The 288,358-nt window shown below is 40.8% G+C and overlaps 4 protein-coding genes across 8 annotated transcripts; 2 read left to right on the top strand and 2 right to left on the bottom strand.

Moving 5' to 3' along the window:
• Positions 1 to 72,371: 72,371 nt before the first annotated feature.
• Positions 72,372 to 145,206, top strand: FAM169A (family with sequence similarity 169 member A). 4 transcript variants are annotated; one of them, XM_047778103.1, is made up of 13 exons: positions 72,372 to 72,701; positions 94,301 to 94,435; positions 96,061 to 96,160; positions 96,745 to 96,830; positions 98,901 to 99,072; positions 115,579 to 115,758; positions 121,508 to 121,636; positions 122,162 to 122,274; positions 125,751 to 125,790; positions 126,735 to 126,885; positions 136,053 to 136,206; positions 139,124 to 139,327; positions 141,010 to 145,206. In XM_047778103.1, the coding sequence occupies exons 2-13, from the start codon at positions 94,304 to 94,306 to the stop codon at positions 141,556 to 141,558; spliced, it is 2,010 nt and encodes a 669-aa protein (XP_047634059.1). In that variant the 5' UTR covers positions 72,372 to 72,701; positions 94,301 to 94,303; the 3' UTR covers positions 141,559 to 145,206. The 4 variants fall into 4 exon arrangements, with proteins under 4 accessions (XP_047634059.1, XP_047634062.1, XP_047634060.1 ...); XM_047778106.1 differs by lacking the exon at positions 72,372 to 72,701 and adding an exon at positions 73,092 to 73,195 and having other exon boundaries at positions 122,165 to 122,274; XM_047778104.1 differs by lacking the exon at positions 72,372 to 72,701 and adding an exon at positions 73,092 to 73,195.
• Positions 145,207 to 146,219: 1,013 nt separating this feature from the next.
• NSA2 (NSA2 ribosome biogenesis factor) lies at positions 146,220 to 153,728 on the bottom strand. Its single transcript, XM_047778102.1, has 6 exons — positions 153,595 to 153,728; positions 151,544 to 151,731; positions 151,303 to 151,453; positions 149,262 to 149,441; positions 147,277 to 147,469; positions 146,220 to 146,454 (listed from the first exon to the last, which is right to left on the bottom strand). Exons 1-6 carry the CDS (start codon positions 153,595 to 153,597, stop codon positions 146,387 to 146,389), a joined length of 783 nt encoding a protein of 260 aa, XP_047634058.1. The 5' UTR covers positions 153,598 to 153,728; the 3' UTR covers positions 146,220 to 146,386.
• A 98-nt stretch (positions 153,729 to 153,826) lies between these two features.
• Positions 153,827 to 210,768, top strand: GFM2 (GTP dependent ribosome recycling factor mitochondrial 2). 2 transcript variants are annotated; one of them, XM_047778098.1, is made up of 21 exons: positions 153,827 to 154,018; positions 158,349 to 158,432; positions 159,807 to 159,891; positions 161,550 to 161,607; positions 162,055 to 162,152; positions 171,785 to 171,910; positions 172,882 to 172,970; positions 179,106 to 179,194; positions 180,926 to 180,986; positions 181,239 to 181,418; positions 190,800 to 190,880; positions 192,876 to 193,024; positions 194,781 to 194,921; positions 195,005 to 195,104; positions 196,078 to 196,267; positions 200,397 to 200,473; positions 203,218 to 203,356; positions 205,388 to 205,567; positions 206,965 to 207,080; positions 209,868 to 210,050; positions 210,464 to 210,768. In XM_047778098.1, exons 2-21 carry the CDS (start codon positions 158,373 to 158,375, stop codon positions 210,590 to 210,592), a joined length of 2,331 nt encoding a protein of 776 aa, XP_047634054.1. In that variant the 5' UTR covers positions 153,827 to 154,018; positions 158,349 to 158,372; the 3' UTR covers positions 210,593 to 210,768. The 2 variants fall into 2 exon arrangements, with proteins under 2 accessions (XP_047634054.1, XP_047634055.1); XM_047778099.1 differs by lacking the exon at positions 190,800 to 190,880.
• A 74-nt stretch (positions 210,769 to 210,842) lies between these two features.
• On the bottom strand, positions 210,843 to 251,200 carry HEXB (hexosaminidase subunit beta). The gene is made up of 14 exons (XM_047778101.1): positions 250,836 to 251,200; positions 246,262 to 246,401; positions 242,535 to 242,600; positions 225,430 to 225,476; positions 225,059 to 225,169; positions 218,841 to 218,942; positions 217,857 to 217,986; positions 215,810 to 215,990; positions 215,310 to 215,396; positions 213,782 to 213,854; positions 212,971 to 213,145; positions 211,547 to 211,637; positions 211,298 to 211,402; positions 210,843 to 211,008 (listed from the first exon to the last, which is right to left on the bottom strand). The coding sequence occupies exons 1-14, from the start codon at positions 251,075 to 251,077 to the stop codon at positions 210,948 to 210,950; spliced, it is 1,611 nt and encodes a 536-aa protein (XP_047634057.1). The 5' UTR covers positions 251,078 to 251,200; the 3' UTR covers positions 210,843 to 210,947.
• Positions 251,201 to 288,358: the final 37,158 nt, after the last annotated feature.

Below are 288,358 nucleotides of genomic sequence, written 5' to 3'. Positions count from 1 at the left end.
CTCTGGCATTTGGAGAAATTTCCAGGTTGGTGAACACACCCAGGTGCTAGGAGGAGAGTGCACCTCATCTCCATGGGGACAGAGTTCCTGTCTTCAGGTCTCCTTGGGACCCCACCCTGTGGATCTCTTGTTCTGACTGTTCATCTGGATCGTGTATCATATCCTTCTATTGATAGAACATAAGTGCTGGCGAACATAAGTGTTTCCCTGAGTCCTGTGAGTCATTGTAGCAAATCATCAAACCCAAGGAGGAGGTTGTGGGAACCTCCATTTATAACCATCAGTCAGAAGTACAGGTGACAACTAGGACTTGCTGTTGGTGTCTGAAGTGGAGGCAATCTTGTGGGTCTGAGCCCTTAACTGTGGGATCTGACACTAACTCCAGGTAGTCAGAACTGAACAGAATTGTAAGATCTCCAGCTGATGTCAGAGAATTGGTCATTGTGAGGAAAAAAAACCCAACCTATATAATGTCAGAAATATTGTGACTATGAGCAAAGAAAGAAATGGGAATTCTGTTCCTCACTACTGGTACCCAAACGGCCAAAGCTTGAAAAGTACTAACCTATAAGAAAGATCGCATCCAGCCCAAACACTGTGATTCTAAGTTCTGGCAGTAAGAATCCACACTTTGGTGTCCTGAAGATTCAATCTCCTTGCAACTAGGAGACGAGCAACCCTGCTTCTTGGACAGTGTGCTATTTATGTCCTAAGGGGATGGAGGGTCCCATTCAGCACTGATTGACAAGTAGAATAGCCTCCATCAGGCTGGATGGCCATCGCTTATACATCACCCCTCCCTTCTTCCGAGAATCATACTCTCTTCCTTTGTGGCAACTGTTCCTTTCTCCTCTTCCCCTGTGGCAGTCCTGGTCTGGGGCTGTGCCTTAGTGTGGGTCCTTCCAAAAGGACATAGTGAAGCAAGGCTCTGGGTGTGAGCAGCGTATTTGGGAGGAGATCCCAGATAGCACTGTGTGCAAATAGGGAAGTGGGGCAGGAAGAGGGAAGAGTCATCAAGAATGTATTGTCACAGGGAGTTCCCATCGTGGCTCAGTGGAAACGAATCTGACTAGTATCCATGAAGACACAGGTTCGATCTCCGGCCTCACTCAGTGAGTTAAGGTGCCGGTGTTGCCCTGAGCTGTGGTGAAGGTCACAGACACGGCTCAGACCCTGAGTTGCTATGGCTGTGGTGTAGGCCAGTGGCTACAGCTCTGATTCGACCCCTAGCCTAGGCCTGTTCCACAGGCGCGGCCCTAAAAAGACAAGAAAAAAAGGACCAAAAAAAAGAGTATATTGTCACAGAAACAGACTCAAACAAAGAACAAACTTGTGGTTGCCAAGGGGGAGGAGGGTGGGAGAGGGATGGAGTGGGAGTTTGGGATTAGCAGTTGCAAACTATTACATGTAGAATGGATGAACAACAAAGTGCTAATGGATAGCACATGGAACTATATTCAGTATCCTTTGATAAAATAAAATGGAAAAAATATGAAATATCCTTATATATTTAATTTATAGATAAGTGATAATATATAGATATATAATATATAGATAACATATATAATATATAAATATATGAATCAGTTATATATATATAAAACCGCGTATCAGAAATTAACACAACATTGTAAATCAACTATACTTCAATAAAAATTTTAAAGATTAAGATTTTTTTTTAATTTTTAAAAATTTATGAAGCTTTTTAAAAAAGAGCACGTTGTTGGAGTTTCCGTTGTAGCTCAACAGGTTGTGAACCCAACCAGTATCCATGAGGATGCGGGTTTGATCCCTGACCTCGTTCCGTGGGTTAAGGACCTGGCATTGCAGTGAGCTATGGTGTAGGTCGCAGATGTAGACTCAGATCTGGCATGCCTGTGGCTGTGGCATAGGCAGGCAGCTGTAGCTCTGATTTGACCCCTAGCCTGGGAATTTCGATATGCATGCATGTGGCCCTAAAAAGCAAAAAAAAAAAAAAAAAAAAGGTGTACATTGCCAAGTGGGTTACTGCTGTGGATATCTAGGTTTCAGTCCCACTGGGGATCCTCTGAGAAACTAGAGCATGCTTCAGAATTGTCCCACCAGGAGGTGAGGTGAGGAGCTGGGGTATTTATCTCCCAACAACCATCTATCATTTGTCTAAGGATGCTCCATGCATCTTAACTCTCTGCACCCGTGGTCTTCTGCATATGCAGGGTGAGCATGCACTTGAACCAGAGAGATGGAGGGAGCTGTAGGTGAGTTCAGCAGCAATCTTCCAGGGACTTTCAGGGCAAGTGTGAAGGGATATGGGCCTTCAGCATCTGCTACAAACTGCCAGTCAGAACCATAGCACCTTCTGCCAATGAACAATTGGTTCAGGCTAAGCATATAAGATCTGGGTCAATCCTAGTTATTCCTGTAGATCTTTTTGAATTTTCGCTGAGAGAAGTAAGGCTTACCCTCTGATATCAGTGATGAGAGAAGAGATCCTGGGAGCTGCAGGTGGGTAGGTTTCCAGTCACACGGAAGAAGCTGACTTGACAGAATGAGGCTAATGCAGAAAGGGAAGCAAAGATGAGAAATTAGGGGGAGTCCCAGCTGCACCCAAGGCTCTGGTTCTGAGGGTCCTTGAGGCTCATTTTCCTCAGGCCTCCAGTTTATATCTACAAATCAACAAGTTTCTTTTTGTACCAAACAAGTCTAACTTGGTTTCTGTAACTTGTAACCAGAAAAGTCTTGACTACTTTTGAACCACCCCTTTTCCAAAAATATTTCTCTTTTTTTAATAATGATTTTTACTTTTCCATTATAATTGGTTTATAATGTTCTGTCAATTTCTACTGTACCGCAAAATGACCTGGTCACACATATATATACATTCTTTTTCTCACATTATCCTCCATCATGTTCCATTATAAGTGACTAGATAGGGTTCGCTGTGCTAGACAGCAGGATCTCATTGCTTACCCACTCCAAATGCAATAGTTTACATCTGTTAACCCTAGACTCCCAGTCCATCCCACTCCCTCCCATTCTCCAAAAATATTTCTCTGGTCTGCCACATTTCCTCCAACTCATCCAAAAGAAAGCCACTCACTTCAATTAAAACATTGCCCCTCCAGAAATCCACAGCAATGTTAAAATACCCTCAAATACATTTAATGTCAAAAAGCAAGAGGAAAAAAATCAGACAAACTCATAACTCTAGAACAGCAAAACAAAGTACAGTTGGATCATGTATGAATTAATAGATGGTTTCCAAGGACGTCAGTTAAATCTCTAACCCAAGGCATTTTGTCATAGCCTTTTCCATAAATCCTTCAGACTTCTGAAGAGACACTCTTAATTTAAAAAACAAGTGCTAAGGTTGGAAAATAAGAGTTGGACAATTTAAAACTCCCATAAATAGAAAGAAACAGCTCGGAGTTCCCATCGTGGTGCAGTGGTTAATGAATCTGACTAGGAACCATGAGGTTGCAGGTTCGATCCCTGGCCTTGCTGAGTGGGCGTTGCCGTGAGCTGTGGTGTAGGTTGCAGACGTGGCTTGGATCCCGAGTTGGTGTGGCTGTGGTGTAGGCTGGTGGCTGTGGTGTAGGCTGGTGGCTACAGCTCCGATTGGAAAGAAAGAAAGAAAGAAAGAAAGAAAGAAAGAAAGAAAGAAAGAAAGAAAGAAAGAAAGAAAGAAAGAAAGAAAGAAAGAAAGAAAGAAAGAAAGAAGGAAAAATAAAAGAAAAGAAAGAAAGAAAGAAGGAAAGAAGGAAAAGAAAGCTCTACGTAGATTGATAAGACAAGATCTCTGGGATATGATGTGCTAGTTTTTGTGCAAGGAAGAGGAATAAAAAGACTATGTGTATACTTGCATAAATAAACATTTAAAGGTCATACAAGAAACGAAAGTGACTAACGAAAGTGGTTATATGGGGGAATTGTGTGGTCAGGACGAGGAGGGAGCAAGGCTCCTCAAGGTAGACACACCCTTCTATGTGCTTTGATTTTATGTATGTGTCTTGTGTACTCCAACTGAGATTTAAAATATAATAAAGTCGACCCACTTTTCCCAAGAGCCAAAGTGAACAGCACAGAATTCCAAAGATGAATCATTGACAACTGACAGTGACCCAGAGAAGACAGTGCATCCAGCAAAGCCTCAGTCATAATCCACCTACTTCAAAACCAAAGTGTTTCAAATTAAAGCCTCTTAAACTGCACCTCCCTTCAAAAGTGAAGGAGAGGAACACGTGGTATCGGGCACACGGGAACCTTCAACTGAGATATAAACTGACATAAATTTAGGAAAATGCTGTGAAGAAGGAGAAATACTTGATTTCTTCCTCAGTACTGAAAGAGGAAAGAAAAACAGGAGCAAATATGGTAAAAGTGCGTAAGGGTTACATAATGCAAGGCTAAGGATCACTTTTTTAAAAAACGTTTTATTGTGCTCTTTTTAAATTTAATTTTTATTTCATATTGGGGTATACTTGATTTGCAATGTTGTGTTAGTTTCAGGAATACACCAAAGTCATTCAGAGATATACTTATAAGAATCTCCTTCAGATTCTTTTCCCATATAGGTTGTTAAAGAATACTGAGCAGAGGGAGTTCCCATCGTGGCTCATCTGAAATGAATCTGACTAGTATCCATGAGGACCCAGGTTCAATCACTGGCCTCAGTGGGTTAAGGATCTGGCATTGCTGTGAGCTGTGGTGTAGGTCACAGATGAATCTGGCATGGCTGTGGCTGTGGCATAGGCCGGCGGCTACAGCTCTGATTAGACCCCTAGCCTGGGAACCTCTATATGCCGTGGGTGTGGCCCTAAAAGGAATATTGAGCAGAGTTCCCTGTGTTATACAGCAGGTCCTCATTGATTATCAGGCTAAGCGTCTTTCTCATAAAGGCATGGATCTGGAAATCTTTTCTCACATTTATTCAGGCATGTCCTGATAAATACAAAGCAAAACCTATGAATGAAATAATGATACAATCTGAGTAATCTAATAAATTATTCAGATTTATTATTCAATTCTAATTCCAGAAATTCATGGATGTTAAAGTTAATTCATGTATATAAGAGCTTTTTTGAAATAAAACATAGACTACTATATATAGATTACTTTTTTAACACAAAAGGGATTCTCCTTTTTTTTTTTTCAGAGAAAATTTTTAACGGCGGGAATGTTTCCTGGTTTGTGTATGAGACACAGTATATTATTTCATTCTAAAAATGCATATGAGGAAAGACAGTCAAAGGTTTTTTTACTAATAAGAATTCTTGCTTTTATATTTGCAGCAAAAGCGTGTTAGAAAAAATTGCATATTGTTATAATGTGGGTTTTTTTTTTTTTTGTCTTTTTGCCATTTCTTGGGCCTCTCCCTTGGCATATGGAGGTTCCCAGGCTAGGGGTAGAATCGGAGCTGTACCCACCGGCCTACGCCAGAGCCACAGCAACGCGGGATCCCAGCTGCGTCTGCAACCTACACCACAGCTCACGGCAACGTCGGATCCTTAACCCACTGAGCAAGGCCAGGGATCGAACCTACAACCTCATGGGTCCTGGTCGGATTCGTTAACCACTGCGCCACGACGGGAACTCTATATCATGTGTTATTATAACACATGATGTTGTATTTTAATGTATACTAATGTACATTAATGATATTAATGTATCAGTGTTTTTGATACATTTAAAGAAAACAGTGAGAGTTGAAATACAGATAAATGTAGGCCAGAGTATGAGAAAATAAATGGGTAGCCTGTAAAGTGGCCAAGGGAAGAGAGTTAGGGGACAGAATGAATGGAGGTTTTTCAATTCTAAGTGGCTTCGGTTCCTGTGCTCAGCGTGTGAAAAGGTACATGAACAAGCCAGCCTGTGGGAACAGGGGCAGCTGAAGAGCACCTGATCCCTCCAGTGAGGAACAGAACATGCAACTCCAGCTCATTATCTGGACTTAGTGTTTCCAGGTCCTCAGGTTTTTTTTCAAGAGAAGATGGAAATGTGGATTTTTATGTGAACTCAACTCTCTCATGACCAAAACCAAATATGTCTATAACCTGTGACATATTCAGGTATCCAGTTTTGTGGGAGGGGGTTAAAAATGATGGTGACTTTATATAAAATCAGCCTTTCACCATAAACAACAGGGAATCAGCAAACTACAGGGCAGAGGAATCCAGTGTCTCCTCTCCATGAGTAATGCTGTATAGGAACACAGCTACACACACTTGGTTACATTGTCTGCGTTGCTTCTGTGCTACAGTGGAGCCTCAGAGGTTTGCTATCTAGCCTTTCATAGAAAATTTTGCCAACCAGGATAATAATTTGACCTTCAGAAGATCTGAATTTGGTACAACCATTATGGAGAACAGTATGGAGGTAACTAGAGAACTATCCATAGAACTACCATATGACCCAGCAATCCCACTCTTGGGCATATATCTGGATGAAATTTTCCTTAAAAAAGACACATACAGGAGTTCCCGTCGTGGTGCAGTTGTTAACAAATACGACTAGGAACCATGAGGTTGCTGCGGGTTCGGTCCCTGCCCTTGCTCAATGGGTTGATGATCCAGCGTTGCCGTGAGCTGTGGTGTAGGTCGCAGATGTGGCTTGGATCCCACGTTGCTGTGGCTGTGGTGTAGGCCAGTGGCTACAGCTCCGATTTGACCCCTAGCCCGGGAACCTCCATATGCCGCGGGAGCGGCCCAAGAAATAGCAACAACAACAAAAGACAAAAAAAAAAAAAAAGAATATATACATGTATGTGTAACTGGGTCACTATCTGCACAGTAGAAAATAAATAAATAAATAAAACTAAAATAAAAAGACAAAAGTGATTTTGAAAAAATTCAAAAAAAAAAAAAGATCTGCCATGATCTGTTATGTTGAATAATATTCTAAGAAGATTCTACTAGATTTTATTGTCAAATTACTTTAGGGGATGGAGTTCCTGTTGTGGCTCAGTGGTTAACAAATCCAACTAGGAACCATGAGGTTGCAGGTTCAACCCCCGGCCTTGCTCAGTGGGTTAAGGATCTGGTGTTGCTGTGAACTGTGGTGTAGGTCGCAGACATGGCTTGGATCCCACGTTGCTGTGGCTCTGGTGTAGGCCGGCGGCTACAGCTCCAATTCGAACCCTGGCCTGGGAACCTCCATGTGCCATAGGAGTGGCCCAAGAAACAGCAAAAAAAAAAAAAAAAAAAACTTTAAGGGAAAAAAAAGATTTTTTTCTCAGAATATACATTTAAAATAATTGTTTTGCATTAAAAATTTAACTCAGTTGAGTCTGATAGGAAGTGTTTGGTAGGAACATTTAGTAAAAATTTCTTTCCCAGATTTATTGATTTCTGTAGATCATAGATAAGTGTGTTGAGAAATATGGAAGTTCCCACTGTGGCTCAGCAGAAACAAACCCGATTAGTACCCATGAGGAGGTGGGTTCGATCCCTGGCCTCACTCAGTGGGTTAAGCATCCAGTGTTGCCGTGAGCTGTGATGTAGCTTGCAGACACAGCTGGTATCCCACATTGCTGTGGCTGTGGTGTAGGCTGGCAGCTGTAGCTCTGATTCGACCCCTTGCCTGGGAACTTCCATGTGCTGCAGCTGTGGCCCTAAAATAAAAAAAAATAAAAAAAAAAAAATAGACCAAGCAGGAGTTCCCGCTGTGGCACAGTGGGTTAAGGATCCAGAGTTGTCTGTGCAGTAGCTCAGGTAGCTGCTGAGGCTCGAATTTGATCCCTGGCCCAGGAACTTCCATATACCATGGATGAGGTCAAAAAAGAAAAAAAAAATAGATTAAGGAGATAAAAAAAAAACAAGCACATACTGTATAGCACAGGCAATTATATGTAATATCCTATAATAAACCATAATGTAAAAGAATATGAAAAAGAATATATATATACATATATATATGAAATAAACTAAGAAAACAGTAATAAATAAAATCAAATGCCTTTTCTATGATTATGCAGAAAAGGTAAACCTAAAGATATTATGCATCATTTCAGGTAGCTAAACCTTAAAAAAGAGAAATTACTTAGCTTGCACCATCTAGAGGTGAAAAATATAATTCCACACGTACCTAACCAGAGTAGAAAGGCAGTACCCTGCCTTGGTTGTTTTGAGGTCTGTTTGGCATCTGTTAGGAAGTGGTGGGCAAGACTGGTGCTGGCTGGCAACGAAACAATAGCTAACACATCCTCAAAATGAACTTCCTTTTTTTTTTTTTTTGTCTTTTTGCTATTTCTTTGGGCCGCTCCCGCGGCATATGGAGGTTCCCAGGCTAGGGGTCCAATCGGAGCTGTAGCTGCCAAGCCTACGCCAGAGCCACAGCAACGCGGGATCCGAGTCGAGTCTGTAACCTACACCACAGCTCACGGCAACGCCGGATCATTTACCCACTGAGCAAGGGCAGGGACCGAACCCGCAACCTCATGGTTCCTAGTCGGATTCGTTAACCACTGTGCCACGACGGGAACTCCAAAATGAACTTCTGAGTAGAAGGATTTTCTAAGAGTAGTCTTCATGGCACTTAAATGTTCATTCTTCAGCTTCTGTTATTTGCAGTCACTTATTTTCTTATATGATGTTCAGTCAAAATAAATTGGTTTGGGTGTTTTTTGTTTTTTTTTAACCTGAATGCCTCCTTTTGGCTCATCCTGAAAGAATTGAAGAGTATATGTTTTGGACATTCTTGTATATATGTCTTTGAACATTTTTGTCTAATCTTAACAAGTACCTTCATTGTAGGTAAAGTCTTTGTAGAATTTTTATAATTTAACACATATGTGCTTTCTCCAAGCTAGTTTGTGTTTGAATCCTACTATAAAGAAAATAGCTCTGGGAGTTTCCGCTGTGGCTCAGTGGTTAACGAATCCGACTAGGAACTATGAGGTTGCGGGTTGGATCCCTGGCCTCGCTCAGTGGGTTAAAGATCTGGCGTTGCTGTGAGCTGTGGTGTAGGTCACAGACGCGGCTCGGATCCCGCGTTGCTGTGGCTGTGGTGTAGGCCAGCAGCTACAGCTCCGATTAGATCCCTAGCCTAGGAACCTCCATATGCTGCGGGAGTGGCCCTAGAAAAGACAAAACAAAACAAACAAACAAAAAAAAGAAAAATAGGAGTGCCCGTTGTGGCTCAGTGGTTAACGAATCTGACTAGGAACCATGAGGTTGCAGGTTTGATCCCTGGCTTCGCTCAGTGGGTTAAGGATTTGGCATTGCCGTGAGTTGTGGTAAGTTGCAGACTTGGCTGGGATCTGATGATGCTGTGTCTGTGGCATAGGCCAGTGGCTACAGCTCCAATTGTACCCCTAGCCTGGGAACCTCCATATGCCGTGGGAGCAGCCCAAGAAAAGGCAAAAAAAAAAGACATGTCTAAAATACAAAAGCCATTTTGGGGTGTCATCTCCTGCATGAAGATGATTGTTGGTGTGATTAAAGAGATATAGACTAGTCTTACAATCCCTTTGTGAGTTTTTGTTGGCTTCCAAAAGAAAATTTTGAAAATGACATAATTTTATTGTTTTAGGCTGATTTCCTTGCATTGTACAACTAGAAAGCAAAGTTTTATTATTGTTGATCCCAAACTAGATGTTGTAAGATTTGTGTTATTCTACTTTGCCTTCTTGCATTATCGTGACCTGTTCTAGCCAATACTTAACTCTTTATAAACCCTCCCTCCCACCTCCCCCTCTACAGCTATAACCATTTAGCCTCTCTTCTCCAGGGGCGGTATTTGCCTTTTTAAAATCTCAGCTCCAGGGAATTTCTGTTGTGGATCAGTGCAAACAAACCTGACTAGGATCCATGAGGATCCTGAATTGATTCCTGGGCCTGCCTGCTCAGTGAGTTAAGATCACTGTTGCTGTGAGCTATGATGTAGGTCACAGACACAGCTTGGATCTGGCATTTCTGTGGCTCTGGTATAGGCCTGCAGCTGCAGCTCCGATTAGAGCTCTAGCCTGGGAACCTCCATATGCCGTGGGGGCAGCCCTAAAAAGCCGAAACAGAAAGAAGGAAAAAGAAACATCCCCCACAACCAAATTTTTCAAAAATACTAGGACAGCAGAACCTCTTAAAATATAAGTACTTTCTGTTTTATTTTATATCAGGAAAAAATACAAGGTACTTCCCCCTCCCCAGTTTTATTGAGAAATATTATTTATTTATTTATTATTTATTTTGCTTTTTAGGGGCACACCCAGGCATATGGAGGCTCCCAGACTAGGGATCAAATAGGAGCTACATATGCCGGCCTATGCCACAATCACAGCAACGCCAGATCCTTAACCCACTGAGCGAGGCCAGGGATCAAACCCACGACCTCATGGTTCCTAGTCAGATTATTTTCTGCTGCACTATGATGGGAACGCCGAGAAATAATTGACATAAATTTAGGATAAACTGCATAATGGTTTGATTTACATATATCATGAAATGACGACCACAGTAGGTTTACTTAACAACATCTTTTTTTTTTCTCCCCAATGTACAACATGGGGACCAAGTTACACATACATGTATACATAGTTTTTCCTCCCATTGTTGTGTTACAATATAAGTATCTAGACATAGTTCTCAATGCTACACTGTAGGATCTCATTGTAAATCCATTCCAAGAGCAATAGTTTGCATCCATTAACCCCAAGCTCCTGATCCTTCCTACTCCCTCCTTCTTCCCCTGGGCAGCCACAAGTCTATTCTCCAAGTCTATGATTTTCTTTTCTGTGGAAAAGTTCATTTGTACTGTGTATTAGATTCCAGTTGTAAGTGATATCATGGTATTTGTCTTTCTCTTTCTGACTTACTTCACTCAGGATGAGTCTCTAGTTCCATCCAGGTTGCTGCAAATGGCATTATGTCATTCTTTTTTATGGCTGAGTAGTATTCCATTGTGTATATATATAACACATCCTCCTAATCCAATCATCTGTCAATGGACATTTGGGTTGTTTCCATGTCTTGGCTCTCGTGAATAATGCTGCAATGAACATGCAGGTGCATGTGTCTTTTTTAAGGAAAGTTTTGTCCAGATATATGCCCAAGTGTGGGACTGCTGAGTCATATGGTAGTCCTATGTAGTTTTCTAAGGTACCTCCATACTGTTCTCCATGGTGGCTGTACCAGCTTACATTCCCACCAACAGTGCAGGAGGGTTCCCTTTTCTCCATACCGCCTCCAGCACTTGTTATTTGTGGACTTATTACTGATGGCCATTCTGACTGGTATGAGGTGGTATCTCATGGTAGTTTTGACTTGCATTTCTCTAATAATCAGCGATGTGGAGAATTTTTTCTTGTGTTTGTTGGCCATCTGTAGATCTTCCTTGGAGAATGGTCTATTCAGGTCTTTTGCCCATAACATCGTCTTATATAGATACAATAAAAAGAAAACAAAAACGTAATTTTTAAAGTTATAAATGTTATGGGATGAAAATTTAATACCTCTGAATCTCCTTCCTCATCCTCTCCCCCAAATTTTATCATACTTTTATCAGTACATGTTTGCATCATTATTATAAATATTGTTCACAGCAGAACCTATTAGAATATTGTGATTATGTGTCCTTTCTTTTTTTAAATTGAAGGTTCTATTGACCTACACTATGTAAGCTCTAGTACACTCAGTATTTCTACACTTAGTGATTCAGTATTTCTACACTTTACACAATGATCACTACAGTAAGTCTAGTTACCCTCTTTACACAATGATCACTACAGTAAGTCTAGTTACCCTCTGTCACTATGTAAAGTTACACTTTACACAATGATCACTACAGTAAGTCTAGTTACCCACTTTACACAATGATCACTACAGTAAGTCTAGTTACCCTCTGTCACTATGTAAAGTTATTATAATATTATTGACTGTATTCCCCATACTGTACATTTCAACCTTGTGGCTCATTTATTTTATAAGTGGAAATTTGTACCTCTTAATCTCCCCCACCTATTTCACTCATCCTCCCCTCAACCCATAAGAACTTTTAATATCAGGAATAAGCGTCAAGAATGTGTAGCACAGCATGCATCAGCGTGAACCAGAGCAAAACCTAACACCTAGGAAGTTCTCGTCGTGGCACAGTAGAAACAAACCCAACTAGGAACCATGAGGTTGTGGGTTCGATTCCGGGCCCTGCTCAGTGGGTTAAGGATCCCGTTTTGCAGTGAGCTATGGTGTAGGTCGCAGACATGGCTTGGATCCCGCGTTGCTGTGGCTGTGGTGTAGGCCGGCGGCTACAGTTCTGTTTGGACCCCTAGCCTGGGAACCTCCATATGCCGCGGATGAAAAGACTAAAAAAAAAAAAAAAAAAACCCAAAAAACCCCACCTGATATTAATAGTCCTCACTAAATACAAATGTTTAGGTCTTTAGTCAATAAACTCGTGACTTCATTTGAGTAATTTATGCACATTTTTGGCCATGCCCACATTTGGCCTAAATGTGGAAGTTCCTGAGCCAGGGATTCAGCTCACATCACAGCAGCTTCCCAAGCCACTGCAATAACAACACCAGATCTTTAACCCCCTGTGCCACAAAGAAACTCCCACACATATTTTTATAGCTAAACATGATAAACAGTTTTTTGTCTTTTTTTGTCTGTTTTTTTTTTAAGGCCGCACCCACGGCATATGAAGGTTCCTAGGCTAGGGGTTGAATCGGAGCTCTTGCTTCTGGCCTACGCCACAGCCACAGCAATGCGAGATCCAAGCCACATCTGTGACCTACACTACAGCTCATGGCAATTCCAGATTCTTACCCCACTGAGTGAGGCCAGGGATCGAACTGGAAGCCTCATGGTTACTAGTTAGGTTCATTAACCACTGAGCTATGATAGGAACTCCATGATAAACAACTTTAAAGGTGATTTGATTGTTCTCATCTTCTTTTATTCTCTAGAGGATGAGTTTGAACCCAACCATTTTTTTTGGCTTATTGATATAGATTACATATTCATACAACTATAAAAACTAGAGAAATTGTTTTATAACTATTACTATTATTTGTTTCCAAGGTGGAAACAGTAATTTTGCAAAGGTGTTTGCTGACTTCAGTAACTGTTCATGTGCTTTAAAAATATGTGTATAGAATATTTAATTATAAACTGATTTTGCTAAACTCTTTGCTATTATAATTATTCTTTTTCTAATATATCATCACTTTTTACCTACTTCAATAACTCTCCTTTCAGTTTTCTTTCCTTATTATATATCATTTTTTTCATTATACAATATTTTATCTGTGCCAAATATATATTGTGTATGTAAGTCGTAATAACTGAGCATTGTATTCACCAATCATTTAAGAAATTAAAATTACCAATGTTTTTGATGTTCTCTGTGCATTTCTATTTGATCTTTTTATTTTTTACTTTTTTATTTTTATTTAATTTTGTTTTGTTTTTTTCTTTTCACCACCGCACTCGCGGCATATGGAGGTTCCCAGGCTAGGGATCTAACTGGAGCTGTAGCCACCAGCCTACGCCACAGCCACAGCAATGCAGGATCCGAGCCACATCTGCGACCTACACCACAGCTCATGGCAAGACCAGATCCTTAACCCACTGAGCGAAGCCAGGGACCAAACCCACCACCTCATGGTTCCTAGTCAGATTTGTTTCTGCTGTGCCACGACAGGAACTCCTATTTGATCTTTTTAGTTGATCACCTTGTATTTATGAATCTCTAATTTTCTTAATAATTTTGTCCCATATGTTTGTGACCTAAATAATAGATTTTTAGTTTAATATTATTTATTTATTTTTGTCTAAATAATAGATTTTTAGTTTAATATTTATTTATTTATTTATTTATTTATTTTTGTCTTTTTTGTCTTTTGCTGGCCACACCCATGGCATATGGAGGATCCCAGGCTAGGGGTCTAATCAGAGCTCTAGCCACCAGCCTACGCTACAGCCACAGCAATGCCAGATCCAAGCCGTTGTCTGCGGCCTACACCACACCTCACAGCAACACCAGATCCTTAACCCACTGAGCGAGGCCAGGAATCGAACCTGCAACCTCATGGTTCCTAGTTGGATTCGTTTCCACTGCACCATGAGGAGAACTCCATAGTTTAATATTATTTAAAACTTCATATCAACGGTTTTATTCTGTAACATGTTCTTCTCTTTCATTCTGTTCTATTTCACTTTTACATGCATAAATATGGTTCATTTTTACTGCCATATAACATTTCCCTTGTATCTGTATTACAAGATATATCCATGCTCTTATTGATGTCCATTTTTTTGTTCACATAAACACCACTTTAGTGCAAATTCTTACCTTTTTCTCCTGTTATGCACATGCAGTATTTTCTCTAGGATCCCTGGAATGGAATCTGAGGGCCTTATAATATACCAACCTTCAATTTTATTAACTTGCGGTCAGTCACCCTCATCAATCTAGTCAACAGACATCCAAATACCAATGGGGGAGGCTATTTCAGACTAGCCAGCCTCCAGTTATCCTGCCCACCTGACCAGAGAAGCAGGTACAATTCAAACTAGATAAGCCAAGCTCAGTCCAGACCGGAATTACCCCTTCCAGTTGATTCCAGATATATTAAGTTTTGGAGTTGTTTATTCTGTAGCAATAGATAACAATGAACTTAGAAATCTTTTAAATTTCAAAAAATAAAGATTGTTGTTTTAAGACATCTGTGATGTTTTTTAATTAATTAATTTTTAATTTTTTTATTTTTTTGCTGCATTCATAGCATGTGGAAGTTCCTGGACCAAGGATCAAACCTGTGCCACAGCAGTGACCTGAACCACTGCAGTGACAATGCTTGACCCTTAACCTGCTGCCCACAAGGGAACTCCTTTTTTTGATATATGTTATTGCTTTGAAGCTTGATTTCATTATAGTCAAAGAGCATAGATTTCATAAAACTGAGTCTTCGAAATAGGTGAGATTCGCTCTATGGTCTAGAATGGGAGTTGGCAAATTGCACCCTGTGAGCCAAATGTATCTTGCTGCTTGTTTTCATGAATAAAGTTTGGTACACAGCCACATTCATTTATTTACGTATTGGCTGTGTCCATGAAAGCAAGAATTGGGTAGTTGAGAGACACTATGTTTCTCCAGGTCTATGTATTTATTATCTGGGCTTTATAGAAAAGATTTATCAAACCCTGATCTAGCACATAACTGCTTCATTTATGTTAAATATACATATTTCTCAAATCATGGGCATTGAGTTTATATATTTTATGAACTTGTTTAATTGCATTCTTCACATCTTCTATACATTTATTAATTTCTTGTCTACTTAAGAGTTGTTGAGATGGGAGTGCCCTGGTGATCACTAGGGTTAAGTACCTGGTGTGGTCACTGCTGTAAGTTCGGGCTCAATTCCTTGCCTGGGAACTTCCACGTGCAGCAGGCATGACAAAAAAAAAAAAAAAAAAATTCTGTGTTTAAGTTTTTGAGGAACTGCTAAATTTTTACTTTTATTTGGCCACATCCATAGCATGCCTGGGGAATTCTTGGGCCAGGGATCAAACCTGTACCATAGCAATAACCAGAGCCACCGCAGTGGATCCTCAACCTACTGATCCACTAGGGAACTTCTTTTTTGTTTTTATTTTTGTTTGGGACTGCTAAACTTTTTGAGTGAATGTAGCATTTTACATTCCAACCATGGGGTTTTAATTTCTCCATATCTGTCAATATTTGCTATGTGCTTTTTTCCTTTTTTTTTTTTTTTTTCAAGTAAGAGCCATCCTAGGGAGTGTGAAGTGATATCTCATGGTGCTTTTGATTTGCATTTCCCTGATGATTAATGATGTTAAGTATCTTATTGGCCATTTGTATATTTTTCTTTAGAGAAATTCAAGTCCTTTGATTATTTTTGAATTAGATTGTTTTTACTGTTATTATTGAGTTTTAGGAGTTCTTTATATGTTCTAGTTATTAACCTCTTATTAGATATGTGATTTGCAAATATCTTTCTCCCATTCTGTGGGTTATTTTTTCACACTCTTGATAGTGTCCTTTGATGCACAAAAGTTTAAAATTTTGTTGCAGTCTAAATTATCTTTTTTTTTTTTGTCTTTTTGCTATTTCTTGGGCCGCTCCCGCAGCATATGGAGGTTCCCAGGCTAGGGGTCTAATCGGAGCTGTAGCCACCAGCCTATGCCAGAGCCACAGCAACGCAGGATCCGAGCCGCATCTGTGACCTACACCTCAGCTCACAGCAACGTCAAATAGTTAACCCACTGAGCAAGGGCAGGGATCGAACCCACAACCTCATGGTTCCTAGTCGGATTCGTTAACCACTGCGCCACAATGGGAACTCCTAAATTATCTTTTGTTTTCTGTGTTTTAGGTGTCATATTCAAGAAATCATTGCCAAATCCAATGTCGTGAAGACTTTTTTTGCCTTTTGTCTTTTTATGGCTGCAACCACGGTATATGGAGGTTCCCAGGCTAGGGGTCTAATAGGAGCTACAGGAGTTCCCGTCGTGGTGCAGTGATTAACGAATCCGACTAGGAACCATGAGGTTGCGGGTTCGGTCCCTGCCCTTGCTTGTGGGTTAACGATCCGGCGTTGCCGTGAGCTGTGTGGTGTAGGTTGCAGACGCGGCTCGGATCCCGCGTTGCTGTGGCTCTGGCATAGGCCGGTGGCTACAGCTCCGATTAGACCCCTAGCCTGGGAACTTCCATATGCCGCAGGGGCGGCCCAAGAAATAGCAAAAAGACAAAAAAAAAAAAATAGGAGCTGCAGCTCCCAGTCTACACCACAGCCACAGTAACACCAGATCCAAAACATGCCTGCGACCTACACCACTCCCAGGTACATATCCCAAAGATTTGAAAACAGGGGCCCAAAGAGATACTGGTGTGCCAACGTTCATAGCAGCATTATTCACAATAGCCAAAATATGGAAACAAATGAAGTGTCCATCAACAGATGAATGGATAAACAAAATGTAGTATATACAAACAATGGAATATTGCTTAGCTGTGAAAAGGTTTGAGGTTCTGATGTATGCTACAGCAAGGGTGAACCTTGCTTGCTTCATCATGGATGAATACATTGGTGATACATGATACAACAGGGTAAACATCACTCTACATTAAAAAGCCAAACACAAAAGGACAAAGATTATATGATTCCACCCACAAGGTATCCAGAATGGGCAAATCCATAGAGACAGAAGGTAGAATTGTTATTTCCCGGGGCTGGGGAAAGAGAAGTTGTTTTCTAGGGGCAGGTGTGGAGAGAGGAGTGGGGAGGTGTTGCATGATGGTTAGAGTTTACATTTTGGTGTTAAAGTTTATGTTTCAGGTGATAAAGTTTGGATGATAATGGTGATGGTTACACAATGCTGTGAATGTAATTAATGCCACCAAATTGCACACTTAAAAATAGTAAAATTAAAAAATGTGGTACAGTGGTAAACTTCACGTTATGTATGTTTTACCACAATTAACAATGAAACCAAACAGTTTCATTGGCTCAGTAGGTTAAGGATCCAGTGTTGTCACTGCTGTGGCTCTGGTCACAGCTGCGGCTCCAGTTTGATATCTGCCCTGGGAACTTCCACCTACCTCAGGTGCAGCCCCCAAAAAAGAGAAAGAACAAAACTAAACAAAACAGGAGTTCTGTGGCATACAGGGTGGGCGAATGCCTTAGGGCAGTTACCATCTTCAGCTAGTCTCTCTGGATCTGCTGAATCTCTCTGGATCCCTACCCTTGCTTTATTTCTCTTACTTTTACCTGCTAAGCCATGCACTTGCAATATATATAAAATATATTTATTTCATTTTATTTAGCATTTATAGGTATTTATACAGCGAAGCATTTTTTAGGATATCTATCATATTTCCAGAAATGTAAATATTCCCAGCTTATCTTTTAAAATTCCACTGAAGTCCCATTATGCTTTTTATCACACACACACACACACAACATTTATTAAATATATTGTTAGAGTTTTTTTTTAATCGCATGGTACCAAAAAGTAAGTATACAGTATGCTTCAAGTTGTGTTTCAGTAAAGAGGGACAGGTATATGTTTGTGTTCACTTTTACATACTTCTAGAATAATATTCATTCCTTATTAGTTATTACAAGATATTGAGTCTAGTTCCCTATGCCATACAGTAGGTCTTTTTTGGTTATCTATTTTATATGTAATAGTTTGTATATGTCGATCTCAACCTCCTAATTAACTCCTCCCCCCTTTCCTCTTTGGTAACCATAAGTTTATTTCCTATGTCTGTGAGTCTCTTTCTGTTTTGTAAATAAGTTCATTCATATCTTTTTTTTTTAGATTCCACATATAGCAACATCATATGATAGTCGTCTTTCTCTTTCTGATTTGCTACATTTACTTTGATAATCTCTACATCCATCCATGTTACCGCAAATGACATTATCTCATTATTTTTATGGCTGGGTATTATTCCATTGTGTATATATATGTGTGTATATACCACATCTTCTTTATCCATTCATCTGTTGATGGACATTTAGGTTTCTTCCATGTCTTAGCTATTATAAGTAATGCTGGTATGAACATAGTGGTTCATGTATCTTTTCAAATTATAGTTTTGTCTGGGTATATGCCCAGGAGTGGGATTGCTGGATCATATAGTAACTCTATTTTTGTTTTTTAAGGAACTTCCATACTGTTCCCCACAGTGGCTCTACCAATTTACTTTCCCGCCAGCAGTGTAGAACATTTTTATATTGCTTGAATATTTTACTCTGTGTGTGTATTTAATTTTAAAAATCTACCTAAATTTTTAAGGGAGGGCAGTCTCCTACTTCTAGTTTCTGCTGAAAATGCATTAAATAGTATATCTTTTATGGCAAGTTGCAACAACACTACTTTAGATTCATCCAGCCTGGAGTTCCTGTCATGGCACAGCAGAAATTAATCCGACTAGGAACCAAGAGGTTGTGGGTTTGATCCCTGGCCTCACTCAGTGGGGTAAGAATCCGGCGTTGCCATGAGCTGTGGTGTAGGTCACAGACGCAGCTCAGGTCTGGCATTGCTGTGGCTGTGGCGAAGGCCAGCAGCTATGGCTCTCATTAGTCTGGGAACCTCCCTATGCTGTGGGTGCAGCTCTAAAAAGACAAAGGCAAATCAACAACAAGGGAAAAAACTGCAAAAAAACAAATGCATGGAGACTAAACAGCATGCTACTAAACAACCAATGGATCAATGAAGAAATCAAAGAGGAAATTAAAAAATACCTAGAAGCAAATGACAACAGAACCTATTGGGATGCAGCAAAAGCCGTTCTAAGAGGAAAGTTTATAGCAATCCAAGCCCACCTCAGGAAACAAGAAAAAGCTCAAATAAACAAGCTAACTTTACATCTAAAGCAGCTCAACAGAGAAGAACAGACAAAACCTAAAGTTAGTAGAAGGAAAGAAATCATAAAGATCAGAGCAGAAATCAATGAAGTAGAAATGAAGAAAACCATAGAAAAGATCCATGAAACAAAAAGCTGGTTCTTTGACAAGATCAACAAAATTGATAAACCCTTAACCTGACTTATCAAGAAAAAAAGAGAGAAGACTCAAATCAATAAAATTAGAAATGAAAAAGGAGAAGTAACAACAGACATCACAGAAATACAAAGGATCATAAGAGACTGCTATATGCAACTATATGCCAATAAAACAGAAAACCCAGAAGAAATGGACAAATTCTTAGGTACCATCTTCCAAGACTAAACCAAGATGAAATAGAAAAAATGAACAGACCAATCACAAGAAATGAAATTGAAACTGTGATTAAAAAACTTCCAACAAACAGAAGTCCAGGACCAGATGGTTTCACAGGCGAATTCTAAATAAGTAAACTGCTTATTTTAATGTACATGAGATTTAATAAAAAAGAGTTCAGTTCTAAGTTGAATTTTGGGGTTTTTTTTTGGTCTTTTTTTTTTTGCTATTTCTTGGGCCACTCCCGCGGCATATGGAGGTTCCCAGGCTAGGGGTCGAATCGGAGCTGTAGCCACCGGCCTACGCCAGAGCCACAGCAACGCGGGATCCCAGCCGTGTCTGCAACCTACACTACAGCTCACAGCAACAACGGATCGTCAACCCACTGAGCAAGGGCAGGGACCGAACCCGCAACCTCATGGTTCCTAGTCGGATTCGTGAACCACTGCGCCACGACGGGAACTCCCCTAAGTTGAATTTTGAATGGCCAAAAACACACATGAAAAGATGTTCAACATCACTCATGGTTAGAGAAATGCAAATCAAAACCACGATGAGGTACCACCTTACACCAGCCAGAATGGCCATCGTCAAAAAGTCTACAAACAGTAAGTGCTGGAAAGGGTGTGGAGAAAAAGGAACCCTACTGCGGGGAGCCAAGAAGATACAAGGAGCCGAGGAAGAGAGCTTGCCTGAGCGGTACAGTTCCGATGGCAAGCTCCTGAACAGGAAAAGGGGCCTGTCTGAATGGTGCCATTCCGAGGGCAGGTTCCTAAACAAAGGGATACCTGCCTGTACGGCACAATTCCAAGGATAGGCCCTAGAAGACAATAAGGCTCACCCGCTGACCTTGGTGGGGAATTAAATTGTCCAGGAAGCAATTTCCATTTTGCGTTGCTGAGTGGGGATTGTTCCATGGATGACTTAGTCTTTTCTGTTATTCACTTGCTGTTCAGTTTTCCTCAGTCTTTCCTGGTTATTTACTTATTATTCTTATTTTCCATTCTTATTTTCCTGTGGTGATTTGTGATTTAATAAAATTACAACAATAATATAATAAGAATTTCATCCTGAAGGACTTTCCCCTATTCAAATCCAACTTAATTAAAACATAGTGTTTATCTACTAACTAGTTATACAGTAAACTTTAGAGTTAGGATTTTAATGAGGTTCATAGGAGTTAGACATATATTATTCTTGATCAAAAGAAACTTAGCTATGAGTTTTGTCCTTGATTTTAGAAGGTTATAAGTGAAAGCTAGTTAAGCTGATTTATATTTTCTTATACTGTTTTCCTGCCGTAACGCTTTAAAGATAAACACTAGTCTAAAATACAAAATTTATGAATGCCAAATTCTTGTGTCTGTGACCTCTTCAACTTGTAAAAACTGGCTGGCCATGAGACGATTTGTACTGAGTCTCCTCATTTCCAGTTGTACTCATTAAGTTTAGTTAAGTTGAAGATTTTAAAACATGACATATTGGTGTTGTACCATGTGATCAAAAAACAAAATCTAAAGTTAACCAATGTACTTTTAACACTATGATGTAATCTGTAGTTAAAAACTGTCTATATAATCAACCACTTATGCCAATAAAATTTGAGCAGTCCAGCACCCTGAAAGAAGGGGCAAAGAGGCTGTCTCCATGTGCATTCGCCAACACTGTCCCTCTCCTTCAGGGAAAGTGCACTCCCTGGCTGCCGGAGCTGGACTCTGGCACCCTATTACACTGTTGGTGGGATTGTAAATTGGTGGAACCACTGTGGAAAACAGTATGGAGATTCTGCAGAAAACTAAAAATAGAACTACCATTTGATCCAGCAATCTCACTCCTGGGCATCTATCCAGAGAAAACCATGACTCGCAAAGACGCATGTACTCCAATGTTCATTACAGCACTATTTTCAATAGCCAAGACATGGAAACAACCTAAATGTCCATTGACAGAGGAGTGGATTGAAAAGATGTGGTACATAAATACAATGGAATATTACTCCGCCGGTAAAAGGAATGAAATACCAGCATTTTTAGCAAAATGGATGGACCTAGAAATGATCATGCTAAGTGAAGTCAGTCATACAATGAGACACCAACATCAAATGCTTTCACTGACATATGGAATCTGAAAAAAGGAGAGGATGAACTTCTTTGCAGAACAGATACTGACTCACAGACTTTGAAAAACTTATGGTCTCCGGAGGAGACAGTTTAGAGGGGGAGTATGCTGTGGTTGTGGGATGGAAATCCTATAAAATTGAATTGTGATGATCACTGTACAACTATGAATTTAATAAATTCATTGAGCAATAAAAAATTAATTAAATAAAATAAATTTTAAAAAATAAAAAGACAAAAGACAAAAAAAATAGATTCACCCAAACTTCTCCTTTAGGGAACTATTTTAACCTCAAACTTTAACCTTCCAGCTTCACAAAGGAGCCTGAACAAGATGCTGAGGGCTCATCTGAGTCAGAGGAAAGATGGGCAGAATCATCCTGCTCTCTGTTTCTTTTTTTTTTTTTGTCTTTTGTCTTTTTTGTTGTTGTTGTTGTTGTTGTTGTTGTTGCTATTTCTTGGGCCGCTCCTGCGGCATGTGGAGGTTCCCAGGCTAGGGGTCGAATCGGAGCTGTAGCCACCGGCCTACGCCAGGGCCACAGCAATGCGGGATCCGAGCCGCATCTGCAACCTACACCACAGCTCATGGCAACGCCGGATCGTTAACCCACTGAGCAAGGGCAGAGACCGAACCCGCAACCTCATAGTCGGATTCGTTAACCACTGAGCCACAGACGGGAACTCCTGTTTCTTTATCTACTCACTAGGCAGTGCATGTCTTTCTAAGATACAATCTTAGATTCTCATTAGAGAGGAAGTGAATGACCTTATCAAACCTCTCACATCCTCTTTGGTGGAAGTAGACATTTCCCTGAAAGGATGTATCTGAAACTGAACTGATAACAAAAAATACTTTTTTGGGTTTTTTTCTTTGTCCTAAAATATTTTTTAATTTTTTTATCATACTTAATTTACAATGTTCTGTCAATTTCTGCTGTACAGCAAAGTGACCCAGTTATACATTTATACACATTCTTTTTTCACATTATCCTTCATCATGTTCCATCACAAGTGACTAGATATAGTTCCCTATACTATACAGCAGGATCTCATTGCTTATCCACTCCAGATGCAATAGTTTGCATCTACTAACCCAAACTCCCAGTCCATCCCACTCACTCCCCCTTGGCAACCACAAGTCTTTTCTCTAAGTCCATGATTTTCTTTTCTGTGGAAAAGTTCGTTTGTGCCACATATTAGATTCCAGATATAAGTGATATCATATGGTATTTGTCTTTCTCTTTCTGACTTACTTCACTTAGTATGAGAGTCTCTAGTTCCATCCATGTTGCTGCAAATGGCATTATTTTATTCTTTTTATGGCTGAGTAGTATTCCATTGTGTGTATGTACCACATCTTCTTAATCAATTCACCTGTTGATGGACACTTAGGTTGTTTCCATGTCTTGGCTATTGTGAATAGTGCTGTGATGAACATATGAGTGCATGTATCTTTTTCAACGAAAGCTTTGTCCAGGAGTTCCCATTGTGATGCAGTGGAAAGGAATCCAACTAGGAACCATGAGGTTGCAGTTTTGATCTCTGGCCTTGCTCAGTGGGTTAAGGATCAAGTGTTGCTGCGAGCTATGGTATAGGTCAAAGATGCAGCTTGGATCTGGTGTTGCTGTGGCTGTGGCGTAGGCCAGCAGCTGTAGCTCTGGTGAGACCCCTGGCCTGTGAACCTCCGTATGCTGTGGGTGTGGCCCTGAAAAAAAAAGAGCAAAAAGAAAATAAAAAAGGAAGTTTTGTCCAGATATATGCCCATGAGTGGGACTCCTGGGTCATGTGGTAGTTCTATATTTAGTTTTCTGAGGTACCTTCATACTGTTTTCCATAGTGGTTGTACTAGTTTACATTCCCCCCCAGCAGTGGGAAAAGGGAACCCTCTTCCATTTTTCCACACCCTCTCCAGCATTTGTTATTTGTGGACTTATTAATGATGGCCATTCCAACCAGTTTGAGGTGGTACCTCATAGTAGTTTTGATTTGCATTTTTCTGATAATTAGTGATGTTGAGCATTTTTTCATTTGCCTGTTGAGTATCTATGTCTTCTTTGGAGAAATGTCTCTTCAGGTTTTCTGCCCATTTTCCAATTGAATTGTTTGTTTTCTGTTGAGTTGTGTGAGTTGTTTGTATATTTTGGAGATTAATCCCTTGTCTTTGCATCATTTGAAACTCTTTTCTCCCATTCCATAGGTTTTCGTTTTGCTTTTTTTAAGGGATTCCCTTGCCATGCAAAAGATTATAAGTTTGATTAGGTCCCATTGGTTTGTTTTTGTTTTTATTTTTATTGCTTTAGGAGACACTTTCAGTTTTAAGTGATCTTTTTCTGTAAATAAAAACTAATATTCATTGAAGTAAATTTGAGCTATTAGTACTAGCATAGAAATATCTCCAAAATATACAATGAAAAGACTCGTTTTAGAATAATATGATATACATAGTACCACTATATATTAAAGTAAAGCCCAAACTAGTGTTTTGTAGTAAGAATATATCTGTATATGGAATTCCCTGGTGGCCTAAAAGTTAAGGATCTGGCATTGTCACTGCTGCGGCATGGACTTGATCCCTGGCCTGGGAACTTCTGCATGCCTTGGGAATTTTTTGAAAAAGGAAAAAAAAAAAAAAAAGGAGTTCCTACTGGGACACAACAGATTAAGGATCTGGCATTGTTTCTGTGGCAGCACTGGTTCCATCCTGGGCCTGGCCAGTGGGCATTGCCACAGCTGTGACATAGGTTGCAGCTACAGCTCTGATTCGATCCCTGGCCTGGGAACTTCCATATGCTGCAGGTGCCTCTGTAAAAAGAAAAAAAAGAATCTATCGATATTGCTTCTATGATTCTTTAATATAATATTCATTGTCTAGATTTTGGTAAATACAGAAAAGTTTAGATAAAGAAATTAAAAATGAAGCATAACACTTCCTAACAGAAATAATTCCTGTTACCATATTGGTAGATTTCCTTCCCCTTTCTCTGTCTCTCTGTGTCTCTTCCTCTCTTTCTGTATCCTTCAAGTTTCTGTCACATGTATGTATGGATATAGATACATATGTTTATAGATAAGTGGATTACAGTTCTAATTCCGCTTTACTCTCTTAGCATTATAAGCGTGCTTCCATGTTATCATATGATATTTTACTATAATATAATAAATATTTCTTGGTAAAGCAATTTTAAGTGTTAAGTAATATTCCTTTATGTGGAAATATTTATTTAGCCATATTCCTATTTTTGCACTTTTACCTTTTTATTTATTTATTTATTTGCTTATTGGGACCACACCCACGTCATATGGGAGTCGCCAGGCTAGGGGTTGAATCAGAGCTACATCTGTCGACCTATGCCACAGCCACAGCAACATGGGACACGAGCCGTTTCTGTGACCTACACCACAGCTCACGACAAAGCTGGATCCCCAGTCTACTCAGTGAGGCCAGGAATTGAACCCGCATCCCCATGGATACTAGTCAGATTCATTTCCCCTGTGCCACAGTGGGAACTCCCACGTTTCCTTTTTAATGGAAATCCTAACGTGAAAAAATTTTCTCTATCTTCAGTCATTTCCATTAGAATTTTTTTTCAAAGTAGTATTACTGGGTCAGGAAATGTGAACATTTCAAAGCAATTTTAAGGCCTAATTTATTAATGGTTGTGTCAATGTACACTCCCACCATAGGAAAGCCTAACGCCTATTTTCCTCATCCCAACACTGGGCATAACGCTCTTTAAAATTCCATACTGGAGTTCCTGTTCTGGCTCAGCAGAAACGAATCTGACTAGCGTCAGTGAGGACATGGTTTTAATCCCTGACCTCACTCAGTGGGTTAAGGATCCGGTGTTGCCGTGAGCTGTGGTATAGGTCGCAGGCACAGCTCAGATCCAGCCTTGTTGTGCCTGTGGTGCAGGCTGGCAGCTACAGCTCTGATTGGACCCTTAGCCTGGGAACCTCCGTATGCCACGGGTGCAGCCGTATGTAGACTAAATAAATAAATAAAATTCTGTACTATACACGCACGTGCACAGACATACTCCTTAAACGTCTTTAATTACTATAGAGATATTTAAAAACATTAGATATTTGCTATCTGTATTTCTACATTTTTAACACTCAACATTTCTGCTATTCTCCAAATAACTATCATCATTTCACTTCTGATTATGTTTTTCTAGGTGCTGAGAGATGAAGTACACAGAGTGGCCACAAGAGGTCCCTAACACACAAATCATATCCAAATGCGCTGGGTTCCAGTTCCAACAAATCAGCATGTTCATTGGTGGACAGGTTCATTAAATCTATTCTTGGAGCCTTCAAACAATTGTCTTGGCCTCATGAGAACAGGCCTTCTGAAATTAACAAAAATTATTGACGAGAACCAGGGACAATAGCTCAGTAATTCTGAAAGCTAGGTTGAACTGTGCACTCCATCTCCACCCTCCTTCACTATCAAAATCTCCTATAACTTGACTCTTCTTGACTCACTCTCAAATTTCAAAAGAAATATAATCACTTGAAGGCTGGGATGCCATTTGGTCATTCACTTGATTGTCCAACAAATATTTATCACTCTGTATTTAACCAGAAAAATGATGGGCTTTTCAAAGCTTATCAAATTTGTTGATTTTTTCTAAGACCTAGTTTTTGACTTGTTGATCTTCTCTGTTGTTCTCTTCTCTGTTTCATTAATTTTCTTGCTAGTATTTACTGCTTTCTCAATTCTGTATGCTTTGGGTATAGCGTGCTCTTCTTTTTCTAGTTGCTTAAAGTGGAAGAAGTGGAAGTTTAGGTTGTTGTTTTGAGATCTTTCTTCTGCTTCTGCTGCTTTTTTTTATGGATGCATCAGCAGCATACAGAAGTTTCTGGGCCAGGTATTGAACCCGTGCCTCAGCAGCAACCCAAGCCACTGAAAGCTGGATTCTTAACCCTCTGTGCCACAGGGGGAACCCCTTCCTTTTTTTTTTTTTAATCATCTTTGAATTCCTTTTTTCTTTTTTCATTTTTGGCTGCACCCACAGCATATGGAGAATCAAATCCAAGCTGTATCCGCAGTCTATGCCTCAGGTGCAGCAACGCTGGATCCTTAACCCACTGCACCAGGTGGGGAATCTAACTGGCAAGGCCACAGAAACAAGCCAGATCATTAACCCACTGCTCCACAGCAGTAACTCCTGGATTTTTTCTTTTTTTCATTGAAGTGTAGTTGACATGCAATATTCTATATTACAGGTATACAATACAATTTACATTTTTTTCTTTTCTGTAAAATTTTGTTATAGATGATTTACATTGTTCTGTCAATTTCTGCTCTACAACAAAGTGACCCAGTCATACATCTATACATATTATCTTCCATCACTTTCCATCACAAGTGATTGGACATAGTTGCCTGTGCTTTACAGGGAGACTTCATTGTCTTTTGGCTTTTAAAAATGTATCATTGTATATGTGCACCCTTGACAAATATTTATTGACTATTGAATATAGAGAAAGCATATTCCAAGGACTGTCTTAGTCTCCTCGGGCTGTCATAGCAAAATATCATAGGCTAGGTGGCAAAAGCAGTAGAAATGTATTTTCTCACAGCTCTGGAGGTAACAAGTCCAATCTACCTGGTGTCTGGTGGGAGCCTCTTCCTGGCTTGCAAACGGCTCCCATCTTGCTTTGTCTTTGCATGGCTTTTCCTCTGTGCAAGTGTGGGGTGATGGGGAGAGCTCTCTGGTACCTCTTCTTTTTTTTTTTTTTTTTTTTTTTTGGTCATTTCTTGGGCCACTCCCGCGGCATATGGAGGTTTCCAGGCTAGGGGTTGAATCGGAGCTGTAGCCACCGGCCTACGCCAGAGCCACAGCAATGTGGGATCCGAGCCGCATCTGCAGCCTATACCACAGCTCACGGCAACACCGGATCCTTAACCCACTGAGCAAGGGCCGGGACCGAACCCGCAACCTCATGGTTCCTAGTCGGATTCGTTAACCACTGCGCCACAACGGGAACTCCTGGTACCTCTTATTAAGAGGACACTAATTCTATTTGACCAGAGCCCACACTCATGACCTCATTTAACCTTAATTACTTCCTTACTCCATTTATACTTATGCTAGGAGTTGCTCAGGTGCAGCTATGAATGGGGGAGAGGGAATACAAGCATTCAGCCCATAACAGGTTGTGACGTCTCTATCAATCATTGAGGCATAAAGTTTGCCCACTTCCACTTATGTAGGAATTCATGGTGCAAACCCTGCTTCTGTCTCTTTGTGCTTTGTTTATATCTTTTGGGATTTCTACCATGGCTGGATGTATGAGATAAGGACAGGAAGGGAGATTCAAGAAAGTTTTATTTCCCTTTTGGTTTGGAAAACTTTTCTGGGAAATGAGGCTGAAACTTTTAACTACTTTAAAGGACCTCCCCCCCACACACACACACACACTGAAGCATCATCTCTCACTATCTGGCTTCTTCTCTAGGAAAGCAGGTTGTTAAACACATATGACATGGACTGCTGTCTACATCCATCTACTCGACAGAGGAGCACCGGTTCCAAGTGCGGCCGGATTCATTCCTTTTGAACACAGTGACTGGTGACACATGCCCTGAGAACAGAGATGAGGGAAACGCTGCCTCTACCCTGGAGGAGCTCATGGCCCAGAAAACCAGTGACAAGATAGTCATGTGAGAAGTGCCGTCAGCGATAGAGGTAAACTCCAGGAACTCTAGGAGAGAACAGACCCAGAAAGTTGAAGACCCAGATCCAGAAAAGACCCAGACCCAGTTGAAGCTGAAGAAAACTAGGGTCGAGCTTGGAAGGAGAGGGGAAAGGCAATTCAGGTAAGGCTCTTATAACAGGTCGCCCACCTGGGCAGGAGAACTGTGGGTCAAGGTGAATTGTGAAAGGTAGGACGTGCTTGTCTGGGCACCCATCTCCACTCTCTCTGGATGGGATGATTCCTCAACAAGTTATCTTCAGATTTTTATCAAGATGGCAAAAACCTTATTGTTAATTAAAAAAACATAGGTTAGGAGTTCCTATTGTGGCTCAGTGGTTAACCAATCCGACCAGCATCCATATGGATGCACGTTCGATCCCTGGCCTTGCTCAGTGGGTTAAGGATCCAGTGTGGCCGTGAGCTGTGGTGTAGGTCAAAGATGCGATTCAGATCCCATGTTGCTGTGGCCGTGGTGTAGTCTGGCAGCTGTAGCTCCAGTTCGACCCCTAGCCTGGGAACTTCCGTATGCCGTGGGTGTGGCCCTAATAAGCAAAAAATAAATAAATGTAAATAAAGAACATAGGTTACAGTAAGGTGACACATTCCAGCCGCAGAGGAGTCTGTGTAATCCTCAGAAAACTGGAAGAAAATGTACCTCTTCTAAACTTCCTTATCTTGTATGCACATATCCCCATGCTTTATGTCATAAAAGAATTAAACTGAATTAAGCAGAATTGAATTTTGCAATTCACCAAGTTGCTTGTACCAGAAACCTGATCAGGATACTGCCCTCCCTTCTCACCATGTGTCCCACCTGGAGAGCAGTTATAAGGCTGCTGGTTTGTCCTTGATAACGTGCTTGGTCTGTTACACCAGCTCTGTACTATTCATTTCTGTTTGGTTAAGGCTGTCTGTTTGGGCTTCTTTTACATGTAGCCAAACGCAATCCCAATACAGTTGTTACTGCAGCAATGCCAGTGGTGAAGCAATGAGAACCCATCCCCCACTCCGAACTAAGGCAGTGAAATGAAGCTATAGTTGACAGGTTAACTTGTAAGATATGGAGATCCCGTTGTGGCGCAGTGGAAATGAATCTGACTAGGAACCATGAGGTTGCGGGTTCAGTCCCTGGCCTCGCTCAGTGGGTTGAGGATCCTGCGTTGCGGTGACTGTGGTATAGGCCAGCAGCTGTAGCTCCGATTTGACCCCTAGCCTGGGAACCTCCAGGTGCTGTGGGTGTGGCCCTAAAAAGAAAAAAAAAAAAAAAAAGAGTAGCATATAAAATACTAAGGATTAATAGGGCTTGGGATTAATTGAATCCCAAGGAAGTATCATCAGAGAGATGACTTCCCTTCCTCTGAGTTCCAGGACCATGTATCCCATTGCCTTCCTACTTCTTTTTTTCCTACCCAGTGTCTTTCTTTCTCCCAGCATTTACTCTTCCCCATTTTAAGATTTTTTTTTTTTTTTTTTTTGGCCATGCCTGTGGCATACAGGACTTCCCAGGCCAGGGTTTGAACTGGAGCCACAGCAGCCACCTGAGCCACAGCAGTGACACCACCAGAATCTTTAACCTGCTCCACCACAAGAGAACACCTTATGTGTCCTTGTTCAGGGACCTCTGTGTAGTACACACCCTGGCTAATTTATTTTCAACTCCAGGTTCCAAGCCAAATGTCATTTCTTCAGGGAAGCCTTCCTTGATACCACCCCAGTGCCCAGTGAAATCAGGAACCTGATTTTAAGCCCTAGGTTTCTTTTATAGAACCTTTTCCATAAATACTTATGTGATTGTCTGCTATCTTAAGTTCCATGCAGTAGGATTCCTGCTCATCATTGTCTCTCCAGGGTCTCTAGTGTGCCTGCCCACAGTGGGCAGTTGATGGCTATTTTTAAAAATTTTATTAGGAGTTCCCGTCGTGACTCGGTGGTTAACGAATCTGACTAGGAACCATGAGGTTGCATGTTCGATCCCTGGCCTTGCTCAGTGGGTTAAGGATCCGGCATTGCCATGAGCTGTGGTGTGGGTCGCAGACGTGGCTCAGATCCTGCATTGCTGTGGCTCTGGCGTAGGCCGGCAGCTACAGCTCTGATTAGACCCCTAGCCCGGGAACTTCCATATGCCTCAGCAGCAGCCCAAGAAATGGCAAAAAAAAAAATTTATTAATGTATAGTTGATTTACAATTCTGGTAAATTTCTGCTGTAGAGTGAAGGGATTAGTTTTATATATGTGTGTGTGTATATATAAATATATATATAGTCTTTTTCCTCTTCTTTCCCATTATTGTTTATCACAGGACATTGAATATAGTTCCCTGTGCTATGCAGGAGGACCTTGTTATTTATCCATTCTATATATAGTAGTTTGCATCTGCCAATCCGAAATTCCCAGCCCATCCATCACCCACCACCCCTGCTCCTTGGCAGCCATAGTCGGATTTCTATGTCTGTGAGTCTGTTTCTGCTTTGTAAATAAGTTCATTTGCCATATTTCAGATTCCACATAAAAGCGATATCATATGGTATTTGTCTTTCTCTTTCTGACTTACTTCACTTAGTATGAGAGTCTCTAGTTCCATCCATGTTGCTGCAAATGGCATTATTTCTTTTTTATGGCTGAGTAGCATTCCATTGTGTATATATACCACATCTTCTTAATCCACTCATCTGTTGATGGATATTTAGATTATTTCCATGTCTTAGCTGTTGTAAGCAGTACTGCTGTGAATATAGGGGTACTCTCTTCGAGTTATAGTTTTCTCCACATATATGCCCAGGAGTGGGATTGCTGGATCATGTGGCAACTATAGCAACTCCTTTTTTAGTTTTTTGATGAACCTGCACACTGTCTCCATAATGACTGCACCTATTTACATTCCTAGCAACAGTGTAGGAGAGTTTTCTTTTCTCCATACATCTCTAGTATTTGTTATTTGTAGGTTTTTTTGTTTTATCTTTTTAGGGCCACACCTGAGGCATATGGAGGTTCCCATGCTAGGGGTCCAACCGGGGCTGCAGCTGCTGGCCTATGCCACTGCCACAGCAATGAAGATCCGAGTCATGTCTGCAACCTACACCACAACTTATGGCAACACCCGATCCTTAACCCACTGAGCGAGGCCAGGGATTTAACCCACGTCCTCATGGATGCTAGTCAGATTCATTTTCCACTGAGCCACGACAGGAATTCCTGTTATTTGTAGATTTTTTTAATGATGACCAATTTGAGGAGGTACATCCTTGTAGTTTTGATTTGCATTTCTCTAATAATTAGCGATACTGAGCATTTTTCATGTGGCCATCTATAGGTCTTCTTTGGAGAAATGTATATTTAGATCTTCCGCTCATTTTTTGATTGGGTTGTTTGGTCTTTTGTCATCGAGTTGTATGATTTGTTTGTATATTTTAGAAATTAAGCCCTTATCATATGCTTGCATCGTTTGCAAATATTTTCTTCCAGTTCATAGATTGTCTTTTTGTTTTGTTTATGGTTTCCTTTGCTGTGCAAAAGCTTGTAAGTTTGCTTAGGTCCCATTTGTTTATTTTTGCTTTTATTTCTATTCCCTTGGGAGGCTGACCTAAGAAAACATTGCTACAGTATATGTCAGAGAATGTTTTGCCGATGTTCTCTTCTAAGAGTTTTATGGTGTCGTGTCTTATATTTAAGTCTTTAAGCCATTTGGTGTTAATTTTTGTGTAGGGTGTGAGGGTATGTTTTCAGTTCATTGATGTACATGTGGCTGTGCAACTTTCCCAATATTCTCTGCTGAAAAAGACTGTCTTATCTCCATTGTATAATTCTTGCTGATGGCTATTTGCTTATTACAAAAAAAAATAGAGGGAAAAAAGAGGGAGTCTAGGATGAATATCAAGCTTCTGGCATAAGCAACTAGGTGGATTGTGAAATTCAGTTCAGTTCAATTCCATTTAATTCTCTTATGAAATAAAACATGAGGATATGTGCAGGCATGAGAAGGCGATTTAGAAGAGGTCCATTCTCCTCTGGCTCTCTCAGGATAGCCACAGGCTCCTCTGCAGATGGAATTTGCCATCCTGTTAGAACATGTAGCACACTGAGGCAAAAATGTTGTGTTAAGGCAGAATTCCAAAAGGCCAGGCTGACTCTGCTCCTTTGGGGGAACCTATTTAGATTGTTTCTAGAAGGGATAATTCCTCAAAATGTTGTCTTGAGATTTCAAGAAGATGACAAAATGTTCTTGATAATAAATATATACATATATATATATATGCGGAGTCCTGTCGTGGCGCAGCGGAAACAAATCTGACTAGGAACCATGAGATTGGGGGTTCAATCCCTGGCCTCACTCAGTGGGTTAAGGATCTGGCATTGCTGTGAGCTGTGGTGTAGGTCACAGACATGGCTCAGATTCTGCGTTGCTGTGGCTCTGGCGTAGGTCGGCAGCTGTAGCTCTGATTTTACTCCCAGCCTGGGAACCTCCATATGCCACAGGTATGGCCCTAAAAAGACAAAAAATAAAAATAAAAACATAAATTCTATTAAAAACAATATGGGAGTTCCCGTCGTGGTGCAGTGGTTAACGAATCCGACTAGGAACCATGAGGTTGCGGGTTCGGTCCCTGCCCTTGCTCAGTGGGTTAACGATCCGGTGTTGCCGTGAGCTGTGGTGTAGGTTGCAGACGCGGCTCGGATCCCGCGTTGCTGTGGCTCTGGCGTAGGCTGGTGGCTACAGCTCCAATTCAACCCCTAGCCTGGGAACCTCCATATGCCGCGGGAGCGACCCAAGAAATAGCAACAACAACAACAACAAAAAAGACAAAAAGACAAAAAAAATAAAAAGAAAAAAAAATTGGTTCAAAGGAAAAGTCAAAGAACAGGCACATTTATATGGTGGGAATGTTGCAGTGAAAGTGCAAATGGAGGCAAATGAACATCTTCCCCAGTGGGGAAAGGAAGTCAATTGAAAATCTGTTGCAGAGTTCCCATCGTGGCTCAGTGGTTAACGAGTCCAACTAGGAACCATGAGGTTGTGGTTTGATCCCTGGCCTTGCTCAGTGGGTTAAGGATCCAGCATTGCCGTGAGCTGTGGTATAGGTTGCAGACATGGCTTGGATCCTGAGTTGCTGTGGCTCTGGCATAGGCCAGCTGCTACAGCTCCCATTAGACCCCTAGCCTGGGAACCTCCATATGCCGCGGGTGCAGCTCAAGAAATGGCAAAAAGACAAAAAAAAAAAAATCTGTTGGATGGGACAGAATGTGCATGCCTGTAGACATGTGCATGCTTAGAAAGATCAATTTGCAATTCTATTATCTTCGACAAAGTACAGAGCTATAAAATAGCTCCCATAGAATCAGCATCTGGGGGAGTTTCCACTGTGGTACAGTGGGTTAAGGATCTCATGTTGTCTCTGTAGCGGCTCAGGTTACTGCTGAGGTGTGGGTTTGATCTCCAGCCCAAAACTGGGCACACTGGGTTAAGGATCCAGCCTTGCCATAGCTGTGGGTAAATGTGGATAGCCCTGGCCTGGGAACTTCCATATGCCCTGAGTGTGGGGAAAAAAAAAAAAAAAAAAAGAGTATCTGGAATGTGGAAGGGTGTGCTATGGTTTGCCTTTGAAGCATGCATTTTCTCTGCATGTACATACAACAAGCCATGAAGGCAGTACGGCTCCACACTGAGAATCCACTGTGTCTGCACAGTCTTTGTGTGGTCCAGTGAGGGCTGCTTCTCAGGTGTCCCATAATATGTCTCACATTTCTGATAGATGTAGGAAGACTGAAAGGGCCCTGACATTTCTCCTGAAACATATGCATCCCCTGCAGGAACAAGGCACTGACTTCCTTATTTTAGACTTTCTCTCTCTTCTTCAGGAGCCAGTGGAGGGGGGCACCTGTGGTGTGTGCAAGTGCCCAGGCTAGACGCAGCTGAAGCCGCCTGCCACAGCCACAGCCATAGAAACACCAAATCCACATTGCATCTATGACCTGTGCTGCAGCTTTCAGTAATGCCAGATCTTTTAACCCACTGAGTGAAGTCAGGGATCAAAGTGCATCCTCATGGAACTAGTTGGATTCTTGCTGAGCCACAGTGGGAATTCTGCGACTTTTGTTATTTTTTAAATGGCTTTATTAAGGAATAATTTACATGCTGTAAAATTTTCTCACATTCACGATTCAACAATGGTTACTAATATTAGAGTTCTGTTTCCATCACCGCAATGACTGCAGCTTTAGAAATTATCATCAATTCAGGAGTTCCCGTCGTGGCGCAGTGGTTAACGAATCCGACTAGGAACCATGAGGTCGCGGGTTCGGTCCCTGCCCTTGCTCAGTGGGTTAACGATCCGGCGTTGCCGTGAGCTGTGGTGTAGGTTGCAGACGCGGCTCGGATCCCGCGTTGCTGTGGCTCTGGAGTAGGCCGGTGGCTACAGCTCTGATTCAACCCCTAGCCTGGGAACCTCCATATGCCGAGGGAGCGGCCCAAGAAATAGCAACAACAACAACAACAACAACAAAGACAAAAAGACAAAAGAAAAAAAAAAGAAATTATCATCAATCCAAAGAAAACTTTCACTCACATTCGACGTCAAACCCTGTTTCCATCCCAGCCCCAGACAGTCACAAACATTCTCTCTCTTTTTTTTTTTTTAACTTTTCTAGGGCCGCTTCTCGCTGCATATGGAGGTTCCCAAACTAGGGGTTGAATCGGAGCTGTAGCCACCGGCCTACACCACAGCCAGAGCAAAGCAGGATCCGAGCCACATCTGCGACCTACACCACAGCTCACGGCAACACTAGATCCTTAACCCACTGAGCAAGGCCAGGAATTGAACCCACAACCTCATGGTTCCTAGTTGGATTCGTTAACCACTGCACCACGACGGGAACTCCATCTTTTTTTCTTTATAAGTTTGTCTCCTCTTGATATTTCTATGAAGGGAATCAGACAGTATGTGGTCTTTCATGCCTCACTTCTTTCACTCAACATAATAATTATTATTATTTTGGCTCTACCCATGGCATATGGAAGTTCCCAGGCCAGGAAATGAGCCTTGGCACAGCTGCAACCTACGCCACAGAGACAACACCAGGTCCTTAACTTGCTGTGCCACAGTGGGGACTTCCTCAACATAATTATTTTTAAGTTTGCCCATTTATCAGTGGTTCAAACCTTTTTATTTCTGGGTGACTATCTTGTTGTAAGGCTATAACACATTTTGTTTATCCACTCATCAGCTGATGGGCATTTGGGTTGTTTTCACTTTTTGACTGTTATGAATAAGGCTCCTATGAAAATTCATCTTCAAATATTTGTGTGGAAATAGTTTCATTTCATTTGGGGAAATACCCAGGAATGGAATTATTAGATCATGTGGTAAACATATTGTTTAAAAATGTTCGTCTTGGAGTTCCTGTTGTGGATCAATGGAAATGAACCCAGCTAGTATCCACGAGGATGCAGATTCAATCCCTGGCCTCCCTCAGTAGGTTAAGGATCCAGCATTGCCGTGAGCTATGGCATTGGTCGCAGATGTGGCTCAGATCTGGTGTTACTGTGGCTATGGCGTAGGCTGGCAGCTGCAGCTGCAATTCATCCCTGAGCCTGGGAACTTCCATATGCTATAGGCACAGCCCTAAAAAGCAAAAAATAAAATAAAATAAAATATTAAAATAAAAATGTTGGTCTTATTTTTATTCATGTACAGTGAAGCCAACGGATCAAGAGAAAATTTCCATTGAAAAGATAGTCTGGGAGTTCCCATCGTGGCACAGTGGTTAACGAATCCCACTAGGAACCATGAGGTTGCGGGTTCGATCCATGGCCTTGCTCAGTGGGTTAAGGATCCAGCGTTGCCGTTAGCTGTGGTGTGGGTCGCAGATGCGGCTCGGATCTGGTGTTGGTGTGGCTACAGCTCCGATTCAACCCCTAGCCTGGGAACCTCCATATGCCACGGGAACAGCCCTAGAAAAGGCAAAAAGACAAAAAAAAGAAAGAAAGAAAAGATAGTCTGTTAGTCACAATTTCCAGGAATAGGGAACGCACCAACCAGGCAGGGCCACATAGGGAGGCACTGGAAACAGAAAGAGAAAACGTGGGCTAGGACTTTATTGTGGCTTCTGCAGAAAGGTACTGGCATGGCAGGGTAAACAGGTTTAGAATGGCTGTTTTAAATAATTCCAGTGGGCACTGGGCATGGGGTTTGCCCCTAGCTGTCTGTTACCTGCCACTGATGTGATTAGAGCAGGAGAATAGCAGCTCTGTGTGCAGTGCTTCAAGAAGGGAGTGGGAAACTCTGCCCAATATTTTGTGATGGTCAATGTGGGGAAAGACTCTGAAAGAGAAGGGGTGTGTGCACATCTATAGTTGAATCCCTTTGTTGTTCAGCAGAAGTTATCATAATATTGTCAATCAACTATACATCAATAAAACTTTAAAAAATGAAAAAGAAATATTTTAAATGTTTAAAGTTAAAAAGAGAAGAGTGGGGCTTGAACTGATTGGTTTGCATGTGAAAGGTGCCCATCTGGGGAGCTGTTTACTCTCTCTAGAAACTGGCTGGATGAATTGGCTAGGAGAGCAGACCCCCCACCTAGGGTCTGCAAAAGGCCCCAGATGTCAAAACATCAGAGTAAAAAGACATGCTTTGTACACATTTCACTTTTCAAGGAACTACCAAACTGCTCTCCCAAGTGGCTAAGCCATTTTACATTGTCTCAGCCATGTATTCCGGTTCCGTTTTCTCTACCATTTCACCATTTCTGCAGCCTGGAAGAGGGCTCTCACTGGGACCTGACTGTGCTGCTACCTGACTTCCAGCCTCCAGAACCGGGAGAAATAAATTGCTGGGTTTTTTTTTTTTAAGCCACTCAATTTATAATACCTTGTTAGAGCAGCCCAAGTAAACTAAGAAAAAGGGACTTGGAGTCATTTAGAACTGTGGATGCCTCTAGAATCTACAGGGGCCTTCCAGCTGACAGACAGCAAAGAGTCAAGGTCTCTTCAGTCATAGGGCAGCAAGGAAATGCCTTCTACCAACAGCATGAATGCACTTGGAAGTAATTTTTCCTCAGTCGAGCCTCCAGATGAAAATGCGGTCAGCCAGAACCCAATTGAAGCTTTATGAGAGTCTGAGAAGACTAGCTGGGATTCCTGATCCTCAGAAACTATGAGATAAAAAAGGTGGGTTTTTTAGTCATTATGTTCCTAGTCATTTCTTTTTCTTTTTTCTTTCTTTCTTTCTTTTTTTTTTTTTGGCTTTTTAGGGCCGCACTCTCTGCATATGGATGTTTCCAGGCTAGGGGTCTTTTTGGAGCTATAGCCGCTGACGTATGCCACAGCCACAGCAATACGGGATCCAGGCCATCAAGCCACCAAGCCACATCTGCAACCTACACCACAGGTCATGGCAACGCCAGATCCTTAACCCACTGAGCAAGGCCAGGGATCAAACCTGCGTCCTCATGGAAGCTAGTCAGATTCGTTTCCACTGAGCCATGACGGGAACTCCTGTTCATAGTAATTTCTTACACAGCAATAGAAAACATATATTTTTAATATTAGTATGCAAATACCAATATTAGGAATGTGATTTACTTTATTTTTTTACTTTAATTCTAATCTTATAGTCAAAAGATACCTATAAAACAATTGTATCATCTAAACAAACTGGAGTTCTTATTTTAATTCAGCCAGCTGAGGTCAGATATCAATCAGAGATTTTTCTTTACTTGGGACTTGGAGTTTGATTTTTTTATAATTCACTAATGGGACATTATGAGACATTTTATACAGTTCTGTACCTAAAAGGGGATGTCTGGGGCTAACACAGCCCCTAAACTTAAAATACCCATTTTCTGTTTTTCTGTCTGATTTGAATCTGTTATCCCACCTCACTCTCCATGTAAGTTGTAGCCTTTTATTTATTCCTTGTTTGGATGGTGTGGGTTCTTTCGGCTTTTACAAGATATGGTAATGTCTTTCTGCCAACCAATTAAAGGTTGTTTTAATAATACTGCACATGATTCTTCTCATATGTATCTTATTCTTATTAATCCTCTTTGAACTTGTAGTTCCCATCATGGCGCTGTGGAAACAAATCCGACTAAGAACCATCAGGTTGTGGTTTTGATCCCTGGCCTTGCTCAGTGGGTTAAGGATCCGGCGTTGCCATGAGCTGTGGCATAGGTCGCAGACACAGCTCAGGTCTGATGTGCCTGTGGCTATGGCATAGGCCAGCAGCTGTAGCTCTGATTAGACCCCTAACCTGGGAATCTCCATATGCTGTAGGTGCCACCCTAAAAGGCAAAACAAACAAACAAACAAAAAACCCAGAGAACTTGATCATACAGTAACTTTTCCTTTTTTTTTTTCCTTTTTTTCAGGTCATAATTCACATTACATATTTAAGTGGCATTTATCTGGATTCTGCATATTGCAAACCAGAAGCAATAAACTTTTGATAAACCCCAAGATGAAAAGATAGAATAAAATGAACAGAAGAAAAGGAACCTGATGTAAGTGAATAAGAACAGGGTAAAGCAAAATCAACCAATAAATAATATCCTTGGAAAAACAATAGAAGATTTTTCATCCACAAACGAAAAATAGGATACTGATACTATGAAAAAGATAAATAACAAAAAACACTTGGAAATTTGAAAAATGTGAAAGCTGAAATAAAACACTTTGGTAGAAGAGTTGGAACGTCAAGCCAGGAGTCAAAGTTATCATCCAGGAAGTGGAAGAAAAAGACAAAAGGATAGAAATAGAGGAGTTCCTGCTGTAGTGCAGTGTCTCTGCAGCACCAGGACACATGTTCAATACATGGCCCGGGACAGTGGGTTGACAGATCCAGCATTGCCACAGCTGTAGCTCACATCTGATCCCTGGCTGGGAACCCCATATGCCATAGGTCGGCCAAACAAGAAAAAAAAAATTAATTCCAGGAAAAAAATAAAAATTTGTACAAGATACAATACATAATTCACTGGATCATCACTAAACTATATAAAAAGGCAAAATAATATATTGACTCTGATCTATCTAGAATTTTTTATTCTGAAGGAGAGGTAAATAGGAGGTGGTAATAACAATAGATTAAATTATCATCTACCTAATAGGAAGTTAATAGTTTCAAACTGATAAATCAAGAAATAGCAGTATAGCCCAAAAACTACTTGAACTGATTAACAAATTCAGCAAAGTAGCAGGATATAAGATTAACATTCAGAAATCAGTTGCATTTCTGTATACTAACAATGAAATACTAGAAAAGGAATACAGAAATACAATACCTTGTAAAATTGCACCCCAAAAAATCAAATACCTGGGAATACACCTGCCCAAAGAGGTAAAGGACTTATATGCTGAGAACTATAAAACATTAATCAAAGAAATTAAAGAAGACAAAGAAATGGAAAGATGTTCCATGTTCCTGGATTAGAAAAATCAATATTGTAAAAATGGCCATACTACCCAAAGCAATCTACAGATTCAATGCCATCCCTATCAAATTACCCATGACATTTTTCACAGAACTAGAACAAACAATCCAAAAATTTATATGGAACCACAAAAGACCCGGAATTGCCAAAGCAATTCTGAAGAACAAAAACCAAGCAGGAGGCATAACCCTTCCAGACTTCAAGCAATATTGCAAAGCCACAGTCATCAAAACAGTATGGTACTGGTATCAAAACAGACATACGGACCAATGGAACAGAATAGAGAGCCCAGAAATAACCCCTGACACCTATGGTCAATTCATCTTTGACAAAGGAGGCAAGAACATAAAATGGGAAAAAGAAAGTCTATTCAGCAAGAATTGCTGGGAAAACTGGACAGCTGTATGCAAATCAATGAAACTAGAACACACCCTCACACCATGCACAAAAATAAACTCAAAATGGCTGAAAGACTTAAATATACGACAGGACACCATCAAACTCCTAGAAGAGAACATAGGCAAAACATTCTCTGACATCAACCTCATGAATATTTTCTCAGGTCATTCTCCCAAGGCAACAGAAATAAGAGCAAAAAGAAACCAATGGGACCTAATCAAAGCTTTTGCACAGCAAAGGAAAACAAAAAGACAACTTACAAAATGGGAGAAAATAGTTTCAAATGATGCAACAGACAAGGGCTTATAAGCAACTTATACAACTCAACAGCAAAATAGCCAATCACCCAATGGAAAAATGGGCAAAAGACCTGAATAGTCCATTCTCCAAGGAAGATCTACAGATGAAAAAATGCTCCACATCCCTGATTATTAGAGAAATGTAAGTCAAAACTACCATGGGATACCACCTCACACCAGTAAGAATGGCCATTAGTAATAAGTTCACAAATAACAGCTGCTGGAGGGGGTGTGGAGAAAAGGGAACCTCCCTGCACTGTTGGTGGGAATGTAAGCTGATACAGCCACTATGGAGAACAGTATAGAGATACCTTAGAAATCTATGCATAGAACTACCATCGACCCAGCAGTCCCACTCTGCTGTGGCTTGGGTCTCTGTTATGGCACAGGTTTGATCCTTGGCCCAGGAACTTCAATATGCATCAGATAGAGCTAAAAAGAAAAAAAGAGAATAGCAGTATAGGAGTTCTTGTAGTGGCACAGTGGAAAGAAATCCAGTTAAGAACCATGAGGTCGTGGGTTCAATCCCTGGCCTGGCTCAGTGGGTCAGGGATCTGGCATTGCCATGAGCTGTGGTGTAGGTTAAAGACATGGCTTGGATCTCTGACGTTGCTGTGGCTGTGGTGTAGGCCGGCAGCTGTAGCTCTGATTAGACCTCTAGGCCGGGAACCTCCATATGCCACTGGTGTGGCCCTAAAAAGACAAAAAAAAAGAGAAATAGCAATATAAATATATTACTTAGAAATTTGAAGATAAATGTCAGATTTCGGGGGGAAAAGCTAAGTTATTTCAAAATAGTTGTCTCCAAGGAATAGGGGATAGATGTTTTCATTAAGATCTTTCAATATTATTTTGTGCAACTGCTATGTGTCAGGCATGCACCCTCTTCTCCTTAAGACCCCAATTGTCAGAGTCAGTTCACTCCCAAAGAGCTGCATGACGATGCCTTCCATTGCTTCTCTCAAGACCCTGTTCCATCCATCACTGCTTTTTTCACTTCCATCCTCAGTCAGTCTGGCTCCCTCCAGTGTCTTCTTTCCCTTTGCTGATAACTGTATCCAAGAACTTCCAGTTTGGCAAACTGACTGGCCAATTTGGCTTCATTCCCTGGATTCTGATCTCATTTCTTGGCAAAGAGTATCATTGGAGTGATATCCACGACTAGTGAGCCCTCCTCGGGACCAGCTCCAGGACCTTCCACATGGGTACTCGTCAGGCACATAACGCCAGCCCTACCTGCAGTGATGGGCATGTAGAAGCCAGAGGTATAGTAACTGTAGAAAAACAAGGAAGGAAAGAGTAAAGGATGACACCAAAAAATGGCAGGGCCGTTACTGACAGGGGGAACCCAAGAGCAGAGCATTTGGTGAGGGAGGGAAGGAATATGATACATTTGGCTTTAAACAAATTGAGTTTGAAGACTATAGAATTGGGTAGTAATCAGGGTAAAGTGGACAGTTAGTTGTGATCCTAGAAACAGTGGTATCTAATGGGAAAGGTTTTGGTGTTAACATATACTGGATTCCTGGAGTTCCCGTCATGGCTCAGAGGTTAACGAATCTGATTAGCATCCAGGAGGACGAAGGTTCAATCCCTGGCCTTGTTCACTGGGTTAAGGATCCAGTGTTGCCATGAGCTCTGGTGTAGGTTGCAGACACGGCTCAGATCCTGCATTGCTGTGGCTATGGCGTAGGCTGGCAGGTACAGCTCTGGTTAGACCCCTAGCCTAGGAATCTCTGCCAAGTGTGTGGCCCACAAACAAACAAACATACAAAAACATATACTGGATTCCTATTCTGACTCCACCATTTACCGACTTAGCTAATTACTTCCCTGAGGCTCCATTTTCTCATCTGCAAAACAGGGATTGTATCTTGATTAGAAAGCAAGCGTGGGAGTTCCCATCATGGCACAGTGGAAACAAACCCGACTAGTATCCAGGAGGATGCAGGTTTGATCCCTGGCCTCGCTCAGAGGGTCGGGGATCTGGCATTGCCATGTGCTGTGGTGTAGGTCACAGATGCAGCTTGGATCTCGTATTGCTGTGGCTGTGGTGTAGGCCAGCAGCTACAGCTCTGCTTCGGCCCCTAGCCTGGGAACTTCCATATGCCGCAGGTGTGGCCCTAAAGAGCCAAAAAAAAAAAAAAAAAAAAGATGTCACCAAGGAATCAGGAACTATTTTTTCATGGCTAGAGTATGAGGCCGAGATCAGAGATGTCAGGACGGAAGCTCAATGTTCTGATTGCAGTAGTGCGAGAGATCAAGAATGAGGGGCTCAGAGTTCCCATCGTGGCTCAGTGGTTAACGAATCCAACTAGGAACCATGAGGTTGCGGGTTCGATCCCTGGCCTTGCTCAGTGGGTTTACGATCCGGCATAGCCATGAGCTGTGGTGTAGGTTGCAGAAGCGGCTCGGATCCTGCGTTGCCGTTGCCATGGCTCTGGTGTAGGCCAGCGGCTACAGCTCCAATTAGACCCCTAGCCTGGGAACCTCCATGTGCCTCGGGAATGGCCCTAGAAATGGCAAAAAAAAGACAAAAAAAAAAAGAATGAGGGGCTCAAGGGGTGCCTGAGGGAGGGGGTAACCAAGGGTAAGAGAAATGGAACAATTTAGGAAACACTTGGGAGGTAGAGCTAATGGGATGCTGGGGTTTATTGGTTTGGGAGTGGGAGTGTGGCAGCTGATGTTAATGCTCCACCTGTATGCATTTGGATCCCTTCCCCAAGCTCCTGCTGTGCATTCACTTCCAACAGCCAACCCCTGCGAGGAGAGCCAGACCTATCTGGGGTTACGCGTCTGGGGAAGAGCCAAAGCAAATGACTCCTGGCACCGAAGCACACCTCCTCCAGCTTCCTTGCTCCTGGTCCAGGCTCCTCTCAGGTAGGACAGTGTCCAGACTCTTCCGTGGAGCTGAGCCTAAACTGCCCTCCAAGGGACTTCGTTTGATGTCAAACACTTGCTTCATGTCCTTCTCTTCCATGCTCTCTTCTTCCTCATTCCCTTGCGGTTTTTTTCCTAGCGACACTTCCTAATTAGTCATTTTCACAGGAATGCTCATCTCAGGATCTGCCCCTGGGGAGTCCATCCTAAGACAGTGTAATGGTCATGTAGGCTGCGTGGTCATTGTTCTGGGCACTTGGGAAGGCTGCACTTCCTGGCCTTCTGTGGTTGGGTGGTCAGCTCTAGCCAAGGTGATACATGTTGCTTCTGAGCTGAGTATTAAGTCTCCAAGAGGAAACCCTCAGAGCTCTTTTTCCTCTGTTGTGATGACCAAGAATGTTCCAGATAGTGGCTGCTCTCTCAGCCTGGAACCTAGATGCTCTGTAAGAAAGCAGAGCAGAGCTCCAGCTCAGGGCTCGGTAATCAGAGGAGAAATAAACTTCCACTGTGTCAAGCCACTGAGAGTTGGGGATTGTTAGGCTAGGTTGCATTGCTATATTGCTATCTTGACGGATATAGAGAATAAGAAAAAGAGAAGAGCCAAGAATGACTAAGATTTCTGACTTGGGCTATGGGATGGATGGAGTTAACATTCTTTGGGGTTGAGAAAGGAGGAAGAGCTGGATTTATGTGTTTGTTTTTTTAGGTGGGGAATTAAGTGCAGTCTTAGACATTTTTTGAGTTTGAGATTCTTGTGGAAATCTGAACTGAGATGTTAAGAAGACAACTGGTTCTGCATCTCTGAAAAGTGATCTCAGCTGGAGACAGATATGTGGGACATAAGCAGCAATTTAGGAAAATAGGAATAGAAAATCAGGACCAAGGAAAAAATAGAATGCATAGGTGCTAATGATAAACGTGAACACAGATGCTATGATTAAAATAAAAAAAAATTTTTGATTGAAATATGGTTGATTTACAATGTTAATGTCCAGTGTATAGCAAAATGATTTGGAGACATATATATATGTGTGTGTGTGTGTGTGTGTGTGTGTGTGTATGTATATATGTATTTTCATGTTCTTTTTCCATTATGGCTTATTATAAGATATTGACTATAGTTTCCTATGCTATACAGTAGGACTATGTTGTTTATATATTTTATACATAGTAGTTTATACCTGTTAATCCCAAACTCCTAATATATCTCTCCCCTACTTCCTTTCCCCTTTGGTAACCCTAGGTTTGTGTGTTGTGTCTATGAGTCTCTTTCCATTTCATAAATAAGTTCTTTTGTATCATATTTTAGATTCCACATATAAGTGATATTATATGGTATTTGTCTTTTCCTGATTTACTTCATTTATTATGATAATCTCCAGATCCATCCATGTTGCCACAAACGGCATCATCTCATTCTTTTTTATTGCTGATTGGTGTTCCATTGTGTATATGTACCACGTCTTTATTCATTCATCCGTTGGACGTTTAGGTTGCTTCCATGTCTTGGCTATTATAAATAGTGCTGCTGTGAACATAGGGGTATCTTTTCGAATTATAGTTTTGCCCAGACATACGCCCAGGAGTAGAATTGCTGACTCATATGGCAACTCTATTTTTAGGGTTGGTTTGTTTGTTTTTTTTGCCACACCTGAAGCATGTGGAAGTTCCCAGGCCAGGGATCAAACCCACCCAAGAGCAGCAACCCGAGCCACAGCAGTGACAATGCCAGATCCTTAACCTGCTGAGCCACAGGGGAATTCCCTGAGGAACCTCCATACTGTTTTCCATAGTGGCTCCATCAATTTACATTCCCACCAACAGTGTAGAAGAGTTCCCCTTTCTCCACACCCTCTCCAGCATTTGTTATTTGAAGATTCTTTAATGATGGCTGACTGGTGTGAGGTGGGACCTCACTGGAGTTTGGATTTGCATTTCTCCAGTAATTAGCACTATGGAACATCTTTTCATGTGTCTATTGGCCATCTCTGTCTTCTTTGGAGAAATGCCTGTTTAGATCTTCTGCCCATTTTTTGACTGGGTTGTTGTTTGTTTTTGTTATTGAGTTGTAAGAACTGTTTGTATTTTTTGAAAATTAAGCCCTCGTCTGTCACATCATTTGCAAATGTGTTCTCCCATTCTGTAGGTTATCTTTTCCTTTTGTTAATGGTTTCCTTTGCTGTGCCAAAGCTTATACGTTTGATTAGGTCCCATTTCTTTATTTTTGTTTTTATTCTATTACCGTGGGAGACTGACCTAAGAAAACATTGCTGCAATTTATGTCAGAGAATGTTTTGCCTGCATTCTCTTCTAGGAGTTTTATGGTGTCATGTCTTATATTTAAGCCGTTAAGGCCATTTTGAGTTTATTTTTGTGTATAATGTGAGGGAGTTTTCTAACTTTATTGATTTACATACAGTTGCCCAGCTTTCCCAGCACCCCTTGCTGAAGAGAATGTCTTTTCTCTGTTGTATATTCTTGTCTCCTGTGTTGAGGATTAATTGACCATAGGTGTGTAGATTTATTTCTGGGCTCTCTGTTCTGTTCCATTGACCCACATGTCTGTTTTTGTACCAACACATGCTGCTTTGATTACGGTGACTTTGTGGTATTGTCTGAAGTCTGGGAGGGTTATCCCTCCAGTTTTGTTCTTTTTCCTCAGGATTGCTTTGGCAATTCTGGGTCTTTTATGGTTCCATGTAAATTTTAGAATTATTTGTTCTAGTTCTGTGAAAAATGTCATGGATGATTTGTTAGGGATCACATTAAATCTGTAAATCGCCTTGGGCGGTATGGCTAATTTTTTTGGCTGCACCTGTGACATCCGGAAATTCTGAAGCCAGGAATGGAAACTGCACTGTGATCATTGTACAACTACAGGTGTGATAAATTCGTAGAGTAATAATTTAAAAAAAGCAACAATGACAAAAAAAACAAGGTTGAAATAAAGTTCATATATTGCTATTGGTTGGAAAAAAAAGAAAAGAAAGAAAGAAAAAAAGAAACTACACTAAGGTTTGGCCTTGCACCAACAGCTGCAGCAATGCTGGATCCTTAGCCCACTGCACCACAGGTGGGGAACTTCCTAGTATGGCCATTTTAACATGACTGAATTTTTTTTTTTTTTTTTTAGCTGCACCCACAGCAGATGAAAGTTCCCAAGGCAGGGATCCCAAGCCGCTGCAGTGACAACATGGGATTCTTAACCTGCTGCACCACAAGGGAATTCCTATGATTGAAATTTAAATTGGGCATTAAGCTTCCTGGCCAGGGAAACAAAGGACGCTTATTCTAATACAGGACTCTCACTCATGGAAAGGAATAAAGTATATCAGTTCCTTCAAAAAACTAAAGTTCTAAATGTCTTCTTCCCATTTCCATCAGAGTAGTTTCTGAATAATATGGTTTTAGAGAAAAAATTTCATGACCCTCAGAAATTTGGAAAACTATAGGTCATCTTCCCTGAGCATCATTTTTTTTTTAATTGAGGAATAGTTGAGTTACAATATTGTGTTAATTTCTGCTGTGCAGTAAAGTGATTCAGTTATACATATGTATACCCTTTTTAAAATCTACATTCTTTTAATTTATGGTATCATTGCTTTGGGGTAGAGTTCTGATAGAAATTGAATGGCTGAAAATTCAATGTATATTCTCTGAGGAACTTCAAATGGAAGAGAATCCCGGGGGTATCTTGGCAAAGTAGGCTTTTCTCCAGGAAGCAGCTTTGAAACTTTCCCAGTATCTATTTTCACGATCTAAGTTGTCCTGTGAAGTTACATTTTGTGGCTTATAGCCCATCTTGATCGTGAGTTTGGACAGTGCTGCTCTGTATTTGCCAGCATCTCCGATGAATAGTGATTGCTACTGCTTTTGTAGCCACAAAACTTTCCCAACAAGCATTATAATGTCTTCAATAGAGCAGAGGGAATAATTGACCACAAAGGGGCCTAGAAGTGATTTTAATCATGGAGAATGACATTGCAAGATGACTACAATACATAGCTAATGTGATGTGTAGGATTTTCTTTCACAGAACAGCCAACCCACTCAGTTCACTGAGCAGACATGGTCATTCCTGCTATTTGTTGGAGTCTAGTAAGTTTTATGAGCGTGAAAGAATAATTCTGGCATATATGTAAAATATCAGCATTTTTGGGGAAAGAAGCAACCAAAGGAAAGAAAATGGAAAAAATCATAAAAAATAGACATTTTACATTTAAATACCATACAAGAGCCACCAATACCTGCTCGATAAGATGCCATGATAAAAGTCCTGCTGTGTAGTAACTGTTAATTAAGTCAACTAAAGCATGTTTTTGGTATTCATGATAATGTCTAAAAGGAAAACCACACCGTACCTTAAAACATCAATGCAATGATTTAATTAAGTGTTCTCCTTGTTCTCCCAACTATAATGGGTTCCAGAGTGTTTGACAGGAAACTTCAATTGTAAAAACACTCATAGAATTGGCAAAACATAGAACAGGTATAAAAAGCCAGTGATAGGAGTTCCTGTCATGGCACAGTGGTTAACAAATCCGACTAGGAACCATGAGGTTGTGGGTTCGATCCCTGGCCTCACTCAGTGGGTTAAGGATCCAGCATTGCCCTGAGCTGTGTGTAGGTTGCAGACGCAGCTCAGATCATTCGTTGCTATGGCTCTGGTGTAGGCCGGTGGCCACAGCTCCAATTAGACCCCTAGCCTGGGAACCTCCACAGGCTGTGGGAGCAGCCCTGGAAAAGGCAAAAAGACAAAAAAAAAAAAAGAAAAGCCAGTGGTAGGCACAAAAAACACAAACCATCGAACAAAAGATTAATACATGTAGATATTAAAACTAAAAATGTCTATTCATCAAAAGATCCTATAAGAATAGTCAAAATCTGGGAGTTCCCGTCGTGGCGCAGTGGTTAATGAATCCGACTAGGAACCATGAGGTTGCGGGTTCGGTCCCTGGCCTTGCTCAGTGGGTTAACGATCCAGCGTTGCCGTGAGCTGTGGTGTAGGTTGCAGACGCGGCTCGGATCCCGCATTGCTGTGGCTCTGGCGTAGGCCGGTGGCTACAGCTCCGATTCAACCCCTAGCCTGGGAACCTCCATATGCTGCGGGAGCGGCCCAAGAAATAGCAACAACAACAACAACAAAAAAAGACAAAAGACAAAAGACAAAAAAAAAAAAGAATAGTCAAAATCTGGCCCCACACAGTGCATTAGGGATCTGGCATCAGATCTAATCCCTGACCTAGGAACTCCATATGCTGCAGGGTGGCCAAAAATAATAATAATAATAATTATTATTATTTTCATCAAAACCTACTGATAACAGTAATCAAGGTTTATATAGTGCATCTTAGATGTGAGGCACTGTTCTAAATATGTTACATATTTGCTTAATAATACTTAATACATAGTAACAATAATACATACTTGCTTAATAATATCACCTTCATTTTATAGATGAGGAAATTGAGGCACAGGGGATTTTTTTCCTTATTTGTTTTTTTTTTTTTAATTGAAGTATAGTGGATTTACAGTGTTTTGTTCATTTCCAGTGTACAGCCAAGTGAGTCAGTTACACATCTATATATCTATTCCTTTTCAGATTCTTTTCCCTTATAGAGTATTACAAAATATTGAGTAGAGTTCTCTGTGCTATAGAGTAGGTCCTTTTTGGTTATCTATTTTGCATGTAGCGGTGTGTATATCTTAATCTCATACTCCTAATTTATCCCTCTTCCCTCTTTGGTAACCATAAGTTTGTTTTCTATGTCTGTGAGTCTGTCTCTGTATTTTATATTAGCTCATATATATATATATATATTTTTTTTTTAGATTCCATGTAAGTCATATAATATGATATTTGTCTTTCTCTGTCTATCTTATTTGACTTAATATGATAATCTCTAGGTCCTTCCACCAAGGAAATAATGTCATTTGTAGCAGAGGTTTTTTTGTTTTGCTTTGTCTTTTTGTCTTTTCTAGAGCTGCACCTGAGGCATATGGAGGTTCCCAGGCTAGGGGTCTAATCGGAGCTGTAGCCACCGGCCTACATCACAGCCACAGCAACTTGGGATCTGAGCCGTGTCTGCGACCTGCGCCACAGCTCATGGCAATGCTGGATCCTTAACTCACTGAACAAGGCCAGGGGTTGAACCCAAAACCTCATGGTTCCTAGTCAAATTCACTAACCAATGGGCCACAACGGGAACTCCTTTTTTTGTCTTTTAAGTGAAAGACAAGGAAAATATATCCAACACACACATACACACACACACCCTCACACACAGAATTCCTGCAAAACAATAAAAATAACCCAACAGAAAAACAGGCAAAGGGTATGGATGGAAGAGGAGGCCCCAAGTGGCCAATAAATGAAAAAGACGCATAATCTCAGAAGCAATCCAAGAAATAAAATGCCTAGTAGAGCAATGATGCTGCAGCATTCCCAGTGTATCCAACCTGCAAACAAGACTTGACAACACTGAGTTTTGGTAAGAATATAGAACTGGAACCTTATTACACCAGTGGCAGCAGAAATTGGCAAGACCGCTTTGAAGAGTGTTTACAGGAAATTTCAGTTGTAAAATCACTTGACCTTATCTAGTAGAGTTGAACAGACTCACCCCTTATGAGTCATATACTCTAGAAAAACAAGGTCATGAGCATGAGGAGACATAAGGCAGGAATGCCCTCTGAACAGGCTAGAAAATGAGAAACATCTTAATTTCTACCAATAGGAGATAAACTGTCATTGATTCACTCGCTGGACCAATACATAGCAGTGAGCGTTAATGATGGGCGTCTGCCAGCCTGTGTCTCTGCAACCCTCCCAGCTGCCCCTTCCTCACTGCTTCCTGGGCTCATCAGCCCCTTCTCTTCACATGGGCTTACTGTGAACAAGGCAAATACAATTAATTGTCTTTCTATTTATTAAATGACCATGTTTCCCCATAATTTCTCCCTCAGATTACCCAATATTTTTTCTTTTCAGTTGGAGTGTCTTAGAGCTCCTGTTGTGGCTCGTGGTTAATGAATCCAACTAGGAACCATGAGGTTGCGGATTCGATCCCTGGCCTTGCTCAGTGAGTTAAGGATCTGGTGTTGCCATGGCTGTGGGGTAGGCCGGTGGCTACAGCTTCAATTCGACCTCTAGCCTGGGAACCTCCATGTGCCAAGGGTATGGCCCTAGAAAAGATAAAATAAATAAACAAATAAATTGGAGTGTCTCTAAAGTCTTTGATCAGATATTTATACCCACTTGCGCGTTCTCCTCTGGAGGGCTAACCACCTCTGCAGTGTACGTGGTTTGCCTGTTTTATTCTATGGCAGCCTTTTTCTAAATCACTGGGTAAGAGACATCTGACTGTGGCTTCCATATAGAAACAACACCATTATGTGTGCTGAATTTTGAAAGCTGATTAGAGTTTGCCTAGCAGACTCTGGCAGGTAAGGGCATTCCAGCTGGAGGAAGGAAACGAGGTGAATGCACAGAGATGGGGAACAGCCAGGTTGTTGCAGGATCTAGGAGCAGTTTATGGAGCTCTCAGTGTGGCTACAGCAGTGTCAAGGCCAAGCCTGAATATGAGTGTGTCAGATGGGACGGAAGCTGGAGGGCTTCGTGTCTCCAGGCGGAGGGGAGCACATAAAACAAGCATTCCACTTCCTTCCTGGACATTCACTCTTCTTGCTTTTACTTTTTTTTTTTTTTTTTTTTTTTGCCATTTCTTGGGCTGCTCCCGAGGCATATGGAGGTTCCCAGGCTAGGGGTCGAATCGGAGCGGCAGCTGCAGGCCTACGCCAGAGCCACAGCAAAGTGGGATCCCAGCTGCGTCTGCAACCTACACCACAGCTCATGGCAACGCCGGATCCTTAACCCACTGAGCGAGGCCAGGGATTGAACCCGCAACCTCATGGTTCCTAGTCACCTTCGTTAACCACTGAGCCATGATGGGAACTCCCACTCTTCTTGCTTTCACACTCCTTCCCCTAAGCTTTTCTCATCATCACCGTAACAAGTTGTGTCAACATACTGATCTTGAAAACTAATTGCTGAGGTGACCCCACTTTGGAGGAAGGTGATCAGGGGGAGCACTCTTTTGGTCCCCACTTCCTTGGATATCTCTGAAAGGTGGCTGGCTGAGAGGGGTGGGCAGTGACCTGACCACGTGGGGCTGGGACAACATGCTGAGAGCTGCCACTAACCCAGTTTGCGATGTGCCCAGCAAAAGGTCTTAGGCAAAGGATGGTCCAAAACAGCCCACGCATACGAGAGCAGATACACACGCCTACACACACATATACTTCTGTGTGCATATAGATAAATAGACACACTGTATTTAGAGGCCTTAGGTGGAATTTCTAGAAATGTATCAAATATGTATATAAATACATATACAATGGCTGAGTTTACTGTACTCACACACACAAGGTGTGATATATCTATATGTACATACACATATATATACATACACATGCATGTATATACATATATACAGCCTGGTATGTGTACACATAAAGAATATGATATATGTGTGTATATATAACGTATGTGTGTGTTACTGAATAAATCACACAAGTTAGGTTCTGCTGCTCGCTGCTTACAGAAACCAATTACATGCTCACAAATGATGAAGAAAAAGGTGGCTTTAATCAGAAAGCTGGCAACCTGGAGAGATAGTGGCCTCAGCATCCTCCAAAAACCACTTCTGAAGATTCTGCTGGGCCACAAAAGCTTTTAAAGGGAACCAGGGAAGTGATCTCCGTTAATCACTGAGATGGGGGTGAACGTCACCATCCCCCAGAGTGTGCAGGCTTGTCCATGCCTCAAGATCTTCCTCTAGATGTTATCTTGTTCACACAGTTTGGTCACAGAGTTTCTTCAGGAGATTACTGATGGGGAAGCTAGGGAAGAGATCTGGTCATCTGTTAATTACTTATTTTTCATTGTACTTTTTTCTTTTTTTTCTTTTAATTTTTGGCTCCCTAGCAGCATATGGAACTCTTGGGCTGGGATCAGATCCAAGCCACGGTGGTGATCTAAGCCACTGCTGCAGCAATGCTGGATCCTTATTGTGCCAGGCTGGGGATCAAACCTACATCCCAGCACTCCTAAGATGCTGCAAACCCCCTTGCACCACACGAGGAGCTCCCATTTGTATTTCTTTGATCTAGGGAAAAAGCCAAAAATTAGGCAAGGTATTGTGTGATGAAAAGCTTTCATAGGTTTGCTTGGGCTTGGGTGCCTGGTTTAAGTGAGTTAGCATATAGCTTTGCCAACATGATAAGAAAAGGGGCTTCCTACTGAGGACAGTTTCCTGTAATGAGCTGCTTACAAATCCCCAATGGTCAGAACATCATTCCATTTCCATGGGATTCTCAAAGTGATAGATGTCAACATGGGTCTGTAGCATCTCTTTGCTGACAATTTTAGTTATGCTCTTACATATATGGGCAGAGCAAGCTTCAAGTATTTTGATATCCACAAAGATAAGACTAGTATGACCAGCACCGTGCAGTTAGCTGTTTCCCACTGTGCAGTGGCAGTTAGAGCATTTGTAAAACCACTCAAGAGTGGGCATCAGACACTGAATCCTTGACTCTTTTGTCAAAATCATTACCTGCTTGATTTTGTACTTGGGGGGAAGGCGGTTTGCAGGGTTCTGCTCTGTTCCATATATGTATATGTATTCCTATATCTATATATTAATATACTGTATATAGGGAGAAACAAACAGTCGGAGAGAGAGAGGCAGAGAGATGGAGAAACTGGAGAGATCGCTACACATACTATTAACAGTGGTTCCCTCTGACGGCAGATTGGAGGGGGGTACTTTCACTTCCTGTTCTGTACCTTTCAGTATTGTTTGAATTTGATACACTGATTTTGTAATATAAAAATCTTCAAAGCATAAACATTTAGAGAATATTATGTAGATATAGGCTAATAATGAACGTTTTTAGTATAAATCCCTGATGTTCTATGGAAATAAGAGAGCTGAGGCAGTGGTGTGGGGTAGGGATCGGGAGTAGTGTGGGCTGCAAAGGGTTGTTGGGGACATGGCTTGGATCGTCAGTGTCAAAAAATAAGACACATGAACACTGGAGATCTCGACAAGGCTCTTTACTTCTGCAGAAGGGCATGGGTGCTCAAAAAGCTCGCAAAGAAGAAGACCCTCCCTATTTATCCCTAACGCAGGTGATGTACCTGTCCCCTTCCCATTGGTCAGGTCAGGGTGCACATTCTTCTCCAGTTAGCTAATTTGAAACAAATTGTTATTGGGAGAAGAGAGAAAGAGGAGGGGAGTCACAGGAAGTCCCATTTCAGTGGAAACTGGAGCAAAATGGAGTAACCACGATTTCCTTTGATAGAAAAGACATTATGTTACTTTCCACAGGGTGGAGGAGGAACAGGTTGGAGATGAGACAGGAGGTCATTGCAGCAGACCCAGAAGAAGATGAGGTGTGGATTACATGCCTCTCACTGCTGAGGCTCTGCTCCTATTCCTCCCCAGATTGGGAGTCTGCCCCAGCCCCACCTAGCCACCTTCTGAAATTCCACTTATCTTTCAAGGCTGAGCTCAAATCCTAATTTCTTCATAAAACCTCCCCAATCCCAGTCTTCTTATTGAGTCACCTCTTCAATGGTCCCACGGCACGGGAGTTCCATCATGGCTCAGCAGAAACGAATCTGACTAGAAACCATGAGGACATGGGTTCGATCCCTGGCCTTGCTCAGTGGGTTATGGATCCATCATTGTCCTGAGCTGTGGTGAAGACCACACTCTCGTCTCAGATCTGGCGTTGCTGTGGCTGTCGTGAAGGCTGGCAGGTGTAGTTCTGATTCGACCCCTAGCCGGGGAACCTCCATATGCTGTGGGTGTGGCCCTAAAAAAAGACCCAAACTAAACAAACAACAACAAAAAACAACCTCAGGATTCTAGCACATGGCTTTGTAGGTCATAGTTTCTCAGTAAATACTCTTTGAATGAAAATCATTCAAAAGAACTATATCTTGAGATAGAAATCATATCTCCTTTTTTTTCCCTTCAGTTGATGTCACTTATGATATACCCACAAATTTTTTCCTAATTTTATTACACTTCAATTTAAAAAAACAAAAAAACAAAAAAACAAACAAACAAGGAGTTCCCGTCGTGGCTCAGTGGTTAACAAATCCGACTAGGAACCATGAGGTTGCGGGTTCGGTCCCTGGCCTTGCTCAGTGGGTTAACGATCCGGCGTTGCCGTGAGCTGTGGTGTAGGTCACAGACGCGGCTAGGATCCTGCGTTGCTGTGGCTCTGGTGTAGGCTGGCAGCTACAGCTCCGATTCAACCCCTAGCCTGGGAACCTCCATATGCCGAGAGAGCGACCCAAGAAATAGCAAAAAGACAAAAAAAAAAACAAACCTAGGAGTTCCTCTTGTGGCTCAGCAGGTTAAGAACCTGATGTGGTGTCTGTGAGGATGCGGATTTGATCCCTGGCCTCGCTCAGTGAGTTAAGGTTCCAGCATTGCTGCAAGCTGTGGTATAGGTTGCAGATGCCGCTTGGATCCCATGTTGGCTCTAGCTGTGGTGTAGACCTGCAACTGTAGCTCCAATTCAACCCCTAGCCTAGAAACTTCCATATGCCATAGTTTCGGCCTTTAAGAAAAAAAAAAAATCCTGATTGGAATTCTCTTCTGGCAGAGCAGGTTAAGGGTCCCAGGGTTGTCACTACAGAGGCTCAGATTTGCTGCTATGGTGCAGGTTCGATCCCTGGCCCGGAACTTGCTCCACATTCTCTGGGCATGGCCAAAGAGAAACAAAAACAAAAAAACCCTAATTGTAATGGCTACGTACCAAAAAATAAAAGCTTACTTTCCTAAACAGTATAATTTAATGTTGTACATATCAGTGTTGACTTTATGGAATTTCAACCTTGTCTGCTCATAAGAATCATAGGAGGGAGTGGATTCCCGTTGTGGCTCAGTGGTAACAACCGACTAGTATCCATGAGGACGCAGGTTTGATCTCTAGCCCTGCTCAGTGGGTTAAGGATCCAGCGTTGTGGTGGGCCTGCCTACAGCTACAGCAGGGATTCGACTCCTAGCCTGGGAACTTCTGTGTGCTGTGGGTGTGGCAAAAAAAAAAAAAAAAAAAAGCAGTTTCAGAGCTACTTCCAGAGATTTTGCCTCAATGGGTCTGAGCTTAAGCCTTTTTTTAAAAAGCAATTCAGGTGATCTTAGCATGTAGCCAGGGTTAAAGTTTAACTGAGCTAGTCTATCCCCAAGGGATTTCCTTTGAACTCCTTTACCAGAAGGAGATCAAAGACTTCACAAGGGTTCACTTGTGGCCAGTCTCACTTGGCCTTCTGAATGAGTCTCTGGGTCTTCCTCATTTCCACCAAAATTCTAACAATATTTAAGCCCCCATCCATTTAACTCCTTAACACACACACAGGAAAGGAGCTTTTTTCTTATTTCACTTTGTAAAATCTTGGCTCATAAGTTTGACAAATCATAATGTATTTTGTCATTTCGCTTTGACAGGTCATTATAAATGTCTTTTAAATAACTCTTCCAACTTTATTTGATCCGATTTTCAAAAATGCACTATTTAAATACATACTGCTATATATAAGCACAAACACACATACATATGTACCCCCATATCTACTGTTCTATACCTTGCTTTTTTCTAAACTTCTTCTGGTATTTTTGAAATACGTGGAAGAATACATATAAGAAGTAAATAGTCAGTAAATAAAAGCATAAATCCAAATGGCCAATAAATATTTTAAAATATCCTTAATCTTATTGAGGTTAGATAAATGCATATTCAAACAACAGTAAGGATACATTTTATAGCTACTATCCTGTCAAAAGTTTAAAAGTCTGGCAGGGGGTAGTTCCCACCATGGCTCAGTGGTTAGAGAACCTGACTTGTATCCATGGGATGTGGGTTCGATCCCTAGCCTTGCTTTGTGGGTTAAAGACTCGGCGTTGCCATGAGCTGTGGTGTAGTTCACAGACATGGCTTGGATCCTGCATTGCTGTGGCTGTGTCATAGGCCAGTGGCTTCAGCTCCTATTGGACCCCTAGCCCGGGAACCTCCATATACCGCAGGTGCAGCCCTAAAAAGACAAAAGACAAAACATAAATAAAAGTCTGCCAAGAGAAGGATACAGAGCAATGGAAAGTTAAAATTCTACTGACTTAAGTTAGTACAATTGATTTGGAAAACAAGTCGGCAGTATTTCATGTATTAGTCAGCCATAGTCATAATAATGCTATGTAAAAAACAAACCAAACCAAACAAAAACCACTCCACACAAGCAAATATTCCTTTAAAAAGACAGAAAAGAGAAATGAAAGGAAATGAAACACTGGTAAGCTGAGCTTCATCAACTGTTTATTAACAGTATTAAAAGGGTAAAAAGAGAATCTACAAACTAGGAAAAGACATTTGCAATAATACATCGCACAAAGGATTTATATCCAGAACATATAAAGAACTCCTGGAGTTCCTGTCGTGGCTCAGTGGTTAGCGAATCCGACTAGGAACCATGAGGTTGCAGGTTCGATCCCTGCCCTTGCTCAGTGGGTTAACAATCCAGTGTTACCATGAGCTGTGGTGTGGGTCACAGATGCAGCTCGGATCCTGCGTTGCTATGGTTCTGGTGTAGGCCGGCAGCTACAGCTCCGATTCGACCCCTAGCCCGAGAACCCTCCATATGCCGCAGGAGCAGCCCAAGAAATGGCAAAAAGACCAAAAAGTAAAAATGAAAAATAAAAATAAATAAAGAACTCTTGCAAACCAGTAGGGAAAAGAAAAAGAGATAAAAATTGGCAAAAACTTGAAGAAGCCCAAAAGTGGCCAATAAGCATATAAAAGATGTTATTCATCAAAAACATGAATAGTTTGAAAGTAAAAGGATGTAAAAATATACCATACAAACAGCAAAGGAAACTGAATTGGCTCTATAAATATCAAAGTAGATCTTAACACAAAAAATGTCACTAAAGATAAAGTCACATTTTATAATGATAAAAACATCAGGAAGATCTAACAGTTATACACATAATGCTTACCTAAAACTGAGCACCAAATGAAGCAAAACTTGACGGAGCTGAGTGGAGAATTAGACAATTCAGTGATAATAGTTAGACACTCAACTTTCAAAAATGGATAGAGTAACTAAAAAGAAAATCAGCAAGGAAATAGAAATTTTCAACTATACTACTTTATCAGCCAGATTTAATAGATACATGCAGAATGGTACACCAAACAACAGCAGAATACACATTCTTCTTAAGTGCAAACGGAACATTCTTCAGAATAAGCTATATTTGGGAGTTCCCATCATGGCGCAGTGGTTAACGAATCCGACTAGGAACCATGAGGTTGCGGGTTCGGTCCCTGCCCTTGCTCAGTGGGTTAACGATCTGGCGTTGCCGTGAGCTGTGGTGTAGGTTGCAGACGCGGCTCGGATCCCGCGTTGCTGTGGCTCTGGCGTAGGCCGGTGGCTACAGCTCCAATTCAACCCCTAGCCTGGGAACCTCCATATGCCGTGAGAGCGGCCCAAGAAGTAGCAAAAAAAAGACAAAAAAATTTAAAAAAAAAAAAAAGAAGAAGCTATATTTTAGCCCATAAAACAAAATCAATAAATTTTGAAAGATTGATATCATATAAATCATATTTTCTGATCTCAATGGTGTGAAATTAGAAACTAATAACATAAAAAATTTTGGAAAATTGGAGTTCTCGTCATGGCTCAGTGGTTAACGAATCTGACTAGGAACCATGAGGTTGTGGGTTCGATCCCTGGCCTTGCTCAGTGGGTTAAGGATCCAGCATTGCCATGAGCTGTGGTGCAGGTTGCAGACACAGCTTGGACCCCGTGTTGCTGTGGCTCTGGCGTAGGCTGGCAGCTGTAGCTCTGATTAGACCCCTAGCATGGGAACCTCCATATGCTCCAGGAGCGGCCTTAGAAATGGGGAAAAAAAAAAATTGGAAAATCAATAAATATGTGAATATTAAACAACACTCACTGGTGAATTCTACAAAACTCTTTAAAGACTTAGTATTGATCCTTCTCACACACTGCCAAAAATAAAATGAGAGACTTAAAAAAGATGAGAGACTACTTCATAACTCATTTTATGAGTTACTCTGATAACAAAGTCAAAAAAGACATCATAAGAAAACTGCAGACCAATATTATCTCTGTAAAGCTGGTTTAGTGTTGCTGAATTCTCATAGCTTTTGCTTATCTGTGAAGCTTTTGATTTCTCCTTCAAATCTGAAAGAGAGCCTTGCTGGATAAAGTAATCTTGGTTGGAGGTTTTTTCCTTTCATCACCTTGAGTATATCATGCCACTCCCTTCTGGCCTGCAGAGTTTCTGCTGAAAAATCTGCCAATAACCTTATCGGGGTTCCCTTGTCTGTTATTTGTTTCTTTTCCCTAGCTGCTTGAGAGCAGAGCAGGGCCGGTGCGCAGCAACCAGACGGCGCCCGCCCATAGCCCCCAAAGCCATGGCAGGTAGGCTGCTGTGGGCACAGAGATGGTGCATAGGTTGGAGACTGCAGCCCGCAAACTCCGAGCTGCTCTAAGCACCAGGTTCACAGGCTATCACCTCTGAAACTGAGTGCAAATCCTCTATAAATACTGGAAAGCCAAATCTAGCATCACATAAAAAAGATTATAACCATGATCAAGTGGGATTTATCCCAAAAATGCAAGGTTTCACTCTTGGGATAAATGCAATATCAAAAGCAATGCAATATGAAAGTCAATCAATGTAACATGATATTAATAAAAGAAAGGAAAACCACAGGTTCATCTCAACAGAAAAAAAAATTGACAAAATCAAATATCCTAGCCTGATAAACCACTCAACAAAATAGAAGGAAACTTCCCATGCCTGATAAAGTGCATCCATGAAAAACCCCACAGCTGTCATCATACTTAATGGTAAAAGACTGAAAACTTCCCCTTAAGATCAAGAACAAGACAGAGCTATCTGCTCTCATCACTCCTCTTCAATGTTGTACTGGAGCTTCTAGCCAGAACAACAAAGCAAGGGGGAAAAAAAAAAAAAAAAGGAATCAAGACTGGAAGGGAGGAAATAAAACTATTTCTATTTGTAGATGACATGATTTTATACATAGAAAACTAAAAAATCCAGAAAAAAGTGATTAGAGCTGATAAACAAGTTAATCAGGAGTTCCCCTTTTGGCTCAGTGGTCATGAATCTGACTAGTATCCATGAGGACTCGGGTTCAATCCCTGAGCTTGCTCGGTGGGTTGGGAATCCGGCATTGCCACAAGCCCCAGCGTAGGTCGCAGATGCAGCTTGGACCTGTTCCTGTGGCTGTGGTTAGGCTGGCAGCTGAAGCTTGGATTTAATCCTTAGCCTGGAAACCATATACCATAAATGTGGCCCTAAAAAGACAAAAAAAAAAGTTAATCAGAGTTGCAGAACCCAAGATCAATACACAAAAGTCAGTTTTATTTCTAAACACTAGAAATGAACAATCTGAACAAATTGAATTAAGAAAATAATTTCAGGAGTTCCCATCATGGCTCAGCGGAAACAAATCTGACTGGCATCCATGAGGACGCAGGTTCCATCCCTGGCCTTGCTCAGTGGGTTAAGGATCTGGCATTGCTGTGGCTGTGGTGTAGGCCAGCAGCTGTAGCTCCAATTTGACTCCTAACCTGAGAACCTCCATATGCTGCGGGTGTGGCCCTAAAAATACAAAAAAAAAAAAAAAAAAGAAAACAAAAGAAAGAAAAAAGAAAATAATTTCATGTACAATAGCATCTGAGAGAATAAAATTAAGGAAGTACAGGTCTTGCACAATGAAAACTCTAACAATGTTTTTACAAAAAAGTTAAGAGAGGAGTTCCCTCGTGGCTCAGTGGGTTAAGGATCTGGCATTGTCATTACTGTGGCTCTGGTTACAGCAGTAGTGTGGCTCTGATCCCTAGCCCAGGAATTTCTGCCTGCTTCAGGTGCAGCCAAAAAGTAAAATAAAATAAATTAAAAAATAAAAAGAGTTAAGATCTGAAGAAATGAAAAGATTTCCAGTGTTTACATATTGAAATACATGATATTGTTAAGATAACAGTACTCCTGAAGGTGATCTATAGATTCAAGGAACTTGTATCCAGAATTCAACCACCTTTTTTAAAGAAATGGACAAACTGGTTATAAAATTCTTATGTGTTTTACTTAGGGGTAGTGATGGCAAACTATGCTTAGAGACTGAGATTGTCTTGCCAATATTTATTTATTTGACACAGATTTACAGTAGGAATTATAATAACTTTGCAAGCCAGTAGGATAGAGGATAATGTCTCTGAATAAGCCCATAAAGCAATAATATACTCCAAACATGGAGTTCCCATTGTGGTGCAGCGGAATGGAATCTGACTAGGAACCATGAGGTGGTGGGTTCAATCCCTGGCCTCACTCAATGGATTAAGGATCTGGCGTTGCTGTGAGCTATGGTGTAGGTCACAGACGGGGCTTGGATCTGGCATTGCTGTGACTGTGGTGTAGGCTGGCAGCTGTAGCTCCGATTGGACCCCTAGCCTGGAAACCTCCATATGCTGCAGTCATGGCTCTAAAAAGCAAAAAAAAAAAAAAAGAAAGAAAGAAAGAAATAACATACTCTAAACAAACTAATGATACTATTGTTCCAGGCAAGGCGAGATAAAAGGAATATAGTCCAAATTTAGTTCAAGGTGTACCTTTATACAAATTGGTTCTTAGGAGAGTCAGCTTAATCACCCATGAGCTAAAATCCAGTTGCCAGTAAAACAAAACTGAAAAGTCCCCTGTTGCTGGAACATGTTGCTAGGGAACCACAGCACTGGCATTGGCTGGCAAGATGATCTTCTTGGGGCTGCTACACGGCTTTTTCCATTGCAGATAAAAGAGTTGCCTTTGCCATGACTGAGCTAATGTCCTAAGGTCTTCAGTGGGCTATTTAAATCAGCAAAGAATGGCCTTACCCAGATGAACACTCAGAGGTCATCCTCACAAACTCTGGGTGTTTAGAGTCCAAATGTCCCCTTACCATAGTTGCTTCTTCATATGTTCTTATCAGGAGACCCACTGGTCCCCTCAGCAGCTGAGCTACTGAGAGCTTATTTGCCTTTTTTTTTTTTTAGGGCCACACCTGCAGCATACAGAGGTTCCCAGACTAGGGGTTGAGTCGGAGTTACAGCTGCTGGCCTACACCACAGCCACAGCAACTCAGGATCTGAGCTGTGTCTGCGAACTACACCACAGTTCACAGCAACGCCAGATCCTTAACCCACTGAGCAAGGCCAGAGATTGAACCTGCATCCTTGTGGATACTAGTCTGATTCGTTTCCGCTGCGCTACAGTGGGAACTCCTAACTTCACTTTTCAAAACAACTTCAATTTTGGAGTTCCCACTGTGGCGTTACGGGATCCATAGGTGGCAGCCTGTGAAGGCTAGGATGCTGGGTTTTTGTTTTTTTTTTTTCGTCTTTTTGCCATTTTCTTGGGCCGCTCTCGCGGCATATGGAGGTTCCCAGGCTAGGGGTCGAATCGGAGCTATAGCCACCAGCCTACGCCAGAGCCACAGCAACGTGGGATCCGAGCCGCGTCTGCAACCTACACCACAGCTCACAGCAATGCTGGATCCTTAACCCACTGAGCAAGGCCAGGGATCGAACCCTCAACCTCATGATTCCTAGTCAGATTCGTTAACCACTGAGCCACAATAGGAAATCCAGGACCATCTCTATCTTGAGAGCTTATCAAAGGGGCGACGAGGGTCGTGCCACTGGTTACTAGTGCCACTGGTTACTAGTTTCCCTGGTAACCAGTGAGTGGACCTGACCTTAATTCCCCCTATAACTGATAACCTCCCCTGCCCCTAGTAGCAGAGACTACTGCCATGTCCTGCTTGCCATCCATGGCACACACAGTGGGGTGATGCTGCAGGACCTTTTTCAGACATGTAAGATCCCCTATCCCTTAAACTGCTGATGTCTCTCTTGCTGACTCTGGGCTCTTTCTTGAGGCTAGTGTTGAGGCTGGGCAGTTACAGGACTCGCAGACCTGCAGAGGGTGGTGGTTATCTAGGTGTCTATACATTAAAAATTCATTGAACTGTATGATTAATTTTAGAGACCTTATACGCTTCCCTGTAAATGTGATGCCCTAGTTCAAACATATATTCGAAGTTTAAATCCTGTCACTTCGGGAAAAAAAAAAAAAAATGGAGTTCCCGTCGTGGCTCGGTGGTTAACGAATCTGACTAGGAACCGTGAGGTTGCAGGTTCGGTCCCTGGCCTTGCTCAGTGGGTTAATGATCCGGCGTTGCCATGAGCTGGTGTAGGTTGCAGATGCGGCTCAGATCCTGCGTTGCTGTGGCTCTGGCGTAGGCTGGTGGCTACGGCTCCGATTGGACCCCTAGCCTGGGAATCTCCATATGCCGAGGGAGCGGCCCAAGAAATAGCTAAAAGGACAAAAAAAAAAAAAATCCTGTCACTTCGTCTCCTCTCAGTTTTTCCGTTGTGTGAATAATCACAACCTCTATAGAGTTTTGGCTTTTGTTTTTATTTTTGGTTTTTTTTTTTTGGCTGTGCCTGTGGCATATGAAAGTTCTGGGGCCAGGGATCGAACCCCATCTGCTGCAGTGATAATGTCCCAATCATTAACCATAACCTGCTGTGCCACAAGAGAACTTTTTTTTTTTTTGGTCCACAAACATTTAATGAAGGTGATTCCTATGGTGCTGGTTCAAAATGCAGCTTCTTTGGTCCCATTCTAGATGTCCTGGATAGGAATCTTTAGAGAAAAGAGACTCAAGATTGTGCCTTTTTAACATGAAGCTGGAGAGCACAGGGAGCCTGCACGCTGAAGGCCAGCCTAGCCCCCACCCCCAGCACCAATCAGTGCCAATGTAACATTTGCAAACCAAGGCCAAGCTGAAAAATTGAGAGACATTGTGTATTGTTTTAGCCTTGCTGTGGGGGTAGCAGAAAGCTGTCCCTCTTCTAAGCCTCAGCAGGACATGCCTTTCATAGCCGGATGTGCCTTTGTTTGGAATGAGAGTTCATCTCTTTTTGCTCCTTTCCAATATAAAAGAAATCAAGTGATTTGCCCGATATCCGCCCCCCCCAGTCATCCTAGTTGAGCCGGAGTATTCGGAATTTCACAAGTTTTTGTCTGTCTGAATTTTGGTTTTGAAGTTGGAGTGTAGGAATCTCTGCTTTATGTTTTCTTGATGACAACTATTGCTTGCACATGCATATTTTTACTTTGAAAGCACTTTTAGCTGTAGGATAGTATTTAGTTGTCACTCAGGCCCCTCATTCTAGTAACTAAACTGGCATAAGAAAAGCCAATTGATAATGTTGCCGCCTTCTACTTTGTAGTTATTTTTTGTTTTTTGTTTTTTTAATCAGTAAATGAAGCTGCTGGTGGTATTACCAAAACCAAAAGAGTCTGCTTACCCACACCTTAAAGCCAATCCACTGACACTGGGTTGTGGTGAAGGAAATTGCAGCATTTATTATAAAGTGCCATTCAAACAGTGTGAAAAAACCCCAACACCCCGATGGCTTTCAGCCAAGTATTTTTAAAGGCCAGGTGAAGTGGGGGCGGGGGGAGGGGGGGGTGGAAGAGTCAGGGCCTGTGATCAGCTCATATACAGTTCTCTGATTGGTTGATGGTGAGGTCACAGAGCCGTGTCACAAGGGTTAACATTATCTATCCTTAAGTTCCAATAGGCCCCGGGGGGCTATATGCTTCTGATCTTTGAGTCTTTAACATCTTTGGTGGAGGTTTTAGCATCTGTAAACAACTCAGGAAATGTGCATCAGATACTATTATCTAGGTACTTCAGAGAAGAGCTATGCAGAGGATATGGGGGAGGGGGCTGGTAGAGTCCTGCTCCTTTATTTCACCAGAACTCTAGAGGGGTAGAGGGGGAAATCCACCCCCGCCCCAGCATCGTTGACCACCCTGAGCTCCATTCCTAAAGCTCTTACTGATTATTTCAGATGTCCCCTCTTGGATGTTTCAGAGCACCTAAAACTCGACAGAGCCAAAATGGAATTCATGACTTTACCTCCCAAACCCTCTTTCTCCAGCGATGCCTATTTCAGTAAGCAGCACCCATGGCTGCCCTTGGTTCAAGCCAGAAACCTGGTGATCTTGATCATTTCCTCTGTTACTTTGTCCATTCTGCCAAGTCCTGTTGATTCCACTTCCCACCTTTGAGCTTTAGAATTCATGTTTTTCCTTCATCCTCACTGTGACCTCCAGAGCAGACTGTCGTCTCTCACTGGATTAATTAATCAGTTCCATAGCTGGCTCCCTGCCTCCAGTCTTATTTTCTCATTTTCCACATTGCAACCTGAGAAAGTCTGCTAAAAGGCAAATGTGGTTGGTCACTCTGAAGCTTAATTTTTTTTGGTTGTTTTTTTTTTTTTTTTTTAGGGCCCCACCTGCAGCATATGGAGGTTCCCAGGCTAGGGGTCCAATTGGAGCTGTAGCTGCTGGCCTACACCACAGCCATGGCGGCACCATATCTGAGCTGTGTCTGCCGCCTATATCACAGCTCAGATCCTTAACCCACTGAGCGAGGCCAGGGATCAAACCTGCAACCTCAGATTCATGAAACTTAAATTTTTTGTCTCTATCTTGCCTTTCAGAAGGAGACCATGACTGACCAGGCTTTTTTAGAGGAATAACTGGTCCTGCCTGTTTTTCTGGCCTCATTTCTTGATACCCAGCACTCTGCTAAAAGCCCCGTCTGTCTTCTCAGTTCTGCCGAAAAGCCGTTGCTCTACAGGCACATCCACATTTTTTGTTGGTTCTGCCTGTCGCATGTGTCACTTTATCACATCACAGGGCCTATCCAGCTCAGTGTCTGGCATGACAGACTTTTTTTTAGGCCACCCTGAGGCAGATGGAGTTCCTGGGCCAGGATCATATCTGAGCCACATTTGCAATCTGCAGCAATGCTGGATCCTTTAACCAGCATGCTGGGCCTGGATTGAACCTGTGTCCTGGTGCTATAGAGATACCCCTGATGCAGTTGTGCCACTGTGGGAACTCTGTGACAGACTTTTTGAAAGATACATATTGAGTTAATAAAGGTATAAGGTTGGGTGAGAGGTTTTTAATATAAATATTTTCTAGAACCTAGGATATGTACTAATTGAGAAGCAGCATAGTTAAATCTGTAGCCCAGGGTCTAAAGTCTAGAGTAATTCAGGACAATGGTCAAATTCCTGCTTCACCACCCTGGGTCAATTTCTTCACTTCTCTAAACCTATTTCCTCATCTTTGAAATAAGTATAGAGTATTTACCTCAGTCTGAAGATTAAACAAGACAACTTAAGTAAAATATTTAGTGCAATGTCTGGCATATAAGAGTTTAATAAATGTAACCCAGCAACAATGACAGCAGTGATCCTGATACTTTGCCTCCAGGTGGGTGGTCCACTTTGCACGAAACCTGAAACCTATTATAGAGGAGTAGCTGTTTCAGTAAGCCCTGAGGTTGCTATCAGTGATTAAAATAATACCTTTTATTGCCTAGCAATTTTCCTATAGGCACTCATGGTATAATTTATATTTTTTGGCTTTCTTAAAAAAGTGTTTCAGGGAGTTCCCGTCGTGGCGCAGTGGTTAATGAATCCGACCAGGAATCATGAGGTTGAGGGTTCAATCCCTGGCCTTGCTCAGTGGGTTAAGGATCCAGCGTTGCCATGAGCAGTGGTGTAGGTCGCAGACACGGCTCGGATCCTGCTTTGCTGTGGCTCTGGTGTAGACTGGTGGCTATGGCTCCGATTTGACCCCTAGCCTGGGAACCTCCATATGCCATGGGAGCGGCCCTAGAAAAGGCAAAAAGACAAAAAAAAAAGTTTCAGTGACATCTTCATGCACGTAACTTTCTTCTTTTTCTCATTCTTTTGAAATTTTTTTATTTTCTTGTCATTTAATTATTCAATAGATACCTTAGGAAATACACTCAATAAGAAACATTAGATTATGTTTAATTTTTCCTCTTTCTGGAAGGTCCTGTTGTGGCTCAGCGGAAATGAACCCGGCTAGTATCCATGATGATGCAGGTTCTATCCCTGGCCCTGCTCAGTGGGTTAAGGATCCAGTGTTGCCTTGAGCCACAAGGAGAACTCCTGTATGTTCTTTCATACTTGGCATGGTGATTACTCTGGCCAATAACTTGTTTCTATTCTATTATAGTCACTTGTGTTCCTTCCTTTCAGTGATATTTGAGACTTACTGAGGTCATGTTTGAAATGTGTAAAATCAAATGCCTTTTTTTTTTTGTCTTTTGTCCTTTTAGGGCCACACCCATGGCATGTGGAGGTTCCCAGGCGAGGGGTCGAATCAGAGCTGAAGCTGCAGGCCTACGCCACAGCCACAGCAACTCGGGATCCGAGCTGCGTCTGCGACCTACACCACAGCTCATGGCAATGCCGGATCCTTAACCCACTGAGCAAAGCCAGGGATTGAACCCACAATCTCATGGTTCCTAGTCAGATTTGTTTCTGTAGCACCATGATGGGAACTCCCCAAATGTGTTTTATGATTAAGTATAAGATATTCTTTTCCTGGTCAGGGAGTAGTGTGTTTTCTTCATCAAATACTAAATAGGTAAATAAAGGGGATACCGCTTTCTGGAAAATGTGGTTACTTAAGACTGTAGCAAAATCAAAGATGACCAACAACAAGGTCCTATTGTGTAGGGCAGAGAAATACATTCAATATCCTGAGATATGTCAGGATGTCACTGAAACTTTTTTTTTGTCTTTTTGCCTTTTCTAGGGCCGCTCCCATGGAAAAGAATATTAAAAAGAGGAATTCCCATTATGGCTCAGTGGTAACAAAACCGACTAATATCCCGGAGGGTATGGGTTTGATCTCTGACCCTGCTCAGTGGATTAAGGATCTGGCATTGCCACAAGCTGTGGGATAGGTCACAGACATGGCTAGAATCTGGCATTGCTGTGGCTGTTGTGTAGGCTGGCAAATGTAGCTGTGACTCAATCCCTAGCCTAGAACTTCCATATCCTGCAGGTGTAACCCTAAAAAGCAAAATAGTAATAATAAATAAAAATAATAAAATATATAGATAGATATACGTATAACTGAATCACTTTGTTGTACAGCAAAAATTAATACAACATCGTAAATCAACTATACTCCAATTTAAGAAAGGAGTTCCCTGGTGGTCTAGTGGTTAAGGATCCAGTGTTGTCACTGCTGTGGCATGGGTTTAATTCCTGGCCCCAGAATTTCTGCATGCATGCCATAGGTGCGGCCTCCGGGAAAAAGAAAAATAAACTAAAAAATCAAAGAGTAGCATCTGTATAGTATGTTTACTATAGAAGAGTGTTCTTTTTTCCAAGCCCTATCAAGGAGACAGTGTTTAATCTGGAATTTTAGTGAAAAATGCATTTGTTGGCAAGTGACAGAGAAGGCTGGAGGTAGGCAGTCTGGAATCGGTGTGGTAGCTCCACAGTGTCATCATTGTTGCATGTTCCTATCTCTTGGCTCTGGAATTGTAAACACATGGAACTCATTCTCATGGTCAGCTCATGGTTACAAGGTGGCTATTCTGATCCCAGATGTAAGTCTCTATTTCAAGCAAGAAGAGGGAAAACGTACAAATGGTAAAAGGCAAAGTGATAGCTCAGCATGTCTGTTATCACAAAACCAAAAGCTTTCCGGGAAGCCATACCAGATAATCTTCTGCTTACAATTCACTGGCCATAATGATCATAAACTGCAAGAGGAGTCTGGGGAGGAGAATAGTTTTGGTTGCCACGCTGAACAAAACTGAGTCTGGCAGAGAAAAGGGGAAAACGGATGTTGACCAGGCAACTTGCAGTATCTGCTGCAGAGTAAATACGTATGGGTGTAAATATATAATCTGCCATGTGCAGTGGATTAAGGATCTGGTGCTGTCTCTGTGGGGCTCTGGTCACTGCTGAGGCTTGGGTTCCATCCCCAGCCCAGTGAAAGTGGGTTAAGGATCTGGTGTTGCTGCAGCTGAGGCATAGGTCCTAGCTGTGGCTCGGATTCGATCCCTGGCCTGGGAACTTCCATATGCCATGGGTGTGGCAAAAAAAAAAAAGGATGTAATTTTTCTTTAGTGATGTGAAAAACACCATATATCCTTTCTTTTAAATGGAAACTAAACTTACCAAATACTCTGTGCTTAAACTTGTATCTCATATTAGATCAAATCAAACCAGAAGAGCAAATGTAACTGGCCTTCTCAAACCTGTTATTTCTCTTGTTCTTTGAGTTCTTTTTTCCCTCCCTCCTTTCTCAGTGTTTGGTGACACTCAGGAATTTGAAACCAGCAGATAGTAGTAAATTTTGACAAAGGAAACCCCCATCAAAATACTGCTTTTAATCCTGAAAGCATTCCTGTGACATAACTTTATATACTTGAGGAAGGAATAAGACATTCTGAGATATGGAGTCCCTTTTCTTCTGGTGTGAGTAGGAAAAAAAATTCCCCTGTGCCATGGCTAACACTATTAGCTAACTAGTTAACTAATGGCCAGTTCACAGCTCACATTTTAGATCTAGAAGTCCCTTGGCTACCTCAGTTGTGTCAACCGTCTCACTGTGATTTTACGAATTTAAAACACATATTGTATATATTGGATTCTAATTCTACGCATTTCAGTCTAATGGAGGGTCAAAGATGGTGATGACCCTCTTTTGAGGAAATGTGTTTCTTCCATTCACTAAATAAATATATAAATAAAACTTAGAGCTACACTGGAACCTGAAAAAAAGACAGCAATTACCCTTAAAAGATGTGAAGAGTTTGTTTTGTTTTTTTTCTTTTTTTTCAAAAGCCAACAGATTAGGAGTCTCCATTGTGGCTCAGTAGTAACAAACCCAACTAGTATCCATGAGGATGTGGGTTCAATCCCTGGCCTTGCTCAGTGGGTTAAGGATCTGGCATTGCTGGGAGCTGTGGTGTAGGCCAGCCTCCCTAGTCTGGGAACTTCCACATGCCACAGGTGCAGCCCTAAAAAAAAAAAAGAAAAGAAAAGAAAAAAAAGAAAACTAACAGATTATACAACTTTGTTTTATGTATATATAAATAGGCAAAAGTCTTACAAGTTTTCTTTGTAGGGGTTTAGTTCTCTCTTCATGTCCAGGAAAATACTAATGGATCTAAGAAATCGTTTAAACCCGAAGGCACTGGGTATTTGGTATATTTGAGGGCTTCAAAAGCAAACTTTAACCCTATGACCCAGGATTTTGTGCCCTTGAAATGCAGGCTAGAGCACTGGTTATGGGAGTGTGCTCCTGAGCCATACTGTCAAGGTTATTAGATGTGTGACCCTGGGAAATCAGCTTCTCTGTGTGCCTCAATTTCAGGTAAACTGGAGATAACATACATATCTTGAAGGATGGTTATGAGCATTAAATGAGTTAATTTCCACAAAGAAGTTCGTAGTGTGCCTGCCAATTCCGTAATAGTCAAAAACAGTCATTACAATTACCAGTACAATGTAAGGGCTCTTTTCTGGGTTATTCACTTTTTTTTTTTTTTTTTTTTAGGGCTGAACATGTGGCTTCTGGAAGTTCCCAGGCTGGGGCTGAATTGGAGCTGCAGCTGCCAGCCTACACCATAGCCACAATGTGGGATCTGAGCCGTGTCTGCGACACACTAAAGCTCATGGCAACACCGGATCTTTAACCCACTGAGCAAGGCCAGGGATCAAACCTGCATCTTCATGAATACTGGTAGGGTTCATTACTGCTGATAACTCCCTTCTGGGTTATTTGTATGTGCAACTTCCAAAGTCCAGTGTTGTGGCAAGATTCTCTTAAGATGGTTCTGTTCTCTTTTGTCACATACTAAAAATGCAGGAACTCTTAACATGCAGTGACATCACTGGATCCTTAAACCCACTGCGTTGCAAGAGAACTCCAAAGAGTCATTTTTTAGTTCTTTACCCATTAAGAGCTTATGATCCTCAGAATATGGGTAAACACACAAGCAAGTATCTCAGCCAAAATGGAAAGTCAAAGCAGCCACAGCAATGTCAGATCTGAGCTGCCTCTGCAACCTATGCCTCAACTTATGGCAACACCAGATCCTTACCCCACTGAGTGAAGCCGGGGATCAAACCTGCATCCTCATGGATACCAGTTGGGTTTTTAACCCACTGAGCCACAATGGGAACTCCTTCCTGTTTTCTTTATTTTTATTTTTTTCTTTGAATGATTTAAATTTTTTTTTCCATTATAGCTGGTTTACAGTATTCTATCAATTTACTACTGTACAGCAAGGTGACCCAGTCACATACATATATACATTCTTTTTCAGTTTTCTTTAATTAACAATAGTCTTTTGATGCTCAGACTACCTGGTCTTTGTTGGAAAAGGAAAAACAAAAAAACGGCACCCTAAATATTCTGGCTTTTCCCTTACCTCTTTGGAGCAGTCCCTCAAAGCTATCTCAGAGGCTGCCTGCTGGGCTTGAAGTCCTCAGTTTTGTTTGCCAAATAAAACATCATTCTCAACTTTTAGGTTGTGCATTTTTTTCTTAGTTGACACATGGATTTCAAACGTTATGAAAAGTTGCATTAGCTTATTTTTATTCTAAGGCCCAAGGCTTCAACATCTGTGGTCTGGTAGCCAAAAGAATATCTTCCCAAAGTGGCAGTTGTAATTACCCTGGGACTCCTACTTACACACAGCTCTAGAAACATACATTCAAAAGTTATCTAACTTCATTCATTCATTCAACATTTGCCGTAGGGAGTTCCTGCTGTGTGCAGCTAGCTGGGGTCTCTTCAGAGGTGTGGTGGGATCCCCAGCCCTGCGCAGGGGGTTAAAAGATCCTGAATTGCCACAGCTGGGCCATAGGTAGAAGCTGTGGCTGAGATTCAGCCTCTGGCCTGGGAACTTCCATGTGCCCTGGGTGTGGTGATAAAATTAAAAAAAAAAAAAAAAAAGATTTGCTATGGATAAAACTATTCGAAATTCCAATTCATTGTTAAATCCCACTAAAAATGGTAAGTATTTGATGTAAATATTACAAATTAGGAGATCCCATCATGGCTCAACGGAAACGAATCTGACTAGCATCCGGGAAGACGCAGGTCCAATCCCTCCTTTGGTTCAGTGGGTTAAGGGTCTAACGGTGCCATGAGCTGAGGTGTAGGTCGCAGGCAAGGCTTGGAACTTGGCGTGGCTTGGATCTTGGTGTGGCTGTGGTGTAGGCCAGTGGCAACAGCTCCTGATTTTACCTCTAGCCTAGGAAACTCCATATGCCCTGGATGTGGCCCTAAAAAGACAAAAAAAAAAAAAAAAAATTTACAAATTAAACATAATAGATGTGACGTTGCTTCTTATGAGGCAGAAAAGTCTATTTGATGAAAAAAAAGTAAAATTTCTATCAAAAAGTATTTTTTGAAGTATTTATTGAATTCCTTGATCATTACTAAATTCATGAAAGTTTGGTACTATGCTAAATATTTCTGAGAAATTAAACAATTTCTATTGTAGTGGTTAAACTGGGAAAAAAAATGCCAGGGTTCTTGGATGATGCGTTTATTTTCCAAAGTTTATGGATAACAGTAAGTTAAAATTACTCAAATACAATTCTGTTCCTCAATACATATATTCAACATTTACTTTAAAGCAATCTACCCTGCTTTAAATACTTGGGTTTTCTTCCTTGGGAGTGTAATTAGCAGAAGGAAGGGCCCTGAGCGCTGAGGCAGAGGAAATGAGTTTGTAGGATTGGGGGAGGAAAAGAGGGTGGAGTCAGGGATAGTTTGCCAGTTCTACATTCTGAAAGGGAAAAGAAAATTTGGTGGTTCCTTATTATCTCAAGATGGAAGTCTGGGCCCATGGGCTTGTCCAGATTGTGAAGCGGGCCCTCGACCTCCTTTTCCCTTGCATCTTCCTGGGCGGCAGTGGGTTTAGGACGGAGGTGGCAGGCGGGGGCCCCCGGTCTTTGCCCCTGCTTCCCTGAACCCGGCTGGACTGGCCTCGCCCACCCTGGGAAAATTCCCGGAGGTCCCGCCCCTCGCTGGAGGAGAACTCCGAGACGCGTGCAAACGGGATTCTGCGAATGTTGACATTAAAGGAATACGCAAATTCAGCGTCGTGGTCCCCGCAGCTTACTCGCACCTATTTTTATACCTAAGCCAAGGTCACTCTTTAATACTGGGCCATTGCCTGAGCTGGGGCGACGCGCTCTGCCGAGCGGGGGCGACCCGGGCGGGCAGAGGGGGCGCGGGTGGCGGGGCGGGGGCCGCGTGGCGTCCCCTGGCCGGCCGAGCCCATACCTGCCCGGCGCCCGCTTGACTAGCGGCCGGGGAGGGAGGTAGGGCGGCGTCCTCGCGGCCGAGCGCGGCGCGGGCGAGAGGGCGGGGGGATTCGCGGTGGGCGCGGGCGCCGAGCGGGCTGCAAAGGCTGGAGGCGCTGCGGCGCGAGTGCGTCACGCCGGCGGAGGGCACGGTGGGCTGCGGCCGACCCGCCGACTAGGAGCCGGGCGTCTCAGGCGAGGGGCAGGCGGCCGTATCCGCCCCGGCAGCCGCGAGCGGCGCGGCCCGGGCCCGGCCGGTGGTCACCGGCGAGCAGCCGCCGGCTCCATTCATTCCCTCGGCTCCGCCTCCTTGCCTGGGCTCCGGCTGCGCGTCCGAGGTGAGTGCGCGGTCCGCCTCGGGCGGGGGCCGCGGGCCGCGGCCGAGGCTGCCTGGTCTGGCCTCGCGCCCCGCCGGCCCCGGCCCCGCACCCCGGCGCTCAGCAACGCGGGCCACCAACTGCGGGCAGCCCTGAGGACCCGGCCGCGGCGCAGGCCCACGCCGGCCGCCCGGGCCCGGGGCGCGCGTCCAGCTGCGGGCGGCGGGCCCGCTTCCCCCGAGGGGCGTGCGGCGCTACCCCAGGTGCGCCGGCCTCGGCGCCAGCGCCACCATTTTGTGTGAGGGAATGCCTTCTTCTTCGTCCGCCGGCCTCGGCCCTCTCCCCAGCCGCTGCCGCCGAGCCCACTCCCCTCCTTCCTCTCCCACCTGGAGCCCGTCCGCCCAGGTCGGTCGCTAGGCGTGGGGGAAGCGGACCTGGTGGCAGGTGGAGCGGAAGCGGTTAGGCTTGGGTTCTGCCACGCAGGTGGCCTCCAAAGATGCTCTGACCGCCATCCATACCTTTAAGCACTTTTGGAGTAGGTGTTGTATAGATTCCTTTCTCGAATGCAGGTCATTGCAATTTCGTTCTAATTCTTCGCTGCACCTTATGCAATTTTTCGAGGCCTAAGCCCTAGGAAGTCGTTGGGTGAAGCTTTGGATTATTTATGGTTCAGGAAAGTGGGTTACATTTACTCCCATTATTTCCCTTTGGGAGTATCTCACTGACTTCAGCTTTTGGATATTACCTGTAGGAGATTCTAAAATAACTACGACCCCTTCCCTCTTTGGGATATACTTTCAAAACCTCAGAATGCTCTCGTGAGGATTTTTGAGGGGGGAAGGACAGGTTGGTAAGACTACCCCAAAGAACAAATTGTAATTGTGATTCAGAGCTGTTATACATTTTATCATTTTTAAGCTTCCTGAGCATTGGGTAATTCTTGTTTTATCTTATCATCTCGCCGATACACTTAAGTACCTAGTAGATTGTACTCTTTCTGGCCATTTGTATTTTATCACTGCATCACAGACAGGGATTAAAGTCCGGAATGGTGGCTGTTGCATAATACACACATTTGGGCCCTGGAGGGAATTCACCAAAATGGATCCGGGTTTGATGTGCCTGGAAGTATCTTCTGCTGGCATTTATGTATGCATGTACAAAAGATGTTCAGGTTATCTTTGCAAACTATATTTTGCTTCTCTCCTACAAGAGGAATGATTTTAGGTGACTAAAGGACCAGATGAAGTTTTTGGTCTATCGACAACTTTTAAGTTTTCGGTTCACAAAATTCTTTGCTTGTTTTTTGAGGGGTTTGGGGATGCGGGGGGCGAGCCCCGGGAATGTGGTGATGAGAGGAACTTGGGACAAGTCCATCTGTGATAAGACTTGCAGTATTATAAACAAAGATAAAGTATCAGTCTTTCATGGGAAGCTTGTAGCATCAGGATGGACTCCTCTCTTTGAATTTATGATGTGGATTGTTAAATGAGTAGCAACATCGGCCTGCCCGCTTAAGTGATTATAACCTAAGATGCCTGACCTGTGGATTTTAGGTTCTAACAAGTTCCAAATTAGCCTCACCTTTGACATAGTATTGGAATCTACAGTATACTTCAAACAAAAGGCTTACTTTGATTTGGAGAAAACAGAATATTTTATAATTACATCGACTTGAGAGTCATCCTCTTTATTAAATGTACTCTAAACTTTTTTCTGATTAGTTGCAGACTCTTTGATTTATCCTCTCTGCAAACAAATGGTTCCGTATCATGTACCACCCCTAGCAGAAATGTCCTGCTGCTTCTTAATGACATGGTCTGTGGGGAGAATTAATGGAGGTGAAAAGGACCTTGGACATTGAGAGATGAGATGAGAGAGGATTCTTGTTTTAGAGAACTTAAGTAAGTAAAGGTTGCCTGCTCAGGGTTGCATGTGCCCTGACTGGACCTATCCCTGGGGATGGAGATTGTTCCTGCCAGCGAGTTCAGCGTGGAGTCAAATATCTTTACATTGACTCTGTTCATACCCGTGTTAGAGGAGTTCACTGAATTGGTACTGTTGCATTTAATCCGAATTTGGAAGCGATCTTGGTCTGCTTTTTATCTTTAACATTGCTTGAGACTTTGAGCATTATTATGAGAAAGTGAAAAGGGGGAAAAAAAACTTAACAGTTTTCTCCTTAGCTACTACCTTATTAACTCCTTTAAGCCTTTTGTGTGTGTTAGGTTCACTCATCTGCCTAAGAATGCACAAAGATTGACTTGGTAGGGGTACTTAGACTAAAAGTATCGGGCATCCAGGCAGATGTTTGAAAAGTAAAAGGATTCTGTAGAGAGGATTGTTAATTGGGTAGGAAGGTAAACAAAACCTTCGTGTTTCTTCCATATCTAAGACTCTATGATACTAAATTGAAAAAAAAAAAAAAAAAAAAAAACAACTGCTTGATTATCCTTACAGTGATTTTTCTCTTAGCACACCATTAGGCTTCTGATCTTTAGTGTATTTAACCCTGAAGTTAAAGTTCTAAATTTGGTATGCTTCATTGGTAGTAGAGGTACTTCATAGTTCTTTGCAATAACAACAGTAAAATTACTTAGGGTTGTATTTTTTTCTCTCAAGGTTGTATTTATTAAGGAAAAGGTGTGATGATTTAAAAAAAATCAGGGAAAAGCTAGGCAGTTACTAAAGATATGATAAAATAATTGTTAGACTCAATGAGTTTTAGAGCTGGTATATGAAACTCTAAGGTTTATCTGCTCTGTAGAGGAATATGCTCATCTAGTCCAACCTTTGGGTCAAAAAGTTTGTGACCTAACTTTTTCTTTCTTTTTTTTTTTTTTTAAGAATATGGTATTATTTTAGTGACTAACTGCTCCAAAGAGATGTTGGTTTCAGTTTACACCAAAGATGCATTTTATTCACTCAGTAAACACTGAGTGTCTATTTTATGTTACCAGGTACAAAAAGAAATAGGTCTTCACCCTCATGGTGTTTATAGTTTAGTGAAGTATTGTGGATTAAAATGTTAAAAATTCCTGGAGTTTCCTGGGTGGCTCAGTTGGTTAAGGATCCGGCATTGTCACTGCTGTGGCTCAGGCTCAGGTTTGATCCCTTCCAAATGCTGTGGGCAAGGGCCAAAAAAAAAAAAAAAGAAAAATCCTTAAAATCTAAATGCACAGAGACTTTTGCAAATACATATTGAGAACGAATCAACTTAGTAAATTGTATTTTTTTAGAAAGTGCCAGGTTAGAGTTCTCTTGTGGCACAGGTTAAGACTCAGGTGTTGCTGCTGCAGTGAGTTCCCTGGCCTGGGAACTCACACATGCCTGGCATGGCCAAAAAACTCCACAAAAACAAACAAATGAACAAAAAAGTGCCAGATTGCGTGTGGGGCCAGGAGGAGGGGGTGAGGGGATGCACATCAGTGAATTGTGCAGAGAGGGTTCATTTGCTGAAAGAAACTGAGGAGGGAAAGAAACTAAGAAATAGAATGGAGAGAGTGTTGTCCAAGGAGGGAGAGAAGCTTTTCAATGGCAGAAAGTAGTCAATTGGGTCTGGTCCATCCTAAGGATAAGAGTGGTGAGAATGAATATAATCCCTTGAATTTGGGAGTTGAGAGGAGTAATATCAGTGGAGAGAGAAGGGGAGGAGCCAATTTAGGAGTGAATAGCTGTGGAGAAAAAGTCATTGAGCTTGACTTTTTGTAGTACAGTGATTGATAAAATAATAAACTGTACTTAATAAAGAATTTTATAGTCTAAAACCTTTACGCACATGTTCCAGTGCTTATATTAATGTAGGGGAAATGCATGGTTTTTTGCAAAACTGAAAGGAATTCGTGTCATCCCCTTTATAGCTTTTGGGGATCCCAGACTATCTTCTAATTTTAGATCTGGTCTTATTTTCTATTAATTATTTATGAACACGAGTGGAAAATAGAGCTATTTTTAGCACAAAGTAGTCACATTGGAAGTCTTGATATTTAGCTTTGAAAATATCTAAAAGTACTTGAGGGAGTTCACGTTGTGCCCTGGTAGTAACTTGAGCCTGACTAGTATCCATGAGGATGCTAGTTTGATCCCCTGCCTTGCTCAGTAGGTTAAGGAACTGGTGTTCCCACCAGCTGTGGTGTAGGTCACAGGTGCGGCTTGGATTAGGCATTTCTGTGGCTGCTATAACTGATTTGACCCCTAGCCTGGGAACTTCCATTTGCCACGGGTGTAGACCTAAAAAGAAAAAAAAGTACTTGAAACTAATTTCAAGGCTGAGGAGGTTTTTGATCCTTTTTTCTAAAGCATGGAAAAGAAAGTGGTCCTGAGTAAATTCTGTTAGGAGAATACTAACTTCTACTCTCTGACTAGCATCTCAGAATGGCAACAACAACAAAAAAGATGTAATTTTATTTTATAAAATGATTTTACAGTTTTATATACAAACAACCACTCAACTGAAGTCTGTGGACTCTTGGCTCTTCTTTCTAGAACTGGCTTAGATGGGGATGGTTCTTTTGCTTTATTTACAGTGGGGCAGAGAGATGTTACTCCAACCAGAGTTGGAAAGTGTTAACTGTCAATAACAGTGCTCTTAGACCAGCTGATTTGTTGGTTTGTGTTTTCATGTGGTGTGATACATTTGTGGGTAGAACTTTTTTTTTTTTTTTTGTGGACCCACCTGCGGCATATGGAGGTTCTCAGGCTAGGGGTCGAATCAGAGCTACATTTGCCAGCCTATACCACAGCCACAGCAACACAGGATCCGAGCTGTGTCTGTGACCTACACCACAGCTCATGGCAACACTGGATCCTTAACCCACTGAGCGAGGCCAGGGATCCAACCCGCAACCTATGGTTCCTAGTTGGATTCGTTTCCGCTTCATTTCCTGTGGGTAGAACTAATTGTTGGTTTCCAACATGCCATTGTCTTTACTCTTTAGAGATGTGTAGAATAGAATAAGTTTTCATCTGCATATTGGCTCTTCACATACTTCAAGGGTAATTTTCTTCCCTTCCAAGACTTTCCCAAGACCTGCTCCCACCGATTTCTCCCAGTTCCTATTTCTCATCTGTTGTACCGTGTGGTTTCCAGATCCTTTGCCATCCTGGTCGTTTTCCACTGGAGACATTCCAGTTTTTCAGTGTGATTTTTCTTAAAATGTGATCATCCGAATGGAATAAAAAACCGTGGGTGCTGTCTGGCCCACAAAGTGGGCAGGGATCCTCTTCCATCTCTGCACCTGGACAGTCGGAACCCTAATAATGAAGCCCTCTTCTGGGGTCATCTTGATTTAACTTGAAAAACTGGCTCATAGTTCATATTAAGTCTAGTACTATCGGAATTTTTTTTTTTGTCTTTTTACTGCTGGACCTGTGGTATATGGAGGTTCCCAGGCTAGGGGTCTAATTGGAGCTGTTGCCCCTGGCCTATGCCAAAGCCACAGCAACGCCAGATCGGAGCCACGTCTGTGACCTACACCACAGCTCACGGCAACCCCAGATCCTTAAACCACTGAGCAAGGACAGGAATCGAACTGGCAACCTCATGGTTCCCAGTTGAATTTGTTAACCACTGCGCCACGACAGGAACTCCTAGTACTATCTGAATCTCATGGTTTTAGTTGTCTCTTTCCTTCAGCAGTGGGTAGTCAAAAAAAAAAAAAAAGGTAATGCATCTTAGCAAATTTCATTTTTTTTAGCTCTATTTTTGTAGTAATTTGTTAAAGAAATACATGGTAAGCATTTTACGTTGTCAGCTTTTACATTTCCCTTTTATTTTTTAACTTTAGAACAGTTCCCTTTGCATTTATCGTATAGCACACATTTAAAAATTCTGAAGATGGATCAGAATGATTAGAATAAGCATCTGAAGTCTGAATAAAGGGTATTGTGATATTTAAAAATCTAATGCCTAAGGAGTGACTGAACAATATGCTTGATATATTTTTTGATAATTGTGTACTCAGATACATTATGGGTTATGTGGGCCCTTTGTTCTGACCTGGGAGTCTGGCCACCAGGCTAAATGCCTCTGGAGACAGATTTTGCTTAGCTTTATTTATTTATTTTAGGGCCGAACCCGCAGCACGTGGAGGTTCCCAGGCTAGGGGTCAAATCAGAGTTGTAGCTGTTGGCCTACACAGCTGCAGCAATGAGGGATCTGAGCTGTGTCTGGGACCTACCCCAGAGCTCATGGCAACGGCCAATCCTTAACTCACTGAGCAAGGCTAGGGGTTGAACCTGTGTCCTCATGGATGCCAATCAGATTTGTTTCTGCTGAGCCATGATGGGAACTCGCAGATTGCTTAGCTTTAGAGAGGGGCTGATTCTGCCACTTAATAGCTGTGTGAACTTGGGCTAGCAGTATACTTAACCTTTCCACACCTGAGGCGGCTCATTTGGAGAATGGATGTACAAATACCTTCGTCATGGGTCATTTTGAGGGATAAATGAGGTAATATGTGTAGAGTGCTGAGCATAATGCCCCAGGCAGGGTAAGCAAGCAGTAAGTGATAATTCTGTTATAATCGAAAAACATGCTGAGTTACCAAAAAAGATTATAAATGGATTTGATGACACCACCCCTTTGTAAATTAAGACTTTTTTCCCGTTTTCTTTCCCTAAGTAATCAAGCATGGACACATGAACCTGGTAGGATAGATGAAGAAAAGTAAATCGCACTTCTGTGATAAGTATGGTAAAAGAACTCTGACCTATGATGTTTTATCCTCAGTTTATTTTCTCATAAAAAGTATTTATGAGAAGCTCATGAGTTTGTCAGCTTGTCTCCCTTTATTTCTACCTATTAATCCATCCTACACACAGCTGCTGGGTAGGTTGTCGTAAAGCATAGCCTTGGATGTTTCTTTCCTGCTCAGGATCTTTAAATTGCCTCCTGCTCTGTACCAAATAACATCCAAACTCTTTAGTCTGGTATTGGTCTATCATTATTTTTGTTTGTTTGTTTTTTTAGGGCTGTACCCACAGCATATGGAGGTTCCCTGGCTAGGGGTGGAATCGGAGCTGTAGCCACAGCCATACCAACGCCAAATCCGAGCCACATCTGTAACCTACACTGCAGCTCAGGACAATGCCAGATACTTAACCCACTGAGCGAGACCAGGGATCGAACTTGTGTCCTCATGAGCGCTAGTCAGATTCGTTTCTGCTGAGACACGATGGGAACTCCGGCCTATGATGTTTTATCCTCAGTTAATTTTCTTTTTTTTTTTTTTGGTCCTTTGTCTTTTTGTTGTTGTTGTTGCTGTTGTTGCGATTTCTTGGGCCGCTCCCGCGGCATATGGAGGTTCCCAGGCTAGGGGTTGAATCAGAGCTGTAGCCACCGGCCTACGCCAGAGCCACAGCAACTCGGGATCCGAGCCACGTCTGCAACCTACACCACAGCTCACGGCAACGCCGGATCGTTAACCCACTTATCCTCAGTTAATTTTCTTAGTGTACCTACCACTACTTTTTTTTATGTACTTAACTCTTGGTAAATCCAGCTACTTGCCATTCTCAGCATGCTTTCCCATCTTCTTAGAGGGCCTCCCCTTTTATCTCCTCGTGTTGAAAACTGTCTGTTGCTCTTCCTCTAGCAGCAGAACGTCACGCATGTTTCCTCTGTGGTAGCTCTTTCTCCTGGCACCAGTGTGTGGTTTATTTATACAAACCTTTGTTCAGTCATTCACTTATTTAGTTTATAGGTACCGAAGCCAGATAGGAAGGCAGTTACTCCTCTCTCTTTTTTCCCCTGGGCTTGCTGCCAGTGAAAGGTAAGAAAACAGTTTCATTTGATCTGGGTGAGCATACCCACCTGAGTTTGCATGAAGGCTGTGGCTCAGAGGGCAGAGTTTGAGAAGCCTGGACGAGAATGAGGAATGTCAGCTTGTGGTTCTGAAGCTGCAGTTTTTCTAAGTTGAGGTGATCCTCTGCAGATAATGGCGACCCTTGGTTACATTTCTTTGTTATGTAGTGAAAATAAATAGGGAATGCAGTGAGATAGTGGTGTGGTGGTGGCGGTGGTGATAGTGATTCAGCAGAATATTTTGTAAATTGTATGCAAAATTAAGCACTGAGTTTGATTTTTTGGTCTTGTTTTGAGCTAGAGATGTATTTCGTTTAATAATATCCATCTTGGTGGTTCTAAATGAGACATATTTCTCTGATATTTTATGTCAAAGATACCCACAATCCCGTGGAAACGAATCCGACTAGGAACCGTGAGGTTGCAGGTTCAGTCCCTGACCTCGCTCAGTGGGTTAAGGATCTGGTATTGCCATGAGCTGCCGTGTAGGTTGCAGTTGCGGCTTGGATCTGGCATTGCTGTGGCTGTGGTGTAGGCCGGCAGCTGTAGCTCCGATTGGACCTCTAGCCTGGAAACCTCGATAGGCTGCGGGTGAGGCCCTAAAAAGCAAAAAAAAAAAAAAAAAATCCACAACAATATGCATATTTTTAGACTCCTATTTTTCTTTTTTGTTGACTTTTTAGAAAAGGCAAAAAGACAAAAAGTACCATTTTAATATATGTTCAAAGTATTAGTTTTTACCCTTGGAATTTATTCCCTCCTCAGATCCTTTTTGTATATCTGTTCAAGTAATTTGCCTACAGTCACACAGCTGGTGATCCTGGCAGTTTGTCTCAAGATCTTGTTCCCTTAACTAGTCTTTTCCATACCCTACCTTTGAGGTGAAAAAAATTCTATGCCGTATGACGGGTTCATTTTTGTAAGTCCTAAAACACACCAAATGTTTACCTTAGTAAAACATTAGTACCTTAATGTTTAAATGATTTCTTAGATCTAGAACCATTTTTCTAGAGATGAAAAAGGCATTAAACCCTTAGAAAGCCAACCGGTAAGATGTCTCTAATACGTGTAAGCAGTCTTATACGATCTTAGGATTCTAAGATGCTCTGCTTTCAGACATAGTATAGTGACTCAAAGAAGGGAACGCAGAGCCGGAGGGCCTCAGTTCAAGTCCTAGCTTTGCTGCTTACTGTAGTGTGCCTTGAACAAGTTATTCTGCCGCTTTGTGTTTGTTTCCTCATCTGACAAATTAGACAATTAAATTACCCGCTTCATGGGTTTGGGACTTAAACTGTCCAGGGCTACGAGTGAAACGTTTCGCATAGAACCAGTTTCACATAGAACCAGGCACGTAGTCCACTGTTGGCCCAGTGGTTGTTACTTCAAAAGATGATTTTCTGGAGTTCCCGTCGTGGCGCGGTGGTTAACGAATCCGACTAAGAACCATGAGGTTGCGGGTTCGGTCCCTGCCCTTGCTCAGTGGGTTAACGATCCGGAGTTGCCGTGAGCTGTGGTGTAGGTTGCAGACGCGGCTCGGATCCCGCGTTGCTGTGGCTCTGGCGTAGGCCGGTGGCTCCAGCTCCGATTCAACCCCTAGCCTGGGAACCTCCATATGCCGCGGGAGCGGCCCAAGAAATCGCAACAACAACAACAAAAAAGACAAAAAAAAAAGATGATTTTCTTTTTTTCTGAAAATAAAGAGGTAACAGGTATGAGCCCTGTTTAATTTCCTACCTACTCTGTTACCTGTAAACGTCTAGGCAGTCTCACCTATCAGTAATCAACTCTTTCTCCTTTCTCAGAGGGCAGAAAAGGATTTGTGAGCAGGTTGAGCCTACCTGAGATGTGCAGTCTGCTCGAATGGTTTCGTTTTTGTCATGCTCAGAATCTCTGTTTCAAGAGTGGAGAAGGATGACTGTAGGAGGTTCTGGTCTTGTGTAGAGCAGGAGGGAGAGGGGAATAAAAGGTGAGTAAGGAGAGAAATGGGTTTGGGCTGATGTGGTGCTGGGGCTAGGTTAGTTAGGAAGGGACATGATGTTAGAAAAGAGACAAGGGGAGAATTAAGAGAAGAATCATAATAAGGACCAGAAACAGGCTTTTTGTGTAAAAGGTTGAGAGCATTGCAGATTACGTTGCCTGGATACCTAACCTATTTTCAGTGTTGGGGAAACAATCAGGAGAGGTAGGATCATGCCTTGGATTGGCTGAGATCATTATTTTTCCTTTGAGAACTCTTTGAGCTCTAAAATATCCACAATTTTGGGGGGAATCTCCTTTTCCAGAAGCCCCTCAAATAATAGCAGTGATCTACCAGGATCTTGAAATCATTTAGGAATTTTCCCCCTTTTTAAGAAGGTGATTGAAATCCAGCAGTTAACCTTAAACAGGGGTAAAAAGCACTATAGGAATTTGATTTTTAACTCTTGCTCATATTTTTCTTTTTTTGTTAAGGGCATTCATTCCTTCAAATACTTACGTAATTTTTCAGGAAAAAGGGATGAAATTATTAAAAGATGGGTGTAAAATATAGCTGGTGGGCATCTTAAGAGTACTTATGTAAGAGGTGTGAGTATTAAATTTTTAGACAGGTTAGCCAGGATTAATGACCATGCCATTTGCTCAATTTATAAATTAATTTGGACACTTTTTTACACTTCATTGTCTATTCTGTGTAAATTTTTTGATGAGTTAGTTCGCTTAAGGTGGCATTAAGCTTTCTCATTCATGTTGAATCTGGTTAGGCCTTTCGGTTTATCGCATGGACAGAAGCACAAAGACCTTGACAAAATTTTATCTGACAGCTTTACAGTTACATAACATAGAACAGAAGCTTAAAAACAACAACAAAAGGAGTGATTTTTCTACAGCAACCTATATTTCTCTCTAGAACCTTAGCATCTTTCTCTTGCCTCTCTAAACTAGTGGAACCAGCATAAGGCTAGTAGCTGATACAGTCTTAAGGTAACCACTTAAATAATTGTAAACATTCAGGGGTGAAAAGGCTCTTAGGATTATCCTGTCCAGTTTCATCACATTACCAATGAGAATACAGAAGCCTAAAGAGGGTGAGTGACTTGCCTAGGGGTCACAGAGCTGGCTAGTGGTAGAGCTGACCTGGAGCCAAGGTCATAGGATTCCAATCGGAGTGCCCTTTCTGGGGTAATATGCAGATTGAATATTTAATAACAAGGTAATTAGTGTAGTATTTTTCAGAAGGAAATTTCATATAGCCAAGACAAAGACCGTGATGCTTGATTTTGCATATTAAGAGAATTATACAGGACTGTATATCTGATTGGATTCATAGTCTTCTAGCTTCACTAGTGGTCTGATAATCTCTAAAGCTCCATTCTTCATCTGCTGAATGGAACTCATAGTACCTCATTGTTTATTAAATGCAACAGTCTCTTTAAAATCTGGTATGTGGTCACTTCTCAGTAAATATTACCTGCTTCTATTACTGATTTATGATAATCTACTTCTTTTTTTTTGTCTTTTGTCTTTTTTGTTGTTGTTGTTGCTATTTCTTGGGCCTCTTCCGCGGCATATGGAGGTTCCCAGACTAGGGGTTGAGTCGGAGCTGTAGCCGCCGGCCTACGCCAGAGCCACAGCAACGCGGGATCCGAGCTGCGTCTGCAACCTACACCACAGCTCAGGGCAACACCGGATCGTTAACCCACTGAGCCAGGGCAGGGACCGAACCCGCAACCTCATGGTTCCTAGTCGGATTCGTTAACCACTTCGCCACGACGGGAACTCCCGATAATCTACTTCTAAATACTAATAAGTGATTATTTCACCAATAAAATGTGGCACTGAGAGTGACCAGTAATCAAATTAATGGATTTAAGGACAAATTTAAAAACAAATACTTTAGAAGTGTTATGTGTATGTGTGTGTCTGGGCCTTTGGAATTATGGAAATATTTTCAATTTTTTTTGTATTAAAAACTAAGACTATAGTTTTTAAACTATATTCAGAAATCACAACTTTTAACTTTTTAGAAGATGGCCTGGATGTGCGATGAGAGAGAAAACAATGAAATAGTTCTTTTTGTAGTGAAGAAGAAATACATTCATACTTTAAGGAGTTCCTACTGCGTTTTAACAGGATCCACTGTATCTCTGTGGCACAGGGCACAGGTTCCATCCCAGGCTAGCACAGTGGGTTCAAGGACCTGGCATTGCTGCAGCTGTGGCTCAGATTTGATCCTTGGCCAGGGAACTTCCACATGCTGTGCCCCCCCCTCCAAAGTACTTTAGATCCATGGTATTAAAATCAAGTCAAATGTATCTGGAAATTGCCAGATTTCTAGCGCTCTAGGGCTAAAGGTTTTCACTATAAACTGCTCTTAAGGGGCCTTGCATGTGAGGCAGTACTGGGTGTTCTGCTCTCTCTTAGGACTGGCTTGGTGTCAGATCCTTGCCTGGATCTGAGGTTGGCCACCACTCTCCATGTGACTTTGGGGAAATGATTAACCTCTCCATGGTTACTTTTCTATAAAATAAGAATATTAATTGGGTCCACCACATATCTTTGCTACAACGCTTGAATGAGAGAATGACGTGCTTTTAGTACAGTTTTTAACACATTCTGGCACTTACTAAAAGTTAGCTTTAAAAAAAAAAAAAAAGGGAGTTCCTGTTGTGGCTCAGCAGAAACAGATCTGACTAGTATCCATGAGGATGCAAGTTCGATCCCTGGCCTTGCTCAGTGGGTTAAGGATCTGGCGTTGCCGTGAGCCGTGTTGTGTAGGTCACGACGTGGCTCGGATCTGGTGTTGCTTGTGGCTGTGGCGTAGGCCAGCAGCTTACAGCTCCAATTTGACCCCCTAGCCTGGGAACCTCCATATGTCGTGAATGTTGCCCTTAAAAAAACCAAAAAAAAAAAAAATCACATCTTCTAAGTAAAGGCTTTTTTCCCTCCAGTTATGCCCTTTATGCAAATTTTAAAGTATTTAAAAGATCAGATTTCAGGATAACAGGATTGTTTCATTTTGTGTGTGTGTGTATATAAATAAAAGAATAATCTTTAGCTAATAATAAAAATAAGCCCAGAAGTGATGATTTTTCTATTTAAAAACCTCAATCTAAAAAGATTTAAGACTGGGAGTTCTGTCGTGGCGCAGTGGTTAATGAATCCGACTAGGAACCATGAGATTGTGGGTTCAATCCCTGCCCTTGCTCAGTGGGTTAACGATCCGGCATTGCCGTGAACTGTGGTGTGGGTTGCTGTGGCTCTGGCGTAGGCCAGCAGCTACAGCTCTTCGATTCGACCCCTAGCCTGGGAACCTCCATATGCCGTGGGAGCGGCCCAAGGAAATAGCAAAAAAAAAACAAACAAAAAAAAACAAAAAAAATAAATAAATGAAAAGATTTAAGACTGAAGGATAATGAGTTTCTCTTTCTACACTTTAATTAGTTTAGTTGTGTTCGACTTGCCTTTGATCTGTAGCAGTAGTCTTCTTGTGGTAAGCAATCCTGTACTTAATAGTGTAGTGTTTTCTAAAGTGTGCTGACATACTGCTGATGAATTAGGAGATGTTTTTAATTGGTACTCAGGTGGATATTTAAGTTCTGGTAGAAATTTTAATGCTGATTGGGAAAATACATAATATAATTTAATACATCAAGTTGGTGGTTTCGTAGGTTTTATAATTTAGAGTGAATAAATGTTTCTAAAATGGTAAGCTGAGATTCTGATACATGCTACAGTGTGAATGACCCTCAAGGCATTGGCAGGGTGGACCCGTACATGACTCTTTTTCTTTTTTCTTTTTCTTTTTTTGCTTTTTGGGGTGGCATTAGCGGCATATGGAAATTCCCAGGCTAGGGGTCAAATCGGAGCTACAACTGCTGGCCTATGCCACAGCCACAGCCACAGCAACACCACATCCTTAACCCACTACGAGAGGCCAGGGATTGAACCTGCATCCTCACAGATACTAGTTGGATTCATTTCTGCTGTGCCACAGAGGGAACTCCAATACATAACTCTTTCTAAAAGATGTGTTAGGTGAGAAACCAGGACCTTTAAGTCTACTTAATATCCTAAAATTCTCTGATTTGGGCTCTGCCATTGAGTTCTTCATTCAGGTGACCTAGTTTGCCTATTCAATAGATTTTTTTTTTTCTTTTTAATAATAATAGCAACAAAAAATATATTTTAAGCATGACATTAGCGTTTAAAATCTTTTAAGAAAGTTAATTTTGTAATAGTATATGAAAAGAAAATCACCCCAAACTTGCTGTTCTATCGTTCTTTTTCCTTATGTGTCCATTTTGTATTCTTTGTCTAGAATACCATATTTTTATGTGATTGTAATCAACTATGTTTTTGTAGATCGTTTTTGGCAGCAGTCTTCAAATATTAATTTACGTTTCATCCTTTAAATCATGATTACTCTTAACAAATGAAAATTTTACGTTTCATTCATACCTTGTTTTGGTAGTTAATATTCTAGAGTCATTTGTGTAGATTTAAGGGGAATACTGTGATATTAATCTTTGCTAAACTTCATCTAGGCAGAGGTATGGTGTATTAAATGTCTTTGAATGTTTACTTGGATACAAAGCTGGGATCTTGTCTAGGAAAGGAGGAAAAACAGTTAAAACATTCTCTTAACTAGTGTCTTCATTATGCTTCTTTCCTCACTGTTGACTGTTAGCTCTGTGTTTTTAGTTTTGTCTAAAATTTTACTCTCTATTACAATTGTTAGATCTGACTGTGGAGCACAGTGTTGTATTTCCTTGGTTTGCTTTGGCTTACTGACTTTGATAGGGATGTAAAGATTTGCCAACTAACAAATAAGCTTCCTTCAGTGTAGAGCTACCATTTTATGATCCTTTTCTAACTATAACATTTTAATTTAGATAAGCTCCTAGTTCTCTCTTGAAATGCATGTTTTTTCCCTTTTTAATAAGTTGGCTGGAAATCCTGTGGTATTGCTTTCATAAATAGTTTTACAAATTTTTCTTGTGTTCTCCTTTTATTTATACATTTATATTTATTAATAGATGGGCTGAATATATGTGTTTTATTTCTGGGTTTTGAAATTTTTAAATTAAATAAATTTAATTAAAAATATATACATATTTGTGGGAGTTCCCGTCGTGGCTCAGTGGTTAACGAATCCGACTAGGAACCATGAGGTTGTGGGTTCAATCCCTGGTCTTGCTCAGTGGGTTAAGGATCCAGTGTTGCCGTGAGCTGTGGTGTAGGTTGCAGACACAGTTCGGATCCCACGTTGCTGTGGCTCTAGCATAGGCCGGCAGCTACAGCTCCGATTCGACCTCTAGCCGGGGAACCTCTATGTGCTGCGAGTTCGACCCTAGAAATGGCAAAAAGACAAAAAAATATATATATATATCGATATATATATATATATATATATATATATATCGATATATCTATATCCGTTGTTGCCATGAGCTGTGGTGTGTAGGTCACAGACACGGCTCAGATGCATGTGATGCTGTGGCTGTGGTGTAGGCTGGCAGCTATAGCTCCTATTTGACCCCTAGCCTGGGAACTTCCATATGCCACAGGTGTGGCCCTAAAGAGCAAAAAAAAAAAAGTTTATTTCGTTGTATCTTCAAAATTCAGAAGAATATATATAACTGCAGCTTGCTATTTATTTATGTCTGTTCTTTTATGTGTTTATCTCATATTTCCATTAGATTTTCTCTGCCTTGTCTATTAATACTTTGGTTGTGATATAATAGATTTTAAGGTCACTTTAGAGAAAAGTAGCTTTTCTCAGTTCGCTTTTTTTCTGCTTTTCCATTTATTTACAAATTTTTAATAATTAAAATTGAAAAAGTTATTGACAGAGCTATTAGGCTCTGTAGTTTTATTTTGGGTAAATATAAAGTAGGTAACTTTAAAAACATGATCGTCTATACTAGCTTTATTCATACCTCCTTTAAGAACTAGTAGGTCAGGAGATCCTGTTGTAGCGCAGCGGTAATGAACCAGACTAGTATCCATAAGGATGTGGGGATGGATCCCTGGCCCTGCTTAGTGGGTTTAGGATCTGGTGTTGAGTGAATTGCTTTGCTGTGCCTGCGGTATAGGTCACAGATGAGGCTTAGATTTGTTGCTGTGGCTGTGTTGTAGGTGAGCCGCAGCTCCAATTTGATCCCTAGCCTGGGAACTTCCATATGCAGCAAGTGCGGCCCTAAAAAGTGAAAGAAAAAAAAAAAAGAACTGGTAGATCAATATATTTTTTTTGTTTTGTTTTTTATCTTTTTAGGGCTGAACTGGCGGCATGTGGAAGTTCCTAGGCAAGGGGTTGAATCAGAGCTACAGCTGCTGGTCTACACCACAGCCACAGCAACACGGGATCCAGGCTGTGTCTGTGACTACACCACAGCTCACTGCAATGCCAGATCCTTAACCCACTGAGCAAGGCCAGGGATTGAACCTGCAACCTTGTGGTAGATTAATATTTGACACAGATAAGATTAATTAATTAATTCTTCGCCATGCCTGTGGCATGTGGAAGTTCCTGGGCCAGGATCAAACCGATGCCATAGTAGCCACCTGGGCCACAGCAGTGACAGTGCTGGATCCTTAACCTGCTGCACCACAAGGGAACTCCCATAGTTTATTTATTTATTTATTTTTGTCTTTTTTTGCTATTTCTTGGGCCTCTCCTGCGGCATATGGAGGTTCCCAGGCTAGGGGTCGAATCAGAGCTGCATCCACCGGCCTATGTCACAGCCTCAGCAACTCAGGATCTGAGCCGCGTCTGCAACCTACACTGCAGCTCACGGCAACGCCAGATCGTTAACCCACTGAGCAAGGGCAGGGACCAAACCCGCAACCTCATGGTTCCTGGTTGGATTCGGTAACCACTGCGCCACGATGGGAACTCCAAGTTTATTTTTTATTTAACTTTTTATCATGGAGATTCAAGAATACACAAATCAGGATCCTCTCCTCTGTGAATCTCATTGATAGGTCCCTTAAGTTTCTTTTGATTTACATTCGTTTCTATTCTTTTCTTTAAACTCTATACTATATATTTATTGAAGAAACTGAATTATTCTAAATTTGACTGGCTGCATACTTCAGATGCCATTTCACATGTTTGTCTAATGGCTTGGTTAGATTTGGGTCTAACCAAGATACATCAAGATACATGTAATGTAGTATCTGCTTGTCTTAACTTTTAGTAAGATTGATAAGTGTGTATGCAGACCTATATCAATCAAATGAGTGCATATATTCACTCAAATACTTATGCAGTAACATCACAGGCCAAATGCCCATCATTAGTAGAATGGGAAATAAGCTGTATATGTGAGTGGCGGAATACTACATAGCAATAAAAGGGAATAAATTAAGTGATAGATCCAACACCACTCATGTTTCTCAGAGAAATAATGGTGAGTGAAAAGAGTTGACGCACTAGAGAGCATACTGTATGATTTCAGATATATAAAGTTAAATGCACAAAATTAATTTCTCTTTTGAACATAAACTCAGTTTCCATAGACATAAGGCAAATTTCTATGTCTTGTTCCATTGATTTATTTATAGGCCTGTATCATATAGAAGTTTTATATTTGCCTGTATTATAGGAGTTTTATAATATTTGGAGGGGGAGGCCACACCCACAGCATGCAGGAAGTTCCCAGGCCAGGGATGGAACCTAAGCCACAGCAGTGACAACACTGGATCTTTAACCACTAGGCCACCAAGGAATTCTTACAATATGTTTTAGTAGTTAAGAGGGCTGGAGTCTTTCTCCAATCATTGCTTTGCCTTTTTAGGATTTTTTCTAGCTATTTTTGCATGTTATTTCAAATTAACCTTGTTATCAGTTTGTTTGTCTTCAGGAAAAATAATCCTAAAGACATTTTCGTTAGGATTGCATTAAGTTTATAATAGAATCTGACTAGTATCCATGAGGATGCAGGTTTGATCTCTGGCCTCGCTCAGTACGTTACAGATCGGGCGTTGCTGTGAGCTGTGGTGTAGGTCACAGATGCGGCTCAGATCTGGTGTGGCTGTGGCTGTGGCTGTGGCATAGGTGGGCACCTGTACCTCCAGTTCGACCCCTAGCCTGAGAACTTCCATATGCTGCAAGTGCAGGCCCAAAATGCAAAAATAATAAATAATTAAAAAAAATTAATAGGCTATTTTAGAGGAAACTACCACCTTTATGATTCTAAATCTTCCTTGTTGGTTGTCTTCCCTGTTGTTTACTTTGCTTTTTATCAGTCATGTTATTTTATAGTTTTCCTTATATAGGTTTTATATTTTCATTGTCAAATTTAAGTCTTTTTAAAATTTTGCTGTTGTAAATTTTGTCTTTTCTATTTTTACTTCTTTTTTTTCCTATTTATTATTTCTTCTTCCTAGTTGTTATATATGAGGGCTTGATTTCTGGATGTAATTTTATATCCTGCCATTTTACTACATTTTCTTAATATTTGGGATAGTTTTTCCATTGATACAGTTTTTTATTTAAATGTATTCTTTGCAGATTAAGGTGGAGATAGTCTTCCCTCCCCATAACCGACCGCCAGTTGTTAGCCTCTACCTGATTTCTCTTGTCTAATTGCATTGGCAAGTTCTTACATAGTGTTATACATTAGTGAAATCCTTATTTTTCTTGACTCTAGTGAAAAAGTCTGTACTGTTTCCCCCTTATGGTGCTGGCTTTTTAAAAGAAAATAGTTGTGTACATGAGACATAATAGTTTACACACTATAACATTTACCCATTGTAGCTGTACAATTTAGTGATTTTTTAGTAAATCCATAGGGTTATGCAACCATTACCACAATCTAGTTGTAAACATTTCTTTCTTTTTGTCTTGTTTTTGTCTTTTTGCTATTTCTTGGGCTGCTCCCGCAACATATGGAGGTTCCCAGGCTAGGGGTCAAATCGGAGCTGTAGCTGCCAGCCTACGCCAGAGCCACAGCAATGCGGGATCCGAGCCTCATCTGCAACCTACACCACAGCTCACGGCAACGCCAGATCCTTAAGCCACTGAGCAAGGCCAGGGACCGAACCCGCAACCTCATGGTTCCTAGTCGTATTCGTTAACCACTGCGCCATGACAGGAACTCCATTTCTTTCATTCTAAACAATTCCCTTGTGTCCTTTTACAGTGTCTTCTGTGTTGACAGGTATATAAGGATATATTTGTGTGTATGTCCCTTTATAGTTACTTTTATGTTGACAGGTATATAGGGATGTATTTATATGTGTGTTTATATCCTGTACCTGTCAGGATATTTATTCCTATCATTTTAAGGAATGATTTATTTTTAAAAATTGAAGTCTAGTGGGTTTACAGTATTAGTTTGAGGTGTACAACATAGTGATTCAATGTTTTTATAGGTTATACTCCATTTAAAGCTATTACAGGAGTTCCGGTTGTGGTGCAGCGGAAACGAATCCGATTAGGAACCATGAGGTTGCAGGTTCGATCCGTGGCTTCGCTCAGTGGGTTAAGGATCTGGCGTTGCCGTGAGCTGTGGTGTAGGTTGCAGACGCGGCTTGGATCCTGAGTTGCTTTGGCTGTGATGTAGGCCGGCGGCTACAGCTCTGATTAGACCCCTAGCCTCGGAACTTCCATATCCCGTGGGTGCGGCCCTAAAAAGACAAAAAAAAAAAAGTTGTTATAAAGTAATGGTTATATTTCCCTATGTTGAACAATATATCCTTGTAACTTATTTTATACATGGTAGTTTTTACTTCTTAATTGCCTACCTCTGTCTTGCCCATCTCCTTTTCTCTTTCCCCACTGCTAACTGCCAGTTTTTTCTTTATATCCATAGGTCTGATTGTATTTTGTTGTATTCATTTGTTCTATTTTTTATTTATTTTATTTTATTATTATTTTTTGTCTTTTTGCCATTTTCTTGGGCCGTTCTCGCAGCATATGGAGGTTCCAAGGCTAGGGGTCGAATCGGAGCTATAGCCACCAGCCTACGCCAGAGCCACAGCAACGCGGGACCCGAGCCGCGTCTGCAACCTACACCACAGCTGACGGCAACGCCGGATCGTTAACCCACTGAGCAAGGGCAGGGACCGAACCCGCAACCTCATGGTTCCTAGTCGGGTTCGTTAACCACTGAGCCACGACGGGAACTCCCCTATTTTATTTTATTTTTATTTAGTTTTATATCATTTGCCATGTCTGTGGCATGTGGAAGTTCCTGGGTTAGGGATCAAATCTGCACCACAGCAGCAACAAAACTGGATCCTTAACCCACTAGGCCACCAGGAAACTCCATACTACACCTTCTTTATGCATTCATCTGTTGATGGACACTTGGATTACTTCCATATCTTAGCTATTGTAAATAGTGTTGCTGTGAGCATTTGTGTGCATGTGTTGTTTCGAATGACTGTTTCTGTTTTCTTTAGATATATATCCAGGAATGGAATTGCTGGATTGTATATTCTGTTTTTAGTTATTTTGAGGAACTTCCATACTGGTTTCCATAGTGGCTCTGCCAATTTACATTCCCACCAACAGTGTACGAGGGTTTCCTTTTCTCCATATCTTGCCGACATTTGTTATGTGTTTGTTATGGCGGTAGCCATTCTGACAGGTGTGATCAAACATCTCATTGTTTTGACTTGCATTTATCTGATTATTAATCTGTTGAGCATTTTTTCATGTGCCTATTGGCCATCTATATGTCTTCTCTGGAAAAATGGCTATTCATCTCTTCTGCCCATTTTTAAATTGGTTTTTTTTTTTTGATACTGAATAGTAAGATGTTTATGTATTTTGGAGATTAACCCCTTATTGGTCATATCATTTGCAAATATTTTTTTTCCATTTAGTAAGTTGTCTTTTTGTTTTGTTGATGTGCAAAAGCTTTTCAGTTTAATTAGTTCCTGTTTATTTTTGTTTTTGTTTTCTTTGCTCTAGGAAATCCAAAAAATATTACTATGATTTAAGTCAATGAATATTCTGTTTGTGTTTTCTTGTATTTAGGTCTTTAATTCATTTTGAGTTATTTTGTACATGTTATGAGTAATTGTTCTAATTTCATCCTTTTATATGTAGTTGTAAAAATTTCCCAGTTCTTCTTGCCTCCTTTGTCATAGATTAATTGACCATAGGTTCGTGGGCATTCTTATTTCATTGCTTGTTTTTTGTACATGTGAATGTTTAGAAGTTTCTTTTTGATATTGATTTAAATCAGCAGGCTCAGTTTGTAGACTGTTGTGGCACAGTCTGTCCTTACAATAAAATGCTGCACTAATACAATAAAAAGTTTTTTTCTTAGTAAAAGAACATAGCATTTCATATTCTGAAACATTTTGTCCCATGTTGTTTGTTAAAGAGGATGGCATTCCCTGTGGATATGCTGGATAATTGCAGTCAGGAGGAATTGGAAAATTCTGCTGAAGATTACATGTCAGATCTAAGGTGTGGGGACCCTGAAAATCCTGAATGTTTTTCTCTTCTCAATATTACGGTAAGGCATCCTGCAGTGATTTTTATCAGTCTTTTCACTTGAGTGTTATGTATCCTTTTGTTATTACCATTTTAAAGTATTAACTAAGCACTTTTGAAAGTTTGGACAGAAAACTTCAGTAAAATGGATAAATATTGATTAATTAGTATCAGAGCATGGTCAAGTTTTAAAAAGATAAACTTTGTAGGCTATTGCTTATTATTTGTGTTGCGCCTTTAAAATTGTATGTAAGTAGTTTACCAGTTTTGCTAAGACTGATTACCATATTTGAGCTAACCCAAATTTACTATTGATTTGGAATTTGTGGTTTTAGAGATTTTTTTTAAATTAAAAAACCAGAGCATTTTTGTGTCACAAATCTTCCTTTCCCCAATATATTACAATAAAAAATTCAATTAGTGATCTGAGATATATTTTTTGGGCTGCACCTGTGGCATGTGGACATTCCCCTGCCAGCGTAATCTGAGGCACTGCAGTGACAACACCAGATCCAACCTGCTGTGCCACAGGAGAACTCCAATAGAGATATATTTTGAAGGAAAGATCATTAGACTTGAAATTATTAGAATTCTAGTCTGAATTTGATGATAGACAAATTCTCTAACCTCTCTAGGCCTCAGATTTTTCTTCGGAGAAATGATGTTTATTTAAAGGATTCTTTGAACTTTTTTCCAGTGTCAGTATTTTGTAATTCTCTGAATTGCAATACTGTGTATAGATATGGAATTAATGTTGAGTTAATGAAGGCAGAACCAATTTATTTTTATTTTTATTTTTTTGGCTCTTGAGGGCTGTACCTACGCTTGTGGATGTTCCCAGGCTAGGGGTCCACTCGGAGCTACAGCTGCCAGGATCCATGTTGTGTCTGCGACCTACACCACAGGGATCGGACGTACAACCTCATGGCTCCTAGTTGGATTCGTTTCTGCTGCACCACAATGGGAACCCTGAAGGCAGAACAAATTTAAAATATTGAATATATCTCACTTTAAAAAGGAATTTACTCCTGTCTTTTACTAAAAAATGGAATTTTTGGAATTCCTGTCATGGTGTCTGAGTAGGAACCACGAGGTTTTGGGTTTGATCCCTGGCCTTGATCAGTGGGTTAAGGATCCAGCATTGCCATGAGCTGTGGTGTAGGTTGCAGACACAGTTTGGATCTGATGTTGCTGTGGTTGTGGTGTGGGCCGGCAGCTGTAGCTCCTGTTGGACCCCTAGCCTGGGAACTTCTGTATGCTGCAGGTGTGGCCCTAAAAAGCAAAAAAAAAAAAAAAATAAACAAACAAATAAAATACATTTTTTTCTCCCTTAAGTGGTCTAAATAACATGATAAATTTTTTAAACAACTTTATGGGTCATATCATGCTTTTGTTTTTATTCAAATGCATCGCTAGAGCAGAGTAATATTTATTGAGGTAGACTTTCAGTTTTCTCCTAAGATAATAAAAGTACTGCAAAAGTGAGGTCTACCTTATTTACTCTTTTTTGTGAGACTAGAAATATCTCCTATAAAATGAAATTACATAATTAGTATTAATGTATGTTTAAAATTTTGGTAGAAGCATGCTGTTTTTGTCTGACTTTTTACTGTCATTTCACTAATCTTTAATCATTTTTCATTTCAGATTCCTATTAGCCTGTCAAATGTAGGCTTCGTACCTCTTTATGGTGGAGACCAGACCCAGAAAATTCTTGCTCTTTTTTCACCTGAGGACTCACTCACAGGTCTCTATTTTGCTTAATCTTATAAATTGAGGAATTAAAAAAAAATATTTAGAAGATTATTGAAAGATAGTTACATGAAGGAATTTTTTAAATGACACTTTTTTTTTCCTTTTTAAATTTAGGGCCACACCCACAACATATGGAAGTTCCCAGGCTAGGGTTCAAATTGAAGCTGCAGCTGCCAGCCTACACCACAGCCACAGCGACGCTGGATCCGAGCTGCGTCTGAAACCTACACCACAGCTCATGACAATGTGATTATTCAACAACAATCCTTAATGCACTGAGCAGGGCCAGGGATTGAACCTCATGGATTCTAGTTGGGTTTATTACTGCTGAGCCACAATGGGAACTCCCAGGAATTTTTAAAAAGAAAATTTTTCAAACTGTAAATTTAGGGAAATAAAATTCTCAGTCACTTATCATGAAATGTTTAGTGAGTGAAATAAAATAAAGATGGTATAAATGGGGCCACATTGTATTGTAAGTTATGAGTATATTTAAAGGCACCTGTGTAAGCCTTAACAAATAGTAATATTGTATAGCTAAGACCTACATGTTAATAACCATGTATTCTCTTTTAGCTGTGGCACTTTACCTTGCTGATCAGTGGTGGGCTATTGATGATATTGTGAAAACATCTGTCCCTTCTAGAGAGGGGCTTAAGCAGGTAATAAGATCCTGTAATTTTAAAAGTATTTAAGAGGCCATTTCACCATATGTTCCCCATAAACAGTGACAGGTTTTGAAGTTATTGAGCTCTGTTCCACTTTAGTATAACCAGGTTATCTTAAACCCATAGAGGTTCGTTGTTATGGTGACACTGGCACTTAGACTGGGCTGCCTTGATTTTATATGAAAGTGCCTGAGAACTGGGGAGGCAGAATGAATATCTGTGGGTTAGTTGAGCTGTAGTTACATCACTTTCAGCTTCTGATTTTCTTTTTGATTGGGAAACAGCTTCTTTTCTCTGTTTGCTTAAGTTCACTGTCTCTAGAAAAGACTGACCAGGAAACTTGCTTATCTCTAGGATCTTTTTGGGTGGTCTCTTCAGGATTCCAGACCAGTGGAGTGGGAGGAAGCTCTTGAGTAGTGTTCTGTAAAACGTGGTCCTTTTTTTCTGTTCCAGTCACAACTTCATCAGTTACTTAGAGGAGGACATAGTGGGTGGGCATGTTCTGCAGCCCCAGTGCTAAATGGCAGGACCAGTCTGTAAAGGCAGAATTAAGGAACAAAGAAAAAGATCTAACATGATGAAAATAAATTAGCGAGAAAGGTAAAGTAGTTATCTGTGGGTTTAGAAAATTGACTGTACTTGTATACCATGAAGATCAAACTAAAACAGCAGCACAGGTGAAAAAGATGGGTCTTAGTTCATTTAGAAGTGAAATCAAGATAAGCAAAAAAGCTGATAAAAATCTTAAGATTACAGGGAAAAGCCCCATCATCTTCAGTGTTTGTATTTTTGTAATATCTGCAAGCCCAACATGAAGAGAGATCTTGGGGATCTGAAGAAATTTCAAGGGAGAAGAAGACTGGAATGGCATGAGTACCCCAAATTATATTTAATTAGTCTTTTCCTTTGTTTAGCTTTGGTATGAAACTTAAGGGCATGTCAGGACTGTCTTTCAATATTTGTAGACTGTGTGGGTCCAGAATATCAGGTATGGTTTTGGAGAAAGATTTCAGCTCAGCATGAGGAAGAGTTCTATGCTGGTCAGAGCTGTTCAAGAAAGCCATGGGTTGCCTTGTAAACACGTGAGCTTTGTCATTTCCTGTGGTGGTTGGTGTTGGAAACCCACTACCAGGGAGGCTTTGGAGAGTAAGGTGTGTATGCCTAATGCTTTTTATCTCCCTTTACCTAATTAATGGACATTGTTGTTTTTCCTAAAGGAGACTTGAGGCGGAGGGAACAGATTTCATGGACAGACTCTTGTTTTTAGCAGTGAAAGATGCCCTTGGGGAAAACCCCACTGTTCAATGTCAGACAGTTGATGAGCGGGTCCCTGTGACCATGTGGCCCTGACTTATAGGAATTAGGCTTCTGTTTCCATTCTGTGATCACCCTAAGTTTTGTTTTCATCAGACTTCCCTCCTGCCACTGTCATCCCTCATCTGTTCTGGCAGAGGGGTGTGTATGTGTGTCAGGGGAGACAGGTACTCCTTAAAGTTAGACAGCAAAGATAAAGCTGTAAAATGACCATTTTTACTTGGAAAAGATGAGATTCCTTCCCCAAGAGCATAATTATGGCTTTGTTTATCAGATGAGACAATTGTTTTTAAAGTCTTCAGGGGATAACATGAAGTCTTTTTTCCCTTTTTCCTTTATTTTTTAAAAAATGTTTAGGCTGGAATGGGTGCAAAAGAGTTGAAGCACTAGAGATGGAGGGGCAGCAGTTAGAATAGGAGAGACCTGGGGTCTGGGCAGCCGGAAGCAGAAAGAAAACACTCCTAAAGAGGAGGTGCTGGGGATTGGTATATTGAAAACCTCTTTTGCCTGTTTTAGAATTTTGGTGGAGGCATTATTTCATGCATAAATGTTGTCTATAGAAATGGGTTGTTTTGGTATGAAAGACTAGTCTTATCTTTGTGATAATAAAATGGCTTACAAATCATTTTGAATGTATTCAAAGTGCTTTGAATGTCAGTAAGAGGTATGGAAGCAGGGAGCAAGGTAAACTGCATCTCTGAATTGATGCATATTATAACTGTTGTGCCTGGTGTCTGACTCTCTTTGTAGGTGAGAACTCTTGGGGAGAGAGTGGTTCTGTATGTTCTGAATCGAATTATTTATAGAAAGCAGGAAATGGAGAGAAATGAGATCCCATTCCTGTGTCATAGCAGTACTGATTATGCTAAGATTCTGTGGAAGAAAGGAGAGGCCATTGGGTTTTATTCAGTTAAGCCTACAGGTGAGTCTTTAAAAGTTATTTAAAATATATATTATGGAAACCCAGTCTTTGGACCCCAACTGTATCAATGTCCCTTTTAAATTACTATCTAGAGTACACATTGAGATGATTTTACTCAGTATTTCTTGGGAATACTTTGATTCTATAAGTGAGGATTTGTTAGGAAAGTCTTGGAAAAAAAAAATCAAACGTTTGACAGAGAGGAAGATTTTCCACTTGTGTGGGGGGAGAGTTGTATATTGAGCCTCAAATTTGTATGTCACCTTTCCCTCCCAGGTCCTTCCCTTTAGTTAAAGGTTCTTGTTTTACTTTGATTCCTGCTACTGTCACTGCTACTGGCTTCCTTAAATCCCTTGTGTACCTGTGGACCAGAGGCATAGCCTTTTTCTTCCAGTGCATTTGATTCTGCCTGACATATCAAAGGCAGCTTTGCTAATCACCATGGAAAACAAAGCACTTTAATATATTTAGAGAATCCAAACAGCTTTGAAATCATTAATCTCGTAAAGTTTGGATTTCTCATTCCTTGTTCTATCCTATTCCTGAAAGACTAGTGCAGCTTCATCTTGTTTTGCCTGTTCATCCTTTTCCCCAGAGCTCCTGGAGCCAGACAGCTCCAACGTGCTTACTCCATGTACACACATACCTCACCCCTTAAAACCACCACATAGCAATGTCGGCCTTGTTCTGTACCTTGACCGAAAGATCTTTCACAGAGAACCCTCACATTATTTTTCTGTCATTTTTTATATCTCAGACTTTCCAAATGTAGCTCTTCTGGTCAGATACAGTTGAAAGATCATATCAAATTCACTGCTGAATTGAAGGGGACAGTGTGACTAATACCTTAATCACATAACTAGGACATATTTAGGATGAGAATTAGGACATACAGTCAATAAAAGGAAGGTCACTTTTTCTCAAGAATTAAAAAACGGTGGTCTGTAGTTCTAAATGGTTTTGCTGTTTAGTAAATACTTTAGTTCTCCGTTAATATGCTGTTTTATTCTTGTGAAAATTTGAAGTAGAACCAATGATTTATGTAACACCAGAAAGCGATCATACAGAGGCAGAATAATCAAGTTTATTCAATGGAAGCTTAGTGCTGCCTTGTGTAAAAAGCATCACTTTGTTGTTGTTAAAATGTTTTCGTAAGTTTGGGGCTAGAGTCTGGTTAATTACTTTGTGCTTTATTTTATACAAGATAATTGCTCTGGGAACTGGAGGCTTTTGGCTGCAGCAGAGTTTCCACCTTGAAACTAGCTCATAGACTTTTGCAACACATATGAATTTATACTTTTTTATTTGTAGCTTCTTTAGATGAACTACACACAGTGAGTAAAGGGCAGAGCATTCCTCTTTCAGTATCTCTGATCGGTATTTGATTCCAGGACTGGTCTCCTCTTTGTTTTGTTTGTATTTGGGGTTCCTCCTCTTCTCTGGACCTGGCTTCTCTTTTTGCTTGTTCTGGTAGTTGACTCGATTTTCTATGCTTGAGCTTCCGAGTGCCGCTTGTCTCCCCCTTTTAGCACCTTCCATACCTCTCTACTAATGGCCTTACATCCTTAGTCTTTATTTCACTTCTTTCCCACTGTAAGCTCTGGCTCTCATCTACCAGATAACAAAGGAATTAGTTGTGCCTTTGAATCAGTAACCATCTGATTCATTCCTGAAGTATTTTTTTCTACAAAGGAAACCCAGACATAAAATATTTTGGAAAAATTGTCCAAAACAGATATTGAAACACTTTGTGATAGAAGTGTTCCTAATATACATACCAGGAAAAAACTGTACCAGAACCAAAGAGATAAAATCTTTATGGCATACATTTGTTGTTGAATGAAAGCCTTATGGAATCACCTGTTATGTATGATTTTTGAATTAAGTAGCAAATCAACATATAGGGATATTGGTTGGAACATTAAAAATAGCCTTGATGTTATAAGGATACTGTTTATGAGGTCAGCTCCTTTAGAGTATATTGAAATTCAAGAAACTATATGTATTCATTTTTTTTTTTTTGCCTGAAATAAAGACATTACTGTGAGGGATTTATAGTTTGCTTGTTTGTTTGGTTTTAGGATTAGGTAGATGTCAGATCATTAGAAATAGTTTTTAGGAAATCATTATGTGCTACCTGGCTCATAACCCTAAGGGAGCTGGAGGAATTGAGGAACATCACTGTGACAAGATTTTCTGGTACTTTCTACCGTTATTAAGCACTTTTATCTATAAAAAATAAAAAATAGGAACAGGAATAATGTTGAACCTGTCTTATTCTGGTAGTAAGTAATATTCATTCATGGACTCATAAACCGAGAAGAAAAAAGGTAAGCTCCATTTATTTCATTTAAGAGATGTTTTCAGTTTTCCAAATGTATAATATACGTGTGTTTTGATCCATCATGTACTAATATCAATTATAATGATAACTCAGAATTTCTTTTGGTACTTAGAACCTTACGGTTACAGGAAATTTAAAAATATATATTTATATACAGTTATGTTTTTGCAGAGAAGAATGATTAGATAATCAGTATATAATCTGGGTATAAAAATACATTACATCAGGATAGCAGTCTCTAGTATGAGCATCATAGAAGTTTAAGGGAGAAAAGAAGAATGTGAGCTTTTTGAGGGTTATGCAATGGTTAGTTCAGTAGTAAAGGAGTAATTTGTTCAATGGATGATGACAGTTAATCAAATTGGTGATAGTTTTTAGGGTCCATTTGATACATTTAAAAGAGGATTAAAAAGGATGATGTAATAGTTTTAATTTTTCTTTTTTTTAATTATTAAACTTTTTTTTTTTTTTGGTGTTTTGTCTTTTTAGGGCCGCACCTATGGCATATGGAGGTTCCCAGACTAGGGGTCAAATTGGAGCTATAGCAGCCGGCCTACACCACAGCCACAGCAGTGCCAGATCTGAGCCGCGTCTGTGACCTACACCACAGCTCATGGCAACACTGACTCCTTAACCCACTGAGCAAGGCCAGGGATTGAATCTGAAACCCAACGAACTAGTTGGGTTCATTAATCACTGAGCTACGGTGGGAACTCCCAGTTTTAGTTTTTCTTTAACCAATATTGTTTGTTAATTGAAAGGGGAAAAATAGTAAATTTGCATAGAGAATCCTGGCAGAAACAAATGCTAACTAATAGATTATGATTAACCTCACCAGGCATAAGACTCAGCATCATCAGAGACCCTGATTTATGTTATACTGAGGAGGGCATGACATCATTTCTGTGGTATTTTTGCCCCAAATGCGTAACCTCAATTTTCTCTTGAGAAAACATTGGACAAAGCCAGACTGAAGGTTATTTTACAAAATAACTGATCAGCAACCTCCCAAAATGAGATTTCAGGATCATGAAAGATAAGGAAAAATGGAGGAATTATTGCCAAAGTTTAAGGAGTTTAAAATAAATGCAGTATAGAATCCTGGATTGGATTCTGAAACAGAAAAAAGGACATTAATTGCAAAGCTGGTAGAATTTGAATAAGGTAGTTTACGTTCACAGTATTTTATCAGTGTTGATTTCCTGATTTTGATTAGTGCTTTGTAAGATTTTAACGTTAGGGAAATCTAGGTGAAATGTATATGAGAATGCTTTTTGTATGTTTTTGTAATTTTCAGTAATTCTAAACTTATTTTAAAAAAGTTGTTAGGAGTTCCCGTTGTGGCGCAGTGGTTAACGAATCCGACTAGGATCCATGAGGTTGCGGGTTCAGGCCCTGCCCTTGCTCAGTGGGTTAACGATCCGGCGTTGCCGTGAGCTGTGGTGTAGGTTGCAGACGCGGCTCGGATCCTGCGTTGCTGTGGCTCTGGCGTAGGCCGGTGGCTACAGCTCCGAGTAGACCCCTAGCCTGGGAACCTCCATATGCCGCGGGAGCGGCCCAAGAAATAGCAACAACAACAACAACAACAGCAAAAAAAAAAAAGATATTCTAAAGATATCAGCATAAATGGTTCCCCTGGGAACAGTCCCAGCTCATCATCAGCAATCCCCACCTTGCACTCTCACCAGCTTTTTAACGTCTCATTCTTAACTGTGAACAATTAGCTTAGGGAAAGCTGCAGATAAGAAAGATGGAGATCAAAACAAAGAATAAAAGCAATGTGGAAGTTCCCATTGTGGTGCATCAGAAACGAATCTGACTAGTATCCATGAGGATGTGGGTTTGATCCCTGGCCCCGCTCAGTGGGTTAAGGATCCTGCGTTGCTGTGAGTTGTGGTGTAGGTTGCAGGCATGGCTCAAATCCCACATTGCTGTGGCTGTGATATAGGCTGTGGCTGCAGCTCCAATTTGACCCTTAGCCTGGGAACCTCCATATGCAACAGGTGTGGCCCTAAAGAAGCAAAAAAATAAAAGCAATTTGGAAGGGACCAACAATGCAAAAACAAAACAATTCAATATTTTTAGAAGGAAGGAGTAGTTATTCATGAAATGAGAACAAGATAGGTTTAAAGAATGTTCATTGAGCTCTTGGAAATTAAAAACTTAATATAAGAAAGATGAAGTTGATGCTGATTAGGAAAGAGAGTAACCACAACCACCACCACAGCAAAAACTCCTAAATGATTAAAAATAGGAAAGAGGGAATTCCCGTCGAGGCTCAGCAGAGACAAATCCAACTAGGAACCATGAGGTTGAGGGTTCGATCCCTGGCCTTGCTCAGTGGATTAAGTGTTGCCATGAGCTGCCGTGTAGGTCGCAGACATGGCTGGCATCTGACGTGGCTGTGGTGTAGGCTGGAGGCTGTAGCTCCGAATGGACCCCTAGCCTGGGAACCTCCATATGCCGTGGGTATGACCTAAAAAGCAAAAAAAAAAAAAAAAAGAGAGAGAGAAAATAGAAAAGAAAAGATAAAATTCAGAGGAACAATCTTTATAGTAGATGTTTGAGAAGGAGAGGACAGAGGAACTGGAAGGGAAGAAATCATCAAAGAAGTGCTTCAAGAAAATGTCTCAATTGTAGAACTTACATTCCCAAGTTTAAAAGGACCCAATGAACCGCCATCACAATGAATTAAAATAAGCCCATACTGAGGGAGATGACTGAAACTTTAGAACATCTGGGATAGAGTAAAGATTTTGTAAGCCTCCAGAGAGTGGAAGAGAATTTATAGAAAGGCTCCACGAAAACAAATCTGACTAGGAACAAGAATCCTAATGTTTAGATTTCTCAGAAGCAACACGGAGTACTAGAAGAGGAGCAATGCCTTTAAAATACTGAGAGAGGGAGTTCCCGTCGTGGCGCAGTGGTTAACGAATCCGACTAGGAACAATGAGGTTGCTGGTTCGATCCCTGGCCTTGCTCAGTGGGTTGAGGATCCGGCGTTGCCGTGAGCTGTGGTATAGGTTGCAGACATGGCTCGGATCCTGTGTTACTGTGGTTCTGGTGTAGGCCAGCGGCTACAGCTCCAATTCAACCCCTAGCCTGGGAACCTCCATAAGCTGCAGGAGCGGCCCAAGAAATGGCAAAAAGACAAAATAAATAAAATACTGAGAGAGAATGTGTAGATATATGTGTGACTGGATCACCTTGCTGTACAGTAGAAAATTGACAACGCTGTAAGCCAGCTTTGATGGAAAAAAATAAAAATCAGTTAAAAAATAGAGAAAATGATTTCCAAAATAATTCTATACCCAAATTAAAAATGAAGCATGAGAGTAAAAGAAGGAAACCTCTATACGGTCAATTAAAAAAATTTTTTTTTACCTTCTCATGCACTGTTTTTCAGGAAGCTGGTAGAGCCTGTGCTCCACTAAAATAAGGAAGTAAATCACAAAAGATAGCAGATCAGGAAAATAAGGAGAGAAAGACCGCCAAATCACAGCTGTGTAATATGGTTCTGCAGCTGCTCTGTCCACACTGATAGCTACAAACTTTATGTGGCTATTTAAATGAAAATTAATTAAAATGAAATAACATTTAAAATTGAGTTTCTCAGTCGTACTAGCCGCCTTGTAAGTGTTCAACAGCCATAGGAGGCTAGTGACCACTACATTGAACAGAATAGATAAAAATTTCCATCATTGCAGAAAGATTTTTTTGGACAGCACTTTTCTAGAGATTTACTAATCCAGATTGTAGTAGGTCCGAAAGCTTTGGGACATCAATTCAAGAGTATGAAGTAGCTCATGTGTTTGTACTTTTCGAGATAAGTTTTACAGTTATGGGAGACTTTGGGGGTTAAATTTAAATGTAGTACTAAATAGTGATAAACTATTAAGGCAAATCAAAAAGCAGTGCAGGAAAATAAAAACAGTCATGGTATATACTACATGGCTCAGTTGTCAAAAGTGTGTGTGTGTGATACTGAAAATTGATCTCACCAATATTATAAATTACTATATTGGGGTAATAGGGCAGACATGTAGAGGAATCGTGGTTATGGTGGTATTGGGAGTGGCATGTGTGAATGCATATGAGAGCTAAATTCTCATCTTCCATACTGGGAAGTCAGCTGATTATTCCTTAAATGGAAAAAATCAAGAAATAGTAAGTTATTTAGAGATGTAAAAGCAAGATCAAAGTGTTTGTTCTGGTGCATGGAAAGTGTATTTGGATCAGGGAGGCAGTCACAAGACTGCTTTTTTCTCAGCAAGTCTCAGAGAGTTGTACTAAACAAGGTACATGTAAAACTTTGATTAAAGACAAAAAAGTAGTGAACATTGTCAAAAATGGAACTATACCCAGAGTCTGATCGGTGTCTACCACAAAACTAGCTGAAGTTTATAGAGCCTCTCACGGCCTATGATGATCAGGTCCACCTGTTAAAAGGACTGTGCTAAACAAGAAAACTGCTAATGAAAAAAATCTCAGACAGGTTTAAAAATAAAGCCACTTGTTAATTCAGTGGAAGTTTTGTTAACTGTCCTATGTCAAGAAATAGAAAAGATGGAGTTCCCATCATGGCACAGTGGTTAACGAATCTGACTAGGAACCATGAGGTTGCGGGTTTGATCCCTGGCCTTGCTCAGTGGTTTAAGGATCTGGCATTGCCGTGAGCTGTGGTGTGGGTCACAGACAAGGCTTGGATCCTGCGTTGCTGTGGCTGTGGCGTAGCCCGGCGGCTACAGCTCCGATTAGACCCCTAGCCTGGGAACCTCCATATGCCGCAGGTTTGGGCCTAAAAAGACAGAAAAGACCAAAAAAAGAAAAAAAGTGATATTTAAAAATGGCTTTGAAAGGTAAGTAGAACATCAGTAGATAGAGAAGGGGAAAGAAAAGGAAAACCCATAGTAAACATATGAATGGAGTATAAATATATGAAGGCACAGAATCATGGAAGTTCAGGGTGTATTTGTTACACCACCTTGAACAAACTGGTGAGACTGCAGGGGTTGTAGAGTGGGGAGAGGTGAAGATGGAGGTCCCCTTGTCAAGGTTCTTAGATGCCATACTGAAGGTTGGAACTTTATCTTGTTGCAAGGCAGCTATCATAGAATTTTATTTAGGGGCAACATGATTAAATATTTTACAGGATTTTTTTTAGTATTCGGTGATGGATAGAGAAATTGTATTCTGAAGTCAGGGGAAGTCAATTAAAAGAGCTCTCTCAGTAATCCAGGTGAAAGAAGGACCAACACTAGGAAAGTGGAAACAGGTTTGATGGCGATTTCTGGATGGACTGAGTGGGGTAACTCCATTGTGTGTAGGAAGGAGAGGGGAGGAACCAGTGATGAATCTTGGTTTTGGCTTGGGACATAGGCGGGAAGCTGTTAATAACTAAGGTTGGGAATATTGGAGGAGTGGGTTTAGTAATTGTGCGTGTGTATGTATGTCTTTTTAGGGCCACACCCACGGCATATGGAAGTTCCTAGGCTAGCCTTTGAGCTGGAGATTTGGTAATGTGTGTGTGTGTGTGTGTGTGTGTGTGTGTGTGTGTGTGTGTGTGTGTGTGTGTGGTGTGTGTGTGTCTTTTTAGAGCTGCAACCGCGGCATATGGAGTTTTGGTAGTGTGTGTGTGTTGTGTGTGTGTGTGTGTGTGTGGTGTGTGTGTGTGTCTTTTTAGAGCTGCACCCGCGGCATATGGAGGTTCCCAGGCAAGCTTTTGAACTGGAGCTATGGCTGCCGGCCTACACCACACCCAAAGCAACGCAGGATCCGAGATGCATCTGTAACCTACACCACAGCTCATGGCAGTGCCAGATTCTTAACCCACTGAGTGAGACCAGGGATCGAACCCCCTCCCCTCCCGTCCCCATGGATGCTAGTTGGTTTTTTTACTGCTGATCCACAACGGGAATTCCTGGGATTGGTAATACTTAAGTTCAGTTTTGACATGTAAGTTCTGTGTTCCTATGGGACATATACATAGAAATATGTGATTACAAATGTAAGTTGAACCACATGGGGGAGGTGTGGATATTTATGTGGGCCACAGAACTCAGTGTTACCCTGAACTGTGGATGAGATCAGTCAAAACTGTTGTGTAACCTGAGTATGTGTGTTTGTGAATGTTGGTGTTAGGATATAAGGTACTGAAAGTAGCCTGGGAGTCTGTCTGCAAAAGGTACTATTTGCTGAGATGCGATTGATTTCCTGAAAGTTGAAAAGGAAATGTTAATCTACTGGAGATAAGAGAAGGCAGAAAGTTAGCTGAGACTGCTAGCTGTCTACCAAGTATTTGTGTTTCCTCTTCTATATTATCATTGGCTAGCAGCTGTCCAGTTGTGGATTGTTTTTCAGTCTCTTTCACAACCACATGCGACTGTGTGACACATTCTCCCCCCAGTAACAGAGAAATGATATGTTCAACATCAGATCAGAGTAGTTACAATGCCTTCCTTTTCCTCATCTGTCTGCTCAGTGCAGAGGATTCTGAAGACTTAGGGGATGGAGAAGCCACAAGATAGAAGGATCCTGAGCTAGTGTGTTACTCTGGTGGCCCCCAGTGAACCATGCATCCAGTATTTATGCCCTCGTATAGCCTGCTTGCATCTGTGCTGCCCTGTAACTTGCTTTAACCAGTTTCTACTTGGTACTCTGAAAAGCTCTGCCTTAAGCCCCTCGTGATGTGAGGAAGTTCAGGCAACTACACTGAAGAGGACAAGGCACCTGGCTGGTGGGCCCGGCAGTGATTCCAGTCAGCGGCGGACTGGCTACTGCTGTGGGAGTGAAGCCATTTGGACCTTTGCTATTCCAGGGGCCCATCTGATACCATAGGGGAGTTCCAGTGAATAATGAAATAATAAATTTTGTTTGAAGCCAGTATATTTTGGGCTGGTTTGTTAGGCCCTAATAGATAACTGAAAAAGTTCTTGGATGATTGTGAGTCAGAAAGTCATCCACTCAAAAATCAAAAGTGAAAAAATTAACAATTGAAGTAGAAAATAGACAGAAGACATGAAGAGAGACATTTGACCAAAGAGGATACGCAAGTGGTGAATAATCATGAAAATGTTCAACATCATTGCCCATAAGGAAATGTAAATTAAAGCCAGCAGATGAACAGTTAAACAAATGAACTATATAGTACATTCATACCACAGTATATTACTCAGCAATAAAAAGAATGAACTAGTGATACATGCAGCAGTTTGGATACATTTCCATAGAATTATGCTGAATGAAAAAGCCAATCCCAAAACGTTATGTTATGAATCCATTTATGTAAAAGTGGGGGAAAAAAACTCATACAGGAACAACCATGTGGGACTGTTACTTAAAAAAATGAAGCATTTTTTAGGCTAAACTTGCCAGATTTGGCTTGTTAATACCAGCTAACGTTACCTTAACTGATTTATAAAGTATGAAGACTGTAATGAGAATACTTGCCTAGTGGTATATGACAGGGTCTCTTAAGTAAAGGTAATCACATTATTCATGTAGAATTCACTTTATGGTGTGGCCTGTGGAGACAGTCACACACTGATGGCCTCAGAAGGCACCAAGCCAGATTTTATGAAGGTGAGGAAAGGCCTATTCCTGGTTGGATGAGGAAGAAATGATGATTCCATGGAAGGAGAGAGCCACTCGATTGTGTGAGAATATCTCTTCTTGAATTTGATGCATAGATCCTGAATGGTCAAAAGTTATTCATTTATTCAAAAGTTAAACGTACCATATCAGTAGGGAAGGAAGGGGAGAGGGGGAGGAAGGTGAATGGGAGAAAGAGCAAGAGGGAGAAATTGAGAGATAGTAATAACAATTTTGTAAACTCGGTTCTCATGGAACTTCCATTTAAGAGGAGGCGATAGGAAGTTCCTGGTGACCTAGCGGTTAAGGATCCAGGGTTGTCACTGCCATGACTTGGGTCACTGCTGTAGCATGGGTTCGATTCCTGACCCTAGAACTTCCGCATGCCACAGCCAAAGAAAAGGGGGGTGGATAGTGATGAATAGACAAATACACAATATGCTCTCAGGTGCTATGAAGAAAAAGTGGATTTAAAAGAATAGAGAGTAATGTTCTGGGAGGGTACTGTTTGAAATAGAGTGGTCAGGAGAAGCATCCCTGAAGGAAGTGAGGGAGTGATGCCGTATGTGAAGTTTCCAGAGAAGAGGTTTTCAGGCAGAGAACTGAAAGGCCAAAGCCTTGAAGCAGAAGTAAGTTCAGGGTGTTTCGGAAACAGCCAGGAAGCCAGTGGGGCCAGAGTAGAGGGGAGTGAGTGATGATGGAGAGAGGCAGGTCTCCGTATCCTGACAGGTGTGGTAGGTCAAGAAGTGTCTAAATTGCATTCTGTGGGTGACAGGAATCCGTTGAAGGGTGTTGAACATGGGATAACACAATACGATTGGCTTTTTTTTTTTTGTCTTTTTGCTATTTCTTGGGCCGCTCCTGCGGCATATGGAGGTTCCCAGGCTAGGGGTCTACTCGGAGCTGTGGCCGCCAGCCTATGCCAGAGCCACAGCAACGCAGGATCCGAGCCGCATCTGCAACCTACACCACAGCTCACGGCAACACCGGATCGTTAACCCACTGAGCAAGGGCAGGGACCGAACCCGCAACTTCATAGTTCCTAGTCGGATTCGTTAACCACTGCGCCACGATGGGAACTCCCTCGATTGGCTTTTTAAAAAGGTAGCTCTGCTGTGTTGAAAACTACAGAGAGCTATGGCAGGATTAAGAGCTAAGCTAGCTAAGAGGCTATTGGTAAAAACCCCAGTGAGAGATGGTGGTGGCTTGGACAGAGGAGACAGAAATAGAAGGCATCATATTTGAGATAAATGATGAAGTTATTGCTGCACTGTTTCTGATGGATGAGCTGTGAACGAAGAGTTAAGGATGAGTTCTCAGTGTTTTGCTCTAAGCAGATGGTAGGATGGTGATGTCATTTCCTGAAAAATTAGTAAACTGGGGAGGAGTAGGTTTGTGGAGTGTATAAAAAATCTGATTATAAATGGTTTATTAGAGTCACATGTATAAATTATTTTGTTTTATTTACATTTGTACAGCTTTATTGAGGTCTAATTATATACCATACAATTCACCCATGTAAAGTATACAATTTCACTTATTTTTTATATTCACAGATTGGTACAACTATCACCATACCCAACTTTATTTTATTTTTTATTTTTTGTCTTTGTAGGGCTGCACCCGTGACATATGGAAGTTCCCAGGCTAGGGGTTGAATTGGAGCTGCAGCTGCCAGCCTATGCCATAGCCACAGCAATGCAGGATCTGAGCCATGTCTGTGACCTACAACCACAGCTCATGGCAACACTGGATCCTTAACCCACTGAGTGAGGCCAGGGATCAAACCATTGTCCTCGTGGATGCTACTCAGATTCATTTCTGCTGAGCCATGATGGGAACTCCCCCATACTCAATTTTAGACCACTTTCGTCATCCCCAAAAGAAACCCTGTACTCATTAGTAGTCACTCTCTATTCCCTCATGGATACTAGTCAGATTTGTTTCCCTGGAGCCATGACAGGAGCTCACTCCATTATGGTTTATTACAGGATATTGAATAAAACCCTGTGCTATAAAGTAGGACTTTGTAATTTATCAATATGCTAGTTTGCACCTGCTAATCCCAAACTACCAATTCATCCCTTCCCCACCACCCTCCTCCTTGGCAACCACGAGTCTGTTTTCTACATCTGCGAGTCTGAGAAAGAGACTCTTTTGAGTATGCCTTTGCCCATTTTTAAATTGGGTTATCTTTTTTTTAAAAAAATATTTTCACCCCAGCTTTATTGTGGTATAACTGACATAACCAAAAAATTGCCCATATTTGAAGTTTACAGTTTAATGTGTTTTGACTTATGTGTACAGCTATGATAACATCACCGCAGTCAAGGATAATGAACATATCTGTTATTTCCAGAAGTTCCTTTGTGCTACTTTGTAACCATCCCTTCTCTTTATTTGTCCCCAAAGCAGACCCTTCTCTGCTGTCTATTATTATATATTAGCTTACTTTTTCTGGAAATTTATAAAATAGAGTCTTGCAGTAGGTACATTGGGGGGGGGGAGCTGGGTTCTTTTAGTATAGTTATTTTGAGATCCATCCTGTTATAATTCGTATATCATCAGATTCACTCTTTTGAAATGATTTTTTTTTCTTTTTTTTTGTCTTTTTGCCATTTCTTGGGCCGCTCCCGCGGCATGTGGAGGTTCCCAGGCTAGGGGTCCAATCGGAGCTGTAGCTGCCGGCCTACACCAGAGCCACAGCAACTTGGGATCTGAGCCGCATCTGCAACCTATACCACAGCTCACGGCAAGTTGCCGGATCGTTAACCCACTGAGCAAGGGCAGGGACCGAACCCGCAACCTCGTGGTTCCTAGTCGGATTCGTTAACCACTGCGCCACGACGGGAACTCCTGAAATGATTTTTAGTATATTGGGAGTTGCATAACTGTCACTACTGTCTAATTCCAGGATATCACCTTAAGGATTCCTGTACCCAGTATTCATCACTCCTCATTTCTCTTACCTTGGAAACCACTAATCTATTTTCTGTCTGGATTTTGTGTGTGTGTGTGTGTGTGTGTGTGTGTGTGTGTGTGTGTGTGTCTTTTTACCTTTTCTAGGGCCACTCCCAAGGCATGTGGAGGTTCCCAGGCTAGGGGTCTAATTGGAGCTGTTGTCGCCAGCCTACGCCAGAGCCACAGCAACATGGGATTCGAGCTAAGTCTGCGACCTACACCACAGCTCATGGCAACACTGGATCCCCAACCCACTGAGCAAGGCCAGGGACCGAACCTGCAACCCCGTGGTTCCGAGTCGGGTTTGTTAACCACTGAGCCACCGATGGGAACTCCTGTCTGGATTATTTATTTCAATTTTTTTTTTTGGCTGCGCCCATGGTAACTGTAGACTACAGTATTGTTGACTATAGCTGTAATGTTACCTAGCAGAACTTAACTCATTTTTCACTATTGAAGCTTTAAACTCATTGATTAACAGCTCATTTACCCCTCACTGTACTCTTGATAACCATTGTTCTGCTCTCTGCTTCTATGAGTTCGACTGTTTTAAATACCTCATATAATTGGAATCATGCAGTATTTGTCCTGTAGCTGGCTTATTTCACTAAGTATAATATCCTCAAAGTTTATCTGTTTCATCACATACTGCAGAATTTTTTTTTTTTAAGGCTTATATTATTCTGGTATGTGCATGTATCATATTTTCTTTAGCCATTCATCCATCCATCAGTGGGTATTTAGGTTGTTACCGCTTCCGGGCTATTGTAAATAGTGCTTTAATGAAAAATAGATTGCTAATATCTCTTTGAGATCCTGATTTCAATTATTTTGGATAAGTATCCAAAAGTGGGATTGCCGGATCATATGGTAGTTCTGTTTTTAGTATTTCGAAAAACCTTCACACTATTTTTCATAGTAGCTGTACATTTTGCATTGCCATTAACAGTATACAAGTGTTCCAGTTTTCCATGTCTTTCCCAACATATGTTGTCTTTTTTCTTTTTTTTTTGATGTACTCAGCTTGGCAGATATGAGGTGATACCTCATTGTGACTTGATTTTCTGTTTTCCTGATAATTACTGCCATGGAATATTTTTCTGTACCTATTGGCCATTTGTATGTCATTGGAGAAATGTTTAAATCCTTAGTCCATTTTTATTTTTTTATTTTATTTATTTCTATTTTTTTATTTTTTTGTCTTTTTGCCTTTTTCTAGGGCTGCACCTGTGGCATATGGAGGTTCCCAGGCTAGGGGTCTAATCAGAGCTGTAGCCACTGGCCTACGCCACAGCCGCAGCAACTCGGGATCCGAGCCATGTCTGTGACCTACACCACAGCTCATGGCAACACCGGATCCTTAACCCACTGAGCAAGGCTAGGGATCAAACCCGCAACCTCATGGTTCTTCGTTGGATTCGCTAACCACTGCACCATGATGGAAACTCCCCTTAGTCCATTTTTAAGTTGGGTTTTATTTGTCTCTTTATTATTGAATTACAATTATTTTTCATGTATTCTAGATAAAAATTCCTTATCATATATATAATTTGAAAGTATTTTCTTTTTGTGGGTTACCTTTTCACTTTCTTGATGGTGCCCTTTGAAGTAGAAAAGTTTTTAGGGTTTTCTTGTTTGTTTTTTAGGGCTGCACTTGCGGCATACGGAAGTTCCTGGGCTAGGGTTGAATTGGAGCTGCAGGTGCCAGCCTCTGCCACAGCCACAGCAACACCAGATCAGGGTTACATCTGCGACCTACACTGAAGCTAACGGTAACACCGAATCCTTAACCCATTGAGCAAGGCAGGGATGGAACCAGCATCCTTATGGGTACTAGTTGGGTTCTTAACCACAACAGGAACTCCAAGTTTAAAGTTTTGATAAAATTCAGTGTATCTTCTTTTTTTTTTTTTGGTCTTTTTGCCTTTTCTAGGGCCGCTTCTGAGGCATATGGAGATTCCTAGGCTAGGGGTCTAATTGGAGCCGTGGCCACCAGCCTACGCCAGAGCCACAGCAACTCCGGATCTGAGCTGCGTCTAGGACCTACACCACAGCTCACAGCAATGCCAGATCCTTAACCCACTGAGCAAGGCCAGGGATCAAACCTGCAACCTCAGGTTTCCTAGTTGGATTCGTTGACCACTGTGCCACGACGGGAACTCCCAATGTATCTTGTTTTTATGTGTCACTTTTGCTTTTGTTGTTGCAGCTGAGGAGGCTTTTCCTAACCCAAGGCAATGAAGATTTACTGCTTTTTTTCCTTCTAAGAGTTTGTAGTTTTAGCTTTTACATTTATATTTATGATCCATTTACAGTTAATTTTTGTATCTGGTCTGAGGAAAGGAGGTCCACTGTCATTCATTTGCATGTGTGGATATCCAGTTGTCCCATTCATTTGAAAGGACGATTCTGTTTCCATAGAGTTGCCTTGGGACTACTATTGAAAATCAATTGACCATAAATAGGAGTTCCCATCATGGCTCAGCGATTAGCAGACCAGACTAGCATCTATGAGGATGTGGATTTGATCCCTCATCTTGCTTAGTGGGTTAAGGATCCAGTGTTGCTGTGAGCTGTGGTATAGGTCGCAGACACGGCTCAGGTCCTGAGTTGCTGTGGCTCTGGCACAGGTGGTTGGCTACAGCTCCAATTGGACCCCTAGCTTGGGAACCTTCATATGGCATGGGTGTGGCCCTAACATGACAAAAAGGAAAAAAAAAAAAGAAAATCAATTGACCATAAATAACAGGTTTTGTTTTTGGAACTTCTGTTGATCTCTGTTTATTTTTTTATTATTTATTTATTTTTGTTTAGGGTTGCTTCTGCAGCATAGGGAAATTCCCAGGCCAGGGGTCTAATCAGAGCTATAGCTGTTGGCCTGCACCTCGGCCACAGTAATGCCAGATCTGAGCCTAGTTTCTTAAACCTCACATGGATGAGATATTTTAAAAAGTATATTAACAGCAAAAAGATTGCTGACCAGCATTTCTAAAACAGATGTATCCATTTAGTCCTAATCCATAGCCCTTAAAATCTTGGAGAAATAATTCACTTCTTTGCTGTCATTAAATAGCTAAAAATGAGACTGTACTCACTCAGGAAAAATGTAGAAGGAAAAAGGTGTATGTTCAGGTGCTAAGGTTGGAATTAGGTGCTTTTTGTGTATTATGTTAAATCCAATCATCAGATACTCCTAAATTTGAAAACCCAGTAGTCAATGAGCTTTAAAGTTGTGCAGGTCTTTGGACAATGACATGTATTCAGATATATAGTTCATCAAATGGTAATAGTTATATTACCATTAAAATGTAATCATATTAAAATGTAAAAGATGTATAGCTCTTATCATCTTGTCTTATATTAAAATGTAAAAGATGTATAGCTCTTATCATCTTGTATACAGTATATCTAATATCTAGAAAGTATTTTATATTATGCAATTTATGTATGTTTCTTTAACATTTTAAATGTAAGAAAAAGCGGGTGCGGCCCTAAAAAGACAAAAAAAGAAAAATTTATCTTAGAAAGACTTAACTCATGTTCTCTAAATGTATATACATATATGGCCCTTTAAATGTGGAAATTGTTGGGTTTCTGTTTTATGACTACAGGAAGCATATGTGCCTCGTTTCTTACCCAAAGTTACCAACTGCCAGTTCTTGATACGATGTTTGTAAGAAAGAAATACAGAGGCAAAGACTTTGGCCTTCATATGCTGGAGGACTTTGTTGATTCCTTTACAGAAGATGCACTTGGCTTGCGGTATCCACTGACCTCTCTCATGTACACAGGTAATTAGATTACATTTTTGTAAATTATGGTTGTCTCAGTGTCACTTCTGATTTGTTTCTGCAAAATATTATAAATGTACATATATCAGTATTAAATAAATCATATTCTTTGGCTTTCTAGGGCTTAATTTTGCAAATACACCTTTAACTCACATATATGGCATTTCGTGGGTGTGATAGCTGTTTTTTAAAAAAAAGGAGATATAATCCACATACCATAAAATTCACCCTCTTAAAGTATACAGTTCATTTTTTAAAAATTATATTCACAGCTATGCAATCATATTCAGACTCTAATTCCAAAATATTCTTATTAACCCGCAAAGAAATTTTGCCCCAATTAGTAGAATTCCCCCATTCTTCCATCCCTGAGCAACCACTAATTTGTTTTCTCTCTTTTGGAGTTACCTATTCTGGACATTTCATACAAATGGAATTGTATGATATAATTACATTGAAAGCCCTTTGTGTCTAGATTCTTTGGTTTTACATAAATATTTTCTTTTTTCTTTTTATTTTTTGCTCTTTTTGGCCCCACCTGCAGCATCCAGGGATCGAACCCAGGCCATTTCAGTGACACGAGGTCCTTAATCCATTGTACCACAGGGGAAGTCCCCTCAATGCATTTCTTAGACTTTTAATATATATGTGTATATCCTTCAACAATGTCATATTGCTTTACATATTTAGAAACATTTATGTAAATGATATGTACTATATGAATTCTTCTGTTGTTTGCTCTTTCTGCTCATCTTTATGATTATGAGATTCATTCCTGTGGATTCATGTAGCTCTATTCTTTTTCTATGCTGTTTAGTATCCATGGTGTGAATATATTGTGTTTTAAAAACTATTAGTGGATCTATATTTGCATTTGTATAGAGGCTATAGCACTATTTTTTTTCTTAATGAAGTAAGGTTTAACCTTGGAAAGTAATTTATTTGAAAACATTTATAAAATATAATTTACCGTTGATTTTAATCAAACATCAGATATTTATTTCCACTGAGAAAATATTTTTGTTCTAAGTTTCCTTCCCCCTTTTAATATGAAAAATCCAGAAAACAAGGAACAAATATTGCATGCCCATCTGGAATCATATTTCTTTCTGGACCCATGCATGAGAATGGAACAAACCTTGTGTACCCTTGGATAATCTAAAAATGGATTTTCCTCTTAAAATATAATTATGGTTTTACTGAATTTGGGGAAAAATGCAAACACATATACTGCAGGCAGAATCTCTTATCCCTTATCCTTTTCTAGGATTCTAATGATAAATAAATTGAATACCAAATTAATCAAAGGTGCATCTGTATTATGTAAGATATTCACTGCTATTTTAGTCATTGTATGTCAGAGAAAGGACTTGGTATGGCTGGCTGGTTTTCTCCAGCTTTCCCTTCCTAATAGGTTTGGAAAATACAACCAGAAAACATGAGAAATACTGTCAAATAGATGGGAAAAAAGTGAGAGAATGGTATCCTGGTGTCCTAGTGTACAGTGCCCAGATGAACAAATGTTAAGACTTTGCCATATTGGTTTTCATTTGTTTTTCGGGAGACCTAAACAAAACACTGTGAATACAGTTGATGTTCTCTTTGGATGCCGCCCTGATCCCATTCCCGCTTCCTCACCAGAGGAAAGTGTGTTCCTTCAATTGGTGTATCGCCTTCCCGCCCATGGTTTCATACTTCAGTCTGAGTCCATAAACACTCTGAAGCTTTAGTTAGTATGATTTTCTATTTTAATAAATGTATATACAGTTTTTTAGATAATAATTTTAGATTTATTTTGTATATATTTATATTTAAAGAGTTACTTTAAATTTTGACACTTTCAAAATATGGATATAACTTAAATAGCATGGAAGTTCCCCTCATTTGCCCCATGAGAGGTGTTACCTGAAAACTGGGGTCATCTCTTGGTGGCTGTTAAGCCAAAAGACATTAACATGCCAGAGAGTAGAAGAAGGAAGGATTTATTCTCTGCAGTAGTGTCTCCTAAACAGTTTTTTGGTGATAAAAGATGTATAATATTTATCACTTTAACCATTTGTAGGGGTATAGTTCAGTGGCATTAATCATGTTCCCAGTGCTGTGCACCCATCACATTGATACTAAAACTTATTCATCATCTCCAGGCTGAACTCTTGTACCCTTGAGACAGTAATTCTCCTTTCTCCTCTCCCTCCAGTCTCTAACATTTTTTGTGCTCTCTGTCATGAATTTGCCTACTCTACACACCTCACCTAAGTGAATTTATATAGCATTTGCCCTTCTGTATCTTAGTTCACATAGCATGATGTTTAAGGTCCATTCTTACTATAGCATAAAGCAGAATTTACTTCCTTTTTATGGCCGAGTAGATTTTTATTGTGTGAACAGATCACATTTCACTTATCTATTGGTGGATGCTTGGGTTGTTTCTACCTTTTTGTGTTTCTATGAATAATATTGCTGTAGATACTGGTGTGCAGATACCTGTTTGAATTCTTGCTTTCAATTCTTTCGGATGTAAACAAGAGTGGAATTGTAGGGTTATAATTCTGTGTTTAACTTTGAGGAATTGTCAAACTATTTTCCACAGAGGCTGCATCATTTTGTTTAATGTGGCTTATTTATTTATTTATTTTTTGGCCGCCCTGCTGGGTGTGGAGTTCCTGGTCCAGGGATCAGATCCAAGCTGCAGTTGTGATCTGTGCTGCAGCTACGGCAATGCCAGATCCTTTAACCCACTGTGAGGGGCCAAGGATCCAACTTGCATCCTGGTGCTGCAGAGATGCTGTGATCTTCTTGTGCCTTAGTGGAAACTCCTGTTTAATGTCTTTTTAAACTTATAAAATGACATCATTTTGCAGTATAGATTTGCTTTTTTACTTTTTTTTAGATTTATCAATGTTGATTATACGTAGCTGTAGTTTAGTTGTTGTAGTTAATGTATAGTATTTTATTGTACACGTGTTATAATTTATTCATATATCCCCCAATGATGGACTCTTAGCTTGTACTCCCACCCCAGTTCAAAAACAGTCCTGTAATGAAAATTGTACATGTCATCTTCTGTGTATGTATAAATCACTGTGGTATAAACTAGAATTGGATCATAAAATACTCCTCTTCAACTTTCCTAACCACTTTAAAATCATTCTTAAACCAGCAGTGTGGGAGTTTCCGTTTCCCTTATGAATGCTTATTGTTATCTCATGGCTGTCTTGCTGTTTCATCTTATATTTCCTTGGCAGCTAAATTATCTTTATCTTTGTTTAGTGAACATTCACATTTCATTATGGGTGAATTTCCTGTTCATAACTTTTGCCATTTTTCTTTGGGATTATTGTTTTTCTTATTCAATTTTAGGAATTTATCATGTGCTCCAAATACTAATCCTTTATTTTATAATGTCTCCTAATCTTTGTCTTCATGGTATCTTTTTAATATAAACCATGTAGTCCAATAAAGCAGCCACTAATATAAATTAAGATATAAGTTTAAGTTAGTTAAAATTAAGTTTTTTTGTTTTTTTGCTTTTTAGGGCTGCACCCATGGCATAAGGAAGTTCTCAGGCTAGGGATCGAATTGGAGCTACAGCTGCTGGCCCACACCACAGCCACAGCAATGCAAGATCCAACACCACAGCTCACGGCAACGCTGGATCCTTGACCCAGTGAGCGAGGCCAGGGATCAAACCCATATCCTCATGGATCCTAGGTGGGTTCGTGTTAACTGCTGAGCCATGATGGGAACTACAAAACTAAATAAAAATATAAATTCAGTTCCTCAGTAGCCACATATGGCTAGTGGCTACTGTATTGAACAGTGCTGGTCTCGGCCATTTTCGTCACTGCAAGAACTTCTGTTGTATAGTCCTATGTAGAAAGTTTAAAACTTTTTTTTTTTTTTTTTTTTGCCATTTCTTGAGCTGCTCCCGTGGCATATGGAGGTTCCCAGGCTAGGGGTCTAACTGGAGCTGTAGCCACCATCCTCCACCACAGCCACAGCAGTGCGGGATCCGAGCCGCGTCTGCAACCTACAACACAGCTCACAGCAACGCTGGATCCTTAACCCATGAGTAAGGCCAGGGATCGAACTCGCAACCTCATGGTTCCTAGTCAGATTCGTTAACCACTGAGCCATGACGGGAACTCCAGAAAGTTTAAAACTTTTAACAGTGAGGTTTTCATAATATTCCATCATGGATTGTGATTTTTGTATCTTTTATAAGAAATCCTACAGAACCCTAATATCCTGGGTGTATTCTCTTATGTTTTCTTTAAACTTTTTTTTTTTCCTTCCTTTTTTCAGCTGCAACTGTGGCACATGGAAGTCCCCCAGCCAGGGATTGAATCCAAGCTGCAGTTGGAACCTATACCACAAGCTGCAGCCAGGCCAGATCCTTAACCCACTGCTTGGGGCTAGGGATTAAACCCACAGCACCACAGAGATAGCACTGGATCCTTAATCTGCTATGCTGTAGCAGAACTCCTTCCTTAAATGTTTTGTTTTTCATGATAGGTTTTAGACTCCATCTAGAATTTATATTTATGAACAATGTTAATGTGAGGTCTACATGACCTTTATATTCTAACATCATCATTTTATTCATTTATTTATTATTATTATTTTTTTTTGGCTCTTTGCTATTTCTTGGGCCGCTCCCGCTGTATATGGAGGTTCCCAGGCTAGGGGTCTAATCCGAGCTGCAGCCACCAGCCTACGCCATAGCCACAGCAACGCTGGATCTGAACCGTGTCTGCAACCTACACCACAGCTCACGGCAACGCCGGGTCGTCAACCCACTGAGCAAGGGCAGGGACTGAACCCGCAACCTCATGGTTCCTAGTCGGATTTGTTAACCGCTGATGGGAACTCCCTAACGTCATCATTTTAATCGTTTATTCATTCTCTACTGAGATTTAATGCCTCCTCTGTCATTTGCCAAGTTTCTTGTGTATGTGTCGTTCTTTCTGGGTGTGTTTTTTTCTCTCTGGTATTAAATTTTCTTCTTCCTCTTCCTTGTCTTCCATATCCTTATTGCAATACCAGGTTGTTCTAAATTATTGTGCCTTTTTTTTCCGGTCTTTTCTAGGGCTGCTCCCGCAGCATATGGAGGTTCCCAGGCTAGGGATCTAATCGGAGCTGTAGCCGCTGGCCTATGCCACAGCCACAGCAATGTGGGATCCTAGCCACATCTGGGGCCTACACCATAGCTCACGGCAGTGCCAGATCCTTAACCCACTGGGCGAGGCCAGGGATGCTGTAACCTCATGGTTCCTAGTCAGATTCGTTAGCCACTGCGCCACAACAGGAACTCCAAAATTATTGTGCCTTTATGATGATTCTTGATATCTGTTAGGGTAAGTCTTTCTCTCTTTTTTTTTTTCTTTCAAAATTATCCTGAATATTATCCCTCCCCCTTTTTTTTCTGCTTTTTATAGCCGCACCCACTGCATATGGCAGTTCCCAGGCTAGGGGTCGAATCAGAGCTACAGTTGCCAGCCTACATCACAGCCACAGCAACGTGGGGTCCGAGCCACATCTGCGACCTACGCCACAGCTCACGGCAACGTTGGGTCCTTAACTGACTCAATGTGGCCAGGGAATCAAACCTGCGTCCTCATGGATGCTAGTCAGGTTCGTTTCTGCTGAGCCACGATGGAAACTCTGAGTTGGGCAGTTTTAATTTTCATCTTCTGTTTGCCCAGTTGATTTTTGGGATTTTTTAGAAAATTCTTACTGTGTTTTTCAGCCTGCAAGCAGTACTTTGAAAAGTATCCAGGAGACCATGAACTCCTTTGGGAAGTTGAAGGTGTTGGACACTGGTACCAGCGAATACCAGTCACCAGAGCATTGCAAAGAGAAGCACTTAAAATGACTGGTAAGAATGTTTTCAGTTTGGACACAAGTCCAGCTTAAAAGCAGTGCTTAATGGTTGTGTCTTATAGTCCAGTGTAGCGGTACATTGTAATGTGATCTCTCCAGTAGCAGATCTTCTTCTGTAAAGTTTGAATTTTTGTTCTGTGTAAGCATTTGTATCAGTTATAATAGGAGGACCTAGAATAGCCTAGGAGAATGTAACAGTCCAGTAGGAGTTGTTGGGTCAGAAAGAAAGAGATAACTCAGATAGACAGATAACTCAGCATAGACTAGGTTTTAGGGGTCAAAGGTGGCATCCAGTCTTCTGCATTCCTCCTTGAAGTCACTAAGTAGAGATAACTAATTAAGACTCTTTGCAATTGCAGGGCTTTATTTTAAGATGTTGATGACAGGGATATCCTAACACCTAGATTTTTCAACACCCTGTTTAGGCTGCGCTTGAGGGCATTTGTAAAAATCAGTACAAAGAGTGTTATAAAACCAAATGCTAATTGGGTTACAATTTTAAAAATTCTTTCACACACAGCAGTTTCTCAGAATGAAGCTAAAAGACCTGTGCCTGGAGAGTATGCGCTTGCATCTGTTCCAGAATATGAAGTAGGAACCGAAGACAATCAGCCAAGTGAGATGCAGCTAACTGTAGGTACACTGTGTTTGCTATAGGAAATAATAATAATTTTGCTGGTTTTTCTTTTTTTTTACCATTTCTTGGGCCACTCCCGCGGCATACGGAGGCTCCCAGGCTAGGGGTTGAACCAGAGCCGCAGCCACCGGCCTACGCCAGAGCCACAGCAATGCGGGATCCGAGCCACATCTGCAGCCGACACCACAGCTCATGGCAATGCCAGATCCCCAACCCACTGAGCAAGGCCAGGGATCAAACCCGCAACCTCGTGGTCCCCAGTGGGATTCGCCAACCACTGAGCCACGACGGGAACTCCATAATTTTGCTATTTTTAAAAAATTGGTTCAATTCATATTTAATTTTAATTTTTTCATTGTCACTGATCACTCAGTAAACTTACGTAATTTCTACTGTGTTAGATATTTGGCATTTTCCGTTAGTTGGTTACACAAATGAATATAGAAGAGAATAAAAATGTGTAATCTCAGTACCTTAGATATAGCAATTAACATTTTTGTGTGTATACTTAATATGTATTATAAAACATGTGTCTGCATTCATTTTATTTTATTTTTTTATTCTTTTATGCTGTTTCTAATTTGTTTTTCTCTGTTAACAGAATATTGAAAGCATTTTTGATGGCTTTACTATTCTAAAACATGATCGTTAAATAGCACATTATCCTGTTGGAGGAAATACCATCATTTTTTCCCTTAATATAGTATACTTAAGTTCTTTATAAGTGGCCCAGCTGTGAACACATTTATCCATATTTCTTTGTGCAAATGTAATTATTTCCTTGCACAGATAAATTTCTAGAAGTGGAATTAGTAATATGTCAAAAGTTAAGAAGTTATTTTGGAAAGTTTGAGGCTTTATATGTTAGGACTTTGTAGAATGTAATGTACTTTGCAAACACTAGGTCACCTGGAAGCAGAAGAGTAGGTCCCATTACTGAATTTGTGAGGATTTACCAGGTACTTTTCTAGAATCTACTTGATATTACTTAAAATATTCATTCATTGATGGGTTTCTAGAAATCTGTTTTTATGCTGTGTTCTGTTGTGATGGAGTTTATGATAGTCATTTGTCATATACACAGATATCTGAATGTTTTTAGTGAGTGTTGAGTATGTCTACTTATGTGCATCTTTATTCAGACAAGTACTTTGAGGAGTTATTTGTGCCTCTTTTGTCTTAATTAGCGTGAGTATTGACTTAAGGAAACATTTTTAAAAACATTTTTAAGGATAATAGTGATGCAATAAAAAAAATCTAGTTCAATTTTTTTTGTTTTTCTGTCTTTGGAATTTCAGACTTCACAGTAAATAATCCCCTGTTAACATCGTATTGCAGTCTAAAGTCCTCAGATATACTCAGATTTATTTAATGTTGATCAGAAACCATAAAACCAAGGAAAGTAGAAAAATTACTCTTTTCATACATGTAGTGAGAGCAATGATTTACTTTAATATTAAGCCAGATAATTTTATTTTATTTATTTTTATTATTATTTTTTTTGCTATTTCTTGGGCCACTCCTGCGGCATATGGAGGTTCTCAGGCTAGGGATTGAATCGGAGCTGCAGCCACCGGCCTACGCCAGAGCCACAGCAACGCAGGATCCGAACTGCATCTGCAACCTATACCACAGCTCACGGCAACGCCGGATCATTAACCCACTGAGCAAGGGCAGGGACCGAACCTGCAACCTCATGGTTCCTAGTCGGATTCGATAACCACTGCGCTACGACGGGAACTCCTATTTTTTTATTTTTTATTTATTTGTCTTTTTGCCATTTCTTGGGCAGCTTGGGATCCGAGCTGCTTCTGCAACCTACACCACAGCTCACGGCAGTGCCGTATCCTTAACCCACTGAGCAAGGCCAGGGATCGAACCCACAACCTCATGGTTCTTAGTCGGATTCGTTAACCACTGAGCCACGACGGGAACTCCTAAGCCAGATAATTTTAAATATGTCGTTTCAATGAGAATATATTGAAATTGCAATATATTTTAAGGTTAGCAGCATAAATTAGATTTTCTTTCATTTTAAGAATTCATAGTTCCATGTTACGTTAATATTTTACTTAATTCAAGGAAAATATTTCTCTAATTAAACTGTATTACCTCTTTTTATAAGTAACTAAAAGGGGAAATGATTTTGTTTACTTTAGCTATGTATTTTTTCCATTTTTATTGAGGTATAATTAACAAAAGTTGCACATATTTAAGGTGTACACCTTCATGTTACATAATAAATGCCTGAACTAAAGCATTGGTAATAAAAGGGGCAATATTTTTTTATTTTTTGTTTTTTGTTTTTGTCTTTTTAGGGCTGCACCTGTGGCATATGCAGGTTCCAAGGCTAGGGGTTGAATCGAAGCTGTAGCTGCTGGCCTATGCCACACCCACAGCAATATGGGATTCGAGCCTTTTCAGTGGCCTACTCTGCAGTTCATGGCAGTGCCAGATCCTTAACTCATTGAGCGAAGCCAGGGATTGAACTCACGTCCTCTTGGATACTAATTGGGTTCGTCAACTGCTGAGCCACAATGGGAACTCCTTTGAGAGGGGGCAATTTTGAGAGATTCGTCAGAGTCCGTGTTGACAGGCTTTGTGGTTGATTAAATGAGGAACAGGAAGAAGTCATTACTGCCTCACAGGTTTTTAGTTAGAATGGCATACTAACTGTTACTGCCATTAACCAAGACAGAGAATAATATGGGGAGTTGAGTTTGGGACGGGTTGGATGTGAAGTTGGGTGGTGTAGCCACTGGCTAGATATTTCATTGGAAATAGAGCTTTGGAAATGAGGGAGAAAGTTGGGGAGATTAAATTGTATATTTGGATTAATCAGCGAATAGATGCTGAAATGGTAGATAAAATTATACAGGAAGAGGATGTGGACTGAGAAGAGGAGGTAGCTGAGGACAGAACACTCAGACTCCATTGTATATCACTATAATGTGTTAGATGGCTTCATAAGTTCTTAGGCTTATAATAAACAGGCTACTTACAGATGTGATAAATTCATTTGAGTAATTAAAAAAAAATAAACAGGCTACAATAAAGCCTTTTTATTTCATTTTTCTTTTCTTTTTTTCTTTTTTTTGTGGGGGGTCCACACCTGAGGCATATGGAAGTTTCCAGGCTAAGGGGCTGAATTGGAGCTGCATTTGCTGGCCTATGCTACAGCCACAGCAATGCTGGATCCAAGCCACATCTGCTACCTACAGCGCAGCTGACGGCAACACCAGGTCCTTAACCTGCTAAGCGAGCCCAGGGATCGAAACTTGCATCCTCGTGGGTACTAGTTGGGTTAGTAACCCGCTGAGCCACAATGGGAACTCCTGGCCTTTTTATTTCTTAATTGATGATGGTACTATTTGAAAAACCTTTTAAAAGATTTTCTTTGACACTGAGTGAAATAGATCCATAGAGACCAAAAAGGATCTAAAGCTGGTTTTAATCCTTATCTCTATTTTAGATTGATTCTTTAAAAGATGCCTTTGCAAGCACTTCTGAAGGTAAGAAATTCAGCTGGTCTGTCAATAAGTGTTTGAGACAGAATTAAGTGTGTGTTTGTGTGTGTGTGTCCCTTCGAAGAAATGAAGCTTATCCAGCTCTAAAATCTAAATCTGGATTCTAATAGCACTACTACCACTGCTTTTGGTGTATAAACAGATAGGTAAGCTCTGCTACCTCTCTTTCCCTCATTTTCTTACCTGTAAAATAGGCCAGGAACACCTGCCTTGTTTTTTCCCAGTATTATTGGGGGAGGATATAAATGCAAAGCTGAAGGGGACACAGAAATGTGAGGAGTGAATATTGGCAAAGTTATTTGATAATTTATTTTAATTTTTTTTTTGGGGGGGGTCTTTTTGCCTTTCCTAGGGCCACTCCCTAGGGCATATGGAGGTTCCCAGGCTAGGGGTTGAATCAGAGCTGTAGCCGCCAGCTAAGCCACAGCCATAGCAACTCGGGATCCAAGCCACGTCTGCAACCTACACCACTGCTCACGGCAACGCCGGATCCTTAACCCACTGAGTAGCCCAGGGGTCGAACCCTCAACCTCATGGTTCCTAGTCAGATTTGTTAACCACTGAGCCACGACGGGAACTCCTTTTTTTGCTTTTTAATGATTTTTATGTTTTCCATCATAGCTGGTTTACAGTGTTCTGTCAGTTTTCTGCTGTACAGCAAGTAGAAACATACATATGTACCTTCTTTTTCTCGCATTATCATGCTCCCTCCTAAGTGGCTAGATGTAGTTCCCAGTGCTATACATCAGGATATTTATAATTTAGAAAAAGACACATGATTTCTTAGCTTGATGTGTGAGGGAAGAAATGTGTAATGATGGGGATATAGGTAAACTTGCTTAGTTTTTCCATTTCTTTGTATTTCAGTGGGTAATCCTGTTTATACATAATCAACTATTTGTAATTTTGCTGGGTTTTTTTTGCCTCAGGTCATGGTAAAACACCTGTTTCCACTCGTACTCGAAGTAGCCATTTAAAACGGCCAAAGATTGGAAAGCGATTTCAGGATTCTGAATTTAGCGGTTCTCAAGGGGAAGATGAAAAGACTCCCCAGACTTCACCTACAGCTTCAGTAAACAAGTATTGTTTATTTCACTCTCATTATTTTGTTTATTATTATTTTCATATTATTTTTAAGGTGAAATTTATTTTAAAAATTTTATTAAGGTATAGTTAATTTCAATGTGCCAATTTCTGCTGTACAACACAACAAAGTGACTCAGTTATACCTTAAGGTGAAGGTTATTATATTGTTTGTATAGCACATGACCTTGGTATAGATATTGGTATTTGAGTTCTACAAGATTATTGATTACCCTTGCTAACTGTCACTTTGACAGTATTATAGGGGAAGTTGCTTGTGAGATAATGGAATAAAGATGATTTAAGAGTTCCCGTTGTGGGAGTTCCCATTGTGGCGCAGTGGTTAATGAATCCGACTAAGAACCATGAGGTTGCGGGTTCGATCCCTGGCCTTGCTCAGTGGGTTAACGATCCGGCGTTGCCGTGAGCTGTGGGTAGGTTGCAGACACGGCTCGGATCCCGCGTTGCTGTGGCTCTGGCGTAGGCCGGTGGCTACAGCTCCGATTCGACCCCTAGCCTGGGAACCTCCATATGCCACGAGAGCGGCCCAAAGAAATAGCAAAAAAAGACAAAAAAAATAATTAAAAAAAAAAAAGAGTTCCCGTTGTGGCACAGCAGAAATGAATCTGACTAGTAACCATGAAGTTGTTGGTTCGATCCCTGGCATCACTCAGTAGGTGGAGGATCTGGCCTTGCCGTGAACTGTGGTGTAGGTCGAAGATGCAGCTTTGATCCTCTGTGGCTGTGGCTGTGGTGTAGGCTGGCAAGGCTGGCAGCTGTAGCTCCGATTCAACCCCTAGTTTGGAAACCTCCATATGTGCGGGTGTGGCCCTAAAAGAAAAAAAAGAGATGATTTATTTTCTTCTATGAAAATCCAATATTCTAATGATTATATTATCCCAAATGAGTCATTATTGTCAACTTTGAAAATTTTTTTTTTGTCTTTGTACTTTTTAATGTATACACTCTTTTTTTAAAAAAATACTATTTGCCATCATAGTCTGTACCAGGAGATTGGATATTGTTCCCTGTGTTATACAGCAGGATCTCATTGCTTATCCCTTCTAAATGTAATAGTTTGCATCTACTAATCCCAAACTCACAGTCCATCCCTCCCCTTCCCATCTCCCCCTTGGCAACCACAAGTCTGTTCTCTATATCTGTGAGTATGTTTCTGTTCTGTGGGTGGTTTCATTTGTACCTTAGATTCCACATATATGTGATAATCATATGGTATTTGTCCTTCTCTTTCTGGCTTACTTCATTTAGTATGATAACCTCTACTTGTACCCATATTGCTGCAAATTACATTGTTTCCTTCTTTATGGCTGAGTAGTACTCCGCTGTGTATTTGTACCCCATCTTCTTAATCCATTTATCTGTTGATGAACACTTAGGTTGCTCCCATGTCTTGACTATTGTGAATAATGTTGCTATGAATATAGGGGTGCGTGTATCTTTTTCAATGAAAGTATTGTCCGGATAGATGCCCAGGAGTGGGATTGCTAGATCATTTGGTAGTTTTATATTTAGTTTTTGTGGTGGTTGTACCAACTTACGTTCCCACTAACAGTGTAAGAGGGTTCCCTTTTCTCTACACCCTCTCCAGCATTTGTTATTTGTAGACTTACTGATGATGGCCATTCTGACTGGTGTGAGATGTTATTTCATTGTAGTTTTTATTTTCATATCTCTTAATAATTGAGCATTTTTTTCATGTGCCTACTCTCTATCTGTATGTCTTCTTAGGAGAAAGGTCTATTTAGATCTTCTGCCGATTTTTTGTTGTGTTGTTAAGGTTTTTGTTTTGTTTTGTTTTTTGTCTTTTTGCTATTTCTTTGGGCCGCTCCCACTGCATATGGAGGTTCCCAGGCTAGGGGTCAAATTGGAGCTGTAGCCACCAGCCTACGCCAGAGCCACAGCAAAGTGGGATCCGAGCCACGTCTGCAACCTACGCCACAGCTCACGGCAACGCCGGATGGTTAACCCACTGAGCAAGGGCAGGGATCGAACCCACAACCCCATGGTTCCTAGTCGGATTCGTTAACCACTGCGCCATGATGGGAACTCCTGTGGTGGTTAAGTTTTATGAGTTGTTGGTGTCTTTTGGAGATTAAACTTTGTCAGTTGCATCTTTTGAAACTCTTTTCTCCCATTCCTTAGGTTGTCTTTTTATTTATTTTTTTTATGCTTTTCTTTGCTGTGCAAAGCTTTTAAGTTTGATTAGGTACCACTGGTTTATTTTTGTTTTTATTTCTCTTGTGTGGGAGACTGATATGTAGAAACTTTTGTGCTATTGATGTCAGAGAATATTTTGTCTATATTCTCTGCTAAGTGTTCTATTATTATTATTATTATTATTTGTCTTCTTAAAGCCGCACCTGTGGCATATGGAGATTGCCCAGCTTGGAGCTGAATTGGAGCTGTAGCTGATGGCCTATACCACAGCCACAGCAATGCCAGATCTGAGCCATGTCTGTGACCTACACCACAGCTCATGGAAATGATGGGATCCTTAACCAACTGAGCAATGCCAGGGATCGAACCTGTGTCCTCATGGATGCTGGTCAGATTCGTTTTCCTGTGAGCCACAACAGGAACTCCTCTGTTAGGTGTTTTATGGTGTCATATCTTATGTTTATATCTTTAAGCCATTTTGAATTTTTTTTGTGCATTGTGTGAGTGTGTGTTCTAGTTTCATTGATTTACATGCAGCTGTTCAATTTTTCCAGTGCCACTTGCTTAAGTCTTTTTCCCATTTCATTTATTTTTATTTTTTATTTTATTTTTGCTTGCTTTTTTAAAGGGCTATAACCATGGCATATGGAAATTTCCAGGCTAAGAGTTGAATCAGAGCTATAGCTGCCAGTCAATACCTCAGCCAAGGCAATTCAGGATCTGAACTGTGTCTTCAACCTTCACCACAGCTCACGGCATCTCCAGATCCTTGACCCACTGAGCAAGGCCAGGGATCGAACCCACATCCTCATGATACTAGTCAGATTTGTTTCTTCTGTGCCACAACAGGAACTCCTTTTTTCCCCATTTTATATTCGTGCCTCTTTTGTTGAAGATTTATTGAGTGTAGGCATCTGGGTTTATTTCTGGGCTCTCTATTTGGTTCCGTTCATCTGCCTGTTTGTTTTTGTACCAATACCATGTTGTTTTGATTAGTCTAGCTTTGTAGTACTGTCTGAAGCCTGGGAAAGTTGTGCTCCCTGCCTCATTTTTTCCCCTCAGGTTTGCTTTGGCTATTCTGGGTCTTTTATGTTTGTTTCCATATATATTTTTATTTAGATTATTTGTATCTGGTGTATTGTATCCACCGGCCTATACACCAGAGCCATAGCAATTCAGGATCTGAGCCGCATCTACGACCTACACCACAGCTCATGGCAACACCAGATCCATAACCCACTGAGTGAGGCCAGGGATCGAACCCACAACCTCATGGTTCCTAGTCAGATTCGTTAACTGCTGAGCCACGAGGGGGACTCTGGAACTCAGTTTTTAATTTCACTTTGTTTTAATTCCAGTAAATAATGACACATGTCTTGTGGCTACTGTCTTGAACTATGCAGTAGTTCTAAACTACAGGAATAATAGGGGCAACGGCAGAAAGCTAGGAGGAGTGTTAGTAAGGATAACTGATACATAAGGCAAACGTAGCATCTAGTAGGGGAGAAAAAAGTAAGGGTCTGATCATGTTAGGCTTTGGAAAGGAGGTACACTTTATCCTCCAATCCGTAGAGAACCGTCAGAATTTTCTGAGCTGGACTGTCACAGGTATTAGAAACTCAGCTCTGAAAATCTCACTAAAGAATGTAAGTATGGAGTTCCCATCATGGCTCAGCGGAAATTAATCTGACTAGTATCCATGAGGACGCAGGTTCGATCCTTGGCCTCTTTCAGTGGGTTAAGGATCCAGTGTTGCCGTGAGCTATGGTGTAGGTCACAGATGTGGCTCGAATCCCACATTGCTGTGGCTGTGGCATAGGCCAGCAGCTCTGATTTGACCCCTTGCCTGGGAACCTCCATATGCTGTGGGTACAGCCCTAAAAAGACAAAAAGACAAAAAAAAAATGTATGTACTTCGAGTCTGAAGATGAGTTTGGAAAAAGTTAAAGTGTCCAGATAGAATTGGCCTAAAGTAAGAAGGTGAGAGAGGGAATGAATGTTTGAAAAGATTTCAGAGGTTGAACTGATCCATATCACTTATCGTCCAGACAGATATTTTTGAAATTGAAAGGGGCTTTATTATTACAGGCATACCTCAGAGATGCTGTGGGTTCACTCCCAGATCACCACAATAAAGCAAGCATCCCAATAAAGTGTGTTACATGAATATTTTGGTTTTCCAGTGCACATAAAATTTATGTTTGTATTATTCTGTAGTCTATTAAGTGTGCAGTAGCATTATGTCCAAGGAAAAAAAGTATATACCTTAATTTAAAAATACTTTATGGAGTTCCTGTTGTGGTGCAGTGGAAACGAGTCTGACTAGGAACCTTGATATTGTGGGTTCAAGCCTGGCCTCACTCAGTGGGTCAAGTATCTGGCGTTTCTGTGAGCTGTGGTGTAGGTCACAGATGTGGCTCGAATTCTGTGTTGTTGTGGCTGTGGCGTAGGCTGGAAGCTGTACCTCTGATTAGACCCCTAGCCTGGGAACCTCCACATGCCTCGGGTGTGGCTCTAAAAAGAAAAAAAAAACAAAACCCAAAACTTAATGGGTTAAAAAAAAAGTGTTAACCGTCATCTGTGCCTTCAGTGAGTTGTCATCTTTTCGCTGGTGGAGAGTCTTGCCTCAGTGTTGACGACTGCTGATTGACCAGTGTGGTGGTTGCTGAAGGTTGGGGTGGCTATGACCATTTCCTAAATAAGATAGCCACGAATTTGTCACACAGATTGACAAATTCTAACTTCCTTTTACTAATTTATCTGTAGCCTATGGTGCTGTTTGATAGCATTTTACCCACAGTAGGCATTCTTTCAAAATTGGGGCCATTCCTTTCAAACTCTGCTGCTGTTTTATCAACTAAAGTTACGTAATATTCTAAATTCTTTGTCATTTTAATAGTCTTCATGGTATGTTGAGCAGGATTAGATTCCATCTCAAGAAATCGCTTTACTCGCCATAGTAAGCAACTCCTCAGCCATTAAAATTTTATCATGAGATTGCAGCAATTCTGTCACATCTTCAGGCTCCACTTCTAATTCCAGTCTCCTGCTATTCCCACCACATCTGCAATAACTTCCTCCACTGAAGTTTTGAGCCCTTCAAGTCATCCATGAGAGTCAGAATCAAATTCTTCCACACTCCTGTTTATTAAAGTTGTTATTTTGACCTCTTCTCATGAGTCATGAATCTAGTGGCATCTAGAATGGTGAATCCTTTCCAGAAGATTTTCAGTTGACTTTGCCCAGATCCAGCTGAGGAATCATCCCTATGGCAGCTATACCTTATGAACTTTTGTTTTCATTTATGATTTTTATTTTTTCCATTACAGTTGGTGTTCTGTCAATTTTCTACTGTACAGCAAGGTGACCCAGTTATACATACATGTATACATTCTTTTTTCTCACATTATCATGCTCCGTCATAAGTGACTAGACAGTTCCCAGTGCTACACAGCAGGATCTCATTGCTAATCCATTCCAAAGGCAATAGTTTGATCTATTGACCCCAAATTCCCAGTCCATTCTACTCTCTACCCCTTCCCCTTGGCAACCACAAGTCTCTTCTCCAAGTCCATGATTTTCTTTTCTGTGGAAAGGTTCATTTGTGCCCTATATTAGATTCCAGATATAAGTAAAGTCATTTGGTATTTGTCTTTCTCTTTCTGACTTCACTTAGTATGAGTCTCTAGTTCCATCCATGTTGCTGCAAATGGCATTCTTTTGATCTTTTTTATAGCTGAGTAGTATTCCATTGTGTATATGTACCACATCTTTTTAAGCCACTTATCTGTTAGTGGACATTTGGGTTGTTTCCATGTCTTGGCTGTTGTGAATAGTGCTGCAGTGAACATGCAGGTGCATGTATCTTTTTCAAGGAGTGTTTTGTCTGGATATATGCCCAAGAGTGGGATTGCTGGGTCATATGGTAGTTCTATGTATGGTTTGCTAAAATACCTCCATACCGTTTTCCATAGTGGTTGTACAAATTTACATTCCCACCAACAGTGCAGGAGGGTTCCCTTTTCCTCACACCCTCTCCGCATTTGTTATTTGTGAACTTATTAATGCTGGCCATTCTGACTGGTGTGAGGTGGTACCTCATAGTAGTTTTGATTTGCATTTCTCTAATAATAAGTGATGTTAAGCATTTTTTTATGTTCTCGTTTGCCATCTCTATATCTTCTTTGGAATAATGTCTATTCAGGTCTTTTGCCCATTTTTCCATTGGGTTGTTGGCTTTTTTGCTGTTGAGTTGTATAAATTGTTGATATATTTTGGAGATTAAGCCCTTGTCAGATGCATCGTTGGAAACTATTTTCTCCCATTCTGTAAGTTGCCTTTTTTTTTTTTTTTTAATGGTTTCCTTTGCTGTGCAAAAGCTTGTCAGTTTGATTAGGTCCCATTGGTTTATTTTTGCTTTTATTTCTGTTGCTTTAGGAGACTGACCTGAGAAAACATTTGTAAGGTTGATATCAGAGAATGTTTAGCCTATGTTCTCTTCCAGGAGTTTTGTCTTACATTTAAGTCTTTAAGCCAGTTGGAGTTTATTTTTGTGCATGGTGTGAGAGTATGTTCCAGTCTCATTGATTTCTATGCAGCTGTCCAGTTTTCCCAGAAACACTTGCTGAATAGACTTTCTTTTTCCCATTTTATGTTCTTGCCTCCTTTGTCAAAGATGAATTGACCATAGCTGTCTGGGTTTATTTCTGGGTTCTCTATTCTGTTCCATTGGTCTATATGTCTGTTTTGGTACCAGTACCACACTGTTTTGATGACTGTGGCTTTGTAATATTGCCTGAAGTCTGGGAGAGTTATGCTTCCTGCTTGGTTTGTGTTCCTCAGAATTGCTTTGGCAGTTCTGGGTCTTTTGTGGTTCCATATAAATTTTTGGATTGTTTGTTCTAGTTCTGTAAAAAATGTCCCAGGTAATTTGGTAGGGACCTTACGAACTTTATTTCTTAAATAAGAAGACATGAAAGTTGAAATGACTGCTTGATCCATGGGCTACAGAATGGATGCTTGTTAGCAGGCATGAAAACAACATGGATTTCATCGTATATCTCTATCAGAGCTCTTGGGTGACCAGATACATTGTCAATAAGCAGTCGTGTTTTAAAAGGACTTTTTTTTTTTTTTCCTTCCTGAGCGGTAAGTCTTAACAGTGGACTTAAAATATTAAGTAAACCATGTTGTAAGCAGGTGTGCTGTCATCCAGGCTTTGTTGTTCCATTTTTGGAGGATAGACAGAGTAGATTTAGCTTAATTCTTAAGGGCCCTAGGATTTTCAGCATGATAAATGAGCATGGGCTTCAAGTCACCAGATGCATAGCACCTAGCATGCCCTTTGAGGCATTGAAGCCAAGCCTTGACTTCTCTCTAGCTCTGAAAGTCTTAGATGGCATCTTCTTCCAATAGAAGGCTGTTTTGTCTGCATTGAAAATCTGTTGTTTAGTGTAGCCACCTTCATTTATTGTCTTAGTAGATCTTCTGGATAACTTGATACAGCTCCTCCATCAGCACTGGTGTGGTACTGGTATGGAGACAGCTTCTTTCCTTAAACTTCATGAACCAATCTCTTCTATCTTCACACTTTTCTTCTGTAGCTTCCTCACCTCTCTTAACATTCATAGAAATGAAGAGAGTTAGGGCTTTGTTCTGGGTTAGGTTTAGGCTTAAGGAAATGTGGCTGGTTTGATCTTCCATTCAGACCACTACTTTTTCTTCATATTAGCAATAAGGCTGTTTTGCTTTCTTATAATTTATGTGTTCACTAGAGTAGCACTGCTAATTTTTCTTTTTTTTAAGAATTTTTGTTTTGCATTTGCAGCTTGGCTAACTGTTTGACACACGAGACCTAGCTTTGTGTCTGTGTCAGCTTTCAACTTGCTTTTCTCACAAACTTTAATCATTCCTAGCTTTTGATTTAAAGTGAGAAACATGTGACTCTTCCTTTCATTTGAACACTTAGAGCCTTTACAGGGTTATTAATTGACCTAATTTCAACACTGGTGTGTCCCAGGGAATAGGGAGGCCCAAGGAGAGGGAGAAAGATGGGGAACGGCCTGTCAGTTGCAGTCGTCAGAACACATACAACCTTTGTCAGTTAAGTTTGCCATCTTATGAGTGTAGCCTGTGGTGCCCGAAAACAATGAAAATTGTAACATCAGTGGTCACTAGTCACAGATCACCATAACAAATGTAGTAATAACAAAAAAAGTTTAAAGTGTTGCAGGGATTACCAAAATGTGACACAGAGGTGAAGTGAACAAATGCTGTTAGAAGAGTAATGCCAGGAGTTCTGTAGTGGCTCAGCAGAAGTGAATCTGATTAGCATCCATGATGATGCAGGTTTGATCCCTGGCCTTGCTCAGTGGGTTAAGGATCTGGTGTTGCCCTGAGCTGTGGTGTAGGTCACAGACTTGGCTCTGATCTGGTGTTCCTGTGGCTGTGGCGTAGGCTAGGAGCTATAGCTCTGATTGGACCCCTAGCTTGGGAACCTCTATATGCTGTGGGTGTGCCCCTAAAAAGACAAAAAGAAAAATAAAAGAAAAGTAAAATAACTCCAATAGACTTGCTTTAGCGTGGGCTTGCCACAAACCTTCAGTTACTAAAAACACAATATCTGCAAACGGCAATAAAATGAGAGATGCCCAAAATTATTCTACTGCTGGGATAAAAGCTGTGAACTAGACTGTACTAGGTAAGCTGAGAAAAATACGTTTATTTTAAGACAGTAAGATCCAATCAGTATAGGTAGTGTAAGAGAAAGATCTAGCTTACAAGATTGAAAAGATGGAGATTGAAGTGGAGAACATGGTGGGAATGAGAATATACCTGTAAGAAGATGAAGAGATGGGTTGTTGGACTTGTAAAATTTGAAGTTGTTACTGAAAACACTTAGTTGATTATGTGAACTTTATTAACAGATTCCTCATATTTTATATTCCTCTTTAATAAAACAGGAATGGTTTTCTTTGGTTTTCTAGATTGGAGTCTACAGCACGCACATCAGAGAGCTCAGAAGAATTCTTGGAAGAACCTGAACAGAGTGTGATTGACTTTGAGGATGAAAGTAGTGATAAAGATGTTCGGCCAGCACCAGAAGCCCAGCCACAGCTGGAAAAGCAAGATGGTGAAAAGGTATGAGAGTCACTTTTAAATACAATGAACGGAAGTGAATTTTAACTTTCTCCATCATGTATTGTTAGAAAAGTGTAATGATATATTGTTTTAGACTCTTAGTAGAAATTGTAGTTAATATTGAAAAGCATACATGTTTGTTTTAAGCAAGGTCAGGTAGTGGAGGCTAAAGTTACATGTATTTTTTATTTCAAACTGAGTCTATAAAGTTTTTTATCTTACTGCAAAGATAAAAAAGAGGATGTTTAGAAAGTAATGTCTCTCAATGTGTTTAAATACAGAGAGTTCCCATTGTGGCTCAGTGGATTGAGAACCTGACATATCCACTAGGATGCGGGTTTGATCCCTGGGCCTCAATCAGTGGGTTAAGGATTAGGCATTGCCATGAGCTGCAGTGTAGGTCACAGATGCGGCTCGGATCTTGTGTGGCCATGGCTGTGGCATAGGCCGGCAGCTGCAGCTCAGTTTTGACTTGAGCCTGGGAACTTATATGTGCCACAGGTGCGGCCCTAAAAATAAACAAGCAAAACAAAAAACTAAAATAAAATAGAAATTAATTTGAAGTTCCCTTGTGGGTCAGCAGGTTGAGGATCTGGCGTTGTCCCTGCTGTGGCTCAGGTTGTTGTGGTGTAGATTGGGTTCCTGGCCTGGGAACTTTTGTATGCCGTTGGAGTGGCCAAAAAACAAAAATGAAAAAAACAAAAAAATATTTAAGAAGTGACACAAATGATGTGACTATAAGAGGTTTACCTTATAAAACCAGTTAGAATGCCTTAAGTAAGGTCCAAGAAGCTCTCAACTGAACCCCTATTTTGGAGAGAAGAATATAATTAGTTGTCCAGAAATACATGTATTTATTTAACTACAGTTGATTTATAAATTCCTGGAAAAATAACTAAGTTCATTTTTTTTAAACACTAGAAAATAGGAAAATCCTTTGTGACTGAAACTCTTCATTTGGCTTGATTTCTGCAGCGTCTTAATTATTTTTCCCTTTCTTTCTTATTTTTCTCTGTTTCCTGTACTTCTTTCTCTTAATATCTTCAGTCCTTCCTGTAAACCCATTCCTTATTTCTTCTTTCAAATGCGCTTAAGTTCTTTAAAAACCTTTTACCTGTTTGTCAGGTCCAGCTAGGAGCTAAGCAAACAAAACTGCATTATCCATTTTGTTTCCTTAACTTGCTCTAATTTAGGTCCTCTTTCCTCTATTTTTAAATGGAAATTTTTTTTTCTTGTAGAAAATTGAGAAATAAACATATATTTTACAAAGGAGATTATATGCTTCTAGATGTTTATGGGAATGTATATTTATGCTGTTTTTTTCTCTTTTATTAAAGACCCATTTCTTTTGTCCAACAATACACTGAGCACCTACTCTTGGAGGTCACCACTGACACTTTCATTCAGTACCAGTGGCTTTTCTTACCTAGACTGACAACTGTGTCTTCCTCAGGATTCTTTGGTTTCTTGGTTTCCTGTCTGAAGTTTTGTTCTGGTTTTATTTATTTGTTTTTTGAATGTTTCCCCCTGTATTTGTGGACATTCTGGAAGACTTAAGTTGTTGACTTTCTGCTTCTTGGTGATGCTCTCTCTCTTGAAATTGCATCCAGTCTGATAGCTCAATTGTCATCTTTGTGGGGATGACCAATAACTGTAGATTTTGTATATCGATCCAGACTGTAGTCCCCTACTGTTACTGCCTTCTGAATATTTCAGTTTAGACAGGTGTCTTTATCACCTTAAATTCAACATGTGTGTTCTTTGCTGTCACTTCTCAGTGAAGCTTTTTTTCCTGTTTCTTATTTGTCTTTCTGTACTCAAAACTTGAAGCACTGAGTTTTTTTCCTCTGTTGCTTTTCACTTGTAGTCACCAAAATTCTGCTCTGGTTTTTAAGAAAAACTTTTGTGATGTAGTTTCTTTTGCTTCTTTTTAACATTTCTTCTACCCTAAGCAGGTCCTTTTGTGAGTTTTATTATAACTTCCTTCTGTGTGCTATTTATTCTTTGTACTGTCTGGCCAGATTAACTTTTCTAATTATTTCTAAGATACTGACTTCGATATCTCTCAGGAAAATGTTCCTTATATGATTTCAGGGGTCCTATGTAATCCAGCCAGATCTGTTTCTTAAAATTTGAGTGCATTTGTGTTCCAATTTTTAAAATGGTAATAAAATAAAATGACCTCTAGTTATTAGAATATCTCTAGGATTATTTAGAAATATTAGACATTAGGTGGAAGTCTTGTAAATTGAGGAAACATTGAAGGAAGAGTTTCAGAAATTGGAGAGTTTGTGTTATCAAATTGCTTTCCCATATTTTAATCTGATTTATGTTGAAAAATGAGCCTGTGTTGACTGGACAATAAGTTAACTGAGACTGGGGCACTTTTCTCCTAGCAAGAAGCTGTGCCCACACTCAGCATCTCCCAAGGCCAGTAGCGCCTTCTCCCCCAGGTGGGGTGAATTGTAACTTCCTTCCCACAGTCCCCACAGGTTCCAAGTGCTGAACAGCCGATGTGTTCTCTAAAGAGCTGCCACCAAATCTAGGCTTTACCTGGTAAATCTGGCACCAAATCTAGACTTTACCTGGTGCCTTTTTATTGAAAGGGTGCTTCCTGTGATTACCCTGTAAGTAGGAAAAGCAAGAAAGAGGCAGGTTCCCTTCCCTGAATCTCAGACCCACACTGGGTCCACAGAGCATCCTGGTCTTGTCCTCTGTCCACGAGAACAGGGGGAGTTGGACACTGAGGGATTCTTTTCTCTTATTGACTCTGCTCTTCCTTACCCTGTGCTCAATAATGTGGTAGAATGTAGAGGCCTGGTGCATGACAGGGAGGTACTGAGAATGGACCCACCTTGCCTGACAAGTGAGTTAATCTGTAATTGTGTCCTGATTTTTTTTGCCCTCGATGGTGTAGGAATCTGAATTAGAGCCTATGAATGGTGAGATAATGGATGATACTCTTAAGACTTCACTTATAACAGAAGAGGAGGACTCCACTAGTGAAGTTTTAGATGAAGAATTAAAATTGCAGTCTTTTAATTCCAGTGAAGACTCTACAAATCTTGTTCCACTGGTGGTAGAATCTTCAAAACCCCCTGAGGCTGTTGCCCAGGATAAGGTAATGGGGAAATAACCTAATTTTTTATAGTTAAAGTGGTCCAATGTTGGGGACTTGGCCAGGGCCATGTACGATATATATTTTCCTCTACTTGAACATGTACAGACTTTCTGCAAAATTAAACTATATTAGATTTGGTATTTTAAGAAGATGTAGTCAGTAATAATTCAAATCTTTGTAACTTTATTCATTCATATCTAGCTTTTGGTGACAAAATGAGTTTGGTGACAAATCTACTTTATAGATTTAGGAAATGCTTAGAAAAATGGATAAAGCATTATTCATCAAGTATTTGAATACTTATTGTTTACATAGTCTACAACCAATACAGTCATTTTAATTTGTTTTAATTGAGGACAGATCATATTAGCGGGGAAAAGTAGATAGAGTATTTTAAAAGAAATTTAATTGTTAATTTTTAGTGAAATATAGTTGCTGTATAATGTTACGTTAGTTTCACATGTATTACATAGTGATTTGGATTTGCACACATTATGAAATGATCACCACGGTAAGTCCAGTAACCATCTATCCCTGTACAGAGTTACAATATTGTTGACCATATTCCTGTGCTGTATATTATATCCCCATGGCTTGCTTATTTTATAGCTGAAAGTTTGTACCTCTTAATCTCCTTTACCGGCTTCAGTCCCCTCACTATCTCCCCTCTGGCAACCACCCATTCGTTCTCTTTGAGTCTCTTTTTCATTTTTTTTTGTTGTTGTTGTTGTTGTTCTGTTTCGTTTTTAATTTAAAAACAATTTTTTTAATTTTAATTTTTTTTCTTTTTATGGCCACACCTGTAGTATATGGAAGTTCCTGGACCAGAAAGTCAAATCAGAGCTACAGCTGCAGGCCTGTGTCACAGCCACGGCAACACTGGCTCCATAACTCACTGGCTCCATAACTCACTGAGTGAGGCCAGGGATCAAACCCACAACCTCACAGAGACAATGTTAGGTCCTTAACCCACTGAGCCACAATGGGAACTCCTTGTTTTATTTTTTAGAGTCCACATGTAAATGAAATCAGTTGGTCTTTGTCTGACTCACTTATAAATTAAGCTTTTTTTTTCCCCCACTTAGTATGATAATCTCTGGGTCCATCCATGTTGTTGAAAAATGGCATCATTTCATTCTTTTTTATGGCTGAGTAATATTATGTTATATATATGTACCACTTCAAAAAAGAAATTTCATTTTTATTTTTGAATATTTTCATTTAAGGCTAACAAACTATTGTATAGCATTATTTTATTAGTGTCTCACATAATTATATGACTAAAGTTTGCACTGCCCTCACCTGACACACAATAGTCAGACTCAGTGGGATGGCACAAGGTAAAGTCCCAGGATTCTTGGTTGTGGCACCATTAACACCAACAAAGTAAAAACTGAATTGATTTATGGTCTTGAAGTATCTTAACATGGCTTAAGTACTTTTTGAGGTAAAATCATTACTTTTATTGTACCTTTAAAATAAGAACTTAACGTATCCAAATTACAATCTAAGACTCTTTTGCAAAAGTTGAGCTGCGTTCAGAATATGAATGCACATAATTAACAAAAGTAATGAGTACTGAATTCTTTAAAATGCAGTTCAGGGTCATTGCATAGAGGCTGAGAATAATTTACGTAAGAACTTAGATTGCAAAAGTTGTTCATCGGGCTTTTTGTTTTTAGACCTCACATATAACTGACTCAGAAATGTTGCTAGATGAAGGCCCATCTGATGACAAGGGGCACAGTGAGGAGAAGCTGCCTCTAGTCTCACGGAAGAAAGCCCATTTTGGGAGTTCAGACAATGTTACTACCATCCCAAACGAAGAACGGTCCGACAGTGGTTTTCCAAACTCTGTGATAGCTGAATTCTCTGAAGAGTCCATCTCTGAAAATGTGTCGCCCAACACGACTTCCTCATTGGAAGATCAGGGTGAGGAGGGGGTCGCTGAGCCCCAGGAAACATCCACAGCTCTTCCTCAGAGTTCTCTGATAGAAGTCGAACTTGAAGATGTGCCATTTTCGCAGAACGCAGGACAGAAGAACCAGTCGGAGGAGCAGTCTGAAGCATCTTCTGAGCAGCTGGATCAGTTTACACAATCAGCAGAGAAGACTGTGGATAGCAGCTCCGAGGAGATCGAAGTGGAAGTGCCTGTGGTCGACAGGCGGAATTTAAGAAGAAAGGCCAAAGGGCACAAAGGACCTGCCAAGAAGAAAGCCAAGCTGACCTGAATGAAGAAGAAAGGCAGATGATAAATCCTCCTCTTTGTAACCTAACTGTTGTTTTTAAAATATGGCAATTAATAAATAGCATGGGGCATAGGACAAAAATTCCAAATTTTCAATTTGAACTTATTTGTGATGCCGTTTCCCACCCCACCCTCCCCAGTAGGACCTAGGAGTCACCGTTCTTTTTAATTTTTCGGGCTATTTTGTGTAAGTACAATTTTTTTAATTTTTATTAACCATGTTTCAATTTTGGGAAACCAGATCATACTATATTTTCTTTAGCAGTTGGGGATATCTGACCCTTAATATTTCAGAAAATATAAATGAAAATACTATGAGAGTCATAGGGTTTCCATCAATTGTAAGGATCACTGAAATCTTTTATACTAAGGGTTTTAATAGTAAACTTGGTGAAGGTTCTAGAAGTTTTATCTTAAATATCAAAACTAATCACTGTTTTTTAAATTGTAGGCATGCTTAAGCAGAAACGTCAGTAAATTAGGATAAATATAACCTCAGCTAAATGAGAGCACAAATTCAGAAATCTATGGTCAGAGGTTCATGAAGGTGGTATTTTGGCCTCTTAATTCTTAGCTGAGGTGCAGTTTCTTCCTTTGACTTCAATGTCTGTGGAAAGATCCAAACAAAAGCTGTTTCCAGCTCACTCTTTATAACATCTGATGTTAATGGCACCACTAGAGATTTAACTCTGGCATGTAGGCACTAGTATTTAACATTTCATTTGAAGCTGGGGACTGTCTTTTCATCCTCTTCCAGCTAACATGCGTAGTACTTTCCACAGGTGAGAACCCTTCCTAAGGCTTCTCCTTAATCCTGCCACTGCCTTTATTCTAGAATCTTCTTTATATTCCCCTCCGCTTTCTTCCACTTCGCTTAACACGTGGAGTAGTGATTCCTGTGAAAAGATCAGCCTGCCTGTCAGCTTATGCCCTTGGCTTCCATTTCTTTCGGTAGGTTTGAAACTGCGCCCCCAATCTTAGACCTGGATGGCAGGAAAACCTGCCTGAGGAGCAGGTCTTAACCTATGATTGTAAGAACTTAAGTCAGGTTGGAGTCTTGTTTGTCCCTTTGGGCTTGACCTGTTTTGTGAGGACAGGTTCCAAGCTATCCTAGGTGAGTACATTGTGTTGCTACAGCAAAAGGCTCGGAAAACTAAAAACAAAAAAAACTCTCAATTTGTTTATTTTTGTATAGCAGTTTATTTAAAAGTGAATAAAATGGTTATTTTTAGAATCCGAAGCGAATCTTGAAACAGCCCTCCTCTTTGGAAGTATTATGTGTACTCAGATTTTCATTTAAGTTTGAACTTTGAGACCATTATTTTTTAAACTACTTGGTCCTTACATGAAAAGAAAGGTGTTAGGACTTTTCATTATTTGAGGTGCTAAAGATTGATGTTAAAGGTTTATTCAGTCTGCAGTTGTGATGTCATTAAGTTTTATTTTGAGATGTTGGCATATTAGAGATTTAAAGTTGAGGTAAAATCTTCAGCAGGCAAAATAGCAAACCCTCCTTATTCAAATGTTGAATATTTGTATCCCCTACATTTTCTTTAGTTATTGGTCAGAGGTAAGCCAGATTATTTCATTCTATGTGAAAATTAAGCACTTTGGCCATTTGTTTTCTTAACAGATGCTAATCAAGTGAAAGAATAAGTGTGACTAATACTAGCGTATCTATGAAATGTTTATGCTGTTTTATACATTTTGTGAGCAATTTTTGTTCATACCGCAATTAGGGAAATAAAGACGTAGTAAATTCTTAACCTTTCCATTTTTAATTTCTTAAAATAGATTTAAACCCCTAACGTTTAGATAGTAAATTTTTTACTTGGATTCTTCCTTGTTCTCTTTAAAATACTTTTTTTTTACTTTAAGACTGAGCTCACTGACAACTCTTGATGTGTGAATATAGCCTCTGAGTTTACAAAAAAGAAATGTTGACTTCATACGTGAGCACTGATGACTAACAGTATCAACTTATACTTGGTAAACTTGTTTGGTAAACAGTAAGTGCATTTTAAGCAATTTTAAAACTTTGGGTTCAGCACACAAGAAAATTTTTGTCATATATTTTCTCGGGCAAAATGTTTTAGAATTTATAGATAGTAGAGACAAAAAAGTTAGGTTCCATGGAACAACCTATTGTTCAGTAACAATGGGTTCTAGTACTGAGTACAGAATTTGTAACAAAATTTATCCTCAATAAGGAATCTAAATAAAAATCTGATTACTTCTACTTTTTGCAAAGGCATTAGAAAAACTCTTGAGAATTGCAGAGGACTGAAATTTGATTTCAACCAGGTAGTCTAGTTGAGTGTCCAGTCACTTTCTAGAGTCCTTTGTGAACTGTTTTTTTGTTTAGAAGTCTTATTCGTGGAGAAGGGCGTTCACTTCGGTTTGTGTAAATACATATATATTTCCTTGTGTAATATAAAGCAGACAGATACTAGCAGAATTTTAGTTCTACTTTCAAGTTTAAATTATTCAATTGCTAGATATCACAGAAGTATATTTAAGAATTTATTATAAAGTTCCTCTACAACTTTTAACAGTGAGAGGGTCTATTATGATTTTTTATAAAATCAAATAGCATGACAGAATGTCAATCTTCTGCTACTTAAAATGTGTCTATATTCATGGTGTTTCCATTCAGTGCAGAGAACTCTGGCAAGGATAAAAATTACTAGTGATTTAAAATTCACTTTTAGCTGACCACCAGAACATCACCTAAAATGGTTTCAGTGACTTTAGAAAAATACCTTGAAGGTTTATGATTGCATCAATTGAGCCTTTACCTGGTACCTACACGTCTGCTCTTACATTCTGCTTTACCCTTAGGGATTACCTTCTAAGGTTTGGTCACACCAGCAAACTGAAACAGATCTTAATGTAAATAAAGAGTTTATACTGACATTACTCATCTGTGTAACAGTATTTTAGAAATTTCTGCCTTGTATGTCCACTAGTAGCAATATGGTGTTTAAAGTGTTATCCAGTCTTTTATGGGTGTGATTAGTTACACAAATGTTTGTGCTTCTGTTTACACGAGTATCAAGCTTTATTTGTACAAGATAGTTAACTTGCTTATTTCCGGTTCTGAAAAATAAGCTAACCTCAGTTCTGTATCCAGTGCTTATTACCTTTAGTTGATTTTTTTTTCTTTCACCCTCCAAATACTTGTCATTCACACATTACCCATTTTTATTAGTGGCAAAATCATTTGTTAAAATCTAATTGTAAGGAAGGCTCAGTTTCTGTTATCCTGAAATAATTGTAAAGGATAGTCATTCCCAAGGAACTAGCCTTGCTTTTCCTAAGTGTCTCTGTATTCTAAAACTTCTACTATGTTTATAGAATTTAGAAAAGATCTTACATTATTCAGAATGGCAAGACTTAACCTAAGACGTTTGTTTTCTTGGTAGTTTTTACGTTTAACAGTAGTGATTAAATCTATATTTTGTGATTGTTTCCTGGTGTTTTGAAATTCCTTCCCTTTTCCCTAATTTCATTGGTGAAGATATGTTGAGATGTTGAATTTGTTTAGACACTGATTTTGTTAAAGGCACAATTAATCACATTGGTTGTACTTTCAAGACAGAATTTAACAAATAAACAGAATTTAAAACAATTAATGTGATTATAAATCAATGTAATATAGACATCTTAAAGCTCAGTCACAAACATAACTCAGATCACAGATTTGCTTTTGACAATTCTAAAACATGGCTTTTAAAATATTATTTAAGTAACTATAAATACATTTCTCTTTAATGGTGTTAAGTGCAGTCTTTTTCTTTTTAAAACTATTTTACCTAGAATTATTTAAACACATTTTTACCATTTAAAAATATATACTTGGGAGTCCTGTTGTGGCTCAGTGGGTTACAAATCCAGCTAGTATCTATGAGGATGTGGGGTTCAATCCCTGGTCTCACTCAGAGGTTAAGGATCCAGCCTTGCCGTGAACTGTGGTGTACGTTGCAGACAAGGCTCAGATCTGGTGGTGCTGTGGCCAGCAGCTGTAGCTCCGATTCTACCCCCTAGCCTGGGAACTTCCGTATGTGGCAAGCGTGCCCCTAAAAAGCAAAAACAAGTTGAAACAAAAAACCCAAGTTTAGAATATATAAAATGCTAAAATTGTAAATATTGCTTTCATGCCTTGAGTAGAAAATAGTTTCAAGTATAGAATATTATATATGATGAATGAGAAGGGGAAGATGTTTAAAATACTAATTTCCTTACTGTAAGAAGAAGTTAAGGATTAGTTAAGCAGTAAAAAGTTGTCTAAGTTCTTCTGAACTTTATAGTGTAATGTGCCTTTGTTCATATACTCTATATTTTCATTATAACTTTGTGTTAATGCTGTATTAATTTAGGATTAATAATCTATGAGGTGGAAGAGACCTCAGGTAAGGTCTTCAATATGAGTTTCTTGGCCTGTCCCTCACATTTCAGTGTGCATGAACCTTTATGATAAAAGGTGTTTTTAATTACACTGGCTTTGCCAGTAATGACAGCTCTGTACTACTCAGTACCACTGATGAATGCAGATACTGAAGAAGTAGGATAGTTCTGTAGCTTATTTTTTTAATCATTCAGTTTCATAAACATCTTAAACGCTAAATAGACACAAAAGACCAATTTGTAAAACGAGGCTGTTTTAATTTTTTTTGTAAACAATAAATAGTTTTCTTGATGACAGCAGACTTGAAAGGCTGACTGGTAGGATTCAGAAACATCAGACTAATAGTTTGCTGATGGTGTGTAGTCTTCATTAATTACAAGCAGTTGTCTATATGCAATTGCTGTCAAACCAGTAAGACTGCATTTATGCATCCATCATTTTCAGGATTGTTGGCAACCTGGGCATATTTTCCTAAGGAAAACAAGACAAAAAAGAGGGATGTTAACTAATAAAAATGAACTTTAGTAGTATGCATAAGATTTTATAAAATGAAATCACTCAAGACCAAACTTGAGTTCCAAATACAATTTTTATATAAATACTGTTTTTACAAACGGTGGTCAGCTCCATTCTGTTACTATTTTCTATTAACAAGCTTTTGCAAACTGACCTGAGCACAGCTACATTTCTACACAATGCTTACTGGAAAATGCATCTAAGTATTAAATAAGTTTCAAATCACTCCAACAACCTATTTTAAAATTGTGGTCAGCTAACATGAGTATGTACTAATGACTCAGGAAGATTCAGTCAAGTGGCTATAGTGGGTATTCTTACAAACTTCAAAGTTTAGAAATACGAGTACTAAAAGCAGAAAACTAATGAAAAAAATTAAGATTGCTACATGACTCACATTTTAGGTTTTAATTATTACTGAAATAAGTGTGGCTATGTTGGATGTATGCCTTCCCCCATTCATGGTTAATTTGTATTTTCTTCCAATATTTTTCAGTTATAGTTGTTTAACTTCCCATCTGCTTTCCTCATAATTGCTTTTTAAATAAACAGCATAAAAAATATCTAGCAATGCAGTATACCTTATGTAACTTAAACCAGTAAACTAAGAAGAACTGTATTCACAACTACTTTCTACAAAAATATTCTTCTAAAGATTTAAATTTGATTCACATCAAGTTTAATTACATTAAAATTTGCCATGTACTTTATGTCAGCTTGAAGATTTCTACCTCAGGACTGTAACACCAGCAGCCCCATGTTCAAAAATTTACTTACCCCAAATGACCTTGCCTCCTTGTGTCACAAGGCCCAACTCGCTCACGTTCACCTCAATGACAGTACCTTTGGTGATAACCCCCAGAGTTGTATACAGTGGGGAAGAGGGATTCTTCTTTACCCCAAGTATTGGCAGGCAAAAGGTGGCTTTCAGTTCAGGATGTGTTACATGGGCCTTCTTGAAACGTAAGCCCTGATAAGGCAAATACAAGAACATGTTGAGTTGAAGATGTTAACAGTGATGAATAATTCTTTCTGCTGATCTTTCCCAATCTCCCTACCTTATCCCCTAAAACAGGACTGAATAATGCCTAGATGAACCTTAAGGGATCAAAGGAAATACTTAGAATTAGTTCTACAGACTAAAAATCGGACAGTTATAGGAAAGTATGTGGGGGGAAAACCCCAAACATGGACTCCTGAAAACCGGAACCTAGCTACCTAGCGTCATACTCAGGTTCTCCTCTGTCCGCATGTGCGTACTTACTGAGGACTTCCTGCATGCCAAGCACTATGCAAGAGCTCACCAACTGCGAATTAAACGTGATAACCTGGGAGTTCCTGTGGTGGCTCAGCTGGTTAGGAACCTGACTAGGTTCTCTCACTGGCCTTGCTTGTGGGTTAAAGATCTAGCATTGCCCCAAGCTGCGGTGTAGGTCAAAGATGTAGCTTGGATCTGGTGTTGCTGTGGTGTAAGCTGGCAGCTGTAGCTCCTATCTGACCCAGAGCCTGGGAACTTCCATATGCCACAGGTGTGGCCCTAAAAAGAAAATTAAAAAAAAAAAAAAAAGTCTTGGGAAGATAATCAAATTTGAAAAAAAAAATAAACATACCCTTAACAACTCCCCCTATTTTTTTTTTTTTTAATGCCAAAACAAGGATCAGCAGGTTAGAGGACTTGTTCCCAGGTTAAGCGGCTTGAGGATGGAATCAAATTTATCCTGATTTCAAGTCTTTATATATTTCAGTCACCTTCCATGATGAAAAAGACAACTTCCTTTGTGTTGATGGTTAATACTGGTCTAAAACTGGAGAGCCCAGAGATGTCTCTGTTACAGACCTCTCAGCTTCACCCAGTCACCTAGATACAGTCTTTTGGGGCGTAGCACTTTAGAGGCCACAACACTTTGCAGTCTCTGAAATTTGATTTTTGCCTGTATGGGGGTAGGGGGCAAATAGCAATAACTCAAGTTCTTAGTAACAGAGTCATTAATTAAGTTTATATACTATTTAGAATGCCTTATAGTTCTCAATTAGAAGCATTATCTGCCAAGCTACAGAAAGCCTAGAAGAGCTTAACTAGCATACTCTCTCCTTGTGGAGCTTGGGAAGATTAAGAAAAACGTATTCAGAAGATTATGAATATGAAATCAAAACAAGGGGAGTCCACGATGGAATCCAGAGATGGGTGAACATTTTCTGTAAATGAAGATTTTATTTTAGGCTTTGGAGGCCACATGGTCTTACAAATACTCAAACTCTGGAAAACAGCCATAGACAGTGTGTAAATGAATGGGCATGGCTGTGTTCCAACAGAACTTTGTTTATAGAAGCAAGCTGTTTGACAACATTTTAATCCACTGAAAATTATTCGGTTTGAGAGTGTAACTGCCAACTTTCCCCTCTGATTCTTTGTTTTCCTAAGCAGGCTGATATCCAGTTGAGAGATTAATTCAGTCTGCTTAAAGGGATTCTGCAAAAATCTATCTTCACTTATATTTGGGGAGGTAAGGAGATTGGTTTTTGACCATCACTGCTGTCAACAGAAATTAAAGTCCCATTTTACTGTTATATTCTTTTTTCAGTGATTGCATACTAAGTATTTTCAAAAGCATTAAGATTCTTTCTTTAGTAACCACAATTAAAAAGCAAGAATAGCCTAAAAACATCTTTCAGTTTTAGGAATTTCAGGAAAATGTCAAGTACTTGATCCACTTTAACCCAGGACCTGATATTTTAGCCACTGCACTCTAGCAGGGACTTACCATTGGCCTAATGAATCTTTCATATTTAGGGGGTTTTCGAGTAAAGCCGTCTCCAACAAAGCAGACTTTAGTGACCATCCTCTTCCAGGCTTTCTTCTTTCTCTTTCCCGTTCGAATAACTTTTAATACTTCTGTTTCTCCCTGGGCTCGAACTTTGGGCAGAGGGACTTCCCATTTTCCCTAAAATAGACCACAGTTAAAATTTATATTGTTAGTAAAAGATAGATAATGAGTATACAAAGTCCAATATTTTTTAGTTGTACAAAGTAGCAGATTCCCTATTTTTCTTAACCAAAAAGATTTTGGCTCAATTGTTTTCTAGAGGTGTGCACTGTCTCTTCACAAGCCCCAAATTAGTTCGAACTAGTTAAGTTTACATATGATGAGTACATTAAGTGATTTGCTTAAGCTAAAATCTTAATGCCTTGTTGTGGACAACAAATACCACCTGTAATAAGGCAGTAATTTCTCTAAGCAGTATACATGCTTGCTACTAAATAGTTAACAGTGTAAAACTGGAAGAGTGTCTCCATTTCTTCAATGTATCTTTGTATTTCTGCCATGAATGGATTTTTAGATTATGTTACTAGTAATATAAAATTGTCACCTGCTATTTTGTACCTGCCTAGAATGCAAATTCCGTGGAAAATGTAAGCAGTGCAAGGTAGTGGAAAGATCACTGGAGCTATTATTAAGGTAGAGTTTCTAGAAGCAACTCAGATAGGTGCCTGTGAAAGTGATTTCCAACCTCCTGGACTTCAGCCTTTCCATCTGTAAAATGAAGGCGTTAAGTAGATAACCTCTAAAGTTTCCTTTGATGCTGAAATTCTACCATTCTAATTTTGATAATTACATACCAAAAAACAAGCAATAAGATATTTAAAACCAAATTTGCAGACTAAGTTTTTTAAACTCATGAATATGATACAGCATATTCTGTGGCTACCTAGATTTCTGTCATCCATAGGTGTTTAAAAAGAGTATCTATGTTTTTTCTCTGCTTTTAGCAGAATTTAACTTAATTTCACACCAAGTGCAACCCAGAAGTATTTTCTTTTTCTTTAATCTGAATTTTGAGAGTTCCCTGGTGATCTAGTGGTTAGGATTCCATGCTTTCACACTGTAGCTTGGGTTCAATTTCTGGTCTGGGAACTTGAGATCCTGCATCAAGCCACTGCATGCTACAGCCAAAACAAATAAAAATTGCTCAAGTTTTATCTAAGTCAAAGCACATATGATGCTTTCCACTATCCTACCAGTTATGGCAATGAAGGGCCGAAAAAGTTATCAATATAAAAAGCTGTTTTAAATTTTTTTTTTCTTTTTTCTTGGCTGCGCCCACTGCATATAAAAGTTCCCAGGCCAGAGACTGAATTTGCGATGCAGCTGTGACCTATGCCGCAGCTGTGACCTATGCCACATATGAGGCAACAGTGTATCCTTACTCTACTGCACAGGCCAGTGATCAAACCCATGCCTCAGTAGCAACCTGAGCCACTGCAAAGACAACACTATATCCTTAACCCACTATGCCACAGTGGGAACTCCCTAAATATTTTAAAACTAAAAATGCATGGAATTCTAAAAAAAAAAAAAATTTTTTTTTGGAGTTCCTGCTGTGGCACAATGAGATGGGCTAGCGTCTCTGGAGCACCAGGATGCAGGTTCAATTCCCAGCCCAGCATAGTGGGTTCAGGTTCAGGCTTTGCTGCACTTGCAGTTTAGGCCACAACTGCAGCTTGGATCTGATCCCTGGCCTGGGAATTCCACATGTCCTGGAGTGGCCAAAAAAGAAAAAAATTAAAAAAAATTTCTTTAAGTGCCACTGAATGTTCTGGTGATGAGAAAGCACTTCTTTAAATTATGTAAATATTTTATTAAAAATAAAATTTACAAAGGCTTCAACATCTAAATAATACAAAGAGTTGAACTTCAATTTTCCATTTAACTGAAGAAACAAACCAAGAACCTCAAATTTGAATTTAAATGATTCTCCTAAACAAGAACAACAAAAACAAAGACTTCAATTTTTATGGCTTACCGCTTTCTCTTTTCGTTTTTGTTTAATCATATTAGAAAGTACTTTAGCCCGAGACTGTCCCTCTCTGTCCAGTAGATATGCAGGTACTGCGCCTTGTGGAGTCTTTTCATCATTCTTCTGTTTGGTGTTTCTCTTTTCATGCATCTTAATACTACCAAGAAAGAAAACGATTCAAGATTATCAGTTTTAATAACTTACTCAAGAGACATTAACTTGGTACAACAAATGAATGATCACTTACGTCTTTTTCATTTGTATTTTCTCAGCATGGCGCTGTTTATGGTAGAGCTTAGCTTTCAGACCAATCATCTTTTTTGCCTTCTTTGAACGTTCATGGGCTTCTCGACCTTCCTTCTTCCTCTTTTTCTCATGGTAATCCAAACGATATCCATAGCGCTTACGGTGTAACTCAATATATTCATTTTGTGGCTATAATGATGAAAGAAGTGTTACTTTTTAAAAAGTTAATGACAATTATTCTAAAATATTTTCTCTTGAGCAGCATAAAAAGTATAGAAAGTCCTATGGCATCCACTGTTCACTTGATTAAATTAATCTATTAATCCAATTCGCATGATGTAGGTTACATAAATTTTGATTTTGTTACATAAATTTTGATCCTGGATAGTATGACGCATCAGGATTAACATCTGTAATAACCTCAATGGAAGTTACTGTGAAGGGAACTGTCTGAAATCCAATGGACCACAAATGGGACGATCTGATGCCAGAATCTCTCTTTTCTGAACATCAGTAAACTGGCTTTTCAATACCATCATTTTATTTGAAAATTTAAAATGTTGTTCAGGAGTTCCCGTCGTGGCGCAGTGGTTAACGAATCCGACTAGGAACCATGAGGTTGCGGGTTCGGTCCCTGCCCTTGCTCACTGGGTTAACGATCCAGCGTTGCCGTGAGCTGTGGTGTAGGTTGCAGACGCGGCTTGTATCTGGCGTTGCTGTGGCTCTGGCGTAGGCCGGTGGCTACAGCTCCGAATCAACCCCTAGCCTGGGAACCTCCATATGCTGCGGGAGCGGCCCAAGAAATAGCAACAACAACAACAAAAAAGACAAAAGACCAAAAAAAAAAAAAAAAGTTCAGTTTTACTGAAGCATAATTTACATACATACAATGAAATGTGCCCTTCTGGGGTGTAGGTATAGAGTTATATAAGTTTTGACAAGCTGTACAGCTCTGTATTACCACAATCAAGATTAAAAATATTTCCAACACTCCTAAAATTTCCCTTGTCACTTGGAAATCAGTCCTCTTTTCCCACCTCCAACCTGATACCTATTGTTCTAGTTTTCCTTTTTCCAGAATGAAATGTAAATGGAATCTACAGTACAGACTTTTGCATCTAGTTTCTTTCACTTACCCCAAGGCTTGTCAGATTCCCTCAGGTTGTTGCACGTATCCATACTTCAACCCTTGTTACTGACAAGCAATCATTGGAGGATATACCACCATTTGTTTATTCATTTGTCAACTGATGGATACTTTGGCTGTTCTCAGTTTTTAGTGAATAAATATTTGCACATAAGTCTTTCTACGGACCTATGCAGAACTGTTTTCAAGGTGGCTGTACTATTCTACGTTTCATTAGCAATGTATGGGATCCCTTTTTGCTTTTCAAGTGCCTTTTTAATTTCACAGGCCAATTTTATTTTAAACACACCACCAGAGTCCATTTGTATTTTAAGACTAAAAAAATAAAAGGTGTATACCCGACTCCAGCACGGAGAGTAAGTAACAATCAACAAGGTACTACGTTATCAGGTGTGGTGTTTTCAATATCACCGCTATTTGTACATTTTTACTTCTGTCACATAAACTTCGCAGCAACCGTGAAAAAGGTATGTGGAATGCCATTTTGTAGAGAAAAACATTAAACAGAGAGCAGAAAGAAAGGCTCTGGCAGTCTGCTGTGGCCTGTAAACCTGGCTCTGCAATTCATTAGCTGCTAGAGCTGAAGAGTGATGCGCGATTAAAGCCTACAGTATAGAGGAATCACTAGTCTCCGGCACTGATGGCCACACAACTTTGGGCGAAGCCAGGAATTTAACAGAGTGAAACCTGTCAGGCTCCAAAGTTCGTTTTCTGGTAAATATTCTACTCTAAGCCCTAAAAGTGAAGTTTTCGCTGCACAGAGCGCACCTCAAAGTCCCCCCTCATTCCCTCAGCAGCACCTCACTTCCGCCTCCCACCCCTCACCGCCAGCCCCAGAGCCCCTGGGCCGCGCCACCTCTGACGCTCTAGGCCGCGAGTGCGAGTGCCGGAGGCGACCTCCTTACCATAGTGACGGCCGCCGAGCCACCCGGCGGAGCGGTGGGGACGAGAAGAAGCTCTTAATTTTTGGATCTGAGAGATTCACCAGCCGAGTCCACGCCGGCCGCGACAGGAAAGGGTCGCTTCTAGAAGGACCGACTTCACAGAAAGCACAAAGCAGCCGTTCCGAGCCGTCGTTCTTCAGTGTCAGCTCGAAGGGCGGAAGTTGCTGGCCGGCGGCATTTGGGAGAGGTACCGCCGGAAGTGGTGAAGTGCCACGCCTGTGGAGGCGGAGCAAAGAAGGTTGAGGTTCCATTCACCGGTATCCCCGCGTTCAGGCAGATAGAAGATAGTGACGTGAGGCCTTTGCAGGCGTGAGTGCCACCGGCACCTCTGCTCTCACCAGCCCGGCGGGAAAAAGCGGAACTACGGAATGCGACCGAGTGCCAGGTGTGTACCGGGCCTCTTATTGCTACTCCAGCGTGCCCAGGACTATGCCCCACAGTGGCCACCGGCGACCTTCGAGGATGCTATAGCCAGGAAAATATGAGGACAGCAAGGTCTCGCCCTTATCACTCCCCAGCCCTGTGTCCGCCCACGTGTAGGCCTTTCTCTCTTTTAAGCGAGAGCGACTGATCTTTGCTCTTCTCTATCATGTAATGTGTTCATGATAGAGAAGAATGACGAGGAATGAAAACTTATTGTAGAGGAAAGTAAAATTACTGGGTCTCTACTGTCAGAAAAGACAACGTCCTGTTTTAGGGGATTAATTTCTGAAATCCTGAGGACTTTTGGTGCACAGGACGATGTTGAGTGGATTTGTTTTAAGAAGATCCCTTCTTTTGGGGAGCTGATGGTAGTGGAGAAAACTTGGAAATGTATTTGGCATGAGTAAATATAAGTTCCAAGTGTTATGAAGCACAGAGAAGGAAGTAGTAAATTTGTAGGAAATTAGCAAAGTCTTCTAAGCTGGGTCTTGAAGATCAAATAGAAATTTACCAGGTGTGTGGCATTGTTAATTCCAGGACTGCTTTCAGGCAGTGGTGTCGAGATGTCAGAGCATGGTGTATCTGGGGAATTTTGGTGGGAGTTGCTGGTATAAGGTAGGATACAAGGTTGTGAAGGTAGTTTGGCGCAGATTTATTATATTAAGAAACTTTGCAAGAGTTCCCCCTGTGGTGCAGTGGGTTAGGGACTTGACTGCAGTGTGTGGTGCCCCTCTGGAGCTACGGTTTTATTCCCAGCCAGCCATGTCACTGAGCATGCCCCTGTATCCCCCGTTTATTGTTTTTAGGAAATGGGCCTCATTCAACCTCCATGACTCTCCCCAAGTTCCAAGGGACAGGTTCAGACAGTTGATTATCAGGGAAGGAAAGGGATACAAAGACAAGGAAGGAGCAATCAAGAAACATTAGCCTTGGGGCAGAATCCTGGTTCCCTCTCAAGGGATACACATAATTATATAGGCATCTTATATACCGAAGAGAAAAGTTATATTCCTTCCGCTTTTTTTTAGAAGTGAATACTTTAAAATTGAACAGCTTAAAGTCCTTCATTGTCCTTCTCACTGGCTTGATTGCATTCTGAACACAGTCACCTGTAAGCTAAAGATTAGGCACCCTGAGCACAATTGCCTGTGGGTTAAAAATCATTAGCACGTGGTATTTTTCTGGAACTTTTCCAGTTTTAATCTCTGATCAATATTGCCTTAAAAATTTTTTTGATTGTACTTGATTTACAATGTAAATATGCCCTTTTTGCAAATACCGTTACTTTAGGCAATAACCCAGAAGACCACTATCATGATCCCCTGATGTCAGCTTCGATTCCCTCAAAGAAAGAAAGAATTCATGTCTGCCCCAATCCTGATTCCTATCTGAAAACCTGTTTTTCTCCTTTTTACTATAAAACTCCCCCAAATTCTTCCTAACGGGAGGCATAGTCTTTAGGGCATTAGCCTGCTGTTACCCTCCTTCACTTGGCAAAGCAATAAAGCTGGTTTTTTTTTTCCTCCTTCACCCACAATCCTGACTCCACGTTTCTATTCGCCAATGGCAGACAGAGGCCGAGTTTTGGCAGGAGTCACAGTGGATCGAAGCAGTCACACCTATGCAGCTGTGGCATAGGTCTTAGCAGGGGGCTTGGAGTCAATTTCTGGGTGCAGCCAAAAACAACCAAAAAAACTTTACAGGTTTTTAAGTGGGGAATTGATGAGATGAGGTTATTTAATTGAAAGGTATAGGTCAAATATAGATTAAAACAGTATTTCCCACTTGAGTGATCTGAGTACTACCTTTTTAAGACTGACAGCTTAGGGAGTTCCCGTCGTGGCGCAGTGGTTAACGAATCCGACTAGGAACCATGAGGTTGCCGGTTAGGTCCCTGCCCTTCCTCAGTGGGTTAACGATCTGGCGTTGCCGTGAGCTGTGGTGTAGGTTGCAGACGCGGCTCGGATCCCGCGTTGCTGTGGCTCTGGCGTAGGCCGGGGGCTACAGCTCTGATTCAACCCCTAGCCTGGGAACCTCCATATGCCGTGGAAGCGGCCCAAAGAAATAGCAAAAAGACCAAAAAAAAAAAAAAATACTGACAGCTTAATGTCACCTGTGCTATTAATTAATAGTTTTTCTTAAGTTCATATTTTAATGTAAATAACTTTAACATCATTGTAAGCCACACTTACCTACAGAATCACAGATTTTGTTGGCTGTTTTTTCTAACATTTATTTAGTAAGTGTTTTTTTTGGGGGGGGTCTATAACCTAAAATAATTATAGGTGTTCACTTTGGGAAGCAGCGTTGGAATAAGTTTTAAAAATGTTTAGGAGGAGTTCCCGTCGTGGCGCAGTGGTTAACGAATCAGACGAGGAACCATGAGGTTGCTGGTTCGATCCCTGCCCTTGCTCAGTGGGTTAACGATCTGGCGTTGCCGTGAGCTGTGGTGTAGGTTGCAGACGCGGCTCGGATCCCGCGTTGCTGTGGCTCTGGCATAGGCCGGGGGCTACAGCTCCGATTGGACCCCTAGCCTGGGAACCTCCATATGCCGCGGGAGTGGCCCAAGAAAAGGCAAAAAAAAAAAAAAAAGTTTAGGAGTTCCTGACGTGGCTCAGTGGTTAACGAATCCAACTAAGAACCATGAGGTTGCGGGTTCGATCCCTGCCCTTGCTCAGTGGGTTTAACCATCCGGCGTTGCCGTGAGCTGTGGTGTAGGTCGCAGATGTGGCTCGGATCTTGCATTGCTGTGGCTCTGGCGTAGGCCGGATGCTACAGCTCCGATTCAACCCCTAGCCTGGGAACCTCCATATGCCGTGGGAGTGGCCCAAGAAACGGCAAAAAAAGACCAAAAAAAAAAAAAGTTTGGTCTATAGGAATGCTTCATACTGTTAAAAATGATTCAGAACTTCAGTTTTGTTTATGTGGGTTATAATCAACGTTCAAATATTGGAAATTAAAACATTTTAATTAAAAAAATTTTTTAACAGCTGCACCTGTGGCATATGGCAGTTCCTGAGCCACGGGGCTAATCAGGTATGATCAGAGCTGCAGCTGAGCCCTGTAATGCAGCAACATAGGATCCCAGGTGCATCTGACCTGCTCCGCAGCTTGGGCAATGCTGAGTCCTTACCCCCCTGAGTGAGGTCAAGGACTGAAACCATATCCTCAGAAAAAATGGGTTGGGTCCTTAACCTGATGAGCCATACAGGAACCCCTAAAATGTTTTAGTAGTTCATTAAAAATAATGTATCTATTAAATATTAATGTAAGTAATATAGTTTTATGAAAACTGCCTACATTTTAAAAAATGATTTAGTTTTAAGGGTGTTTTACATTGCTTTACAGTTTTACAAGTATTTTTAATGTCTGCCTTAATAGAAACCAGCTTATGTCTGCTTCTGTATTTAATGTTACTTATTTGTTTTTGGTTGAAGTGTATGAAGAAATAGTGTCTTGCCTAATATCTAAGTCTTTAAGCCACTTTGAGTTTATTTTTGTGCATGGTGTGAGGGTGTGTTCTAGTTTAATTGCTTGACAGGCAGCTGTCCAGTTTTCCCAGCATGACTTGGTAAAGAGACTTTTTTTTCCCCCCCATTTTATATTCTTGCCTCCTTTGTCAAAGATTAATTGACCATAGGTGTCTGGGTTTATTTCTGGGCTCTCTGTTCTGTTCCATTGGTCTGTATGACTGTTTTTGTACCAGTTCCACACTATTTTGATTACTGTGGCCTTGTAATATTGTCTGAAGAATAAATGTCTTTAAACTAAATGTGCCAGACGCTAAGATCATAGAAGAGGACTTGTTGTTGTGTATTTTTTACATGATTTTATTTTTTCCTCATGATAGAAAAATCACTATATACAGATAAACCAAAAAGCTGTACTACGAATGAAAAATTACCAAGTTAACATGTAGATGCTTACCTTTCTATACTTATTTCTCTTATAAATTTTTACATAAAAACATGCTTTTGTTGGTATGCTGTATTTTTGTAATTTCAGTATATCTTTTTCTACAATATATTCATATCTTAATTAAAGTATGTTGAGATGATATGGGACATTTTAAGCTTGAGAACCATATTTCTCATGTTTAGTTTGAGTTTACATTTTCTGAATAATGCATTGACCTTTTGCTGGCTAAAAATACTTTTAAAAAGTAATGCATTTTTACCATATATATTGCATATGCTTTACAAAAGTTTATGCAATACATAAACTTAGTTTTATAAGTTTTTATACTTCTTATGTTTCTTTATTTTTTAATATTTTTTATATTTCTTTTTCAGAGAATAACAGTTGAGAGGGCCAAGATGTCCAACCTGAGGATATTTGCAGTGAATCATAAGAAAATATCCAGCTTGCACATTGACGTAAGCTTTTCTTGTAAAATTACTTGTACTTCAGCAGCGTCAGTTGCCTAACCTCCCTGAAGGCCTTGTATATCTCATATACTAGTATATCAGCCGTTTCTTAATGGGGAGTATGGGAGAACCTATAATCAAATATGCCTTATCCTTTATTAGTCTGTAAATTCATTTTGCTGCTTTAGAATCACCTGTGCAGCATTTTGAGACTCTATTCCATTAGTGGCCCAAGGAGTTACACGCTTTTTCTTCAGTGTTTTCATTTGTGATGCTTTCAGACTACACTCCCTGTGACAGATGATACTGTCTTACCCTGGTCATTATGAAGTGAAAATTTAGATAGTTTGCGTCACTACTCTTAAAATTGTACTTAGGATATGAGTGTTTTATTGGCAGAGACTTCAGTAGCTCATATAGAGTTAATAGAGAAGACATGGTTAGACATTCGGTGACTTAATGAAAGAAAGATGGTGGCAGCCCCAAATCATGGCATACACTTACTCAACAGTTCCAAGTGTATTGGCAGCCATTAAATGTGTCTCTAGTGGTCTAGGGACAAATTGATGGAGAACGTTCAACCTCTATGTGGGAACATTAGGAGAAGATACCTAGGGAACTTATAAAAATGCTAATTCTGGAGTTCTATGGTGCAGTGGGTTAAGGATCTAGCTTTGTCACAGCACCAGCTTGGGTCGGTGCTGTGGCGAGGGTTCGATCCCTGGCCTGGGAACTTCTGCATGCTGCAGGCATGGCCAAAAAAAAAAAAAAAAACAGTTCCTAGTTCCTCCAATATCCCCCTTACTCGTTTCCCAAATGTTTTTACAAAAAGCTTTCCAGTTGATTCTAATGTGTAGCCTCTGTTATAAATCTCAGTGAAAACACCTAATGGTTTCAGAGTTCATGAACTCCACCAGCTCTTAACAGCTTTAAGGGAGAACCCAGGAGTATCCAGGATGAGTGACCTTATTTAACCTCCTGACTCTCTGGAAACTTGAGGGTCTTGATTCTCAAACTGCAGCTATCAGAATCACCTGGGGATGCTCGTTAAAAAAAGATTGTTCGACCCTATCCCTAGAGTTACTGATTCTCTTGTCTGGAACAGGTCCTGAGAACTTGTCTTTCAGATAAGATTCTTATAATGCTAATGCTGTAGGTCTAAGAGAGCCATCATCTAAGGTCAGCTCAAAAGAGCAAATCAGCATTCTCATAGTATAATTTTGTGTCATGCTTATTAAAAGAATTGGAGTTATTACGTTGGGACTACTTTATAGAGATTGAAATTATTTTGTCCTCTGACAAAACATAATTATGATGTTAAAACTATAGTAATAAGTCATGGTAAAATAAATTTAATATCAAGTTTCTTTTTCCCCTCACTAGAATATGTGTTGCTCTAAAATAAGAGTAAATCTAAGAAGATTAAAGCTACATCTGCCTCATGGAAGAAATCATAGTTCCCTACCAGGTACACATGTTAGCTTTTTCTCGTTTACATAAACTGATTGCTTGCTTTCTCCTTTCTCTTTCTCCCTCTCTATCCCTCTCTCATTTGCAAGCATCTCCCTTGTTAGAGGTCTCCAAACATTTTGAAAGTAGTGGCTCCGCTTTGTTTCTTAGCTATTTCCTTGAGATTATTAGGAGTTGGAGTATTCTGATGCTAGGAGGTGATACCAGGAGACTTAAGCTCCTCACCTGCTAGTCATCCTCATGAATGAAAGAAAGGGAAGGGTAAATGGCTTGAGTAGCTGGCTCAAAAGTTTATAGCAGGTGAGTCTACTTGTAGACTGCTCTTGTAAAATGTTGATTTTCCTCATTCATTTCTGGTTTTTATACTAAGGGCCGCACCCGAGGCTTATAGAGGTTAGGGGTCCAATTGGAGCTGTAGCTGCTGGCCTATGCCACAGCCACAGCCACACCAAATCTAAGGCGCATCTGCAGCCTACACCACAGCTCACGGCAACGCCAGATCCTTAACCCACTGGGCGAGGCCAGGGATCAAACCTGCAACCACATGGTTCCTAGTTGGATTTGTTTCCACTACACCACAACGGGAATGCCCTTCCAGGCTGTTTTTAAAGGTGTTGCGTCCTTAGAATTACTGAGGGAAGGTAGGTTCCAAGTTGTACAGAAACATTATCAGCTGATATGAGTATCACTGTTAGCTCTTCGAGGCTTGATGATGTAGAATTATAGGACTATGCTTTTTATTTATTTTCTTGTTTTTGTGTGTGTTTTTTTTAGGGCTGCACCTGCTGCGTGTGGAGGTTCCCAGGCTAGGGGTCGAATCAGAGCGGTAGCTGGCAGCCTATGCCACAGTGATGGCAATGCCAGATCTGAGCCGAGTCTACAACCTACACCACAGCTCATGGCAGCACCAGATCCTTAACCCACTGAGCTGAGTGAGGCCAGGGATCAAAACTGCAACCTCATGGATGCTAGTCAGTTTCACTTTCACTGAGCCATGACGGGAACTCCCCCGGACTGTGCTCTTTAAAATATTTTTTTCGGAGTTCCCATCGTGGCGCAGTGGTTAATGAATCCGACTAGGAACCATGAGGTTGCGGGTTCTGTCCCTGCCCTTGCTCAGTGGGTTAACGATCTGGCGTTGCCGTGAGCTGTGGTGTAGGTCGCAGACGCGGCTCGGATCCTGCGTTGCTGTGGCTCTGGCGTAGGCCGGTGGCCACAGCTCCGATTAGGCCCCTATCCTGGGAACCTCCATATGCCGCAGAAGCGGCCCAAGAAATAGCAAAAACACACACACAAAAAAAAAATTTTTTTTCATTTTGGTTCAAGATCTTAAGATTCTTGTTATAAACATTAATTCCACTTTTATAATTCTATTTAGTTATTATATAATTGTAGAACATGGCAGAGATTGGGGTAAATCTATTTCTAAGACTATCTAGAAAAGAATGTTTAAAAACTTTACCTTGTTTTATTGCCATCCACAGCCTATTATTTAGAGATTGCAAGAAAATAAGTTTTAGGTAAATGAGTTTCATTTAGCTTGAATTTTACCTTAATTGGAATTACACTATTTGCTTAAAATTATTTTAATTTCTTTTGTTTGTAAATTAACGGAAAATTTCTTTAAATTTCACAGTTTAACACTTTTTCCATTAGGTATAATAGGAAATGATGTCAAGTCCCTTCATTCCATCATCAGTCCTCCTATTACTAAGTAAGTACTGTCACTGATACTGTCTTTTCTAGAGGCTGCCATGAAAAGTAAGAGCTTTCTCACAAAGGCTTAGTTCAGCATTTAATGAATGCTCTAATTTCTGTAACCTTCAGTTCTAGCTAATTAACTATAAATAGGTGTTGGTATATATCTTAAAAGCTATTTTCTTGTATCAATTGAGTGCTAAAAATTTTTAATTCAGCAACAGCACATTTTTCATGGATATAAATACAAGATGTTCACAAAATTGTAGTTAGCTCTTTTGTAACTTAGTTGTTTTGTTAGACTAATGTGATAGTGAGGTTTTTCATTTTTCCAGTTTTTACACTATTTTATAAACTATTGAAATAGTAACCAACTTTGAAATTTGCACAACAGATATTTTGGTTTTATAATTTTAGTAATGTTCACAATGTAATATATGTCATCTTTTCCTCTTTTAAACAGAATCCGTAATATTGGAATTATGGCTCATATTGATGCAGGCAAAACTACCACCACAGAAAGAATACTGTATTATTCTGGATACACACGATCACTGGGAGGTTAGAATGATTCCTCCTCTCCCTACCCCACTGCTTCATTAGAGAAAATATTATTGGAAGATAATTTGATTAAGAAGTCAACCTAGGGAGTACCCATGTGGCTCAATGGATTAAGGATCTGGCACTGTCACCGCAGTGGCTGGGGTTGCTGCTATGGTGCACGTTTGATTCCTGGCCTGAGAACTTGTACATGCTGTGGGCGTGGCCAGAAAAAAATGAAGTCAACTTAGGAGTTCCCACTGTGGTACACCGAGTTAATGTTACACAAGTCCCCACTTGTCTCTGGGGTTGCTGGTTTGATCCTCTGCCTGGTGTGGTGGGTTAAGGATCCAGTGTTGCAGCACCTGTGACGTAGGTTATAGATGGGGTTGAATTTATTCCCTAGCCCAGGAACTTCATATGCTGCAGGTGCAGCCAGAAAAGGGGGAAAAAAAAAAATCAATCTAGAAGATCTCAGGTGTGGCATGGAGGCACTGAAATCTAAACCACAACATAAGGTAGTTGCAATACTCATCAAAGAGTCTTTTTAGGTTCAAGTAAACATTCAGACTCACAAAACAGTCTGGGCTACAGTATGTTTGTTTTTGTACCAGTGACAGTCTTTTTTTTTTTTTTTTTTTTTTCCCTTTAGGGCCATACCCACAGCGTATGGAAGTTCCCAGTCTAGGGGTTGAATTGGTGCTACAGCTGCCAGCCTATGCCACAGCCACAGCAATGTGGGATCTCAGCCACGTGTGTGATCTGCACCTAAGCTCAAGGCAACGCCAGATCCTTAACCCACTGAGCGAGGCCAGGGATCGAACCCACATCCTCATGGCTCCTAGGTAGGTTCATCAACTGCTGAGCCACAAAGGGACTCCCCCCAGTCTTGTACCAGTACCACACTGTCTTGATTACTGTAGCTTTGTAATATTGTCTGAAGTCTGGGAAAGTTATGCCTCTTGCGTGGTTTTTGTCCCTCAAGATTGCTTTGTCAATCTTTGTCAATCTTTGTGGGTCTTTTATGGTTCCATATAAATTTTTGGATTGCTTGTTTTAGTTCTGTGAAAAATGTCACGGGTAATTTGATAGAGATTTCGTTGAATCTGTAGATTGCTTTGGGTAGTATGGCCATTTTAATGATACTAATTCTTCTAATCAAGGAACTTGAATATCTTTACATTTCTTTGAATCCTCATTAATTTCCTTGATTAATGTTTTATATTACGGTTTTCAGCATATAAGTCTTTCACCTCCTCAGTCAGGTTTATTCCTAGGTATTTAGTATTTTTGCATGCAATTTTAAAAGGTATTGTATTTTTATATTCCTTTCGTAGTATTTCATTGTTCCCATATATAAATGCAAGATAACTTTTTATCTTGCTACTTGCTGAATTCATCCATCAGGTTGAGTAGTTTTTGTGTGGCGTCCTTAGGGTTTTCTATATATATAGTATGATGTCATCTGCATAGAGTGACAGTTTTACCTCTTCTCTTCCAATTTGGATATCTTTTATTTCTATTTGTCTGATTGCTATGGCTAGGACTTCCAACACTATGTTGAATAAAAGTGGTGAGAGTGGGCATCTTTGTCTTGTTCCAGATATTAGTGGGAAGGCTTTCAGCTTTTCCCCTTTGAGTATTATATTGGCTGTGGGTTTGTCATAAATGGCTTTTATTATGTTAATGTATAGTCCCGCTGTAGCCACTTTGGTAAGAGTTTTTATCATGAATGAATATTAGATTTTGTCAAATGCTTTTCTGCATCTTTTCAGATGACCATATGGTTTTTGGCTTTTCTTTCATTAATGTGATGTATGACATTGATTTACATATGTTGAAACATCTTTGTGAACTTGAGATGAATGCCACTTGGTCCTTGGTGTATGATCTTTTTTACATGTTGTTGGATTTGGTTGGTTACAATGTTGAGAATTTTTGTGTCTATATTCATCAAAGATACTGGCCTATAATTTTCCTTTTTGGTAGTGTCTTTGTCTGGTTTTGGTATGAGTGACGGTAACTTTATAGAATGTCTTTGGAAGTATTCCTTCTTCAACCTATTGGAAAAATTTAAGAAGGATTGGTTTAAGTTCTTTGTGTGTTGGGTAGAATTTGCCTGTGAAGCCATCTGGTCCTGGCCTTTTGTTTGTAGGGAATGTTTTTATCACATACTCAATTTCATTTCTAGTGATCAGTCGGTTCAGTTGATGTGTTTCTTCTAAATTCAGTTTTGGCGGCCTGTGAAGTTGTCCGTTTCTTCTGGGTTGTCAAATGTGTTGACATGTAATTGTTCCTAGTAGTCTCTAATAGGAGAGACTATTGTTTTTTGTTTTTTATTTCTGAAATATCTGTTGAGATTTCTCCTTTTTCATTTCTTATTTTGTTTATTTGAATTCTTTCCTCTTCTTGGTGAGTCTGGCCAGAGGTTGGTTAATTTTGTTTACCCTTTCAAAGACCTAGCTTTTGTTTTTTTAATTTTTTTTAAATCTCTGATTTATTGTTTCTTATCTGATCTTATAATTTCCTTCCTTCTGCTGACTTTAGGTTTTGTTCTTTTTCCAATTCTTTTAGGTCTTAGGTTAAGTTATTGATTTCAGATTTTTCTTCTTTTCTGTGGAAGGCCTGTATCTCTATGAAGTTTCCTCTAAGAACTGCTTTTGGGGCATCCCATAGATTTTTTAATGGTTCTGTTTCCCTTATCATTTGTCTTGAGGTATTTTTTAATGTCTCTTTTGATTTCCTTATTGACCCATTGGTTTTTTAGTAGCATGTTGCTTAGTCTTCATGTAGTCAGTTTCTTCTCATTTCTTTTCCTGTGGTTGATTTCTAGTTTCATGCCATTGTGGTGAAAGAAGTTACCAGAAATAATTCTGTACTCTTAAATTTGTTGAGGTTAGTTTTGTGCCCTAGTATGTGGCCAGTCCTTGAGAATGTTCCACGTGCACTTAAAGAAATTATATTCTGATTTTTTTGGACGTAATGTACTGAAAATGTCAGTTTAACTTTTCCATTGTGTCATTTAGGATCTCCATTGTCTTATTAATTTTCTGTCTAGAGGATCTGTCCTTTGATGTGAGTGAGGTGTTAAAGTCTCCTACTATTACTGTATTCCCATCAATTTATACTTTTATATGTGTTAGTATTTGCTGTATGTATTTGGGTGCACCTATATTAAAGGCATATATATTGACAAGTATAATATCCTCTTTTTGAATGGATCCTTCTATCATTAAATGGTGTCCTTCTTTGTCTTTCTTTAAGGCCTTCATTTTATTTTATTTATTTTATTTTATTTTTTTATATAATTTTTTTATTTTCCCACTGTACAGCAAGGGGATCAGGTTATCCTTACATGTATACATTACAATTACATTTTTTCCCCCACCCTTTCTTCTGTTGCAACATGAGTATCTAGACAAAGTTCTCAATGCTATTCAGCAGGATCTCCTTGTAAATCTATTCTAAGTTGTGTCTGATAAGCCCAAGCTCCCGATCCCTCCCACTCCCTCCCCCTCCCATCAGGCAGCCACAAGTCTCTTCTCCAAGTCCATGATTTTCTTTTCTGAGGAGATGTTCATTTGTGCTGGATATTAGATGCCAGTTATAAGTGATATCATATGGTATTTGTCTTTGTCTTTCTGGCTCATTTCACTCAGTATGAGATTCTCTAGTTCCATCCATGTTGCTGCAAATGGCATTATGTCATTCTTTTTTATGGCTGAGTAGTATTCCATTGTGTATATATACCACATCTTCCGAATCCAATCATCTGTCGATGGACATTTGGGTTGTTTCCATGTCCTGGCTATTGTGAATAGTGCTGCAATGAACATGTGGGTGCACGTGTCTCTTTTAAGTAGAGTTTTGTCCGGATAGATGCCCAAGAGTGGGATTGCGGGGTCATATGGAAGTTCTATGTATAGATTTCTAAGGTATCTCCAAACTGTTCTCCATAGTGGCTGTACCAGTTTACATTCCCACCAACAGTGCAGGAGGGTTCCCTTTTCTCCACACCATCTCTAGCTTTTGTTATTTGTGGATTTATTAATGATGGCCATTCTGACTGGTGTGAGGTGGTATCTCATTCATGGTTGTTTTGATTTGCATTTCTCTTATAACCAGCGATGTTGAGCATTTTTTCATGTGTTTGTTGGCCATCTGTATATCTTCTTTGGAGAAATGTCTATTCAGGTCTTTTGCCCATTTTTCCATTGATTGATTGGCTTTTTTGCTGTTGGGTTGTATAAGTTGTTTGTATATTCTCGAGATTAAGCCCTTGTCGGTTGCATCATTTGAAACTATTTTCTCCCATTCTGTAAGTTGTCTTTTTGTTTGCTTTTTGGTTTCCTTTGCTGTGCAAAAGCTTGTCAGTTTGATGAGGTCCCATGGGTTTATTTTTGCTCTCATTTCGATTGCTTTGGGAGATTGACCTGAGAAAATATTCATGATGTTGATGTTAAAGAGTGTTTTGCCTATGTTTTCTTCTAGGAGTTTGATGGTGTCCTGTCATATATTTAAGTCTTTCAGCCATTTTGAGTTTATTTTTGTGCATGGTGTGAGGGTGTGTTCTCGTTTCATTGCTTGGCATGCAGCTGTCCAGGTTTCCCAGCAATGCTTGCTGAATAGACTTTCTTTTTCCCATTTTATGTTCTTGCCTCCTTTGTCAAAGAGTAATTGACTGTAGGTGTCAGGGTTTATTTCTGGGTTCTCTATTCTGTTCCATTGGTGTGTCTGTCTGTTTTGATACCAGTACCACACTGTTTTGATGACTGTGGCTTTGTAGTATTTCTTGAAGTCTGGGAGAGTTATGCCTCCTGCTTGGTTTTTGTTTCTCAGGATTGTAAGGCCTTCATTTTAAAGTCTATTTTGTCTGATATGAGTATTGCAACTCCTCCTTTCCCATCTTTTCCATTAGCATGAAATATCTTTTTCCATTCCCTCACTTTCAATTTAGGTGTCCTTTGTCCTAAGGTGAGCCTCTTTTAGGCAGCATATTATATGCTCTTTTATTTATTTATTTATTTATTTAATTTTTATTTTGTTGTTGTTGTTGTTGTTATTGTTGTTGTTGCTATTTCTTGGGCCGCTCCCGCAGCATATGGAGGTTCCCAGGCTAGGGGTTGAATCAGAGCTGTAGCCGCCGGCCTATGCCAGAGCCACAGCAATGCGGGATCCGAGCCGCGTCTGCAACCTACACCACAGCTCACGGCAATGCCGGATCGTTAACGCACTGAGCAAGGGCAGGGACCGAACCCGCAACCTCATGGTTCCTAGTCGGATTCGTTAACCACTGCGCCACGACGGGAACTCCTATATGCTCTTTTTTTTAAAATCCAGTCTGCCACTCTATCTTTTGATTGGAGCATCCAATCCATTGACATTTAAGGTAATTATTCATAAATATGTATTTATTGCCATTTTAAACCTTGTTTCCTATTGATTCTATGTTTCTCCTTTGTTCCATTTCTTTTTGTTGTTGGGTGATACACTTGTGTCCTCACCTTTTTAGTTTTTGTGAATGTATGTTTGGTTTGGTTTTATGGTTGCCCTGAATTTCCAGTATGTTAACCCCTTCCCATACCTGCTTGCTTTAGCTTGATAGTCAAACAGGCTCACACCCATTCTAAAAAAAAAAAAAAAGAATCCAGATTTCCTGACTGTCCTTTTCCACATTTTATGATTTTTGATGTCCTTTTTAACATCTTTGTGTTTATCCTTTTGCCCTTCCTTGTGTTTATTGTCGCTTTTACAGTAGATTTTTCTTTTTTCTTTTAAATCTTTATGCTGGCTTAAGTAATTACTTTCCAGTTGTGATTTTGTCAATCCTGTTTCTTATTTCTTTTTTATTTAGAGGAGCCCTTTCAGTATTTCTTTTAGAATGGGTTTAGAATTGCTGTACTCTTTAGTTTTTGTTTGTTGGAGAAATTCTTTATTTCTCCTTCTACTTTAAATTATATTCTTACTGGCTAGAGTATTCTAGGCTGCAAATTTTTCCCTTTTAGAACTTTAAATATATTTTGCCACTGTCTTCTGGTCTGTAGTGTTTCTGTAGAGAAATCAGCTGCTGGCCTTATGGGAGTTCCCTTATAGTTAAGTCTTTTTTTCTCTCTTGCAGTCTTTAGAAACCTCTCTTTTAACTTTTGCCATTTTTATTATAATATGTCTTGGTGTGGGCCTTTTTGAGTTAAACTTATTTGGGACCCTTTTTGCTTTCTGTATCTTGATGTGTCTTTCCTTTAGATTTGGAATGTTTTCAGCTGTAATTTCTTCAAATATATTTTCAATTCCCTTTTCTTTTCCTTCTCCTGCTGAAATCCCTATTATATGTATATTGGCCTGCTTTATATTATCCCATAGATCTCTTATATTGCTTTCCTGGTCTTTCATTTGGTTTTCTTTCTTTCTCTTTTTCTTTTTTAAATTTGTCTTAGGGCCGCACCCACAGCATATGGAGATTCCCAAGCTAGGGGTCAAATTGAAGCTGCAGCCACAGACCCACACAACAGCCACAGCAACACCAGATCCTAGCTGCGTCTGTGACCTACACCACAGCTCAAGGCAACACCAGATCCTTAACCCACTGGTCGATTGAGCCTCCAACCTCATGGGTACTAGTCACATGTGTTTCCAGTGAGCCACAATGGAAACTCCACTATCTCCTTTTTGAACTTGGTATCTGTTAGACTTCAGAGGTCTGTTTTGTTGTTGGCTCCTTTAGGTTAATTCTCCTGTTGTTTAATGATTACCGAGCTTCTTCATTTTGCTTATGTATTTTTCTTATTCTGTGAGTTTAGGGAAACCAACTACTGCAATATTGGAGGGCTATTTATATGTGAGAGTACCTCTGGGTATTTTGTGAGGGCTTACTATTTGTTTTTAGGGTGCTGAAGTGCTTCCAGGGAGATGGAGGCTGTGGGTAGGGCTAATAGCTAGTGCCTGGTTGCTGGGCCCTTCACAGTGGCAAGGACCCATGGGAAAGCGTCTCAGGCTGCTCCTAGTTCCAGGGCCCTTGGAGGTGGCACTGACCCTCAGGCAGATGAAGGCAGCATTTGGAGCATTTGGCAGGGGCAGTGGCAAGGCCTGTGTGTTCCTAGAGGAGTGAGAGCAACAACGGGTGGTACTTGGTTGCAGTGCCCTTCTTTATGCTGATCTCTGAGGTGACTCTGGCTGTAGGTGGTTCCTGTTCCGTTGGTTGTGGGCCACACCCACCTCTGGAGTCTGAGATGACTGAGCTTGCTCCCACCACCTGTAGACCATGCAAGAGAAGTCCTGTTGGAGTCCCCGTTGTGGCTCAGTGGTTAACTTATCTGACTAGGGACCATGAGGTTGCGGGTTCGGTCCCTGCCCTTGCTCAGTGGGTTAATGATCCGGCGTTGCCGTGAGCTGTGGTGTAGGTTGTAGACGCGGCTCGGATCTCTCGTGGCTGTGGCTGTGACGTAGGCCGGTGGCTATGGCTCCGTTTCGACCCCTAACCTGGGAATCTCCATATGCCGTGGAAGCGGCCCTAGAAAAAAGGCAAAAAGACAAAACAAAACAAAACAAAAGTCTCTTAAAAAGAGAAGTCCTGTTGTGCTTATCCCACACAGGATGTGCCACCACCCGTAACCCATGCAAGAGGCGCCTTGCTGCCTATAGCCCCACCTTCCAAGAGTTTGCACATGCAGGAAAAGATATTCCTATGATGGTCCACCCCTCCTCCTCTTGCCCTCCCCAGCAATGGCACCTTGCCTCTCCTGCAGGCCCAGACCTTCTTCCTGGTTCCCTCGACTGTGGCACTCACTCCCCAGCCTGTGGCACACCACTCCCTAGCTCCCCAGGCTGTCTCCACACCACCGGCCCTAGTCCTCTCTCCAGAACTGACCTCTGTAGCCTGAGTATCAGTGCCGAGCTCCCACCTGAGTGTCTCAGGCTGTGGTGTCGGGGGGCAGTGGCCCAGTGGTCTCTGGAGCTCTCTCTCTGCTTTGCCCTTCTCAGCGCAGGTGCTGTGCTTTTTTCTGGGGTTTTGCAATCACCCCATCTGTGCTGATCTCCATGTCAGGAGGCTTCCCAGGGTCTAGGTTCCTTTCCTCTTTGACGATTCCCTCTCAGGAGTGCTAGTCCCATCCTGATTCCTTTCTCTCTCTCTCTCTTTTTTCCTTTTGTCTTACCTAGTTATGTGGGTGGTTTCTTTCCCTTTTTGGAGGTTTAAGGTCTTCTGTCAGCATTCAGTTGCTAATAAGTGCAAATTGTTCTACATGTACATTTTTTTTTTTTAATTTCGATGTTTTTGTGGGAGAAGGTGAACACCACATCTTGTTCCTCTGCCATCTTGATCTTTCTAGTCATTTCATTCTTCTAACAACCCAGCAAGCCTGGCTTTATTAGTCTTATTTTCCATACTAGGTTAAGTAACTTGTTCAAGATCATAAAGAAGTAATTGATAAAGTTGGGGTTTAAATTTGGTCTGTCTGTACTCTTTTATTTTTTTATTTTATTTTTTTGCTTTTTAGGGCCAAACTCCCGTGGCATATGGAGGTTCCCAGGCTAGGGGTCCAATCGGAGCTGTAGCCGCTGGCCTATACCGCAGGTACAGCAACACAGGATCTGAGCCACGCCTACCACAGCTCACGGCAATGCCAGATCTTTAAGCCACTGAGTGAGGCCAGGGATTGAACCCGAAACTTCATGATTCCTAGTTGGGTTCATTTCTGCTGCACCACAACGGGAACTCCTGTTTATACTCTTTGATCATACTACTCTGCCTCCTGTCAAGGGATCAGGTGTGAGGAATGTCAGATAAAGTTAAACTAGGAAAAAAATGGAAAAAGTATGTTTCAGTAAAATTAAAATAGTTAAATTAGGAGTTCCCGTCGTGGCACAGTGGTTAACGAATCCGACTAGGAACCATGAGGTTGCAGGTTCGATCCCTGCCCTTGCTCAGTGGGTTAACAATCCGGCATTGCCAGGAGCTGTGGTGTAGGTCACAGGTGCAGCTCGGATCCTGCGTTGCTGTGGCTCTGGCATAAGCTGGCAGCTACAGCTCCAATTAGACTCCTAGCCTGGGAACCTCCGTGTGCCGCGGGAGCGGCCCAAGAAATGGCAAAAAGACAAAAAAAATAAATAAATTAAAAAAAAAAAAGTTAAATTAATCTTAGTTTTTGCATAAAAATTGTTTTTATGGAAAAAGTACTCCTCTGCTAAAAATAGCTTTTACTAGAATGTTGATTGATATAGAGAAAGATTAAGGGATCTAAATATTAAACTAATATATATATATATTAAATTTAAAATATATATATAAATATATTTTAAATTTTTTTGTTGTTTTTTTAGGGCCTCACCCACCACACATGGAGTTCCCAGGCTCGGGGTTGAATCTGAGCTATATCCGCTGGCCTACACCAGAGCCACAGCAATTTGGGACCCAAGCTGCATCTGCGACCTACCCCACAGCTCAGGGCAATGCCAGGGATCCTTAACCCACTGAGAAAGGCCAGGGATCGAACCTGTATCCTCATGGATACTAGTTGGGTTGGTTAACCACTGAGCCACCATGGGAATTCCAATGAACAGCTTTTCTTAAAGCAAATTAAACTTCGTTGGGTAGATATCAAATACCGATAAAATACCCTTGCTACTAAGCCTAACTACATCATCTTTTTCTTGGTTAGATGTTGATGACGGAGATACAGTGACAGATTTCATGGCTCAAGAGCGAGAACGAGGCATAACTATTCAATCAGCCGCTGTTACATTCGATTGGAAGGGGTATAGAATCAATCTAATTGATACACCAGGTATGGTTCTGTTTTAGCCACGCAGAGGTGCTGTATTCTTTGGGATTTTTGTTTGTGTATGTTTTTGTGTGTTTTTTAATGGTTAAAAAAAACCAAACTATAGATCATGAAATTCACTGTCTTAACCGTTTTTAAGTAGTTCAGTAGTGTTAAATACACTTAGATTATCGTGAAATAGATCTCTAGAACTTTATCATTTTGCAGAACTGAAACTCTATACCTGTTAAACAATGACTTCTTAGTCCCTTCCCTCAACCCCTGGTAACCATTATTTTACTTTCTAGATCTATAATATTCACTACATTAGATACCTCTTATAAGAAGAAGCATACAGTTTGTCCTCTTGCGACTGTCTTTTTTCACTTAACAGAGTTAAGATTCATCCATGTTGTAGCACATGATAGGGTTTCCTTCCTTTTTCCTTCTTTTTTAGTTTTTCTTTGCACATATATAACACATTTTGGTTTTTTTGTTTGTGTGTGTGTTCGTGTTTGCTTTTTTAGGGCTGCACTTCCAGCATCTGGAATTTCCCAGGCTAGGGGTCCAATCGGAGCTGTAGCTGCCGGCCCATGCCACAGCCATAGCAATGCCAGATCTGAGCTGCGTCTTCAACTTACATCACAGCTTAGGGCAACGCCAGATCCTTTAACCCTCTGAGCGAGGCCAGGGATCAAACCTTCGTCCTCATGGATGCTAATCAGAATTCATTTCCTCTGAGCTATGACTGGAATTCCCCACATTTTGTATACATAAAAAATGTTGTGTATATACCAGTCATCCGTTGATGGATATTTGGGTTACTTCTACCTCTTGGCTGTTGTGAATAGTGCAGTTATGAATGTGGGGGTGGAAATATCTCTTTGAGATCTTCTGTTGAATTGTTTTGGGTACATACCCAAGTGTGGGCTCTCCTGGATCATGTGGTGGTGGTTTAAAGATTTTAAGTGATGTATTTCTCATCTTTTTCTTAGGTCATGTGGACTTTACTTTGGAGGTTGAGCGCTGCCTAAGAGTGTTAGATGGTGCAGTGGCTGTGTTTGATGCTTCTGCTGGTGTAGAGGTAAAAAATAGTGCCCAAGTAAAGTGAAGATAGAACAACATGGTTTTTTTAAAAATAGAATATATCAGATTGGTTTAATCATAACCTTTTATTTGGTAAGTTCTTATAAATCAAATTATGGTTAAAGGGACTTGGAATTGAATGTTGAGCTATGACCTATATATACTGCATATGAGATTCTTCATATAATAGGAAAATAAAGTTTGCTTTCCTATAGGAAATATGAACAGTAGTTTTGAGAACTGTGAAGAGCCTGAGATTTCATCTTACTTTCAAGCCAGGAAGTTAGTGTGCCATAGTTTTATGGATTCTGACAGAGGACCTGAGATTCCTGAGTCAGAGACAAAGGACTTTTCTTAGTCATTGCAATAGCAATATCTGAAGTCTCAGCATTTACTTGTGTTGGTTCCCCAAGCCCTAATTCCCATAGAGTTACAAGAGGGAGGTCAGGTACCAGCTGTACATGCAGCTGGAACTCTGTGCTTAGAGAAAGCAGGTATTGTATAATGAGCAGTAAACATGCCTGCTCTTTGCTCTGGAGGGAAGCATCTTCCAGTACTGTAAGCCAGCCTACTTTTTACTCTGGAGGGAAACCCTGTCTCTCTTCACTATACAAACATCTTTGAAAGGATAGTCCACAACGGTCAGTGCCTTTTCTTTTTTTTTTTGTCTTTTTGTCTTTTTTTTGTTGTTGTTGTTGTTGTTGTTGTTGCTATTTCTTGGGCCGCTCCCACGGCATATGGAGGTTCCCAGGCTAGGGGTTGAATCGGAGCTGTAGCCACTGGCCTACGCCAGAGCCACAGCAACGCGGGATCCGAGCCGCGTCTGCAACCTACACCACAGCTCATGGCAACGCCGGATCGTTAACCCACTGAGCAAGGGCAGGGACCGAACCCGCAACCTCATGGTTCCTACTCGGATTCGTTAACCACTGCGCCACGACAGGAACTCCTCCATCTGTCAGTGCCTTTTCTAACAAAACATGCAGAAATGTGAGTGACCCTTGAAGAAATTATTCCTAAGACTTAATATTAAAGCTCCTTGAATAAATCCTGAGAATGAGTTTATTTTTATTTTATTCTATTTATTTGTTTATTTTGTCTTTCTAGGGCTGCACCAGCGGCATGTGGAGGTTCCCAGGCTAGGAGTGGAATTGGAGCTGTAGCTGCTGGCCTACACCACACCACAGCAACGCCAGATCCAAGCTGCATCTGAGACCTACACCACAGCTCATGGCAATGCCGGATCCTTAACCCACTAAGCAGATCTAGGGATCGAACCTGTGTCCTCATGGATGCTAGTCAGATTGGTTTCTGCTCAGCCACGATGGGAACTCCCCTGAGAATGAGTTTATAATAAATTATTGCAACTAGAGTCAGTTATGATCTCCTTAGCTGATACCTTGTTTGTCATGTAATTTGAGGATTGACTCTATAGTGAATATAGAACCCACATTAGTTCTCCTAATCTTTAAATTGCTAAAAGGATACTTAATTAGGTGATCAAAATCAAAATCCCCCCAAATGGGACAAGTGGACACCATGGGCCTCTTGATAATGATGCACTAAGAAGGGTACAACATCACATATGTTGTATTCCTGGCAAAAATATTTGATCCAAACTAGGAGAAAACAAATAGATCTAAATTGAAAGATGTCCTGCAAAACAGCTAGCCAAGACTTTTTAGAAATTGAAAGAAATGTGGTAATGTAATGAAAATGAATAATTGAGGTTGGAGGGAAGCTGGAGAATTGTTGTAGATGAAAGGATTCTAAAAAGATAGGAAAATTAAATGTAACATTCTCTTCATCTAAATCCTGGATCAAAAGGAAAATATTAAAAGAACATCATTGGAAAAATCAGAAATATAAGTATGGACTGTATTATTACATTAAAGTATTGTCAGATTTTCCTGAACGTAGTCTCTGTAATTGATTTTGTTGGAAAATATTCTTATTCTTAGAAATGTGTGCTGAAGTGCTTAAGATTGAAGCCATGGTATCTGCAACTTGCTCTCATGGTTCAGCACCCATCCACCCACACATGCGTGGTATTAGTTTGGGTACTTTGAGCAGTAGATGCTAAGATGGGATTAGATGTATAAGGGATTTATTGGGGAGAAAAGACTGTGAAGAATAAGGGAGAAAAGAGTGAAGTGGGAGGGAGTGTTCAGACTACAGGGCTGGCTGACACCTGTGAAGGAGGAGGGGAGCGAGGGGGGGATTGGGCAGGAATCGTCTCAGGCTGCAGCACAGTTAAAAAAGGGTTTGGCTCTATTCATGGGGAGTCCTCAAGCCAAAGTTACATGTTGGAAAAACCCATGTCTTGTGGAAACACACCTAGGTTAGTACTTCTGCTGAGCTCAGTCATTAGCTAGAAACAGCCCCCAAGAAGCTGGGCCTTGAGAGAACAAGATGGTAGATCTGGAAGAGTAACAGTTGCAGCCATCAGTTGATCATTGCTCTTCATGTAGTTCCAAATGGCACGTTTTCACAGCTGCCACACACATGATGTGTGCATATGCATGTGTTTACAGGGAGTGAGAAATGGCAAGTGTGACAAATGTTTGGTGAATCTAGGTGAAGAGTACATAGATATTTACTGTACTATTCTTTCACCTTTTTTGTAGATTTGAAGTTTTTCAAAATGAAAAGTTGGAGGGGAAATAATACAGTTACTGAAAGCCCCACCTGAGGACCCCTGACAATGACAATTGCTTGATAGAAAGCCTGACACTGATGTCTGAGGTTGACTATATACTATTATTTCTGTTCCTTTGAGTCATTTCACTTCCTAAAGGTTGTATCCTTCCTGTCATTATAATTTCTTGACATAAATTTGACACAGTCATTCAGACAGATTGAATTATCTATAAGACTGAAATATGTTCAGATATGAAGTTTCTGAATTTGTGATGCAGGAGGCTTTTATTTGCTAAAACAGTAGGTGAGCTTTTAGCTAACAAGTGGGATGATGGGAGTTTTATCTTTTAATATGTTTTGTTCTTGTGAAATTTATAATATATCCCCCCCCCCACCATACATACACATGAATTAGTTTGAGGTGGATGATGGTGTTAAGCTAAATTTACATACCTTCTATGGGAAAGATATTTTCACGGTCTTGAGAGGAGGTAGGTGACAATTTCTTTGAGAATACACAAGCGTAAAACAAAGAAAAATGATTCGTTGGCCCCATCAAAATTATGTATTTGCAATTAAAGGGGAAAAAAAGGCAAGCTTAAGCTATGAAAAAATTGTAATGTTAGATAAAATATTATATGAATGTTAAACTTCTAGAGTGCAGTAACACTTGATTATGTAAAGAATGTCATTGTTTTGGGAGTTCCCGTCATGGTGCAGTGGTTAACGAATCTGACTAGGAACCATGAGGTTGCGGGTTTGATCCCTGGCCTTGCTCAGTGGGTTTTACGATCTGGCATTGCCATGAGCTGTGGTGTAGGTTGCAGACGCGGCTGGGATCCCGCTTTGCTGTGGCTCTGGCGTAGGCCTGCAGCTGCAGCTCCGATTCTACCCCTAGCCTGGGAACCTCCATATGCCATGGGTGTGGCCCTAGAAATAGCAAAAAAAAAAAAAAAAAAAAAAAGAATGTCATTGTTTTATTGTCACAGCATATGAGTATGACTAAGGACTTAAATCCAGACTATATGAAGAACTGCATATCAATAGTAAAAACTAGCAACCCAATAAAAAAATAGACAAAGGACTTGAATGGCTACTTCACCAAAGACATGTGAATGGCCATTAAGCACATGAAGCTCAGTCTCATTGGCCATTAGAGAAATGAAAATTACAAAGAAAGACCATTTCATACCCACAAGAATGGCTAAAGTTATTTTTTTTTTGTCTTTTTAGGGCTGCACCTGTGGCATATGGAGGTTCCCAGGCTAGGGGTCTGATTTGAGCTGTTGCTGCCAGCCTATGCCACAGTCATAGCAACGCCAGATCCAAGCCATGTCTGTGACCTACCCCACAGCTCAGGGCAATGCCAGGGATCCTTAACCCACTGAGCAAGGCCAGGGATTGAACCCTCAACCTCACGGTTCCTAGTTGGATTTGTTTCTGCTGCGCCACCACAGGAACTCTTTTTTTTTTTTTTTGAAAAGGCTAAAGTTAAAGATGGCAAATCTTGGTTGAGGGTGTAGAGTAACTGAAATTCCTGTATATTGTTGGTGGGACTATAAAATATTATAACCGCTCTGGAAGACTATTTGGCAGTGTCTTTTTTCTTTTTTATTAAATAATTTTTATTTTTTCCATTATAGCTGGTTTACAGGGTTCTGTCAATTTTTTACTGTACAGCAAGGTGACCCAGTCACACATAGATACATATATATATTCTGTTTCTCACATTATCATTGCTCCATCATAAGTGACTAGATAATAGTTCCTAGTGCTATACAGTAGGTGGCTGTTTCTTATAGAGTTAAATATACACTTGATCTTTAACCCAGCAATTCTACTCCTCTGTCCAAGGGAATGAAAACACTTGTGCACCAAAGATTTGTTCAGAGTATTTATAGCAGCTAAATTCCTAGCCCCAGCCTAGAAACAACCCAAGTGCACATCCCCACATGGATAGAGGAACTGGCACATTTATACAAAGGAATTCAGCAATAAAATTGAATGAACTGGTATACCCAACAACATGAATGAATGTCAAAAACATGTTGAGTGAAAGAAGCCATGCTATTTATATGACGTTTAAGAATAGGCAGATTGAGTCTATGGCAACAGAAATCAAAACAGGTATTTCTGGGGAGTGAGACATAAAAATCTTTCATGTTCTATATGTTCTGCCTCTTGATTGGGGTAGTAGTTATACAGATATATACAATATCAAAATTCGTTGAGTGATACACTTAAAATCTGTATACTATTGACCATTGAACAGCATGGGTTTGAAATTGTGGGTCCACTTATACATGGATTTTTTTTTTTTTTTTCTTTAATGGGCTACAGAACTACACAATCCATGGTTGGTTGAATCTACAGATGCAGAACTGCAGATAGGGCCAACTGTAAAGTTATAAGTGGATTTTTGACTTTGCAGAGTTTGGCACCCCAACCTCCGTGTTGTTCAAAGGTCAACTGTATTTTATTATATACATTTCACTTAATAAAATAGATGACAAACTGGCTTCTGTTTTAACTAATGTCTTCACATTAGGCTTTTAATGCTCCACTTGAGGGCTTTGGGGACTCCCCTGGGCAAACTACATTTAACATGTACAGAAAGTGGAATTAAAAGAAGCCAAGCCAAATGGAGACTCATGTGAGAATTGCAACTTAGAAATACAGGTATTGGCTTCTTTTTTTTCCCCCTTAAATCCTCTTCAGTTTATATGAATATTCAAATATTCAGAATAAAATTACATAATTTTTTTCATAGTAACATTTTTATAGTACATACCTATTTTTATATCACAGCTGTCTGAATTAAGGCAAAAGATTCTATTTCACAGATCAGAAAACTGAAGAGTTCAGTATTATGTGATGTGCTAAGTAAGGTGGAACCAAACAAAAAGGTCCTGTAATTCTTTTTTTTTTTTTTTTGCCTTTTCTAGGGCAGCTCCCACGGCATATGGAGATTCCCAGGCTAGGGGTCTAATCGGAGCCATAGCCACTGGCCTACGCCACAGCCACAGCAACACGGGATCCGAGCCTCGTCTGCGACCTGCACCACAGCTCATGGCAAAGCTGGATCCCCAACCCACTGAGCAAGGACAGGGATCGAACCTGTAACCTCATGGCTGCTAGTTGGATTTGTTAACCACTGCGCCACGACGGGAACTCCAAAGTCCTGTAATTTTTGGTTAAGTCCTTTTTCTGTGACTCCCAGTACTTTTCAGTTGTTAATTCTCTGAGGGAGTTCACACAAAGTATTATTCTCAGTTTGAAGCACAGTCCTCTGTCATACTTGATCATTTTCTTAGCTATTTTAACCTGATAGAGTGGGCCTACAGGTACTAGGCCTAATGCAGTGGGACTAATTCTATTTTAGAATAGGACCCAATTTCATGTTGTAATAGGTTCTTAGGTCTGCTTATTCCATGTGTAGTAACATAGTTGCTTTTGTCAAGTAAGTGGTTTATTTTCCTGATCTTTGCTTTAGGCACAAACTCTCACAGTGTGGAGGCAAGCTGATAAACACAAGATACCTCGAATCTGTTTTTTAAACAAGATGGACAAAACTGGAGCAAGGTATTTAGAGTGTTTCTTTGGCTTATCAAAGTAAGAGTACAATTTGAGCTTTTAATGCACTATAACCTAAATTTATTTATTTATTTATTTTTGTCTTTTTTTTTTGCCTTTTCTAGGGCCACTCCTGTAGCATATGGAGGTTCCCAGGCTAGGGGTCCAATCAGAGCTGTAGCCACCAGCCTACGCTAGAGCCACAGCAACGCAGAATCCGAGCCACGGTTTTGCGACCTACACCACAGCTCACAGCAACGCCGGATCGTTAACCCACTGAGGAAGGCCAGGGATCGAACCTGCAACCTCATGGTTCCTAGTCAGATTCGTTAACCACTGAGCCACGACGGGAACTCCTATAACCTAAATTTATAAATAGCTATTCCTTGTAAGGTATACATATTCCATGGAATCCCAATTCATTCCCATTTAAAATAAATTTCCAAGCAGCCGACTCCTAGGTAAAGTAACAGAGTGGGGTTAACAGAGAGCTGGTAGATGATGAATCATTCTGACAGAGTGATTCTTGCTGATTGCCTGGTTCTGTTTTGAGCTGTCCTTTTATTGCTGAATGTTTCGTTGCCCCCCCATCATTGCTGACAGTAGAGGGTAGAGAATTGTTTCCTGTAGTTGCCTCAGAGAACAGTGTTCTTCCTTGTCTCCTCATTGTCTATACCTGGTCTCAGTGACGGGACACCAGGAGAGGAGAACACAGATGTTTTGAGACTGGCATATAGGCAAAAGAGGTAGTGCTGAGATGTGGTGATAATACTCCAAACTTAAAGACTGGTAATTGAAAATGGATAGGTTCTTCTGAGAACAGAATTCAGAATTTAGAGTATCAAGGATTTGGAGAAAATGTGGAAGGTGGTGAGAACTAAGATACAAAGAAATCTCGGGGAATGTGATACGGAGAGATCCTGATGTGTGCTATGAGAGTGGCAATGAGAAAACAAACTGTCTTTCCTAGAACCACACAGTATGTTTTATGTTTCTGTACCTCTCTCTACAGTAATTCTAGGGCTGCTGGATTAAAGGACCTTTGTTTTGATTAGTAAAGCATAGCAGCCTTCAAAGTGTGCTAGGCTCAGGTTCTGACCCTTTTTTGTTTGGAGTTCCTTGAGGTGGATGGACGTTCTGCCTATACTGATTGATAGCACTGGTGACAAGGAGGAGGGAGATGATTAATGATGACTGAGGGAAAGACATTGGGAGCAGAATGAACTGCATGTTTGTATGAATCAGCCCATGTGCCAAAGATGGCATGTGTGCCCTAAAGTTAGCACGGGAATGAACAGCACAGCATATGATATGAAGAATGCCTAAGGTAAAAGTATAGGAAAATTAGTAAGGTTGGCTCTTGGAAGAAAGTGGATAGTGATGTGTGATAACAAATGCAGTTGTTAGAAGAAAGAATCTCTGACTTGTAATCATGAATCTTGCATTTGAATCCCAACTCCAGTTTATTATCTGTGGCCTTAATCAATTCCTTCAACCTTAACCTCAAACTCTAGTTAAATGAAGCTCACAATAATATAAACTCTAAATACTTGTGTGTCAGAATTATGGTAGAAACTCAATCACTGTTATCTGAAATGAATGTTAAAATTTTAGAGAAGATGTTATGTGGAAAACTAAGTGGTGACTGTTAGGGACAGTAAAAAGGGTTATAATTTTAGAGAACATCCTGAAGTCCTGTTTTAAGAATCTTAACATTTTTAACTATTTTACTTTCTACAGTTTTAACTATGCAGTTGAAAGCATCAGAGAGAAGTTGAAGGCAAAGCCTTTACTTTTACAGGTTGGTTGATTAATTTTTGGTTGATTAATAGAAACAGTTCCTCAATTTCCTCATAAACTTTACTGTGATGAATACATTTTTGAAGGTGTATCTCAGATTCCTTTTCAAAGAAGTTAGGATATAAATAAAAATAGACATATATTATGAGACATTTGGGAGGAAGTGGGGGAAAGATAAGTTTTATTACCAGTGCAGTTCTATTGAGATCTGATGATCATTTAATAAAATGTTACTCTCACTCTGGACTTACAGTTACCAATCGGTGAAGCCAAAACTTTCAAAGGAGTGGTGGATGTAGTAAACAAAGAAAAACTTCTTTGGAATCTCAATTCAGATGATGGAAAAAACTTTGAGAGAAAACCCCTCTTGGAAGTGAGCGATCCTCAATTGCTGAAGGAGACAACAGAAGCAAGGAATGCCTTAATTGAACAAGTAAAATAAATACTTTGAGTTTAAAATTGCAGAAATATTTAGAAACTTGAAAAAAGATTTATTGTGAAGTTTCATATAAAATTACATAAGGAAAATGCAAAGTGTAATGAATAAATACAGTGAACACTAGTATAATTACCACCCAGCTTGAGAAATAGAATATTATTAATACTCCTGAATTTCTTTTTTTCTTTTTTTGGTCTTTTTGTCTTTTCTAGGGCCACACCTGTGGCATATGGAGGTTCCCATGCTAGGGGTCAAATCGGAGCTGTAGCCACCAGCCTATGCCAGAGGCACAGCAACGCGGGATCTGAGTCGTGTCTGTGATCTACACCACAGCTCATAGCAATGCCGGATCCTTAACCCCCTGAGCAAGGCCAGGGATCCAACCTGCAACCTCAATGGTTCCTAGTTGGATTCTCTAACCACTGAGCCACAATGGGAGCTCCTAATACTCTTGAATTTCTGTGTGCTGCTTTCTATTCTTTCTTCTCCCTTCCACTAATCATCTAGCCCCACCACCCTGCTACCTTAATTGCAGTGTTTATCTTTCATTTGCTTTACTTTATTACAGATGTGTATGATATCTAAAGAACTTAGTTTTTCATGTTTTTGAATTTTACTTAAATGGAATGATACTGTTGGTATTTTATTACATTGTTCATCATTATATTGGAGATTATTTAATGTGGTATGTGCGGTTATACTTGATTCATTTTCAATATTGAATAATGTTCCAGTATATGATTTTCCTACAGTTTATTGTCTGTTCTCTTGTGGATGGACTTTGAGGTTGTTTCCTCTTTTTTGCTATTATAAAAAAGGTTGCTGTGAACATCTTAGGAGGTATCTTTTTGTGCACATGTGCAAGAATTTACTAAATCTAGGAGTGGAATTGCTAGGTCAAAGGCTATGTCCATCTTTTACATTAGCAGGTGTCAAATTATTTACAACATTTTTTTTTTCTTTTTACAGCTGCACCTATGTCATATGGAAGTTCCTGGGCTAGAGGTTAAATTGGAGCTGTAGTGCAAGCCTATATTACCACAGTCATGGCAACACCGAATATGAACTGCATCTGCGACCTATGCTGCAGGTTGCAGGAATGCCAGATCCTTAACCCGCTGAGCTAGGGCAGGAATCAAATCTGCATCCTTACAAACACTATGCTGAGCCACAATGGGAACTCCTAGAAATTTTTTTTTTTGTTGTTGTTGTTGTTGTTGCTATTTCTTGGGCCGCTCCCGCGGCACATGGAGGTTCCCAGGCTAGGGGTTGAATCGGAGCTGTAGCCACCGGCCTACGCCAGAGCCACAGCAACTCGGGATCCGAGCCACGTCTGCAACCTACACCACAGCTCAAGGCAACGCTGGATCGTTAACCCACTGAGCAAGAGCAGGGACCGAACCCGCAACCTCATGGTTCCTAGTCGGATTCGTTAACCACTGCGCCACGACGGGAACTCCAGGAACTCCTAGAAATTTTTTAAACAGTTTTTTAATTTTCTTTTTTCTTTTGTTCTTTTTTTTAAAAAAAACTATAGTTTATGTACAATGCTGTGCCAATTTCTGCCCTATGGCAATATAGTCATACATATATATGAATACATCCTTCCATTATGTTCTATCTCAAGGTATTGGATATAGTTCCCTGTGCTATACAGTAGAACCTCATTGCTTATCCGCTCCAAATGCAGTAGGTTGCATCTATTAACCCCAAACTTGCAGTCCATCCTACTCCCTCCCACCTCTCTCTCTTGGCGGCTATAGGTCTGTTCTCTATGTCCATGAGTTTGTTCTGTTGTGTAGATAGGATCATCTGTGCCTATTTTAGATTCCAGATATAAATGATATCATGCAGTATTTATCTTTGTATTTCTGACTGACTTAGTATGAGAATCTCTAGTTCCATCCATGTTGCTGCAAATATTACTTTTATACTTTTTTTATGGCTGAGTAGTATTCCATTGTGTGTGTGTACCACATCTTCTTAATCTATTTGTCTGTCGATGGACATTTAGGTTGTTTCCATGTCTTGGCTGTTGTGAATAATGCAGTGAACATAGGAGTGCATGTATCTTTTTCAATTGAAGTTTTGTCTGGATATATGCCCAGAAGTGAGATTGCTGGATCATATGGTAGTTCTGTATTTAGTTTTCTCAGGTACCTTCATACTGTTTTCCATAGTGGTTGTACCAATTTACATTCCCACCAACTGTGTAGAAGGATTCCCTTTTTTTTTTTAACACCCTCTCCAGCATTTGTTATTTGTACACTTACTAATGATGGCCATTCTGACTGGTGTAAGGTGGTACCTCATTGTAGTTTTGATTTGCATTCCTCTAATAATTAGTGATGCTGAGCATCGTTTCATGTGCCTGCTGGTCATCTATATGTCTTCTTTGGAGAAATGTCTGTTTAGGTCTTCTGTCCATATTTTGAGTTGTTTTTTTGTTGAATTGTATGAGTTGGTGTATTTTGAAGATTAAGCCTGTGTCAGTTGCATCGTTTGCAACTATTTTCTCCCATTCTGTAGGTTGTCTTTTTGTTTTTGTTTTTTTTTTAATGGTTTCCTTTGCTGTGCACAACTTTCAAGTTTGATTAGGTCCCACTGATTTATTTTTGTTTTTATTTTTATTGCCTTGGGAAACTAACCTAAGAAAACATTCGTATGGCTTATGTCAGAGACTGTTTTGCCTGCGTTCTCTTCTAGGAGTTTGATGGTGTCTTGTTTTATGTTTAAGTCTTTAAGCCCTTTTGAGTTTATTTTCGTGCATGGTGTGAGGGTGTGTTCTAGTTTCATTGCTTGACATGCAGCTGTCTGGTTTTCCCAGCAGCACTTGCTAAAGAGGGTATCTTTTTTCCCATTTTATACTCTTGCCTCCTTTGTCAAAGATTAATTGACCATAGGTGTCTGGGTTTATTTGTTGGTTCTCTATTCTGTTCCATTGGTCTGTATGTCTGTTTTTGTACCAGTACCACACTGTCTTGATTACTGTAGCTTTGTGATATTGTCTGACGTCTGGGAGAGTTATGCCTCCTGCTTGGTTTTGGTTCCTCAGGATTGCTTTGGCATTTCTGGGTCTTTTATGGTTCCATATAAATATTTGGATTGTTTGTTCTAGTTCTGTGAAAAATGTCCTGGGTAATTTGATAGGGACTGCATTGAATCTATAGATTGCTTTGGGTAATATGACCATTTTAACAATATTTATTCTTCTAGCCAAGGAGCATGGAATATCTTCTCATTTCTTAGAATCCTCATTAATTTCCTTGATTAACGTTTTATGGTTCTCAGCATATAAGTCTTTCACATCCTTGGTCAGGTTTATTCCCGGATATTTGTTTTTTTGGGGGTGCAATTTTAAAAGGTATTGTATTTTTATATTTCTTTTCTAATATTTCATTGTTTGAATACAGAAATGCAACCGATTTCTGAATGTTAATCTTATATCCTGCTAATTTACTGAATTCATTGATCAGGTTGAGTAGTTTTTGTGTGGAGTCCTTAGAGTTTTCTATATATAGTATTGTGCCATCTATATAGCTTGACAATTGTACCTTTTCTCTTCCAATTTGAATACCTTTTATTTCTTCTGTTTGTCTGATCGCTGTGACTAGGACTTCCAATACTATGTTGAATAAAAGTGGTAAGAGTGGGCATCCTTGTCTTGTTCCAGATTTTAGCAGGAAAGCTTTCACCTTTTCTCTGTTGAATATTATATTGGCTGTGGGTTTGTCATGAATGGCTTTTATTATGTTAAGGTATGTTCTCTGGAAAGAGTTTTTATCATAAATGGATGTTGGATTTTGTCAAATGCTTTTTTTGCATCTATTGAGATAATCATGTGGTTTTTGACTTTTCTTTTGTCAATGTGGAGTATTACATTGTTTGATTTGAATAAGTTGAGTCATTCTTGTGACCTTGGGATGAATCCCACTTGATTGTGGTGTGTGGTCTTGTTTATATGTTGTTGGGTTCGGTTGGCTAAAATTTTTGTTGAGAATTTTTGCATCTGTATTCATCAGACATTATAATTTTCTATTTTGATACTATCTTTTGTTTTGGTATTTGGGTGATGGTGGCTTTATAGAATGTCTTTGGGAATGTTTCTTTTTATTCATTTTTTTGGAAGAGTTTAAGAAGGATGGGTATAAGTTCTTCATTTGCTTGGTAGAATTTGCCTGTGAAGCCATCTGGTCCTGGACTTTTGTTTGTAGGGAGTATTTTTATTACATACTCAGTTTCATTTCTGGTCATCAGTCTGTTCAAGTTACCTATTTTTGATTCAGTTTTGGTAGACCATATGTCTCTAGAAAGTTGTCCATTTCTTCTAGGTTGTCAAATTTGTTGGCATATAATTGTTCATAATATTCTCTCTCTTTTTTTTTTTTTGTATTTTTGCAGTATCCATTGAGAGTTCTTTTTCTTCATTTTTAATTTTATTTGGGTTCTCTTTTCTCTTCTTCTTGGTGAGTCTGCCTAGAGGTTTGTGCTTTGTTTATTACCCTCTCAAAAAACCAGCTCTTGGTTTTATTGATTTCTTTTTTTCTTTTTCTTTTTCTTTTCTTTAGGGCCACAACTGTGGCATATGGAAGTTCCCAGGCTAGGGGTTAAATTGGAGCTACAGCTGCCAGCCTACACCATGGCCACAGCAACATAGAATCCTAGCCACTTCTGCGACCTACACCACAGCTCACAGCAACAGCAGACCCTCAATGCATTGAGTGAGGCTAGGGATCAAACCCATATCCTCATAGATACTCGTTGGATTCATTTTTGCTGAGCCACAACAGGAACTCCCTCTATTTTTTTTTTTTAATCTCTATTTTCTTGATTTCCTCTGTGATTTTTATGATTTCCTTCCTTCTGCTGACTTTAGTTTTTGTTTGTTCTTCTCATCTGATTCTTTTAGGTGGCAGGTTAGGTTGTTGATTTGAGATTTTTCTTCTGTTTTGAGGAAGGCCTGTGTTGATATGAACTTTCTTCTAAGAATTGCTTTTGTAGCATGCCATAGATTTTGTATGGTTGTGTTTTCATTTTCGTTTGTCTGAAGGTATTTTTAATTTCCTCTTTGATTTCCTTGTTGACCCATTGGTTTTTTAGTACCATGTTGTTTAGTCTCCATGAGGTCATTTTTTCTCTTATGATTGATTTCCAGTTTCATGCCATTGTGGTCAGAAAAGATGCTTGAAATGATTTCTGTACTCTTAAAATTTGTTGAGGTTAGTTTAGTGCCCCAATATGTGGGCAATCCTGGAGAATATTCCATGTGTACTTGAAAAGAATGTATATTCTGGGCCTTTTTTTTTGGATGTAATATCCTGAAAATATCAATTAGGTCTAATTTTTCTGTTGCATCATTTAGGATCTCTGTTGCTTTATTAATTTTCTGTCTAGAGCATCTGTCCATTGATGTGAGTGGGGTGTTAAAGTCTCCTACTATTGTGTTCCCATCAATTTCTACTTTTTTTTGTCTTTTTTAGCTATTTCTTGGGCTGCTCCCATGGCATATGGAGGTTCCCAGGCTAGGGGTCTAATCGGAGCTGGAGCCACCGGCCTACGCCAGAGTCACAGCAACGCGGGATCCGAGCCTCTTCTGCAACCTACACCACAGCTTATGGCAACACCAGATCCTTAACCCACTGAGCAAGGGCAGGGACCGAACCCGCAACCTCATGGTTCCTAGTTGGATTCATTAACCACTGTGCCACGACGGGAACTCCAATTTCTACTTTTATGTCTTTTAGTATTTGTATGTATTCGGGTGCTCCTGTATTAGGGGCATATAATTAGGATATTAAGTATAAATTCCTCTTTTGAATTGATCCTTTTATCATTAAATTGTATCCTTTCTCTTTCTTTATGGCCTTTGTCTGATATGAGTATTGCAAATCCCACTTTCCTGTTATTTCCCTTCCATTAAATATCTTTTTCCATCCCCTTTCAATTTATATGTGTTCTTTGCCCTAAGGTGGATCTCTTGTAGCAGCGTATTGTAGGCTCTTATTTGTTATCCAGTCCGCCACTCTGTGTCTTTTGATTGGAGCATTCATTCCATTGACATTTAAGGTAATTATTGACAAATATGAACTTATTTCCATTTTAAACCTTGTTTTCCAGTTGATTCTGTGTTTCTCCTTCCTTTCTTTTTCTTTTTTGTTTGGATGATTTCCTTTTATACTTGTGTCCTCTTCTTTTTGTTTTTTGTGAATGTATTGTTTGATTTTGATTTGTGGTTGGTCTGTTTTTCTTTTTTTTTTTCTTTTTTTTGTAGTGCTGCACCCATGGCACATGGAAGGCTAAGGGTTGAATCAGAGCTGCAGCTGCTGGCCTGTGCCACAGCCACAGCAATGCCAGATCCAAGCCATGTCTGCAACCTTCACTACAGTGCATGGCAACACCAAATCCTTAAGCCACTGAATGAGGCCAGGGATTGAACCCACATCCTCATGGATACTAGTTGAGTTTGTTACCACTGAGCCACAATGGGAACTCCCGCCCTGTTTTTCAAGTATGTTAACCCCTTCCTGTATCTGCTTGCTTTAGACCGATAGTCATATAGGTTTAAACACATTCTAAAAAAAAAAGTCTAGGAGTTTCCATCGTGGCTCAGTGGAAATGAATCTGACTAGCATCCATGAGGATGCAGGTTCGATCCCTGGCCTTGATCAGTGGGCTAAGGATCTGGCATTGCTGTGGCTGTGGCGTAGGCTGGCAGCTGTAGCTCCAATTCAACTAGGAACCTCCGTGTGCTTTGGGAGTGGCCCTACAAAGCAAAAAAAACCACTAAAAAAAAGTCTAGATTTTCTTACACCCCTTCCCCACATTTTATGCTTTTTTCGCTATCCTTTTTTACATCTTCATGTTTATCCTTTTGCTATTCCTTGTGTTTATCATCATTTAACTCAGCTTTTGTCTTTGCAAATGAATTTTTAATTTTCCTCTGCTCCTCATCATTTCTAGTTCCTTTTGTAATCTGTGTTACTGTTGCTATCTGTTCTTAATTCCTTCAGTATTTTCATCACACCCTTTTTTAACACTGTGTCTGTTAAGACTTCAGAGGTCTGTTTCATTGCTTCCTCCTTCAGGGGAATTCTCCTGTTCTTTTCACTGGGAATGGTTCCTGTGCTTGTTCATTTTGCTTATATTTTTCTTACTCTGTCAGTTTGGGGAAGATAGTAATCTATCGTAGTCTTGGAGGGCAATTTATATGTGGGAGTGTTCCTGATCCATAGGTATTTTGTGAGGGCTTACTATTTTTTTTAGCATGAGGGCTGCTTTTGGTTTGGAAACTTGCTTGTCTCTTTTCCTTAGTGTGTGCAGGCTGTTATCCTCTTGATAGAGGTGGTGCAGGTGTATGGGCCTGGGTGTGTGCCTCCAGGGAGGGGGGGCAATGGACAGTGCTGTCAGGCAGTGCCTGACAGCCAGGCCTTTGGCAGTGGTAAGGATCTACAAGGAGGTCGGGGTGGTGGGCTGTTCTTGGTTGCAGGGCCCTGGGCAGCAGCAGGGACCCTCAGGGGCTTTGCCAATGGCCGTGGTGGAGTGTGTGTTCCCAGGGAAGTGAGGGCAATGGGCAGTGCTCAGTTTCAGGGCCTTCTGCTGTGGTAACCCCTGATGTGACTTGGGCTGCAAGCAGTGCCAGTTCACAGGACCTTTAGTGATGGGGGCTATGCCCACCTCAGGAGTCCGAAATGGCCGTGGCAGTTTGCACCAGCCCTCCTAGACCGTACAAGAAGCACTTCACTGCCTGAGAGCCTAGGTGTGAACTGAGAAAGAAGTTTCTGTGGTGGTCTCACCCTTCCTCCTCTCACCCTCCCCGACAGTGGCTCCTTGCTTTCCCTGAAGGCCCAGGCCTCCTCCTGCACTCTCTGGGCTGTGGCAGTTAGCTTTTAAATGTGTTTTTTTCTCACCAAGTTTGACTTTTTTGCTCCCTTGTACCATTATAAACTTTTGAAACTCTTTTATTTCTATTGTAAGTTAAATTCTGTCATATAGGAAGATGATTATGAAAAGAATGTGAATTGGATAATTGCATTTTCATTTTTGAAATAACACCTCGGTACCCTCAACTTAAACTTATTACCTCAGTAAGAATTCTTTGACTGTCTTAGGAGATCTGGTAAACATTCAGAATATTAGAGGACTACCAAATGAAACTTTTTTAAATGAACTAGGCCCCTCAAATTTATCTAAAAACAGCACCTCGTTTTGTATATTATCATTGGTTGTAAGTTGTGGGTTTTATTGCTCTTGAACATTCCTAGTAGTAGCATTTTATTGAGGTGTTTTATCTGACTCTGACTTTGCATGAGTTTAGGGAACTCAGGAGAGCATATCTTCAGTCTCCTTTTGCCTCCAGGAATGACAGATTCCCATTTAGAAAAAATAGAAACGGAAAGATAGGCCCCAGACTGAGGGGCACGGTTTAAATTTTCTCCCACGAGATCCCAACATTCCAGGTCTGCAATACCCTCGCCTGGAAAACAAAGTTTATATTTGATCATGGCTTCTAACAATTCCTCTATCTTAGGCTCTGCTACCTGAACCTCTGACTGTCTTAACATACATTTAAGCAATTGAATATAGTGTTTAGTTTCCTGTGATTGATTCTGCCCCATTGTTATCCTGGTTTAAAGTTTCTGCTTGCCTACTCGAGGTGAGGTCGACTCCATCCTCGAGTGCAAGGCTACTGTTTCTGCCGTCTGTAGTTTCACCTTTTCCTCCTTGTGGCAGACCTTCCTTATTTCTCCACTTGTGGCAGACCTTCTCTTCCAGCCCCACGTTGGGCGCCATTCTGCCGTGTCCAGCGCTGCGGGGAAACAGGGAATTCTGGAAGAGGGATGGTGCGGCCTAACAGAACACACAAGACTCTTAAATTTAGAAAGTAGGGGACCAGGAGGCACTCTGTTCCGCAGAAAAAAGCCGCCTAGGCTTTCACCCCTATCTTTTTGTTAAGGAAGGTGGTGAGATTATTATTGATGGCAGTAATGAAGGTGACAAGATTAGTGAGCAGGGACAGGCATAGGCAATGATTCTCTTCTTTGTAATATCAAAAGGGGGTATCCTTAGGACCTAGTGCAACTGTTTATAGAATGACATGGTTAATGCAAGTCCTTCATCTTTGAAGGAGACTCTGTGCTTTAGGACTCTGAGTCCAAGTTATTTGCCTTCTGCAGAGTTCTGCTGTTTCATGGTCTCCAACATCCTTTCCTTTGAAAGAAAACTCGTGTTTCTTAAAAAGATGTGAAGAGTTGCTTGCCCTGCATAATTAGATCATATAACTGTCTTGAAATACTTGGATAGTATATATTTGTGGTATGTAGACTTCAGAGTTGGGACACTGAATGCAAGTTATAGAACTAAAGCCTTTCTTTATAGGTTGCAGATTTGGATGATGAATTTGCTAACTTGGTTTTAGGAGAATTTAGTGAAAATTTTGATTTACTACCAGCTGAAAAGGTAAATTTTATTTTTCATTTACTTTGACTATATTTTACTTATTGGATGTGCTTTGATTCTATCATGGGTGGTTTTTTTTTTTCCTTCAACTTTGCATTCCATTATAAGATGCAGACTTAAGTTTAGGAGGACGCAAAGAAAGTTACTACAAATACAAGTATTTAAATAATGGCAGTGATTTACTATTTTCAGATATGCATTACAAAAATAGAAATTGGAACTTTTTTCTTATAATGAGTCAGGATAAGGTAATTGTTCATTTTCTGCAGCCTTTTCATTGTGATCATTTGCCTAGTTTTAGGTAAATCAGAGATAGAATTTTTTTAATTTACTAATTTTTTCAGGCTACTACAATGATCATTTTTCTCACATCATTTTTTCTGAATCTGTTTTAATAAGAGGAAACTCATTCCAGGTCTTCCCTTTTTTAGTTTTATTTTGAAATACATTAAACCAGAGAATAAGCAAGTAAAATACTGATAATATTTGAGTTATGACAGATTTCTTCAAGGCACTTCTGGTTTTTTTCTGCCAGATATCTCCCAGATGAAAAGTATTTTTAAGGGGTAATGTACATAATGGGGTTCAAGATGAGCCCAGCAAATTCACGTGGCTCTTCTTCATGAAAAGAATTAAAGGAAAATACAAGGTCTGTAGATTAATTTCGAGCCATTTGAAGTTAGAGGTGCAAAAAGTGATTTTTTTCTTTTAAGTGAAATTCCAGAATTTTGAATTTTCTTTCTTGTTTAGTATTTGAATGCATAAATGTGATGTTTCTTATGCCCTATAGTCACACAATGTGATTTCTATTTTTTTATTTTTTTTTGTCTTTTTCCCTTTTCTAGGGCCGTTCCCGCGGCATATGGAGTTTCCCAGGCTAGGAGTCTAATCAGAGCTGTGGTCACCGGCCTACACCAGAGCCATAGCAACACGGGATCTGAGCAGCATCTGAGACCTACACCACAGCTCACGGCAATGCCAGATCCTTAACCCACCGAGCTAGGGATGGAACCTGCAACCTCATGGTTCCTAGTTGGATTCGTTAACCACTGCGCCACGATGGGAACTGCCTCTATTTTAAAAGAGCTTACAATCTAAAATGAAATTGACCCACCACCTCTCTTATTAATAGCTTCCAAGCACACCTAAGCTTTTTTTGGTTTTTGAGGTCTTTTTACATTTTTTTTACTTTGATATCTCACTTTCCTTTGGCTTTTATTTAATGTGCATTTAATTCATTTGAAGAAACTGTAAGTCATATGTCTAATTTCCAAAAAGTTCCTCTATTAGACTATCAGAATTTTTATTTAATGTGCATTTAATTCATTTGAAGAAACTGTAAGTCATATGTCTAATTTCCAACAAGTTCCTCTATTAGACTATCAGAATTAATCACAATATTCAAGAATTATGTTTGTGCACCTATTTTAAGCATTTCTAATTTGTGGTGATTTAGCAATATTTTTATAGGACTTATTGTCATGCTCATATGAATATTACATTCTAGTGGGTGAGTTGACAGACAGTAAACCAATAAATATGCATCTAATATACCAGCTAGTGGTTAATGTTACTTGCAATGACAAATGAAGAATAAAGCCGTAAAGAATGATGGAAGTGGGCTGAGGAGTGCTGTTGGTTAGGGAAGGCATCTAATTCCTTTTTTTTTTTTTTTTTTTTTTTGTTTTAGGGCTGCACCCGTGGCATGTGGAATCCTTGGCTAGGGGTCCAATTGGAGCAATAGCCGCCGGCCTACGCCAGAGCCACAGCAATATGGGATCTGAGCCATGTCTGTGACCTATACCACAGCTCACAGCAATGCCAGATCCTTAACCCACTGAGCGAGGCCAGGGATCAAACCCGTATGCATCCTCCTTGGATGCTGATTGGGTTCGTTAACCGCTGAGCCATGACGCGAACTCCCTAATTCTGAGGTATTTTGGCTGAGACCAGTAAACAACACGTTAAACACTTATTTATACCTCTGCCTTGTAGCTACAAACTGCAATACACAGAGTAACGCTTGCTCAGACAGCAGTGCCTGTGCTTTGTGGAAGTGCCCTGAAAAACAAAGGGGTCCAGCCCTTGTTAGATGCTATCACCATGTATTTGCCTTCACCTGAAGAGCGCAACTATGAATTTTTGTAAGTATGCAAGTGCATAGATTAAATTCTTGAAAAGCCTTGAAAAAGACAGGTAGGCAGTAGATCTTGTTTCACAAAGAGTAGTTGAATTACTGCTTTTTAATAACATTGTTAAAGGATATTATTGTAAATAATATAATATGGAGCCATAGTAATTTTTACCTGAAAGGAACATTTGTCATCTCTTGTAACCTGCTGTGTTCACAGAGGGACCTAAGAATATGTGGCTCTTTTGCTGTGTAAAAGTGTAAGTGTTGATCCTGCCATTTTAGTTGAAAAAAAAAAAAAAAGTAGTATACAGGGGATGTTTGCTAAATAATTTATAGATATGTTTATGTTTATTCTAAAATTCAAGATTTTTCATATGTTTATGTTTATTTTAAAATTCAAGATTTTAAAATATTTTGTGACTATAAGGAAAGGTCCTTTGTTTTACTGTTGTTTTACAATTGTCCCCTAATAGCTTTGTCCTTGGTAATAAATCCTCTAAAATCTGAGTTCCATGGCACATAAGAGGTAGACATTCATCCTCTTAGCTAGGGCCTTAGTCACTTTTCATACCTCTCAATTGGAGAGGCATTATGGTGAAGCATTAGGAGCATGGACGGTGTACTCCCTGGATTATGGACCATGTGCTACCTGGGTTGACATCTCAGGTCTTCCAAGTTGCTTAACTTCTCATCTGTAAGAGGCAGAGAATAGGACTTCTCATAGGATTGTTAATAAGAATGAAATGAGCTAAAATTTATAAAAGCACATAGAACACTGCCTAGTATATGATCAACTCTCTGTATAAGGATTTGTCAAAGTTAAAACTTGGAGAGAACAGTAGTAAGATTAGAGAAACTCTGTAATAGAAGTGTCTAACCTACTTTGAGTCATGGACTCCTTTGCAACTAATGAAAATGTAGAGCTTTTTTCAGAAAAAATGTACCTATGTACAAAATAGGGCAATTTCAGAGAGATTCAAACTTTCTGAAACCTGTCATTGAATACCAATTTAAGGGCATCATTCTCTAAGTGTTGGCCGTGTAAGTAAATAAATTCAAGTCTGTAGTGTAGATGTATGCAGCTGTGCAACTGAAGAGAAAGTCAGAGACAGTGAAAGCAGTAATTGGAAAGTACCTATTTGTTCACCCCATGTAGGGTTTTAAGAAGTGATGGCGAATTCCTGTCATGGCTCAGTGGTTAATGAACCTGACCAGTATCCATGAGGATGCAGGTTCGATCCCTGGCCTTGATCAGTGGGTTAACGATCCAGCATTGCCATGAGCTGTGGTGTAGGTCACAGATGTGGCTTGGATCCCGAGTTGCTATGGCTGTGGTGTAGGCCAGCAGCTACAACTGATTTGACCCCTAGCCTGGAACCTCCATATGCCTCAGGTGTGGCCCTAAAAAGACAAAAGCCAAAAATAAATAAATAAATAAAGTGATGTGATGTTCGTGGGTATGTTTTTTGAGGAGGGAAGTCTCAGCAAGAATTATTTGCTAATAGGGGTAATATTTGGAGGAGATTCCATTGTTTTTAGTTTTGAGGAATTTAATGGTATGATCGCTATTAAATAATTTAGTCCAGTGGAGGAAGAGAGATACATAATACATTATTTAGTAGGCCTGGGTAGCAAAAGTAGATTTGAAGAATCTTTGGAGGAAAGCAGGGTTAAGTTTGTGTGGTGTTTCTGACCTGATCTATATAGATACTTAGGAAGTGTATTTTAACGGCTTTTCTGGAATTTCTCCTTAATTTTATTTATAGGCAGTGGTATAAGGGTGACTTATGTGCATTGGCATTTAAAGTTCTTCATGACAAACAGCGAGGACCACTGGTTTTTATGCGCATTTACTCAGGCATGATAAAACCCCAGTTGGCCATCCATAATATTAATGGAAACTGCACGTAAGTAGAAACCTAGGTTATTTTCTAAAGCTTCACTCATTTCTGTAAATAAACTTTTACTAATATAAATCATGGTTTTACAGGGAGAGAATAAGTCGTCTGCTTTTGCCATTTGCTGATCAACATGTAGAAATTCCTTCACTGACTGCTGGTAACATTGCTTTGACTGTTGGGCTTAAACATGTAAGTGACCAAATGGTTCCTCTAGGAAGTAACAGCTTAAATGTTTAATTAAAAGTAGGTTTTGTCTTTGTTTTTTGTCCTTTTAGGGCTGCACCTGTGACATATGGAAGTTCTCAGGCTAGGGGTTGAGTCAGAGCTATAGCTGCTGGCCTGCTCAGAGCCACAGCAACACAGAATCTGAGCCACACCTGCAGCCTACACCACAGCTCACAGCAGTGCCGGATCCTTAACCCACTGAGTGAGGCCAGGGATTGAACCTGCATCCTTATGGATACTAATCAGGTTCATTATCACTGAGCCATGATAGGAACTCCAAAAGTAGGTATTTTGTAATAGCAAAACCCGACAAACAATACAAAAATGATCAGTAGTGGAATGCTGAATATCGTAGCATCTTTATCAATGTGGTTGAATCTCATTAAAAGTAAATTGCACAGGGTTATAAATAGTATGGATTGTATTCATATAAAGTTTGAATCCGAGTAAAATAATACAATATTTATGGATATATACATGTTTTAAGTTTATATAAAATAATGAGATTCCTGTTGGGTTTTTTTTTTCCATCTGGATTATTGCAGAAAATTTAACTTTATCATGTAAAAAGTGAAGATATTTCCTGAGGAAGGCTTCATAAGGGGTAGGATTTTTTGTCTCTTGTTTGCCAAATGAATTTTGGATATAGTTTGTATGTATGTGTTGTATTGTTAGAATTTATTACATCAGTATTTTGAATAGAAGTTTTTTTTTGTTTGTTTGTTTTGGCCTTGCCTGCAGCTGGATAGAATTCTCTACAAGTTTAATTAGCTTTACCTATGTAAATTTATAGTCAGCTTTTGAATTTGTCTCTCTTTCAACTCTGGTGAAAAGATGGTGCCACGTTAAAATTTTTCTTTGGTGTACATGCTTCTTGGTGGAAGCTGAGTGCTTGCCAACAGCTTACTTTGACCCATGGCATCTTGTTTGCTTGCAGACTGCCACTGGAGACACCATCGTCTCATCCAAGTCCAGCGCATTAGCTGCAGCTCGTCGAGCCGAAAGGAAGGGAGAAAAGAAGCATAGACAAAACAATGAAGCAGAGAAGCTTTTATTGGCTGGGGTAGAGATTCCAGAGCCTGTGTTCTTCTGTACCATAGAACCTCCTTCAATAGCTAAGCAGCCAGGTACAAATGGTCTTGGTGTATCAATTAATAGGTGGCCTGATAATTACGTAGTTAACTGCTTAAGATTTTTTTGTCTCATTGAGTTCAATTTTACAGTATTTATTTGGTGTTTTTTGTGATGGCCTACTTTTTTATTTAAGATGTTTTTTCACTTTTACAAAATTTCATTTTTTCTTATATCTTGACCATTTTTCTTTTATCCTTTTTTTTTTGTCTTTTTGCTATTTTTTTGGGCCACTCCCGTGGCATATGGAGGTTCCCAGGCTAGGGGTCTAATCGGAGCTGTGGTCACCGGCCTATGCCAGAGCCACAGCAACACGGGATCCGAGCCACGTCTGCAACCTACACCACAGCTCACGGCAACGCCGGATCGTTAACCCACTGAGCAGGGGCAGGGATCGAACCCGCAACCTCATGGTTCCTAGTCGGATTCGTTAACCGCTGCGCCACGACGGGAACTCCTATCCTATTCTTTATACTCTTGCTCCTATGGTGCTAACTATGAGATTCTAAGTAATTGACCTCAGGATTGCCCTCCTATTAGATTAGATTGGATAGTAACCAATTCATAACTTATTCAGCTTCCCATCATCATTTAAAAAAAATTTTTTTTTCAAATTAATAAACTTTGTTTTGAGGGGAAGCTTTAGGTTTACAGAAAAATTGAGCATAAAAGAGTTCCCATATACCCAGTCAAAACCCTCCACTCCCTAGTTTCCCTGATTTTTTTTCTAATTTTATTGAAGTATAGTTGATGTACAATGTTGTGTTAATTTCTGCCATATAACACAGTGATTCATTTATGCATATACACATATCCATTCTTTTTCAGATTCTTTTCTTGAAACAGATTAGCACAGGGAACTGTTTCCAGTATTCTGTGATATAGAGCAGGTCCTTGGCCAGTCATTCCATAAATCACAGTGTGCATAATGCCAACCCAAAACCTCCAATCCATTCTCCCCTCCGCATGTCCTTCTTTGGTAACCATAAATTTGTTTTTGAAGCGTGAGTCTATTTTTGTTTTGTTTGTTCACTGATATCATTGTTTTAGAATTCACATATATGTGATATCATATGGTGTTTGTCTGACTTACTTCACTGAGTATAATAATCTTCAGGTCCATCCATGTTGCTACAAATAGCATTATTTCGTTTTTTTATGGCTGACTGATATGCCATTGTATCTGTGTACCACATCTTCTTTATCTATTCCTCTGTTGATGGACATTTAGGTTGCTTCCATGTCTTGGCTATTGTAAATAGTGCTGCAGTGAATATTGGGATGCATGTGTCTTTTCAAATTACTGTTTTCTCTGGGTAGATGCTCAGAAGTGGGATTGCTGGATAATATAGTTGTCTTATTTTTAGTTCTTTTGAGGAACCTCCATACTGTTCACCATAGTGGTTGTACCAATTTACATTCCCACCAACAGTGTAAGGAGAGCTTCCTTTTCTCCACACCCTCTCCAGCATTTATTGTTTGCAGACTTTCTGATGATAGCCATTCTGACCAGTGTGAGGTGGTAGATGTTCATTTTTTGATGTTCATTTCTCTCATCATTAATGATGTTGAGAATCTTTTCATGTGCCTGTTGGCCATATATCTTCTTTGGAGAAATAGCTATTTAGATCTTCTGCCTATTATTTGGTTGGGTTGTTTGTTTTTTTGATATTGAGCTATAGGAACTGTTTGTATATTCGGGGAATTAATTTTCTGTCAGTTGCTTCATTTCCAGATATTTTCTTCCATTCTTTTGATTTTCTTTTTTTCTCTCTCTGCTTTTTTCTTTTTAATGACTTCCTTTGCTGTGCAAAAGCTTTTGAGTTTAATTTAGGTCCCATTTGTTTGTTTTTATTTTTATTACTGTAGGAGGTGGATCCAAAAAGATATTGCATAAAAGATATGACATAAAAGATTTGATTTATGTCAAAGAATGTTTTATATTTTCTTCTAAGAGGTTTATAGATCTTATCTTACATTAGGGATCCAATCCTTTTTTTTTTTTTTTTTTGTCTTTTCAGAGCCGCACCCATGGCATATGGAGGTTCCTAGGCTAGGGGTCGAATCAGAACTATAGCTGCTGGCCTACACCACAACCACATCAACATCAGATCCGAGCCACGTCTGCAACCCACACCATAGCTCATGGCAACACCAGATCCTCAACCCACTGAGCGAGGCCAGGGATCAAACCCACAACCTCATGGTTCCTAGTCTGATTCATTTCCACTGTGCCACGATGGGAACTCTGGGATCCAATCCATTTTGAGTTTATTTTTGTGTATGGTATGTATTCTAATTTCATTTTTCTACATGTAACTGTCCTGTTTTCCCAACACCACTTATTGAAGAGACTATCTTTCCTCCCCTATATGTTCTTGCCTCCTTTGTCATAGATTAGTTGACCATAAGTATATGGATTTATTTCTGGGCTTTTTGCTCCATTGATCTATATTTTTGTGTGTGTGTGTGTGGCAGCACCATACTGTTTGGATAACTATAGCTTTGTAGTATAGTCTACAAAGTCAGGGAGCCTGATTCCTCCAGCTCCATTTTTCTTTCTTAAGATTACTTTGGCTATTCAGTCTTTTGTGTTCCCATATAAATTTTTAAAAATGTTTTGTTCTAGTTCTGTGAAAAATGCCATTTGTAATCTGATAGAGATTACATTGACTCTGTAGATTGTCTTGGGTAGTATAGTCATTTTGATAATATTGATTCTTCCAGTCCAAGAGCATGGTATATCTTCCCATCTGTTTGTGTCTCTTCAATGTCTTTCATGAACATCTCAATAGTTTTCAGAGTACAGGTCCTCTGCCTCCTTAAGTAGGTTTATACCTTGGTGTTTTATTGTTTTTAATGTGATGGTAAATGGGACTATTTCCTTAATTTCTCTTTCACATCTTTTGTTGTTAGTGTATAGAAATGCAAGAGATTTCTGTGTATTAAGTTTGAATCCTGCAACTTTACTGATTCACTGATGGTCTCTAGTGATTTTTTGCTAGAAAATCTTTGGGATTTTCTAGGTATATAGTATTATGTCATCTGCAAACAGCGACAGTTTAATTTCTTTTGCAGTTTGGATTTTTCTTTTTCTTCTCTGATTGCCATGGCTAGGACTTCCAAAAATATGTTGAATAAAAGTGGCAAGAGTGGACATCCTTGTCTTGTTCCTGATCTTAGTGGAAATTCTTTCAGCTCTTCACTGTTGAAAATGATGTTGTTACCTGTGGGTTCGTCGTATATGGCCTTTATTATGTTGAGGTAGGTTTCCTTTATGCCCACTTCTTGGATGGTTTTTATCATAAATTGGTGTGGGATTTTGTCAAAAGCTTTTTCTCCATCTCTTGAGATGATCATATGGTGTTTATTCCTTAGTTTGTTAATGCGGTGTATCACACCAATTGATTTGTGAATATTGAAGAATCCTTGCATCCCTGGGATAAATCCCACTTGATCATGATGAATGATCCTTTTAATGTACTGTTGGATTTGGTTTGCTAGTATTTTGTTGAAGATTTTTACATCTATGTTCATCAGTGATGTTGGCCTGTAATTTTTTTTGTGGTGTTGCTGAGTTGGGACCAGGGTGATGGTGGCCTCATAGATTGGAAGTGTTCCTTTCGCTTCAGTTTTTTAAAAGAATTTCAGAAGGAAATGTTAACTTTTCTCTAAATGTTTGATAGAATTTGCCTGTGAAGGCCACATCCAGACTCCTCACTGTGGCCGTTAAGGCCCCACCACACATCTCCCTCCTTACCTGATGCTACTTTCCTTTTGCCCACCAATATCCAGCTGTACTGCCCTTCTTGTTTCTTCAGTAGAAACCGTTCCTTGCACAGCCATTTCCTCTGTCTGAAATTCTTCTACTTCAGGATTTTACCTAAAAGGTCGTTCTTTTTGGTTTGCGTCTTTATCCAAATTATCCTGGAGAGGTCCTCCAGGTTACCCAGTCTAAGTCATCTTCCATCGCTCTCGTCACCTTGTTCCATTCTCTCCAAACATTTCTGGTTGTTTGAGATTTTCTTTTTCAAAATTCATTTGCTTGTTCATCTATTTTTCCCACTAAAATATATAGTACATTATCTAAAAAAACCAAATATGAAGATATTGTTTATCTTCCAGATTTGGATCATGCATTGAAATGCCTTCAGCGCGAAGATCCCAGTTTGAAAGTGAAGCTAGATCCTGACTCTGGACAAGTATGCGTATATTACTTAATCCTCAAAGTCTTTGAATAATAACACTGGTATGTGTGTGAGACAGAGAGAGTGGTTAAGTGCATATATCCTAACCTTTGATTGGCCTCTGCCTCTAAAAGAAAAAGCTTTCTTTTTTCAGTTCTCTTGTAATTTAAATTTCTAATTATTATGTTGACTGAAGTTAAATTCTCCTTAGTTCCTCAGTATAATTATACCTCACTTATTTAAATAATCTCCAACATTTCTGCATTATAGAATACAGCCTTTTGTGGGATTTTGAAATAAGGTTCAACCCTAAGACAAAGCCTTGAGACCCTTGTGCTAAAACTTATAGAAGCAGCTTTGCTAAAGGGAGGATGCTATCATCTTCATGATGATAGCACAGATAAAATGGGTGAGAACTGAAACTGAGAGATTACAGCCTAACAATGTGAGGAAACAGTCATAAAGATACAGGACTTTACTGAATATTATAGTACAGTAAAAGAACAGATGTTCATTCTGTATCTTGTTTTTAGGAAGGCAGGATATAGTTTATGTAAGATTATAGAAAAAGTTACTTTAAAAGATGGTAAATTTGTCTTTAAAAAGGATAAACTGATTAATTTGAAAAATATGAAATACTTTATTTTCCCAAAGGCCAGCTAAATGAGGTAGCAATTTAATTTAATTGGTCCTTGCCTTTTCCCTAAATAATCCACTTCTTTAACTTTATATTAAATCTTTAGTAATCATGCACCAATTTGTTGTTGTTGTTGTTCCTTATAATTACAGTTTTATTACAGTGAAAGGGTATGAATCAGAACTAGCCAAAAAAAGACACATACATGGCAAAGTCTGGGAGAGTTCTATATGCAGAGTTTTCTTCAACCTCAGAGATGTGTTACCCTCCTGGCATAGAGTATCGCCATTCAGGGAAGCTGACCCAAGTTTTTGGTGTCCAGGGTTTTTACTGGGGTAGAGTCACATACTGCCTATGTGGTTGACCTTTATTCTCTAGTGCCTCCTGTAGGATTAGGCTACTACCTTTACTCTCTAGGTTGTAAATGGATATGACTATTCCAAAGCCTACATCATAAATCCCATTGTTAGACTATCTGGTGGACGAAGGCCTCAGACAAGAAGACACTTCTATCAGGCAGCATCTTGGCCTAGAGATAACTTGCTGGTAGCTGAAGGTAGGGGCCAGATCTCTCTTGGGGTAAAGTTAATTTTTTACTGCACAGATAGCATATGAATAAGATGGGGCAATCAGGGATTCCTTGCACTGTACTCTCTCATACACGAAGACCTTCAGGAATAACCACTGTTGCTTTAAAAAAAAAAAAATGTTTTGATTGGTTTTGATGCAAATTTGGCTGTTCTAACAAGGACCCAAATAACACTGGTTCAAAGAAGATAAAAGTCAATTTCTCTATAACATCAAGGTCCAAGCTACTCTGGAAATTCTGAGTGCCCCCAGAACTATAAGGTGCCCAGAATGGTTGGGAAATAGCCACATGGGAGTGCTTGACCGAGGGGTTAGTCCTCCCATTTATAAGATGTTGCCCTCACTCATGTTTCAAGAAGGCTACATCTTCATTAAGAGAAGGGCTCTATCTACCCTTTCCTTAAAGACATAACACAGAAGTTGGCAACAACATTTATACTCATATTCTGTTGGCCAGAACTTAGCTCTGTGGTTGGGAAGTGTAGTTCTAGTTAGATGTTACCCAACTGATAATTCACCTATCAAGGAATAAGAGAATGATCTTGTAATTCACTGTTAATTGCTTTATTATTTCAATCAAAAAATTAAAAAACATTGTTTTACTGCTTTTAACAAATTATAGAATGGAGTTTCCATTGTGGCTCAGCAGGTTAAGAACCCGACTAGCATGCATGAGGATGCATGTTTGATCCCTGGCCTCGTTTAGTGGGTTAAGGATCTGCCATCGCCTAGGTTGCATAGGCGGCTTGGATCTGATGTTGCTGTGGCTGTGGTGTAGGGCTAGCAGCTGCAACTCTGATTTAGTCCCTAGCCTGGGAACTTCCATGTGCTGCAGGCATAGCCCTAAAAAGAAAAAAAAGAGTAAAAGAAAATTACAGGGGCGTTCCCGTCGTGGTGCAGTGGTTAACGAATCCGACTAGGAACCATGAGGTTGCGGGTTTGGTCCCTGCCCTTGCTCAGTGGGTTAACGATCCGGCGTTGCCGTGAGCTGTGGTGTAGGTTGTAGACACGGCTCGGATCCTGCATTGCTGTGGCCCCAGTGTAGGCCGGTGGCTACAGCTCCGAATCAACCCCTAGCCTGGGAACCTCCATATGCCGCGGGAGCGGCCCAAGAAATAGCAACAACAACAACAAAAGACAAAAAAAAAAGAAAATTACAGAAGAAAGTTTGTAAGTAGTGAAAGATAAAATATATTGATATGCTTTTTTTTTTTAAGCTTTTTAGGACTGCACCTGCAGCACATGGACATTCCCAGGCTAGGGGTCGAATTGGAGCTACAGCTGCCAGCCTATGCCACAGTCCTAGCAGTGTAGGATCTGAGTCACGTCTGTGACCTACATTGCAGCTCACGGCAATGCCGGATCCTTAACCCACTGAGCGAGGCCAGGGATCAAACCTGCTTCCTCATGGAAACTAGTCAGGTTTGTAACCTGCTGAGCCACAATGGGAACTCCTATATCAGACCTTTAATAGTATTTTGTGATAAACGTTAAGTTTTTTCTTTGATCTTTGTTCTCTTCCTCTTTCAACCAGACTATCCTTTGTGGTATGGGAGAGTTACATATTGAAATTATTCATGACCGAATCAAAAGGGAATATGGACTGGAAACCTATCTAGGACCCCTGCAGGTAGCATACCGCGAGACCATCCTAAATTCAGTTCATGCCACAGGTAAATACAACATTTAGACCTCACTGGTTTTGTTTCTGTCTTTCTCTCCAGTATCTGTTTTCTAAATCTCTTAGTTTACTTTTGTGTAAAGCAAGTTTAGTGTCTTCCATCAGTGGAGACAGGTTTTATGTTGTGTTTTTGCTTTTTAGGATTTGTTTTGTTTTAATCATAGCCCTATTTCATTACCACTCATTACATCCTATTGGCTGAGCCACTCATCAAGCAAGTGTGCAGTGGGATGAGCCATGTTAGTAGATGCCTTGTGCCAGCCCTCACTACCAGAATGAGTTTTTTGTTTTTGTCTTTTTGCCTTTTCTAGGGCTGCTTTCGTGACATATGGAGGTTCCCAGGCTAGGGGTTTAATCAGAGCTATAGCCGCCGGCCTGCGCCAGAGCCACAACAACATGGGACCCGAGCCGTGTCTGCAACCTAAACCAGAGCTCCCGGCAATGCCGGATCCTTAACCCACTGAGCAAGGCCAGGGATCGAACCCACAACCTCATGGTTCCTAGTCGGATTCCTTAACCACTGAGCCATGACAGGAACTCCCATGAGTATTAGAATTTGAAGTCAAGAGTTCCCGTCATGGCGCAGTGGTTAACGAACCCGACTAGGAACCATGAGGTTGCGGGTTCGGTCCCGGCCCTTGCTCAGTGGGTTATCGATCCGGCGTTGCCGTGAGCTGTGGTTGCAGACGCGGCTCGGATCCCGCGTTGCTGTGGCTCTGGCATAGGCCGGAAGCTATAGCTCCGATTTGACCCCTAGCCTGGGAACCTCCATATGCCGTGGGAGCGGCCCAAGAAATGGCAAAAAGACAAAAAATAAAAACTAACAAGACTGTAAATCAAAGATATTCCAATATAAAAAAATATATAAAAAAAAGAATTTGAAGTCAATGTGTTATTTTTATTCTACAAAGTGTGGAATATGGGGGTAGGGAAGATGAAAATGGATGAAGGTGATCAAAAGGTATAAACTCCACTTACAAGATAAGTAAGTACTAAGAATGTAATATACAACATGATAAAGATAATACCGCATACATTATAAATGAAAAAGTAAATCCTAAGAGTTCTCATTACGAGGAAAAATTTTTTTTCTCTATTTCTTTATAACGTTTTATTTGAGATGGTGGATGTTCACTAAACCTCTTGTTGTAATCAATCCATGATCTGTGTAAGTTAAATCATTATGCTGTACACCTTAATTTATACAGTGCTATCTGTATGTCACTTATATCTCAAAGTTAGAGATATAATTTAAAAAAAATTAAAAGGTGGAAATTTCCACTATTTAATAAATATGGTAGTCCTATGCTGCTCATATTCTTGAGAAAGTGCAGTTTTTATATTTCTGTCCCAACTGTAAGAAATCATTTTTTTCTTACATACAATAATTTCTTTCATCTTTTTTTTTTTAGGGCTGCACCCATGGCATATGGAGGTTCCCAGGCTAGGAGTCTAATTGGAGCTGCAGCTGCCAGCCCACATCACAGCCACAGCAACGCTGTATCCTCAACCTACTGAGTGAGGTCATGGATCGAACCTGCAACCTTATGGTTCCTAGTCGGATTCGTTTCCCCTGTGCCATGACAAGAACTCCCCTACATAGAATTTCAATTTAATTCCTTTAATCAAAAGAACATAATTATTACTCTTGCCCCATAGAAAACACGGATACGGTTTGTGAAAAAAATACAAGAAATTTTGTAATTAAGAGAATTTCAGACATAAGAGATCTTTAAAAGTGTAATCTACATAGAAAAACGTGTGTGATTGCCTGCCTCAACACATTTTAACAGTAAAACAACATTAATAGGTGATTGAGAGCAGGTTTTTGAATTTGGTAAACAGAGAAACAGATGCTTTGTTGGTAGAACATTTACTCTGACATTTTAATACATTGTTGTTATTTTCTTCTGCTTTATTCTCCACGAGGCCTTGAATTTGTTTACTGTAATTTTGCCAGTTATGGCACTTTGACACCTTTCCAGCACAAATCTCTGAGATTCTATATTCAATTTGTTTATAGATGCCTTAGATAGAACTTTAGGAGACAAACGGCATCTTGTGACTGTAGAACTGGAAGCAAAGCCACTTGAAACATCATCCCTTCAGCCAGTGATCGATTATGCCCAAAGCGTTACCCAAGACCTTTCGCAGGCCTCTCAAGAGGCCGTTGAAAACGGCATTCATAGTGCATGCCTCCAAGGTAAGGTACCCAAATCACAGGAAGCCTTTAGTATCACACGCAGGGATTTAATCCCTATTCTTCTTTCCTAAGTTTGGTAGTGGTTTCTCTCTGTCTTTTCCCATCATTGCATATGTCACACCTTTATAGTTGTCCTATAGTCCTTGGATGTTTTGTCCTTTTCAGTCTTGTGTTCACTTTGCACTTGAGTTTTGGAGGTTTCTACTGATATATATTCCAACGCAGTCTCTTTCCTGAACTATGTCACATCTCAGCCCATGAGTGGCCTTCTTCCTTTCTGTTAGTGTTTCTAATCTCAAGCATCTCTTTTCGTTTCTTTCTTAGGACTTTTCTCTGCTACCACTGCTCATCTGTCCTTGTGTGCCCTCTACTTTATTAGCGCCCCTAGCATACTAATTATAGTTGTTTATATTCCCAGTCTGATCATTCAGCATCCCTGCCATGTGTGGTTCTGATGTTTGCTCTGTGTATTCAAATTGTGGTTTTTGCTTTTCAGTGTGCCTTATCATTTCTCCTGGATAGCTAGATATGATGTACTAGGTAAAAGGAACTACTATAAACCGCCTTTAGTAATGTGAGGTGTGGGGGAAGGGAAGCAGTCTGTGTTCCTGGGATTAGGTCTCGGTCTTCTAGTGGGCCTGTGCCTCTGGACTTAGAACTGTGCAAGTATTACTCAGTTTTTTTCATCCCCCTTAGGTAGGATAGGATGGCCAGAGTAGACTGGAATTGGGTACTTCCAAGTCAGTCAGGCTCTGATTAACTAGTTTTCTGAGGGCATGCCGTGTTAGTAACAAATGCCTTGAAGTATTTCAGAGTGGATTACTTTCCCCATCCCCTGAATATCTGATTTTACTCTGAGAACCTGCTTGCGCTCCTAGAGGTAAATCTCACAAAATTGTGCCCCTTCCCACTCCCAAGACCGGGACCCCCCCCCAGAGTTTTGAACTCTGACTTGTCCTGCAGTCACCTGTCTGTCCCTCTAGTCTTGGGGGTAGTGGTTTGCCCTTTGTCTTCCCATCTCTTACCAATCCAGTAAGAGTTGTTGCTTTTTATTTACTGCTAGGACAGAGGGATGACTTCCAAGCTCCTTATGTGCAGAACTGGAAACTTCACCCGGGGCATATGGAGGTTCCCAGGCTAGGGGTCAAATCGGATCTACAGCCACAGCAACTCCAGATCTGAGCCGTGTCTGCGACCTACACTACAGCTCACGGCAATGCTGGATCCTTAACCCACTGAGCAAGGCCAGGGATCGAACCCGCGTCCTTATGGATACTAGTCACACTCGTTTCCGTTGAGCCACAATGGGAACTCCTCTCCCTATGTCTTTACATATACCAGTTATTCCTCATTGTATATTGAGTCCTAACACAAAACAATTCTTCTCCCTTACATAGGACCATTGCTTGGATCCCCAATTCAAGATGTAGCAGTTACTTTACATTCACTGGTAATTCATCCTGGTACCTCTACAACTATGATTTCTGCTTGTGTCTCAAGATGCATGCAAAAGGTATGCAAGTGTCCCAATCCCTTTTTGCTTTACGCTGACTCTCCGTACAGTAGTGTACTACTGATCCACAGACAGCTGTGCTCGCAGTGCCTGACCTTGTTTTTATCGCTGCATCCTGAGCCTTATAGTCAACATGAGTTTTTACTGTAGAGAATCTTTCATTTCTTAATCACTAGGATTTTACTCAAAAGAGTATCTAAGAAATTACTGTTTAATACACAGATATTAAAAACTTCAGTGCTATCTCTGCTTTCCCCATCCTGGGTACACAGCCATTAGAGGCAGGCTTGGTAGATTTGAGTAAAAGACATTTTTAGGGTCATCTTGGCCCAAAACAGGCTATAGTATAAAGAATATTGAAGGTCTAATGTTAGTTCCAATGTAGAAGTTCATGTTTAGTAAGTCCTGCTGAATGACAGATCGGATAAGCATTTTCCTTTTCTGAGCATAAAGGAGTCTGATCTTCTTGGTGTGGTTACCTGGGATATGTCCTTGAGTATCTTGCCCAGTTATTTACGGGAGCTGGACTAACCCCCAGGACCTCAGGGTGATGAATGCTGATTACGTGCGTTCTCAGTGTGGGAATATTCTAGTTTTCTGGGTGACTGATTTTACATTAACACACTTGGTTTTATAACCATTGTCTAGTATTTTGGACTGTGTTTGAGACTTGATTTTCCCATAGTCTTATCTGATTTCATAGTTATAAAGTTAATTTAGACACCCTAAGGCTGAAGTTTAATGGCTTTTTCATGTAAGTTCAAATTCATATTTCTTAACGAGTTTTTTTGATTTAAAAAAACCTACACTTTGAAAAATTATTTGGAAGTTTTCTTCTGGCACAATGGGTAAAGGATCTGGTGGTGCCACAGCTGTGGCACAGGCTGCAAGTGCAATGTGGTTTTAATCCCTGGCCCAGGAACTTCTATATGCCACAGGTGCAGCCACAAGAAAAATTATTTAAGTTTTGTTTTCCTAAGCATATAGTTAGAAATCTCACCTGTGGTCATGATTAAATTGTTGAAAATATTTACCTTCCAGTAGTTCTTAAGAGTTTTTCCTGACATTGGTTTTAATATTGAAATAACAGTAACCTGAAAGATGATGGGATGTTTCTCAATGAACCCAAAGCCCCAGGGTATGGGCCAGTCTTCAAAATCTGATCATAATAGAGGAGTTCCCTGGTGGCCTATTAGTTAAGGATCTGGCATTGTCACTGCTGTGGCATGGGTTCAGTCCCTGGCCTGGGAATTTCCACATCTTGTGGGTGTGGTCCAAAAAAAAAAAAAGTCATAGAGGAGAATTCTCTTTAATTTTAATTCATTAAGTAAAATGCTACCAATAGAAGTACTGTGGCTCCTGTTAAACTTCATCTAGTGGGAAAGCTTCTCACCTGGAAGAAGTTAATAATGCTTCATATATTTTTTGTGGAGAAGCTATTTTTGTAACTGGGTGGTGGTGCCATGGAAAAAGAGGACTAAGGACAGACCCGGGAGCACATTATGTCCCATTCACTTACAGAGAGCTCCACTCTTTCCTTAGTTGTGGCATGTTCCCTCTTAATTTTTAACTCTTTCCCACGTTAGTGTGTTGTTTCTAAAAGATACTATGTAAAGCAGCACAAAGCTTTTGGAAAGAATTGCAGAAATACCGAGGATATGTCTAGCTGTTTACTGGTACCTGTCATTTATTAGTAATCTTTTCATTCAAGGACTATTAGATACTTTTTCTATAATTCCGTTGTTTCCATTGTTAGGGATCTCAAAGGCTTCATCAGCTATGAAGAACTGAGAGATTACCATTTGTTCATACCATAGCTGTTTTGACCATGTATGTGTGCTGTGTTTTTTGAAGCTTCTATGATAAAGGGCATCATATACTGTTGCTTTTACTAATTTGGCCATTTTTCATGATAGCGAGGGTAGGAGGCAGGGAGGAAGGAGGAGGTGGTGAAAAAGCATTACTTGGCAATATAGGCAATGATAAAACCCAGTTCTAAAGCCCTTGGGACTTTATAAGTGAGTAAGTGGCAAGGGAGGAGAAAGACATGATCAGCCAAACCCAGAGAAAGCAGAGGGCACTTTCCAGAGCCCTGGCTATTTTATCTGGTTTCCATCCTAAGTAAATTTATTACCTCCACCTGACAAACAAAGGCTAGAAAAACCCATTTACCACCTTGCCTGATGTAATGGTGCATCTGCCTGGGACTCCAATAATCCTTGTACCTCTGCTGCTTCCCCGGGTTTTGTTCACTTCCTATCCACCCCTACGGTGTTTTAGCTCTTTCCTTTCCATGTGCTTGTTCTTCTTGGCCTTAGATATCTGTTCAGAATTTTAGATTCCAATCTTTTTTTAAAAAAGGAGAATGTGCTTCTAAATTTAGTGTCTTTCTTAGCTATCCCCTTTATTTCTCTTTTTGGTTGCCTTGACTTGTAGAACAGACTATAACCATCAGAAACAAAGTTTAAATATGAAAAAATGTCTCTGAAGGGGCAAACATTTTTTTTCCCTTTATCTCTGGGCACATGTTCACAGGTGCTCTTTATATTCAGAATTTGCCAAGCATGCCCTTACAACACACCATACAAGAGGTCTGGAGATATATTGCTGTTCTCATGCATGTATAATGAGTGAAGTTTTGGATTTTTTAAAGCAGGCTTGCATCTTTTTGCTAAAGGTTTGGGTTTAGGGGTATGAACAGTATTTGTTTTTATGAATCTTACCTTTGTAACAAATTTGATCTGCAATTTAAGGAAGAGGGGTTAACATTTGGTGATTTCTTTATAGGCTCTGAAGAAAGCTGATAAGCAAATTTTGGAGCCCCTGATGAATCTCGAGGTTACAGTACCTAGAGATTATCTCAGCCCTGTCCTAGCAGATCTGGCACAAAGAAGAGGGAATATTCAGGAAATCCAGACTCGTCAGGACAACAAAGTTGTTATTGGATTTGTTCCCTTAGCAGAAATTATGGTAGGTACTTTGTGACTGAAAATTACATACTCCCCCCCTTTTCTCATATCAAGGGTGTGTGTGTATATATATATATATATATATATATATATATGCTTAGCAAAAAGATAATAAGTAACACCTGAAAGCAGCATCAAAGCTCTGATGCAAAGTTTTAGTCATTGGGAAATGTTGTGACTTTGGACATAAATTGCTGGGAGTCCTTTCCAGTCCGCCACAAAGGTTGAGGTGAGCTGTACCAAAAGGTGCCACCAGCCGAAACGACCACTTTTCCCATTCCAGGCACTTACCTTACTTCTCCTTTTGTGCACTTTCATGACCTGTCCTGATAATGGACAAAATATCTGGAGGGAGAGAGACTTAAGGCTTAATTTTGCTGAGAAAACTGACTTAAAATCAATTATTTTGATTAGGGTTATTCTACTGTGCTTCGGACGCTAACATCAGGCTCAGCTACTTTTGCCTTAGAGCTGTCTAATTATCAAGCCATGAATCCTCAAGACCAAAGTACGCTGCTCAGCCGGAGAAGTGGCTTGACCTAAGTACATGAGGTCCTTGGAGAGAAACGCAGAAGCACCTACCTCCTTCCAGTGAGAACAGTTTAAATGATAGAACTTGCAAATGGACAGTGGCACAGATGGTGAAGGTGTGTATATCTATGCAGTTATTATTGTCAGTAGTCAAGATTCAGTCCTTTAGAATATATTGAGTAATAGCACAACGTTTTAGCTGGTTGATTTTAAGCTTCTCTCACAAGAAAGGTGTCAGTCTTTATATATAATAAGACAGAGGTCTAATCAACAAAAAAGATATTTTATTCAAAAACATGGTATTACATTCATATTGATTGTAGTACAGATTACTGTGGGCTTCTCCCTCCTCTGTTTCAGCTCATTTTTACATTCTGTGCTCATGGTTACAGTAGCCAGTAAAGAGAGGTTCTGCAGCTATTCCTCGTCTGTAGGACAGATAAAATACAAAAGATGTTTTCGGTTGATGTAACTCATCTCTTGAGGAAATTAGTAGCTCAACTCAGAATCACTAAACCATACCAATAATTACTGAAAAAAACAGATGAAAGTGCAAACATGTTCTCCTTGGAGGTACTGTTCTCTCAGCTACAAAAAATAGCTCCCAATTTCTCTTGATTAAATCACTCTTTCTGTTTATATTAGCTAACACTAAATAAGGTTAAAAACCAGGCTGTATTTCATCATAGCCTAGCTTGAAAAATGAATTCGTCTTACCTGACCATTCTGCAGCGGTGAACGGTTAGTCTGCTGTAGGCATCGTCTATGTCTCGGACATCTTTATGACTCCAGAGTCTCTCACCAACAGCACTTGCTCGAGGCCTAAAATTTAAATCACATGTCTCCCAACACAACTTAAATGCATTTTTTCTTAAATAGGCAAACCAGATGCTTGGGAAATTCCTAGTGGATAGAAAAGCAAGGCTTAGGCACCTTCATTCAAATATTATCACTTAAATTTCATACCATAGTCTTGGAGTGAGGTTGGTTGCATCCACATATTCTCCCCATAGGCAAGCTTCTCCACCAAGGACACGCTTTCTCTCTTTGTCAGAACCTACATTAAAACCATTCAGTTAGGAAGTTGCAACTTGAGGCTTATGTATGAGGCAATGCTGATTTCTCTTGTTATCCTAGGGTGACATTTTTTTCTCCTGTGTAGTCAACAGGACCTTGGGAGATGCTCATGGGTGTGGCACAAAAAAAGGTGAGAAGCTATTCCCACACTGAACCAGTAGCCAGTATATGTCAAGTAAGAGGGTGGGCCAGTGTTAAAGATACCACTGTATTTTGGTTTTATGCAAACTTATTTGGACAGCAGAAACCTTTATCCCCTGGTTGCCTGTGTATAGTATGGCAGGGACTACTAGTAACCACCACTCCTGCCTTCAAAATCTTTCTCTTGGTATTAAAGAGACTAAGTATCTAATACTTTGTCTTAGAGTAATTATGACTTTTTGATTCTCAGCAAATGCTTTTTTAGAGGAAGAGTTATGTAAATTCCTAATAAGCCTACAATTTTTTTTTTTAATTAGGGCCACACCCAAGGCTACTGGAGGTTCCCAGGCTAGGGGTCGAATCAAAACTGCAGCCTAGGAGTTTCCGTCATGGCGCAGTAGGTTAACGAATCCGACTAGGAACCATGAGGTTGTGGGTTCGATCCCTGCCCTTGCTCAGTGAGTTAAGGATCTGGCGTTGCCATGAGCTGTGGTGTAGGTCGCAGACACGTCTCGGATCCGCATTGCTGTGGCTCTGGCATAGGCTGGCGGCTACAGCTCCAATTAGACCCCTAGCCTGGGAACCTTCGTATGCCGCAGGAGTGGCCCAAGAAATGGCAAAAAGACAAAAACAAAAAAAAGAAAAAAAACCTGCAGCCTACACCACAATGCCTGATCGTTAACCCACAGAGTGGGGCCGGGGATCAAACCCCTGTCCTCATGGATACTGCTGACCCACAGTGACAACTCCAGTTTTGAAACTTTTAACAGAATCCTGTTCCTCAAAAGAAATTTTATATAAAAGTCTAGTGTACAAAACTAGACAAAGAGAACTGCTCTATTAAGAAAGGGGTTTGAGAGCCTGGAAATCGCTGCTTAGGTATCATACCTGAGAGATGGAGCTCAGGAGATAAGAGGTTAATGCAGTCACGCGCCTTTAAATGTTGAGTGATAACAAGTCTTAGTAAAAATGGAGCTAAAATCTAAGGGAAGTTCTTCCACAAAGTTTAAAACAAGACTGAGGTCAGTCTGTTTAAGTATACACAAGCAAAATCAAGGATCAAATTTGAAAGGAAGGATAGTTAGTAGGCAGTATCTAGGAAGGATTTCCTGGTAGGAAGGTAGGGGAAAAAAACCTAAAAATGAAGTAATGATGGTGGTTGTTTCACTTACCAGGAAAATCTTGAGGTTCCACTTCATAGTAATGCTTCCAATCTTGTCCATAACTGATCAAGTCTAAGTACCATGGAGCAGAAAGGATCACAGGGAAGCCAGCTTTCGTAATAAGACTTTGTTCCCATTTATAGTCTTCTATTTTCCATACCTGAACTACTGTGCCGGGCATAAACTGTTAAAATCGCAATATGTATTATTAGGTCTAGCAACTACAGTGGAAAAAAATTAAAAGCTCAAAAGCACCATAGCTAAGAAAGTTAACTTAAGATCCTTGAAAAAAGCAACATTTCCTCCTTTCCTCTTAATGTCAAACACTCTTTGTTATAGGGACTTAAACTTAACCAAAAATAAATATCCTGAAAGTTGGATATTTAACTTTTGTCCATATGTGATACCATACAGGTATAATGAATTAAGGCTTTAGTCCCATTTCTTCTGTATTGTTTTATCTACTTTAGAAAATTGCCCTAGAGGAAAAAGAATTCTATGTCAGAAACGCCATTTAAAATAACAGCAATAAAGACGTAGTTGTTCTGCCCTTCTGAGAAAGGGAATGCTCTTCACAGCCCTTCAATTTGTGATTCATGAGATAGTCAGGATAGGCACTAAAGAATGAAGTACATGGAAGAAATGCAACAGATACCCTATCACTGGTCTCAGCATACAGCTCTTGCCTAACAAAAGCTTAAATTAAAAAGTAAGCTCATTGCCCCAACATTATGAGGATAGCCTTATTAGGGTTCCCGCCATGTAAGATTAACATCTCTCATATATCTTCAGAATCAAATTCAGTCTTCATTTGTCTCACCTTGTCTCTGCCATCAAAAGCCTCTTGCCAGACTATGGGTCTCTTCTTCATGGCTGAAATCATATTTGAAATCCTACCATTGAAAAAAAATCACAAAGTTATTCCAGATCACAAAAGCTTACTGATCTGTCCAAGGGATGCGCATTTTATACCAAGGACTGCAACACGGAGTAGTGCCTTTCAGTAGACCACACAGCTTTACAACAGATCTAGCTAAAGTTGGGTGGTGGCCCACTTGGGTCCTTCTTTCTAGCACATGGCTCAGAACCTGACCCAGCAGATGAGTTTAACAGTTATTTGTTGAATGAATGAGCTACACATGCCCCAAAGACAGGTGGATATGGCAACTCCGAAGAGTGTACAAAAGCAGTGTTTGGTGATCTCATGGGTATCTTAGAATAAAGGAAACTAGAAACCAGCTTGAGATGTCACCTAAATAACTTCCAACAGTGGTGACAACCAATCCACAGTTTTTCCCTGATATTCAGACAATGGCAGGTGCTGTGCAGGATAAAAACAATTAAACTATCACACAAAAAGTTTAACAGGAAAAAGCTAGAATCTAGGCTTGTTCGATGCATGGGTTCACAAACTAGAGTCTGCAGCCCGTTTTTGAATGGCTCAGGAGCTAGGAATGCTGTTTATATTTGTAAAACATTGTTTAAAAAGAATATAAAAATACACGAACATATATGCCCCAGAAAGTCCCCAATATTTATTGTCTGGGACTGCCCCCCACCTTTTCTTTTTGGGCCTGTGGCATACGGAGTTCCTGGGCTAGGGGTGGAATCAGAGCTGCTGGCCTACACCAACAACAACACAGGATCTGAGCTGCATTTGCAACCTTAATCCACTGAGCGAGGCCTGCGATCAGACTTACACCCTCACGTTCACTAAGTTGGGTTCTTAACCACACTGGGAACTCCCACTGTCTGGCCCTTTACAGAATGAGTTTAATGCTTCCTAGTATAGAGTAGCACTGCCCAGTGTAACTTTCTGCAGTGATGGAAATGTCCTTCTGTACATTCTGACATGGGAGCCACTAGCCTCATGGGGCTGTTAACTGAACACTTGAAATGTGGCATATGGACTAAGGAACTGAATTTTTAATTTTCTTTAATTGAAATAGGAACAGTGGCTGTGGCTCCTGTACCAGACAGCATATGTATAAAGTAAAAGAGAAGCTGCTGGAGTTGACAAAGGGAATGTATTCTAGGGGCTGGATGGTGACGACGAATTGCAGGCTTAAAGTCAGGGTTTTGCATTCTTGTAACAGATGACTGCTGTCCTATGTTTCAACAGTTACTGCAAAAGGATCCGAGTCACCGTGTTACTGATTTAAAGAAAAGAGTGGCTACTGCTCCCTCCTTTATGATTTTTCATCTATGTATGACAAAGAGTGTAACACCTTTACTTTGGCAGTGGGTAAAGAGAAAATGAGAAATTAAAATAGTACTAAGTAACAGCTCAAACTCCTACAAAAGGCACTGATGAAATAAAAACAGAAGGAAGCTTTTAAGTAACTTACTTGAACACGTAGAAAGATTGGAGTTGAGTGAAATTTTTGCTAAAGCCTTTTTCCTGCATGAAATGCAGGATTTCTGGATTGGATGCCCTTAAACAAAAATAGTGATGAAAATTTCAGTAAAAGTTTAATATGCCCAGTATTCTTAAAGCAACATATACCCCTCACATCATCTGTACAGATTTTAAACTATTAGGTTTGTAGAGAGTAAAGTAAGCTTAAAAACTTAATTGAGATATCTTAGTTTTCCACTGCAAAACAATTTTATCTGTAGCCTTTTTTTAAGTCTCCATTTTTTTCTTCATCTTAATTCTCCTTCCTAAAATCTTTTACCTTGTCACATAACCCGTATGTACATTCTGCAAAAATTCACCATCTCAGGAGTTGTGCTGCCAAGTTAAAACCTTACAGATGTTACCCCCACATCTTCCCCTTTCACGTGGAGACCTCTCTACCTTACTTCGTGTGCCACAGTTCAAAAAAGTTTTAACAAGTGGTCGTACCAACAATCAAAGTCTACTTCATCTCCTCCAATATGAATGAATTCATCTGGAAACACGGTACTAATTTCTTTGAAAAATTTAGACAGGAAGTTATAAGTTGTATTCAAAATAGGGTTAATAGGTCCAAAAGTCCCAGAGAGAACTTGTTTTCTATAACATGGAGTCAGGAGGTCTTTCTGGCCTGGAGGAAAACATGAAGAATTGTTGTAAAGAAGTATTTTCCGTCACAAAGACATGGCTTTGCATGATTATACTACTTTATTTTGTGGAAGCTCTAAGAGACTTTATACAAAGATAAGCATGTTTACTAAGAATTACTATGTCATTTCTTCCAAATAAAAGAGAGAATTGCTTCCTGAAAATACTATCTCTGTACCCCTCTCTTCCCTTCCATCAGCCTCTTTCTGAATTTTACCCATTTCAGATAATTATTTCAAATATTAATGACTCCGAGATCTTTCAACTTGCTCCAATCCTTTTTCTTGAGCTTCAGTCCTTAAGTTCCCTATCGAACACAATTAGACATCCTAGCTTCACTTCAAATACGACCTAATAAAAACCAAATTCTCTTCCCCGATCTCCTGTTGCTTTTCCTGATTTTCTTATTCCAGTAGGCCAGTCCTCCCTCTCCTCCTGGAGTCAGTCATTTGCCAAGTTCTGTGGAGTCTATTTCCAGAACATCTCTCAGTTCTGAATATTATTTTCCATCCCGGCAATCAGCATTCCAGCTAGGACCTTCCATCTCTTTCCCCTTCCAATCCACCACTTGTATATACATTTCCCTGAAGTGTAGCGCCTATCACACCCCTCAAACTTCCACTGGTTTTCTTGTGTCCTGATGAAGCCCACACTCCTCACCAGGGCCCTCTACACTGTATTTCTTCAGACTCACTTCCCACTCCTCATGTCTAATGATACTTATTCAACAATTATAAATGCTAGGTGTGCTGCTATGTGCTTTACATTCATTCTTTAATCTTCAGAAAAGATTACGTGATAGCTACTGCAAATATCTCCACTTTAAAGATGGGAACACTGGAGTTCCCGTTGTGGCGCAGTGGTTAACGAATCCGACTAGGAACCATGAGGTTGCGGGTTCGGTCCCTGCCCTTGCTCAGTGGGTTAACGATCCGGTGTTGCTGTGAGCTGTGGTGTAGGTCGCAGACGCGGCTCGGATCCCGCGTTGCTGTGGCTCTGGAGTAGGCCGGTGGCTACAGCTCCGATTTGACCCCTAGCCTGGGAACCTCCATATGCCACGAGAGTGGCCCAAGAAACAGCAAAAAGACAATAAATAAATAAATAAATAAAGATGGGAACACTGAGAACGAGATGTTCTGTAACTTGCCCAAGGTCACTCAGCTTCTAAATAGCAGAAGTGGGATTCAAACCCAGGCAGCTGGGCTGAACTCCAGAGCCAGTTTCTCTGCCACCCTACCCTATCTCCTACTTTTTTTTTTTTTGTCTTTTTGCCTTTTCTAGGGCCGCTCCCGTGGCATATGGAGGTTCCCAGGCTAGGGGTCCAATGGGAGCTGTAGCCGCCAGCCTATGCCAGAGCCACAGTCATGCAGGATCCAAGCAGTGTCTGCAACCTACACCACAGCTCATGGCAACGCCAGATCCTTAACCCACTGAGTGAGCCCATGGTTCGAACCCACACCCTCATGGATACTGGTTAGATTCGTTAACCACTGCACCAGGATGGGAACTCCATATCTCCTACTCTTTGCTGTGCTGTACTCCAAATAAATGCCTTTCCTGTTATTCCCTCTACCAGATTGACCTCATTCATGATACTGTGTAGTTCACTTACTACCTTCTAGTTGTAACCATTTTTGATCATCCCTTATCCCTTGTGATTATGCTTCAGGCAATGCCTAGGTAAGAGCGACTTGCTCCCCACAGACACGTAATGGTTACTGAATTACAATTATCAAGAGTACTACCTTCCTACAAATCACAGGAACAAAAGGAGCAAACATAAACACCAAGTCAAGAGATGCAGGACCGCAAATGTTCACTTTTTGCAACTCAAAAATCCACTCCTTACCTTTTCCCCAAGACTGTGAATGGCCAGGGGTATCAAATTCTGGCATGACCCGAATCCCTCGTATTCGGGCATATTCAATCACCATACGAACATCATTTGGTGTATAAACATGAGACAAAGAATAGCTTCCCTGTAAAAGCCACATTTATTAACATTAAAATGTACGAAGTGTACTTAGACATTATTTACAGTTCTGTTTGATATCTGCTGGCAGATTTTTTCAAGGACCACAAAGTATTAAATAGTTCCATGTGATGGTGGATGACTCACTTAAATTGTTTACTGTATCTTAATAAGCTCTCAGCACACTTTGGGTTAATTCCGGATGTAATGATGGAACTCTCTACTGGCACCTCTTGTTTCAGGAATGTCTACCATCACACTGTTTCAGTCTCAGGTAATCACACAACAGACAGCAATAAAATGTTTGACTCCAAAGTGAAAATTCTACTTACAGTGCTCTTATCAGTTTTAGAATCAAAATTCACACATTACTATAAAGCGTAACGTGCTGTCTTTCAAAATTAATTACTGTTAGCTTTAAAAAATCCCCCCGACAATGCTCTGGTAAGTGACTTGATGATTCTTCTTTTTTTTTTTTTTTAAAGATTACCCTTGATCCTTTTAATGGCCCTTAAAAAAATCAGAACTCAATATTGGTGGTAACTAAAGATAAAGGTCCATTAAAGGTGTTACTGTGGCACATTTCTCAAGGTAGAAATACATAAATATATATATGTGTGTTTGTATACATTTATATGTACGTTGTATACATACACATTTACAATAACATTATGATTTTAAAACCATAACAGTTTTGTGGATCTAAAATGCTCAGACTCATCCTATTTAAAAAAATCTAAAACCACAAATATCTAACTTTTACATTTAATTTTATCCATAAGCAACACTTAAGCTGCAAACTTCTAAAGAAACTATACTCCAGAATTTTGTATACAGACATTTTTAATAGGAATCACTCACCTTACTGCTTAGTAGAGGAAAATTGATGCTCTGATAAGGGAAAGACTGGTCATCAACTATGTGCCAGTGGAGAACATTAAACTTATTAAAAGCCATGGCATCCTGGAAGCAAACATGTTAAAAAATTATATACCTTAAAACCACAGTGAGATTATTATTTCACATTTGTCAGAATGGCTATCATCAAAAAGAATGTAAATTCTGGCTAAGATGTGGAGAAAAGGAAACCCTTGTACTGTTGGTGGGAATGTAAATTGGTGCAGCCACTGCGGAAAAAGGTATAAAGGTTTTTCAAAAAACTAAAATCATAACTACCACATGACCCAGCAATTCTACTCCTGAGTAGATATCTAGAAAAAAACAGAAACACTAATTCAAAAAAATCCAGATACCTCAATGCCCATAGCAGCATTATTTACAAATGTTAAGATATGGAAGCAATCTAAGGGTCCATCAGCAGAAGGAAGGATAAGCAGTATGTGGTATGTCTATATACAATGGAATGCTACTCAGCCATAAAGAATGAAAATTTTCCATTTACAACAAGGTGACTGGACTTGGAGAGCATTATGCCACATGAAGTAAGGCAGAGAAATGCTGTATGGTAATACTTTTATACAGAATCTAAAAAATAAAATTTGTGGATTCAACAACAACAAAAAGCAGACTCACAGATACAGAGAACTAGCAGTTACCAATGGGGAGAGGAAAGGAAAAAAATTACATACCATATATATTATACAATCTAATTTACTGATCTACATCTAGGATTGTTTCCAATGTTTCTGCTTCCTTTTAAATTTTTCTTTTCAGCAAGGAAAGGATGTAAAGTATAAATTATTTATCTTAAATATTTATATGGCATGTTGCTCTTCAAAAAGCCTATGCTGGAGTTCCCGTCGTGGCTCAGTGGTTAACAAATCTGACTAGGAACCATGAGGTTGCCGGTTCAATCCCTGACCTTGCTCAGTGGGTTAAGGATCCGGCATTGCCGTGAGCTGTGGTGTAGGTCGCAGACGCGGCTCAGATCCTGAGTTGCTGTGGCTCTGGTGTAGGCTGGCGGCTACAGCTCTGATTGGACCCCTAGCCTGGGAACCTTCGTATGCCGCAGGAGCGGCCCAAGAAATGGCAGAAAGACAAAAGTCTATGCAGAATTCATAGACTGTTTATTTTAAACAGTTCTAGCTTTGCCCTAAGTGGAGGGAAGCTTAAAATTCCAAAAATTTAGGGGTTAGGGAAGAATGGATAATACTTCTTGGTTGCTACTACTGTGTTTGGGAACAGCAGAGGGAAAGTGAGACATAATTCCCACAATTCTGAGGTTGGTGTGCCAGCCCTTCCTTACAATGCTCATTAAAAGTGTCATAAGTTCTGAGGGAAACTGACATTGATTTTATATACACTAGGAAGAAACAATATGTATCTAAGAGTATAAAAGACTACATGACAACGATAAAAAATCATAAGGGGAAGGATTTACCCTACCTGACAATCAAAACTTACTGCCTCCATTCGCCTTTATCAAGGCTGAAGAGATTTGCTGATGCATTTTGGAAATAGCTTATACACAAAGGAATAGTCCAAAGAAGTAAATGTAAATATATTGAGAATAATGGCAGGATTTTCACTGTCAGACAGACAAGAGAGTCCCTCATGGATCTTAATAGAAAACGGATTAGTACATTTTTATATATGGGACTGGATAGTAAATATTTTGGTTTTGTGAGTCAGATGATTCCTGTCACACATGATCTGGCTGTTTGTTACTGAGTGAGATGCTATACAAACTAATGGATGTGGCTAGATTCTAGTAAAAACTTCATTAGTGAAAACAGATGACGAACTAGATTTGGTCATTAGGATATATAGCCTGCCAACTCCTCACATGGACAGATATGAAAATAAGTAAGGATCGGTGGGTATGTGACCATATAAATGTGTAAGGACATAACATATATTTCTAGCTCTGTCACGTGAGACCAGGCTTAGGAGCAGTGGGTACTTGGCAGCCCATATTTTGCTTTAATAGTATCACACACTACCAAAGGGTTCCCTGGAGAAAAGTCTGGTTGGGAAAGAGCCTAGAATCTCAAAGACAGAAGGGCACCTGTCAAAAGGATGCAAGAGCCATCTGGAAGGAGTAGGGCTGGCCATTGCTGAGACAGTTTGACCATTAAATAGGAAGAACAGCCAATTATAACCCACTAGTAAAACAGCAATCACCGAGTGCATACTAATAAAAAGTAATGAATTAAATGCCAACTAATAAATGGAATTAGAAAAGTCACCCCCCTGGCATCCATCTTACTAATAACTGATTTAGGCAAGAATCATTTGCGTGTGCAAAAACTAAGGGGGTAAACACTGGAGAAGTGACCGGAATTTTTGCATAGTCTCAAAACAGTACTTAATTCTTTATTAATAAGTACAAAATACTTTTATTTTTGTCCTTTTTTTTTTGCTATTTCTTGGGCCACTCCCACGGCATATGGAGGTTCCCAGGCTAGGGGTCCAATTGGAGCTGTAGCCACTGGCCCAGGCCAGAGCCACAGCAAAGTGGGATCCGAGCCACGTCTGCAACCTACACCACAGCTCACAGCAACACCGGATCGTTAACCCACTGAGCAAGCACAGGGACCGAACCCTCAACCTCACAGTTCCTAGTCGGATTCGTTAACCACTGTGCCACGACGGGAACTCCCAAAATACTTTTTAAATTAACTTTACAATAGAGAAGCCCAGCAGATGACATCTTAGCCAAGTTATGAATTCACATTACCCATAGTGGAATAAAGCACTGTGCCACTGCATCTGCACAGAGAACAGAGCATTCCTGGCCAAAAATGCAGAGCCTGAATTGAATCCTGTGGAAAACAAGCAAGCTGAAGGGTATTTTATTCTACAAAGTAACGGGCCTGTGCTCTTCAAAACTGTCATGGTCTTGAAAGACAAAAGGTTAATGGTTCCAATTGAAGATGGCTAAAGAGACATAACACAAAACTTGATCCCATACCCCATGTTGATGCTAAGCTTATAAAGAATATGGGAACAAATGACAAAATCTGAATGAGGCCTGTGGAGTAGGTCGTAGTATTATGTCAATTTCCTGATTTTTGATGGGTGTATTGTACTTACTGAGATAAGTGTTATTTTGTGGGAAAGCCAAATGGAAATATTAAGGGGTATTAGGGCATCATATATGCAACTTGCATGAATTAGAAAAAAATTTAAATAGAAAAGAGACTAAGGCAAACATGATAAAATTTTATAATTAGAGGGTCTGGGTAAACAATACATAGGCATTCTTTGTACTCTGTTTTTATAACTTCTCTGTAAGTTTGAAATTACTTCAAAAGAAAATAATATCCGGAGTTCCCGTTGTGGCTCAGTGGTTACCAAATCCGACTAGGAACCATAAGGTTGTGTGTCTGATCCCTGGCCTTGCTCAGTGGGTTAAGGATCTGGCATTGCCGTGAGCTGTGGTGTAGGTCGCAGATCTTGGATCCCACACTGCTGTGGCAAAGGCCAGCGGCTACAGCTCTGATTAGACCCCTAGCCTGGGAACCTCCACATGCCGCAGCCCTGGAAAAGACAAAAAGACAAACACACAAAATACCTAAATTTACAGAAATTAAAACCATCTGTACTAGTCCAAGCAGATAAATTGGTAGCTAGGATAGACTTAGAGTTCAGAAACTGACTTGTGTGTTTATGGGAGTTTAGTATCTGCTAGTCATGATATGAAGAGCAGTGGGGAAATTATAGGCATATCTTGGAAATATTGTGAGTTCAGTTCCAGACCACTGCAATAAAAGCAAATACTGCAATAAAGGAGTCACATGAACTTTGTTTCTCAGCACGTATAAAAGTTACGTGTATACCATAGTGTAGTTTATTAAGTGTGCAACCCTATTACATTTAGACTGGATAAGCAGTGAGGTCCTACTGTACAGCACAGGGAACTGTATCCAGTCTCTTAGGATAGACCATGATGGAAGATAATATATGAAAGGGAATGTATGTACATGTATGACTGGGTCACTGTTGTACAGTGGAGACCGGCACATTGTAAGTCAACTATAATTTTTTACGAAAGATATAAAACTTGCAGTTTGCAATGTAAAAACTACAAAGAGCTAGTAAGTAAAAGAGGCTTACATTCATTAGAAATCAAAGTACAATCGACCACAAAGAGACTTTATCCCCGGATTAGCAAATAGGGCAAAGGTATAGCCCCACTGTTGGTCACTGGTATGCCCTCCCTAGAAGGCAGTCGGACAGTGTGGACCAAAAGACATAATGTACCCAAAGATGAAATATATATATCTTTTAAGCTCAGAAACTCACTTGTAAGAATGCATAGTCAGAAAGTAACCCTTATGAGTATGCAAATATTAAGAATACTTACTCTGCAGTGTTATTTCTCATGCTCAATTAACCAAAATGTCCATCAAATTAACACTGGTTACATACATGTCTTTGTATACAGAGTGGAATAGTCAATGCTTAACATGATGAGCCAGGAAAAACATATTCTTTCATTAAGACAATGCCCCAAACTTGTTTTTCTTTTTCTTTTTCTTTTTTAAGGGTACAAAGGTACATTAATCCCATTAAGTGTTTTAAGAAGTCACATTATGATTTGGTCAAGATGGCAGAGTAGAAAGACCTGGAGCTCATCTCCTCCCATGGATCCACTGAAATTACAACTATTAACAGAGCAATTTTTGATGAGAATGACCTGAAAACTAGCAGAAAAGATTTTTCCAAACTAAACATACAGAAGAAACTCCAAGGAAATAGGTAGATGGGTCAAGACCTACCTCCATGGGTAGGCAATCCACAAATAAAAGAGGATATCACAGCTGTGGAGGTTCTCCGCAGGGGGTGAGGGATGTGAACCCACATCAGGCTCCCCAGCCTGGGGGCCCAATGCTGGGAGCCCCCTAAAACATCTGGCTCTGAAAGCCAGCAGGGCCTGCATATGGGAGAACTGGAGGGCTGCAGGAAACAGAGAGTCTGCTCTCAAAAAGTACATGTAAAACTTCATAGGCTCCAAGTTGCAAGACAGAGGCAGTAGTTTTTTTACGAAGTCTGGGTCTGACCCATTTACTCATCTTAGCCTCCCAGAGAGGCAGGAGACCACTGAGACTGCTCCTAAGGACATTGACACTGGCAGGAGCCATTCTGAGGAGCTTGTTCTGCCATGAGTACACTGGTGGTGGCAAGAGCTATTCTGGAGTCCTCAAAATATAATAATAAATAAGCCAGCTATATCATAAATAAGCTATGGGAATGTAACACAGAGCATAAAGAACATGGTCAATGCGAGACAATAGCTCTGAATGGGGACATGATTACTAGACTAATCGTGATCATTTCACAATGTCTGCTAATGTAAAATCACTACTGTTAAGATATTCATGTTTAAGTCTACAATAAGATAAGTGGGACATAAAAATTAATATCAGCCTTTGATAAATGAAATTACAGGATCACTACTCATTTTATGCATATCTACTTTCACACTTTTTACACTGAGCACCTATTTCATAAAAAATTATAATAATGTCTTTTGGAGGAAAAAATTCAGTTTTACTATACATGTAAAAATAATTTTCTAGTAACAGTGTGTTCATAAATGATCAGATGAAGGTACACAAAAACGTGGAAAAGCTCCCCGCCCCTAAACACTGGCAGCGATGATGAAGGTGAACCAATAAAAAGTCCACAAGAGAAAAGCGTTATTGTACTTTTGCCCCCAACTCCCACCACCTGAGGTTCCATATTTCTATGGAACACTTCCCTCTGTATAGAGCTGCTCTCAGATTCCTTTCCAGACCACTTCAAAAAAAAGTAAGTAGCGGTCACAAAGTTAAAAGACATTAACTAGAGGTACAAGGATCCTGTATTCCTACCAAAAGTCTAGACCCATGATGTGTATACACAGCCAACAGGCGGTATTAAAACTGAGTCTCTTAATAAGGCTGATACTTTGTTGACAAACAGAAGGGTGATTCCCTAGGGGAGCCTCCACTTCTCAGCAGAGGAACAATACTGCCCAGGGGAAGGAGAGAAGAAAGCCCAGTGTTTCTGTTTAGTATACGGACAATGAATCCCCTGTTCCAACCTGCACAAGAGCAGATGGAACCAACATAAAGTAATAACAGAAAAAGATACAACTTCAGAATAGACAATGGATTAAAATAATTACCTACCAGAGTTTTAAAAATGGTCTTTACTGACAGGAAGTGTCGCCCTGTGTCAATTAAAATTCCTCTATGAGGAAACCTCGGAAAATCTATAATTTCGGATTCATTGACGGTGAACTAAAAGACAAAATAAAATTTTGATTTATTTTTAGAATTTTCTCTTAATTTGAGCTCAGTGAACTCTATGCAAGTACTGCATACAAAAGTAATTTAGGACAAAAAATATAAAATACACAATTATCAGCTAAGATGAATACTTGGGGAGAGGAAACATTCAACAATGTAAATAATGCAATTATCAGCTAAAAAATTTACATTTTTTTCCTACAGTATTATGTCTACCCAACAACAAAGTAGTAACATATAATCATACTTACAGTCCCATAAGAATCTTGATAAATTAACTGGCTAAAGGTCTCTAAACCTAGCAAAAATAAAATTTATAATTTATTGAATTAATTTATAAAATCAACAATAAAAGATGTACTATCTAAACACAGAACCATAACCAGAAAAAACAAATAAAACTATCATGTTACATATGTATATACTTTGTACCATAGTTTCTAACATCAAAGTTCAATTTAAAAAAAACCCTGTTGGAGTTCTCTGGTGGTTTAGGATCTGGCATTGTCACTGCTATGGCATGGGTTTGATCTCTGGCCTGGGAATGTCTGCAAGCCATGGGTGCAGCCAAAAATAAAAATTGAAAAAAAAATCCCTTTTTCGAAGTTCCTGTCATGGCGCAGAAGCGAATCTGACTAGGAACTGTGAGGTTGCAGGTTTGATCCCTGGGCCTTGCTCAGTGAGTTAAGGATCCAGCGTTGCTGTGGTGTATGCCAGCAGCTGCAGCTCCATTTCAACCCCTAGCCTGGAAACCTCCATATGCCGTGGGTGCGGCTCTAAAAAGCCAAAAAAAAAAAAAAAAATCCCTTTTGCCATCTTATAAAAATGTCTTACCTCACTGTACCCACCCATATCCCGGCTTTTGTCTGAATGATAAACACACCCACAAAAATAGTGATTTAAAAAAAACAAAATACTAGTCCCTTAATAGCATTAAAAGAATTTTTATGATAAAATATCACAGGCATGTTAGAAAGTACCTAAACTTAATATAGAGCAAAGAAGCTCAGAAACACCATGAAATTATAAATAAGGCCCAACCTAATGTTTTATTCATACCCATAAAGACTATCTTCTGACCCTGTTTTATTCAAGAGGACTGTTCCCTATATCACAGGCCAATTGCTCTATCTGGCCTTGACTTTATCAAAGTTTATCATTCTAGCTGACAACTATATTGCCAAGGAAAATATTAACCTAAGAATATAGGCATAACTCATTTTATTGCACTTCACTATACTGCATTTCACAGATACTGCATTTTACAAATCAGATTTGTGGCAACCCTACATTGTCAGATGATTGTTTTTCTAGCAATAAAGTATTTTAAAATTAATATATGCAAACTGGCTGTTTTATTAGATCACTTAAAAGGCCACAGTTGAGTCTAAATATATCTTTTACATGCACTGGGAAACCAAAAAATTTGTGACTTGCTTTATTAAGATAGTCATTTTTTTGCAGTGGTATGAAACCAAACTCACAATATTGCCAGGTTTTACCTGTAGTTCAAAGTCAAATAGAAGAGAAGATGTGACAACATATCACAGAAATATAAGCGATCACAAGATACTACAATAACCAGTTACACTGCAACAAATTTGACAACTTAGAAGAAATGAATAAATTCCTAGAGAGAGAAAACCTACAAAGACTGAATTATGGGGAGTTCCTGCCATGGCTCAGTGAAAACGAATCCAACTAGCATCCATGAGGACGCAGTTTCCATCCCTGGCCTTGCTCAGTGGGTTAAGGATCCGGCGTTGCCATGAGCTGTGATGTAGGTCACAAAGGCAGCTCTGATCCTGCATTGCTGTTGCTGCGGTGTAGGCTGGCAACTGTAGTTCCAATTTGACCCTTAGCCTGGGAACCTCCATATGCCACAAGTGTGGCCCTAAAAAGACCAAAAAAAAAAAAAAAAGACTGAACTATGAAGACACAGAAAATGTGAGCAGACTGATTATTAGTAAGAGATTGTATCAGTTATCTAAAATCTCCCAACAAACAAATGTCCAATCACTGGGCTTCAGTGGTGAATTATACCAAAAAGATATTTTACATCTCAAGACAAAGAAGAAACCACAATGAGATGGTAGGAGGGGCACTTTCACGATCTAATCAAATGCCATAACTGCTGGGTGGGAGACCTACAAGCTGGAAAAAACCTGAATTGAAGAGCTTTCTCTCACAGAATGAGAGTTCAGAGCTCCATATCAGGCTCCCCAGCCTAAGTGGCTGGCACCAAAAGGAAGAGCCCCTAGAGCAACTGGTTTTGAAGGCCAGTGGGGCTTAAGTGCAGGAGCTCTGCAGAACTAGGGGAACAGAGACTTCACTCCTGGAGGGTGCACACAAGGTTTCCCATACACTGACTGGAACCCAGGGAAAAGCAGTGACTCCATAGAAACCATGGCCAAATCTACCTGCAGGTCTTGGAGGGTCCCTGTGGGAGGCAGAGGTCAGCTGTGACTCACTGGGTACAAGGAGACTGGAGACAGACCTCAGGGAATACTCACTGGTGTGAGCTTTCCTGGAGGTTGTCATTTTGGCACTGAAACCTGCTCCCCCACCCCTCCATCCCAACTGCCTGCAGGCACCAATGCTGGGAGGCCTCAGACTGAACAACCAATAGGGTGGGAACACAGACCCACCCATCAGCAAACAGGATGCCTAAAGTCAGCCTGAGCCCACAGGTGCCTCTAAATACACCCCTGACATGGCCATGCCTGCCAGAGGGACAATACAAAACTCCACCCACCCAAGGGCAGGCACCAGTCTCTCCCACCAGGAAGCCTACACAAGCCTAAGAACTAACCTCACCCATCAGGGTGCAGACACCAGAAGCAAGAGAAACTATGATCCTGCAGCCTAAGGAAGGAGACTACAAAGTCAGACAAAATGACATGGCAGAGAAATATATTCCAGATGAAGGAACAAGATAAAACCCCAGAAGAACAACTAAGAGAAATGAAGATAAGTAATCTATCTGAAAAAGAATTTAAAGTATTGATAGTAAAAATGATCCAAGAATGGAAGCACAGACCAAAATGATTCAAGGAATGTTTAACAAAAAGCTAGATTTTAAAAAAGAGATGAACAATATAATACTGGAAATGAAAAACACACTAGAAGGAAACAAAAGGAGAATAAATGAGGCAGAAGAACGAATAAGTGAGATGGAAGACAGATTGGTGGAAATCACTGCCATGGAATAAAAAAAAGAAAGAGTGAAAAAAAGTGAGGACAGTTTCAGAGACCTCTTGGACAATATTAATAAACACATTATCATTAACATTATAGAAGTCTCAGAAGAAAAGAGAGAGAGTGAGCCTTAGAAAATATTTGAAGAGATTACAGCTGAAAACTTCCCTAATATGGGAAAGGAAACAGTCAAGTTTACTAAGTACAGAGAGTCCCATACAAGGATAAACACAAGAAGAAACATGCCAAGACACAATTAATCAAATTGATAAAAAACAAAGAAAAATATTAAAAGCAACAAAAGAAAAGTAATAAATAACATACAAAGGAATCTCCATAAGGTTGTCAGCAGAAACACTGCAGGCCAGAAGGGAGTGGCTCAATACATTTAAAGAGATGAAAGAGAAAAACCTCTAAACAAGAGGACCCTGTAAACAGGATTAAGATGGCAGAAGGAAGGACTGGAGTTCACCTCTGATAAAAGCAACAAGATTACAACCAACTACTGAATAATCTTCAACAAAATAGACTAGATTCTATCAAAAAACATAGGGAGTTCCCATCGTGGCGCAGTGGTTAACGAATCCGAGGGTTCGGTCCCTGCCCTTGCTCAGTGGGTTAAGGATCCGGCGTTGCCGTGAGCTGTGGTGTAGGTTGCAGACGCGGCTTGGATCCCGCGTTGCTGTGGCTCTGGCGTAGGCTGGTGGCTACAGCTCCGATTAGACCCCTAGCCTGGGAACCTCCATATGCTGCGGAAGCGGCCCAAAGAAATAGCAAAAAAAAAAAAAAAACCAAAAACATAGCCTACTCCAGAAGACAAAGAGGAGGCCACACTGAGATGTAAGAGGAGCGACCCCATCCCTGCTGGGTGGGTAGCCCACTGACTGGAAAGTAACTATATTGCAGCGGCTCACCCATGGGAGAGAGAGTTCTGAGCCCCATGTCATGTTCCCATGCCTAGGGATCTGGCATTGAGAGGAGGAGCAATCAAAGTATTTGGCGTGGAGGGCCAGTGGGGCTTGTGCACAGGAGCTCTACAGGACTGGGGGAAATGGAGACTCCACTCTTGAAAGATGCACATAACATTTTATGTGCAGTGGGTCCCAGGGCAAAGTAGAGATTCCATAGAAATGTTGGTCAGACCTGCTTCAGTTCTTGGAGGATCTTCTGGGAAAACAGGGGATGACTGTGGCTCGTCATGGGGGAAGGATGTTGGAGGCAAAGATCTCAGGAATGATCATCAGTATGAACTCCTCTAGAGATGGCCATTTTGGAAAAATATGGCCCCAACCATCAGGGCTGAGAAGCCCCAGGCCGAACAACAAACCAGGTGGAACACAGCCCCACCCATCAGCAAAAAGGCTGCCTAAAGACCTCCCAAGCAAACAGTTGCATCTAATCACTCCTAGAGACAAAGCGCAAACCACCAGAGAAATAAGAATCAGTTCCATCTACCAGAGGGTAGGCACCAGTCCCTCCCATCAGGAAACCAGCAAGCCCCTCTACCAACTTCAGCTACAAGGGGGACAGACAGCAGAAGCATGAGAGGCTACAACCCTGCAGTCTACAAAAAGGAGACCAGAACCAAAATCTACACAAAATGAAAAGGCAGAGAATTATGACTCAGATAAGGGAACAAGAAAAAACCCAGAAAAACAGCTAAGTGACCTGGAGATACCAACCTCCATGAAAAAGACTAGACTAATGATAATAAAGACAATTCAAGATCTTGGAAATAAACTGGAGGCAAAGACTGATAAATTACAAGAAACAATGAGCAAAGAAATAGAAGATTTAATTTAAGGATTAAGCAAGAAGAGATGTAATATACAATAACTGAAATAAAAAATTCACTCGAAGGAACCAAGAGCATAATATAGGAGAGAAGAACAAAGATTGAAAGTGGAAGACAGACTAGAGGAAATCAGTGCCATGGAACAGAAAAGAGGAAAAAAAAAAAACTGAAAAGAAATGAAGGCAATCTAAGAGAACTCTGGGACAGTGTTAAATGCACAAACACCTGTGTTATAAGGGTGCCCAAAGGAGAAAAGAGAAAGGCCCAGAGAAAATGTCTAAAGAGGTAATGGCTGAAAACTTCCCTAACATAGGGAAGGAATCACTCGCTGAAATCCAGGAAGCACAACAAGTACCACACAAAATAAACTCAAGGAGGAACACCCTGAAACAATTATTAATCCAACTTACCAAAATTAAAAACAGAGAAAATATTGAAAGCAGCTAGGGAAAAGAAACGAATCATACAAGGGAACCCTGATAAAGTTATTGGCTGATTTTTCAGCAGAACCTCTGCAGACCAGAGGGGAGCGGCATGATACACTTAAAGTGATGAAAGGAAAAAAACTTCCAACCACAATTACTCTACCCAGCAAGGTTCTCATTCGGATTTGAAGGAGAAATCAGAAGCTTTGCAGACAAGCAAAAGCTAAGAAAATTCAGCACCACTAAACCAGCTTTACAACAAATACTAAAGGAACGTCTGCAGGTGGAAAAAAGGCCACAACTAGAAACAAAAATATTACAAATGACAAGGCTCACCAGCCAAGGCAAATATATAGGTAGGAAAGGTAGGAAATCATTCACACACAAATATGTTAACAAAACCAGAAATTGTGAGGAGGGTACAAATGCAGGAGACTGGATATGCACATGCAATTTAGAGACCAACAACTTAAAACAATCTGTATATATATAAACTTCTATATCAAAACTCCATGGAAATTGCAAACAAAAAAAATCCACCATAAATACATACACAAATAAGAAAAAGCAATCCAAACACAACACTAAAGATAGTCATCAAACCACAAGGGAAGAAAAAAGACCAAAAAAAAAAAAACCAAAACAATTAATAAAATGCCAATAAGAACATACATATCAAAAATTACCTTAAATGTAAATGGACTAAATGCCCCAACCAAAAGACACCAACTGGCTGAAGGTTTACAAAAACAAGACCCATATATATGCTGTCTTCAAGAGACCCACTTCAGTTCTAGGGACACATACAAATTGGAAGTGAGAGGATGGAAGAAAATATTCCATGCAAAAAGGAATCAAAAGAAAGCTGCAGTAGCAATACACATATCAGACAAAACAGACCTTAAAATAAAGAACAAGAGACAAAGACATTGCATAATAATCAAAGGTTCAAACCAAGAAGAAAATATAACTATTGTAAATATAAATTCACCCAACATAGGATCACCTCAATATACAAGGCAACTGCTAACAACCTAAAAGGAGAAATTGACAGTAACAAGATAATAGCCCACTTAGAGCAATGGACAGACCACCCAGACAGAATATCAACTAGGAAACACAGGCCTTAAATGATGCATTAGACCAGATGGACTTAAAAGATATTTATAGAACATTCCATCCAAAAGCAGCAGAATACACATTCTTCTTAAGTGCACACAGAACATTCTCTAGGATAGAGCACATTCTGGGACTGTGTCAAGTTTCAGTAAATTTAAGAAAACTGAAATCTCATCAAGCATCTTTTCCAACCATGATGCTGTACAACTGGAAATCAATAACAAGGAAAAAAAACCCGCAAAAAACACAAACACATGGGAGACTAAACAACATGCCACTAAAAAACTAATGGATCACTGAAGAAATCAAAGAGGAAATTAAAAAATACCTAGAGGAAAATGACAACAAAGACACAACAATCAAAAACCTATAGGATGCCGAAAGAGTAGTTCTTTTTTTGTGTGTGTCTTTCTGCTATTTCTTTGGGCCGCTCCCATGGCATTTGGAGGTTCCCAGGCTAGGGGTCTAATCGGAGCTGTAGCCACTGACTGGCCTACGCCAGAGCCACAGCAATGCAGGATCCGAGCCGCATCTGCAACCTACATCACAGCTCATGGGAACTCCCCAGAAGAGCAGTTCTAAGAGGGAAGTTTATAGCAATATATTTCTGCTTCAGCAAACAAGAAAAGTCTCAGGAGTTCCGTCGTGGCAGTGGTTAACGAATCCGACTAGGAACTATGAGGTTGCTGGTTCGATCCCTGGCCTTGCTCAGTGGGTTAAGGATCTGGTGTTGCTGTGAGCTGTGGTGTAGGTCACAGACGTGGCTCAGATCCCACATTGCTGTGGCTCTGGTTTAGGCCGGCGGCTACAGCTCAGATTCAACCCCTAGCCTGGGAACCTCCATATGCCGCAGGAGCGGCCCAAGAAATGGCAAAAAGACAAAAAAAAAAAAAATGCTAGAGCTCATCAATGAATTCAGTAAAGTTGCAGGATACAAACACAGAAATCTCCTGCATTTCTATACAGTAACAATGAAAGAGCAGAAAAAGAAAATAGGGAAGTGATCCCATTTACTACTGTATCAAAGACAATAAGATATTGAGGAAATAATCTACCTAAGGAGGCAAAAGACCTGTCCTCTGAAAACTGTAAGATGCTGATGAAAGAAACTGAAGATAACTCAAACAGATGGAAAGATATACCATGTTCTTGATTTGTAATAATCAATATTGTCAAAATGATTATACCACCCAAAGCAATCTACAGATTCAATGCAACCCCTATCAAATTAGCAATGGCATTTTTCAGAGAACTCAAAAAGCTTTCTAAATTTGTATGGAAATACAAGAGACCCAAAATACCCAAAGCAATCCTGGGAAAGAAAACAGAGCTGGAGGAATCAGGCTCCCTGACTTCAGATTACAGTACAAAAATACAGTCATTAAAATAGTAGGGTGGAGGAGTTCCCGTTGTGGTGCAGCGGAAACAAATTCGACTAGGAACCATGAGGTGTGTGGCTTCAATCCCTGCCTTGCTCAGTGGGTTAAGGATCTGGCGTTGCTGTGAGCTATGGTATAGGTTGCAGACATGGCTCATATCTGGCGTGGCTGTGACTGTGGCTGGCAGCTGTAGCTCCAATAATCAGACCCCTAGCTTGGGAACCTCCATATGCCACAGGTGTGGCCTTAAAAAGCCAAAAAAAAAAAAAAAAATGTAGGGTGGAACTCTCATTGTGGCTCAGAAGTAACAAATCCAACTAGTATCCATGAGGATGTAGGTTCAATCCCTGGCCTTACTCGGTGGCCAGAAAAAAAGAAAACAAACAAACACAGTATGGTACTGGCATAAAAACAGACATTTAGATCAGTGGAATAGGAATAAAAAGCCTAAAAATAAACACTAGTCTACAACAAAGGAGACAAGAATATACAGTGGAGAAAAGGCAGTGTCTTCAGTAAGTGCAATATGTGGTGTTGTAAAAACAGAACAGCTCCATGTAAAAGAATCAAATTAAAGCACTAACACTATACACAAAAATAAACTCAAAATGGATTGAATCCCTAATATGAGGCCAGATACTGCAGAAATCTTAGAGGAAAACATAAAACACTCTTTGACAAAAAACACAGCAATTATCTTTTTGGATCTACCTCCTAGAGTAATTAAAAGTAAAAACAAAAACACAAGACAAATGAGACTTAATTAAACTTAGAAGCTTTTGCATCACAAAGGAAACTACAAACAAAATGAAAAGACAATCCACAGAATGGGAGAAAATATTTAGAAATGAAGTTATTTACCAACAAGGGATTAATTCCCCCCAATATACAAACAGCTCCTGCAGCTGAGTAACAAAAAAATGAACAATCCAATCAAAAACATGGGCAGGAGATCTAAATAAACATTTCTCCAAAGAAGACATACAGAAGGCCAACAGGCTCAAGAAGAGAGTTCAACATTGCTAATGATTAGCTTATCATAATCATTCTCATTGCTAATGAGAGAATCGCAAATCAAAACTACAATGAGGTATCTTCTCACACCAGTAAGAATGGCCATTATCAGAAAGTCTACAAACAGGAGTTCCCATGGTGGCTGGTGGTTCAGTAGAAACCAAACTGACTGGTATCCATGAGGACACAGGTTCAATCCCTGGCCTCACTCAGTGGGTTAAGGATCTGGCATTGCCATGAGCTGTGGTGTAGGTCAAAGACACGGCTTGGATCCAGCATTGCTGTGGCATGGCTGTGGCACGGCTGTGGCTGGTGGCTACAGCTCTGATTCCACCCCCCTAGCCTGGGAACCTCCATATGCTGCAGGTGGGGCCCTAAAAAGACAAAAAAAAAAAAATCTACAAACAATAAATGCTGGAAAGGGTGTGGAGAAAAGGGAACCCTCTTACAACTGTTGCTGGGAATGTAAACTGGTACAACTACTTTGAAGAACAGTATGGTGGTTCCTCACAAAGTTAAAAACTGAACTACCACATGATCCAGCAATCCCACTTCTGGAGTGGGATTTCTATTAAGAGAAAACCCTAATTCAAAAAGATACATGAGCTCCAATGTTCACTGTAGCACTATTTACCGTGGCCAAGACATGGAAGCAACCTAAATGTCCATCAACAGAGGAATGAAGATGTGGTACACATACACAACAGCCATAAAAGTGAATGGAAAAAATGCCATTTGCAGCAACATAGATGGACCCAGAGATTATCCCACTAAGTGAAGTCAGACAGAGAAAGACAAATATCATGTATCACTTATATGTGGAATATTAAATATACAAATGAGCTTATATGCAGAATAGAAATAGGCTCAGAGAATTTGAAAATGAATTTATGGTTACCAAAGGGGACAGGTAGGTACGGGGGATGAGTCAGGAGTTTGGGATTAAAATATACACACTATTATACATAAAATAGATAACTAACAAGGACCTACTGTATAGCACAGGGAGTTCTTTCCAATGTTCTGTAATATCCTATATTATTATCTGAAAAAGAACGTCCATGTGTGTAGACAGATAGATATATATAACTTTGCTGTACACCTGAAACTAATACAAAATCATCTGTTCTCCAATATAAAATAAAAAATATATTAAGGGAGTTCCCATTGTGGCTAAGTGGTAACGAATCCGACTAGTATCCATGAGGACATGGGTTTGATCCCTGGCTCTGCTCAGTGGGTTAAGGATCCAGTATTACTGTTAGCTGTGGTGTAGACTGCAGATGCAGCTCAGATCTAGTGTTGCTGTGGCTGAGGTGTAGGCCAGCAGCTACAGCTCCAAGTAGACCCCTAGCCTGGGAACTTCCATGTGCCACAGGTGTAGCCCTAAAAAGCAAAATAAGTAAATAAATTAATTAATTATAAGAAAGAATACTAAATATTCTCAAGCTTCCCACAAAACATACAAGGAGGGGAGTTCCCGTCATGGCGCAGTGGTTAACGAATCCGACTAGGACCATGAGGTTGTGGGTTCGGTCCCTGCCCTTGCTCAATGGGTTAACGATCTGGCATTGCCGTGAGCTGTGGTGTAGGTTGCAGACGTGGCTCGGATCCCGTGTTGCTGTGGCTCTGGCGTAGGCCGGTGGCTACAGCTCTGATTCAACCCCTACCTAGCCTAGGAACCTCCATGTGCCGAGGAAGCGGCCCAAAGAAATAGCAAAAAGACAAACAAACAAACAAACAAAAACAACAGACAAGGAGGGAACACTCCCAAACTCATTTTCTGAGGCCAGCATTACTGTGATATCAAAATTAGACAAGGACATTACAAGAAAAGAAAATTATAGGCTGGTATGCTAATGACACAGATGCAAAAATCCTCAATAAAATATCAGTAAACCTAATTTAAAAATATACTGAAATGATCATACAAGATACAGCATTCAGAGATGTAAGGATGGTTTGATATCTGCAAATCAAAAAACATGACTCACCACATTAACAAAATGAAGCATGGAGTTCCTACTGTGCCACAGTGGTAGTGAATCCAACTAGTACCTGTAAGGATGCAGGTTTGACTCCTGGCATCATGCAGTGGGTTAAGGATCTGGCATTGCCATGAGCTGTGGTACAGGTTACAGACTTGGCTGGGATCCTGTGTTGCCGTGGCTGTGGTGTAGAATGGCAGCTGCAGCTCCAATTTGACACCTAGCCTGAGAACTTCCATATGCCACAGGTGTGGCCCTCAAAAGCAGAAATAAAAAATTTTTAATGAAGCATAAGATCATAAAAATCATCTCAACAGATGCAAAAAAAGTGACAAAATTCAACATCTATTTATGATTAATACTCTCAACAAGGTGGGTTCAGAAAGAATGCACCTCAGCATAATAAAGGCCATTTATGACAAGCTCACGGCTAATATCATACTTAATGGTAAAAAGCTGAAAGTTTTTCCTCTAAGATCAGGAACAAGAAAAGAATGCCCACTCTTGTGACTTCTTAAAAACAAACTACTGGAAGTCCTAGTCAGAGCAATTAGTCAAGAAAAAGAAATAAAAGGCATCCAAATCAGAAAGGAAGTACAACTGTCACTTATTTGTAGATGACCTATTATGTAAAAAACCCTAAGGAGACCACCAAAAACCTGTCAGAACTAATCAACAAATTCAGTAAAGTTGCAGGATATGAAATCAATATACATAACTCTGTTGTATTTCTATACAACAATAACTAGGAGAAAGATAAATTAAGAAAACAATCCCACTTATAGTTGAATCAAGTTGAAAAGACCTCTACACTGAACACTTTAGGACACTTATGAACAATACTGAAGACATACATAAATGGAAGATTTTCTATGCTCATGGATTGGAAAAATTAATATTGTTAAAATAACCATAGGCCCCAAAGCCATCTACAGATTCATGTAAACTTATCAAATGGAATTTTCCACAGAAATAAGCAATCCTAAAATTCTTACTGAATCAAAAAAGATCACAAATAGCCAAAGCAAACTTGAGAAAGAAGAATAAAGCTGGAGGCATCATGCTCCCTAATTTTAAACTATATTACAAAGCTATAGCATCAAAAGAGTATGGTATTAATATAACAACAGGCACAAAAATCAACAGAAGTTAACAAAAGACACAGAAATAAATTCATGCATTTATGATTAACTAATTTACAACAAAGGAGCCATGAATATACAATGGGAAAAGGACAGTGTTTTCAATAAATAGTGTTGGGGAGCTCTCATCATGGCTCAGTGGTTAAGGAACCTGACTAGTTAGTACCCATGAGAACACGGGTTCAATCCTTGGCCTTGTTCAGTGGGTTAAGGATCCGGTGTTGCCATGGGCCATGAGTTGTGGTGTAGGTCACAGACACAGCTCAGATCCTGAGTTGCTGTGGCTGTGGAGTAGGCCAATGGTTACAGTTCAGATTCGACCCCTAGCCTGGGAGCCTTCCTATGCTGTGGGTGTGGCCCTAAAAGGAAAAAAAAAGTAGTGTTGGGAAAACTGGACGGTTGCATGTGAAAGAACTACCACTCTCTAACACCATACACAAAGAATAACTCAAGATGGGAGTTCCCGTCATGGCGCAGTGGTTAACAAATCCGACTAGGAACCATGAGGTTGAGGGTTCGGTCCCTGCGCTTGCTCAGTGGGTTAACGATCCGGCGTTGCCGTGAGCTGTGGTGTAGGTTGCAGACGCGGCTCGGATCCCGAGTTGCTGTGGCTCTGGCATAGGCCAGTGGCTACAGCTCCGATTCCACCCCTAGCCTGGGAACCTCCATATGCCGAGGGAGTGGCCCAAAGAAATAGCAAAAAAAAAAAAGACAAAAAAAAAAGAATAACTCAAGATGGACTACAGACTTGAACCTTAAGTATGGATTAGAAACATCAAGCTTCCAGAAGAAAACAAAGGTGGTAAACTCTTAGTTTTGATAATTTTGGGGTGTGACACCAAAAGCAAAAATAAACAAGAGGGACTACCTCAAAGTACAAAGTTTCTGTATAGCAGAGGACCTCATCAACATAATGAAAATGCCATCTACTAAATGGGAGACAATACTTGCAAATCATTTATCTGATAAAGAGTTGATAAAGAACTCACACAACTCAACACCAATAAAACCCCCAAATAGTCCCATTAAAAAAATGAGAAGATGTAAATAGATATTTTTTGAAAGAAGACATATAGGCAACAGATATATTAAAAGATACTCAACATCACTAACCATAAGGGAAATGAAAAAAAAAACAAAACTACAATGAGGAGTTCCCTGGTGGTCCACTGGTTAAGGATCTGATGTTGTCGCTGCTGTGTTTCAGGTTCAATACCTGGCCCAGGAACATCTGCATGCCATAGGCATGGCCAAAAAATAAGTGAGTAAAATAAAATATGAAGTAAACATGCTCCCGTTGTGGTGCAGTGTTTAACAAATCCGACTAGGAACCATGAGGTTGTGGGTTCAATCCCTGGCCTTGCTCAGTGGATTAAGGATCCGGGGTTGCCATGAGCTGTGGTGTAGGTTGCAGACGAGGCTCGGATCCCGTGTTGGTGTGGTGTAGGCTGGTGGCTACAGCTCCGATTAGACCCCTAACCTGGGAACCTCCATATGCCACGGGAGCCGCCCTAGAAAAGACAAAAACAAAACAAAACCCCAAAGTGGGGAAAAAAAAACCCACAATGACATATCACCTCACAAACTGTTAAAGTGGCTATTATCAAAAAGACAAGAAATAACAAGCAATTGTGAGGATGTAGAGTAAAGGGATCCCTTGAACACTGTTGGGAATATAAATTGGTGCAGCCACTATGGAAGACAGTATGGAGGTTCCTTTAGAAAGTAAAAACAGAACCTACCACATGATCCAGCAATTCCACTTCTGGGTATTTATCCAAAGAAAACAAAACCACAAACCTCCTAAATATATGCACCTCCATGTTCACTGCAGCATTAATTACAATAGCCAAGATATGGAAAGAACCTGTCCAAATACTTGGTAAACATTATAGCTATTTTCATGTTATACTTTGAAATAAGATCAATGGATGAATGGATAAAGATGTGTTGTGTATGTGTGTGTGTGCATACATACACAAAAAAAATGGAGTATTATTCAGTATAGTAAAAAGGAAGTCTTGCTATCTGAGACAACATGGATGGAACTTGAGGGCATTATGCTAAATGAAGTAAAATCAGACAGAGAAAGACAAATACCAAAAGATCTCACTTACATGTGGAATCTTAAAAACCATCACAATAGCCAAGACATGGAAGCAATCTAAACGCCCACTGATGAATGGATTAAGATGTAAATATATATACACACAATAGAATAGTACTCAGCCATAAAAAAGAACGAAATCATGCCATTTGCAGCAACATGGATTGAACTAGAGACTCTCATACTAAGTGAAGTCAGTCAGAAAGAGAAAGACAAGTACCATATGATATCACTTATCTGAAATCTAATATATAGTACAAATGCACCTTTTCACAAATATAAACTCATGGACTTGGAGAATAGACTTGTGGTTGCCAGGGGGGAGAGGGAGGAAGTGGGGTGGACCGGAAATCTGGGGTTAATAGATACAAAGCATCTGGAATGGGTAAGCAATGAGATCCTGCTGTATAGCACTGGGAACTATACCTAGTCACTTGTGATGGAGCATGATGGAGGATAATGTGAGAAAAGAATGTGTGTGTGTGTGTGTGTGTGTATACATGTGACTGGGTCACTTTGCTGTATAGGAGAAAATGGACAGAACACTGTAAACCAACTATAATGAAAAAACAAAAATCATTTAAAAAATAAATAAATAAAACTTAAGGCATAAAGCAAAAAAAAAAAAAACCAACAACGACAACAAAAAAACAAACCCAAACCAGGCCCATAAAGAATAGATTGGTAGTTATCAGAGTCGGGGGCACGGGGCGGGGCAAAATGGGTGAAGGGGGTCAAGAAGTACAATCTTCCACTTATAATTAAGTTCTCAGGATGTAAGGGGATGGCATGGTGACCTAGAGTTAATGATACTGTGTCGGTCTATTTATAAGTTACTAACAGTAAATAAAAGTTCTCATAAGAAAACCACTTTTTTTCTATGTTTGGTGATGGATGTAAACTATACTTATTGTGGTAATCATTTTGTAATATATACAAATATACCAACTCATGATGTTGTACACCTGAAATAATATTATGTCAATTATACCTAAAAAAAAAAAAAAAAAAGATGATACAGGAAATAAGGAAACGAAAATTCAAAGGCATTTTTGCTATGCCTCCTTCCTACCCCCAAATACAGGGCCATATCATGAAGCATAACTTTGAAATTTTCTTTTAAGTGGCAATACATTCAATTATCACTTAGAGCACATTACTTTGAAAGTCTGATGGTAAGCAGAAAATAAGGACTTCTTAGACTATATTTATATTCATGAAATGCTCTCAAAAGGTCTTATCATTTTGATATGCATCAGAGAAAACATCAATAAAGCTCTATTGTCCCTAACATGCCCCAGACAAGACAGGCAGATTAAACTGATAAAAGTTTAAAATCACATAACATACATAAATGATTTAGATAATAATGTTAGCAGCTACATTTGTGGTAAATATCTATAGCTATTTTCATGTTATATTTTGAAACAAGATCATAATCATACCATTATGACTATAAAATACACAGTATTAACAATGATGGTTTTATTTGAGATAACACTTAACCTGAGTCAAATCCAAAGCCTTTATTTTTAATTACTGCAACTTTGGTTGACTAACTCACATTAAAGAAAATTATCCTGGAGTTCTCGTTGTGGCTCAGTGGTTAACGAATCCGACTAGGAACCATGAGGTTGAGGGTTTGGTCCCTGGCCTTGCTCAGTGGGTTAAGGATCCGGCATTGCTGTGAGCTGTGGTGTAGGTCGCAGACATGGCTCAGATCCCGAGTTGCTGTGGCATAGGCCGGCGGCTACAGCTCTGATTCAACCCCTAGCCTGGGAACCTCCAAATGCCGCGTGAGCGGCCCTAGAAATGGCAAAAAGACAAAAAAAAAAAACTTAATTAAAAAAGAAAAATAAAATAAAAAAAATTGTCCTTCTCCTTTTTAAAAACCATACCCGACGTGTAGGTCAGTACAATAAAATCTTATTTACTTAAGAGATAAAAAGCAGGAGTTCCCGTCATGGCGCAGTGGTTAACGAATCCGACTAGGAACCATGAGGTTGCGGGTTCGGTCCCTGCCCTTGCTCAGTGGGTTAAGGGTCCGGCGATGCCGTGAGCTGTGGTGTAGGTCGCAGACGCGGCTCGGATCCCTCGTTGCTGTGGGTCTGGCATAGGCCCGGTGGCTACAGCTCCGACTCGACCCCCAGCGTGGGAACCTCCATATGCCGCGGGAGCGGCTCAAGAAATAGCAAAAAGACAAAAAAAAAAAAAAGAGAGAGAGATTAAAAGCAGCATTTGAACAGCAAAAACAAATGTCCCAAGGCCCAAACTTTGAAGTTCAGACTCAAAGTCACAGGAAAAGCTTTTAAGGTTCCCCTCTGACCACTGCCTCCAACCAGTCCAGAGTCTATTTTTATCTTTTCCCACTGTCCCTGCAAACTTAGTTCTATTTCTAACTCCACAGGAATTTCAAATGGGGGACAGGGTTTTAAAACTTTCTTTGCTATTATGGTACATGTGGATGGCTCTGTTCCTGACCCTGGATTTTTACTAGACTCCTAGGATCAAACCATTCCTGGCTGAGAAAGAGCAGCAGAATGGTTCCATGTCCCAATGGATTCAGATGAAAACTGCTAATAAAATCAAGTACAACTCCAAGAAGAGACACAGGAGAAGAATGGGAGTGAGTCACTAAGGACCCTCCCCTGAGGGGGCACATGCCCTTATGCTATACCAAGGTCACGAGCATTTTACCACATCAAGCTGAAAATATCACCACTATAGGGACAATTAGATATGTTTTATTGGGAAAATGATTTTTCTCTTTGCTATTAGGCCTCTGCACTAAAAGGTTAGTTTAGAAAAAAATATGCATGAACTTTTGTTTGAATAAATAAACAAAATGAATGAAGGGAGATGCTTACTCCTAAAGGGAGCAAGTGATGAAACGAAATCCCCTTATCAGAGCAGGTTGGGGCCATTTATAACCATAAACATTATAGTCCCGAGAACATCAATGAATTACAGCATTATAAATGTAATAACCTTCAAGCATTTTTAAAGGTCAAATGATCTGTCTCCCATGCATTAGTGGCATATATTTAATGAAAATCCCTTTGGAAATACCCAACAAATCATCCTATAAAGGATCCAAGGAAGCAGAGTTTTGCTGTGCTTGATTTCCCAGAGTGACAGCTGAAATATTTTTTATACTAAAAAATAACAATGAAACTACATAGAACTTACCTCGCAAAGCTCCCCAAACTGTGTTGGCCCTGAGCAAGGCCTCTGGTCCTTTTACATGTAAAACATCTGTATTGAAGACAAAGAAAAGTTTCTTGTGTGGTGATAGATGGTGACTAGACATACTGCAGTGATTATTTTAAAATGAAAAGAAATATCAAGTCACTATGCTGTGTAAACCAGAACTAGCATGGTGCCGTAAGTCAATCATACTTCAAAACCAAACAAACTCATAGGAAAGGAGATGAGGTTTGCGATTATCAGGGGAGAGTGATGGGGAGAAGGAACTGGATGAGGGCAGTCAAAAGTTACAAAACTTAGGAGTTCCCGTCATGGCACAGTGGAAACAAATCCAACTAGGAACCATGAGGTTGCAGGTTCGATCCCTGGCCTCGCTCAGTGGGTTGAGGATCTGGCATTGCCATGAGCTGTGGTGTAGGCTAGGAGCTACAGCTCCAATTAGACCCCTAGCCTGGACACCTCCATATGCCGTGGGTACGGCCCTAAAAATACAAAAAAAAAAAAAAAAAGTCCAGAAAAAAAAAGTTACAAAACTTAGGGTTCGGCGTTGTCACTGCTGTGGCATGGCTTTGATCCCTGGCGCAGGAAATTCTGCATACTGCAGAGTGCTACCAAAAAGATAAAAAAGGTACAAACTTCCAGTTATAAATAAGTACTACTAGGGCTACAATGGACAACATGAGGAATAGAGCCACTACTGCTGTATATTATATACGGAAGTTAAGAAAATAAATCCTCAGAGTTCTCAGCACAAGAAAAAAAATTTTCTCGTTCATTTTATTATCTGCATGAGATGATGGATGTTCACTAAACGTACTGTGATAATCATTTCATGATGTATTTGACTCAATTCATTATGCTGTACACCTAGACTTATACAGCACTGGAGGTCAATTCTATCTCAATAAAACTGCGAGGAAAAAATGTGTTTTTTTTGTTTTGGGGTTTTTTTGTTTTGTTTTGTTTTGTTTTTTTAGGGCCGCACCCACAGCATATGGAAGTTCCCAGGCTAGGGGCTGAATCAGAGCTGTAGCTGCTGGCCTACACCACAGCCATGGCAACATGTAATCTGAGCTGCATCTGCAACCTATACCACAGCTCACAGCAACACCAGATCCTTAACCCACTGAGCAAGGCCAGGAACTGAACCTGTGTCCTCATGGATGCAAGTCAGATTTATTTACTGAACCATGACGGGAACTCCATTCCTAGGCATTTTTATACATGTAAGTGTAACAAGAAAAATATAGTATCATTTTATGTGCACCTTCCTGTGTGTAGGTTGGTATGTAACTGGTACCCTCCCATACATGATATTATACAACTTCCTTTATCCAACTCAGCAACTTAACCTGGCAAGTTTCTATCTGTTCTTTGTAACTGCTTCTTTATTTTTAACTGTTGCAGAGTATCCTTTAGTGTAGATTTAGCCATTCTTCTGGTGATGAACTTTTAGTTGTGTTTCCAGTTCTTCACTGTTGCAGGCAAACTGCATGGAACATCCCTAATACAAGTAATTATTCCTCTACAGTAGAAATTAGTCCACTTCTGGTGTTGAAGGTATGCATATTTTTATATTTAACTGATGATGCTGCTGTAACACTTGTCACTTCCTCCACGATTTCATCATACTCTGGGACAACAGCTGGTATCTTCTTTCCTGTATGTTATGTTTATGTTCATCATCATAAACTAGTTCATCCTTCAACCAGAAAAGTTCACAATCAGCGTGTCTCACAAAGCTTCCCTTTCACGACAAAGCAGGTTTGCCAAGTTGAATGGAAAATAGGATATAACTCCCCAGAATCCAAACACTCCATTCTGGGGAATTTACAATATGTCACTGTATTGCAGCCAGATTCCTTGGTAGTTTAGTGACCATTTCTCAATTCAGACTGCAAAGCCTAATTCACACAGTGTCTGAGTTTTGGCTGTCAGAGACAATCACATGGCTAATGCTGGCAAATCATCCTGTTTCTTGTCTAAGAACAGCTACAAAACTACAGAGAAGTGACTTTTTTTTCAAAGAGATGTATTAAGAAATCTCATCTAGGAGTTCCCATCACGGCCCAGTGGGATCATACATGACTACTATCCACGAGGAGGCAGGTTCGATTCTCGGCCTCGCTCAGTGGGTTAAGGATCCAGCATTGCCTCGAGCTGTGGCGTAGGTTGCAGACACAGCTCAGATCTGGCAGTGCTGTGACCAGTGGCTACAGCTCCGTTTTGACCCCTAGTCTGGGAACATCCCTATGCCATGGGTGTGGCCCTTAAAAGACAAAAAAAAAAAAAAAAAAAGAAGAAAGAAAAAAAAAAGAAATCTCATCTATATCAAGAGGATGAAAAGAGGTACTTAACCATCTATGAGGCAGTCTGAGGACAAAGGAGTCACTCTTTTCTCTAAGATAGTTTCCTTTCTATTTTTACACCCAACTCACCAGTCTGCTGGCTATGCACTAATCTACCACCCATATCCTGACAATGCTCTTCTTCCACTCCTTGGTACAAGTCCACACTGCCAGTCAGCATGCCCTATGGAAAAGGCCTGCCCACTTGTTTATTCCTTCTGGAACAACTGAGGAAAAGCCTTAGAGAATAATGTTTTAGGCAACCAAAAAACAAAACAAAACAAAACCCATGTTGCTAAATGCTGATTATGTTGTCAACTGATATAAGTGAAAATGAAATATAAACAAAAGTGAAAATAAAAAGCTTCGCCTCTCCCAGTTCTGTATTATCTTTGTGTCAAATTAATTATAAATACAGATCATGGCTCTAAGCATAGACTTTATCTTTAAAATAAACTACCCAGAAGTCCAGACATGGGGGATAAGCCGAGTTGAGTTATGGCACATCCATATGGTTGGCAAAACATTAGTTAGCCATTAAAAATGCTGTCACACATAATTCCATTTGCAGCAACATGGGTGGAACTAGAGAATCTCATACTGAGTGAAATGAGCCAGAAAGACAAAGACAAATACCATATGATATCACTTATAACTGGAATCTAATATCCAGCACAAATGAACATCTCCACAGAAAAGAAAATCATGGACTTGGAAAATAGACTTGCGGCTGCCCGAGATGGGAGAGGGAGTGGGAGGAATCGGGAGCTTGGGCTTATCAGACACAATTTAGAATAGATTTACAAGGAGATCCTGCTGAGTAGCATTGAGAACTTTGTCTAGATAATCATGTTGCAACAGAGCAAAGGGTGGGGAAAAAAAAATATATAATTTGATCCCCTTGCTATACAGTGGGGAAAAAAAAATGCTGTCACGAAAAACACTCCGTGAAATATACTTACAATGCATTGTTATGTAATAAAGAAAAATACCAAAACCACATGCAGAGAATTACCCCCATTGTCATGCCAGTTTATTGTGTGCTTATATTTATATCTATGTAAAATATTGAAATGTATTACTCGGCAAAGAAACAAAAATCTGAAATAACCGTGGTCCACTCTGAGTGCTGCGGTCACGTGTGACTGACTTCCTCCTGTTCACTTACTGTACTTCGAGATTTCCTACAACAATTATGAGTAAGTTGTACCATCAGACTTTAAGAGTCATTTTAAAAACAGGAATTATAAACTCAGTGGCCAAGAGCGCACAATAGTTCATGGCGTGGGACCAGCTTCCAGCGCTCAAGTCTGTAACAAGCAGCTGTGAATATAATCCATTTACATAACACAGGTACTCACAGGACTCATTTGAAGAGATGCTGGGGAAAGTGTCACACTCCGACTCCACGTGGACTTGAAGCTGCTGCAATTCCGTACCAAAACATAATTGGTAAGAGCCTTGATACCACTTGTAGAAACCAAAAATAAAGTCATAATATCTGTGTGAGAAAAAAATTGAAATACATTTTTAAGGCACTGTAGCCAAGTTGCAGATACATATGTGGTGGTGGCCACTGTTGCTGACTCCTCGAATCCCTGCTACCTCATATTAATCCAACTAGAGGCTCTTGCCCCAAGCTGTATATCAGACTCACCTGGGGAGCTTTTCACAAACACAGACTGCTGGCCAGACCTTCAGAATCACAATCTCTTGAGAATGTGATCCAGGCACAAGACATTTAATTACTTTATTTATTTATTGGCTGTGCCTGCAGCATGCAAGAGTTCCAGGGCCAGGGAGTGAACTGACACCACAGGGGCAGCCCAAGCCACGGCACTGTTTACGCTGGATCCTTACCCCACTGAACCACCTGCAAACCCCCCCTCATTTTTTTTTTTTTTTTTAAGGCATAAGAATTTTAAAAGTCCCCCTGCCATGGTTCCTAGTGACTCCTAGGAAGGCCCCATTAAGAACCAGTAATAAAACCAACAACCCTGGGTGCGCAGGCCAATTCTGACCAGTGATGCGGCGGATGTAGAGAAAGGTGAGACAAAGCTTTCTCTCCTAAGTGAGTACAGTATGGTATCTGGACCAGCTGCAGCCACACAACAGATGGCAGAGCAGAGATGGAAAGAATACAGATTCCCTAATCATGCCATTGAGGCACTTGGCCAACGAGCCCTGAAATTCTCCCTGCTTTTGGACTTAACATGCGAGATAACTGTCGTTTTTTTTTTTTTTTTCCCTTAAGCCAGACCGAGTCAGGGTTCCTGCTACCATCTAACAAAAGTATCCTAGCTAATACAAAAACACCCCAAAAGGTCACCAGACCATAGAATTCTCACTATGGCCTTGAAAGCGGACCTTTTGCTGATACCCAAGTATCAGAGAAAGAGGATATTAAATAAACATGTGAAGGTGCTAAACGATAAACAGTCACGCAGGCCTCAAAGCAATTGGTGAAGTGTTATTTAATAGATTTGAATAAGCCGAAAGTTTGTGCATGCTACCTATATGTAAGAACGTCCTGTGTTTTTCCAGGGAAGTAAGGAGGGCTGGGAAAATTCCAAAGACCTTGATCCTAAGTGTATGGAAGTTAACCAGCAAGAGACAGTGGAAAGTGCTGAGGGCCTTTTTCATGGCGAAACCGGACAGACTCAAAAGGAAATTAAAGCGCTGAACTGTGTGCTAAAAAATGGTTAAGCCAATCTTCTGAAGTCTATTTTACTCCAACTAAAATTTTTTTTTACTATTCAGCCATTAAAAAGAACAGAATAATGCCATTTGCAGCAACATGGATGGAACTAGAGTCTCATACTAAGAGAAGTAAGTCAGAAAGACAAATGCCATATGATATCACTTATATGGAATCTAAAATACGGCACAAATGAACCTACCTACAGAACAGACACAGACTCAGACATGGAGAAAGACTTGTGGTTGCCAAGGGGGAGGGGGAGGGAGTCAAATGGATGGGGAGTTTGGGGTTAGCAGATGCAAACTATTACATTTAGAATAGATAAGCAATGAGGTCCCGCTGCATAACACAGGGAAATAAGTCTAGTCACCTGTGACCGAACATGATGGAATATGAGAAAAAGAGTGTATACATATGCATGTATGATTGGATTGGGCCACTTTGCTGTAAAACAGAAACTGACAAAACATTATAAATCAACTGCAGTAAAAAAATTTAGGCAATTCCCATTGTGGCACGGCAGAAACAAATCTGACTCGTATCCATGAGGATGCAGGTTCGATCCCTGGCCTCGCTCAGTGAGTCGGGGATCCAGCATTGCCGTGACTTGTGGTATAGGTCACAGACGGATTCCGTGTGGCTATGGTGGAGGCCAGCAGCTGTAGCTCCGATTCAACCACTAGCCTGAGAACTTCCATATGCTGCAGGTGTGGTCCTAAAACAGCAAAATAAATAAATAAATAAATAAATAAATAAAAAATAAAAAATTTAAGAGAACTAAAGCTGCCAGCAGCTTTGAGATTTGAGTTAGGTGCTGGCTTGTTCCAAGTAAGGAAAATCTTGGCCCTGGATATTAAACTCTAACAGAAAACTCCAAGAGTTTTCTGAGGCAGTGGTGTTCAAGGTATCTGGGTTAATTTAGCTTTTCAGGAACTGAGGGAGCAAAGCTATTCACTGGTTAAAAAAAAATGAGTAACTAGCAGGTGACAGATCTTGTTCCAGAAGCTGAGGAAGCAGCTATGCACCAAACAGTAAGAAATGTACATATACTGTTTCAAAGAGTTTGAAATAGAAGCTGGGCTCTTTAGAGACAGGAACCAGGAGATTCTGAACCAACTGGGGCCTAGGCTACATGTGTTCCCCAAGGCCTAGAGCTTCTGGAACACCCTCATCACCTTTAAATCACGCTTTTATTCTGAAGTGATACTGCCCCTCCTGAGTTCCTAGAATGCTCACCTGAATGCTTTCAAGTCTTAGCCACACAGGCTAGGCTAATGTTTTATAACCTGCTTCCTAACAATGCAGGGTGCAATTAATGCTGCTTCACACAAAGGGCATCAATTAGGCAAACTCTTCGATAATTGCCTGCACGTCCTCCTCGAGATGCCAAGCCTTGTTTGGACACCACCTCAGAGCTGATTCAAGTTAACCACTGTTCCCGTACATCCTCCATGCTTTCTTGCCACACTCTTATCCCTTCAGCTGATGACCAAGTCCCTGTTTTACTAGCAGTATGGCACAGGAGGAAAACCCAATTTTGCAGAGTGAGCCCCGAAGCAGGTACAGCGTGTTTATTTTGAAAAGATCTCTCTGGAGTTCCCGTCGTGGCGCAGTGGTTAACGAATCCGACTAGGAACCATGAGGTTGCGGGTTCGGTCCCTGCCCTTGCTCAGTGGGTTAACGATCCGGCGTTGCCGTGAGCTGTGGTGTAGGTTGCAGACGCGGCTCGGATCCCGCATTGCTGTGGCTCTGCCGTAGGCCGGTGGCTACACCTCTGATTAGACCCCTAGTCTGGGAATCTCCATATGCCGCGGGAGCGGCCCAAGAAATAACAAAAAGACAAAAAAAAAAGGAAAAAAAAAGAAAAGATCTCCTAGTCAGGCATGATCTTCCACTAGATGACCTTCAGGGACTTTTTCCTCAATAGCCCAAGGCAACCAACTGCCTAGATTTGACTTCACCCAAATTCTAGTCCTTCTGACACGTTAGCAGATTCAACATCAAAGGCTTCTTACAGTATGCATCTGAAATGAGGCTAACAATGTACACAACTGAAGGAGAAAAAACCACCTCTGCCATCAACATCTTGAGTCTCCCAGCCTCAGCTCCAGGCCCACCTGGGACCAGCAGGTGTTATTAAACTCGTTTTGCATTTTCCCATCAGCTGCCTGTATCCTGCAGGCACAATTAAGCTACAATGACCACAAGGACCAGAGGCCAAAATCCGAGGGAAGAAAGGGTCAGCATCAATTTATAAACCTCAGGGCACCACACACCTTCAGGACAGTCCTGCCCAGGCAGGTCTCAGAGGGAGGGCCCAGCAGGTGGCATGGTGAAATAGCTCCTGAAGTGCAATCTGCCTTGTCCATGGTTTGGTCAACAAAATTAGCGCTATGGCACAACACTGTAAATCAACTATATTTCAATTAAAAACAAACTAGCGCTGTGGGCTGCCTCCTCACTACACTGTTCACCCCATGGCCAAAGAGGCTGCAGATATGAGGGCTTTGGAAACCTTGAGATGCTCAAGAACTAAACAGGAAGCTGGGAGAAAAGAACACCAATGGTTCTGGAAAACGAAAAAGAGAAGGAGATACTGCAAGGGACCATATCAAAGTAGTTAGGTGAAAATATCCAACCTTTTGCCTGAATAGAGAATTTGGAAGGGAAGTCAAGTTTCCAGCAGCGCCCCAACCTGAGGATTTTCTGCCATCTGAATTGTTAGCTGACTGGCGGGGCGGGGCGCGCGGAGGTGGAGACGGTATAGCAACTTGCAAGCAACTTTGGGGAACCCCAAGCTTTAAGCACTCAACTTCCTCCTAGAACTCCCTTCAAATAAAATGCCATCTCCCTCCTTCCTCTCCATCCACCCCAGTCTCCCCTCCCACGGGGTCGGGGCTACAGACTCTGACCAACCTACTCTTTCCATTCAGTGCAAACCAGGACTCCAGAGCACCAGGAAGGAAGTCCCTTAGGAGGCAGGAGGGGAAGGGTATAGAGCCTGGGTTTCAGTCCGTGTAGGTTCGAGCCGGCTCTGCTCTCTCCTTGACCTGTAACTTTGGTCAGATCACTGGCCGGCTCCGAGACTGTGCAAGTGATAAAGAGGAGCTCCGACGTTCCTCCACTCGCCCCGCGCCTGCACTGAGTCCCGGGGTAGTCCCACCCCACCGCACCCCCGTCCTGGGGTCCCCCCGGGGTTCCCTCCACGCCCGTCTGCCCGTCAGGAGGGCTCACCGCCGAAACGCTTCCTGAAGGATTTCGCAGGAGGAGCCGGCTTTGGAAGTGGGGCTGTGGCCGAAGAAAAAGTTGTTGGGAGAGAGGTGAAGCGAGCGCGGGGATATATCCACGGCAAAAGGCAAGGGCCACAGACCCAGGCTCTCCGCGCCAGAAATGTCCCTGGCCCACACTTTCGGCACCGCCAGAGCCGCCAGCAGCGCCAGGAGCCCGGGTAGCCACCTCCATCCGTGGCGCTCCATAGCCCTCCTACCGCTGTCTGCCGGGGCTGGCTCAGTACCCCAGAGCCACTGCCTAGGCACCTACTTCCCGCCCCCAGACGGGACGGAGGGAGCTTTGAGGGCGCAAGTCACGGAGTCAGCTGACTGTGCGCCCCGCCCCGCTACCGCCCCCAGGCCAGTGAGGCCGCCCCTGGGGCCACCGCTCCGCCCTGGCTCCGCCTCCAAGCCAGTGGGACCGCCTCGGGGGCCGCCGCCAGTCTCTGGCTACCCTCTCCACTCACCCCCAGCCGGCTTCCTTCCTCCAGGCGCAGAGCTGGATGCTGACCGCCCTCTGGCTTGCAGCAGTCGGGCTCTTCTTTGGGACACTGGCCTCAGTGAAACTGGAGAATGCCCGTCACAGAACATCCAACTTCCTCCCACCCTACCACCAGATAACCTGCGTGGTTATTTGCCCCACAGTCTGGACTTTTCTATAACACAGTTCACCTCTAATTATTAAAGCTTCCCATCACAACGCCTTAGGGCAGAGTTTTGAAACAGATGGGAAGTTAAAAATTAGGCAGAAGAGGAGTTATCGTGGCTCAGTGGTTAACGAATCCGACTAGGAACCATGAGGTTGTGGGTTCGATCCCTGGCCTCACTCAGTGGGTTAAGGATCCAGCGTTGCCATGAGCTGTGTGGTGTAGGTTGCAGATGCGGCTGGGATCCTGCCTTGCTGTGGTTGTGGTGTAGGCCAGTGGCTACAGCTCTGATTAGACCCCTGGCCTGGGAACCTCCATATGCCACAGGTGCAGCCCTAGAAAAGGACACACACACACACACACACACGATTAGGCAGAAGATACACACACACACACACACACACGAGTTAGGCAGAAGATACACACACACACACACACACACACACACACGAGTTAGGCAGAAGATACTCTGTGAGAGAATGTGCGATAGTGAATCTTTCAATTTAGAAATAATATCGTAATTTATAAAGTTGTTTTATGCTTGTCCCTGAGGTCTACATGGGCTTTCTTATTTCTTGTTAGGCAACTTCCTAGATTTTTTTTTTTGTCTTTTTGTCTTTTTAGGCCACACTTGCAGCATATGGAAGTTCCCAGGCTAGGGGTCCAATTGGAGCTGTAGCAGCTGGCCTACACCACAGCCACAGCAACGACAGATTCAAGCCACGTCTGCAACCTACACGACAGCTCACAGCAATGCCCGATCCATAAACCACTGAGTGAGGCCAGAGATCGAACCTGCAACCTCATGGGTTCCTAGTTGGATTCATTTCCGCTGCGCCACGACAGGAACTCCTAGATCTTTCATTTCTTTGTTGCCGATGTTAATAAAATCCCTCCTGACCCTGAGTTTCCCCCCCAAATTATAAAAGAATGAGGAGAACTTTAGGTATTGGCCTGGAAAGATCTTCCCACCTATTGCATATTCCACTGACCTCACCCCTACCTCAAACAGCGTGGAAACTCAGCTGCCAAAGTCTTCCTCGTAAAGCATAAACTAGGCCTTGCCACTTCCTTCCTCAATACATGTCCAAGGCTTCTTTCCCACCGTCCCTAGAAAAAAATACAAGTTCCTTAACGTGATCCACATGGTATGGCAGAATCTGGCATCTGCCCAGCTCTCTGACTACATCACTTCCCTGTTCCCTTTGATTACCCTGTTCCAGCACCCTGGCCTTCAGTGACCTGAATCCACCGAGCATTCTCCTCCTTCACAGCCTGATCTAAGGTGTTAGCAAAGTAGGGAAGGGAAAGAGAACGAGTGCAGCCTAGTGTCTACACTGACAAAGAGGTTCCCCTTTAGCAAACTTTAGTCAGGCTCCCCTAAGCCCTCTTCTGCACTAGCACAGCCCAGTTCTAGCAAGAATCCTGATAAGAACCCCACCACCCTTGGTATCCAATCACCCTGGCCTCCTTCAGCAAGCACCCTATTAAGCTGGTTTGGCAAGAACCTACCCTAGTTTGATGTCTCCTTCATAAGGCTTCATTCACTGACCACCCTCCTGTCTGCTCGCTGGCTATAAATTCCCCAGCTGTCTTTCTTGTATTCAGAGTTGAGCCCAATCTCTCTCCTCTGTTGTGATCGTCTGGATACCTATTGCAATAGTCCTGAATAAAGTCTTATGGTTTTAACAAGTGTCAGAATAATTTTTTCTGCAAACAACCTACCCAGAAATTCCCTTGTAAAGCAGTGGGTTAAGTACCCGGCACTGTCATTGCAGCAGCTGGGGTCACTGGCCTGGGAACTTCTGCATCCTGCAGGTGCAGCCAAAAAATAAAAATAAATAATAAACAACTTATTCATACACTATTTATAGATCAGTTAGCCATGAGGAGTGAGAGGAAAGGGGCATTTAGGAAATTTATCATATTTCTAGCTCAGGCTTGTGGATAGATTATTTATCAGTCATTTAAGGCTTAGCTGCAGAGAAGAAAATCCACTCCCTGTAGTTTGAACAGAAAGGAATTAACTACAGAATATCAAGTAGCTCACAGAATCCTGTACCTGACTCTTGGCTGAAATTCCCTGAACGACTGATCACACTGTGACTAGAAGCCAACCACTTATTAGAGAAACCTCTACTTCGGCTGCTAACTCTAGAATCACCCTCATTTGGCTCCAATCTGCACCAAGAAAAGGGAAACCTCATTCACTGTCTCTGTCCCTGCTTAACTCACTTCTTAATTGACTCTCAAGTAACTACGTGTAATGACAGAAATGAAAATGGAATCTTAGCAGCAAAGGAGTCTGGGAAGAGTAGTTTATACTAAAAGGAAGTTGAAATGGATGGATGCTGAGTAAGCAAATTCAGCATCCTCACAGAATATGACACAATCAATTGAAATGGGTGGACAGCCAAGGACCCAGGCAGGCAGGTGGGCAAAACAGCCTAACTCCTGAGGAAGTGTGGGGAGCCTGTGTGAGGGAGGGAGGGAGCTCCTGATACTGGATGTGGATCTCCCCTGATCTCATAGCATATCCGTAAACAATCCTAAAATATTTGCACATTCTGACACTGCAGTCGCGGAAACAGACTGAGCGCCACTTGGCACAGTAGTACTAAACTGGGCTCCCCAGGAAGGCAGGAGGGTTTGGAGTTAAATCTGGTCCAGCAACGGGAAAGCATTTCTCCCTATTTTGCTCAGATTAGCCTTAGAAACAACTCTCTCACTCCCTTATCTGTTACCCAGTGCAACCTGGTGAGAACCCCAGCTCTCCTTCAATATTCCACGTCCACCTTCCTTGATCGATGAATAATAGTTCTTTAATGTGACTGTTCATTTAATCTGTTCATGCAGACCAAGTACCAAGATGCTAAAAACTAAAACCCAAAAAACTCCTCAAATCCATCTGGAAACATTTTGGGAACCAAAGGCTGCTGTGATGCCACCAAATGCAAAGATCCACAAGAAGGTAAACTTGTAAGACTTCTGAAACCACAATTTCCAGATTGAGGGCAAAGGTCATGGTGGCAATTACACATCTCCTACCTCTCCTAAAAATGTGTCTATTTTATCCTCTTCCCATTATCCCCAATTTCTCATGGAATGTGAGATGTCATGATGGAAGAATTTGAAGTGGGACTGAGAAATGTAATGACCAAAGAAGTTGATTTGATGTATGTATAGATATGAACCAGGGCCTGTCAGAGGACAACTCTTAAGTGAGAAGAAATGGCACTAGCTACCCAGTTCAGGGTTTGCTAGGAGGGCGCTGCTGCCAGGCCTGCATGTTAGCCTGTTAGACGAGTAAATTGGCTAGTCTGGTTAAAAAAATATTGTTCCTCCTTGAAGTGAACCTCTCAAGCAAAGAGCTAGCTGGAATGCCAGAAGAGAGGGGGCGGACCTTTCCTCCACTCACAAGAGTGCACTGTACGATCATTTTCATACCTGCTTGATAATGAACACTGGAGCATTTAGCAGAATTTGGTCTCAGACTCCCTTTCATTGCAATAAACAACCTGGTAGCAAAGTTGTCAGGGGCAAGAGGTATGGTCTTCAAGCTCTCCGTAATGCCAGAGGCTACTGGCATTTACAAGAATAACGAAACAACAGGTAAATTGCCCAACACTGGCTTGTGAATGCATTGGCTTGGGGCAGTTTGCAACATGGCCCTTTTCATCTAAAAGCACATTCCTGTGATACCCCGAGATCTCCTACATATGTGTGTGAAGCAGACACAGATGCTAACTTCAGAGATGCGAAGCTAAAAAAGGATTTCCCTCCCGGCTCAGTTCCCTATTTTGATTGACAGGTGGACAGACTGATGGCAGGAAGTTGCCTTCTAATTAGCTGCAGTGACTGTGGCTGCCAGGGCCAGCTTGCTATTGTCCCAAGGCTAGTGCTCTGCAGGTTCTGACAGTGTCAGGGGCATGGGGAGGAAAGGGGGGTTGGATACCTGCCTGGGGAAGGGGTAGGGGAAGCAACACCTGCTCTCCTGGAACCCGATCCCAAGGTCTTTTTGAGGACAAGACTTCCAACTGGGGCCAAGTGAGAATTTTGTTGCCTGTAAACAATGAGAACCAGGACTCCTAGGCCATTTTCCTGTCACAGTCAACTTGACCTACTATTATGGAGATTGCTCCAATTATGGGCACAACATTTGCATGTGAAATGAACAACTAAGTGCTGCCTGAGAGGCAATTTTTGCAAATGAAGCTGGGTGTTAACAAAATTGGGTAGTTTGTCCTTTGTTGGGATTATCTGTGACCCAGTGAGTTGACAGCCCTCCTCAATCACTGCCTTGTAGCCTGGCATAAATTACTTGTCCCTCAAATGCTTCCTATGGCTTGCAGACGAGCCCCTTGAAATAAATGGGCTTCAATCACCAGTTTCAACAATTGTCCTGTCTCCAAGTAATAAAACATCTGGAAAATTGGGCTCAATGGATAAAACAGTTCTCTATAATAAGTATCTGGCATCCTTACAACTCCGTATAATACATTTTTTTTATGACCAGATGTGATACTTCTGTGTTATGAAGAACAGAGGCATGTTGAGTCATGCTTTTTATTGCATTTAAATGCAAGGTATACTTTCATAGCTCCCTGGGGAAATGCTATCCCATTGATTGGGAATTGTTGATGTGTCAGTTTACAAACTTGAAAAGTAAGCGAATCGCTCAGAAAATTGCAGATATAATTTAAACAGTCACTAAACTGGACTGGGAACTGGCTGAAGAAAAAGAATTCAGTCTATAAATTTTACCTTCTCTCCTAGTGGATTTGTTCCATGGGCTTTGATCTTGCCGTCGTTTAAGTTCTTATCTGTCTTCTGTAATATTTACAGCTGTATGAAAAAATGATTTCATCAAACTTGCTGTTCACTTCTTCCCAATTTCTCATTAAGAAAGCTTAGCTGGTAACCCACCTGTGTAGTCTCCATTTTATAGGCCCTTTGTGGGGTTCCGACAAGATGTTTTCAACATGTGTGTGTATGGGGGGAGGGGGACGGAATTATTTAGAACACTGTCCACTAGGCTACTATTCCAAAAATCTCCCAGAACACACCACCACCAAAGACAAACACACACCCCCACCCACACATGTAAACTGCACGCACATTTATTTTAGAACGTCTGGAAAACAAAAGTACAAGAGGAAAACTAAAAAATCATCTGTAACCATAGCCAGCTATTACCACAGCTTACATAGGTGGTATTTTTCATTTTATAAGATTACAATGCTGCTCTATATACTATTTTGTCATCTCAAATACCACAAACATTTTTCCTCTCATTAAATGTTCTTTTAAAATATAGGTCGTTGGAGTTCCCGGCGTGGCACACTGGAACCGAATCTGACTGGAAACCATGAGGTTGCGGGTTCGATCCCTGGCCTCGCTCAGTGGGTCAAGGATCTGACGTTGCCGTGAGCTGTGGTGTGGGTCGCAGACGCAGCTCAGATCTGGCATTGCTGTAGCTCTGGCGTAGGCCAGCGGCTACAGCTCTGATTAGACTCCTAGCCTGGGAACCTCCATATGCCACGAGTGTAGCCCTAAAAAGACAAAAGACATATATATATATATGTATGTTCTTTTTTTTTTTTTTGTATTTTTCTATTTTCAGGGCCACATCCGTGCTGGATCTTTAACCCACTGAGCGAGACCAGGGATGGAACCTGAGTCCTCATGGATGCCAGTCAGGTTCGTTAACCTCTGAGCCACAACAGGAACTCCAAAATACAGGTCTTGATGGAAAGACCATTTTTATTGAACTAGTTTATCTGGGGACATTGGGAATTTTTAGAAATGTTTACTACTATTGTTACGGCAGATACCCAGCAGCCCTGCACTGCAGCGTATCAGCTCTGGCAACAGCCCCGTGGCTATAGTGTACCAGCTCTGGCAGCTTTGTGGCTGTAGTGGATCAGCTCTTTTACCCGGCAAGAAACCAAGCGAGCACTCAGAGAGGTGGAGAACTCAGGTTTATGATGCCGGCGGGCTCAGAGGAGATTGATCTCCAGAGTCTGAGCCCGCCCGGAAGAAGGGTTTCACAAGGCTTTTATGGGCTACGTCTTCCAGGTCCATGCTTGGCTAGTTGGACCGGAGTGACGTCAGGCAAGGTAGTCAATGCGGAAACAAATTGACAGAAGCAGATGTGCTGGGGAGGGGTGGTTGGGACAGTTGGCTAGACTTTGCTTAGTCACCATGGCCGGGGTGTCTCCTTTCTACATTTTTATTGGGATATTTTCTCCTACATTCCCCCCTCTTGATGCTTTTTCACATTTTTGGAACAAGCATCAACCTTCCTGGTCTTCTTGGCCCAGAGGCTGATATAAGTGTGGCCGGGACATCACCACTGTTTGTAGCTTTATAGATTCTAGGCGTGAGGAGACAAACTTGACAAGACAGTTCAGGATACAGGGGCCAAATGTGAGGGCCATGAAGAGCATGAGGAGGGGCCCAGCCAAAGGCATGAGCCATGCCACCCAACTCCAGTAGTTACCCCAATTTAACCAGGAGTTATCTAAGTCTTCCCTTCTCTTTGCTATGCATTCTTTTATTTGTTGGGCCATGTTTCTGACTATTCCATATCTGCTGGCATAAAGACAGCATTCTTCATCAGGCAAAGTCCCCCCTTTTCAGCAGTGAATAAGTCCAGTGCTCTCCTGTTTTGAAGGGCCACTTCTGCCAGAGAGTCTACCTAATCCTGTAAGGCTGCTAGGGAAGGGGCTACTTGTCCCACTCATCTGTGAATTCTTTAGATAACTGATGATAATAAGCAGTGGAGGATGCTATTCCTCCCACTCCTGCTCCTGTCCCTGCTGAAATTCCCAAACCAACTAAATAAGGGGAGAATTTGCATTGCTGTCTTGTTCTGCCATGTGCCTCTATGGGCACCATAAGAGACTGATTCCCAGGGACAATATCTAGTTGAGGAGTGACAAAAGCTAGAGTGCAGGTCCCTGTCCAATTAGCAGGGAGGCACTGGTAAGCATCTGTTAATGCTGTCCCATCCCATAGATCATCATCCCAGTCTGTTGCCCCTGGAGTAAGCAGCAGGGTGAGTGTTAGCAGAACTATGATTCCCTTAATCCTTTTCACTGACCCATTATGAACAGGGATTCTAGTATACTGACAGTCAGGAGATACATCACACAGATGAGTAGCCAGGCTCCCTGTCTCCATTCTGAAGGGGATACTGCATATAGCTCCACTCCAAATATGAGGGCTATGGCAATTTCAATTACCAATATTCCCCACCAGAGCATGAGGTCAGTTCAAGTTTGCATGGAGATCCTCTGGCCTCCACTTGTACAAACCAACCAACTTCCAGTATGTGGCTGGGGCAGTGCTGTAGATTCCTCAAGTTTCTGCCATACGTAGACTGGCCAGCTTCTGGGTGTGACCAGAGCAGGGCCTGCCATCCTCCGGTGCCAAATGTCTCTGGAACTTGATCCTGGGGGGGGGGGGGGGTTCTCAGGGTGACGGACAGCTTCCCAGGTATCTGTGTCAGTGGCAGGAGCAACCTTCTTTATTCTGGTGTGATGGATCCATGGGGTAATACCTGTAACCTTTATAGCAGTTGGGGTTGCTATGCGACCCTTAATTCACAAATGTTAACCAATAGCCACATCAAAGAATGTATCGAAGCCCATGTTCCTACACTGACTACCTGAGTTAATATTCTGCCTCAATTCCCCCCATGAGATGGAGACTCTAACTGTGGGGAAAAGGGGCGAGGACCGCTCTGACTTCTTCCTGCTGAAAAGGGGCATCATTAGGGAAAGCAGTTAGGTCTCCACTCATGGGACGGTCAAGTGGGCTTTGATACATTGCTTTGGGTACTCCTTCTATCAACATTTGAAGGTTGATAGCTTTTAATCAGGATGTAATGAAGCAAGAAATACAGTTAATTATACAGGGTCTGAATAAAAGGATATGGTGAAGAAATATTTTCACCAGGAGGAGGAGGTCATCTGGTTCCACAGGGCAGCTCCAAAAGCTGGAGCTGGATAGGACAGCTCATGAATCTACTGTTGAAAATCCAGCAGGGAATTAGACACATTCTGTGAACAATTAGGAATACAACATTTAGATTTTATAATAGCACAGATAACTGTATGATTTTTCTGATTTCTCTGGCTGGTTATGAAATATTTGTATGCCTTGGTCAACATGTAATTGAAAGCTACCTTATGTCCTTGTGAGCAGTATGATTTATGGCACCACATTACTTTTAAAGTTAACTTACTCAAATATATTCTAGACAATCCCCACCGTGCACAAAATTCTCTTCTCAGTGTCCACTTCCCATACACCTTGTATCACTTTCTGTATCCATATTAGTCTGTCTCTTATTTTCCAACCAGAGCAATCAGCTGAAGATAGACTTTCTTTTGCCTTAATAAAATGCAGTTACATCCCTCATTCCTTCTATATTGAAAGCACACACATTCTACTTTTCTAAAGCAACCACAGACTGTCCTTTATAATTTCTAAAAACACATGTTTTTCTTATGGAGACCATTCAGGGTGGCACCGATCATTTTGATTAATTATTCTAAATACCTTTAGTTTCTGTTTAGTAACTGATGTCTCAGTGTCTCATTTGACTTCTGTTAAACCTAGGTACGATAAGATATTATACCTAATGTTGACAGCTGTAACAACATGTGTGTTTTAATTAGATCAGCAAACTTCAATTCTAATTTAAGATATTAACTTAATACTGAATATTTCCCAGTTTACTTGAACCTAAAATTAATCCTGGTCAATTTTGAGAATTTTTTTTTTGTCTTTTTGTTGTTGTTGTTATTGTTGTTGTTGTTGCTATTTCTTGGGGCGCTCCCGTGGCATATGGAGGTTCCCAGGATAGGGGTTGAATTGGAGCCGCAGCCACTGGCCTATGCCAGAGCCACAGCAACGCGGGATCCAAGCCGCGTCTGCAACCTACACCACAGCTCACGGCAATGCCGGATCTTTAACCCACTGAGCAAGGGCAGGGACCAAACCCGCAACCTCATGGTTCCTAGTCGGATTCGTTAACCACTGCACCACGACGGGAACTCCCTTCCTCATATTTTGAGAATTTATACATGCAAAGCCTTAGTCAAGGAAATGCAGAATAAAGGCATCTTTTAAATGTGATACAGTAACCCATGCTGCTGTTTCTGGAATTTGTGAAAGAAGAGTGTAGAGATTGGGCACCACTGGATGTAATGAGACCAGTGTCTCATTTATTAGATGGAGGTCTTGTACTAGGAACCAATCCCTGTTAAGTTTTTGCACTCCCAATATAGGAGTGTTACAAGGGCTGTTACATTCAATTAATAATCTGTTCTCTTATGCTTCCTATAATTGAGATAAGTCCCTGTCATGCCTTAGGTCTCAGAGGATACTGCTTTTGGCAAAGAAATAAATTCTGGTCTTTAAGACTTATTTCCACCAGCTAAGTATTCTTTTCTCTTCCTATGTTTCCTCCTATGGCCCAGGTTTCTGGGTCAATATATACTTCCATCCAAGGCAGGCATAAACCTTGATTAGGCTCCATTGCCATGTGAATTGAGGCTTTAACCTCTTACAAAATATCTCTTTCTAAAAGAGGAGTTGGACTCTCTGGAACAATCAGAAAGGCATGAGAGAAGAAAATGGATTCCCAGTCACAACTCAAAGATTGTACAAGAAATTTTGTAACCGGCTTGCCAGAAATATAAATGTGGCAGATTCATGAGGGAGGGGCCCAGGATTGGAGAAGAGTACTGAAAAGTGGCTCCCATATTCAGGAGGAAGTCAATGGGCTGTCTTCCTATATTTAGAGTCACCCAGGGCTCCTGAGTGGTGATAAGGACAGGAGCCATTATGGAAATGTCCCATCAGTCTTGATCCTGGGCCTGAGGGGTCAACCCCAGAGACCTCCGTCTTCAGGGGCAGTCCCTCTTCCAGCGATCTCCCCAACATATGGGGCATGGCCTAGGTGCTGTGGTCTGAGTCTTAGGGCATTCCCATTTAAAGGGTCCCTCTTTTCCACAGAGGATACAGGCCCCAGGCATAGGTCTCTGCCCTAGTCCTCTTGCCTTGGAAACTCCCAGGTTGACTCCCTGTAGGGCCATAACTAGAGCCTCAGCCTTTTCTCTGTCTTTCCTCTTGTTCTCCTTTTATTCTTCCTGGCCCGGATTATAACATACTTGAGTCGCTACTCTGAGGAGGTGCTCCAGGTCCTGACCAGGGCCAAAAGCCAATTTTTGGAGCTTTCTCCATATATCTGGCACCGATTGAGCTATGAATTTATCCTTAAGAATTATTCGGCCCTCCACTGTTTCTGGGTTCCCTGATGTATGTTTTCTCAATGCCTTTCTGAGTCTTTTTAAGAAAGCTGATGGACTCTTGTTCCCCTAGTAAACCTCCGATAGTTTTTAACGGGCTTTACTCACGAGGCTTTTAATCCCTCAACTATACAAGTAGTAAAATGATTTCTATGCCAATTGTGGTTATCTCCCTCATCAGCAGACCAACTGGGATCACTCATAGGAACTGCCTGACACCCTGTGGGGAATCTTGTTCATTCCTCTTCTAATCTGCCTCTGGCTGGCATTTACAGCATCATTCCATTCATCTCCCCTAGCTCTGAGCAGTTTTGGAGACTTTATGTATTTTTTTTCCCTTATAGTCCATGTCCTTCCAGGCTAACTCAAAGGACTGCATGAGACCCTGAAAGACCTCAATATATCTGGGTCATCAACAAATTTTCCCAAATCTGTTTTTATTTGCCTTAAGTCCTGAAGTGAGATAGATGTATGGGCCAGTATTTGGCCCCCATTCTCTGTTTGCTACTTCTTGTAAAGGGAGTAGAGAGAGATATAACTTTGGCACTGGCTTGGGGGGAGGAGGAGCCTTGAGCAGTATTGGAGAAGGCTGATTAACTTCTGGCTAATTGGAGAATGGTATTACAAGCTAGTGAGCCTTCAGACGGCCATTGCTCTCCATCTTCAGATTATATACTGGCCAGGCTTTTGTGCAAAAGAAAATTAAATGTTTCTTTTTCAGAATCTCAGGGTCAAACTTTTTCCAGTTCTTCAAGGCACATGTCAGAGGAGTTGCTATTGAGCCGAGCACCAGGCTTGAGGATGTGGCTCCCATCCGAAAAAGAAAAAAACAGCATCCAGTGCCTATTGTCCTTTCTTGGCTATGTGAGGGTGTCCCATCTTTTATACGGAGCAGCTAGATACTAGTGGTCAAATGTCCCATCCGACCTCAGGCTGACTGGAATTAACCACACTTTACCAGCGTAGCCTCTCTCCCCGTCATCCCTGCCCATTGCCTGTCTCTGGACAGAGGTAAAGAAAACCCAGGCATTACAGACCCTGCCCTGAGTTTTTGAATCCTAAGATGCTCACTCTGACATGCCCTGTATTAACATTAGGAAAGTTTCTAAACCACAGTTAATAGGTAAATTGGATGAACCAGCCATCAATTACTCAGACCAGGGTGAAAGTAAACGGCAAAAAGCAAAACTGACTATGCCGAGGCTCTGAGGCTAAACACTTGGCCTAAGTTGGATGAATACTAGCTATGAACTCCTTTTCCCCCCACAGGCCTGGTAACAACTCAGGATGGTCTTAACATCTAGAGGTCTGTTTCCTTTGCCCCCACAGCTCTATTTGAGGTAATGGCAAAGGAAACGATGAAAGATCAGGTTAGTTTTATACCATAATCTTCAGAAAATCCCTTTTTGAAATCTTAGATCACAGAGTCTACAACCACAGGTTTAGACTTGGGTGAACCCATGGTGTCTTTATGTGGATCTTTTCTATGGCCTGATATTATGAGACCTTCTCTGGCCTCGTGGGTGGTATCCCCAATAGCTTTGCCTCCACCACTCTTGAAAGCAAGACAGATCCCACTCAGCTTGCTCTATGACTGGGAAGAGCACCTGCTTTGTTGCAAGTATCTCCAGTCCATCTGGGCCCCCCATCTCAGGAAGGCACTCTCAGACAAGTTCTAATGTTTTGGGCAAAGGACAGGGGACCTTGTACCCAATCCTCCCTATACCCTGAACTGAGCCAGGGATGACAGGCTTGTCTCCCTGACTCAGATCCTGGGCCTCCATGAACTGACAAAATGCGCAGTCCCATGGCTGGTTTAGAATCTGGGCCGGGAGTTCCTGGAGGCCCAGGGGCAAGGTCAATTTAGATCATCTCCTTGGAGGTATTTATGGCCCCAAATGGCAGAAGCACAGGGGTCTCTAGCTCGTGGGCTTCTGGGTTAGGTCCCACCCCATGTGGACGCCCTGTGCCGCTGTCACAGACAAAACAAGGGAGGGTGCCCCCTTCTCAGAAGGTGGCCATTCAGATGTCCGCCTGACTGCCCCCCTCTCAAGAGTTTAGGTGCCTCGTAGCAATTGGCTGGTTCGTATAATCCCTGAACTTGGAATGGACTTGCAGGGAGGGAAGAGAACCCTCAGAGTCCACTGCAGCCATAAGCCCTATGAGGTCACCACGTAACTGCAGGTTAGGACCCACTCAGACTCCGTAGCCACTAAGACCATGGAGCCACAAACTTGAACCTGAAGCGCAAGCGAATCAGGCCGCTCATTCACTCTCACACACACTCAGAGGTTATCACAATGCCTCCCACCCCCTGGAAGTCCCTAACTAGTAGTTCGATCAAGCACAACTTTCAATCGGCTACACCTGACAGTTGCTCCACCCAAGCAAGAGGTTCCTCTGCTTCTGATCTGGAGCACGAGGACTGCTGCTCCGGTCAGGCACAGCTTCTGACCGGGAGTGTCTCCCTCAGGGGGTGATCAGTCCTCTCTTCTGCCCACTGGGGCAGGACCTGACTGGGGTTTGCCCCGGGGCCTTACCTTGTCCAGATGCCTTTCTGGTGAGTTGGTCCATCTCTCCACTGAGTACAGTCGGGGTTTGGTCACCCAGGAGTCAGGAATGCTGCTCAGGAAGGAGGACCCAGAATACCGTCGGGTGGCCCGCCGCCTTGTTCAGTTCGAGGCTCCCCAGCTCCCCGGCGGCCTTACCTCTGTTCCGGTGGCTCAAGGGGCCAAAACAGTTGGAATCTCGCTGGGGCCTCCAGAAATGTTACGACAGATACCCAGCAGCCCTGCGCTGCAGCGTATCAGCTCTGGCGACAGCCCCGTGGCTGTAGTGTACCAGCTCTGGCAGCTTTGTGGCTGTAGTGGATCAGCTCTTTTACCCAGCGAGAAACCAAGCGAGCACTTGGAGAGTTGGAGAACTCAAGTTTAGGACGCCGGCGGGCTCAGAGGAGATAGTCTGATAGTCTGAGCCCGCCTGTGTAATGATAGTCAGATAGCCTGATAGTCTGATAGTCTGAGCCCGCCGGCGTGATGATAGTCAGATAGTCTGAGCCCGCAGGTGTCATAAACTTGAGCGTACCAGAGCTGATACGCTGCAGCGCAGGGCTGCGGGGTATCTGCCATAACACTATAAGCAGTCTATGGTAAATGTAAAAAAAATCTTTTCAGGAGTTCCCGTTGTGGCACAGCGGAAATGAATCTGACAAGGAACCATGAGGTTGAGGGTTCAATCCATGGCCTCGCTCAGTGGGTTAAAGATCTAGTGTTGCCGTGAGCTGTGGTGTAGGCTGCAGATGTGGCTGGGATCCCATGTTGCTGTGGCTGTGGCATAGGCTGGGGTCTACAGCTCCGATTAAACCCCTAGCCTGGGAACCTCCATATGCAGTGAGTGCGTCCCTAAAAAGAAAACAAAAACAAAAACAAAAATTTTTCATAGATCCCTGATTCTTTCCTAGAAATAGAACTGCTGGATCAAAGGGTATGAGCTTTTATTTTTTTTTTATTTTTTTGTCTTTTGTTGTTGTTGCTGTTGTTGTTGTTGTTGCTATTTCTTGGGCCGCTCCCGCGGCATATGGAGGTTCCCAGGCTAGGGGTCTAATTGGAGCTGTAGCCACGGGCCTACGCCAGAGCCACAGCAACGTCTGCGACCTACACCACAGCTCAGGCAACGCTGGATCCTTAACCCACTGAGAAAGGGCAGGGACCGAACCCGCAACCTCATGGTTCCTAGTCGAATTCGTTAACCACTGCGCCACGACGGGAACTCCTGAGCTTTTATTTTTAAGATTTTATCTGAATACATATGGTCCCAAGTGTTCTTCAGAAAAGGGTGTAATGATGTACACGGTACCTGCCCATCCTGAGTTTTCCTTGTTGCAAGCACTCCGGGTGCTCCCATTAGTAACGGTTCCATTAATTCTCTGTCAGCTGTTAAAAATTGCCATTGTTTCCTTAATTTGATATTTGCCTTTTAACTTGGACGATGGGCTGGAAAATATTATTTGTTTTACCAAGTTTTTTTTCCCCTCCCTCTACCCTTATTTAAAAGTTTTAAACTTCTTTCCTCTCAATATTTTCCCTTATCAGATCTTCCTTGGCTTTTAAGCTTTCCCACCTTGAAACCAGAATCTAGACTTAGGCTTTTCTTAAATTTGTGTTTTTCTAGTTCTTTAATGGTTTCATTTCTAAATTTAATATCAATATACCCAAAACTAATGGGTGTACTGGATGAAGTAGGGACTAATTTATTCTTTTTCCAAGGGGTTCACAGATTGTATCAGTACTATTAATTCAATATTCCATGTAAAAGTAATTCATTCTTTAAAAAAATCAAAAGCAGAAGTTGTATTATTTCTTGATCTAGGTCTTTATTAAATATTACCCTCACAGATAATTCACTTTTTTTTTGTCTTTTTGCCATTTCTTGGGCCGCTTCCACGGCATATGGAGGTTCCCAGGCTAGGGGTTGAATTGGAGCTGTAGCTGCCAGCCTACACCAGAGCCACAGCAACTCGGGATCCGAGCCGAGTCTGCAGCCTACACCACAGCTCACGGCAACGCCGGATCCTTAACCCACTAAGCAAGGGCAGGGACCGAACCTGCAACCTCATGGTTCCTAGTCAGATTCATTAACCACTGTGCCATGACGGGAACTCCTCACTTATGTTTAAGTTTCTCCTTAGTCTTTCAGCCTGAAAATAGAATTGATCTATATTTTCATGGATTGCAAATGACAGCTCCGTCTGACTTTGAAACCCTTGACTCCTAACACTTCTGCTTAGACTTTTTTTTTTTTTTGCCTTTTCTTGGGCCGCTCCCATGGCATATGTGGAGCTTCCCAGGCCAGGGGTCGAATCAGAGCTGTAGCCACCGGCCTACACCACAGCCACAGCAACTCCGGATCGAGACATAATTCTTTTTAGTTTTGCTCCTAACTTGCCCATTATATTTCAGAATAATACATATCTCTGTGGTGTAAGGACTTAAAGTCTTAAGCCTAAAGGAAGTCATACAGCACGTACAGAAACAGCTCATCTTTCCAATTGGACAATTGACTCTAGGTCTGCAACAAAGCCCAGGTGAGTCTGTGGGCTTTACTTTACTCAGTGGTAAACCTGCAGAGAAACTATGAGCTTAAAGTGTGTGTCTTAAAATGAACTTACTTTGTTAATATTTGTAAGTCGGATTGAGGAATTAAAAAAAAAAAAAAAAGCGGCAGTGGTGGGAGGGGAAATTATTTAAGTAGGCCTCAAAATGCTCCATTTGGATTTATTTCATTTCATTTTGGCTGTACCCAGGGCATGCAGAAGTTTCCAAGCCAGGGATCAAACCCACACCACAGCTGTAACCACAGCCACAGCAGTGACAACATCACTTAACCATTTTAATAATTGTGTAGCCTTAGGGAAATGGTTTAACTTCTGCTAAGTGGCAGTAAAATAATGTTTGTTTCTGCCCTAGGACCAGATACTTCACAAAAGGTAAAATGTAGCTAGGAAATAAATTCCTGGAAAGAGGTACTAACTTCAGTGGTAATAAAAAACATGTAAATTAATATAGTAATGAGATGTGATTTTTTTAGTGATAAAGAAATTTTTTTTAAAAACACCCAGTCAGGGAGTTTCCGTCGTGGCGCAGTGGTTAACGAATCTGACTAGGAACCATGAGGTTGCAGGTTCGATCCCTGGCCTCGCTCAGTGAGCTAAGGATCTGGTGTTGCTATTGTGTAGGCCGGCAGCTGTATCTCCGATTTGACGCCTAGCCTGGGAACCTCCACATGCCTCCAGTGCAGGCCTAAAAAGTATATATATATATATATATACACACATATATATATATATATATATATATATATATATACACACATATATATATATATATATATATAAAATGCACAGCACAAAGACTAAAAGAAAAACTTATGGGGACACAGTGTAGAGCATGTTAACAATGGTTGATAAAATTGTTTTGTATACTTCAAAGTTGCTAACAGAGTAGACCTTAAAAGTTTTCACCACAAGAAGAAAAAAAATTGTAGTAGTGGCACAGTGGGTTAAGGATCCAGCGTGGCCACAGCTGTGGTATAAGTCACAGCTGCAGCTCATATTCAGTCTTTGGCCTGAGAATTTCCATGTGCTGCAGGATCAGCCAAAAAAGAAAAAAAAATTGTAACTATGTGTCATGATGGAAGTTAACTAGACTTAGTATGGTGGTCATTTTGCCTATACGTAAGTACTGAATTGTTATGTTGTATATGTGGAACTAATATAATGTCATATGTCAATGATATTTCAGTTACAAATTATTTTTAAAAAAGGAAAGGTCAACATCACGGCCGTTTTCCTTGGTGTATGGTGAATTTTCCCCCTTGTTTCTACTTTTCTATATTTTCCAATTTTTTGCAATGTTCATATGTACATTTTATATTCATCTAAAATGAATAAATGAATATTTGTTCTTTGACCAAAAATATATGATTAGGAAAGGAGAAATCGGTTTCTTTCACAATCGTAGGGTTCCACCAAGTTTTCAATGGGATCGTCATAAGGGAAAACATGTTGTGGCCATGTCTTGTGGAGTCTAAAGTGCTTTTACATGCATGTAAGATATTACAATTGTACAGGAAGCTGAAGAATTCTGCTGAATTCAAATCCCAGAAGTGCATTTTGTGAGGAGCCTCTGCAGTGTGTAAAATGAACTCTCCTCCCACAATGTAAAATGATCTGCTTTAAACTTTTTTTTTTGCCTTTTTTGTCCTTTTAGGGCCGTACCCACGGCATATGGAGGTTCCCAGGCTAGGGGTCCAATTGGAGCTGTAGCCACCGGCTTACATCACAGCCACAGCAACGCCAGATCCGAGCCATGCCTTTGACCTACACCACAGCTCATGGCAACGCCGGATCCTCAACCCACTGAGTGAGGCCAGGGATCGAATCCAGCATGTTGACTGCTGCAGCTTCAGGCATCATGGGGTGTGGTGGAGGCAGGAGGAAGAGGAACAGAGGTGACATCAGCCATACTGGTCTCCTTTAACAGAAGAGCAAGACACTTCCCAGCAACCTCCTAGCAGGCTTCCTTTAATATTTCATTGGCTCCAATGGAGTCACACCTTAGCTAAGAGGGAGGCTGGGCAACCACCCATGTGGCTTAGACCAACTGCCACTCATTACGTGGGGCCTGGCACACTGGAATAACATTGGGGCCTGGGGTGGCTTTGGGCCCGATGTGTGGGCCCAGGCAGGCCATGGGTCTCTGCACCACAAGTGCCCCCTCCTCCTGCTTCCTTTCAGATGACCCTCGTCGCCTTGACAAAGGTCAGAGCCTCTCCTCTCCCTGTGCTTCTTGCTCAGGTAATGTGGCAACTGTCTGCCTGCCTTCAGGCTCCTCAGCTCCTTCTCCACTCCGTCAGCTCTGACAGGGTATGGAGAGGGGTCTTTCCCTCCTGCCCCTCATCCTCAGGGTGAAAAAGAACATTATTTCTAAGGTAAAAGTCTTTGTCCTCAGAGGTATGATACTCAATTTCAGCTATTTATCAAGCTTTTAAGGTCTCAATTTCATTTATTCTCACTAAGATGCAAATTTCCTGGGTTGAGGAAGAGCCTTCCTGCTTGGCTGACAATAAGGCAGTGTTATCTTTTGCTAAAAGCCCCTAGTATAGAATTCAGCTTTACCCCATGACTGAAAAGAGAAAGGGGGCACAAATTTAGCATGATCCTTGGTGTTTCCCGGAACAGGCAGCTCCAGGATCCCCACCCCACTTTCTCTCTGTGTTCCCATCTACTCAGTGCCTCTGTGTCTTTCTGTGGCCCTTTTTTCTTTCTGCTTCCTTGTCACCTGCTGGTGGGGACCTCGTATGTATGTCGTCTATCGCCTTGTGATCTGTGTTCAGAACTGCCCGTGGCTCTCCCTGCAGCCTTCCTGTAATTTTTTTGAGGCAGGCAAGCTGCTCATCTCTTCCCAGCCCTGCCTCCTCACCGGCTCTGTCCTGGGGGTTCTGGGCTTTCCAGTGTGTTCTGAGGTTAATGTGTCCCTGGTCTGCTGGGCAGAGACAAGCCAGGCACTTCACGTCTTGTTCTCAGTGTTGCTCTGAGTGTCATGAGGTCTCAGGCTGGTGACAATTAGGTTGAAAAATTAATACTGTGCTGAGAAACCATTTTGAAACTCTTGGCTTTTAGAGTACCTTGGGAGTTACTGATGCAAATATTACTTAAAAACCAGACAGGTTTCTTTCCTCTTTTAAAAGTCCCTTTCCGGACTTCCCGTGTGGCTCACAACATAACTACTCGGCGTTGCTTCTACAGTGGCTGTGGCTCGACCCCTGGCCTGGGAACTTCCATATGCCGCAGGTGCGGCCACTTGTTTAAAAAAATAAAAAATAAAAGTCCCTTTCCTCTATGAAAGCTTTTTTTTTTTTTTCTGTCTTTTTGCCATTTCTTGGGCTGCTCCCATGGCATATGGAGGTTCCCAGGCTAGGGGTCGAATCAGAGCTCTAGTCATTGGCCTATGCCACAGCCACAGCAACGCATGACCTGAGCCGCGTCTGCAACCAACACCACAGATCATGGCAACGCTGGACCGTTAACCCACTGAGCAAGGGCAGGGACCGAACCCACAACCTCATGGTTCCTAGTCAGATTCGTTAACCACTGCGCCACGACGGGAACTCCTATGAAAGCTTTAAATACAACATAAAGATGTATGAAAGTTACAGCTAAAATACACCATGTTGCATTGAATTGGAACACCTTAGAGCTGAGCATCAGTCTCCTTATGGTGTGGGGATGGATCCAGAGTTGGCTAAACTGAGAGGCTTGCAGGCAAAGTCCCCAACACTGTGCTCACTTCTGACACCAACTGCAAGTCGGTGGGAGGAGGTTCCTCAAACCACCCTCAGGTTTGAAAATGCACTAAAAGGAAGGACTCGCAGAACTCACTGAAAGCTATTATAGGCGCAGTTATGAACGATCACTGGAAAAGGATACAGATTAAAATTAGCTGAAGGAAGAGACACATAATGCAGAGTCTCAGAGGGTTCCCAGAGCAAAGCTGCTATCTTCGGGCCAAGTGACCCCCCTGGCATTGATGTGTGACAAAACACACAGACTCCTGCCAATCACAGAGCTCACCTGAGCCTTGATGTTTGGAAGTTTCACTCGGGCCCCATTACACAGGCACGGTTGACTGACCAAAGGCCCATGAGCTGATCACAGCTTCCAGGGCTACTGACACTGCGTGACCCAATGCTCCCATCTGAAGTCTCAAGGCTGGCCTTTCTGGCCTGGCCAGCTCCCACTCTACAACTATGGGGTGTGGCTGGCCCTACCCTAAGATCTGCTCTGTCCAGGCTCTGCCCTAAACAAAGACACTTCTATCAGGAATGACACAGATTGTCTCCCAGAAGCCATGGACAAGGGCTGGACCTCTCTCGGGGCAAAGCTGAATTCTGTACTAGCAGGATGCTTTGCTTCTTACTCTCACTAATATTGCCATCACCATGGGGTGGTGCCACCAGGAAAATGCAAAGAGAGGCATCCAGGACACCCTGGAGGCAGCATTTGTTAGTTGTTGCTGGCGTATGAATACAGTCTCTTGGGGCCCATTTCTTTTTCATTAGAAATGCCCTAAAAGGAGTTCCCACTACGGTGCTGTAACAGGATCAGCAGCATCTTTGGAGCGCTGGGACGCAGGCTTGACCCTGGGCCCGAAATAGTGGGTTAAGGATCCAGCTTCGCTGCAGCTGCAGCTTAGGTCACAACTATGGGTCGGATCTGATCCCTGGCCTGGGAACTCCATTTGCTGTGGGGCAGCCAAAAGAGAAAACAATTTAAAAATTTTGAAAAAAAAGAGAAATGCCCTAATAACACTGGGGACCACACATACCAGAGCTCCTAGTGTTGGTACTCCCCAAGGCTCCAAGACATTAGAGATGCTAGATGCTGAAAAGCCAAGGCTCTGGAGTCTTCGGTGTTTCAAGACACCAGTGCCCTGGGGACTCACAGATACTGGACATTTCTGGAAGCAAATGACCAGCTCTAACTAGGTCAGAGTCTGAGAGAATGCCGCAACTGGAGATGTAGGGACACAGTGACTCAGGGGATTCAAAAAGACCAAGCAGACTGAGCTAGAAACTGGATGGGAAAACCTGGACTTTATATATAACAGACGGGAGGGGTGGAGGACCCCACACAGCACAGGAAGCCAAGAGTCAGTAACTAAAGCAGCCAAAAGGGCACAGAGAACATGGGGATTAGTTAGAAAACATGTGACTACACGATTAGTGCCAAGTTTCGGAAGGAAAATACATTCTTCCTTAAGTGAAGGATTTCTTAGCCTTTTAATAAGATGTTGAAGAATAATTGCTATCTATTTGTTTAACAAATATATATCTTTTTTTTTATTATTTAAAGGGCCACACCCTTGGCATACAGAGGTTCCCAGGTTAGGGGTCTAATTGGAGCTGTAGCCACCGGCCTATACCAGAGCCACAGCCATGCTGGGTCTGAGCCACGTCTGCGACCTATACCATAGCTCACGGATCCTTAACCCATTCTCTGAGCGAGGCCAGGGATCGAACCCACAACCTTGTGGTTCCTAGTCGGATTCATTTCCACTGCACCACGACGGGAACTCCACATTTAACAAGTATTTATTGAGCATTTGCTACTACCATGCAACATTCAAGGTGCTGAGGATTCCGCAGAGAGCAAAACAAAGTCCCTCCCCTAATGGAGATTGCTTCCTAATGGGAGATAAAAATAATAAATAAATGTATACTTTAAGGGGGTGGTAAGTGTGAAGACAAGTAAATCAGGGCGAAGAGATGGAGAGAGAGGAGCCTATTGTCTTTGATCAGGAGCTCAGGGACAGCCTCACTCATCAGGCGATACGTAAGCAGAGATGTGAATAAAAAGAGGGACCTGGTTATGCGGATCTATCTATGGAAAAGTATTCTAGGCAGAAGGACAGCGATGCAAAGGTCCTGCGGCTGGAGAGGGGTTGGTGATGAACTAGGTAGCCAGTGTGGCTGGAGGGGAGACGAGTTCAGATAAACAGGGCTTTGTGGTTGTAGAAAGGAGATGGGAGCCACCAAAAGATGTCAACTGTCAACTTATGTGACAGGGACAACAAAGGTTCATGTCACACACATATACACACATCCCTCCCCATCCTCAGCCTGGGTTCTGTGTTGCCTCCTAGTCCCATGGTCCGAGGTAACTGTGGAAGTGCCCTAAAGGGAGCTGAGAGGTTAAACTGACTCAGAAAGGATTCAGAGCGACCACGGAAGGAAATGAACTCTGGAAGACACGAGGGGTGAGGGTGGCCGGCAAAGGGGCAGCAAGGGGGCAGAGAGGGGGTGCCGAGGGAAGTCTTTGGGGGAAGAGCCATTTTAGGGGGAGCAGCTACCGAGATGAGGGAAACTTTGGAACAAAGATTTTAGAATGCTCTCCCGGGAGTCATGCTGCTTCTCCAAGAGGCTCCTTACATTACGCTGCAAGGGCCTTTTCGCGGTTGGATTTCTGTTTCTTTTGGACACAACACTAGCCAAGACCAGTCCCAAAGCGGCCCAGCTGTATTCGGGTTTCATGTCTATTTATAGTTTCCATGAAGTGATTGATGAATGAGCTATTTAATAGCCTTTTCTAGTCAACTCCAAATGTTTTCGTTTTCCTTGAACAATTGGGGAAAAAACCCCCAAAACCCCTCTGTGTCGCTTTAGTTATGTAATTGTTATCATGCGACAGGTAACTTTCGTTAGAATCTCCAATTTGGGAGTTCCCGTCGTGGCGCAGTGGTTAACGAATCCGACTAGGAACCATGAGGTTGCGGGTTCGGTCCCTGCCCTTGCTCAGTGGGTTAAGGATCCGGCGTTGCTGTGAGCTGTGGTGTAGGTTGCAGACGCGGCTCGGATCCCGCATTGCTGTGGCTCTGGCGTAGGCCGGTGGCTACAGCTCCAATTGGACCCCTAGCCTGGGAACCTCCATATGCCACGGGAGCGGCCCAAAGAAATAGCAAAAAGACAAAAAGACAAAAAAAAAAAAAGAATCTCCAATTTGCCACTGAGGTCATGTTATCTCAGGAAAGTCAACTGCTGTTTCTGCATGGCTTATCCATAAATGGAGATAATGCCAAGAAATTTCTACACAGAATCTGGAGAATTAAATGATACTGTGCATGTTAAAAAATAATGCAAATGACAGTCATCTTTTCAACAGATCAGTTTTCTTCTAATTAGCACTTTGGATACTAACATGTGCTCCCTAAATATATGTTATTTATAAGAAATAATTAAAGTGAACGATTCTGTACATTGTCAACTTAGTTGTGCATAAATGTCAGTAAGCAGATTGATTTGGTCAGAAGACAGAAAATGTGTGCATCAGAGTTTAGCAAATTTCACCCAATTGCTGGAATCTCTTTTTTTTTTTTTTTTTTGTCTTTTGTCTTTTTATCTTATTGTTGTTGTTGTTGTTGTTGCTATTTCTTGGGCCGCTCCCGCGGTATATGGAGGTTCCCAGGCTAGGGGTTGAATTGGAGCTGCAGCCACCGGCCTACGCCAGAGCCACAGCAACGCGGGATCTGAGCCGCGTCTGCAACCTACACCACAGCTCACAGCAAGGCCGGATCGTTAACCCACTGAGCAAGGGCAGGGACCAAACCTGCAACCTCATGGTTCCTAGTCGGATTCGTTAACCACTGCGCCACAACGGGAACTCCTGGAATCTCTTTTTTTATCCTTCCTAAGTCAAGAAAGACAGAAAGTGTTGTTTCTCTCATATTTCAAGTATGCAGTCTGAGAATGCAGTTTCCTGATTAACAATCAAAATAAGGATTTCCAAACTATAACTTACATATCTCGAGTTACATAATGAAATCACAACTTAAAAATAAACAGCAGTAAGATACGCATATCCATGGGGAAGAAAATCTATTATGTAGAAGTTTTGGAAAATAACACATAAAGCAGCAAATGTAATCATTGGTACAAGACTGGCTTTGCTGTGAAAAGCAGATTTGGCTCCCTTAAAAAATAACAAACTGATTCCCTCCCCCCCCCAAGTCATCTGCATTTAATAATAGGGCAGTACCTAATTGTGTGAATTAGCATAAATACTGATTGCTGACTGGTTCTAACTGGATTTGCTACACAATAATGAATGCAGATTCTTAGAGGTGTTGAGAGATCAACGCCAATAAATGAAAACTCTATCCAAACTTTAAAAAAAATGAATACTTTATGGGTTAGTATTTCTAAGCTTATCTGGATATTGGTTAGAATATTCTTTTTTTTTTTTTTGGGTCCTTTTGCCATCTCTTGGGCCACTCTCTCGGCATATGGAGGTTCCCAGGCTAGGGGTTGAATCGGAGCTGTAGCGGCTGGCCTAAGCCACAGCCGCAGCAATGCGGGATCCGAGCCACATCTGCAACCTACACCACAGCTCACAGCAACGCCGGATCGTTAACCCACTGAGCAAGGGCAGGGACCGAACCCGTAACCTCATGGTTCCTAGTCGGATTCGTTAACCACTGCACCACGACGGGAACTCCATGGATATTGGTTAGAATATTCTTAAAAGAATTTATCACATCATGTTCATATCCCAGCCCTTCTTGGTGCTGGCACAAACAAGCATGTCATCTTATACCCTTAGCTTTTTTTTTTTTTTGGTTGCCCCCATGGCATATGAAAGTTCCTAGGCCAGGGACTGAATCTCAGCTGCAGCTGCAACATATGCCATAGATGCGGCATTCTGAACCCTAACCCACTATGCTACACACCCTTACTTTAACAGATGCTTGGTGCTGTTGAAATTGGAAAGGGCACCCTGAGCCAAGGACCCACTTTCTGTGGCTTTGCAGTGCCTCACCACACCCATACCCTCCCAGGGAGGACTAGAACCTCCACTCCACCCTGGGTTTATGGGCTCAAGACCAGATAGCTGGTGTCCATCACCAGGACCTTTAACTCCACCCCACTTCAGCATCTGCACAGCAGCGCCCCCTATGCCCACTCCCCCGGTTGTCCTGGTAAAAGGCACCAGGCACTGCACTCATGGATTGTGAAGACCCCGATTCCTGCTTCCCTGCTCTCTCTACTTAGTCCAGACCTCAGATATCTCTTGCATTGGACAGAGCTGTCGCCCTGGCTCTGGCCCTTGCCTACCTCCTCCTACCTGTGTAGCTAACTCCGCACACAGCAGTTGGGGAGCTCTCTACAATATATGTGCCATTGTGTCTCTCCGGGTTAATCTTTCAGCGTGGCTGCATGTGCCTTGCAGGAACTCACCCCTCTGTGCCAGTTCCTCCTCTCCATCTGCTAAACTCCTATCATTACACTCACAGCTCAGAAATCACCTCCTCCTGGAAGCCTTTGCTTACCTCCCCGGAGGGTCTGTCATTCTCTTTACATTCTATGCAATGTACTTATTTGTCGGATCCCCTTAATTAAGGAACAAAGGCTAACCTCATCTCCAAGGAGCCGCAGTCCCAGGGAATTGAAGAGTGATTCATATAATTTATGGGGATGTCTTTGTGAGATTTTGTGCTTATGGACAGCTTTGATAATAATGTGTCTGGTCAGGCCTAGCAACCCAGCATCATGGGCATCACCTGGAAGCTTTTTAGAAAAGTGGAACCTCTCTTCTCGCCCTAGACCTTCTGAATCAGAATCTGCAATTGAACAAGATCCATTAAGGGATTTGTATGCACATTAAAATTTAAGAAGCACTGGTGTGAGGCTTATTCATATCAAGAGTTTAAATAGGGAGTTCCTGTCTTGGCTCAGTGGGTTATGAACCTGACTAGTATCCATGAGGATGCGGGTTCGATCCCCGGCCTTGCGCAGTGGGTTGAGGATCTGGTGTTGCCATGAGCTGTGGTGTAGGTCTCAGATGCAGCTCAGATCCTGCATTGCTATGGGTGTGGTGTAGTGCAGCAGCTGCAGTTGAGATTTGACCCGTGGTCTGGGAACTTCCATATGTCACAGATGTGGCCCTAAAAAGCAAAAAGAGTTTAAAAAAAGTATGAAATGGAGTTCCCGTCGTGGCGCAGTGGTTGACGAATCCGACTAGGAACCATGAGGTTGCGGGTTCGGTCCCTGCCCTTGCTCAGTGGGTTAACGATCCGGCCTTGCCGTGAGCTGTGGTGTAGGTTGCAGATGCGGCTCAGATCCCGCGTTGCTGTGGCTCTGGCGTAGGCCGGTGGCTGCAGTTCCGATTCAACCCCTAGCCTGGGAACCTCCATATACCGCGGGAGCGGCCCAAGAAATAGCAACAACAACAACAACAACAGCAACAACAAAAAAGTATGAAATAATGTCATTTACAACAACATGGATGGACATGGAAATTATCATACTAAGTGAAGTAAGTCAAATACTGTATGATATCACTTATATGTGGAATATAATAAAAATGATACAAAATAACTTACAAAACAGAAATGGACTCAAAGATTTCAAAATTAAATAAATTTATGGTTTACCAAAGGGGAAACTTAGGGAGGAGGAATAAATGAGGAATTTGGGATTAACATTATACACCACTATGTATAAAACTGATAACCAACAATGACCTACTGTATAGGGAACTATACTCAATATCCTGTAATAACCTTTATGGGAAAAGAATCTGAGAAAAAAATGGATATATGTATAACTGATTCACTTTGCTGTCCACTCCAAACTAATACAACATTGTGAGACAACTATACCCTGATAAAATTTTTTAAAAAAGGAAGCACACACTACTGGCTCATTCCAAGGTACAGATGTTTTAAATGGCCCAGATTCTATACATGTGTTGTCTTGGGCATGAGCATGAGCTGGCCATAGCTGACACCACAGGCATGTGCCTGAGTGAGGCAAAGGGAGCTTCGCCATGGAAAGCTGGGTGGGCTCACTGCCTACACTTTGGAGCCACCCAGGCTAGTGGCTCCAGGATATATGCCATCTTTGTCTTTTGTTGCATAAGAAATTGAGATGTTTGGCACAAGGTGGCCTTATGATTAATTTGGAACCCCGAAACTAACACATTATTGTAAATCAACTGTACTCCAATAAAATTCAAAAATGTTTTAAAAATAAACATTTTTTTTAATTTAAAACTTCATAAGCTCAGCAGGTTATGAAACCAACTAGTATCTATAAGGATGTGGGTTCAACCCCTGGCCTCACTCAGTGGGCTAAAGGATATGGAGAGCTGTAGTGTAGATTGCAGATATGGCTTGGAACCTACATGGCTGTGGCGTAGGCCTGCAGCTGCAGCTCCAATTTGAGCCCTAGCCTGGAAATCTCCATATGCCGCAGGTGCAGTCCTCAAAGGTTAAAAAAAAAAAAAAAAAGGCGATAACAAGTGCTAGTGAGGATGCGGAGAAAGGAGAAAAGGGAACCCTGTTCATCGTTGCAGTAAATGTGAATTGGTGTGGTCACTGTGGAAACAGAGTGAAGCTTCCTCAAAAAAATTAAAAATAGAATTACTTATGATCCAGCAATTTCACTTATGTGTATATATCCAAATGAAATAAAATCACTGCCTAGAAGAGATCTACACCCACATTCACTGCAGCATTATTTATAATAGCCAAGACATTTGAATGAAGAAAGAAATAGGGAGTTCCCATCGTGGCGCAGTGGTTAACGAATCTGACTAGGAACCACGAGGTTGCAGGTTCGGTCCCTGCCCTTGCTCAGTGGGTTGACGATCCGGCGTTGCCATGAGCTGTGGTGTAGCTTTCAGACTCGGCTCAGATCCTGTGTTGCTGTGGCTCTGGCGTAGGCCAGTGCCTACAGCTCCGATTCGACCCCTAGCCTGGGAGCCTCCATATGCCACGGGAGCGGCCCAAAGAAATAGCAAAAAGACAAAAAAAAAAAAAAAAAGATATATATGTTTCAGGCATTAAAAACATTGAGGGCATTGTGCTAAGTAATGTAAGTCAGACAGAGTAAGACAAATACTGTATGTATGATCTCACTACTACATGTGGGAAAAAACTCACAGAAACAGAGACCAAATCTGTGCTTCTTGTGGGCAGGGGAAGGAGAGCGTGAGGATTGGGAAAAGGTGGTTAAAAGTATATGTTTCCAGTTATAACATAAATAAGTTCTGGGGGTATAGGGTACAATATGATGGCTATAGTTAATAATATTGTACCATACATTTGAAAGTTACTGGGAGAGTCAAATTTTTTTTTTTTTTTGGCTTTTTTAGGGTCACACCTGTGGCATATGGAGGTTCCCAGGCTAGGGGTCGAACTGGAGCGGTAGACGCTGGTTTACGCCACAGCCACAGCAATGCCAGATCTGAGCCGCATCTGTGAGCTACACCACAGCTTCATGTCAACGCCAGATCCTCAACCCACTGAGTGAGGCCAGGAATCAAACCCACAACCTCATAGTGCCTAGTTGGATTCATTTCTGCTGCACCATGATGGGAACTCTGAGAGTCAATTTTTAAAATTCTCCTCACAAGGTAAAAATTGTTCTCTGTATGAGGTGATGGAGGTTAACTAATTTTAACATGGTGACCTTTTTGCAGTATATATTTATATCAAGTTATTATGTTGTACACCTTAAACTTATACAATGTTATGTGCCAATTATATCTCAATAAAACTGAAAAAAATTTAGTTTTTGCCAAACCAGCAGATTAGGAGCTTATAATAAAAATCAAGTCCTAGTCTAGAAAAATAAAATTACATTTCTTATACTTCTAAGTTTGTGTCCTAAGATTCACTAATTACTACCCAAGTATATGGACTCTTTTCAAGGTAAAAAATTTTGCAGAATGTCTCTAAGCATGAGAGCTGCTGTGATTTTAATACCTATTGATTAAGAAAATTTGGGAAGGCAAGAAGCCAGTCTCTCCACTCTGTAATCAGGAGTTGCTTGATTGCTGCACAGGAGGATTCCCTGATAGGTAGGCACACAAACTTGGAAGAACACAGGTTCTGAATAAGAAAGTCTGGGGGAGGAGTGGGATCAAGATGGCAGAGGACTAGGACACGGAACTCATCTTCTCCCACAAACACAGACAAAAAACATCCTGCTATGTGTAGAATGATTCACACAAAATATCTACTGACCACTGGCAGAAGACCTTAGACTTCCAAAAAGGGCAAGAAACCCTCCACAAAACTTGGTAGAACAAAAGGAAAAAGAGAGAGAGAGAGAAGAGGAAAAAAAGGAATCAGGATGGGACCAGCACTTCTGAGAAGGAGCGATGAAAAAGAAAAGGAATCCACATACCCTGGGAGGCCACCTACTGACAAGGAGATTGGCTGGGATGGAAGGACCTCAAAGGCTCAGAGAAAAGCATAGGAGCCAATTTGGAGGAGGGCAAAGCAGAGAGAGAGCTACACATACAATCAATGCCACTGCCTAGGGAACCACAGTACGAAACACTCAGGTGGGGGCTGGGTGCTGAGATTCAGGCTACGGAGGTCAGCTTCAGGGAGAGGACTGGGGTTGACTGTGTGGAGGCAGCCTGGCAGGGGCTAGAAAATGGTGTACCACAGCCAAGGAAGTGTAGGAGGAGGCCTAGACCTGCCAGAAAACAAAGGACCATTGCTGGGAGTGGGAGAGGTGGAGGGGTGGGACCGCCATAGGAAAGTTCTTTCTCTGAACATGTGCAGGTTCCCAAGTGGCAGGGTGCCTCTTGCATGGGCTGTAGGGGCAGCTGCAAACTGTGGCAGCCACTCAGACTCTAGAGGTAGGCATGGCCCAGCCCGCTAACACTAAGGGTCCCATGGCCATGCACTGCCTGCGGCCCCAGGCATCTCAGAAGTTGCTGGTGTGGAGGGCCCTGCAACCAACCTGTTTCCATTGACGAAGGCTCTGGACGCAACCTCCACCTCCCTGAGGGTCATTGCCACTGCCCAGGGCCCTGCAAGCAGAAGTAGTCTGATGCCCCCACTTCCCCATGGGTACCTGTCTCTGCCAAGGATTTGGTGACCAGGTGCCACCCACTGCCCCAAGCTCCCTGGAAGCATGCTCAGGCTGTATACTTTCACACCCCCGTCAGGGGGATAATGGCCTATTCACACTGGAAAGAAACAGTAAGCATTCAAACCAAAAGCAGCACTCATGCCAAAAAAAAAAACAAAAAAAAACAGTGAGCCCTCACAAGCTACCCAGGGATGCTCCTGCATATAAACAGCCCTCTTCAACTATAGTAGATAATTGTTTACTCACAGAATAAGAAAAATATAAGCAAAATGAAGAAGCACAGGAACCATTCCCAGTTCAAAGAACAGGATAAGTCACCTGAAGGAGCAAACAATGAAACAGACCTCTGCAGTCTAAGAGATACCAAGTTAAAAAAGGAGGTAATAGAAATACTGAAGGAATTAAGAGCAGATATAAACAGTAATACAAATTACTTTTGAAAGGAACTAGAAAATATGAGAAGCCAAGAGAAATGAGAAAATTCATCTGCAGAGATCTAAGCTGGGTTAAAGGCACTGAGGAGCAGAATGAATAATGCAGAGGAACACGTAAGTGACTTGGGAGATAGAATAACAGAAATCACCCAATCAGGTTAGCAGACAGAAAACCAAATGAAAAAACATAAAAGCAGTATAAAAGATCTACAGGATAATAAAAAGAGGGCCAATCTATGCATAACAGGGATTCCAGAAGGAGAAGAAAGAGAAAAGGGGATTGCAAATATATTTGAAGAAATTATGGCTGAAAAATTTCCAAATCTAAAGAAGGAAACAGATATACAGATACAGGAAGCAGAGAAGGCCCCAAACAGACCCACACCAAGATATAATAAAAATGGCAAAAGTTAAAGATAAAGAGAGGTTCTAAAGGCAACAAGTGAAAAACAAAGAGTTAGCAAGGAGGGAATCCTCATAAAGCTATCAGCTCAGTTCTCTACAGAAACACTACAGGCCAGAAGTAGTGGCAAGCTATATTCAAAGTTCTAAAAGGGAAATATTTGCAGCCTAGAATATTCTAGCCAGCAAGAATATAATTTTTTGTTGTGAGCCACACGGGAAGTCCAAGAATATCATTTAAAGTCGAAGAAGAAATAAACAATTTCTCCAACAAACAAAAGCTAAAAGTACAGCAACACTAAACCCATTCTAAAAGAAATACTGAAAAGGCTCCTCTAAATAAAAAAGAAGTAAGAAGAAATACGATGGAGGAAATCACAAATGGAAAGTAATCACTTAAGTCAGTATAAAGATCTAAAAGAGGGGAAAAAAAGCAACGGTAAACAAAAGGAACAGCAAAAAGAGAAACATGAAGATGTTAAAAGAGGACATCAAGATCATAAAATGTGGGAGGACAGTTAAGAAAATCTGGACTCTTTTTTTTTTTTTAGAATGTGTTTGAGCCTATACTATATGACTATCAGGCTAAAGCAAGCAGATATAGATATACTGGAAATCCAGGGCAATCACAAAACCAAACCATACAATACAGTCACAAAAACTAGAAAGAAGAGGACACAAGCATAAAATAAAAGGAAATCATCCAACCAAAAAAAGTAAGGAACAAAAGAGAAACACAGAATCAAGTGGAAAACAAGGTTTAAAATGGCAATAAATACGTATTTATGAATAATCACCTTAAGTGTCAATGGACTGGATGCTCCAATCAAAAGACATAGAGTGGCGGAGTAGATAAAAATAGGAGCCTACAGGAGCTCCTGTCATGGCTCAGTGGTTAACGAATCTGACTAGGAACCATGAGGTTGCAGGTTCGATCCCTGGCCTTGCTCAGTGGGTTAAAGATCCGGCTTTGCTGTGAGCTGTGGTGTAGGTCGCAGACGAGGCTTGGATCCTGCATTGCTGTGGCTGTGGTGTAGGCCAGCAGCTACAGCTCTGATTGGACCCCTAGCCTGGGAACCTTCATATGCCATGGGAGCAGCCCTAGAAAAGGCAAAAAGACAAAAAATAATAATAATAACAATAAAAATAGGAGCCTACAATATGTTGCCTAAAAGAGGCTCACCTTAGGGCAAAGGACACATATAGACTGAAAGTGAGGGGATAGGAAAAGATATTTCATGCCAATGGACAAGACAGGAAAGCAAGAGTTGCAATACTCATATCAGACAAAATAGATTTTAAAACGAAGGCCATAAAGAAAGACAAAGAAGGACACTATTTAATGACAGAAGGATCCATTCAAGAAGAGGATATTACATTTGTCAATATATATGCCTTTAACATAGGAGCACCCGAATACATACAACAAATACTAACAGACATAAAAGAAGAAAATGATGGGAATACAATAACAGTGGGAAACTTTAACACCCCACTCACATCAATGGATAGATCCACTAGACAGAAAATCAGTAAGACACAGAGACCTTAAATGACACAATAGAACAGTTAGACTTCATCAACATTTTCAGTATATTATATCCCCCCCCAAAAAAAAACAAACCCAGAATATACATTCTTTTCAAGTGCACATGGAAGATTCTCAAGGACTGACCACATACTGGGGCAAAAAACTAACCTCAACAAATTTAAAAGTATAGAAATTATTTCTAGTATCTTCTCTGGCCACAACGACATGAAACTAGAAACCAACCACAGGAAAAGAAATGAGAAAAAACTGACTACATGGAGACTAAACATCCTACTAAAAAACCAATGGGTCAATGAGGAAATCAAAAGGGAAATTACAAAATACCTCAAGACTGGAGTTCCCAGTTGTGGTGCAGCAGAAACGAATCTCCATGAGGATGTGGGTTCAATCCCTGGCCTCGCTCCTTGGGTTGGAGATACAGCATTGTCATGAGCTGTGGTGTAGAGTGCAGATGCAGCTAGGATACTGTGTTGCTATGGCCATGGCTCAGGCCAGCAGCTGTAGCTCTGATTCATCCCTTAGCCTTCCACACGCTATGGGTGCAGGCCTAAAAAGCAAGCAAGCAAACAAACAAACAAACAAAAAACTTGGAGACAAATGATAATGAAAACACAACCATTCAAAATCTAGGGGATGCCCCAGAAGCAGTTCTAAGAGGGAAGTTCATAGCAATATAGGCCTTCCTCAGAAAAGAAGAAAAATCTCAAATCAACAACTTAAACTACCATCTAAAAGAATTAGAAAAAGAAGAACAAAACCTAAAGTCAGCAGAAGGAAGGAAATCATAAAGATCAGAGAGGAAATCAATGAAATAGAGATTCAAAAAACAGGATTGAGAAAAATCAATAAAATCAAGAGCTGGTTCTTTGAAGGGGTAAACAAAATTGACAAACCTCTGGCTAGACTCACCAAGAGAGAAAGAACCCACATAAATAAGAAATGAAAAAGGAGAAATCTCAATGGATACTGTAGAAATACAAAAAAAAAAAAAAAAGAGAGAGAGGGAGAGAATATTATGAACAATTATATGCCAACAAATTTGACAACCTAGAAGAAATGGATAACTTTCTAGAGACATACAGTCTGCCAAAACTGAATCAAGAAGAAACTGATCAACTGAACAGACCAATTACTAGAAATGAAATTGAATATGTAATAAAAACACTCCCTAGAAACACAGGTCCAGGACCAGATGGCTTCATAAGAGAATTCTACCAAACATACAAAGTAGAACTTATACCCATCCTTCTTAAAACTTTTCCAAAAGGTTGAAGAAGAAGGAACACTCCCAAAGACATTCTATGAAGCTACCACTACCCTAATACCAAAACCAAAGATACAACTAAAAAAGAAAACTATAGGCCAATATCTTTGATGAATATAGATACAAAAATTCTCAACAATATTTCAGCCGATTCCAACAACATAAAAAATATCATACACCATGACCATGTGGGATTCATCTCAAGTTCACAAGGATGGGTCAACATATTCAATGTAATACATAAAATTAAGAAAAGAAAAAGTCCAAAATCACATGATCATCTCAAAATATGTGGAAAAACATTTGACAAAATTCAACATCGATTCATGATAAAAACTCTTACCAAAGTGGGTATAGAGGGAACATACCTTTACATAATAAAAGCCATTTATGACAAACACACAGCAAATATAATAGTCAATGGAGAAAAGCTGAAAGCCTTCCTGCTAAAATCTGGAACAAGACAAGGATGCCTACTCTCACCACTTTTATTCAACATAGTATTGGAAGTCCTAGCCATAGCAATCAGACAAAAAATAAATATAAAATACGTCCAAATTGGAAGAGAAGAGGTAAAACTGTCACTCTATGCAGATGACATGATCCTATATATAGAAAACCCTAAGGACTTCACACAAAAACTACTCGACCTGATCAGTGAATACAGCAAAGTAGCAGGATACAAGATTTACAGTCAGAAATCAGTTGCATTCCTGTATACTAACAATGAAATTTAGAATAAGAATAGAAAGAATACCTTTTTAAAATTACACCAAAAAAAAAAAAAACCCAAAAGAAACCTAGGAATTAACATGACCAAGGATGTGAAAGACTCATACACTGATAACTATAAAACATTAATCAAGGAAATTAAAAAAGATTCAAAGAAATGGAAAGATATTCCATGTGCCTGGATTGGAAGAATTAATATCATTAAAATGGCCATACTACCCAAAGCAATATACATATTTAATCACTCCCTATCAAATTACCCATGACATTTTTCACAGAACTAGAACAAATAATCCAAAAATTTATATGGAACCATAAAATACCCAGAATTGCCAAAGAAATTCTGAAGGAAAAAAAACAAGCAGGAGGCATAACTCTCCCAAACTTCAGACAATATCGCAAAGCCAAAGTAATCAAGACAGTATGGTACTGGTACAAAAATAGACAAACAGACCAATAGAGAACCCATAAACAAACCCAGACACCTATGGTCAATTAATCTTCAACAAAGGAGGCAAGAATATAAAATGGGAAAAATACAGTCTCTTTAGCAAGTGGTGCTGGCAAAACTACACAGCTGCATGTAAATCAATGAAACCAGAACATACTCTCACACCATGCACAAAAATAAACTCAAAATTGCTTAAAGGCTTAAACATAAGACAAAACACCAGAAAACTCCTAGAAGAGAACATAGGCAAAACATTCTCTGACAAAAACCATACAAATGTTTTCTTAGGTCAGTCTCCCAAGGTGAAAGAAATAAATCAAATCAAACTTACACTCTTTTGCACAGCAATGGAAAGCATAAAAAAATGAAAAGACAACCTATGGAATGGCAGAAAATAGTTGCAGATGATGCAACCAACAGGGTTTAATCACCAAAATATAGATTAACTCATGCAACTCAACAACAAAGGAAACAACTCAATCGAAACAGGGCAGAAGACCTAAATAGACACTTCTCCAAAGATATACAGATGGCCAACAAGCACATGAAAAAATGCTCAACAACCACTATGGAAAACAGTATTGAGGTTCCTCAGAAAATATAGAACTATTATATATGATCCAGCAATCCCCCTCCTGGGCACATGTCCAGATAAAACCTTCACTGAAAAAGATACATGCTCCCTATTTTCATAGCATCACTATTCACAATAGCTAAGACATGGAAACAATCTACTGTCCATTGATGGATAAATGGATTAAGATGTGGTACATATACACCATGGAATACTACTCAGCCATAAAAAGAATGAAATAATGCCATTTACAGCAACATGGGTGCAACTAGAGATTATCATACTAAATGAAGTCAGAAAGAAAAAGACAAATACCATATGATATCACTTATATGTGGAATCTAAAATATGGCACAAATGAACCTATCTACAAAACAGAAATAGACTCACAGACATAGAGAACCAACTTGTAGTTGCTTGTAGTTGCCAAGGGGTGGGGAGGGAGTGGGATGGATACGGCGTTTGTGTTGGCAGATGCAAACTACCACACTGAGAAAGTAATAGCAGTGAAATCCTACTGCACAGCACAGGGAACTACAGCCAATCTCTTGGGGTAGACCATGATGAAAGATAATGTAAGAAATGTAAGGTGGGAGTTCCCGTCGTGGCGCAGTGGTTAACGAATTCGACTAGGAACCATGAGGTTGCGGGTTCGATCCCTGGCCTTGCTCAGTGGGTTAGGGATCAGGCGTTGCCGTGATCTGTGGTGTAGGTTGCAGATGCGGCTCGGATCCCGAGTTGCTGTGGCTCTGGTGTAGGCCAGCGGCTACAGCTCCAATTAGAACCCTAACCTGGGAACCTCCATATGCCATAGGAGCGGCCCTAGAAATGGCAAAAAGACAAAAAATAAATAAATAAATAAATAAAATAAAAATAAATTAAAAAAAAGAAACGTAAGGTGTATATACTTATGACTGGGTCACTCTACTGTACAGCAGAAACCGATACAACATTGTAAGTCAATTACACTTTAATAAAAAAGTAAGAAAGTCCAGGGTCTAGAGTTTGCCATTTATTAACTGTGGGCTCCTGGGCAAGTTAAAATACATTGTTACCCCTCTTATTAGCAAAACAAGGATAATGATAGTGTATATCTCGAAGGATGACTAAGAGTGTTTAACCTACTCTGTAAGCCATGGTTTGGCCATAAATGGACATGAATTATTATTTACAGATGATACATGTATGCTTTATTACCTATGGATTTAAAAGTGAGCATTAATTTAATTTTCATGTAGGTTCCTCACTCCAGGCTTAAGTACCAGACTCAGTAAGATAATTTAGAATTAGACTTTTAAGGGAATTCCTAGTCTGTCTGACATAAAGGCAGTGTTACAAAGGCAGGTGAATGGATTTACCTATCAGACCACAGGCCAGGAGGATTTGCGCTGGCATGACAGAATTAACAACCCACTACTTACTGTGATACTTTCCCACCAAGAGACACAATCTGGTTTTTTTTATTACCTAAAGTCTTATCATTTCTTGCACCAGTGAGTACAGACCAATTAATCACCAAGGAGCAGAAATAAATGATCTCCCCTTGGGGTGACTTGCTCCTTGGGTGATTTAACACTTCGTCTCTCAAGAGGAAAAGCACAGAGATGCTGATTAGTTTACAGTTGAAATGGGCCATGCTTCCTGGAATCTCAAGTTATTTGCAAAAAGGTTCATTCATCACACGCTGATGATGAATTTTCTTTGGAGGTTTGGGGGAACTTTCTTCTAATTCATGGCTCTGAATGTTGTCCTATTTCTTGAGGCATCCAGTGAAAAACTCCGATTAAGCAAAATATTCTGCAAATGGGGTTTTCCATATGATGTAAGGTGAATTATCTGAGTTTAGTCTTTGCTGAACATCTATTTCAGATGTTCTATTAGACTTTCTTGACTTAGCAAGTATAGCACAAAGAGCATACTTTGGATATTTTTTTGCAAGATCGGTGGGAGAGTTATTCATTCATTTTTTTCTTTTCCTTTTTTTAATTCATTTGTTAAACCATTCATTTATTCATTCTACAAAGATTGTTTTATTACTGAGTGCTGGGCTAGGGACTAGACACACATTGGAAAAAAAGACAAAGGCAGTCTGACAGTCTAATGGGGGCCAGAAGAACCTGTGTGGAGGCTGCAACACCACCACTAAGGATCTCTGGGATCCTGGG

Source organism: Phacochoerus africanus, chromosome 4, assembly GCF_016906955.1.
Source record: "Phacochoerus africanus isolate WHEZ1 chromosome 4, ROS_Pafr_v1, whole genome shotgun sequence".
Taxonomy (NCBI): Eukaryota; Metazoa; Chordata; class Mammalia; order Artiodactyla; family Suidae; genus Phacochoerus; species Phacochoerus africanus.
Note: the sequence above shows the minus strand (reverse complement) of the source record. Positions and strands in the feature narration are given on the sequence as shown.

Coding starts and splice junctions, on each gene's coding strand:
- FAM169A (XM_047778103.1), top strand. CDS start 94,304: ATGGCATTCCCTGTGGATATGCTGGATAATTGCAGTCAGGAGGAATTG. Junction 126,886..136,052: donor CCTACAGCTTCAGTAAACAA/GTATTGTTTATT, acceptor TTGGTTTTCTAG/ATTGGAGTCTACAGCACGCA. Junction 136,207..139,123: donor AAAAGCAAGATGGTGAAAAG/GTATGAGAGTCA, acceptor TCGATGGTGTAG/GAATCTGAATTAGAGCCTAT.
- NSA2 (XM_047778102.1), bottom strand. Junction 147,470..149,261: donor AAAGATTCATTAGGCCAATG/GTAAGTCCCTGC, acceptor TTGCCTTATCAG/GGCTTACGTTTCAAGAAGGC. Junction 146,455..147,276: donor AGGAGGCAAGGTCATTTGGG/GTAAGTAAATTT, acceptor TGTTTTCCTTAG/GAAAATATGCCCAGGTTGCC.
- GFM2 (XM_047778098.1), top strand. CDS start 158,373: ATGTCCAACCTGAGGATATTTGCAGTGAATCATAAGAAAATATCCAGC. Junction 196,268..200,396: donor TTCAATAGCTAAGCAGCCAG/GTACAAATGGTC, acceptor TTTATCTTCCAG/ATTTGGATCATGCATTGAAA. Junction 200,474..203,217: donor TAGATCCTGACTCTGGACAA/GTATGCGTATAT, acceptor TCTTTCAACCAG/ACTATCCTTTGTGGTATGGG.
- HEXB (XM_047778101.1), bottom strand. CDS start 251,077: ATGGAGCGCCACGGATGGAGGTGGCTACCCGGGCTCCTGGCGCTGCTG. Junction 225,477..242,534: donor AGTTTGGGGAGCTTTGCGAG/GTAAGTTCTATG, acceptor TATTTTTGCTAG/GTTTAGAGACCTTTAGCCAG. Junction 213,146..213,781: donor CTTTTGATGGCAGAGACAAG/GTGAGACAAATG, acceptor CGATTTTAACAG/TTTATGCCCGGCACAGTAGT.